General features: G+C 45.1%; 7 protein-coding genes and 2 non-coding genes across 19 annotated transcripts; 2 read left to right on the top strand and 7 right to left on the bottom strand.

Moving 5' to 3' along the window:
* Nucleotides 1–8,076: 8,076 nt before the first annotated feature.
* Nucleotides 8,077–56,365, bottom strand: NSMF (NMDA receptor synaptonuclear signaling and neuronal migration factor). Of its 5 annotated transcripts, XM_049832415.1 has the most exons (16): nucleotides 56,152–56,365; nucleotides 47,175–47,236; nucleotides 35,586–36,065; nucleotides 30,975–31,050; nucleotides 28,764–28,769; nucleotides 28,121–28,189; nucleotides 23,763–23,815; nucleotides 21,627–21,716; nucleotides 19,845–19,966; nucleotides 18,117–18,200; nucleotides 17,006–17,039; nucleotides 16,379–16,449; nucleotides 15,146–15,225; nucleotides 13,394–13,496; nucleotides 12,925–13,000; nucleotides 8,077–11,137 (listed from the first exon to the last, which is right to left on the bottom strand). In XM_049832415.1, exons 1-16 carry the CDS (start codon nucleotides 56,256–56,258, stop codon nucleotides 11,040–11,042), a joined length of 1,611 nt encoding a protein of 536 aa, XP_049688372.1. In that variant the 5' UTR covers nucleotides 56,259–56,365; the 3' UTR covers nucleotides 8,077–11,039. The 5 variants fall into 5 exon arrangements, with proteins under 5 accessions (XP_049688372.1, XP_049688373.1, XP_049688369.1 ...); XM_049832416.1 differs by lacking the exon at nucleotides 21,627–21,716; XM_049832412.1 differs by lacking the exons at nucleotides 28,121–28,189; nucleotides 28,764–28,769.
* A 21,502-nt stretch (nucleotides 56,366–77,867) lies between these two features.
* On the bottom strand, nucleotides 77,868–209,130 carry PNPLA7 (patatin like phospholipase domain containing 7). Of its 3 annotated transcripts, none has more exons than XM_049832154.1 (36): nucleotides 209,061–209,130; nucleotides 208,161–208,195; nucleotides 206,319–206,384; nucleotides 205,807–205,894; nucleotides 205,094–205,176; nucleotides 202,246–202,334; nucleotides 201,725–201,865; nucleotides 200,183–200,342; nucleotides 199,047–199,127; nucleotides 191,672–191,800; nucleotides 190,198–190,278; nucleotides 189,466–189,610; nucleotides 188,815–188,907; nucleotides 184,179–184,279; nucleotides 183,151–183,297; nucleotides 178,810–178,887; nucleotides 177,760–177,965; nucleotides 172,468–172,599; nucleotides 171,105–171,228; nucleotides 155,845–155,958; nucleotides 144,459–144,519; nucleotides 141,369–141,518; nucleotides 132,332–132,395; nucleotides 131,654–131,822; nucleotides 130,316–130,498; nucleotides 129,631–129,749; nucleotides 112,358–112,514; nucleotides 103,721–103,837; nucleotides 99,195–99,264; nucleotides 97,017–97,133; nucleotides 94,996–95,144; nucleotides 93,681–93,833; nucleotides 90,895–91,002; nucleotides 85,273–85,357; nucleotides 80,389–80,492; nucleotides 77,868–78,701 (listed from the first exon to the last, which is right to left on the bottom strand). In XM_049832154.1, the coding sequence occupies exons 2-36, from the start codon at nucleotides 208,191–208,193 to the stop codon at nucleotides 78,621–78,623; spliced, it is 3,978 nt and encodes a 1,325-aa protein (XP_049688111.1). In that variant the 5' UTR covers nucleotides 208,194–208,195; nucleotides 209,061–209,130; the 3' UTR covers nucleotides 77,868–78,620. The 3 variants fall into 3 exon arrangements, with proteins under 3 accessions (XP_049688111.1, XP_049688112.1, XP_049688113.1); XM_049832155.1 differs by having other exon boundaries at nucleotides 209,056–209,086; XM_049832156.1 differs by lacking the exons at nucleotides 205,807–205,894; nucleotides 206,319–206,384; nucleotides 208,161–208,195; nucleotides 209,061–209,130 and adding an exon at nucleotides 203,437–203,643 and having other exon boundaries at nucleotides 205,094–205,195.
* A 156-nt stretch (nucleotides 209,131–209,286) lies between these two features.
* MRPL41 (mitochondrial ribosomal protein L41) lies at nucleotides 209,287–210,733 on the top strand. The gene has a single exon (XM_049833189.1). It carries the CDS (start codon nucleotides 209,291–209,293, stop codon nucleotides 209,801–209,803), a length of 513 nt encoding a protein of 170 aa, XP_049689146.1. The 5' UTR covers nucleotides 209,287–209,290; the 3' UTR covers nucleotides 209,804–210,733.
* A 391-nt stretch (nucleotides 210,734–211,124) lies between these two features.
* Nucleotides 211,125–221,631, bottom strand: DPH7 (diphthamide biosynthesis 7). Its single transcript, XM_049832806.1, has 9 exons — nucleotides 220,823–221,631; nucleotides 220,145–220,281; nucleotides 219,612–219,699; nucleotides 218,763–218,857; nucleotides 216,920–217,086; nucleotides 216,330–216,402; nucleotides 215,404–215,469; nucleotides 215,028–215,200; nucleotides 211,125–213,949 (listed from the first exon to the last, which is right to left on the bottom strand). Exons 1-9 carry the CDS (start codon nucleotides 220,958–220,960, stop codon nucleotides 213,327–213,329), a joined length of 1,560 nt encoding a protein of 519 aa, XP_049688763.1. The 5' UTR covers nucleotides 220,961–221,631; the 3' UTR covers nucleotides 211,125–213,326.
* A 2,768-nt stretch (nucleotides 221,632–224,399) lies between these two features.
* On the bottom strand, nucleotides 224,400–235,870 carry ZMYND19 (zinc finger MYND-type containing 19). The gene is made up of 6 exons (XM_049833059.1): nucleotides 235,702–235,870; nucleotides 235,354–235,413; nucleotides 233,685–233,791; nucleotides 228,422–228,562; nucleotides 227,223–227,403; nucleotides 224,400–226,153 (listed from the first exon to the last, which is right to left on the bottom strand). Exons 1-6 carry the CDS (start codon nucleotides 235,750–235,752, stop codon nucleotides 226,010–226,012), a joined length of 684 nt encoding a protein of 227 aa, XP_049689016.1. The 5' UTR covers nucleotides 235,753–235,870; the 3' UTR covers nucleotides 224,400–226,009.
* A 7,779-nt stretch (nucleotides 235,871–243,649) lies between these two features.
* RPL12 (ribosomal protein L12) lies at nucleotides 243,650–246,429 on the bottom strand. Its single transcript, XM_049833065.1, has 7 exons — nucleotides 246,302–246,429; nucleotides 246,130–246,203; nucleotides 245,745–245,843; nucleotides 244,953–245,034; nucleotides 244,385–244,471; nucleotides 243,832–243,944; nucleotides 243,650–243,742 (listed from the first exon to the last, which is right to left on the bottom strand). Exons 1-7 carry the CDS (start codon nucleotides 246,336–246,338, stop codon nucleotides 243,737–243,739), a joined length of 498 nt encoding a protein of 165 aa, XP_049689022.1. The 5' UTR covers nucleotides 246,339–246,429; the 3' UTR covers nucleotides 243,650–243,736.
* LOC126052532 (small nucleolar RNA SNORA65) lies at nucleotides 244,617–244,745 on the bottom strand. The gene has a single exon (XR_007510069.1). It is a non-coding gene; the product is annotated as a small nucleolar RNA SNORA65 (small nucleolar RNA).
* On the bottom strand, nucleotides 245,181–245,309 carry LOC126052533 (small nucleolar RNA SNORA65). The gene has a single exon (XR_007510070.1). It is a non-coding gene; the product is annotated as a small nucleolar RNA SNORA65 (small nucleolar RNA).
* A 234-nt stretch (nucleotides 246,430–246,663) lies between the features above and the next one.
* LRSAM1 (leucine rich repeat and sterile alpha motif containing 1) lies at nucleotides 246,664–275,354 on the top strand. 5 transcript variants are annotated; one of them, XM_049832078.1, is made up of 26 exons: nucleotides 246,683–246,703; nucleotides 247,065–248,005; nucleotides 251,050–251,240; nucleotides 252,828–252,884; nucleotides 254,535–254,579; nucleotides 255,041–255,118; nucleotides 255,969–256,037; nucleotides 256,786–256,870; nucleotides 258,245–258,366; nucleotides 259,560–259,650; nucleotides 260,615–260,745; nucleotides 261,395–261,424; nucleotides 262,482–262,604; nucleotides 262,694–262,833; nucleotides 263,294–263,338; nucleotides 264,376–264,446; nucleotides 265,226–265,325; nucleotides 266,251–266,338; nucleotides 267,081–267,155; nucleotides 268,665–268,745; nucleotides 271,028–271,123; nucleotides 271,716–271,814; nucleotides 272,578–272,709; nucleotides 273,139–273,220; nucleotides 273,535–273,683; nucleotides 274,219–275,354. In XM_049832078.1, exons 3-26 carry the CDS (start codon nucleotides 251,169–251,171, stop codon nucleotides 274,342–274,344), a joined length of 2,187 nt encoding a protein of 728 aa, XP_049688035.1. In that variant the 5' UTR covers nucleotides 246,683–246,703; nucleotides 247,065–248,005; nucleotides 251,050–251,168; the 3' UTR covers nucleotides 274,345–275,354. The 5 variants fall into 5 exon arrangements, with proteins under 5 accessions (XP_049688038.1, XP_049688034.1, XP_049688035.1 ...); XM_049832077.1 differs by lacking the exon at nucleotides 247,065–248,005 and having other exon boundaries at nucleotides 246,668–246,703; XM_049832079.1 differs by lacking the exons at nucleotides 246,683–246,703; nucleotides 247,065–248,005 and adding an exon at nucleotides 250,713–250,947.
* The last annotated feature ends 2,921 nt before the right edge of the window (nucleotides 275,355–278,275 follow it).

Below are 278,275 nucleotides of genomic sequence, written 5' to 3'. Positions count from 1 at the left end.
GAGGCGGCTGGCGGCAGGCCCTGCGGGGTCTCCAGCCTGCCAGGAGACGCGGTGACCCACCCTACCCAAAAAAACCCTCGTCTGGCTCTTCTCCCCCGTGCTGGACTGGCCCGTGTGGCGCCAGCCGAGGAGGAAGGGAGCGAGGAGCGCCTTTCGGGGTCGCCCAGCGCTAGCTCAGCCGCCGTCTGAGGAAGAGCAGGTGTCTGGGCGTGAGCAGCCGTGGTGGGCAAGGAACAAGCTGCTGGCACCGCAGGAGTATCGCATCGGGCCCGCCGGAGGAGCGTTTTAGGGAGAGCTCTAGAGGAGACAAGCGGGGGTTTCCACAGCACACAGCAGCAGAGCAGGAAAGCATTTTTCCTGCCGGCTTAGCTCTTCAGCAGCGACTGCTTGTTGGGCACAAAATCGCAGGGAAAAGTGCCCGTTATCAGCCACCAGCAGGTTTCTTTCGGAAGTCTGCGCGATCAGGAAACGATCGCATGACAGCTCAGGACTTTCCACACCTCCAATAATACTGTGTGCCAAAATCCTCAGCCCGGGAGGCGAAGGGGACATGGCACGCTGTGACGTAAATAACCTTTGGCCAGAACTTGCCGCAGTCCCAGCCCGGCCAGGAGCTGCGGAGCCGCACCCCGGCCTGCCAAGCTGCTTCAACATGAGCGACTTCACCCCGCTCCAGCTGGGCTGCTGAAAACACAGGTGTGTTTACAGGAAGGAGCACCATATCCTGCTGACAAGGCTCTTACCTTTGTACTGAGCCAGGACAGAGCAATTGCACCTTCTTCAAATGATACCTGGAAGCGCTACTACTGAAAATAGTATTTTGTTGCCAAAGCTGCCCACGTGCTGGGAGCCATGCGATGCCCAGTTGTACTGTGTGCTCTGAGGAGCTGCTCTGCTGCAGGCTGGCAAACCAGAGCTAAATGGAAGGAGGCAGCTCTTTGCGATTCAGCTTAAATAACACAAGGGTGATTTAAGGTTTATACATGACCTGCTGTACATGGCTGAAGCACAGGTCCATGATGTACCGTCCTGATCGTGGCCCTCGCCAGGGCCCACAGTGGGTGCCAGGGTTGAGGGTAAAGACTAGGCAAGCGGGTAGTGACATTTCCCCGCCTCTGGTGACTCATGGCTCAGGCATGTATAGAGCCAACAATGTGCCTTTGTACTCTGAGATCTCAATGGATTTCTCTTTCCTGGTCTTGTCTGGTTGGCTTTTGAGCCCATGTAAAGCCCATAAATCCTCAGATAATGAATCCCACAGTTTATCTGCACCTGGTGCAAAGAAAACGCCTCCATTTGTGGGGATTGAACCTGACATCTGGTAGTTTTGCTGCATGCCCGCCTGCTTTATTACAAAAAAATAAATCCAGCCATTATTCATCTCCTCCCCTGCCAGTCAAGATTTGAGAGCCTTCTATTGCTTCTGTCAACTGTTTCTTTTCTAGGCTGAGTCAGTGAAACAGCGTTAAGGACTGGACACTGAAACTTGGTTGGCAAGCGAGTGCTTTGGAGTTAATCCCCTGCGTCACTATTTACACCCATGGTTAACCCTGGAGGAGTGCCCGAGTGCTGTTACTAAATGGCTCTCGGGAATGCTGCTCAGCACTCATATTTTGGCACAAAAACAAATGCTCAATTACTAAACCCAGGTGTGACAATGGCAGGGGACAGGACCCGGAGGGTGTGATGGCAGAGTGCCACGGTGTAGCAGAGGCAGGAGTTCCTGGTGTCGCAGCAGTGCCAGGGCACAGCTGATGTGGCTGCACAGCTGGCAATGGGATGCGGCATATATGACACGTCAGTACCAGACGTGGCACATACTGCTTTTGAGGGAGGTAGGGCTGGCAACAGTAGGATCTGCTGTGACAAGGAAACAGGGAAAGAACAGGTCCCCGCAGGACCCAGAGCTGCATGATTTGACCTTAAACCCCCACAAGACATCTCAGTTCCTTACCCTTTTACAGGGCAGAGCAAAACTCCACCTGCACAGCTCCCACTCTGGGTTTGTGTCCATCACCACCATGTGTAACAGAGCACAAAGGGAGAGGGAAGAAAAACAATAGGTAAACATAATCTGTTGTAACTGGGCTTCTGCAGCAAGTTTGACTTTGTACCCTACAACACTGATTTAAAAACAGGACAGTGCCAACATGGAAGGGTTCCAGGATAAAGAATGAAGACTGTCTTTCTGGCCATCAATGATGCTGCAAAGGCCTTAAGGAGAACAGTGGCCAGGTCTCTGGCCAGAAGCTTGCTGTGCAGTTGGTGGTAAGGGATTAAAAGTGATTTCTGTCATCTGTCACACTGCTGAGGTGGATACGGCATGTCCCACCCTGCTGTGGTGGTGGCACATGGAGAAGAATGTCTCCAAATGGGGAGGATACACAAACAAAGGCTGAGAGATCCCAGCGCTGAAGAAAAATGCCTTATGTGACAGAGTTGTTCAACCCATTTATCTCTGCCTCTGCTCAGAGGGGCTGCAGTTACCACATTTATGGAAGATGAACACGCAGGTGACTATCAGCACTGGAGATAAAGGGGAAAACTGCAGCTGGGAATTCAAGCCAGACCTGCTCACCTTGGCAATTAAGTCAAACAGACCTGCGACAAAGAAAGTGGTTTATCAGAATTCGATGCCTTCTGCCCTCCTGGGGATGTGCTTTATTTTGGAGCTGGTCTGTTTTCCTCAGAGGGATTATCAGACCTTTAGCCTCCCTTGAATTTCTCCAGGGCTCTGTTTCTCAGTGTCTAGGATGATGCTCAGAGATTGGCCTTCCTCCCAGGAAAAGGCACAATGCTTAATGCTCTGCAAGTTCCTTAGCAATCCAGTCCATGCTCATTAAGCCACAGATACTGCTGGAACTATGAATCACTCTGTACTATCCCCATCACTGGATCTGCACCTCTCGGACAGTACCTTGTTTAAAGCATCAGGAGTTTTTACCTTTCTCGCCTTTTAACTGCATCTGGGCCTCTTGCACCTCTGGAGTTTTTAGCATTTCCTCTGCTGCTGCTGTTCAGGGATGCCCAGTGCCTGTATTTCCCTCACCTGGCAGCATAGCAAAGCACCTGCCAAGTGGCATTTCCTGGGTCTATAAGCTCAGCCAGAGAACAACTGAAAAAAAATCATAATGAGAGAAAACCTGCTTTCCCAGAAACATCTCTTTTTTATTAAATCACGTCTTAAAACCTAGAAACATTAATGTATTTGAAACCTAGTTATACACGAAGCAGCAGATAGTCTCAGAGAAACATGTTAACGGAGGCAGCAGAGATGGCAGATATCTCCTGGGTCATGGACAGGTTTGTCCCGTGCCTGGGCAGCAGGCAGCCAGCCAGAAACCACCTTGAAAACCAGAGAAAGTGCTTTGCAGTAACTTTCTTCTGACTTTTCCAAGGAGCCAACCTGCTGGTCCAGCGCCCACCAAGACCTCAGAACTTACAATCTTTGTTTTCAAAACCCTCCGTTAACTTTAAGACAGGTTTGGCCCCAAACCAGCATGTCTCAGGTTGAGCTCTCTAACCCAGAGGCTCTCTTGGGGCTAAAGTTTCAAGCTCCTTGTGCATCTGTTCTGCCTTCAGCTTCCCACTGAGATGGGATGAGCGGAGGAGGGACACAAGGACACACTGCAGGCTGGTACATGTGGACCCAGCCTCACCTGAGCAGCACAGATGGATGCAGCCATGCTACCCTGCACTTGAGCTTGATTTTGAAAGGAGCAGGATGCTGTCAACTCTGAACTCAGCTGAGAGCAGAGGCAGAATCAGACCACAGAGTGCTGTATCTTCACATGGTTTGTCAAATGGTCGATTACTGTTCACACTTGGGTGGTTTGGTTCTCCCCCCCCCTCGTTATTTTGACAACTATGCTTGTTTCTTCCTTTTTCTCATTTGGATGAAAGTAACTTTCTCAAACATCTCAGAGTTTAGGAGCATTACCAGATATAACGTATTCTTCTCCACATTACCAGATCCATTTTCAAAGCCTGCACCGTTACCTTTTCCACTTGTTAACTCACACGTTTGGTTTTCTTTTCAGAAAACCGATGATGCCCCCCTCACTAGCAGCTCTGCGGGAGCAAAGGGAGGGCTCACAGCTGAGCAAAGGAGCTGGAAATGAAAACTGGTGCCTGAACGCCAAGGGGAAACGGTAAAGATCCCAAAAGCCCATTGACTCCTAGCCCTGCAAGAGCTCAGTTTTTGCTGTTGCTTGGTATCACAACTGAAGTCACCCCAGTTCCAGGAATAGTGTTGTGAAAGAACAACAGGAAACATGCAGCAGAAAAACTACAGCCCCTTCTTGCTCATTAGGGTATGACTCCAGCCTGGTTTCCTGGGATGGGGAACACCAAACTCTGTTTCTTCAGTCATCCTCATCTTAACACCTAACAAAATAGTGTCTCATGTAGCATAGAGGGCATAGCAAGAGCAGGGGAGCAGGATCCATACTCAAAGGGCCTTGCTTCACTGTACTTATTTGCAATGTTTTTAGGGCATTTCAGTTGTAAGAGCAAAGATACCTGTCCTTGAATTCCCAGCTCTGCTCCAGCTCTGAGTTAACATGACGTTGTAGTGGGGACTATATTGCTACAACTGAGTTTTAGCCCTAAAAAAAAAATAATCTAATAACGCCACACTTTCTACTGAAGCTTTTTGAATACCACTGACATGCATCTGCTGGTCCTGAGCCAGAGGCCAGGGTGACCATGGCAGTGACCAGTCCCTGGCCACCTGCCGCAGTCTCCTCAGTACTCCTGCAGTTCAGTCTTCCCAGGTAAGAAATGTTCCCCAAGTACAACTCAACACGTCCGCTACAAAACCATGGGAGGAAAACGCCACTCAAACACACAGAAACCTCACGGACACCAGGGAGCAGGGCAGAGGCTGTGCCTGTAGGTTATTGCTGTACCTGCTTGGTGAATCACAGGAGGGGCCACCCCATGACAGGGGATGAAAGCTTGGCTCCATCGGCTGCTTGAGGGTCTCTGCAAATACATTCCCTTTGCTCAAGGCTTAGCAATGCAGGTGGAGAGGCTCCTCTTGCTAAAGACTTATAAGGCCACTACTGCTGTGATTAATCACCAATTCATTTGGATGCTGAGAAAAGGAAGAAAGATTGGTGTGGCCAATTAACTAAATACAGCCTGGCTCCCCACTATTGTAATGTAAGACAACCCTAGATGGGTCTTATCTGTCCTTACGTAAGTCAATTTTAAGGATACTCTAAAAGCAATACAATAATGTGAAAAATTATTAGGTATTAGCTCTTTAAAATTTACTAAACATTTATGGAAAAAATGCAATTTAGCCTCCCTTCAGATGGATTCTTTACATTTAATGTCCACAACATTTATTCCTTCCAGTCTTTAAGTTTTTCACACTGATTGGCAGTATGTTGGGCTGAATTTATTTCTGAATCAAAGCAGCTACCAGTTCCTATCACTCTTCGACAGCTCGTGCACAACCTTGGCAAGAGATTGTGTGCTGGCATTTTAGGCAGAGACAGCAAACTCTGGTATCTTACTATTAATTCTGCCAATTACACAGCAGGGTTACCTGGGACCAACAATGATCACAATCAGGTTCACAGCCATTAAACCACCCCTTTACTCACTCAAGTATATGATATTATTATAGCAGGCTGACTTGCCATCAGGACAGTCTCCAGTTGATTTGGCTTATGTTTCCACAACTGAGAATTAAAAACCAATCCCATGGAAGATGCAGAAAGCCATGGATACTCTGTGATCAGTAGGACAATATACAGGACCACAAACACCTTTTTACAGATGGTGTGGAAAATGATATTGCTTCTTGATATCCCTTGGGAAGATATCTGCATGGCATCCTTCAAGGAAGGGCTGTCTGTATCATCAGCTCCAGGGATTATCATGGCAAAACCCAGAGTACAGAGTGATTCAGCTTTATGTGTACCTGCAGATCTGTGTCCTGGTACTCACTGTGTGGCCTGATTGCTAGAGGAAGGATGACAACCCAGCACATCCTCTGATGCATGGTTCCGGCAACGCATGCCAGTTGCCAAGGGCCCTGGAAGGATTTTTTTTTAATCATACAGTAACATACCTTATCCTGGACCGATACATTAATAATATGTGTGACTCAAACTGGGTTTTGATGGGTTGAATGTTTACACTTACATCAAGAGAGCAGAGAGAGCCTGTCGTTCCACCTCCTGTCTGGGCTGGGATTAAGGATACACTCCCATTTCCAGATCCCACCAGGCTGGCTATTTAAAATCAGCATTTCCCATTCTTTCAACTAACCCCACTTATGTTGCCTGAAGGTGACGAAACAGTGTTTGCAGTCACTGCCAACAAGAGCCTTGGTAACAGGAACTCCCAGCCACAGGTCACTAACACAGTCATGTCCCAAAACAGCAGCAGCTATTTGTGAAACAGATGTGTGCCAGGAGCCCGAGAGACACTCACACAGCATGGATGACAACAATAACACTGCCTCATGCTTTACTGCACATGGCAAAACAAGCGGGAGCAATCAAGGGGGAGCATCTCCCCCAGACCACAGGAAAGAGCCTGTGTGTGAAGAGACGACATGAACACACGTACATGCATACTCCAGCAGCTCCTGGAGTGGGAAACACGTGCTGAGCTCCAGGCAGCAAGTCCAGGCTGAGAAACGAAGAACAAATTCATTTCCAGAGTCCCCTCCACAGAGGCAGAGCAGAGCCCCCCACGGGCCGTGGTTCCAGAGGCACGCGGAGGCAGAAGCGGGTGGGATCCCACGGGTGTGCACAGCAGAGTCCTCACATGGGGCAGGATGAGTTGGCTGGTTGCCTTTTGCAGTCAGATGTTTTGCTACAGCTAAAAGGATTTTTCTGTTTTGGGTTTGGTTTTTTTTTAATGCAGGAAGGGATTATCTGTTAACTCATCCGTTTCCCACCCCAGGCCTGGAGGTCAGCTGCAAAGGGAAGTTGGTGGCTGCAGCATGAGGAGAGGTGCAAAAAGCTGTATCTTGATTTTCTACCTATTTCTACATCTCTCGGGTAATTTGAATTTTCTTCTTCCCTTTCCTTCTCAGCCAAACAAGAGGAAAAGAGAAAAGCCTCTCTGGAAAACCCCGTATAAGACAAGGGCCACATCCAAGAAGGTAACCCCCTCCAAGCTGCTACAGCTGAGTGAATATTTTCTGCAGGCACCTAACAATATGGTCAGGGGCTGTTTCCAGTGCATGAGCTGTGCTGAGCAGCAGCAGACTGGACAGCTGATGTACTTGCTGCCCACCCTTCTCCTCTCCTGAAGGTGACAATCCCAGCCCAGACCATAACGCAACCAGCAGACTCTCTGCTGATGTTCATCAGGTCAGGCAAGGAGTTGGAGGTCACATCCAGTATTGCTTCATAGCAAGAGCAGCAGGAACTCCCACACGTGGCTGGGGTGAACAACCAGGGTTAGCACCCAATTCAGCTATCCCAGTTTAATCTGCTTCCCTCCAGCGTTAACCAGGTGTCCCTGCTTCTCCTGCCCTTGCTAAAAGCAAATCCAGACCACACAGGAGCTGCAGTAGCAGTTTCCCATGGTGGGGCTGAGTATAACAGTGCAAAGGGCTGCTGATCCTCTAACGGAGCAGGCAGGGACAGGAGCTCAACTGCACCATAAACTGCTCACTCCAATTACCCTTATGAGAGGGGAGTGCCACCAAGCCAATTCAGACAGCAATTACGGACCCTGTGTGAACAAACTGGTTTCAGGGCTTCAGACAGACACACCCCAAGAGCAGGTAGTTGACGGCTGAAGAAGCAGGTAGAAGTGAAATGACAAATTGTCCTGTGCACTGAGCAGCCAACAGCTCCCCCAGGCATAGCACCCTGCAGGCGATCTGTGCCCTGCAGGCACTGCCCAGGCCTGTCCTCAACACGCCCCAGAGAAGATGCTGCAGAGGTGCTTGGGGTGTGAGGAACCTCGCAGAGGGGATGTCCTGGCTGTGAGCATGCTGCGCGCTGGTGGTGAGCGCACCTCCAGAGGTCATCCTTTATAGGCTGATCCAACTGAGGAAGTCACAAGCTCTATTTTTAACTCTAAAGTTTAAATAATTACAATTTTTTTTTTTTTTTTTTTTTTTTTTGCATCTTATCCTCTGCTGATCCCTTCCTCTCCCAGCAGCCACTTTAAAAATTCAACCAGTTAAAAAGGGGAAGAAATTTGTTTTCCTCTTTCAGAAATGGTTAGCTTCAATGACGCTATTCGAACAAAGGACTTTAAACATCAAAACTCTATTGTTTTTCCAGTCACAGCTTTTAGAGTATTTCATCTCTTTAGTCAAATGAACGCTACAAAGGAAATAATATGCTCATGTCATAAACATCACAAACGATGAGGAATATAGATCTTTGGAAAAGAGAGAAATGCATTCATTGTTTGTCATTATACTATACTATAGTCAACTGCACCAGTAAAACAGTCCATAATGTTCATTCCAACATACATCTTCCTATAGAAGTTATGCACCTGTACAATCTACCTTTCTACTTTGCACCCCTAGTTCTACAAGTGGTCAATGAGGATAGATATACAGTAGTTCTACAGAGAAATCACTGAAATGGATACATAAGTGGGCCCTTTCGGAGTTAAGTAAGATTTTCAATAGTTCCACAATGCTACATTCATGCTACCAAGTTCACTGAATTGGGATTTTACTTTAGAAAAGAGAAAGGAAGAACAGTTTGTCTGTCTCCAGTTAAGAGCATAACCACAGGAGGTAAAAGGGTCAGAAAGGGAGAGAGTTTTGTGTCAGCATTTGAATCCTGCCACTACCATTTCCTTCTCCAAATAACACATGACTTCGTGCTTTCATCACACCTACAGCTCCAACCTCTCACAAGCACAGCTGGCAGAAGCTACCATGACAAATAATAGATAATTGGCTTAAGTTTTGTTTTCCTTTTTATATCTGGCATTTTCTTGCAAAAGCTACAGACCGGTGCCTACTATCCCCTTCGCTACAAGCCTGGAAAACATGACCGAGTCAAGAGGATAGGAGTCCAGCCAGAGATGAGACATAGCCACCAAACCTCCCGAGGTCAGGCCAGGTCAGCAGGGCAGCTTCCCAACAGTTCCAAACCAGAGGGGGAGGCAACAGCCCACACCTATTTGGTTCAATATGTTGCTTTCAATGACTTTAAACCATCTCTCTCCACCGATTCCTCTCCTCACTTACTATATGTACATTATTTCTTCAAAAGTTTTGCTATAAAACTGCTACAAATGTACAGGGTTCAGCAGTTCTAGCCAGAGGCCTGCTCCCCAAAATTACAACCACAAATATGTCACGGGGGAAGGCATACTCTACACATCAGAACAACTAGTTCTTTTTGTAAGTATTTAAAAGATTTGTACATATATTTTCCTTCACTTCACAATCAACTAATTTTAGATACCAGGAAATCTGGCAACTAAGGTAATCCTTCCCTGTTACTTCTCCAGTATTTTTTACTTAAAAAAGAAATAACTTGTATCATCTCCCAGAATTGTCAGAGTGACCTAGGCAGACTGTGAGTAGTATTTATTCTCTGAACAGGAAAGTAGAAGATGAAAAAAAAACCTTCCCAAAACAAAACACACCCCCCCCGAACCTAAACAAACAAAAAATATATTCCAAAATATCCTCAAATATCAAGTACAAATCTGGGTTCTTAAACCACAGCTGCTGACAAAGCTCTGGGTTTACTCTGTCCTACACAGGAAGGGATGTGAGCAGCTCAGACAGATAAACAGGTCTTTTTAGCATTGGAAAAGAGGTGGTTTATGCACAAACAACAGGCAATCAAGTGAGCACAGGGAAGATTCAAACTCATGCTACAAACCTGTGCTGTACTCCTCCAGAAGCATTTCTTCCAAATGCCTCAGTGAACAGTCTCCTTAGAGGGTTTCTGATGGTCATGTAACTGCGCTGCCCCACACAGCAGACTAGAAAAAGAACTTGTCTCTCAACACATAGCAAAACACTGGCATGAACAAGTAATTACCATGGCTATTAATTTCTAATTCATTTTTATACCATAGTGAACCTGACAGAGATTTCTCAGCCAGGTACCATATTTCTAACCTAAAGTATTTCAGCAAAACTAAAGTCCCATAGTTTTGCAAGCAGCAAAATAGAAAGTAACAAAGTTGTGTCTAATTGGAGGAGAAATATACATTCGTGAGAGCACATACAATTAGTGCAACACAGCTACTCTGAAAGTAACGAACCAAACCAGATTAATCAATGCAGCAGACATGCAGGGTCTGCTAAGTTATGTTAAAACCTTGTTTGCTGGTGATTAAATATGTCTACAGAAGATATATTACCATTTCGAATATATTTTCAAGCAGACCAAAAATACCTCATCTATTGGTTACTGGTGTGTTATTTTTAACTAATTAAATATTGGGAGGGATTTTACCCCTCTCGCTATAAAAATTGCACTTATTTGCTATTAAACAAAACAAAACAAAAAGTTAGATTTCAATTCTATATTCCAGTATATATTCACATCGAAACTGGATAGTCTGATGTAAGCTTGCAGGAGTAGGTGTAGCAGTCCTTGCTCTCCAAGATCCCAGCACAGAAGGTCCCATCAGTACAAACCCCTCCTTCCTCTGTGCCCTGGTCACTTCTTCATTGTAGTGCATGGGTAATTGATTTTATTTTTTGTTAAGAAAACCTGAGCTTCAAAAGTCTTTAAAAGGACCTGGAATCAAATCTGGCCCATTCTGACCCAAAACAGCTCAGTTCTGCAAGGAACTCCATCCTGTCCTGGTTTCACACAGCTCCTCCTGAGACACCACGGCTCTGACCTGAGGCAAGTGAGGTGTCAAACCCTTTCCCTCCAGTCTCTCTTGACCCAGGAGACTTTCCTCCCGACACTCTTCCGAGGGCTCCTTCTTCCCTCCCTTTAGCACTGCTGCCTCCTATAGGGCTGTGAAGGGCTCCCTGTGCCAATAAAAAAGTCTCTCTGCGGTAAGCATGACTTCTTGGACACTGGTGATCAAATTCCTCTTGCAAAGTCTTCTCCAGCTCATAAAATATCATCATAATCCAATAGTTTAGAGTGCTGGCGGGTCTTCCAGAGGCGGTAAAGGCGGAAGTCAAAGTAAGTCTCAATCATTTGCTTACCTATGAAAAGTGAAATGAAGCACAGGGGTTACGCCCCGCAGCACAAGGGAGAGATGCGAGAGGCCACAGCAGCAAAAAGACCCCAACCCACGTACAGGCAGGGGCACAGGAGAACCTGTCCATATGCCTCATTTGGAAAATACCGACATTCAGCCAGGGCACATGAAGGTGCTCAGGAGAAGCAAATGTCTTTTTAGATATCCTCAAACCATGAAAGGCGCCTTGGAATCCCCTGGCAGGGTTTGTCCATGGGGGCAGGAACTGAGCAAAAAGTCTGTCTCCAGACTTCAACCTCTTTGCACTGACTGCAGAAGGGGGGGCCGGGAGCTGTGATGTATCAGACAACAGCTCCAACAGCCTGCACAAGGCAACCTGGCACGGGGCCTTCAGAAAATTACAAATCAAGAGTAAACTCATTATAAAGATTTGTGGAAAACATTAAAAATAATTAACATTGAAAATTAAATTTTATTTTATTTTTTAAATTAATGTTAACAGGCTGTCTCTGTCCTGCAGAGCTGTCTCTTCTCACAGCAATGAGCTCAACAGGACACACTAATGCAAGTTCTGCACCACTGGCACCTCCGATTGAAGGTTGGGGGATTGTCTCACAAGGTGGTCACAGACTGAAAGCCAGGCATAGGGTTGGCACTGGAAGCAGCTAGTGCATTTGAAAACACAGGGGCAAATAACCCTGGAGTCTGAGCCAGGGCTCAAGGAAGGGATTTTTCACTTTTGAGGCCTGATTAAGATTAGTTTCAGATGACTTTGCAAAGGATTAGAGAGGGTACACTATTAGCACATCCCAGATTGATCAATGGGATAAATTCAGACATATTCTTCAGCCCAGCCTCCTGAAAGATCAACTGCTTAAATGCATGTGCACAGAACCCACTGCCTTGCCTGCCAAGCATATAAACCCAGGAATTTCCCTGCAAGTTGCTTCTTGGCATACACGTAGAGCACATTTCGCTGTGCGATCTGTGGAATGTGCTCAACTCCCGTACATTCCTATGACAGTAAGTGGGAGTTAAGAATAACCCATGAGTGCTGATGCCAGCTGTGAGCAGCAGCAGAAGTATCCACAGTGCTTATAGCCTAATGCTGCATGTTTTCATCTTCCAAGAGAACAAAGTACCAAGAACTACAGCAAAAATAAAATAGCAAGGGCAAATTCAGAATATGTCATTTATGAAACTGCACCCATAACTATTTACATTGACCAAAGAACTGGAAAAATTCTATAGCCCCTTGAATTATCTTGAGCTACAGGAAAAAGAAAAAAAAAAAAAGGCAAAAAAAAAAAAGCAGACTGAGATGTAGAATGGCTCTAAGAGACTATATCCCAGTGACTTGTTGATGACAGAACTCACTGGGTACCAGTGGTTTGAGTCCTGGAGATGAGACCCCTGCACGCTCAGTTACAGAGAAGGTTCTGCTCCTATGTGCATTTCTCCCACAGACTTCACATGCCCTAGTAATATGATGAATCTCCTAAACTCAGCCTGGAAAGCTGCCTACTATTTAGGCTACTTGGCCAGTGCCAGTAGCCTGGGCAAGGGCTCTCTGCAGCTTCAGGGACAGCAAACTGGATAGATGAAATGTGAACATGGAGGAATTGCAAAGGGAAAACCAGGTTCAGCCACTAACTACAAAAGGTGGTTATAAGCAAAATGAAGACACTGACAGGAATTAAGGGAACTCAAAATTGCTTTTTCAGGAAGACGCCCACTGAAGGAGGCAGGCTCAGTTGGAAGGTGTGTGTCTTTGTGCAGAAAATAAATTACCTTGAGCTGATAGTTCAAGTGGAGACTCAAAGGCAACCCTATAAGGATTCATTAAGTTTTTCAGATTCTGAAATAGCTGAAAGGAAAACATATCGAGAGTTAGCAACTGAAAACAAAGATGAACACCAGGGCACCCAGAATTGGCTATCCTTGTTCCCTAACTCTAGAAAACCTTCCACTCGTGTCCTTTAAAACATCTAGCTCATCAGTAAACAAATAAAGCACTTTGAATGACTGTTCTCCTCAAAAGCTTCAATATTTGTCCTGCACGTCACTTATCACTCCTCCCCTGCCCTCCCGGGAAGGCACAATCCATAGGGTTCACCCATTCACAGCCATGTGACAGGATGGCAGCATGTTCCCACACAGCAGAAGAGGAAAGTTTAGACTTCACAGTGTGACTATTGTCTCCCTGGGCTTGGTACTACTCAGAAGACACTCCCAGAGAGGCGACCCAGGAAGCTCTTACCTTCTCCCCATTGGGGTTTCCAAGAACATAGCAGCCCATGATGTGAATGATATTTGGTTCAGGATTGACTTTACTCATTAGCCGGCTTAACCTCTTCCAGAAGCTGGAAGAAACAGGAAAAAACAGAATATGTAATTAAAAAAAATAATAATTCTATCTCCTCATATGCATGAGTAATCATAAAGATGTGTGTGCACACTGCTCAGAAGGGGCCTGAGGCTTGTAGCCTGAGGAGGAAGCTGCTCAGGAAGAGCCACTGGTTCTTAGACAAGGAAGAGCAGGGGCAGAGCAAGGGCCTGAGAAGCAGGTCCAAGTCATGTAGTAGAGAAGCAGGAGCAGCCCATCGAGCCAAGGAAGCTCCAAGATGAAGAGAAGGGAGCAAAGTCCACCAGTAGTGCTTTTAGACTGACAGTTTTTACTAAGCATCTTCTTGTAGCAGTTCCCTCCAATTTCCTCTCTCTCATTTCTATCAACAATTGCATTTTCTAAATGTGTTACTAGTGCACCAGTTCATTTCCAGAGCATGAAATCAGCAGAGAACAGCTGGAGAGGTTGTTCTTCTATGTAGCTAGAGAGATAACACCAAACCGGGCTGGTTTATGTAAGCTAGTGCTTGGTGCTGCTCACCAGTCAGACCTGCTTTACATTTTGTGACTACTAACCAAGCACGCTGTGCCTAAGGGACATGAAATACAACCACCTCGCCTGTGCAGTGGGTTAGAGTAGACTTCTGGTGGGCCCTGAAGCCCAGCAGTTCCTCTGTGGGGTCTGCAATCAGACTGCAGCCTAAGCTTTTCTCAGGACTGCCTCTCAGGAACATATAGGTTGGATGGAGACATTCACTTCCAAGCATCCAAGTTTTCAGCTGTGTGTTCACAGCTTTCTGAAGGTCCCTGAATTACCAGTTCTGGACCAGCTATGCCTGGAATGTGTTCAGAAGCGTGTACGCATACATGTGCTAAAGAATTTTATTGACAGTGTTTGTGCCAGAGCACGAGAGTGCTGAACAGATGTTGATTTTAATACTCAGTTCTCATGCCAACAAAAAGTTGTGTAGGAACAGGTTGGTATACATCCTCTCCCCCACAACGAAGCACTGTTAGCCAAGTAAGTTTAAGCCAGCACAAGCAATCAGGCAGCAAAACAGCCAAACTTAACTCTCTGCAAGGAGAAGCAAAATTGCCTCAGCAACCCCAGCTGACAGGCTGGCATGCTAGTGAAAATCCTCCTCAGTAACGTGCTGGACTTTGAGCAGGCTTTGCAGAGGCAAATTCCATTTCTCCATGCAATCAGGAGGGCAGTTACCGGAGACAGCTGTGGTGGGAACAGTTTGGATTTCTGCCACTAGTCGCCTGCTTCGAAATGCTATCTCAGCCACTTCTGAGCAACAGAGGCACGAGGTGTGTGTTCAGGTTTCTGGTCAGCAAAGCCTTTATTAGGACAGGAAGTATCTTTTTCCCTCTTTTGACAGTCTCTAGTCCAAACAGACACTAACAGCAGATAAAAGCATAAATCTTCTGGTGACCTGTCTCAGAGTTGCACCAGCCCAGGGACAAGCTTGGCTCTTGTCATCTTTGCAACTCTCCCTGAAGGAGCTGTAAGCTGCTATTAGGTCCCCCCCTCAGCCTCCACTTCCCCTGACCAAGCCACGCCAACTCCCTTCACCTCTCCTGCTAGGCCATGTGCTATAAACATTGAGCAAACCAAGCAGAAAAATGTTATGCAAGTCCAGAACATAACGCAGCCACTCACAGGATCATATCTTCCTCCTTCTCCACTTTGGCGAAAGTGGCAACTTTGTTCTTTAACAAGTACAAGTGACCAGGACCTCCCTGCAAGAGAGAGACAGACAGATGCAAACCACTTTGCACAGGCCCTGAAGAAACAAACCCTGGACACGTTTCTTGTCCTGCACAGTGATACCCAGAAGTGCCACAAGGGATCAGAGCAGACACACCAGGCTGGTGTGGCTGCTGCAACCTCCATGGCAGACACAGCAGGCACTTGCTCAGGAGATACTCACATATGGGGAGTGTGTTGGGGGTTGGATTCTCCGGTTTTTACTGTTACGTGCCCACCTCACTCTAGAACAGCACAATAATAGACAAAAATCTTCATTGTGGGTGGCTGGAGAGCAATAGGGAAGACAAGAAAGTCCCTTTCATTTGGGGATACTAGGGGGCTTGCCGTGGTAGACAGACGAGAAGCTGAGCAAAGCAGGGATGAGCAGGCAAGATGTCACCATAGAAGAACTGGACTTTGGCAGTAGCAGGCATAAAAAGATTGAGCACAACATCAGCAAAATTAAGAGTCGCAATCTCCAGGTCAGTGTGCTGCAAACCCTCTTATTTTGCAGCATTAGGCATGTGGGAGGGAGTTCAAGATAGGTTACGTTCCTAACTTCTCATTTCAAGCTTCCTTGCACAGCTGCCGGGGAAGTCCAAAGCTGACTACCCTGAGGAACAAGAGACTCGGGAAAGAAATCCCCGGCAAGCCCCAGATCCAGCAGGGCCTGAATATGTCCCACCCACAGCTCTGCAAGCGTGTACCCTGACCCCTCTGCCGTGTAGGCTGGCCTCCAGCTCCGAGCTGTGCCATCTGCCGGTCTGATCCACAACACACACCACTGACACTGTCATACTGAAGCTGTACAAAACCTGTAAGCATCACATCGCAAATGCTTGTTCCTTTCTCTGGAATCCTCCTTATGAGATCTGTGCTAATGCTGGTTTGCCTGGGTTTCCTTGAAAGCAGCTGAGAAGCAGCCCAGCTCTGGACTTGGCCACAGTAAGTCAGATTTTATTTCCTGCTGTCACAGCAACTTGAGGCTGCTCAGTGTCTGAGGAAATGAGAAGTGAAAGCCGTATACATGCAGTTACTTTAACAGAACTTGACTTTGGAATATTGGTTCCTCTATGTCATTTTCCCTGTAGAAAAAGGCAAATTTGTAACAAACCACCCAAGTGCTTAACAACTTTAATGTACCTGGCAAAATATCAGCATCTTCCAGATTTTGCAGCCTTTCCGATAAATGTTAAGCTTCTTCTCTATTTCTTCTGCAAAGAACATGTTGGAAAAGATGAACCATGGAGGAAGTTAAAAATGAATCTTACTTCTTCTCACTTTAGTCCTGAAGGCAGGAGGCTGAGCTGTGAGAGGTGCTCAGCACCTATGTTCCCACTGATACCAAAGCAAACCTTTTGCTTTCATGCCGTGGAAAGCAGGAAACCCCAGTGTATCACAGGGCAGAGAAGGTACAGTGCAGCACCAGACACTGCTCTATAGTGACCACAGCACCGTACCAGACCCCGCCATCCCAACCCTCTGTTAATGCTCCTACTCACCTACAAGGATACAATCAATAGGTATCTTTGCTGCTCTGCGCCTCAGCTTCCCTTTCATAAACTGGGAGCTTGGCATAGAAAATGGGCCACAGAAGTGAAGTTTTACTACTGCAGCACATCCAACAGCAGCTGACTGTCAGTTGTCACTGGGGTGATAAAAACACCTTTATGAGTGGCAGCTGAGGCACAGGGCAGTGGAATGACTAACATATTGATCAGTTAATTTGCAATGGGCAGGAGTTAAGAAAAGGAAATAACACTCACGTACCTAGGATGTCATCAAAGGTGGCATGTTCATGGTCCTGGAAACCAAAAGAGAAGACATATCAAGGTTCACTGTCACTACACCAGCTCCCATGACATTATTATAGTCTCTAATATTGCACACAATCCCATTTCCAGGGAAATGGATGCTCGAAGAGCACAATTATACCAACTGATGACTTCTAGTCACATCACAGCAATTACCACCCCAAAACACGTCTCAGCAGCAAAGAAGCTGAAGACTGAATGGTCCATGAAGACCAAGTCCATCCAAAGGCTTGAAGATGAATCCTGCAGACAAGTCCAAAGCACATACCATCCATCAGATGTAGTCACATCACCAATGTGTGTTTGGCTCTTGGCCCATGTTTTGTAGTCACTCTCTGGCTTTACATGTGTCCAAGCTGGCTAACAAACAGCCACGTTCCCAACACATCTGCCTCTAGCATAGCAGGGTCATCAGGACAACTGTACAGTTCTCAAAGGAAGAGAGAAGCAGCAAAGCTAAACCCCGCAGCATCGCTGCCTGCTGCACATGGAGACTGAGTTTTCGGGGCTGTCAGTCCCACTCATCCCTTTCAAATTAAGTGAATATAAAGTGATTAGGAAAAACAGACCCATGACTCCTTGCTGGTGTTTCAGGCAGGACTCCACGTGAAAAATCAAGGTTAAATTAATGACTGACAGGGATGTGCCATTGTACATAGGGTGATGGGGTTCACAGTTCACTGCAGAGCTCTGAGGTCCTGTTCATCCTGCCTAAGGATGAGCATAAGGAGGAGCCCTAAGACTGGCAACACACAGCTCTGCTTGTGTGCTCAGGCCTGCCCTGCCTTCCCTTGTTAATCTTCCCATGCTGCGTGGCTAGGTCTGCGTAGTCTGGCAGCCCACATGTGCAATTTTCACTCCATTTTATTCTTCCACGTAGACCCAAGCCCCCACAAAGCTACCCCAGACCCCAACTCTGCATTCAGCACGCTCCCAGCCATTTCCTGGTAGCTTTTCAGAATCATCGTAACAGAAACTAGGGATAGAGACAAAAAAAAAAAAAAAAAAGAATAATTGTATGAAGCCTGCTCCCACACATCCAGACATAGCAGAAGTGATATACTTACATAGAGAATGGGGATGATAGAGGGATCGTCCCTGCGGATAATTGTTGGGATGTACTCTGCTTTGGGCACCTTGGAAGAAATGAGCTGGAAGGGGAAAAAAGAAGTGCAACAGCATGAGGAGAAGCCAGTAGGGTCTGGACAGAAGCACAAAGGCCATGGTAACAGTGGCCTGTTCAGGCGCTCTCAGGTGTTACCCAAACTAGCAGCTAATCCAGGCTATCTGCATCCCTCTGAAGGTCCTCGAAGTTTTTGGTCCACTACAGAGCACCCCCAGGCCTGCCAAGTACCCCCATGTGTCATAGTCTCCTTGACCCACAACAGATGAGCACACAGCTCTGCCTAAAAGGCAGGACTGAGTCTGAGATAACAGTTTGTAAAGGGGAGACCAGTGTGCGCAGAGGATGAAGAAGCTTGTGTGTCACCATAAACGGCTGTATCCCAGTAAAGATCACTTCTGTACAGTCTTCCTCTGTGCAAGGGTCTGTGCTTCTGGCTGTAGAGGATTGTTCAAACTGGCACACGTAGCTGGCTGGTGGTGGGACAGCTGCATGCCCAAACAGGAACCAGCCAAGGGATGAAATGGCATCAGGCAGAGGTAGGCACACAGCTGTAGGATGTCAGGCAGATGCAGGTTGCCTGGCAACTCTGGCTGAAGCTTCAGCTGGCTCCATCAGCATGACAGCCCGAGAGGATAGGCCTGCCACCAGCACAAGCCAAAAGGCTATGGGAACATGGGCAATTTGGCTGTGCTGTGATTTCAGGCACCTCTGTTCATCACTGTGAGAGTGGAGCAGGCAGCAGTGCTGGTGGTCTTGTAAGTGCAGCCTGGGATCCAGCTTGGGCTGGCTTCAAAGCCCTCCCTCCTAGCAGGCAGCACATCACTGCTTTGGCCACAAGAGAGTTAATGTAAAATTTCTGAAGAGGCACAATATACAGAGTCCAGGGATGGACACTCATCACATACACCACCTGAGGAGACACAGTGGAGGTGTCAAGGGCTGAACAAACCCAAGTGTTGGGTTCCTATTGTTTGGGTCTCACCTGGTCACTTTGCCCTGAGGGCTGAGTCTGCACAGACAGCATGGGAACACATACAACACCAGACTGTCTCCATGTCCTTCACTCTTCCCAAGTCATGGCAGGACCCATTCAAACACAGTACTGCTGTGCTGGACTGGCAATGCTGCCCCTAGAACAAGCTGGAAGCTTGAGACCCCATTTTGCCCGAGTACTTGTGCATATGGCCAAAGAAGGGATGTGTCAGAACCTGGTCTTGTCTGCCAAACCCCACAGAGCAGGGGGAAGCCTAGCATCAAGGAATGACAAAAGAGCAGAAAGCATCTCAAAGGATGACATACAGCTCCAAAGCAAATCAGGCAAGTAATAACAGGAGGGAAGGACTGCTGGGACTGGGGACTCAGGTCTCTGTTGTCAGGGTTATCGAGACTCAGGCTAACTCGATTCAGTGTTAGTGACAGTGCTGCTCTGATTTGGGGATGGGCTACAGGTCCTTCCACTTCTAGTTTTCTTTCAACACATTATCCCCACCAGCAACAAATGCTGAATACCATGTCATGTCTTGGCTGATCTCTGAGTGACCCTCATACACACCTGAAGAGGTACCTATACAAAAGACTTGCCTGTTCCCATGAAGATCCTAAACTGAACAGCTCTGAAAGGACAGACAGAGCCTGAGTAGATAGGGGTAGCTGAGTTGGAAACCCTCACCATTATTTTTGGTGGAATAAAGTCTTCTCCGTCACATGCCATGGCTTCAAGTTCCTTTTCTGCTTCCCAGTTCAAGTCAAAGTCACCATCCAAAGTGCCACAGGAATCCTGAAGGTCATGGCCTGCCAGAACACAGTGTGCATTACAAAGGCAGAACAGCTTGCCTTCCCCACTCAATCTTGTCTGGCAGCTACTTCACAAGAGGTACCACAAGCCGTGAGACTTGTGCCCTCCTTTATTCCACAGAGTGACAGACACCACACTTTGGGGCAAGTGTCTCTAAACAGACAAATACTTAATGAATGAAGAGTGCACACACAGAGCCCGATACCACATATCACATCACTTTTCATCACTCTCACAGTCACCAAGTTTAGCTTTCAAATGCTAATTCACCACAGTCACTCTGTCATTTCAGAAATGGAGAAGGAGACAGAACACAGACAGACTCTCTACACTTTAACATTGCCAAGCTGATAAGCAAAAGTCCAAAGACTTCAAAGCTGGTCTCCTTGTAATAATTACTACTCTGACTACATCTTCTGAGTCATTACAAAGAAACTCTGCCTTGCTGGTCAAACTGATCCTGGCAGAGAAGTTGCAGAGCGTGAGGACAGCTGTAGCAAACACAGTAGTATTGCAACAATATACTTGAGTTTGCTCTCCAGATTGACCTTACCTGTTGGCCTTCAATGCCTCCTGGGGAAAAAAAAACATCTGGAAGGAATATAATTGACCATTAAAGGATAAAAATAGAGATGGTTCCCTGAAGCCAGGGACTGAGGAAAGAGAACAGAGATGCCTTTATTTGTGCCTTTTGGGATGTCCGAGTGTCACTGGGCAGTGCCTGGAGCCTGTCTTTTCCATTCGCCTCTGAGTTAGCTGAGGGAGCGGGGAGGAATCAGACTGCAAAGGAACAATCGGGTCATGTTTTGAACCTGGCCTTTCATACATTTCCCCCTACAACCTCGTACGGTGTCTTCTACAGCTAGGAGGGCTGGAACTTGTGCTTACCTGGTAGGTCAGTTCATTTCACTAGTGACATTCATTTACAACACAACCCATTTCAACGTGGGCAAACTCATATCGACCAAGTCTCTTGCCTACAGGATTTCAATCAAATCTGGGTAAAACAGCCGTTCCCTTTATAAAAAGACAGTGGGAAGATGCTGGCATTTCCTCCTGTGAATTAACACAACAGCATCTCAGTGCCTACAAGTAGAATATCGAAGCGTTTCCGGGGACTCCCAGAGGAATTCCTGGCAGCCCAAACGAAGATCAGATTGCCCCAAGCTATCCTCTGTGCAGCCAGGATGGCCAGGAAATCAAAGCTACATCTCTCGGAGCACTGCAGCTGTGCTCTTGAGCTATTCTAGCCTACGAAAGAGCTCAGAAGGGGCTCTTGCATGGGAAGCCAGGCAGGTTAGCCCCCACTCTGGTGAATGTAGCCTCAGACTGGTGTGCTTCCAGGTAGGTTGTTTTGGTCCCAAGCAAATAAGGGATGATGGAAACAGAGGGCTGCAAGAGAGCTGTACCACCAGGTATCCTTTGGCAACTGCACAGTAACATGAGGTTAGATCCGTTGTTCTCTACAAATAAATATAGGTACACACAGATGAACAGGCGCATATACCTGGAGAGTTATTTGCTCAGATCTCACAAAACTAAAAGGATCACAGGTGGGACAAAAGGGCACAGAGAAGTTACTCCAGTGGGACTCCAGTCAGCACCTCAGCTGGAGGATTTGGCCACAGGAGGAAGCTCAAAGGACTCGGAACTCACTTTCTCGAGAGTCATGGAAGGAATCAGCTTTGATGGGAGTCGGGTCACTCCAGGACCTGCTGAAGCTCCTCTCACGCCGTTCGGCAAATGCTAGGATAAAACCAAAGCACGACATTAACAGACTCCAAAGCCACCTCTGTTGCTGCCAGCAAAACAAAACATCCAGTAGATTTCCACCAAAGCCACGCATCATGGACTCCCCTGTGCTTGTTCTTCCACTTGCCAAATGTGAGTCCCTTCCACACAGCAAACAAGAGTCTATCTTCTAGACAGCAGAAGACTAAGCGCCCACTTTCTGAGCAGGAACATCATGGGGTATGTAACACAGAAAAAGGAGGACACTTGATGGTCTCCTTAAACGCACACAGCTCAAACCTCAATTTAATCAAGGCTATTCTAATGTCCCAGCGTAAATGCTCTGACTCAAAGGCCTCACACAAAGATGTACTCAATAGCTAATGACACATACGTGACCAGAAGGCGGCAGTCGTTCTCCAGTGAGTTCTTCCTTCATGTTCTAGTGACATCCCAATCAGTGCTGGACCAAACAGATGGGGGTAGTCTGGAAAGCTCACACTTTCTAAATTTTGTTGCAAGAGGAAATCCTTCAGTTTTTGCTTGCCTGCACTCTTGTGAGTGCTCCCCCCTTAACCTTTTTTGTTGTTGTTGTTTTCCAAGGGGCATGATATTGTTTGTACCGGCATTTCCTAAGTGGAATCCAGGGAGCTTGGCCCAGCTGACTGCACCACAGGCAAATCCCTGGGAACTGTCAACCACAATGTCTGACTTGGCAAGCCCATGTGAGAGCCATTATGCCTAGATTAACAGCCACTTAGAGCCACTAATACCTATTTCTGGTAGCAGACAGAGCAAGTTTGCTGCAGCATTATCTAGTAACAGCATCTCATGTCAGCAGCACAGGAATTCATCTGCAGTACAAGAGCTGAGAAGCAACCTGTCCACTGCTGCAGTGTGTCCAAGTGTGGGTGTCCAGGGAGACAAATCACATAGTAAGTTCTTCAGGTGATCTCCATCCTCAGCTTTCATTTAAAACCAGGCATTTAACTATTGTGCACATGAAGAAAGCTTTGAAAACATGACCCGAGAGTTACCATAGCAGAGAGGCATGCCTGAACTTCCAGACAGCTCTAGGGGAAGGTGAGCCCTGTTCATTTCAGGCAGTGCTAACTCAGATGCCAATAAAGACACTTTAAAGGGCAATGCTCTTGGCTGTTCGCTTCCCACAGCATATGAGAAAGGAGAGGAGAGGAAAGAATGCAAATTCAACTAAGCAACACTTTGCTGTGGGCAGTCTGTACATGATGCCTGGCCAAGGGGTGGGAAGAACAAGCTGTTTCCTCTTCTGGAGCAATCCTCAGCTCTCAGGAGCCAGTTACACCATTCTCAGACCATTTCACAGCGATAAGGACCTGGCCCAACCAAGTTATGGAGGCATGTTGCCTTCCTCAGGGAAAGGGAACTGCCATTTCCCAGGTCTAAGAGGCGATTCCTTCCCCAGTGCGGCATAACACTCCCCCCTTGCTCCAATCTCTTCCCTGTTCCTCTTCTTTCTCCCTTCTGCTGTCCTCTCAGCTCCCACCAGGCAGCTTTCCCCCAGGTCCTGCTGCAGAGATGATGGTGGGACAGGGGAGGAGAAAAGAGAAAGCCACCAGTCCACATGGCACATAAAGCACCGACTGTCCCCAGGGAGCCACAGCTGGTCCACACCTTCAGTAAGAGGCCAGGCAGCACTCACCAGCTCTCCTGAACTCTCAGCTCTGGTTCTCCTCACAAGCGTTTATGCCAGTGATCACCAAAAACCACATGCACATAGGACAAGAACACTGCAGCTCTCCTTCCACTCCTTGCACTGAGGCCACAGAGATCTCCCATGGCCAAAGCAGAGGGTCCTTGGAAATAGCTTACAGGCTGCTTGCAGACATCCGTGTGTCCTGGAGACTTGCAACAACCTGGCCTTCTTTTTTGTAGGGCAAAATGGTACCAGCAGGTCAAATCCTTTCTCTGCCCCAATGCTAGGTCCTTTCTACCCGCATCTGCACACAACATAGGGTTCCCTGTGTCCCACCATAACAAACCCCAATTCCTCATGGCCACATGTTATAGGTGCTCACTTACTTTGTGCTTTAACCCTTCGGCTCCCCACCATGCGGAGGTGCTTCCGAAAATTCCTGAAAGAAAGGCCAAACACAACATCTGAGAAAGGTAATACAAAGCAAAACCTGGCCCCAGCAGGACTGAAAAAAACAGGGAGGAAAAAAAATAAAATTGAGAAGACAGCATATTTCCTTCTGGCCATTCAAAAGCTGGAGACCAGGTTCCCAGTCTGCACCTATTCAGCGCTGGGGACAGTTATGTTTGTCAAGACTGTGGCTGTTTCTTTGAACTCCCTGCACTGGTGGCATGGGACAAGTGAGGTCCTACATGGCAGTCCTCTTCTCATGGCCTGCTTTCACTTTCCTATGACTAAGGCATACCTGTACTGTAACTTTGCTGAAAACACAGCCACTGCCCATGCTGGCAATGCTCCCTCTTTTCCTGGTAAAGAGCAGTAACTGCTCCCCTCTCTCCTTACTTCCACACACACTTCAGCAGTAAAGTGGGGTGCCCAGGCTCTGCCCTGCTAGGCAGCATGCACACACCATGCTCATGGCTGTGCTCGTTCCCAAACACATTCACAGCAGCTGCTAAAATCCCACCCATGCTGTTAGCAACCATGCAGCCCGTACTGCTCTCCAGGGCAAAGAGCTGGGAAAGACTGACACAGCTTCTTCCTTCTCAGACAGCACTGTTCAGCAAGGCTGACTGTCCTCATGGGCCTGCTCTCCGCTAATGCTGCCTGCCTAATCACATGCTTCCCTGCCCAGGACTCACAGGCAGCGTTCGGTGGGGCTGCAGAGTACGCAGCTCCAGGGTAAAGTCCACCAGAGGGTAAGCCTTGGGGAGCAGCTACACCCCATAGTCAGCTCTGTGTAAAACAGACCGTCCTGGCCACTCCTGAGAGACCATGGCAAAGGCACTCCTCATCCAGCCCCTCCAAGGGCCAGGGACCTGTTTCCCTTAGTTTCTCATCACTCGCCTAGACAGGAACCAAACAGGACAGGAACTAAACAGGACACCGAAGAGACACAGGGAAGAAGCAGCACATGACTATCAAGAAAAGTATCACCTCTCCATGAACCCTACTAAGCCAGGGTGACTTCACTCTGCAGTGCAGGCCCCATGGCCCCCAGGGATGTCAGCGAGCCCATGTACCAGCAGCCTGCACAGAGAGGGGGAGCCTTCCTAGATTCACCTCTGCCCCACCAACATACACCGCAGACATCAAGCAAGAGACTACTGCTGGTGAAATGGGTAAAAAGACAAGTCGTCTGGCTCACACACAGGTTAGTGGGATGAGTAAGGACATGATACAACCATGCAGATGCTTTAGCAAACTAATTGGACTAGAAGACACTTCCAGGACCGACATGAAGTTGTTTAGAGAAAGATCCATCTACTCCTATATAGAGAGATCAACACAAACACAGCCCTCATGGGAGAGTACTTAACCCGTGCCACCTTCTGCACTGTCCCCCACTTTGGCTTTGGATCCCATGTTGTCATCAGGATACAAATTCAGCAGCTCAGGAAGGAAAACTAGCAGCTGGGTAGTGAAGCTTGGGAGCAACATTATTCCATGACAAATTTCCATCTGCACTTGAGCTATTAATGTTATTTTACAAAGATTTATTTTAGCTCTACTTGCATGTGTGAAGATTCACTGCTGTGGATCAGACAACTGCCCCCTTTAGACAAGTAACTAAACCAATTCACTTCACTAACACAAGCTGGACTGGCTCTAGGTACAAAGCCTTCTGGGGTGTGTGATGACTGATAACATGGGCTGTCTTATGGTGCGTTAGATTCAAATCCAAATAAATACAATATTTTAAGGGAACCAGGGTCAGTCTTTACACAGAAAGGTCTTAGACATATGTTGTAACTCATCAGAATGAAAATCTTTATGGTGCATTGTGAGACCAAGATCATACCAGACACTGAGCACCAACATTAATTGCCAAGGCCACTGTTAGATCTTTTGGGCTTTTGGCATTTTGGAGTAAAATCCATTTTTCTGTTAAATGCTCAGTTGTCCTCCCCATAGAGGAGCTTTCTCAGACCCTGGGGGGAGAAGGGAGGGGTAAAGCAGTCTTTGCCATAGAAGAGTGCTGCTCCCAGCTGCCTAGACAGCTTGGTATCTCCCATGAGTGTGGCTTGAGGGCAGCTGTCTAGATACCTCTCCTAAATACTGCTAAGAGCAACTCCAGGTGGAATCCAGCTGCTCAAGGTTAACCATTGCACTAAATGCTCGGAGAATGGACAAAGGCCTTTATTTCCTTAACTCATCTCTTCTAGAAAAAAAAACACTTTGGAAAGGAGGTGCAAGCCTGGGACTGCCTCTTAATGTGGGCATCCTGTGGTCATCTAGATCCTTCTGAGGGCTTTTTTACAGCTGTATTGGCCCTCAGGCCCCTGTGCTTGCATGTTAAGCATGAATGGACTGGCACAGCACCCCTGGGGGAGCCACAATCTGCTCTGTGAGCAGTGGGGCTACATAAACCTGCCCAGTCTTCCGGCCTGGCTCCTGCAATTGCACCCAGAAAAGCCAGTGTTATTTGATTACCTGCAAGATCTCTTCACCCATCGAAATTCAACAAGCATCCCTCAAGTTACAGTGATAAAATCTCCCTATTACTCCCTTTGCTGAACAGTCCTCCTCCTGACAGGCTCCAGCTTGCCATGTGGTCTGCATGACCCTATGCCACCTCCACAGTATGTACCCCAGCCAAAAGGTCTCCAAGACAAAGCAGCCCTACTCCACACACTCTGCAACTCTGCCTGCAGTGGTTCATTTGCACTCTGCAGAGAAGCTTTTTCGTTACCCAGAGGTCAGCGACAGAATTACTGACATACATCAATGCCCTGCAAAACTCCTGACAGCACCTCTCACGTTCTCTTCCGCAGCTCCTCCTTGCAGCAATCACAAGTTTCGGCAAACCACTGGGCATCACTCACTCTCGAGGCAACATCCATTGAGTGCCATGCCAACCAAACCAGCCTCCCTGTGCACCAGACACACAGGGCCAAGCACTGAAGGGGCTGTGCAATAACAACTGAACTTCTGAAACACCTGAGGCCATGAAGGGCTGCACAACAAGCATTCAAACTGTGGTTGGGCTGGGGTCCTCCTCAATCCCTGGAGAAGAGAGCTGAATGCTAAATACCAGCAATCCTTAATGCTGGCCAGGGTCTGCTTGCATGACACAGCCAAAAATCCATCATTGCTATCCTATCTCCTTTCTTATGACAAGGTAAATGCAGATGGGTTCCAACTATACAATTCTGCCTAGACCTTCAGTGTACACAGGAGGTGAAGGGACGTGCTGGCCACTCAACACATTGATGACATGACTCCATCCTCTATCCTGACCACACCGAGGTATATGACTCCTACTCCTGTACTAGCAAGCCACACGAACAAGCCATTTTCTAACAAAGACTTGCCTCTGTCTAACAAATTCTGAGAAATCTCTTTCTTTTTAAAGACACACTGTCTATTTATTTATAGTGTCTTAAGTTTTGGTTCTTATTTCTCTTCATTATGGATGAAAAAACCCACCACCCTTAAGTTGCAAAAAAAAAAAAAAATAAAAAAAAATTCTTCCTGGCAATTTCCCAGTTAAGAAAACCTGATGTTTTTCTCCCGCTTTGTTTTGAACAGTGCTGAAGTCATCATGGCAGTTTTTAACAAATGACACAAATGCTGTGTTGTCCTTCTTAGTAGGCTGCCAAAATATGCGAGCCTTGGCACATTTAAAAAACCAGAACAGTTCTGATTACCACAGTGGCTAAGTGATGTGCCCTGTGAAGCCAGCAGAGGGAAACCAGGGCCCTTCTGCAATAGCCAGATGGGTCCCAATAGCCAGATGGGGAATCAGTCCCCGTTGCCTTTTCTTTTCTTTTTAAAAAAAAAGACTTAAAAAATGGACTTCTGGTCACTAGAGATGTTAATTTTGCCTAGGTCTCAGACTTTTGAGGTGCATTTGAAGATGCAGTAACAGCACAGGAAAAGTATTCAGCTAACCTCAAACAAATTCCAAGTATTTGGGAGAGGGCTGGGGAAATTGCATCTTTAATTTTTTTTTTATATATATATTATATATTTTTCTGCCTGAGACACAGATCCTGTATATTATATTTGGAAGCTTAAAAGAAACTTGACAGTGTTCCTTTAAGAAGATGGAGATCAGTGATCTTGAGCACTGCAGCATCATTCACCTCCACATTTCCAACACAGCCACTGCTAGTGTCCCTACGAACACCAACACAGACAGGGACAACCACGTTCAACGTCATCAAGCGTCAATAATGACACCCGAAGGGCCCATGCAACACCAGGCAAGGTTACAGCTATGGGAGAAAACGGGCCCTACCTCTGTATAACAGCTGCAGAATCATTCTCTCGTTTCCGTCTCTTCCTCTCTGCGTAGCCCCTGAATGCCCTGGGAAACCATTTTAAGCCATTAACCAACTACACAGCTTTGAACTGGAGAGGACACGAAACACAGACAGGAAAGCTCTCACCAGACAACAGAGAGAGATTAGGCTGACTGAGGAAGTCAGCCAGCCTTGCAGGACTGCATGTGAGTCAGAGGCCAGGCAAAAGACTCACCAAACCAAAGGTCCTCACTCCCTAGGGTAGGTGGCTGGACAAGCAGTTGTTCCTAAAGCAAACATGAGTGGCCAGAGCACAGCCCAAAGAACGGAGGCGAGCAGCCATCATCCCTGCTACGGAGGAATAGACCTAGGAGACTGCAGACACAAAACCTCTGTACACCAGGATCAAGAGGGACAAAAGCATGCTAGCAACTGTAGTCTCCATTTCAAAGATGAGGATGGTTGCAGTGTGATCCATGTAGGCCTACGAAGTGTAGCCATCTAACCTCTTGCCAGCTAACAAACAACCCTAGCATAGGGAAAGCACAAGTGAATATCATGGACAGGAGAGGAGAGAAGAGGAGAGTTTATCCAGGACACCAACAGACAAGGAAATAAAAAAACAAAGATTATACTTACGAGATGCTAGAGATTCCAGGAGATGCAGGGAAAAAGAAAGAAAAGATGAATTCATTAGTGCTCAACGCTGGCCAGTGTTCTGAGGGAATTCTCACTCCAGAAGGAATATTTCTTTTTAGGTGGAAGGAAATTGCTTTTTAAATTAAACATTTCTTAGTGGTGAGACTCCTATCTGACCAAACTAAATACTCCCTGGGGCAGCACTCATATGTGGCTTGGATGCAAATTAAGCTCCATGTAGACCCAGAGAACATGCAGATGCACAACTGGCAGCTGAACGTGCCCTGTCAGGCTACAATGGGAGCTCAGCATCATGGGCTTCTAGAGCAGGGAGACCTTCTCCCACAGTGACAAGGACTTGTGAAGTCAGCTCATGCTGTCTGGTCTATGAAGGAAGCAAGCACAGTGGGCTGAAAACGCTAGAGCAGAGACCAGGAGGACAGGGGCACATGGGGGAGCCACCCCAGCCAGCTTTAGGGAGGTCCCCTGAACTTTTGGAGATGTTTCTATGCAATTTCTCGAGGCAGCACAGATTCTCCAGAAACATTAACCAAGGAGCTATGTTAACCAGGGGAGCTGTGCTCCTCAAGGGTTTCCTTAGGGCACTGTTCCCCAAACCAACCTCGCTTTGGCCTTCAAGCCCTGTAAGCCCTGCCACAGGCCATCATACTGCAACAAACCTTGTGGTGAGAAAAGATGGCTTCAGATAGCAAAGGATATGCCGAAAGGCAAAGCAAATGTGCTGATTTTGTGCATGGTTTGATGTATCAGGTCAGAACTGTAAAATACCATTCACTGTTACCAGCCAATGTTTTTAAAGAGCAAAGCAAGTATCTGTCAAATTGCCCTTGGGCTGCCCATACACCCTGTCAGCCTGGTGCCCAGGAGCGTTAACCAGCTGGGATGCCACCAGATTTACAATCCTTGAAAAGGAGGCAGGGGGACATAGGGAGTCAAGTAAGAGAAGCGGCACTAGGACAACACAGAGAGAGCAGAAGCCCATGGAGGCTCCTCACTTCCACTGTCAGGGTGGGATTAGCACCCCACCACCATGCATCAGATTCTGCAGACTGGCACCAGGCAAATGCCTCCCCAGTGCTGTTCCCCATGCCAGGAGGGTGGGTCACACCTCCAGCCGAGCTGGAGGGGAAGGGCATGAAGATAAGCATTTTTTTTCTGGGGGATGCAGATCCTTTCCAACATCTCAGCAGCAAACCCTCTCCCCAACAGCGGATCCAGCCCTCCCTGCATCAGTTCCTACAGGTCTGATCCGGTCTGGGTTATGCCAAGATCGACAGTCAGCCTCTTTTCGGGATTTGGGAAGGGAAAGGTACGAGGGAAAGAAGAAACAGCAGAGAAACAGATTACAAAAATGGACACCAGATTAGACAAGGAGAAATAAAGAGAGCAGTAGAGCTGAGGGTGACACAGACATTGGAAGAAGGACACAGGAAAAAGGTGACAAGGCTGGAGAAGGGCCTTAGAAGGCGGAACAGTGTCTCATTTCCCTCATTGCTTGCCTTGGCTTTCCAGACAGGTAGGAAATACTTGATCGGAAATACAGCATTTCCTGACAAGCTGGGTACAATCTGAAAATGACGCTTCCCTTATTCTCTTCAGTCCTTTGAGAACTGCCTCCTCCCAACATACAGCAACCAGAGGCACCAAAACCTGTGTGGAGTGTGGAAGGAAAGACTGTTCCTAACTCAGATCTGTTCACACTTTGCAGAGACTTTACTGACACCTTCTTCAAATGACCAGACCAGCACAGAAGCTGTAGGGCTACATCTCATCCTATAGAGACACACTCCTCTGGAGTGATAGATGCAGGGCAAGCCTAGAATAATAGTCCCTCAGGGCAGTGGCAGCAGAAGCAAGTGGTGGAGGGTCCCAGCTGGTGGTCCCACAGGATCCTCGCTCTGCAGAGGCAGCCAGGGACAGGGCACAGTATCACAGAGAAAATAAGGGAAGCAGAGAAGAGCTGGGTAGCCCAAGGAGTAAAAGAAGGTAAAACCAAACAAGTCAGAGTAGTAGGAAAGAGAACTCATAAGTGCAAAAGAGTTATTAATACGAGACAAGGTTCTCTATCTCTCAGCCCCAGACTGCAGTGCCAAACATACAACTCAATTGCTCCAGGCTCTCAGATATAGCTTTGAGTGGGCCGCAAACTTTAAGATACACAACGAAAGCTACAGCAGTAGTTTCACTTACGCTTGCATAGTTGTAGTAGCAGTTTGAAAACTGAAGAGGTTCTCTTTTGGGAACCAGGTTCGTATGGGGACATCATCTGGAAGAGAGAGAGCAAAACCTGAGAATCCAGTGGGCAGAGACATCGTTCAGCTTTCCAAGCTCTTGCAGTACTTTTCTTCAGCATCCTGCCCTGTACTAAACAGGAGAGTCTCATCCTCCTTATATATATGCACTCTACCACCAAGTGTTTTGTAAATTTATGCTAAGCCTGTCTATCAGGCTGCTAAATGAAGAACGAAAGCCCTATCCTCAGTGTAGAAGATTAGAATAATCCAGGAATTACAGAAGAGACATTCAAACAAGAAAAAAAAATGGGGAAAGAAACATTTTTTATTAAAAGCGTTTTCCAGCCTCTGCCTTTTCCTTAGTACCATTGATTTGAAATGTCCCATTCATCCAGTTCTTTGACACTCCTGTGGAAGACAAAAAGCACTCACCTTCCTCTCTGCAGAACTGTAAGCCTGAGAAATACTCTCTTTTTCCACCATTGAAGTTTCACTAAACCCCTCACACACCTGCTCCTGATGACCTGGCCTTCATCAGTTTTTCTGGTTTTAGAAGTCAAACTGCACATCAGCTATACAATCTGCATATTAAGACTGTGCTTATTTGGTCCCCTACATTTGTAAACTGCCCTGCCTGAACCAACGAGGATTATTTCCTAATGCTGTTGCATTAGGACACCGCATCATCTTCATGTAATGACCACTAAGACAAAAAGCAGGCAGCAAAATAAGTCACTAATTATGTGTGTGGGATGGTGGTGACCAGAAGGGGGAATCTGACCAAGCAGCAGCTCCTACTGAGAACTCTCAGGCTGAATTTGGTCAGGCAGGGAATCAGAAGTGTATTAAAATCCACAGACACAAGATGTGCAAGATCTGAGTGGATTGGATCCCTGTGATTTGGGGCTACCTGATTTTTCACCTTGCTTCACTTCCAGTTTGTGGCTTCCTTGCTTAATGCCTTGCCACATGTTGCTGATCATGTGTCTTGCTTTACTCATTCAAGTTTTAAGATCATTAGCAACTATGGTATCTTAGACATTAATATTCTGGCATTGTCAAGAGTATTTTTTTATTCACTTTCATTGGCCAAAACCCAATCAAACCCTGCATGCATACTGCAGACATAATTACTACAGAGCAGATATCTTACCAAATGTTCTGTACAGATTATTATCTACTACAGACTGATCCTGCTGTTTCCTGAAAGTACATAAAGTGGCTGCAATTACAGATGCAAAAAATGCTAAATACAACTGGGAAAGCTTCCTTTGAAGTGAAGCTTCCAAGAAATCATATAGAAAGCTGTAACAGACACTCCTTCTCAGCTAGCAGTTTAGGTCAAGCCTTCTATAAAGGCACCCTAAGGAAATACATATGTTAAATGGAAACTGCATTCTAGTATGCTAAATACTTATTATGAAGTTCCTATGTCTGCTTTCCTCCAAAAAACAGATAGAGAAGAAATGCAAAACAGCTCAAACTGTAAATGAATTACTTGTTTGAAGTCTCGAACCCACAAATGTGGTAAAGGAGGAGAACTCATACAAATTCCTTTTTAGCCAACAATTCTGTACAGACTTGTCAGGGACTATGCATCTCAAAAGACTGACAATCTCTTAATATATTTTACAGCTTTTAAGCCACTAGCTTTGATTCAAAGCAGAGCTTATGAACAACAGCTAATACCCTTATGAGGTTTTGCCTGGACAATGGCTGGAAGCCTCCCCTCCTTTTCTGATAAACAGGAGTCAACACAGGAAAGATATCACTCCCCTACCCATAGCACTCAATGGAGAATAAAGGATTTGTGACCCTTCAGAGGGGCCTCTTTACCAACCAGAGGTAGAAGAGTAGCAGAGAAGCACACAGCTGGGGACTAGGGAGCACAGCTCAGAACCAGAGCTATCCAGCTAATTAAAATTCAGATTATAAGTATGGATGTTTTGTTTCCAGGAGCAAGTAGCTTGCTCCTTTTTGGCCAGGCAGATCACCTTTCTTGGTACCATCAACTGTGATGAAATAGTCAAGGAACCATGGGCCTGGGTAAGATTGAAGGAACACCACCACATTTTGCATCTCCAGCCTCTTGCCAGGCTGCATGAAAATCTCAGCACCTCTGCCCATGAGTGGATGTGTTTGTATCAGATGCTGGGAGCAGCACAGGAGAAAACAGCTTGTGCTTCTCTGGAATGGTGTTAGGCATCATAAACTCAGCATAAAAATCCATATTAAACTATGCCAATCTGGCCTAACTGCCATGAGTGTTGGTTTGCACCAATAATGTATCATGTAAATCCAGAGAAAGCAGCACTGTAAAGTGAACCTCTGGGGAAATTAGTGCCTCTCTCGTCTCCATTCATCTCTGCTCCATTTTCTCTGCTAGCCATGCATGAAGGACATTCCAAGAAATACCTCTTGCAACCTGTGACAGTTGTGCCATTCAATTCTTGTTTTTTATCTGAGTAACAATGCTTGGATAGAGAGTGCAAACGAGACCAAGTTGAGAAAACTTTCATTCCATGATGCCAGCGCTATGATGGGATTTGGTCTTAGAGGCACAGTGCTGCCTGTGCAGCCACACGTGCAAGCACTCAGAAGCTTGAGGCAAGCACCGAGGGTAGCTGCTGCCTGCTTGTATGAAACATGAAATACTCATGGAGGCATCTGCAGGTTCAGTGCTGTCCGCTTTGTTCCCACTTAAGTAACTATTCCCATATATTTTTAGAAAGGCAAATCTCCATTTCACACTGATAACTGGCCCTAACAGAAACGCTGCCTAGTTGAAAACAGATATTATAAATCCCAAGGCCCAGAAACGGAACATGGCATCCCTCTATAGCATTTGCTAGGACATGTTTTCCAGCAGAGGTGTTTAGCTCCAGCTATGAGGAGTTAAACTCTTCCATTAGTGATCTGGAACTTTCCTTTGGTTCTGTATCAAGTAACCTGCTTCAGTCCCACAGTGCATAGTACAATTTTTATTTGTTCAGGAAAGTTTTCAACATAAATCCATCAGCACTAGAACAGGAAATCTTCACTTTCTTAATTCAGTACGCATCACGAGGCTGCAACCGGATTCAACTCGGCACCCTGATCTCCAGAAGACCAAGCCCCTGGGGTTGTGATCTCCTTTCCTGAAACGGCTTTCTTTTTCTATCCTCACACAAGCTTTCTGGCTGTGCTGTCATACGCACAGCCATCTTTTAACAGCTAAAACACATGTGATCATAAAACCATAAAAGGTTTCCATACAGGAAAACTCTTCTCACTCCTTTTCTTGCACTTAGGCAATAAATATAATAAAGTCTAAACTTGCACATGTAGTGAAGCCCAAAAATCACAGGGAACAAACAGAGGAACAATGCTTAAAAACTACACACAGGAGTTAGTGGGACTGTAGGTGTTCTGCACATTTGATAATCAGTTCTTTTTTTAGTATTATTATTCAGTATTAGGCCATGTATTAATATAGTCACATAATTTCAAGCATCTAAGTATGAAAATATGGTCCAGAACCCAAACTTTCAGTGATTTTACCTGCAGTAAATATCACTATGATATTTACTAGGAAACTATGAACCCATGAAAGATGTACACTTTGATCTCCACAGTCCTTAATCTCTTTCCAAGGAGAAAACCTTGACCTTTCTTGGCTGGACACTCCACTCTAAAAGCCTTGATGTGTGTTTACAAATAAAAAAAAAAAAAAAAAAAAATCAGACAAATTAGGTCAGACTCTTTGCCAGCCATATACAGAGCTGACAGGCAAAGATCGACTGCTTCCTAGCTTATAATTCAAAGCACATAGATTGTGACATATATTTGATTAATGATTAAGTTTTTAAAGACAGTCAGGGATTTTTTTTCATGCAGTTGAATAAATTACAAGCCCTGTTCCCAGAGAACACTGAACAAATGGATAGTGAGTGGGGAAGAAAGTCCAATATTGTATTATTTGCTAGTATTTATTGAAAGCCCATGAGGTGGCACTACTAGAGGGACCCTGCTAAACTGCTTCCAGCCATGCAGATGAGATTTTGGGGACACACCGAAGTACAGAAGACCATACCTGAGCTGAGCTGAGGCTCCTGCTAAGCACCCTGGCACATTCAGCCCCAGAATGAGGCAGAGGAGAGAGGGTCCTCCTCTGAACTGCCTCCTGGACGAGTATAAATGTAGGTGCTTTGACACAATCCCTCCTCTCTTGCTCTTCCTTCAACAGAAAGGGAGCCCACAGAGACCACCCTCACTAAGCCACATGAAGCTGTCACGAAAACCATCCAGGTCATCTGCTGCTTACAAGCTAGAAGCAGACACAATGGAGCTTGGATGAGCTGGCCTCAAACTGAGCTTAGCTTATTTCAAACTCCTCCTTTGACAATTCCTTTCCACGAATGCTGGTGCAAGGTACCAGTAAGGTGCTGCAGGAGAAACACTACAGGGCCCAACTTGAGGCACATGGCAATGAAATCTCCATGCTGGGATGAGACGGGTGTCACCCTTCACCTCTGTCTCCATGAGTCCCTTTGTGTCCTCCCAGCACCCAGCATTCACCCTTACTTACCAGACACTCGATCAACACTATACATCCTCTCCAGCCTTTTTCTGTGCCACCCAGTCTCACTGGATTGCTGCTGCTCCAGGTCAAAGGAATGCTGGGAAGGGGCAGCCAGCCGGGTGCAGTTTGGGCACTCCTTGGAGCCCTGCCGGCTGCCTGGCCAGCCCTTGCAATGCCTGCTAACACCGTGAGAGCTGCCAGCACTGTGCACTTGGTGGACATGGTGGCATTCCTCTTGGGCAGCCCCCTTCATCACCACCAGTTCCATACTTTCATTCTCATGGTCCGACAGCATCGGCCTCTCGCCAGAGATTGTGTAGACTCGTGGCTTCGGTCCCTCGCTTGGCATCTTCTCTGTCTGCTCCTCAGAGAAGCTCCTCTCAAACTTGCCGTCTGAGATGACGGAGAGCCTGCGCTTGTTCTGTGCTGCCTGCTGCATCTCAGGGGAGTCCTCCTGTCCAATGTAGGAGTCTGCTAACAGGTGATCTGAAACAAATGGCACACTTTTCTTAAAACCAAAGCACCCCAAACACTGACAAATTCAGGAGGCTCTTTGTTACTGTTGCAGAAAGGGGAAGGGGGAAAGATATATGGTAGGTTACGCCAGGAATCTTTTCAGATCAGCATGTGCCCATAGCCTTCTAAATCTCCAGAGCTGGTACTGAAATCAGAGACATTTCTCACAAATACACCCAATATTTTAAGCATGCGTGGCCACCAAAAAAGGCTAGAAACAAATGCAGGTCTCATTGCACAGCTTGAAAATGGTTATGTACAAAACAGCCCCTGTTCAGCTGCGCAGCCCTGTCTGCTTCAGCAGGTTTAGCCACACAAGGGCTACCAAGCTGGTGAAAGTTTGCAGAGCAAGGACCAGCACCAACTTCTCTAAGAAGCGACAACCTCTGAGTGTTTTGTGCACCGAGTTATTATTTTTTTAGAACTAAAGGAAAGGGGCAAACCACCAGGGTTTGGTCCGTCGTGTCGTCGTCCCCCCCAATTTTCTGCCAGTTGGTTTGACGTGAAAGAAAGACAAAAAGATTTCAGCCGACAGCTGCAACACAGCGTTCCACTCTCTGCAGCACCCCTGGTTAGCAGGCCTCATCGTGTGTGCAGATGGTGACAGCACAGCCTGCGGAAGCTGTCCTGAAGGAAAATACAGCCGCTGCCTTTGTAGGGAAGGAAGATCGAAAGGAGAGAGGCCCATGAGTGCAACTATCTTTGGAGCCCACACACTGGATGAAGTGCCAGGAAATCTCAGCATTTCCATGGCAATTCCATGCATGAACCCAACAGTAGCTCCCACCCACCTGCTAATCCTTTTTTCAAGTGGCTGTTAATTACCTCTTACACTTCCCTTCAGATGGGAAGCAGCTAGGGGACTGTTAAAAAGGCTCAGCAGGGAATGCATTATTCATGTGACTACTACCCCAGAAAAAATAAAATCATTAGTGTCCAGCACAGACAGCAGCCTTTTAAACAGAGGCAGAAAGCAAACCCAAGCCTTTACTTCATTAGATATTTAACAAACATCTTTCCTTTAGCCACTGAGTCATGAACTGGAAGAACTTGGCAAGAATGTGAGGCTTGGCTACCTTGTAGCTGGCCATGAAGGGATGAAGGAGGAAGAGACCTATCTCAGGACATCTCAACAAGATGTTGTATGTGTGCAACATGGACCTTTTACTGCTGCCACATTCTGCCTCCTATGAAGTGCTCTTGTGCCACTCTGAAAAGAGCCCTCCCAAGCTGAGGACGTACACTTGCACCTTTTGAATCCAAAGCCCACCCTGGACTGTGCTTATGTTGCCCAGGGCCTCTCCCCCTGCTCCAAGACTGAACTGAATTGAGTGGGTACTGATATAGCGTGTCACCCTTAGATCATTTTTCTGCTTGAGATACAGCTTCTTCCAGCACCACTAGGAGATAAATACATCTCTGGCCACTCTGCTCAAGAACTGACTGTCAGGACCATTTAGGGTGACACAAGTCAAGTTCGTTTCGTTTGCCTCCTAGTGAGGCCTCACAATCTCTGGATACTGTAGCTGGCAGCTGTGTGACTCCTTGAGCTGACCAGGAGGAGCTGCCTGTAGGAGTCCTAAAGAAAGAGCTATGCCTCTTGAATCTACAGCTGATGCTGTCTTTCCAGACTTCACATGAAGTCCAAAACACGTGCCTAGGTGTAGTGAGGAGTCATGCACCTCACTGATACTGTCCAGGTAAAATATGAAAGGCAGGCAGTGGTCTAGTTCACCCACAGTCTCCTGCACAGAGACAACGTGGACATGTGCACCTCTTCCAGGAGGAAAGCCTGATGGACAACACCAGCCATCACCAGAACAATTACAAGCAATTCAAGTGGAAGAAGCTGCTCCACCAGCTGTCATTCAGCAGCTTGTCCCCCAAGTCCCACCAGCTGCAGGATACAGTGTCATGGACTACCCAGTGCAAAAACTGTTCACAGGCTCCAAAGTCTCTCCAACCACTTGTCACCCCTCAGGAGGCAGCAGGCCACCACATTTGCTTTCCAGCAACTCAGACTCTCTCCAGTTCCAAGACTAACTGTGCTCTAGAGTAGGCATGTCTTGGGAAAACACCACCAAATGACTCTTCAAGACCTGCCAAGATCTGTGCTGGCTAATAGTGCCAAGCACACCATTTTTTAAAATTAAAAACAAAGGGCAGTTCTAAGCACTTGTCTCAACCTGTCAAACTTACTAAGCTGTGTGGGCACAATGACGCTACATATTTCTTAAGACACCACAAAATAGTGGCTGATGGCTGCCCCTGTTCCTCCTGAAATGAATACTTCTATGGAAGATGTATAGCCTCATTAGAGCAAACGCACAGGATTGTGCGCCTTTACTCACACGCTGACAATGCCACAATTCAAAGATCTGAGAATTTCTGAACTCTTCTATCTGTGGGTAAATGGAAAAATGAAATGCCCAAAGTATAGTATGTCTGAAAATGCTGATAAACACAAGTGCAGAGAGACCAATTCTGGTCTCTGTTTTATAAGCACTGAGGTCTATTCAGCCCCATAAAATTTACAGACATGTAAGTGGGACATCACTGGTTTCAAGTAATAGTCAATTTTTTACTGAAATCATGGCAGGGTTACAATTCTTGCCTGGATATTTTTGACATAAACTACCTGTCTGATATAGCATGCAAAATGCAACCTTTCTTCCTACCTTACTTGTCCCTTACTCAAGGTGTTTTCACTTGTACTTATCTAGGAGTTTTCATGGTCTACACTGCAAAGGTCTGCCACCACACCAATATGCTTTCTCTTTGTCAAACAATTGGATAATTCTTTCTTTTCATTCAATTTATCACTGTCAGTAACTACACAGTCGAGAAGCAACTTCATATGCAAAGGGAATGTGAAGCTTTATTCAAGACTTCTGGTTAATAAAGAATTTAAATACAGAAAAAAAATAGTGTGGAACGAAAAGAGATTCAGACATCCATCATAATGAATTATTGGCTCCAAAAACGATCCTGCACCGTTTCAGGGAACAAGTCTGTGCTAGCATTCACACACATCTGCATTCACATACACCAGCAGCCCTGAGACGTTACCAGTGACCAGTTCCCTTGTCTGTGCTTGCAGTGAACTAGATTCAGGTGCCAAAGCACTGCACCTGCTTCCACTGTGGCATTTTAAGTTAATAGTTTGCCTCTGCTAGGAAAGAAGTCAAGCTGGTCTGGAAATCAATACTGAATTAAGTCTGAGCCACAGGGACATTCAGTGAAGAGAACCGAGAAACAGTAACAGGGGACTTCTGCAATAACTGGAATTGCCTTCTAAGAGTCAGCTGAAGCAGACTGCTGTTAACACCCTCTGCCTGGTTACTGCTGCTCCATTTCTATTCATTTTCACATTGCTCTTGCCATCTCTCCCACAACCAGCTGCTCCATCAAACTGCCATGCCAGACCAGGACAGCACAACTTGGGAAGCCTGGCAGTGTCCTCCTCTCCAGCCACTCCAATGAAGCTGACCTGGTAATAACTCTGCTCTCCCACTTGCTTCCACCAGCAACACCTGTGTCTCACACAGCTACAAAGCCACCTTGGAGCAGACAGATCAGGTTCCTCAAACAGATTTCTTTTCCTCTAGGTTTGTGCTCTACATGGATTTATGGTGCCTGAGATACTTAACAGCAAGATGAAGGGAAGAGGACCAATGTACTTGATCTGTAGATCATGAGTCTATTGGTAACAGAAACATCCAATTTTCATCACTTCCCTGTCTACCTGGGCTAAGTCTAACAACCTGTCCAGAACCTGGGGGCTTGACAGTCTAGTCCCGAGGGCCAATCCACTTCTCACCCCCCTTGTTATTTACTTGAACACGTCTCTTTGGCTTCTCTTGCTCCTCTGATATTTCTTTCTTCACCTTCCATGCAGCACTGCCCAACACAGTCGTTAGGGCATGCATATCACCAAAGACACGACCACCAACAGCAATAGTAATCTGTACTGGTTAATTTGCGGTATCTTGGGAAAGAAAGAATCCACAATCTTGGTACATGTAGTTTCTGATAATCAGGCATTTCTTACTATTAGATACTTACAATACCTCCTTTCTCATAAAGTAACTCTAACTTGAGCACCTCTTTTGACACAGGTAACTAACTGTGAAAGGACTTCCACATTTTCTTTCACTGTCACAAGAGGAGGCAACATGCTGGGATAAGCCTCAGCTGATTGACGCCCATTCACAATAGTGGAGGGACTCATTGAGCCAAACTCGTATCTGATGCAGACTGCCTTGTAACTCCATGGGATGAGAAGTTTATAAATCAAGGCAGAATATAGCCACAAGGCATAGACAGAAGCTTTAAAAAAAAAAGTCCCAAATTTATGACTGTATTTAGCAGCCAAACTGATGATTAAAGCACCTTAGATTTAAAACCTCAGCTCCAGCATCAGAAACAAAGTGGCAAAGGGGAATCCAGATAAACCCTATTAAAAAAAAAATCTGTCATCTCAAAAAAATAAATTTCAGAAAAAGAATTCTCTCTTCCTTGCTCCAGTTCAGCTGGACCTCTCTGGACCTGATGTTTATAGTACCAACTTTAAAAGAAAGAACTGTCTTGGCCACTGAAGATGAACGGGAAGATTTTAGGTTTACAGTATACGGACTTGCAGCATTGTTTGTAGCAGTAGAAATGAAGTTAATGCTTTTTTTGTTTTACATCAGTAGGAGTCCAGGTGATATCCTCAATGAGGGGAGCAGACGGGTGTACTGGCTAGAGCCCAGGGCATTGCAAAAACAGTAACATCTTTTCAAACAGCACAGCTGAGCAGTTTCTCTTGCAATTTCAATTGAGACCTCCTGTATGCCTGCCACTGCCCCTCAGGTGTGCTAAGAGGCTGTCAGGTCCTGTTCTCCTCTGCTCCCTCTCTGAGCATGCGTCAGAGCCACAATGCAAAGCTCCCTACCATGTCAGCTCTGTCCTTCCCAACACTAATGTACCAGCACAGTACCGTGACCCCACCAGCACAGGGCTCCTGCCTTCAGAGACAGGCTGGCAGCTGACCTCGCTGGTCTGCAGGGTTGAAAGATAGTCAAGAAATAGGCATAGTAAAAAACAGGACATTTGTTCAAAATATTGAAGCATGAGGCAGGGATATAGAAACAGGGATACAACAATTAAAAAAAAGGTCACAGTGGCATTTCAGCTGTGCAGTAGCTTCAGAGTCAAGTGAGCGAACGACATGCACAACGTTCGCTATGGGATTACCCGAAGCCTGACCAAGTGAGCCCTGCTGTGACTTTATCAGGCGCCTGACCCTACCACTCCCAAGGATGGAACGTCAGACACTTCTCTGCAAAGCCACAGAGAAAAGACAAGGGCTGCTTCAGTAAGGGACCTGCTCTGAGAAAACAGAAGGTCACTTAACTATGACAAAATGGTTCCAATTAGTCATCTGCGCTGAAATGGGCCTAGGAAACAAACAAACTGAAGATGCTGTTGACATTGTGCCTCATAGATGAGTAACCTTTCAGTCTGGCCTGTAACATTAATGTGAATAGATGAAATTGTTATTGTGAGACAAGACCCAAAGGAGCAAGTGGCAGCTCCACCACCGGCCTTAGCATTTCCATGGTAACACTGTGACCTACGTTTTTATTCACTTTATAAGCAAACATCATATTCCACCGCAAGTTTTATGATACACCCACACCATACCTGTGCTAGCCGAACGTGGAAGCAGCCCGAAACCCTCAGAGATGAGATTTCACATCCCTGCTCTGCCCTGAACTCAAGCTGCCTACAAACCCTTCTGGAGCATGGGTTCTTTCTAGAAAGTCCACCTCCATTGCTCAAGGCCAGCCACACCATGTCAGCACAAGATACACTGAGAGAGCTGGGCCAGTGTGGCAGTACACCCCCTGCTCCCACACCAGATGCGCTGCTGGGGTCCATCCTGGGGACAGAGAAACATCATCTAGAGAAAAAGGCAGACTCAGTGCTTACCCTGAATCAGGGTCCACTGGCAGCTCCACAGTCTGAACACCGGCAAATTGAAGGTCCCTCTTAAAGCACTGTATAGCTGCAGCCTTACTTCATGGCTTCATAAAAAACACAGTTCATGGGTCACTTGCTTGGACTGAAGCACCTGCAAAGTCTCAGGCTGGAGTTTCTCAAGTCAGTTCCTGGCAGTGTCAGGAATCTCCTCTGTTGCACAGCTGCTGCCCTCCACACACACACCCCCTCTTCTGAAGCAGCAGAAGCCCAGGGTGCAAAGACAAGCGGTTGCTTCAGTGCAGTCTCTGCATGTGGCACAGTAGCCTCAGCAAACACGTTTTGCTCCTGCCACCACTACCCATTGCTATTTGGCTTGGGGAAGCTCACAGGTGCCCTCTTGTCCTTATGAACTCAGTGTTTTCACTGACAGCTGAAACATCATGCAAAAACAAAGGAAAGAAGCGAAGACAACATCTTTTGAGCTTAAAAAGAAGCTTCTTCAACTTTCAGGTAACTATCCCCTTTAGTTTGTACTGATGCAAACCAGTCAGAGTACCCATGCTGTTTCTGCAATAACCACAGCGAATTTGGGTCAAGACCAGCCAGGCAGTTCTGGTCCAAGGCCCACCAACTCTGCAGCACCAAGCACACCTTACACTTGCTGGGATCTTTCCCTCTCTCTTGCTCGCAGAGGCTTTCATGTGCAGCTTGCCCAGAGCAGCCAGCCTGCAGCAGGCAGACCGGTGCTGCATCCTACAGGGCTCTAGCGGCAGCAGTAGCTGCCCTCCAAATAACCCAACTGAGCAAAACAGAAACTGCCAGATAAAGAAGTATCAGGAAAAAAACCAGCATAACCCCCTTCCTTTCCTCAGCAAAGGATCCTTGTGTTTGAATCCCATCTCACCAGGGTGTACCACTGCTCCCTGAGAGAAGAGGAAATTTCTCAAATGCTCCATTTGGTGTCATTTTTAATTTCACTGCCCCATGCCCTCGGTATCTTTTTCCTCTCATAGTTCCAGTACATGGAGATAAAGAAATCTAAAGCAGTATCTCAGTGTGGGGCCTCTGACATCTAAGCTGGGAGAAGGGGACTCTGGGAATGTCCAAAACTCTTTATTCCACAAGCACTGGTGGGGCTCTGAGTGATTATTTCTTCTGCATTTTGCTCTCTGTAGCCTTTTTACACTTCCCTTTCACAACATTTCAATCCTTTTCCCTATCTTTCTTCTAGATCTGTCCCAAGTGACACCCACTCCTACAGTAAAAGCATGCCACAGACAAGATAGAAAGTCTTTGGAATGTACCAGAAAGCTATGAGTGTCAGCAAGGACTCTGGCAACAGCCTTGCAGTCAGAATGAATGCTGAACCTGGGAGAGTGCTCTTCTTGGGAACCTTCCCAGACCTTCAGCCTGCATGAATATGCCAGCAATGAACAGAGGCAGGAAGAGAGCAGGAGACATATTACCACCTCAGCACCAGCTCCCTTCACAGATCCACGTCCTACCAGCTGCAGCAGAGTCCAACCCTCCCTTTTTTCTAATTCCTCAGAATATCTTCTAGATCAGGAGAAAAAAAAAAATCTGAGTGATTCCAAGGGGACAATCCCTTCATCTCCTGCCAACAACTTATACCCCGTCACCAGGCAGCTTCCCTGTTCCAACAGGGAAATAAAGAGAACAAAAATCTGTATTGCCATCATCCCTGCTGTAACCTCACAGGACATGGTCAGAGCACTCCAAGACAAGCAATAGAGGAGAGTACCTCCCAAGTCACCTGGAAAAACCTCCTCCAGAATAAGACCTCAAAGAGTTGCATAGGAATAGTCACACAGTATTTCTGAGCCATGAAATTCTCAGGCCTCGCATCAGGAAGAATCAAAGGTGTAACCGGTAATAAATACCCTCCCTCCCTCACCTCACCTTCTTCTCACTATGTATACAGCCTGCAGTACTCTTTACCTCCTGGCAATGTTCAATTCCATACCCGCTGCCCTAGTGAAGGAAGCAGAGCATGGAAAGACTGCAATTTTACTGAAAACAGAAGGTAAACAAAGCCTTGCAAATAACTCGCCCCTCATTAAAATGCTTGGACATGGCAGCTGGCCCATCCTGATGATATACAATCCCTCTGTAGTTCTTCATTACCACTCCCCAATTTCTTAAAGCCATTCTGCCACACACATACACACAAGCTCTCCAGAGGAGCCACCAGAAATAGATTCTGGTGTGTGAAAGTTACCAGCAAAGAATAAGCTCTTTGATCAGTTGTGGAATGTGAAATAAGAGGTGGGATGCAAAAGCCGTCATACCACCTCCTTCCCTTGGAGTCGAGGGACTCTTAAAGATAAAAAAAGTCAAACCAAAATCAGAAGTCAAACAATCCTCAGAGAACAAGTGCAGCAGAAATCGAGTAAGTTGGAGCAGTCTCTGCACACTTGGCAACTCCATCCGGATGGTGGTTCTCCTGTGTCTGCCTGGGGAGTTACAGAGCTCCACCCTTTTGCAGAGGAGTTGAATTAGCAGGTAAAGCAGCAAAAGAACTGGCACCCCAAAGATTCACACCCACCTCATTTTCTGCATGAGGATTGTCCTCTGCAGGGAGACAGGAGGGTTCTAGCTCCTGGATATGCAGAAGAGGAGGATCCTCCCTTTCCCCCCTCCATTTAGGCCTCTGCTGTCCTACTGATGGCTCTGCCACCTTCCTGCTCTTCAAAGACAACTACCCTTTTCCCTCACTGCATTCATTAATGACTTCAAACCTTTCTTAAACCTTTTTTTTCCTGGACTATAAACTACTGAAGTCAAGGCCTGCCTCCTTCCATTCACATTTAGGCTAGAGTCTTAATTCCAGCTGCAGTCTGCTGGCAGTGCAGGGAGCATCCACATATACAGTTAGTGTTATTACAGTGGAAAGCAGGCCTATCCCACCACATAAAGACACTCACTCACGAAAGCCCAGAGTGCTACGAACAGAGACATATATGCACCAAGGACTCAACTCTTCAGTGTGCTGAGCTTTCTGGACCTTGGCCACCAACACATGCAAGTTGGAATTTAACCACAGGATGCTGGTGGGCTTGTACCATAACACTGGCCATAACACTGTCTCTCCCTGCTCTTTTCAGCCAAGCTGATGAGTCGGAGCAGATTCAGGTACTTCTATATATGCTACATCTTCAACTTATGTAGAAGAGGCCCATCCTTTGTTTTGTTGGAGTCACTGCATGAAAGTTAACCATACAGCTTAAGTGCTCTGCTGAGCCAAAGGTGAAGCATTCAGAAACTTGCAAAAGTGATACTGAGATATACAGAATTTCTGCAGGAAGGAAAGACTTGACTTCTCTGTTATTGGACTACTGGGACAAACAAAAGGGAGCCAAATTTTGTACTCTCAACATTTTTGTAGGACAGCAACCTTCCTACCATGGTTATTCATAAAGAAATGTTACATACTGTGTTAAATTATACACTGCAGAATTTCAAAAGATGACTTAAAAAATGATGATTCTTTTTTTTCCTCTTGTATAAACATTTAGAGTAATTTCTAGGGATCTTTCATTATTTCCAAGTCAATACTTAAGAATCCCATAAGGATTGTGCACCTCTCGCTGCTTCTTATCTGTGCCAATGAAATTCACTTGGATTCAAATACAATCTCAAGCCTGATACACCAAGGGGGCAATGGGAATGAGAAGGCTTCCCTGGAGAGCTTACAGATATGTCACAAGCACAGAGAGGGTTTAAGTGCTGGTCTGGGGAGCCCGACAGCAGGGCATTATCCAGGAGTCACATTAGCTCCATTTCCATATTCTCATCTACAGTAGAGAGGAACAAGCAACTAGGAACACCCATAAGGCTGAGTAAAACAACAGCTTTGTAAGTGCGCCTAATAGAGGCTCCTATTCCTTGGCTTTGACCAGGGTTCCCCAGGTCTCAGACACCTGAACAGATCTGCCATTTCCCCTCATTACCATCAGAGATTCTCTATCTGCCCTGAATGGGGCACCACAGGTACTATGAGGGCACTACAAAGTGAGCAGGAGACAAGACTTCTCCCTGTTGGAAACTGGGGTGGGGGACTGGAGAAAAGGACCAGCAAAGACTCCAGCTGACAGAAGCAGCTGCAAAAATAGCCATGATAAAGGAGGCTTTTGCCATTCTAGGAAGTGTCCTCATACCTGCCTGGCCTGTCTCTGCACTGTCTGTCCAACCCTTTCCTTCCTTCTGCCTCACAGATACCTCATCTCAGCTGCATTAAACCCCAGCCTTTTGCTACCCTTTCCTTCCTACCACCAAGTATTGTGTCACTGGAGTTTCTCATGCCTGAAAAAAAAATAAAAATCAAAGAAAACTGCCGTACATTGTTTTAAAGCCCTCCCATTCACAAAGTTAGCACAATTCAGCCAAGGACAACTTGAAGGTCATTAGAACAGATCCAAGAAAAAAAGGCAGGGACTCATTCAGCTGGCTGTCAAAGACTAGTGTAACTGGGCTTGCTCTTTTAGCAAGAGGCATTCCCTGCCTGTAGAGGTTTAAACACACACACTCACAATTTATGTAAAATGATAACATCATTCTATATTATGTTTTACTAGCTAGCACATGCTGGTGTCCTCAACTAGACAAGGCAAATCTCATTTTAACCCCTGTTGAAGCAAATTCTGGGAATAAATCCAGATGTTACCTTTGCCAGCAAAGACAGATTGCTGCACGTAGACTAAGCACGTCAGTTAACACACTATAATTTGCCTTTTTTTATTCCCCAATGAAAGCAAGACCTAGGAGTGACAAACCAGTGCAGAAGCCTTGTGCAGTGCAGTCTTTCACTTCCCAGTTGAAACATCTTCCAGGGACATCAGCTCTAGGAGTGAATTTATGACAGGGCACTTGTCCACTAAACTGAACTTGTTCCCACAGCCCGCCCAACCCTCGAGTCACCAGACTGCCTTTTCTCCTCAAGGGCTTCACAGACCTAGAGGGTGACTCCTCCTGCCTCTCTGCTGCAGAGATCTCACACTAATCCTTTATGATAAATACACTTTCATTTTAAGACCTATTAATAAATAGGTGCATGCACATATGGATATAAACAAGGCATGTCAATTCTCTTACCTGAGCCATTTCTGCCTTCAGGATGGTTTTGTGAAAGATATTCTCCAAAAGCCCTTGCCGCTCTGCATATCCAAGCATCACAGAAGGCAGCAAAGGAGAGAAAGAAAGAGATGGGCAATGGTTAAAGGCCAAGGAAAGAAGTTCAATATCAATATACTGCTGTTTTCCTGCAGCTGCCTTTCCCTCAACTTCAGGTGACACCAATTTAAACATGCTCCAATAGCAGTGGGCTCTTCTTGGTTAACACACCTCAGTTTTCCCCTGGCCAAAGAGGAAAACAGAGTTGGACTACAAGCCCAGGACTGTCTTAATCTTTAGCTTCTCTGTTAAAACGAAAAAAAAAATAAATAAATAAAATATTGAAATGCACCTGCATTAAACTTGGCCTTGTTTCTGTGATGCACACAGGAACTGGACCACTGTCTCTAACCACCCTAAGTTAAACCCCTTCTGGCAGTCCAGGGAAGAAGGTATCTCCAACTCAGTCCCAACCATCACTGCAGCCTTCTACTCTGGTTCTAAATACTCCTATCTGTGAGCAACCACAGCTTAGACGTTAATGCTAATACCCATTTTACCTACCTTAACCCTAAGTTCTCAAGCACCAGCTGTGTCAGTATTTGGATTACTGGACAACCTTATTTGAGGCCCCCATGACACCCCACAAAAGCAGTTTCTGGTTCTCTGATGGATTCAGGTCCCAGGGATGACTGAGATTTTACTGAAGTATATTAAGAATCAACCAGGCAGGGTGAGCTTCACCCTTATCACACATCAAGGCCTACATAAGAGAGCAAACCTATGAATATTCCAACCAGGCAAAAGCTTTCTGCTTGCAACCCACACAGGAAAGGAATCCTTGGTCAAGGCATGCATTCCCTGGTATATAGTAAATACAGTCTCCAGTATCCTATTGCCAGGACATTTGTAACATCCTGCTGCTGTGCTTGTTCTCCTGTACCCAACAGACCTGTGACTCAAGAGAGCTAATACCAGTTTTTCCCCAGCCATCCATTTTCCCCAGGTTTGTAGAACAATCTTTTCCAGGTCTGCAGCATCACAATCAGGCTGATATTTGCCAATGGACAGTCCAGGGCGGAGGCTCGCAAACAGTGAGACAAAACAGCCACCCACCTCCTTGGCAAGCCAAGCCAACAAAACCCAGCACCCAAGCACTCTCAGCCTGCAAGCACACCAGCATGTCTTGGGGGAGGACACAAAGACTTGCTGCAACAGGGAAGACTCTCCATACCAAGGCATCATGTCCGCTGCCCTCCTTCAGAGGTGCTCAACCTCAGAACATCCCTCTCCAGCTCAAGCTGCCACAAAAGGCTACACTCATAACAGCCATTAAAAACCTAAGTGGAAAATGGCTTTGACCTCCAAAACAACCTTCCGCTTTGCTACCCCATGCAGCAGCACATCGCAACTTGTGTAGCCAGGATTTTCCCCCACTGCTTTTACACACCTCCTCCCAAAGGGGAAAAGATTAGCAAAGCTACAATGTACCTCCCAGAGCGACTGGAGCTGGAAGGAGTGAGAAGTCCATTTGTCATCCACAGGCAGCAACAGGGGATCGATATGAATGATGAAGAAAGAGTAATTTAATCTCCCTGGGACTAAATTTCAGCACAGCCAAATGCAAAATGCTTTGGAGCAGCGCAGCTGGAGCTGTGCAAGAACCAAGGTTTAACCTTCTGCATCATTACAGGCTAACACACAGTGCTGAGGTTTTTTCCGTTTCCAGATTCTTGCCTGTCTAGTATCAGACTGTACCTTTAGACACTAGCCTGGGGTGGCAGTTGCCAAAACTGTCTTCCTCAACGCCTAAGCACCCCCAGAGATGGTCAGGTAGAGGCTCTGTCATATGTACAATTAGCATGCAATCCCCACTACAAAGAACAAAGGGATGGGCATCATGGTTCATCCATACAGGAGGGCAAGCGCCTCGTGAATGTTCCTTGCACCCACTACCTTTCTGTCTGAGCAAAAAAGTAGGACTTGGTCCTTTGGCAACACACAAATGTAAAGTTGGGAGCTGGACTGTGACAACTTCAGGGAAGTGGTTGAGTCACCATCCCTGGAGGTATTTAAAAGACATATAAATACAGCACTTAGGGATATGGTTTAGTGGTACACTTGGCAGTATCAGGTTTATAGTTGGACTCAATGACCTTAAGGGTCTCTTCCAACCTGAATGACTCTATGATTCTATCAGGCTATGCAGCCGCAAGAGCACCCCTGAGCTACTCCTGCACTCCATCTTAGAGGTGGTTAAGGCTCAGCCAAAGCTATGGCCAATCTCACGTAGCACTGGCGACAGCCCTGCTTTGAGCAGATGGCTGGGCTTAAGACTTCCAAGATCTCTTCTACCAAGAATTCTGGGACTCCAAGGCTTCCCATGAAAATGCCTGTCCTTGCAAGGCATCATCATCAACACCATTCACAAACAGGGCACTTAGACCTTTGGCAAAGACTCTGAAGCTTCTCTTGTGCATCAGCAGTCATTCCATGTAGAAAAAAATAACAAGCAGCAAGTTCTCAGGTAAATTATCAGTGAGATAACATGGTGATTTACACAAAAAAATGATTAAATATGATGATAAAATTCAGTCTGTAACTAGTTTAAAAGCTTCAAGAGCATGTTAGTGCATCTCATTCTCTCCATGCATATCTCTGCCAATGCCCGAAGCTGATCTGTCTGCCTTAAAATCTGAACCAATCCTTCACCCTCAGCTTGCAAACCACAGGCTCAAAAAATCAGTACCAAGCACTTCCTAAGTCCCACACTGCAAATGGCTAACATGGAGCTAGAGAGAAGCACTGCCACCCTCCATCCCACCTTGTTCCGTGGAGAAAATACTGTCACTCAGAATAAAAGCCTGAGTTTAAAGGTTCTGCAGTATCTCTAGCCTCACTCTCCTGTTTCCCCATGCAAACGAGGTAGGAGGGTAAAATCTCAAGTGCTGGAGGTCCCAAAGAACAGGCGATACCCAGACCTCTCCTTGCAGGTCAGAAGCACAGTCGAGGAGCATAGAGCTACTCAAAAACTTTGCTGCCCAGCCCAGGCTGAACCTGCAGTTCTGTCACTACCATTCCACTTTCACTGCTCTCAGATGCTGCAGGCCAACCTAAGAGCAAATGAATGTGGCTGCTTGATCACAATTATCTAGCGACAGCTAATAAGGCAATGACGCCTGCACAGCACAATGTGCGACGGGGGTTTTCCAGCCAATTACACTGCAAACTTCAGACTAATTTTTTTGCCTATTATCTCAGTGGTTCCCTTCTACATTCCTGCTTCACAAGTGCCATCGGCTTCTCCTTGGCTGTGCCTCAGCTGATCTCCCACAGATGTCTGCATGTGCCCTTTGCCAAGGGGACTCTGCTGGCCATGCTAGTTCCTTATGCCTAGTCTCCCCTTGCCAAGCCTTTTATGTTCCTTCTCTGCCCTCACTGTGCTCACAGTCACCCCAGTTTACCAGCACCTGCCTGTATCATTAACGTGCCATTTACCCCCTCTTCCTGGCTACCTGCTGACTTGATCAAAATAAAGTCAGAGCAAAATTCAAACATGGTAGCTGCTTTATTCATCCCATTCTTTTCTATTTCCTTTTATCAACACACTGTATTAATGCAAGTCACGCAATCGTACTTTTCTCTCAGCTCAGTTTTGCCTCCACTATCACAGCCAATGTAGTTCAAGTCCCATCAAGCTGCCTGATGGCATTGGACAGAAAACCCTTCAACTGGGTTCAGAGCAGAGACACCTCGATAATTTAATAACTAGCAAGAGATAAAAAAGAAAACTTGTTTCACATAAGTGGTACAAGGTGCCTTACAGATACACAGGCCGATGAGCTATAACCCTGAGTGTATGACACCGCAAAAGCTGCGTACAAATGAACAGGTAGTACTGAGAGGTAATCAGCTAATGACATGACAAGTTTAGCCCTGACTCATCTAGAGAGAGGTTTTCATTTTAGTGGCAGATCAGACCTGCAAGTTACACAGTCAGCACAGCTTGATTTAACAAAAGGACATCAACCAGGGACCATAGCCTTGGTACGCTGCACTGCTGAGTCTAACCAGTAAAGACAAGACTGCCATTGCCTCTGAGAAAACATCACCATCTTCTCTGGCAGCTTCTCCATCAGAATGACTTCAAGAGTGCAGAGGGCGAGATGGGGTAGCATAACACAGGCAGCAAAGGCAGCTGCCCTTCTGAGGGCATTTTTCAGTACTCACCATGCATTAGATGTCAAAGCTGGACTCAGGTCTGGAAGAGAAACTGAGATTTTGCAAAGAAGCATAGACGGTCTAGAAGTACATTTGCTACAAGGAAGAAAGTCGCCAAATAACAAAGATCTCAATTACAACGCGATGAGCACGGAATAGCTTTCATGTCTCTGAAATAATCACATCAACAGGATAAAATGGGCCTTGATATACACTAGCAGCTATGAGAAACTGATGCACACAAATTTATGCAATCCACCAAACTGACACTGAATTGGGCAAAGAAATGTGTATTGAAACAGAGATACACAAAAGACCTGAGATAACTCCATTTAAAGCATAGCAACAAGCTAAGCAAAACCTGGACTATTCAGGAGAGTTACATGGAAAAATAAAGAACACCCACCACCTTCTTGTGTTCCTTCAGAAGTACTGCCCAGAGGAGTTGCAGCAGGAATCTGTTGTGACAGCACATGACAGTGCTGCATCTCAGGAAAACAGGAGAAGAGACCTCCTGCATCATCAGGACCTAGGTCCTCCTACAGCAGCAATCCTACTCTTGTCACTAAGCAGAGAGGGGAACACCTCCAGCATATCCATAGTTAACAGCTCAGTCATTAAAGACTGTTGACACCTACATTGTTGAAACCTAATAGTAACAATACCCTGACAAAAATTAGTTTTCTGAAATATCTATATAGGGAGATGGTAGCTGAAAAATTTTAATTTTACATCTTAAAGTTCTAAATTCTCACTTTCAAGAAAGGGAAATCGGATGTCAGCAATGGGTCTTAAAACCAAAGACCCCCCAGTCTTGTAGGAATTTATAATCACAAAACTTGGACAGGAGGAGAGAAGACAGAGGAGAAAGAAGATAAAAGAACAAGGTAATCAAAGCAGGACAGAGTTCATACCACTCACAGGAAAATTCACAAGTAGAAAAAAGGAATCTAGACTGCATGCAGAACCCTAATCTAAGCCAAAAATTGCTCATGCAGTAATAAACCTGGGATAAGGAACATATTCAAGTACCTCAGCATTTTGTCAGTGCAACATTTACCCTTTTGCAGCAATTAATGCTTTGTGGCCTCGTTTAAGCCCACTCTCTAGCCCTCTCTAGTCAGTAGAGAGGGAGCGAGACCAAATTATTCTCTCTCTGTGGGGTATTTTGGACTAGATGCCAAAGTCCTGAAATTGAGTAAGATGAACTACACTCTAGACTCAAATATTTCTTGTGCTAACTATAGTAAGTAGAGATGGTTCTGGAACACCCAACAAAAGTCTCATGTCTGTTTGCTCACACACACACTCCCAAAGAAAAGCTGTATGGCAGAGTAATACAAAGCAGAGCTACAGGAAAAGACTTACTTTATTGCCACATTTGGGGTGCCAGTATTGTTCTGTAGTTATCAAGGCAGCAAGGACAAAGAGAGCCCATTTCTAAAGGCTTTGGTTCATCTATGCCCTTTAAAGTACACTAAGGAAGCCAAGGAGCGTGTGTCAGACACCATACAGGCCAGGACCCTGGAAAGAACCTGCACAAGTCCAAACCGCAGCAGCCTAGGAGCTGTCAGCAGAGGGGCAGCACCAAGGTCATGACTCAAGGACAACTGCGTCATCCCTGCCTTCAGCACTTGTGCCCCAGGAGCTGCAAGGCAAAAAAGTGCACACAGGAAGGAAACACAGTATGACAGCGAGTTCTCACATACAAGCATTTCAGATTTGATCAAAGCAACAGCACTGAGCCACAGTCACTTCCCAGGTGCTGTACACAGAATCAGCGTACAGTTCACTGCAACTCTCTCAGGAAAAGACAAGACTACAGAGACCAAAGTTGGCAGCATCATGGATGCTCTCAACAATGCTAGCACAGACCAACTATGCCATTATTTTGTAAGAAGCTATTTAAAAGACCTAGCACACAACAAACTGCATGGAGCTTAATTAATTCTCCTGGGACAGGAGAATCCCCTGAGTCGCTCTGCAGAGATTTTAATTTAAGAATCTAGGGAGCTTGCACCTTCTGCTTAGATCACATTGCTCACGACAACAAGCAAATGATGCTCCCTGCTCAGTAAGACAGTCAAATGCCCACACACATACTCCAGCCACACATAATAAATATACATCAGTGGCCACTTGGACTTGCAGCGAATTTGAGGAGATAATTTTTCTCTCAAAAAGAAAAGTCAGGAGAAATACGAACAGGGCAGAGCTCAGGAGGATCAGAGAAACAATCCCAGGGCATCTCCTCCTGCCGCACAAGAACAGGATCCCACAGCTGCCTACACAAAACCACAGGGGACCTGATCATTGCAGCAGTGCTACCCACACAGGTGATCCAAGTCCCCACCTGTCTTGGGAAGGTCAAAATAGTCTATCTCTGTAGCCTTATCTACTGTCCTGCAGCATCCTCACTGTAGATAAGGAAGATAAGGACATGTGGGACACATGGAGGATGACCCAGGGCAGAGCAGAGGAGCTGTGTGTGATGTGCTCTGAGGAAACCTTTCAGCAGGTGGGTCATCACCGCTGTAGAAATTCTAAGGGTGGCAGAGACTACACGAGGCAGGGACTGAGATGAGCTTGGATTGGCAGGATGGAGGCTTGTCCCCACCAGCACCTTCTCCATGCAAAGAGGCAATGCAGGGAGTTCCTTAACAAGTTCTCTGTACTCCCCAAAGACTTTTTCAATTAGGCATTTCTAGCACAGGGCATGAACAGCAAGACACATAAGAGCACCTGTCCTGTGCCATGGTCTATGTGACCAGACACTCTTCAAGGACTTTATGTTCCCCAGCCCAAGTCCACTCAGCTAACTTTTCTGGTCAAACCACCACAATTCACACCGCCAAGGGACACCTCAGAGCTCCCACATAACAGTAGCAGCAGCTTGTCAGCAGTTACAGCAGTTATGTAGCAGAAGAGAACCCCAGAAGCACCTCCTAGACTCTACACAGTTGATACTACTTGAGCAGCATCTGCCCATCCTGGTTAGGGCTAACAAGCCATTACGTTCAAAACACATTAGTCGCTCCCAAACACCCACACTACCATTTGAAATCTTACCAACTACTGAATATGTTGTTTGTGTGACTGACTGTCTAATGCTACTCCCAGAACCCCATCACAACAGTTAGGGTGCCTTTTGTGTCATTTCTGTATAACCACCTGACTGACATCTGCCAGAAAAAAATACCAATTCCAGGTCTTTGAACACCATCGAAAGCGCTCATGTTTTCGTTACTGGTTATGAACAGGGAGCATCATAATGCGGGGAAAAGTTCCAGGCTCTGCCCGGACAGCTTTCTCCAGAGGCACTCCAGACTTTGAAGGATGAGTTTCTTTACAACGTAAACAGACAGCAATATATAGACATCTTTGGATCTCTTCACTTCAAACCGTAAGACTACCTTTCCTCCCAGCACAGCAGAGATGCCGTAATGCTGAGTTACGGTCACAGAGAGGTGAGTGAGATCTCTCAGCAGCACGGATCGAGTCCTACACATGACTCCAGGTTATTCTAAAGCAATTTTGTCTAACACAAAGGAAGCATTATATAATGCAGCTGAAAAGTTTATTTCTTCCCATTTTTTTCAGCAGCAAAGAGCTAGCCTAGATGTGGCAGAGACACTGACAGACCTACCCCTTTACACAACCGTGCTGTAAGAGCCCCTAAAAAGCTGCGCCAATGCCCCCAAACAGTCACCGGATGATTGCCGTGACACTCGCACTGCAGCGTGGGAGAAGGGTTGTTCCCATCTCTCTGGGCAAAGGGCACTGTAGCAAAAGCTCATCTGCAATAGCTTTTTAAACCTAAGTACAACCAAGCAGCAAATACATTTTCTAGGATCTCCCATATTTGATACTAATAAGCACTGGGACAAGACAGTAAGTGAAATGCTGCACTGTAGGACAAGCAATATAAAAACATAACAGGCACAATATGGAACCCAAACCTTTTAACTGGTCAAGGTAGCAGCTTGGGACACTGAGAAGGCAGATGCGGTGGGTCCAGGTTTCCACGCTCCATTCAAAGGAGCGACACCCATTAAAGAAAGCTGCTGACTTTGCCCTCAGACACACAGATGGCATTTCAGCTGATAAGAAACCAGCGACCAAACTGCCCGCACTTCCAGTTCTCGAAGATTAGAAAGATCCAGCCCTGACAAATCCACTTCTGACCCGCTCCTCGCCACCCCAGCAAATAAAACCTGCGGATGACATTAGTCGGGCCGGCAGCAAGAAGCGGGGACACCTTTGGAGACAAATCACCTCTCCAAAGGCTGAGGGTCCACTGGGCGGGGAGCACGGTGCCCCTCAGCCACCAGCCGGCTGCAAGCGGGTGGTTGCTTCTGGGGGGCACCGCAGCAGCCAGCCAGGGGGACTCACCGGCGCTGTCCAGGGGGTTCGTGCCAGGGCCCCCTCCAAGCTCTCCTACCCCAGGCTGCCATTCCCGAGCCCCGGGGCGGTAGTGGGGGGGGGGAGGGGGGGGGAAGAGCACCCTGCCCCGACGGCCCTGCACGGCCACCGCTCCGGCCCTGGGTGACAAGCCAGGGGGTCCTGCCCGCAGCCGGCCGCCTTGGCTCGTCCCGAGGGGCTCGGGGCCTTCCCCCCCCGCCCCCAGCTCGGCGCCCCGCGGGCAGAGCCGCCGAGCCGCCCGGGGGCGGGCAGGGTCCCCAGCACCGCGGGGACTCCCTGAGGCGCCGCCGGCGAGGCCCGCTCCCCCGGCACCCACCTCACTTTGGCCGCCACCGACGACATGGCCTCGTTCCTCAGCGTCTTCCTTTTGGACACGGCTGTGCCCATATTCGCGCGGGGGGGAGCCGCCGGGGGAGCGCTCATCGCACGACCCCGCGGCTGCCCATGCCGCGGCGGGGCCGGGTGCCGGGGCGCGCCGCCGCCCCTCGCTGCCGCGGTCCCTCAGCGCCCCGCCATGCCGCCGCCGCCGCCGCCGCGGCGCCCCCCGCCCCGCCCCGCCGCGCTGCCCCCGGCGAGTGCGGCGCTCCGCCGCGGCCGCTGCCTCCTCATTGACTGCGGCAGGAGGGAGGGCCCGGGCGCGGCCCGCCGCCCAGGAAGCGCCGCTATATTTGGCCGGCGGCTCCCTCCTCCGCCCCCGCCTCCTCTCGGCTGACATCATGGCGGGCCGGCCGGGCGGGGGGCGGCCGGCCCCGCCTGAGGGGCCGAGGCGGGCGGGAGGGGGTCGTCTCGGCCCGGCGACCCCGGGGAAGGAAGGGCAGTTGTCCCCCGCCCCTGCGGCGACGTCCCGCGTTCGCCGCCGTCCTGCCCACACCTGAGGCGAATGTACAGCCGCCTGCCGGCGGACACGGCCGGGGGCGAGGGGAGGCCCGGGGAGATGCGCCCTCCGGGCTCCCGTCAGGAAACAGACCTGCAGCCTGCAAAAAAAGCAGTCGTTTTGACATAAAACGATAGCCTGCCTTTGACGGAACCCCTGGAAGGTTTTACACATGGTTTATTTTCCACAGCTGGGGGCTCTCTTGACGGCAGGGCAATGGGTGGGTGCATCGGGGTCCCGCTGCTGGCGGGGTGGACGCGGTCACAAAGGTCAGGCCGTCAGGTTTTGAACGTGATGTCTCTGAAGGATTGATGCAAATGTCCACTCTCTTCCACTGGCTTTGTCCCCTCAGCCCGCCACTGTTCACCACCATCGTCCCAGAGCGGGCCCCAGGGGAGTTACCGGAGGTGACTGGAGGCAGCAGAGCCACGAACGAGGCAGAGCTGGGCGTCCGGACACCTCCTCGTCCCCAGTGTCACCTGCCAGAGAAAACACTGTTCTCGAGGTCATGGAACGCTTGAAAACAAACCCAGCGCGAGAAGCTGATCGACTGCTCGGTCAGCCAAGCCTCAGAGGATTTTCAGTTCATAGAATCACAGAACTGTTTGGGTTGGAAGGGACCTCCAGAGATCACCTAGTTCCAACCCCCCTGCCATGGGGGTTCAACAAGGCCAAGTGCCGGGTCCTGCACTTGGGTCACAACAACCCCATGCAGCGCTACAGGCCTGGGGAAGAGTGGCTGGAAAGCCGCCCGGCAGAGAAAGCCCTGGGGGTGCTGGTTGACATCCAGCTGAATATGAGCCGGCAGTGTGCCCAGGTGGCCAAGAAGGCCAACGGCATCCTGGCCTGCATCAGAAATAGCGTGGCCAGCAGGAGCAGGGAGGAGATTGTTCCCCTGTACTCGGCACTGGTGAGGCCGCACCTCGAGCCCTGTGTTCAGTTTTGGGCCCCTCACTACAGGAAAGACATGGAGGTGCTGGAGCGTGTCCAGAGAAGGGCAACCGAGTTGGTGAGGGGCCTGGAGCACAAGTCTTATGAGGAGCGGCTGAGGGAGCTGGGGCTGTTTAGTCTGGAGAAAAGGAGGCTGAGGGGAGACCTTATCGCTCTCTACAACTACCTGAAGGGGGGTTGTAGTGAGGTGGGTGCTGGTCTCTTCTGTCAGGTGGTTGGAGATAGGACAAGAGGAAATGGCCTCAAGTTGCAGCAGGGGGGGTTCAGATTGGATATTAGGAAAAATTTCTTTACTGAGAGGGTTGTCAGACATTGGAATGAGCTACCCAGGGAAGTGGTTGAGTCACCATCCCTGGAGATATTCAAAAAGCAAGTGGACAGGGTACTTCAGGACATGGTTTAGTGGACATGGTTAATGGTTGGACTCGATGATCTTGAAGGTCTTTTCCAACCTAAATGAGTCCATGATTCTATGTTGCACTAGATCAGGTTGCTCCAAGCACCATCCAACCTGGCCTTGAACACATCCAATGACAGGACATCCACAACTTCTCTAGGAAACCTGTTACAGGGTCTCACCACCCTCATCGTAAAAAATTTCTTCCTTATCTGCAATCTACCCTCTTCCAGTTTAAAACCATTGCCCCTTGTCACTACAGGCCCTGGTAAAAAGTCTTTCTCCATCTTTCTTATAAGCCCCTGTTATGTATTGAAAGGCTGCAAGAAAGTCTCCCTGGAGCCTTCTTTTCTCCACCTGAACCATCCCAACTCCTTCAGCCTTTCTTCACAGCAGAGGTTTTGATCCCTAGGAAAGTCTGGAAAAGTGCTTTTCCTCAAGAAAATATTTTATAAATCTGCTTTCAGGGTACCTGAGTGGGGGCAGCAAGTTTTAAAATATTATTCACTTGCACTTGGGTGATGCCCCTGGCTCTGCAAGCGAGTGCACGAATCCCAGGAATTCAGAGCTAACTCGTTCAACAATATTTGACAGAGGTGTAGAAGTTTTATACATAATTAAACTTCCTACAGGCTTTGAGAAAAGAGGCAGCCAAAGAAGGGAGTGACACACAGACACACCTTGTCTTGTCTTTACCTGGGGAAGGCTGCAGCATAAGTTTCACTGTCCTTCAGAGACCCTGCATGGAAGAGACCGAAAGTTTGGAAAAAGCTTCAGTCCTCGCTTTATAGACTCTGAAGTCAAATCTGCAAGAAAATATAAGAGGATTTGAATAAATTAAGTCTAACTATTTGGACTATTAATCTACAAATTGAAAACTAAAGGAATTCATGCAGAGAGCAGAAAAAAAAAGTGAATAAGGTACCCAACTACCCTAGTGTATGTGGACACAAGGAGCAGGATGTAAATACCTCGTCAGCTGGAATTTTATCATACACTTGGGATTCACTGTGAATAACAAACTTTCAGAAATGTGTCTTTGCTTAGACCCAAGCTGTGAGCAGAAAAAGTGCCATGTGTGCAAAGACGTCACCCTGCTTTTTAGCTTAGACCAGCTGACCAAAGGAGAGGAGCTAAGTGACATCATCTGCTTCATCACTGCCACCGAGTGAGATGACCTCCATGTCCCACTCGCTCTGCAGAACTGCTCTTGCAGATGAGCGTTGCTTCTCTTCCCATGGGGTTTTGTATCTCAGGCAGGATGAACACAGCTCTGCTGTTACACAGCACTGAATTGAGTAGTAAGACTTTAAACATTACGGTCTTCATCCCATGTGCTATTATTGGTGAAAACATTTTAAGGCAGGTACGCCCCAGTCCTTTGTGTTGGAAGCAACTGTGGTAGAGCTGATGCATGCTCATCTAATTCGATGCCTAGCCTTGCTTCATCCCACTAGAAACAGAGACACAGAGATCTGAAGGTGCACACAGTCAAAAGAAGGAAAAAAGAGAAATACATGGGGATACTTTAAAAATAAAGTCAGCCTGAGCCTTTTGACTGTGCCCCCCCCCCCCCTTTTTTTTTTCCTGTAAAATGAAAATGAGAGGGGTAAAATGCTCTTTATTTCTATGTTTAAATATTTTGTCAGTTGTGGCAAATGCTATTCTTTAAAAATACAAACAAAAAAACCCCAAAAACTAACAGACAGGTCTACTCTATCCCTGACATAATCCCCACCAGATCCACCTGGAAATACCCCAAAGTTGCTCACAGCGACATTTTTCAGGTACAAAACAAAACCAGCATCAGTGCATTTAATTTCTTCCCACAGAAGATGACTCCCATTAAACTTCTACTCATGACTATACCCCCACCCCCGCCCCGGTTTTTGTTGCACAGTCATGTCACCAAAGAGTTTCTACAACAGAAAATGAGAGAAAATCCATCTGTTTTTAGGGAGCACCTTAAAAAAACTGTAGAGAACTTGAGCCATGCAAGCAGTTACCATCTCAGTAAAGCAGTGTCTAGTACTGTCAATTCCCAAAATGAAAAAGCAGGGATGCCTCCAACTTCATCCTGTTTTCAGGCCACTCTGCCACATTTGTGCCTCTTGGAGCTCTCTCAAACTCTCCCTTGTCCATTCCCCAGCAAGGTCTTGCTCTTCAAGGCTGGGGACGGTCCAGCCCAGTGCACGGCTCACTTCAAAGGCACACTGGCTGCTCAGGGCTTGACCAGATGGGTTTTGCAGACCTACAAGGATGGAGATGCCATCACCACTCCGGTTCATGTCCCAGGCCTGCACCACTCTCCCAGCGAAAGATTTTTTCTGTATATCTAATGGGAATTTCCCTTGTTGCAGCAGGTGCCCACTGTCTGTTGTTCTGTGTGCCCTTGAGAAACACCCTGTTCCGTCACTCTGTACTGCCCTGTGAGCGCTGGCCCAACTCCCTGCAGTTTCCCCTCCTGCTCTCTGCTCCTTCCCTACCTTCATTTAGGGCTTCCTCCCTGCCTTTGGGTTTCTCCCAGGTATTTGGGGGTCTGGGTTACCCCAGTGTGGCACAAAAGAGGAGGCAGCGGGCCTCCGACTCATTACAGCTGGAGAGATGCCTTTGCTTCGTGCTAGGAAAAAAGTCAGGCGAGCCAAGCAGACTGTTCCCCATTGCTTCTCCATGGCAACAGGCCTTCCAGACATACGCACATAGGCAAACAGGCCGAGGAGGAGGCAGGGAGCACCGCGGTCCCTCCGCCTGAGCCCCAAACCTCCACTCATGGGGCGCTCTCTGCTGAGCTCACATCATCCTAGGGGATCAAACCCCAAAACAGCTTCCAAAATAATCATATCCAGTCAGGGAAATGCTTCCCTCCTTCCAACGGTGAAGGTGCAATATCCTGAAGCCCAAGCTGGGCAAAATTTATCCTGGCCAGTCATGATTTTTGTCCATATAAATGTATCACACTTGAAAAATCTGGCATCTCAGCATCCTGTCAAACCAAAGAGCACATCTTTGTCTAGTGGGAAACCCAGAGCTTCAAATCTGGTTAGGTCTAGGTCTTAGATCAGGCTGAGATTAGATGGCCTGATGATTCTCAGACTTTAAGGATCCAGCCTTTTTATGTTTAGAAAAGCCAACTATGTATCCTGATAATTTAAATGCAAAAAGGAGAAGTAAGGTAAGCCAAAAGAGTCACAGAAACAACCTGCAAAAGGCAAAGGCAAACAATAATAAATACTTCTTCAAGCACAACAAGCACAGGAAGCCCGTTGGAGTGTCAGAAGTTGGCCACAGTGCCAGAGAACCATTCGTAGCAGATAAGGTCAGAACAGAAAAACAATGAATATTTTGCATCTGTAGTCAGTGAGGAAAAGCTCAGAGATGTTCCTGTGCCAAAAGTCATCTTTATATGGACGTGGCATTGGATTTGGCTCATATTCAAGCGTCGGCAGAAGTTGAGGAATAAATAGTCAAATCAAAGAGTGCAAATTCACCAGACTGAGATGGTTCACCTAAGTGCTCAGGAACTCAGCAATGCAACAGTTTAATTACTTAATTGTAGCATGTAATCACTGTGCATAACATAGCCTTGGTGTCTGAGAGCTTCAAGGTGACAAATGGCAAGGATCTGGGTTTATTACAGACCATGAAGTCTGAGGTCCCTCCTGGGCAAACTGATAGAAATTGTAATAAAGAATATTATCAGTGCATAGTTAGATACATCTGAAATACTGGGAAGAAGAAAAAGGTGGTTTTCCTTGAATAAAGGAATGTTTCATAAATCTATTACAGTTCTTTAGAGAAGTCGATAAGCTTGTTGTATAGTCTGCATGGATTCCCTAAAGGTCTGTCACAGGAGTTCCTTACAGAAACGCAGCTATCATGGGATTAACAGAAAAGGCTTAAAATAGGTAAATAACTGGTTAAAGGATTCTCAAAGAGTAGCTATCAATATGTGCTCCTGAATGGAGGGAAGACTTGAATGGAGCCCCCTAAGGACCTGTGTTGGGGTCTGCTCACTTCAGCATATTCAGAAATAATCTTGAAAAGAAATTGAAAAAAGGGGTGACAAAGCTTGCTGATGATGCTACGGTATTCAGGGTCATAAATACATGAGATGCTCTAAAGAATTATACAAGGACCTCATGACTGAATAACTAGGTAATAAAATGGCTTGGGACATCCGGATCAGATAATTACAAAGATAGGCACAGAGGAGAAAAACAACCCCAACTTCAGTGGCTCAGTACTGGGCTCTGCACTAATCCTTATCCTCAGAAATGGCCTCTTTTTTAACTAGGTTCATCTGAATATCATCCCCACCCAAGATGCATTTGTGTCTCACACACTGGTTGCTGGCTTTGGAGGCAGTACAACCCCAGGAGGTAAAGGGAAGGGACTCAGCAGTGTGGTAAGCATAAAAACAGGACAAGGCGGGATGTTTAACAGGCCATGTGAGATGACTGTAGTTTCTTTGGTCCAAATTGAGACCAGGATCATCTGTGGTCCCTGCAGATATCACAGTTAGTTATTTAGTTACTGGGAAGGGCTGAATAACAGGGTTAGCTGTGCCAAGGGAGGTGTGGGACCCCCTCCCCAGGGACATTTTCCCAGGGCCGTACTTTACAGCAGCGTAAGCCGAGGTGCAGGTGTCTCCCAGGCACATGGCGTGCTGAGACTGCAGAAGTGGCGTGGGGAGGACTGGCTTGGGCAGGGATGTTTTTAGCCCCCTGCCCTCTGCTCCCATTGTTCTGCACAAAACAACTGGCCCGAGTGCAGTGGCAGTGGAGGGGCAAAGCACCAGACTGAAAAGAGAAGACAAACTGATGCGTCCACTGTCTGTAAACACAGTGTCCCAATTCAGCTCTTCTGACAAGTCACAACAGCCCTGAGAGACGGTGTAAAACAAAGAAGGTGGGGGAGCCGGAGGAGCTGTTGGGGTTTGTCTCCGTAGCACTGTTTGGAAAGAGTTTAAGAACAACAGTTATGGCCAATGGCACTGGAAAGCTCAAGGTCTCCCAGGTAACAGAAGGTCACTCAAATATCATCAAGCCACCTTCCCGCTTGGCCAGTTTAGTCACTTCAAGATTTTGCTGTTGAATGCATTGATTAGAAACTTTACTCTTGCGAGGCACTGTAAGAAAATAACTTTCCCAACACTGGCATAATTACAATCAGGCAATATATCACAGAAGCAATATCAATAGCTAACAAGTTGGAGTTAGCCAAGAAATATGGTTTTGCTTTGAGCGCATTCATTTGGACAGAACTGTTCTTAAATGGCCAAGTGTTTGACATCAGAAAATAAGAGCTTGTTCAAATGCAGTCCCAAAGATAGGCCTGATCACTGGATGAACGGTTCTTCTGAACCAGCTGGGATATGGACCTCTCAGACCCAGTGTTAGGCCAGTTCATGCCCAGCTATTTATAGTAAAAGACCTAATCAGTAATTATCAGGGCTGGATACAGCTCTCAGCCTTGCTTTCTGTTACATGACATGTCCCAGTCCTGATGTGCTAATGAATGCAGCATTGGCAGGAGAGGAATTCAGTCCCCTTAGACCCTGATCACAGGGTTACCTCTGCTCAAAGATTAAACTCTCTCCTCCATCCTCCTAAGTCACTGCACTTTCCCAAATCTTCTAATATTTCCAGCATTATGAAGAAGCCAAATATTATTTTATATTATCTGTTTGCTTCTGCACAAGGCAGCAAGGTCCCTGAAAGAGCAAGCCAGAAGCAGCCCTGGTGCAAACTGGAGATTCGGAAGTCAGGATCTGTGCTTAGCTGAGGGTGGAGGACATGGAAAAGGAGAGCCTTTCTATCCCGAATTGGGAAAAAACCAACATTGAAAAAGGCTTTGGAGCTTTACTTCCCAGGAATAACCACTGTTTGGGAGGGATTTGAGGGCTCATGCGCTCTCTTGGGATGAGTGCAGAAGCCCATTAACAGCACATACCGCCAACACTCGGGGCAAAGCCCAGCACTTGCACCGGCTGAGCACTGCTCGGAGGGTACAGTGTGCTGTGGCTCCCTGGGCTGGGCTTCTCACATGAGGGGATTTCCTGGGCACAGGTAGCCAGGCTGCATTCCCCTTGAGCCCCAATTGCAGAGCTGCTTCGTCAGCCCCCCACTGACCTTCCAATCTGCATCAGACAATGACTCAGAGCAGGAGCTCTTCCAAGTTGGGTTTACTGGCAGCAGCCTGACTTCCCACTGGGAGACTCCCATAGTAGCACTGAGTTGGCCTGGGTCTGTCCAGCTCTGCAACAGCAACCTGAACAGACTTTGCTGTGGCTGCCGTTTGGAGAGATGGGCAAGTGATGAGGCTGCGGGATTTATTTTGCCACCTTCTTGCTGAGAGCAGTGCAGGAGCCTTAGCAGCTTCCTCTGAGCAGACTTTAGAGATGGGGAGGACAGGCTTCTGCTTCGCACCATCATGCAACAGCCCCTCTGGCTGGGCAATGCCTTTCCCTGCTCGCACTGCACTGCAGCATCTGCACTGGCACGGCCCATCCCTAGTGGGAGGCATCACACTACTTAAAGAAAATTATGTTGCTGGCCTTTTCATTATGTTGCCCAGCAAATGTTCCCATGAAATATAGGCCTAATTATCTACCCACATTCGGATTACTCTAAGATGCAATTTCCTTCTACTCTGTGGAGTTCGCTTTCCTTCTGTGGAACTCATGATTGAAATACACTCAATTAGCTATTACTCTGCTGGCTGAAATCCTGAGCTGCCTTCTTGACAAGGCTGCTCCATCCAGGTCTCGCTGGCATTACAACAGCCAGGTGACAAAAGCTCACATGCAAGATACAAAAATGTCTCACCGCACAGCCATGCCTGTTATTTATTAGATTTTTGTCACAAATGGGAAGCCTAGTCAGGACTGAGGGCTTGAAATGTGAAGTATTGAACAAACCTGCCTTAAAACATGGCCCAAGAAGGCTAAAATCATTTTCTAAATGCAAGTGATGTCTTTCGCCAGGTAGACTGGAGCCAGGCAGACTCAGTCCCGTGCATACCCTTGTTGATGTGCATGCACACCAATTCATAAAGTAATAACAGTAATAATAATAATGATAATAACAATACAGTTCAGACACTTAAGGGAGGACAAGAGCGTATCCAGCCCCACCAACCATGCAGACCCTTCCGTCCTTTCCCAAATCACTCTGTCCTTTCCCAAACTCCATGTTGAATACAGCCAGTGTGTTTCCCATCGCTCCTTCCCACTCCCTGCATTCCCAGCCATGCAGTCCTGCTCTCCATCTTGTGCCAGCAGAAAGCCTTTGCTACTTGCTGCCAAGTCAGTTTTCTGGTCAAGAAAAGGCCAAGAGTTCCTGAGCACCAATATTGGGTAACTGTGCACAAAGTCTGTAAAGTTCAAAACCAATCCAGGCAAGCAGAGCTGCCAAAGAGCCCAAACAAAGCAAACAGCACCAGCGTGGGAGATTGCTGCAGTCTGTGTCCATCCCTTGCGTGGCATCATTTCAAAAGCGTGCTTCTAAATCCTTGTGAGAGAACTCACTCTGCCCAGGAGGGGAAGACTCTGGATGAGACATCATGTTTCTGAGTCAGGAGAGCTGACAGGAGAGTGGGCATTTCTAGAGCAGCACAATAGTATTTTCCTCTTTTCTTAAAATGATACAGCAGGCAGAGAGAAACAAAAAAACCGTGACAGTCAACTGAGCATTGGCTATAGCGGGAGGGAGGATTTGAGCAGGACTGTAACATCATTTCACTCCTGCTGGCTAAATTAGTGGCATCAAATTGACATAAATCAGTGCCTCAGAATAAACTACAATAAATAGAACTAATCAATGTAACAAAGGAAACAACAACATGGATATTTTATACGGGGAAATGATTCCTTAACTTCACCACAGTAATGTGGAAGCACTAGTGCAAAGGCTCTCTGGAGGTCTCCTGTCCTGCTGCCTGCTTGAAGCTGGACTGTCGCCTATACTAGAGCAGCTTTGCTTGGCCAAGTTGTGACACTCTTGCTGGATGGTGATCCCCCTCCCCAGGGTGACGTGTTCCCACGCTGCACCACCTTCCTGATGAAGGGAAATTGATTTTGTACCTACCAGAGACAGATTTTACTCCCACGGTCCCCAGCACCGTTCAGCAGCTGTGGAGGTGCAAGTCTGTGCCCTTACAGTGGAGGTTCCTCAAGGTTGGGATTCCCGAAACAGCTCCAGGAACAGATCTGATGGTAATTGATTGCTCAATGATTCAGTGATTACTCAGTTTTTTCGCCATCCACATCTCAGTATTTCATTGTTTGGCAAAATAACAGTCTGACTTTGTGCTGACATTGGTACCATGCAGCAGAAGAAAAGGTGAAGTTTGAAGTGGCTGTGTTATATTTAAGATGGAAGAAAAAAATGTTGCTACTGAAAGAGAGCTTGTGTGAACGTGTGCCTGTGAACATCTCACTCCTGAAGCTCTGCTCCAACCCCACCCTGCACCATGTCCAACCCTTGCTGTATCTAAAGGTTCTGGGCACAGAAATTAAACCATTTCCAGCTGTCTTGCACATTTACCATTACTGTCGGCAAAAGGGCTCAGGCAGAGCTGGAAATGCAACATCCATACTCCGTGCGGCCCTGGGCACAGCAGGGCCAGCTCTCACCGACATGGTGCTTCTGCCCCTCACGAGGCCGCACAAGGGAGCGACAGTCGTGTGTGTGGGGACTGATCCTGCATAGACTGAGGCCAAGGAGCAAGAAGAGAAGCAGGTAGAAATGTACAGGGAGGATGACTCAGAAAGCTCAGCTGGAGGATGAGGAGGGATGCATTTAGCCTTTCCCTCTTGGTGGGTGGAAGGAAACTATTTGCAATGATTGTGGCAGAAGGAGTGAGAAGCTGAAAGGGAGGTGATGAAAGGAGGAGAGCTGGGCTTTGCTATATTGTGTGCGTTGCAGGCCTTTCCATGACTCCTCTCTCTGGCCTGAAGTACCTACCTGCATCTGCACTAGTAACAAGAAGTGGCTCTGGGCAGTGCAGAGACATTCACGCAGGGCTGTATACACATTCAGGGCTATCAGCAGCTCCTGGCCACAGTAAGGGTGTAGCAAAATAGGTGCCATCTGCTTCAGCTGGGGCATCACACAAATGTGCAGGCAGTAAAGAGCCTCTAGGTTAGACCCTGTTGGCAACGATAAGAAATTCCACAACTGCAAATAAAATAGCCCAGGGCACAGGAAAGGAGTGGCTACAGTGTATGCAGTCGGAGGGGGTTATCTGTTCTGCTGTCTGTACCCATGCCCCATTTCCAAGCTGTCCTGCAGAGAGGAAGAGCAGCCCTCAAAGGTTCATAGTGAAATCACACGCGTGCTGAGTGAGTTTCAGCAGGGAGCTTGGGATGGGCAGCAGCTAAATCCGTCACCATTCTGCAGGACAGGACCTGGATGATGCTGCTGCAAATTTTCAGCTGAACAAGAGCCAAAAGTGTTGTGCTTGTGCAGAATCGGTGAATGTCACAGCATGAGAAATAATACAGAAATGTGTCATTGTGCGCAGGCTGCGCAGGTCTGGTACAACACCAGCCAGAGGACCTGGCCTAGCTCTGGCTGCAGCATTTCAGGTGAGATTTGGGCTGGTTGGAGAGAGCTCAGAGGGAGCACTGGCAGTGCTTAGGTGGTGCAAAAGTGCAGCCTGTGAGCAAAGACTGAAAGTGGGACTGATTCACCCCAGAAAATTAAAGGCTTGGGGGATGCCACAGCAGCATGATCCAGTTGTATACAAGGCTGAAGGCAGGACAGGGTGAGATGCAATGGGGTTAAACCATGGTGGGGAAATTCAGGCTAGACCTAAAGAAAAACTGTTTAAGGATAGTGAAGCAGTACAACAGACTGCCAGGGATAGCAGAGATGCTCCAGTGTGGGAAGAGCAGCTCAGGTGCTGTACTGGATGCGAACAACTGGAGCAGAGCCTCCTTTGGGCACCAGGTCAGATAGGATAATCTCAGCACTGCTGCTCCAGCCTGCTTTGCCAACATGCTACATAGTCACATAACTCTCCCGTGGACTGGTATGGCTTCTTGATCTCTTCATCACTCACGGAACCAGCAGCTTCACAAACTTCATGGAGATGGTGACAATCATAAAGCAAATTGAAGGTGAAACACTCCCTGTAGAGTGGGAAATCAGCAGTTATTTGAGTAGAGCTTGCAACAGGGCAGAAAAGCTAATATTGCAGAATCAGGAAAATATAACTTTGGCTGAAAGCCCATCCTGTAAACAACCTGAAAACAGCAACTGGAAGCAAAATGACAATATATATATCTATATATGAAGAAGAAGAAAGTAATAGATACTAATCAATATGCACCAATCACCTCAAGGAGATACGAAGCAAAGATATAGATAGAGGAGGGAAAACAGACAGAGGAAAAGCCATGCCTGGCAAAGCCACGACCTGTAAGAAGTTGTTCACTAAATACACTAGAAACAAACGAAACATTAATTATGTTGCAGGTTCATTTCATAGACTTAGAGAAGCATAAAGAGATTTTGGTCAGGAGCAGCCTCAGTTGTCTCTAGTCCAACCTCCTGCTCGGAGCAGGACCGATACCAAAGCAACACCATCTCACTTGGGGATTGCCCAGTTGAATTCGGACAATCTCCAAGCACAGAGAAGTCACAGCATTCCTAGATGAGATATATTGCTAGTGACAAGCCCTCAGTGTGTCTCTTTTCTGCATTTAGAAAGGATGGGAATGCAAGACATGAGGATGATGAAATACTCTCTGGTCTACTAACAACTGAGAGCATCTCGGGTGACATCTGTGAGGTTTCTAAATCAGCAGATCCACGTGATCTGCACCTGAGGGCCCTCAAGCAGCTTGCCAAGCTGAGCTGTGTTCACTTGCTGCTGAAAAGCTCAAAGCCTGGGGAGATGCCAAGTTTGGCAGGATGCTAATATGGTGCTCGGCAGGTGAAGTGGGTGCCCTGGTTAAGAGTTGGTCGGTCCAGCATGACATTCAGATTGAAAAATGGAGAGGACACAGGAGATTCAATTAATATAGAAGTCAAGGATTAAAAATACACCCATCAGTGTGGTGTAATGGAAATTGTCTTGTCAAATGAGCCTCATTTCATCCTTTGAGAAAAGTACAAGTTTGTAGATAAAGGTTACCATGTAGCCATTATTTGCTTAGCTTTTGGCAACGTGTTGGACTTAATATTATATGACACCCTAATTACAAATTTAGCGCTATACAATCTCAATAAAGCCCACATTAAATGAATGGAGAGCTGCAAACCCATCTCCAAAACAAGGAGTCATCAGTGAACAGAGATGATTTAGAGGGATTCTGCGGGAGTCGGTCCCAGCCTGACACTAATCAATGTTTTCATCATTGATTGAGAAATGAGCACAAAACACAGCTGATAAATTATACAGCTGCTGGAAGCAGGAGAACTGGCAGTGAATAATTATGACAGAGAAGTTACGCAGAGCAACTGGGATCTTTTCTGTGCACAAACCCATTTTCACTTGGCAGTATTAAAATAGGCCAGCTTTCAAACAGGAACGAAGGAAATGTTTCATCCAGAAAAGATGAGATGCAAAAAATCTAGACGTCATCAGGGGAAGGTAAGTCAGAGGCAGTTGCTTTTGCAGCACTCCAGCAACACAGCGCTGGCCCCACATGCAGAAATTGGAGGCAGAGGATGAGAAAAGCGTAACTGTCCTGGCTGTGCTTGTCTGCAGTGCAACAAGCGGTGGCCAGAGAGGGGACAGCTGAAGTCCCAAAGGAGACAAAGTCCCGAAGAGGAGATAGACAAAGTCCCTGAGCTGCAGGCACCCCACGGGGTGCAAACCATGGAGCTGGGGACAGGCTTCAGCTTGCAACCTACTGCCAGCTCTACCTTACAGCAGCACAGGGACCCGGCCACGCTTGTCCCAGCAGCACACTCCAGGCCACTTGTCCCCATCCTCTTGGCGCCCTCTTGAAAGTCTGACATTAAAATGAAAGCACTCTCTTTCCCAAGAAAAAAAATTGGTTTGCTGATCTCTTGCATCACACTTGGGTTACATTCCTCCCCCCAACATTATTTTCTGCCTCAAATTGTTAACACATTTATAGTAAGGGGAAGCTGAGGTGGTTTTTCTGAGGAGGCAGATAAGGTAGCTGGACATGAGCCATCCAAGGCTTGAAGGAGGGTCTCTGCAAGGAGCAGAGGCCCAGCTGCAAGTTGCCTCGCGATGACTTGTTTATGCCACCAGCAGAGAGGTATTTTCTTGGGCAGATTCTGGACCTGCAGCCCCAGAGGGGCTTTTCCATCACCTGGTCCCAAATCACCCCTGGCTCCAGCAGCCCAAGGGCCCCGGTCACCCTCTTGGATGGGGCCAGGATCAGGACACCTCACAGCCAAAGTACGACCTGGCAAGGCCACAGCCCTTCACAGCTGCTGGGGAAATGCTCAGCTTTGCCAGTATTTTTAGCTCTGTCCGCCACATCGCTCAATTTCACGGTGTGACCTAGTTTGGCAAGGCAAAGCACTCACCCCGCTGGGTCCCTGCTCAGCCATGTGCTGGGGAGGATGCCAGCAGCCCTGGGAACAGCTCCCCCAGGGCACTGCAACCCGGGCACACAGTGCTTTTCCTCCCTGTGGATCATCACAGCTGACCCAGGGGCAGATTTTGGGGAGGAGGAGGAGGGTCCTGTGGAGCCAGGGCTGCCTGCAGCAGTGACATGTGCAGGGCCCATGGGTGGGCACTGCTCTGTGGGCACTAGACAGGCTTTTTTACTGGGGGTCAGTGCTTCCATTTCTTTCTTGTCTCATGCAAAATCAGCAGCTCCCAGACCGGCATGGATGCAGGCTGAATTTGGGTCCCCGTGGGAGTTGCCTTCAACAACTTAGCTTCCCAGCAGGCCAAACCGTATAGCCAGCCTGGCTAGCCCTCTATTGAGCCCCATACAGCCTGACTCCGGTGATGGGGAGTGGTGCTGCTGTGATGCACAGTTCATGCCCAGGCTCTGGTATCCACCCTGCCCACAGCTCTGGCAGGGACCAAGCTCAGTCCCAGCATCGCTCAGCAGCTGATCCATCTGCCTTGACCTTCTGTAGAGCCTCCCCCGGCAGCTGCTGTGCTGAGGGCTCCATGGCAGGTCGGCTCCCCGAGGCCACATAATCCTGGTGCTCAAGGACTGGGGGCTGACAGGGTGCTACCAACCACGCCAGCCAGGTACTATTTTAAATCATCCATCCTCTGCCAGCGCTTGAAATCCCCACTCGCCACCCCAGTTTTACTGCGAGGGACATGAGCAGAAGCACTCTCCTCCCACCACCCATTTCGCATCAAGGAATGACCACAGCGCAGGCACTATCTCCATAAATGTGGCATCTCTTAGGCACTTTGAAAACCTCTTTCCTGACACTTGGAGTGCACTGAAAGGTTCATTGCTTGTGGAAGAGGAGCCCCAGCAAGAGGCACGCTCACCCCAACACCCCCTGCAAGGCTCAGCAATCCCCACTGCTTTTGGGGACCAGAATCTCCTTCACTGCCAAGTAGGTGTCGCAGCAGGAACCTTGAAGGTGCCTGTGCTGGGTCAGGTGGCCCCACGCCGGTGCTCTTCACTGCAGCCAGGGCACTGATCCACAAGACCAGCACGGCCTCCTCCTCACCAACTCTTTCCCACCTCATTACCCCTGAAATCCCAGGGGTGCACCACTTTGCTGGCCCCACACTAAAAGCTTTTCCAGTCTTTGCTTCATTAAAAGCTTTCTATTTCCAGCAAGGCAGAAAGCGGAGAGGAGAAATTTTACAGCCCTCAGGTGACTTAGTGCTGTGGCTGAGCCATGGGGCAGCAGTTTAAGGGATGTCCTGAGCCAGGCTGGCATCCCCCAGCTCTGCATCAGGGCGAGAAGTCACCCACCAGGCACTTCCAGCTAATTCAGTGCCTAATTCAGTGCCTAATTCTGGAGAGGGACAGCAGCAACAGCCTGGTCACATGCTGGAGAAACAGACTCACACCAGTGGGAGAGGGGAAAGCACCAAGATGGGACTGAGAATGAGAATGATGAAGCCAAAGACGACAGAGCTGGCACACACGTCCTTCCTCGCCACTGCCAACCACGCAAGAGCCAATGCACCGCACAGCCTGGGCAAATTCTCGCTCAAAATGCAGCAACAACCCTCCTGGCAACAGCAGCGACTGGCTGAAACCTACCACCGAGTGCCTCTACCTTAAGGCAGCCGTTAGTCACTGCAAGGAAAAAGAGTTTCACAACTCAGCCCGTGAAGAGGGTGCACATGCGCCCGAGGTAGAGTAAAAAAATTATATCAGATGCAAATGCAGCCACAGGCGCAGCCAGTGCCAGAAAGCACCCCGCTGTGCCTCCCTGAGCCCAGTGGGGTGCAGAGCACCCTGGCAGTCAACACCAAGGGCAAACGGAGCATTTGGGGCCACGCGTGACCACCCAAAGTGGCTCATGCAGCAGCAATGCACTCAAGCACAGGCACAGCACAGAGCTCACCCCATCCTGCCAGGGGACACGTGGGCAGGTCAGGGCTGCTCAAGTGAGGCACCAGCCTTATTCAACATATTCCTCTGTGGCTGTGCCTCACATCTAATGTGCCTTCTTCGAGGAAAAAATGTGTAATTTATGGTACATTTAAAATTAATGCACATTTGGTGTTCTTTCTGATCCCAAATTACACACTGCATGCATGCTATAACGTAGAGCTGCGCTCGTTCCTGCGAGGACAGCGTTGCCCACTGGTGCAGCTAAGCCTGTCCTCTCCAACAGATACCACTGCTAAAGACAAGATTTCCAAAAGTAAGTGTTTCCAGCAGCATTGTTAGTGTTTGTACCTCATCAGTACTAACTCCTGCCTGGTGCCAGGGATGTCCTGTGCTATCCAGGGGGGCTTGGAATCAGCTCAGCACAGCACAGTTCTGTGCCAAGGCCATGTTGGACCAAAATGTCACTCCTCACTGATAAACTTGACTGCATTTCCAGAGCTGAAGGCCTGGCTGCTTCGTGACAGAAAGCTCATTCCTGTCCACAGCCCCCCCGACAGAGTGAGGCTTAATTAAGAGTCGTCCCTGCGGGTGCCGGCCGCAGCAGCAAGTGGTGACAGTGGCTCTGTCAACTACCAGTGAAAATGCCATGTTTGCGCTAACACTCAGGCCCCAGGTGCATTCCCAGTGCTCGGAATGCTGTTCAGGGCTGCTCCTGCAGCGTGCAGCATGTCTCCAGGAACAATCCCAACACACAATTATGTAGATTTACGGTATATTCACTTCTAAAACTAGGATGAACATAATATTGCTTTAGTTTTGCTTTCCCTTATTATTATTATTTTTTAAACAACAGGCCAATGCTTTTATTACAATTGCTAGTGCCACATTTTCCCCTAAAAGCCTTGATTTCAGTAAGGGAAGGAAGTTTGGCAGTGCTGACTTGCCCAGCATGGATGTCTTCAGGCTGCAGCAAGCCAGACATGCCGGCATTTCCCAGCTTTCACACCTGGCAGGTGCAGGCAGCTGCGCCCCATCTCTGTTTCCCAAGGCAGCTCCCAGGTGTGGGACATGGGCACAGGCATGGCTGCCCTGCCAGCTCCTGGCACCTTTCAGCACTATTTATACCAAAACCCAAATTAAGGTCGTTGGGAAAAGGAGGGTCAGGCCCTCCATGGCTCAAGGAGGGGATGGGGACAAGGAGCACGGACCCAAACCCCACCAGACCCAATGGGAGAGAAATCAGCTATCAGCCGGGAAGGGACCACTACTGGGAGTCTATGCCCTAGTACCAGCAAAAGCAACACCACAAAATCACATTTATCGAACAAACAATATCTTAACAACCCCAATGCATCCTGCCCCAGCTCCTCTAGGAAGCCACGGTCCTGTGGCATCCCGTGGCCATGTTTCAACAGGGCTCTCGGCACAGTGGGCAGCAGCGGGCGCCGGTCCAGCCTCATGGAGCTCCTGTGGGAGAGGCAAATATTTGCTGTATTTCTTGTTTGCTGATTTTATTACCGGCTCTTACTCACAGCATCAGTAAATTAAACCCAGAGGCACAGTAAAGCCCCCGCATCTTGACAGCTTAAACACAGTCCTCAGGCAGCATGCAAGGAAAATCACATGTCAGAGGAGGTCAGGGGAGCATGAGTAAATAAGATGAGATTAATTTTGGAAGAACACGCAGCGAGAACGACGTCTGCCAGGGAAGGAGCATCGCAGGTTCCCGCCACAGCCCCGGCTGTTCCTGCCAGAGGAGCAAAGCTCAGAGGGGCTGCAGGAACACAACAGGGTGAGAAACCTGTGAAGTGGCAGCAGGAACCATCACAAACAGCCATGCACGAGCCAGAGCCGGACAGCATAAGATCAAAGCTCTCCCCCTGCCCGGGCAAGGCTTCCTGGAGATTTTGGACAGGTGCTTCCAGCTGCCACAGTGTGGGCAACAGTGATTTGTTCTTCCCAAACCCCACTGGAGCTGTCTTTTAAGAGCTGAACCGCTCATGAGACCATGTTAATGAAGCAACTAAATAGGTTTGTTACTTGCACTGAGCCATTTGCAGTAGGTCAGGCCCAAGGTGCTGCCCTGTGGGGACAGGAGTGCCACCACTCACCAGCACAGGAGGTTTGGAGAGCCCGGCTGCAGCATCCCTCACCAGGCATTGATGGCAGCTGCACCGTCAGCGCTTCCCCTGTGGGGACTGGGGCCGGTGCTGGAGTCCTGCATACAAATTTCTCCCAAACACCCTCCTTCCTCGATGGCTTCCCCTCTCCAGTGGGTGCCTGGTTCTCAAATCACTGACTTGGGGCACGTCTGTGCCCTCAGCACAGCCAGCCACGGTCACTGGCAGAGCCCTTGGGCAGCACACGCTGCACTCATGGGCATTTCTCACCCCGCTTCTCCACGTTGGCTGCTTGGAGGAGCTGAGCCCAGGCCACCGAGCAAGACTTGCGCTTGACCTGCTGTGAATCCATCCCTGGAACATGTCTCTGAAAGCTCATCCAAGGCTTTACCCCCAGCAGCTGGCAACCATCAGACGTGTCAAGTCAAAGGCCTTGAGGGGAACCCTTCCCACTGCAGCTACCACTCAGAGCCCTGGTTCCTCAGGACCTTGCTCCAATCCTGCTACTTCATGTTTGGCCTTGGCTGGCATCAGGCTTGCTGTGGGAATAAGCTCCGTGTCCTCTTCACCTGAGATGAAACCTTCAGGTCTCAGCAGCTGTTTTCTTTCCCCCAGTAGGGCCAAATTCATCCAGCTTCTGGTCAGACTTTCACCTTTTAGGGGATGTAACACGCACATGAAGAAATTGCAGGGAGAGCAGGCGGTTTCCAGCCAAAGCCAGCACCCACTGGGCCAGCAAAGACTGGCAGGATGGTGGCCCAGGCCAGGCCAGCTGAAACAGGCAGAGTTGGAGTCTTCCAAATCACCCTTCTCCTGCTGCATTTCTAGCAAAACAGCAATGGGACTATCACTGTAGAGGCTGGGGTATGAAGGCATGATCCAGCACCAACACCTTAGCACAGGGCTGGGTGTCTAAGTCGGCAGGGACTGTTTAAAACCTCCAAATGGGGAATTGCACATGCAAGTGTAGGATCATTAGGATGCACATGAGTGTAAGTGCAGGATGGGGCTGAACCACCAATAGGACCCTGCATTGCCTGACCAGGCAGCTGGGCAGACCACAGCCAGCAGCAAAACAAGCTAGAAAAAATAATTTTGCTTTTAAAGTTGTACCATAATTGTTTTACATTCCTCTGCTCTGAAGAAAAGATTGTTTTAACATCCAGGGCCCAGCTACGGAGAACACAGCTAGGGAGGAAAGTTGTGATCAATTATTTAGAACAGATTTTCAGTCTCACATCAAAGGTTTATCTTCTGTCTTCGTACATCTGAACTAAGTGGAACAGGGCACAAAGCAAATATAGAAGCTCTAATTTGCACACCCAGGAGCCTAGTATTTTTTTGTTTTCTGCAACTCCTTCAACCTATGCAGCCACAAGCCCAGCGACTCATACCCAGGCTACAGGAGTGAGTCTGGCTGCCAGGAAGTTTAGAGTTAAAATACACAAACTCAGAAATTAATTACCTGTTTGAACAGAGGGGAAGAGCTCTCCTGGAACAGCACAGAGCAATACAAGAAGAGCTGGGTTCAGGCTGACAGACCTGTCATCCTCCTGGAGAATAACCTGTGGTGCCCGTCCTGCTCCAGACTGCTCGGCAGCCGGGGCAAAGGGAACAAGCAGAACCGGTTGCTGCTATGGGAAGCACAACGCAGGTCTCTGACAAACCCCATCTGTCCATCACCGGGAGGTTTGGAGGCTCCATGCAAAGATATAACCTCTGCTAAAGGTACTTTTGCTTTTAAGCATATCCTTCAAAGGCTGAAGACCACTGGCCTGGGATGAGCTCAGTAAAGGCAATTAGAAGACCTCAGTCATCTCTAGGATTAGCCCTGTTCCTCATTTCCCAGAGAAAGGTTCCTGTACTGTAACCACCTATAAATACAGATGTTGAAGGGACTCACATCAGGTTTACACCCTCTCATCAGAAAAACACAAAGCTCTAAATTGTGCTGCTGCTGAATGAGACATGCTCCTCTTGTGTTTGCTCAGAGCCGCTCTGCAGAAACAAAGCAGAGAGCTGTAAGGTGGGCACTCACCTGCAACTCACGCCCAGCCTTCCCAGACTTGTCCCCAGCTTACAAGCCCTCCCTGTAACAGGCACCAACACCACCCTGTAACTAATCTCAACAGAAATTAAATCTCTCCGGCCCAACAGGCAGCCTGTGCCTCCATAAAAGCCCCCAGCTGCTGGCTGCTCTACCTCCACTTCAAAAGCCATTTTTAAGTTTTCTTCATAAGAATTCATTCTTCCCAATAGCAGGGAACAACCTCCAGCAACTGCAACATTTTCTGTACAATTGTATTAACCAAAATCTGCATCAAATATCTGGATGATCCTTGCAGGGAAGGTCTCCGATCACTTCCATCACTTCTGGACAGGCCTGGGGCCTGCTGGAGGTGCAGCTGGGCTGGGTGGTCTCACCAAGGGGACGGCTGGAGTCCCTCTGTGAACAAAACACTGACCTGAAGCTCTGGCACTTGAAAATATCATTTCGTATTAGAGGAACGGCCTTCCTGGGTAAAGGCTGCATATTCATGGACACGATGGAGGAAAACACGATGCAGGGCAGGCAGGTAGAGATGGAGAGCCTGTGCCACAAGGGAATATAGATGGAAGAGGAGGCTAAGTGCAGAGAACAGGTCATGCTTCACAGTACTTGCAACTGCCATGGTCCTTGGTGGTGCCACCAAACACATTTCTGGCCTCAACGTTGTGCTGCCCAGCTCTGGTCATGCCTGGAGGCAACACGACTGGCTGCTGATGCACTTCACATCAGAGAGCCAGGAGAGCTCAGCAGAGGAGGCAGCTTTGAGGAGTGTCTTCAGTGCTCTGGTTGGATGACAAATCCCTTCAAGGCAACAGCACCTAGTGCTAGCACTGAGCAGAAGAGTTTACATAAAGCAAGAATTAGCTTGACTATCCAGCCAAGTGGAACCATCGGCAACGACAGATGTGAGACAAGAGCAGCAAGCACCGGGGGACTTCCGAACACGGTCCAACTCACGTCGACTGCTGCAGCCCTCAAGGGGGAAAAGCACTGGAGATTTCTTTCCAATGCTTGACAATACACTGAGTGACTCCTGCTGGGGTTAGGAACTGAAAACCGCATGTGTTTCTTTGCAAGTCTGATATAAGCAGAGGCAAATTGGGCTCTTAGTTGTTGACAACTTTCTCTTTGTGGGACCCAACACGAAGAACCACACAGACATTTCAATCCAGCAGAATAACTTTATTTCACAGGGCAAATACAGCCAAGTAGTGATTCCGGAGTTGCCCGCCACGTGTCAGTTCCATGATCCATCCGTAAATGTTCTCTGATGGCTTGAGGATACAGGCTCTATAGCTAGTGTTCACATTAACTGATTTCTTAGGTTTAGATTTCAAGTGAAATACATTCAGACTTGCTCCTGTCAGAGCACTGCTCACAAGTACGAGGTTGAAAGTCACTGAGGAGTTAATTACACAGTTACCCAATTCATATGAAAAGAAAGCAACGCTGCTGTGAACCACAAAACCCTCCCTCTCTCTAGTGCTGCTGCTCAGACCCTTTTCAGCACACAGCAAGATAATATCCCATCATCCTTTGGGCCTTCGCAGTAAAAACAGCAACTAGAACGTACAGCAGCAAAAATCAAGGCATTTAACTGCAAATTCCCAGCACGTTTCCCCTCTGCCAGTCTCAGAGTGATTAACAACCGGCCGCTCCTACTGGCACCTGTATGAGGGAGTATGGCACACGTCAGCCACCCTTCATGGGAGGTCCAAAGGGATTTGGGCATGATGCAGCTATCTGTGCTTAGCGCTGGCAGCTGAATGCCCCATACCCTGTCTAGAGAAGAATGAAAGCTTACTTAATTTCAACTAGACGTTGTTTTGGTTTTTTTAAATATTTAATAAATATGGCTGCTGTCAGTATGAATGGGATGTAGCTCTCAGCCAGAAAGGTCAGACTCTCTGAGTGCTAGCCTGGCTCTCCTGTGCTGCTTGCCTGGCTGTCCGCACTGGGGAGATTCCTGCGCTTTCTTATCTGCATATCTTCATCCTGAAGGAGAAATAAATAAATAAGCACAAATTCATTCTTCAGCATCCTCTCCAAGCTGCATAAAATCTGTCCTCTTCCCCTCCACCTCTTCTTTGTCCACCAACCATTACCCACCAGAGATGAGCCCAGCAAACAAAATATTTATGCCACCACTCCACCTCCTCACTCAAAGCACCAAAGCCATCTTACATCCTCATGTGGGCTGCTACACAGGCTGGCCACCTTCCCAAACTGCTCACATGCTCCCACTGAGAAACTGTTCATGTCCAGCACAACAGGCAGCTTCACCTTTTAAACTTGCTGGCCACTCTAGCCGGTGTAAGAGTGGCTAGCTTTGCTTCTCAGGCTGTGGGCCACATTGTGTGAAGTCTGGCCTCACTGCAAGTTTTCCTCAGGGTGGACCTGATGTCCCACAGAATCAAACAACTTTGGTTGGAAGGGACCTCTGGAAGGTAAAATACAATTTTCTGCTCTAAGCAGGGCTAACTCTAATGTTAGATCTGGTTCTTCAGGGCATCTATTTGGTTTTCATGTATCTGCAAGGATGGAGTTTCCACCACCTCCCTGCACAGCTTATTGTGGTTCTCAGCCATGCTTACTGGGAAATATTTCACTCTGCACCCAGCGAGGATTTCCTTTAGCACAAGTTGTGCCTGTCACCTCTTATCTTCTTGCTGTGAATCTCTCCTGCTGTCTTCTCCATAACCACCTAGCAGGCAGCTGCAGACAGCAGCTACATCGTCTTTCCGCTTTCTCTCCTCTGAGACAGACGAAGCAGCTCCCTGAGACTCTCCTCATGCTGTACGCTGTCCAGCCCTGTCCCACCTCACGAGCAAACCCATGGAGCTGCGTGGCCAGGTTTTAACCATAGCCAGGTGTCCTGGTTTCAGCTGGGATAGAGTTAACTGTCTTCCTAGTAGCTGGTACAGTGCTATGTTTTGGGTTCAGTATGTGAAGAATCTTGATAACACTGATGTTTGCAGTTGTTGCTCAGTATTGTTTAGACTATAGTCAAGGATTTTTCAGCTTCTCATGCCCAGCCAGGGCACAAGAAGTTGGCATAGGACACAGCCAGGGCACCTGACCCAAACTGGCCAACGGTGTATTCCATACCATGGGACGTCCCATCTAGTATAGGAACTGGGAGGTGGGGGCAGGGAATCGCTGCTGGGGGGCTAGCTGGGTGTCGATCGGTGGGTGGTGAGCAGTTGCCCTGTGCATCATTTGTACATTCCAATCCTTTTATTACTACTGTTGTCATTTTATTAGTGTTATCATTATCGTTATTAGTTTCTTCTTTTCTGTTCTATTAAACTGTTCTTATCTCAACCCACGAGTTTTACTTCTTTTTTCCCCAATTTTCTCCCCCATCCCACTGTATGGGGGGGGTGGGGAGGGAGTGAGCGGCTGCGTGGTGCTTAGTTGCTGGCAGGGGTTAAACCACAACCAGGTTTTCCCACACACAGCACCACTGTAGATGACTGACCTGAACAGGGTGAGCATGCATTGTTTAGTGTCTGTACTACATGAAAAGCAAACTTATTTCTGCACAGTCCTCCTCAGTAAGTCCCCTCCAGGTGCTTCTCTCAGCATCCTTCCTGACAACCCCACCTCACCCCCACTGCACACCATTCACACAGGACTTGGCAACAACACAGGCACTGCCTGTGTCCAGGGCAGTTCGTACCGAGTCAGAGTCTTCTTCAACCTGGTTGCTTATGAAATTGATATAATCATCCTTCTGGTTGTCCAGAATTTCTTCCTCGTATTCAGTCTGGTAGTCTGACTCATCTAAAGAGAGAAGAGAGAAAAAACACTGGTTTTAACTAGCATTCAGAGAGAGAGAGAAAACGGGAAGAGGAATGATAGCTGTCTCCATTGAGCACTGGTGCAGGGCAGAGTGACTGCTGGCCAACTCTCTGCAGCTCAGCGGACTGGGACTACTCAAGCACAGACATCAGCTGTCTAGCCAGATCACAAAATAAACTGTGTCCTGTATGTGAACTGGTGTCCTGGAGCTCTCCAGAATCTAAAGAGTCTGCAGCAAGAGCAGCAAACTGTCCGTGTTATCCTGGTGGGCCCAGGTTGCCCAGCCTGATGGGACACAGACACTGGCAATGGGGAGACGCTCCCTGGTGAATTCTCTTCACAGAATAGCTGCTGTTTCCCACCCATCAGACCAGACAAGACCTGTAGAATACCTTCGGAAGATATGCTTGTGAGCTACCAATCCAAACTCCCCTGGACACAGCGGTCACAGACTCACTGGAAACAGGGACTTCCAGGCATAGACTGAGCTCTTCCTGGTGCAGAGATGATGATTACATGTCTCACAACCTCTGATCCACAGGGGAGGTGACTTATACACTCCCTTCGTCTCCACAGGGGCCCATCACCTGCTGTCTCTGGTAATCCAGCACATAAACATAATTTAGGGAAGCTTAAGAGCTCTGCACACTGAGGCACAGCAGTCAGCAGCAGGACATGTGACCAAGCCCCCAGTCCCCAGCACCGAAGCCTGCTCCCAAGGAACAAGATACATCAGTGCAGGGCCAATGCCTCTTCCAGCACCTGGAGATCACTTCAGGGTCTGTAAAACAGACAGCAGGGGAGTCACCTGCTAACAGGCCTGACTCTCTCCCACATCAGCTCAACACTCGACAAATGTGCCAGGGCAGACGCCTGTCATCGGCCCCAGGACACCACACAACGCACCAGCAGCCACTGCAGAGCCCCATCCCAACCAAGCATGAAACCAAGGCGTGCAGGCAGCAAACCAAAGCAAGTGGCAGATGGCCACCTTCCTTTTGGTGTGGCGTCTGTGGCATGCAGTTTTTCAGAATGCAAGTTAAGATGTTAAAATGGCAGAAAATAATTTTTGTGTGACACTAGTTTTTCTGCCACTTTCACAAATTAACTCACGTGTGCTTTGAGTGGCTGAAGCAATACCTGTTTTTCAGCCCACTGAAGAAAGCGGCTTGTGTTTAAACCGGATTCTTGATTAAGTATTTCTTTTCGGAACAGTCAATAGCATCTGCTCCACACTGAAGACAACAGCACAGTCTGTTCCACAGCATTTACTTCTAACATGATAACTACAACCAACTGCTAGAACATTAAGATTAAAGACATTTGGTCTTTCTTTTTATTTAATATATTTTTTTACTGTGCATCAGAGAATTATTGTTAGTTTATACTAAAAACACTACTGATAATCAATCTTTGATAAAACACACCAGAGAAACTGGAAACCCATCTGAACAGCAACAGACAGCACAAACAATAGTTTGAAGTTTACAGCTCCAATAAACCTGACTACCATCAAAACCAAAATCCTTGATTTTCCAAGCACTATTCAGCATTTAACAGGTCGTTATACAAAAAATAAGAGAGGAGTGCCCCTTCTCACATCCTTCACACAGTAACTCTGGGTGCTGGAGGACAAGAGGGGAAAGGAGAAAAGAAGGTGGCCCTGCTGTCCCTAAACATCAGCTTCCATTGCCTGTTCAACGCTGAGCATCTGGGGCTCAAGGGGCGACCACTGCTTTACACTACAAAAACTCCCAGAAGCATCAAGCAGGACTAAGGCCTCGTTGCCCTGCTCATCACACCAACACCCAAACACTGCAGCTTGAAAATGAGCCAGTGAAGAGGACGTTACACCAGGGAAGGGTACCCAAGCCTACCGTTAGTGGGGGGAATATGTTCACCACCGGAAGAGCACATGACCACTTCTTGTGCCAAAGATCTGCTTTGTGATTCTGTAGCTTTTAGCATTTCTTTTATAGCCTGATTTCTGCAGGCAACACACCACATGTGAAGAAAATCAGCGCTGTGTGGCTAGAGGGTTTCTGTTCCAGTAACACTGACAGGCTTCAATGTAAATCAGGGAATGTGGTAGCTCATCACAACCTAAGGGGCATTAGTGCTTCTTGATAAAAGTACTTTTTAAGCAGCAAAGATGCTGAGGGTGACCTAGTGCCCAATAATTGTGTCCCTTGAGAGGTTTTGGGATGTCTCTGGCTTCAGCTATATTGCAAAACCAGTCATTTGACGCCATGATTGACGTTTCTGTTTCCCAAATCTTTTTATCCAAATGACTGTTGCTACAATTGCTCTGCTACGTGACGATCTCCTTCAGCCATCATGTGCAGCAAGCATGCTACCTCACCTCACACTGTGAGACTTGGCCACGAGGACAGTCAAAAGCATCACTGCTTTGAAAAATGAGACATGAAACCTGCTGTGGGAAATCACCAAAAAGCCTGTGCAACTTTGGTCCTCAGAAATCCCTTACAGGTGGGAGCATGACCAGGGATGCAGCTGTGCTCCCCCGACCATGGCCTTGGCTGCGTAAAACGCAATTACAGCTGAACAAAGACAGAAAATCCCAACTGAGGAAGTGTTTGGATGCAGAACAGAAACATGGCCACAAATACTGCAGTGGCTCAGCTGTGAAAATGAGCTCCTGTTCTTCGCCTGGCTTCCCTCTGCTCCCCCCCCCCCCCCCCCTTTTTTTTTTTTTTTAAATAGTTTCAATCATTGCTCTCAGTTTACTCGAGATTGGAGAAGAAACTACACTGCCCTTTCCCCCAAGAAGATACGACTTCTGACCTGGAGGCTCAACCAGCCTCTGCCCATCAGGGCCTTTCAGCCTTCGTACTGACACTTTCTCCTCCCAGTCAATCAGAACATGATCATTGTCATTTTCTTTCTTTAGAACAAAATTATTGACATAATTTCTCCACCCAGCCTGAGACTTGCAGTGTGCTGTCAGGACAGGCAGAGCCTTTCTAAATCCCTGTGCTCTGAGATCTCACTCAGGAAGGGATTTCCATGGACAAAAAAGGTTTCACGCTCTTTGACAGTACCATTTCACGGCCAGGCTACCAAGAAGCCCCCTGTCTCTTACCTACATGGGACAAAAGCAGTCAGACCATTTTCACCACTGTCACAAGCAGATAAATGCAAAGGCTCACCACCATGCACAAGGAACCATCTGACAGCAGCATGGCCACTGCCAGGGAGGTGTCACCCTCCATCTGAGCTCGCCTCAGCACAGACCGCTTCCCCCGTAGCTCCAGATACCTCTTTAGCAAAAGCAATGCCATCCCGGAGGCACCAAAGTGATGCCATGTTCAGAGGAATGCCTTCACAGCGACTGCCCACTGAAAAATGGGCCAGCTCCCTGCAGGCAGTGCATGGAGTCACCCCCAAGATGAATATAAAGGGTCCTTCAAGACATGGCACTCTCATGCACAAGTCTCTCCTGCCATCCTCCCCCCTCCTCTGGACTCTCTACAACCAACAGATTTCAGCATCCACAAGAAGCACGTGGCACCTGCCCATCCCGTCCCAGGTAGCACAGTCCCCCCTTAGCCCAAAATCTCCCATATCTACTTTCTGAAAGACGTGTCCCTTTGTTACGCTCGTGTTAACAGCCTCACCCAGCAGAAAGCAGATCTTCCTAATGGGGGCAAATAATCAGAAACTATATAAAGGAGGAAGATCTGTCCCAGTACACTGGTTAAATCTTAGCAGGTCTCAATGCCTATGCCTTAAATAACCATGTTACATGAACTTTTCATTCTTATTCACAATGGCTGTTTCAACCACGTTTGATTAATATTTTCTTCATAAGGCATATGATTGCAATTAGCATTTCAAATTACCACAGGGACATCTCTACAAACAGTCACAGATGGGAGGACTGCTAACTTTAGATTTTCCTCTGCAAGAACAAGAATCGGGAAAAAGGGAGAGACTGTTTATAAAGAGCTCTAGCACTGATGAAATGCTCACAGATTTCAGGCCTGCAAAGCTCTGATCCTTTTTAAGTAAGCAAGCTTCGGTTATAGTACGTAGAGGGAACTGCTCCTCAGGGCACGGCTGAGGTACAAGGCATTCAAGTGCGGGAGAGCCATTACCTGTTCCTCCTTAGTTCACTAGTGCTCCCCATAACAGGAGCGTACAGAAAGCAACAGAGCCAGTGAGTCACTCCAGATCCTACTCACGACAGCAGGGAAAAAATCCTTCAGTCAAAGCTTTAAATCAGCCTCCTCCCATCTCAAAAGGACATGGACCAAAGAGCGAAGCCATCACAAGGACACAGACCAGCACAAGAGGGATGAAAGCTCGTCTTTGCAGGAGTTGCCACATTTGTTATTTCACTTAGATGAGACTAACTTGACTAGGAATTGTTCCCACTAGGAAGTCAGGCTAGATCACACTGATAACGGGCTGACAGCAGATGTCTTGCTGTGGCAAAAACATCTGACTCCCAGCCTCTCCCAGAGGAGGCAGCAGGAGGGGGATGCAGAGGGTCTAGCCTGGGGCAAGCTCAGGCACACCTGCAGGCAGAGGCTCTGGGGGAAGTAGGGAGACAGCCCACCACTGCCAGCTTTGTTCAGCTGACACCAGACCTAGCAGCCAGCCCTGAACCGACACAGCTTAGAGCATGGGGTGGTAAAAGAAAGCAGTTAGAAAAGGCACACAGGAGAAGTGAGCAGCCATCCCTGCCTCACTGCCCTTCCCAACACTTCTGCAGTGCCAGCTGGATCACCCCACTCACCATCTGCCACAGGTGCTTTCACGGGCTCGATCCTGGACACGATTTCTGCCAGGTCCGTAAAAGAGGTGGTGGGACAGGTCACATTCTGAAACACAGTGGTAAGTTTTGGGTATGTTAACAAATACACAGAAAAAATTCAAACAAGCCAAGACTGTATAAAAGCGATATTGAACAGACAAAGCTCCAGACACACAAATTCTCCACTAATGCCCCCTCAAAAGCCATTACTCATCAGTGAGAAATTCTCAAAGCAACTCTCCTGATGTAGAGACAGGATTCCCATGTGCAAACAGTGGGACAACGTCTAATGGCTCCTTCTCCATCCATGCAACAAGAAGCCTTATTAAAAATCTAGCAAACTATAGAAAAGACCACAAAGACAAGAACCAGAGGGTCTGGACTCCGTGACAGACAGTGCTCATTTTACTTGTTTGCTCTCCATCACTGTTACTTTATAAAAAAGACTGGCTGCACCAGGTGCAGCCCCCAGGGAGATTTTGCCTTCCCTTGGGAGAAGGAGAAGAGGCCCCAGTGCCCAGGTGGGACAGTGCACATGGTCCAGCCCTGAGCCTGCAGACTGATGCCATGGGAGGCTACACAGACAGATGGGCAGCAGCCCAGGCACTGGGGTGACCAGGAGCCACCCAGAGACCCCAGCAAGCCATGGAGCTGGAGATGCTGCAGCAAGTAAGAGCCTGAGGTATGCAATTCCTCTTTTCAATGAACCCTTTCTATTTTTACTCTGTCTCAACCAAGCAGTGGGTTGAGTGTTCTCTATTGTACAGAGTTGCCTGCTCCAGTTTCTCCTCCAATAAAACCCAACTTTGGCATTTAAGAACCGTTTTGGTCTTTCTTCATGCCGTGCTGTGAGCAGCCCCACCCGCCTCCTCAGGGCCAGGGCACAAGGTCACCACCAACACCCCTCACCTTGTTTTAAAACCAGTAATTTTAGTTAGTGCAATAGCACACACCCCCAGAGGAGAGAGACAGGGAAGAGCTGGCAGGGGGCATGTTATCAGCATTGGGCTGTTGGGAATTGCTGTGACAGTCATCTTTCTAAAGACTCAGACCCATCCACGTGCTTCCAGACAGGGCAGTTGCCTAACACAGGGGTTTTATGAGCAGTTCTTTGCTCTTCTGGCAAGAGCACCGATACTATGAATCATACAGCCCCCATGGGGGTCACAGCAGAAGCCCATTACAGCTGCAGCAGATTGCTCTCAGTTGACCTTTAATCTGTAACTAACTTTTGATGTAATTTGGTACAGCTAAAGTAAGGTGTGGATCCAGGACAAACAGCTGGTGGGGAGCAGTGGACAGAGAAAAGCCCAGAGGGAATTAAAAAATACCTGTATGAAATGAAACAGCAGTAGCTTAGGACACACACTATAAAATATATAGAAGTCAGGAAGCTCAGCGTGACCATTAAGGAACCATCAAGAAAGGTGAGTCAGAACAGTCTCATTTTGAACATTCGACGTGAATGGCCCCAGTGAAGCGTTTGCAGAAGGTTGTTGCCCAAGACAGGGAAAAAAAGCATCTACGTCTTCATTTTGTGCCATATGACTAAGCGAGGGATATGTGCAAACTCTGGCCACCATGCAGACACAGCAACGTTTGAGGCAATCACCTGTACTCTAAAAATATGGACTCTTACCACACGGACAAAGCAGTTGCACAGAGCACTTAGGCAGACATGTGCCAGGCTGTCTGGGGGAGCACAGAGCAGACAGGGACCAGCTTTGGAAGGGATGAAAGTCCAGGGCACTGTATGAACTCCTGAACAAAATCCTGCAGCAACCATCGCCAGAAGGTGCTTCAGGAAAACCACCATCAGCCCATGTGCTCCCGCAGAGAAGTTGTGAGGACAGATGACCATGAAGGCAATTGTTAAGTGCGACCGTACCCACGGGAGCATCTGTTACAGTCACTGACATACAGATGATCCTGCACGTAAGCCTGTTAGGGGATGCTTGGTGAGGCAGCTGCACCCCAAAGTCTTAGCACTAATACTGGAATACCACTTGGAAACCAGGTGTCTTCCCACGCTCGTCTGATGCTTTGCAAACAGGAATTTAATGTTTAAGCACTTCCTCTTACTACTTTTAAGGATGAAACCACACATCCATCAGTTAACACAAGGCAAAGAAGCATCTCACATTAATTTGAAACCTACTCTAAAACCTTTCTGCTGATATTTTTTTTTTTCCAAGGAGGAAAGTATTCTCTTTGGCACAATCTTTATTAAATAAATTAGAGAAAGACAGTTACTATTGTAGTCTGCTAGATTATATTTAGCTTTGACTATGAATAACACTTCAGTAGACAAAACTTCCCCGAGGAGATCCAATTAACAGTATTGCGTTATTCTGTGCTGGCGAAGAGTAAGGGTTGTTCAAGTGAAGTTTATGTAAGGTTCCTGTTGTTTGTATCTTCAGTTATTTGCGTTTTTGAGACAAGATAAACAGTGATTGAACGATGAAAGCAAAGGAAAAGTATCTAAATGATTAAATATCTGGAGTTTTTAAGTAAAAATTCAATGCTTAGGACATGGAAACAAGATAAGAAACCACGCTCAGCTCTCAGATGTTGAAAGCTCCAGAAATAGCTGAAGAACTAAACCATATAGAGCATCAAAGCTTTTACTAATGAAAGGAAAGTTAAAAATATCAGCTGTTATCCTCAGAAGATAGCAGAGCTAAAGGACTTAAGTGACTCTAATGGACTAAGAAAAAAACCAAACCAACACCCCAGTGGGAGCCTGCAATACTTGTTATTTCATAGAAAAAAATCTACTGAAACAAAAGACAGATGAAAAAAATCTTGGGTTTTACTGAATTCCAGGGTTTTCAGAGGAAGAGCAGAAGACCTCCTTGGTCCTCAAGAGTACAGGCTGGAACTGAGCTTTAGCGTAAGTTTGAGGCAAACGCACAAAGCTGATGGTTCCCGCTCCATAACCCAGGCAGTCTGTCAACTCACTCTCCTGAATGCATTACTTCCATAATCTTGGTGTCTCAGCAATCAGCACTTTCTTCCATGTTATCAAGGGCATGCACAGAAATGCAATGACAGGCTATGTCTAAGAGTACGTGACTTGTTTGATCTCCAGGGCAGCTGAAGGGCCATAAAAACCAGGGTAGATTGTGATAAATGTCCAACATGCTGCTTGATGCACAGCTGTAGTATCATGATTTAACTGAAATATTAGCCTGAATATAACACGCAGTTTTAAAAGAAGACTTTTTTAAAAGAATCACTTGTTAAGGCAATGAATATGTTTGAGCTTGTTACCCGTTGGTGATAAAAGTTAAGAGGATGAAATAGGACATATAACCATTTCTGAGACACACACAATTTTTTCTCCCTTAACTTCTTATGACTATTAATATACAAAACCAAACACATACCAGCTTATAACTAGTCTGAACACAAGGTGTCAGAGGCAGAATGGGGACCCGTCATCTGCAGCTTAGACTAATGTATCTCCTACTCCAGGTCATCTTCCCAGTAAGAACAAGCTGATGAGTTTTGGAGCTCCTCAGGCTACTCGTATCATCAGCTACTTTCCCATAAAGCTCTGGCCCTCTGTGGTCCTCCCATGGCCACTCACCCTGCCAGGCAGCTTGGGTGGGATTCGTCTCATGGTCGGAAGTCATCAGTGTTAGTCCCCCTGTCTCCCTTTACATGGCTGGAACTGAGGGTGCCATTCATCTTATTCCAATGGAACTATTTCCATTTTGTCAAGTGACTCATGCTCTAAGGAGGCTCATCTCTCTCCGATGACAAATGGGGGTCTAGGACAATGAGCTCAGATGTGGGAGTCATCCACCCCTTGTTGCTGGGCTAATGTCCATCCCTGCAAGTAGTGCCCTTCCTCTCCCCTTGCTCACACCATCTCCCTCCTACCAGAAGTGTTCCACCACCGATCTCGGGAAGAGCTGCAAATCCTCAGTGTCATTTTTCACCTCTACTGACTTTCTTAGTGAGGCTCACAACAATTTTAATACGTTTTGGCAATCACTTAAAGTATTACTGCTCATTTCCCTATCTCTAAAAGACAATGAAGATGAATTACTGGGTAAAACATGAAGCCTTTTGTAACACTTGGGTTTTAAATCAGAGGAATTGAAAGGAGGATAAGGATAATAAGCCAATATATTATAATATTGTACTCAAGTCCTCAAAAAGGTGGTGTTTCTTAAAAACAACTGAAACTTCCCTGCCAAGAAATTCAGTCAGCCCACCAACTCTAGAAGCTGACCTCAATCCTTAAACTGTAAACCCAAAAGTGTTTTATCCTACTTTTAAGTAGAAATCTTAACAGGCCTGTAACCACACAGCAACACTATGTAGCCTGTAGATTTACCATAATCAGGCATTTATCAAACTGTACATTAACTGCTCAGATGTGCTGAAGTGGGCAGAAAAAGGTATGTGAAACCCAGTACCTCAACAGCAACACATGCTTCTGAGGAGCCTTAATAATGATGGCTCTATGAAATGCCTTTTCTAATACAGGAGTGAGGAAGAAAAGCAAAAAAGGAAGAAATCTATGGCTTTGCAGCGATTTTTAACTCTTGGATAAAAACACATCTCCAGCAAGGGTTTAATTCAGGGTTTCTGGAAGCATCTAAGAGCTATGTGAATCACATCCTGAAAGCCAGCAATGGCAGAGCTCAATGCCAGTGATCCTGATTCATGCCCCGTGTGACTAGCACTGGGCAGCTTGTGGGAGAGCTCCACTGCCCTGGCAGACCAGTTTCTGGTAGGAAGAACAATATCGAGGCACCACCTAAAGTTTGTGGTACAAGAATAAATGAAAAGTAATTCTTAGAAGCTTACTCATTCCTATCCAGCATTACTCAGGGAGAAAGTCCACAGGTGCATACAAGCAATGGGTACAAAAGTGGCCCATCTCCTGAAACCACGGACCATCCTCTCTCACAGGACCTGCTGGGGCACAGTCACACCCTCCACTCCAGTGTTCGGTGCAGAAGGCAGCTCAGCCAGCAGCATTTAGTGCCCTCAAGACTGCTGATGCACACGGTGAAGGAGACAAGAAAGGTGGGCGTGTAAACACGTACACATCGGCTACAGGTCTCAAAATGCTGACTACTGGTGAGCATCCTGCCTTCGAGGACTTTTGTGTTGTGAACAATTCCAGGTTACAAACATGGTATCAAGAATCTGTTAGAATGAAACAGCAACAGGAAAGCTACCCTACAGAGTGCTACAACAGTTCCCGGGGTTTCAGAGACCCCATCGTATTTGCTGAGGATATGGATGGATCTCTGCATGGGCACGCACCAAGTATCAGGGATGGATAGGCAGACATCAGAGCTTAGGCTCCAGCAGAGCACACTTTAGCCACACTTGTGTCTGATGATTCAAATGCAGGACCTCATTCATCCAGGCTATGACTCAAGGAAAGACGTTTCTGAAAAACTGATCATACCTTTTTTTGCCTAAAATACAGTTTTAACTAATACCTGCATGCTCACAATAAGGACTTGAGGCAGTCAATCGTTCTCCTTCATAACCCTGCCCAGTTTCTGAGCAGTACGCAAACTGGCGCGCATCAAGTAGTTCTTGCAGAATAGTGCATTTAAACCAAACACTTACATCAGTTTTGGATTTGCAGGTCTCTTGCCTGTCTCTTAGCATCTTGTCAAGGACCCCACTCCTGCACCAGACATTAAACACTGTTTTCCCGTGCTGATATCCCACTTCCTGGAAAAAAGAGAGTCAGGGGGAAAAAGTAATTAATAGCTAAAAACCCATTATGTCACATCTTTTGCAAATAAGTAGGAAATCCAGAGGTCTACCCCAAAGCCAGGATGTACTTTTGCTACCATCCAGCCTTAGCTTTGTAAGCTGTTCAGCCTAAGAATTAGGGGAACAATTAAGCAAACAAGGTGCTATTTTAAGTCCTAACGGTAACTTGCCTTTGGCCCCACAGTACGCAATGAAAAGTGCCACCTGACACAACTATTTTTATAGCAGTGGCTTCAAGCAGGCTGCTCACAGAATACTGCCATATAAAGAGAAGCTTAGGACGCATATGTATACACCTTTCCAGTACTGGCTCTTTCTTTGGAAGTAAGTATTAATTAATTTGTGTCTTTTCACCCTTTGGCTCAAGTCTAGCAAAGAAAAGTTACCATAGGGCACCCATTTCCAAAATCTCTTGCAATGAGTTAAGCCAAATAGCATTGAACATGCAAGCGTCCATTTGTTGGAGCAGAAATGAGGGTACATGGACAACAACAAACCCACAAACTCCATGTTCCTCTAATTTAAAAGCATGAATTAATTTGTGCTTGGAATAATATCATGGCACTGTGTCCTTTGCATGGAAACAACCGGAAAAAATAAACCAATTGCTCCAAGTCTTACTCTTTTTCTAACAAGACAGTAGAAATGGTGTTGAAAAAACAAATCGAAAGGACAGGGTAACAGGTGTCAGGAGTCCTGGATCCTATTTCCAGCTCTCGCACTGGCAGCACGCACTAAACCTCAGGCTTGTGTGGCAACCCCAGGTGCTGGAAGCAGCCCTGGCTGAGCTGGTATTGTCTCTCTTTGGTTTTTGGACCAGGGTTCAAAGCACAGGGGGCACTCAGGCTGGAATTCACCTCTTGTAATCTATCATAGCTTCTCAGCCCAGGGTGGATGTGATTACTCAGGAGGAAAAGGGACCTGACAGATCTACAACTGGGTCAGATTGATTCAAAGTAGCTGCGAGAACATGAGCTTTGGGAAATGACATGCAGCCAACTTACTGCTCTAAGCCGATACAGAAGAGGGGTTTTGACAAAAAGAGGGGATTTTTAGTCTTTTGAACATGTGGAATGGTTATATGGTGCCCATTTCTGTTTTCTGGAAAATCCAGGTACATAGCTGAAATGAAAACCCCCACTACTTCATAGCCTATAATGATAAAGGAATGCCTAGATTGCCCTTTCCTTTAAGGTCAGCACAGTTTAAAGCTTCCCTGTGGACAGAAGTTATTTAGCTATGCTGCAGAGAATGAAAATCCAGGAGGGTGCTGCCCAATAGCACCTGCAGCGTCTCATGCCAAGAACTTGCTCACAGAAAGTGACATCTTTGAGAAACTGCACTTCTCTCAAGTTTTATTCCACTGAGAAAAATTTGCCTCGTGTCTGTAGATCTCTTTAACGACACCAAATTAGACAGAACAATGATTTGACAGCTTACTATCTGTTACTGTGATGAACTACTCAGACCCGTTCATCAAGGTTCTCAAAATGGCCAGGGCACTCCATCTAGCGAAGAATATTATTTACCAGCAAAGTCTTAGATCCACCATTGGCAGACAGCACTGTTGGCCCAGGAGCTATATCCCTGAGAAAATATTTATAATGGGGAAAACAGCTGGTGGCTTGGAATAGCTGCTGTTTGGTCTTAAGGACTCAGTCAAATGTGAATCTGCAGGGCTTAATTACTGTTTTTGTTTAGTATTTATAAGACAGTACCAGAGAAATCAATCTGCAGCCTAATGAGTGCTGTCGGTTCTCACTACATCTATCAAGGAGATCAACTTAAAGAAAAATTTGGGGGGCTGGGGAGCAGTTTCCAGCCTGAAAGAGCAAAGCTATGCAGAAACACCTGAACATGGAAGATACTTGCATGGCTGAAGTGGGCAAAGAATGGAAAGAGATAGTAAAATAACTTCCTTGACAAGAGACAATGAGCCAGCATTGCTATCATTACCTCAACCAATGCTGAACTATGTCACTGAGACAATATAAGTGCACATCTGGAGTCAGTTCTTCCCATGCTGGTTTCAGATACATAAACAAAACTAAACCCCCAAGATGTGTAACCTGGTACTACCCTTTTTACAACGTCCTTCCACTGACATTGGTGCCATTTTCCTGATATTCTATCAGGTGCAGAGGAATTATGGATGATATGTTTTATTAATAGAAGTGCTGAAATGTTAACTGAGCCAGATATTTTAGCGTGTTGCCCTCCATTTCAGTGATTCATGGCCTCCCCTAAAGACAGCTTCAAATCTTTCATGCAACAACAAGCTACATAATGAAGGAGAGAAATGACACCATTTGACAAACCCCAACTGCCCGAAGCAGCTCAGACACCCAAGAGTTTTTACCAAGCAGCTGAGCAAGAACTGCCATGAAACAGAGCGAGACAACTGATCCGTTCACAGGTCATTATATAATAAAGATTACTAACTCAATTTCTGCTGTTAATCCAATCTCACAGGCATGATATCATTCCACAGCATTATTTAGCGTCAATTATTCACTCTGTGCCAGCTGACTTCTTTTACTCTCCAACATCTTAGACACTAATTAGCACCACAAACCAGCAGATTTCTGTGGAACAGCAATACCGGGGAACTGCTTTCCTCAGGATGCACTTACACAGATTTCATCAAATTTCCCAAAGTCCAGGGTACCGTATCGGTCAATGGGCGGCCGGATATACTCGCAGTAATCACTGTTCTTCACCATCTCCAGCTGCCGCACACAGCACACGTATGCAAGCCGCGTCTGGATCTCTGCCATATTCAGCACCTGCCAAGCAGGCCAGATACACCAATCATGATTAGTTCAGAAATTTAATTTCAGAATATGTTCTGTATTCACAATGGAGAAAAAGCAAGTTATCGATTTTTTTTTTTTTTTTTTTGCCAAGAGCACACAGAAGCCTGCTGAAGCCTTCACACGTCAGCACCTTCATGGACAGCTAGCCAAGGAGTCTCCATAATCAACAGCAGAAAGGGAATTGCCTTCCAACATATTTCTGCAGTTCAACGTTGAACCAAGTCTTTCATTCTGGGATATAGTGGTACCTTAAGAGACAGATCTGTGCTGAGGTGAGAGGGGCAGTGATCCTTCAAGGCAGAAATCAGTGATGTTCATAAGGGTCTTCCATTTTCCCCCACCAAACACTCCCAGTACATGCTGGGAGCAGCATGGTCAACTCTGCCAAGGCACAGCAGGGCACTCCACAGCTGTCCCAACTCCAAAAGGCCACTTCTCAGGGAGACCAGACCTTTTCAGGGAAGGGAGTTATCACAGAGGAAAACTTTAGATTATAGAGCAGTACCCACAGTATTTTTCCCAACTTTGGGAAGCACAAACAAGTTTTTTGCTTCCAATTCCAACACGGGAGTGTGTTAATTGTAGCTGGGAGGGCAGAACAAAAAACAGCATTCACTTGGGGGACAGCTGCAGAGTCAAATAATTTAGGCAATACAGAAGAATAAGTAACAGAGTTGGCCTGACTGCATGCAACAAGAGAAAAAAATAAATTGTGCTCTGGCAGCCCCGTGTTTATCAGTAGTAGTAATGTTAGTTTCTGCCTAGTGCTAAAATCTCCCTAAATCAACAGTTCAGAGACATATAGGATAGAAACACAGAATTGGACAAAGTTACTATTTTATCTGTAAAATTCATAAATTCTGACTTTATCAAAACTTAATACACCTCTAAGAAAACATTTCTTTGCTCTAACAATTCTACCACCCCCTTCCCAGACAGAGGCTCTACCCTCTCCCATGTCACTGCCTTTCCTTTGGTGTCAGGGCACTGCACAGCTGTATTCGTCCATGACTAAGAGCTCAAACCCAGGAAAGATGATGGTCTCTTAACCAGGCTTGCTCCCTGAATGAACAAGGAAGCATCCTGCTCTGTGCATAAAAACAGCTGCCATTTTAATACAAGTCTACAATACCTTGACTTTCTCGGCCAGTGGATTCCACCTCTTCCAGAGCAGCCACCAGCCAGACAAGCAGTCGCCGTAGTTGGTGAGGTCTGTCTCATCCCGGCTCCCCACATCGATTGCAATCACCACCTTTGCACCCATGGACCTCGCAACATCAGCTGGTGGTAAAGAAGGTGGTATCAGTACCAGTGCTGCCAACCCCTAAGCTAAAGCTTACATATGTACTGCTAGGGAGTATATAACCTGACATTACACCTACCATGAGTGTGTCTGAACAGTCTCAGGTGTAAGTACCTGCAGCAACTCTGCTGAGAGACCACTCTCCTCTCAGGGAGGCTCCTACCATATCTGCTCCATTTGAACAGAGAGATCCCAGTGTGCACCGACCGAGCCCCTACGTAACCTCAGGGTGAGTTCCCATTGCTGAACTTCTGGTAAACATCACTTATGGGGTACGTTTTGCCCTGGATCGGTGGGATGACCTGACTCTCTCTGAGGTCACACTGTCACCAGAAGCCATGTGAAGGCAGCAGCAAAACTATATGGCGGGGAGCAGGGGAGAGGAGATGAGAAAAAGAGATCGAGGCCACAGTTACACCATATTAGGTATAATCTGAAAAAGCACATTAAACCCACATCAATTCTACCTCGTGCAGCAGTTCTCATGAGAACAAAAAATCTGGGGGACCTGTAGAGAGATCCTTAAAGAGAAGAGTCAGCAGTGCAGGGGTCAACTCTGCAGATAGAAGGCAATAAAGGAAAGGAGCAGCACAGAAACCAGACTGGGAATATTTCAGTCTAGGAAAAACTTTGGGATCCAAGAAAAAGATTCATATTTGGAAGTGGGAAAGAAAGGAGGCAACATTTCCTACTTCAAGGTCAGTAAAAGGACTAGCTGCAGCCTTTGGATATGGGTGAGGATTTAGGTTAGTGCCAAGGGAGGGAAGAGAAGGACAGGTACCTCACAGAATTCATTTATATTTCTTGCACACCCCCAGAGTCCAAGATAGTTGCGGTTTCCAGAATAGCTATGCGTAGGAAAACCACAGCTCTGAAAAGCCGATTTAGATGCTTAATTTAGACACTTCTGTGCAGGTGGAAAAGGTGCTCTGGTTTGCAATTCATACTTTTGCTTACAGACACAGAGAATGTTAGATGCAGATTTTGGGGGTCTATTTTGTGTTATTTCTATTTCTGGTTTTTAGGCAAATACGGCCCTGATGCAAAAATATAGTCTGGGTCTGTCTGGAACATGTAAATGACTTAGGTTGCTCAGATGTGGAGTCCCTAACTTAGATTCCTTCCTCTTTATTTGTACACAATTATAGTCACAAAATGCAATGACACCACGCATCTCTCTTCTATCTTGGCTGCCCTCCTGAGACACCCACCTTTCAGTGCTTTCTCACTATGATGACAACCCTGACACAAAACACATCCCAAACACACACAAGTGAATTCACATGCCCTGGACCCTTTTGTGTTCAGTCCTCAGAACACCCCAAACTACACATCACTCTTTTGAACACCACATGATTCCACCTCTGCCAGGTGCTAGCAGCTAACCAAGACACCAATGCGTGTCAGCTGAACCCTTTGGGCTCTGGGTAACACCAGTGTGAACAATGAAGAGTTAATGCTGTTGCTTTCTCAGAATTATTTCATATTCAACTGGTACTTTTTGAAAAGAAACTTGAAGATAGTTTAATTTCTGCTCTCTCATTTCAGTAAGCACTAGAATGAATTCAAAATTAGCTTGGAATTATATGTTCAGAATATGTCTATTAGGAAACACTTCCTAACAAAAAGTAGTCTTAATAAAGCTGTGATAAAGCAAACACCTAGGAAACTGAGAACAATGACCCCTGGTAAACATCACAAGATTAAAAGTGTCTGCAGTCTTTCTCCTTGCTTCTTTTTTTGGGAGGGGAAAAAAAAAAAAAAAAAAAAAAAAAAGAGGACCAAGTTTTGCAGACTGTTTGATGGGCTGTGATCTTGGTAACTTCTTCCCAACTGATCTGTGCACCTACCTGGAAGGTTGTTGATATAGCCTCCATCCATCAAGAGATGCCCATCCTTCGGGTCACAGAGAGGAGGCATATACCCAGAGAGAGACATGCTGGCACGGACATATCTCCACAGAGAGCCTGCAGGAGTGAGAGGGAGGGAATGGCAACAGCATTAATTACTGCCACAGAGGTGGGGCAGGCTTTTGCATTCATTAAAATAATCAGGACATAGAGGCTCTCCTGTGAATACTGTTAGAAAGTTATTAAAGCAGTTTATTATTTTCTATACCGTAATCCTGGCTGGGGCGGCGGGGAGGGGGGAAGGCTATTCAGACACACTACCAGGCAAAGGCCTTAGAAACCACAGTTTTAAGCCCATGCCTCAAATTTATTGCCTTCAAGGAAATTTCAGCATATGCCTGACTGCGGGGAATCATCTTCAGTGCTTTGTTGAGCTTACACTGCTAAGGAAAGGAAAAGGCTTCTCCTGGGGACAAAGGCAGAAAGAATAAGCAGATGGAAGTACAGCTAAAGCCATTATGTTCTACAGAGATCCACAAAAAACAGATTTTTAGAAGGAGCTGAACATGAAAAATATATGCTGTAGAAGCCCCAAAATTCTGTTTTCCCTGCTCTGTAATAAACAAACATCTTCACACTTGTAAAACCAGTGCAAGTGCATGGTGGTGATCTTATCTCTTAGGACATTTCTGTTAATAGTGCTGTGAGGAAGAAAGTTATAATCTTTTAAGCTGTTAGAAAGTTTAATCTAGTAGAAATTGATTGGATCTGTTTCCTGTAAAACATTCTGCTTTAAGGCTCTTATTTACTGATTTCTCTCTTAACATTTGCATCAGCTGAATTGGGAAGATACTGCATTTACAAAGAGGCCAAGAGTCTTGTCTGGGAAGCGAATCTTTAAAATATCAAAAATAAGTAAGACTTGCAGTATTAGCTCACTTCTCAATAATTGACTACTTGGTGCTTCAAACAGCAACTCTTCAGCAAACTGAGAATTTTTATTTTCTTTTAAAAATATGTAACAGTTCTGTTCCTAATTACAACCTAAGCACTCCTACTGTTTAGCACAGGTCAGTACTGGCAGATTTGGGTTTTATTATTAATAGTTTTAGTCGAGTTGGAAATTCCACCCAAGAAAAATGCTGACTTCTGTGTTACACCCCACAGATGAAACCAAGATGGGAAACTGCAGCAGCTGGAAACTTCCTTCCTCTCCTTTCAGTGAATTCTGGAGACAACCATAACCATTCTCCAGCTGATTTCTATCCTTACATTAAACTTCCACAGGGACAAGTAGCTGGATGGAGTGAGTTTCCTGACCTCAATTGGCTTAACCTGCTGCAGAACGGGAATAAAAACCCTCTAAGAAAGGTTTTGTATTCTTTTTCTGCTTGTTTTAGCTCCCTTGGTCGTCCTTGATCAACAAAGCCCCAATGTCAGTATAATTTAGTGGTTCTGTAATCCACGCCCTAACAGCAGGAATGGAGAGCCTTACCTGACTGAGCCAGCTCAAAAGAAAAAACATCAGAGACATGGCAGCGAAGGCTTCAGCCACCCAAGGAAATATCTGGGGCACCTGGTAGGCTTGTACCATCTTCACTGAAGCCTGAGTCACTGCACCATTACCCCAAATAGACAAAAGCTAAAGTAAATGTCTCACAGGGCTGCCACCACGTCCTGACAGCAGAGCAGACACCTCAGATCTTTCTCCTCTGTTCAGTCAGTAAAGTACACCACAGTTTTCCATCAGAGAAATAAAGAGGACTGGACACAAGTAAGCACCCAACCCAGCCTCTGCTTCAGGCACAGGAATCTCTTTATTGGGAAAACCGCTTCATTTATGGGGAATTTGTATCTTAAAGTGTTTTGGTTGCATGAAGTCTGATTTATGGCTAAAACACCTGCACTTCATGAGATGTTTTAAGGAAACAGAATGGTGTCAATGGACCCATTTTCTCTCTAAACAGTAAATAGAGCACCTCATTTAATTTCTTCCCAACAGCTCTGTTCCCTGTTATCTGTGTACAACCACAGTTTGGTGCTCAGCAAATAACAAAGAGAGAAACAAAAGGAAAGACAAATTTAAAGGCAAGAAAAATTCCAGGAACAAGGGGTAACAATGAAGTCTCACATCATTATTTAAGACTTGGTGGTGGAGAAGGCCACCTGCACACTCACCATCCGTGTGGACCCTCATTGCAGAGGCAGTGATGTCGGTTGTGATAGTGAAGTAAGGAATCCACAGATCCTGCAACAGAGGAGGTCCCAATTTTACTAACTCTGTAACCTTGCATTTAAACTAAAACCCGTGCCCAACACAAACCAAAGCAACAATCTCTGTATCTTAACAGAGCTGCAGACACAAATGCCTGCATCGATGGAGAAAAACCTGCCAGCCCTGTGTTTAAGTTCATAAATTTGTTTCTTACGCAAACACTTCATTCAGAATCAAGACAGACAAAAATCCTTATTTCCTTTTTTTTTTAACAGCAAGAAATACTTGTTCCAGAAGACTGTCCAGCATACAGAGCAGCACAGAAACCTCATCACTCAAACTAGAGTTCACCTTTCTGATATCTGTTCTTCTTTCAGATCAAGTGTGGCAGTCGATAACTCTCATCTAAAGAGATCCCTAGGTTGTTTATTGCTGGAGGACAATGTGAAGGGAAGGCTCATCTTTTATATATTCAGTTCTTACGTCAGTCACTAGATACCTGCTGCCTCCCCTGGAGACGTGGCACTAAGCTAGAAAGATCTTTGATCTCACCCAGTACAGCCATTCTTGCATTTCAGCCAACTGTTTCTACTCAAGGTGGTGTTCATCCACTGCACAGAGCAAGTCTTCCATAATCATATTCACCATGGATGAGTATGCAACTCCTCAGTTCCCTCTAACCCCAACCTAAGACTAGCAGGCAGCATCTCAGTTCCTGAGACACCACAGCCTAAGACAAATTGGGAAGAACATGAGTCATGACCTCTTGACTACATGACATTCAATTTGTGCCTCATGGTGATGAGGCTATGGGTCATTTCAGCAGGAGATGCAGAACGATGCTGCTGAGACCCAAAGCTGCCTAGAGTCAAAGAGAACACAAAGTTTTGCAGCATTACTGACAGGAGCAAAAGATCCTGCAAGGTAGATCTTCAAGAAGAGCCCAGAAGTTGCTTGAGATATTGCAGTGTAAAATAGCAGTGAGGAGTGTGGTACATAAGAAGGAGGACGATATACAAAAAGAACAGTTGAGCTAAGTAAGTGCTTTACAAGTTTATTCAATGGTGCTAGACCAAACCAACAAGCCTTGCTCCTGGCAGGGGAAGTTCTCATTTTTGTTTCAGCCATGTCTGTACTCACATCGCACTAGCTGGAAAAACTGAAAGGGAAGGTGACCTCCCAACTGCATAGGAGTTTCTTGGAGAGAGGATAGTTTTGGGAGGTCTCCATGGTGTCTAGTGAAAGGGTAGCCTGCAAAGGGGAAGAAGGAGGACTTGTTTGAATAAATTGAACTTATGCCCAGAGAACAACAGCTCTGTCAATCAGCAAAGCTGACTCAAGACTGAAGAGATAAATCTGCTTTCCCATCCAGCCAGCCTCTTTGCTTGTGGGACAAGGTGTCTGGGCCTTCTTTAGCATAGGTTTGATGTCCCTTAAACTCAAGCCAAACAAGGGTTTGGACTCCAGCTATCAAGTATGAGTGAGAAGCACTCCCCCTCTGTTCAGTCTGTACTTCTAGTGTACATTTCTGTGCTGTTCAATATGAAATTCTGAACTGCCAAGGAGGCGGCTTTTTTCTAGTGAGTTTAATCTCTTAAGCAGCTCTGCAAAGATGGTGGAATTGGGAAGGCTAACAGGCGCTGCACAAGTATTGCAACCCATCTGCTATAAATGCCATAGGAAGGCGGATGAATAAAGTGTGACTACAAGAGTAATAGGGGTGCCTTTCCATGCTAAAGATATTCTGATGATTGCAGATCTCAGTGCGTCAACCACATTTTAAGCAAAAATAGGGGAATGGGGAAAGAAGTCTATCTGACACTTCCTTTCATTTTCATGCAAAACACATGCATGAAAGAAACTAAACCAAGATCCATCATGCAATAATAAAGCCTGCATTTCTCAGATATTGTTCCATTTATTTTGCAGACAGAGCATTATTCAAGTCTGAAACAGGACTTGATAACAAGTCTTTTCTGATTCCTCATACCTGAACCTCCAGCTGAGATGACTTGCAAGAGCATTTTGTACTTCTGGCATGGGAGACAAAAATTCTAGAGCCTGGTGCTCTCCCAGAAGGATGGGTAATTTCAGAGGAAAATAAATGTATTTCTTGAGAAATTTCTTTCAAGCACCCTGTCCTGGATTTTTGCATACTTTCCTGGAAGAACTTGCACAGGCTTATCTCTTCTCATGGAGCGCCTTTGGCTGACATCTGTAGCAGCAATCACGGGGGTTGCTGGTAACCAGGGCTACCCCACAAACATCACTGCTGGGAATCAGGAGACACCTACGTTACAAGGGTTGTTAGAGAGCAAGTTTAAGAGAAAATGGAAACCTCCCTTACAATGTCAGAAATAGCAGTTCAACGTAAGTGCTTCTGCTCCCTGGCTCTGATGCAGAAGAGGGATGAGGGCACATGTGATAAGTGCAGGAGTGCCACCCTACAGCCACGGGTAGTAAAAAGGAGGATCTGGCCCAGTGCTTGCTAATTGTAAGCTTTTAGAGAGACACAAGGGCCATTACCCACCCCAGGCCCTCAGGGAGGAAGTTCTCAGCTTCTGCTACAATCACTGTGGAACCTCCCAGGAAGCAGCAGTTGTGGCCAAGCATCCAAACACAACGTATGGTTGTAAGGCTATAATTAACTCTTGCTAATATGTATTTCCAGTTGGAAATCATTGCTACCCAGCGCCCTCCAAAAACACTTCCAACTACTGAGAAAAGATGGATGTTTGCAGTTTGGATGCTTCGAAAAAATGCTTTACGGAAACATTTGTTCAAGGCTTAATGCTTAGTTCAGGTTCTGTTACTTAATAAGCTGCCCTCTACACTTAGGCAGCTTTCAATTTCTGTCTGTCTAGTGGCATGACTGGTTAACCTGCACTGATAACACGAATTGCAATGAAGGAGTAACTGCCTCCTTCCTTGCAGAGCTACACAACATTTCTCTTTATTTATCCGATGGAAGTCTTACAACGTGAGGAAATTTTCAGGCACAGACTGAAAGACACTATGACACTCAGCATGTGCGCACAAAGATGTCGCTGTTGCATGCCTCAGAACTGGATTTCTCTTGGACAAAACCTTCCTGTGAATGCAATGTTAGAACAGATCATACAATTACAGCTGTTAAAAATCATAAGGAAGGAATCTACTACATCTTAAAGGGAAGTACAATAAATTGACTGCTTAAATCAAAAGCAGAGATAGATAGAGCAGGGGATGCTGGGGCCACCTAATCTCAGAGGAAATTTTCTTCCATTTTGTCACTCATTCCTTCTCAAAGCTCTGCTCGGCATTATCCTACAGCCTCACACTGCAAGGTACCATCCACAATTCACACCAAGTTAACTAAGAGAAGACAGTGCTTCGCACCACAGAGAAGGTCTCAGTGCTTTGCATAAGGCAGCTCTTTGGCTATGTCAAAGCAATTAGAGCAGAGCTGGTTTAGTCATTGGACAATCACATGTTTTCCTATCAGGCACTGCTGAAACCAAAGATAGGAGCTGGCATGCTTCAGGAAGGGATACGCATGATTAAAGAAATGGGAGTATGGCTGGTGCTGCCCAAATAATAAAACAAAAATAATTCCCGTCTGAGAAGGGACTTATCACTCTAAAACCTGTTTGTTTCCAGCACCATCCACTCTGCACAGCAAAATGCTATTTTAAGCCATGTGATGATTAATCACTTTTATACTTACATTTAAGTAGGGAATGTTTTAGATTATTTTTAATAAATGTATTTAAAGTATACATAGTGTTCATTTGCTACATAATGTTTTATCACAAGGATTCAAAACACAGGAATAATTTGGTTAAATCTGCAAATGAGGTAAGACTGCAAGACTACCCAAACACTCTCTAAGCATGGCGATCTTGGAAGACAACTATTGGTAATGTGTTTTATAAATTCCTACTGCTGAAGGACAGAGGATAGGTGGGAATCTGAATGTGGCTATCAGCTCAGGTAGACCATGCAACATCTAGCAATTACAAAAAGGTCACCATATGCAGAACAGGAAACAATACACTTTGACGTTATTGCAGTTTTCAATAGGCTGTTCATAAAAACTCCCTCTAGCTTCAAAAATAAAATTTAAAAAAGCCAAACCCATTGCTACCCTCAAGACCTTCTTCTGCTATGCCCTAAGGGTCTCTTAGACCTGATTTGCAGAAAAAAATGATAAAAGTCTCAGCAGTTCTACTTCAGTAATGCAATTTTAACTTCTGCTCTCGGACGAGGGGATCCCTTTGTCAAACAGAATAGAAATAGCTACAAATAATCTACTCCTTGTGTTTTCTAAATCCACCAAAATGAAAGAATAGCTCCTTCCTATATTCATGTGACATTACGTTCACAGTTTTAACATGTTTTCCGTCATCCCACAGCCCCGTATCTCATATTACCATTGAAGAAAGCTATGTCTACTACAACAGAATACAGGGGCATCATTTACCATACATAAAGTGAATAAGCAACCTACCTCTATCTGCTTATCTTTGAAGATGTTGTTGATGCTGTTGTTAAAAGCCGCTCCAGAAAACATAGAGGTTATTGGATATGTCAAGTCTAGAATAGTCTTAAACACCGAGTTCATAACCTACGGGGAGGGGGGGAAAAAGGCATTTCAAAGGTAAATATATGCAAGAAACCATATTAATCCATATTAACGTATGCAATTCAAGAGACGACATATTCCAGATTCTACAGCCAACACGTTGGAAGCATTGCTATTATAAGTACAAAAGTTGTTAAGGGGACAGAAATACAACTACAATCAGTAACTCCTTGTATGGTGCCATAAATGTAAAATAAAAAGCAGTAAACTCTGTAGCCAGTTTGCAATAAGGCTATGGAAAAATGTACATTTGCACCATTTCCCTTCTACCCATAAATCAAAACATCCCTCTAAAGCAGTGTGCACGGGCATATCTATGTCTTCGTACATCTCTTCTCATTTGTGGATCACACCTAATTTTTCTTCCAGTCTTAAATCTTTTATCTGCCTCAGCGTAAGCACTTACAAAACCATGTATGTGATTCTCTGGGACTACAACAAGGTTAAGTCAGTCACATGTTAGAGAGCTTTAAACACACTTTCTATGTATCAGTGTCCATGATTTCTCATTCCCAAAGTGAGTTGTGCTCTTCACCTGCTGCTTGATAGTCAGCATTTAGATACTACTGCGGGCACTCACATAAGCTAGATAAACCAAATCACATTAGGTTTCTCAAAGCGCTATAGATTCCTATTGTATTACATAACAGCAGCAGGCACTGTCAAATGTGTCACGTCTAAACACACATATACTGTAATTAAGCTTCCATGGTTTCTCCCCCCCCGCCGCCCCCATTTCAAGTGCATTACATTTGTGCACTAACCTACAAGATAAAATGATGAAAATACCTAAACTATATGACGTAATGGCCACTGCATTTGTCCCAAACCCACACTATTGGTCTCAAATCCTAATAAATCCTAACAAAATTCAATGCCTAATATATTACATCATATTTGGTTAAAATGCAATAGAAGACCAAAAAGCCCAATTAACTCATTTGCAATTAAATAGGGTTTCACTGGATGAAATATTTCTATTAGATGAAATATCTTCTCTCTCTATGTGTTCTCTATAATTTAACAAACAACTTAACAGACAATAAGGCATTGTACCCAGTCAGAGACGAATAGCACGAAACAGCCTCTAAACCTGCAGTCTATTAAAAGATCTGTGATTGACATCTGGCCTTTGCTTTCCTTTAGCAATTATTTAAAGAAGAGCAGGATTAGCCTACATTGTCATGTCCAGCTGCTTTTAAATATATATTAGGTATCTGCCCAGAGAATGCATGTCCAAGTATTAAAAAAAGAAAAAAGATCCTTAAAAACAAGTATATAAACAGGAAACATGGTAGAATGTAAAAGCTTAGCACAAAACCAATTATGAACCTGTCACCTTCACTCAGGTCTTCATTTTGGATTCTGATGGGGCGACAACAGTGTGCCAACCTAACTATAGACACGCTACCCACAGCTTCAGAGTTAAATGGAATTAGTTTCGTACTTAAAATAGGGATTTGGTCTTTGACGTTACTTAGAATAATTAAATTGGGGAAAGAGGCATTTACAAAAAGTCCTTTATTTAATACTGAAGAAAAATCTCTCCAGTTTAGCACCAAACGTCAGGCTATCCTTGTGGCAAGTGATCTTTAGAACGCTGAGCCTCTACATTTTCCTTGGAATTAATGCTTGCAGTAATCTTGTACATGAACAAAATACTTCTAATTAACAGTTATTTATTAATATTCTAATTTCTCATAACTGGAAGATGTCCTTTTAGCTGACGCTCATGGCCAACAGCCTCCCTCAGCCTTCCAAGAATAGCTGCTACCACCTACTATTCTCAAGATAAATGAAGTTAAAGATCACCCTTTGGAAAGGCAGCCAGAGCCTTCTGACTTCTGTTCTTCTTCATACTTCTCTACTAACCAGCAGCACAAGGGCCAAAACCGGCGCCTCTAAGAATGATGCAGCTTCGGTTCCCTACAGTACAGTGATGGAAGCGCATCCTTAAAGCATCTCTACCAGTTCTCTTCAGAGTGAGCAGGTATTTTGCAATCCTTCATTAACTTCTCATGAACTTTCATTTCTACAGCTCTGCTGCAAGATGAGCTTTCTTTTTAAAAAGACCTTCAATCCTAAAATTATTTTAAAAAGCTACCCTGTGGCATAAGGCAACTTCAACAAGGAAGTGACAAGGTTCTTCTCACAGAGCAGAAGAACAAGAGCAAATGCATATGATGATGGACAAAAAGAAACCTGAATTGTAATCTCTGGCTATTTTGTTCTTTGATGCAGAATGGTGGTAAAATGGTGTCAAAAACCAGGACAATCCCAGGATTTTTCAACGTTCCTGAGTATAAAAATAAGCAAGGGTATGGGAAAACTTATTGCAAGAGCAAAAATTTTAAACAGCAGAACAGATTAAATATTTTTTACACTAATAGAGATAGCATCCAAAATTTCTTTTAGTACCTTTTCAGTGTTTCATAGAAGTTTCAGTAAAACAAGCAAAGGAATTCACAAAAAAAAATGTTAAAGGCGAAATAAAAAATTAACTTAGGCCAACAGTTTCAGATAAAGAGCACTACAGGGATATATTTATCCTGAAGGCAGGAATTACAGATAATGGAAGTTCAGATTTAAAGGTAAACTATTAAGAAATCTAAGAGTTGAAGAAAATTGAAATTAACCTGTATTGGTTTTGTCTGGCAAGGTTTTGGTAGCGGGGGGGGTTACAGGGGTGGCTTCTGTAAGAAACCGCTGGAAGCTTCCCCTGTGTTCGAGAGAGAGCGAGCCCATATTAGCCGGCTCTGAGACGGACCCGCCGCCGGCCAAGGCCGAGCCAATCGGTGATAGTGGTAACACCTCTGTGATAACATTTTTAAGAAGGAAAAAAAAGTTGGGACGGAGAGAAACTGCCGCCGGAGTGAGGAGTGAGAACATGTAAGAGAAACAAGCCTGCGGACACCAAGGTCAGTGAAGAAGGAGGGGGAGGAGATGCTCCAGGCGCCGGAGCGAAGATTCCCCTGCAGCCCGTGGTGAAGACCCTGGTGAGGCAGGCTGTCCCCCTGCAGTCCAGGGAGGTCCACGGTGGAGCAGATCTCCACCTGTAGCCCGTGGAGGACCCCATGCCGGAGCAGGTGGGTTCCCGAAGGAGGCTGTGACCCCGTGGGAACCCCGCGCTGGAGCAGGTTCCTGGCAGGACCTGCGGATCTGTGGAGAGAGGAGCCCATGGAGCAGGTTTTCTGGCAGGACTTGTGACCCCGTGGGGGACCCGCGCTGGAGCAGTGTGCTCCTGAAGGACTGCACACCGTGGAATGGACCCATGCTGGAGCAGTTCGTGAAGAACTGCAGCCCGTGGGAATGGCCCACGTTGGAGGAGTTCGTGGAGGACTGTCTCCCATGGGTGGGACCCCACGCTGGAGCAGGGGAAGAGTGTGATCAGCCCTCGTCCTGAGGAGGTGAAGCGGCAGAAAATAACGTGTGATGACCATAAACCCCATCCCTGTCCCCCTGTGCCGCTGGGGGGGCTTGGTGGTGAAATCCAGGAGGGTAGTTGTGCCCGGGAAGAAGGGAGGGGTGGTGGGAAGGTGTTCTGAGATTTCATTTTACTTCTCATTACCTTGCTCTGGTTGATTTGTAATAAATTGAGTATGTTTTGCAAATTGAGTCTGTTTTGCCCGTGACGGTAATAGTGAATGATCTCTCCTGTCCTTATCTCGACCCGCGAGCCTTTGTTATATTTTCTCTCCCCTATCCAGCTGAGGATGGGGGAGTGATAGAACGGCTTTGGTGGGCAGCTGGTGTTCAGCCAGGGTTAACCCATCACATAACCCATCTAAGAAACTGTAGCCATCTCAGAGTCTGGTAAAGGAGATAAGCAAGGTAAGTAAATGTATGTTTAAAACCAGATTCAGATGTCCTGATCCTGTAACATTAACATGCATTTGCATGATCATTAGTTGACGTGATCACTACAGGGTAGAAATAAGATGGTTTGGTGCCTAACAGGACATTTCAAAGCAACAGGCATGTTTGGGTTTTGCACACAACCTTTTATCTGAATCTCCCAAATTATAATCCTTGATTTAGGGTGATTTCAACACCCCAAATAACACGATTGAAATGGTAAATATGAACCATCAGGCCTTATTGCTACATGAAAATAGATTTTTCCTGTCCCTCTTGATGTTACAAATTTTTAAGATTTAACAAAACCACATCCAGTATTTTTGTCTTCTATTGTTAATAATGTCAAATACTGAATTCCATCTGAAAGGCAACAAGAGGGAACAGTTCAGCTGGCTTACAAGGGAAAAGCAATCTGCCCTGGTTTAATTTTTGCAAGCAGACAAGCCTAGTGAATAAAACCTTCCAAACTGGTTGATAAAGTTTTAAAGATGCAATTAAAAAGCACCAAACCACAGCAGAATATGCCTTGGCAGGCCAATGCTGTCCTCGAGCACCAGCAGGCTGGAGGACACCCAAAGCAGGTTCTCTGCTGCAGCTCATCAACCCAATTTGAGACAATATGTGCACATTCATTAACATGCATCTGTAACGAACCTCTTATTTAGGATTCGCTTTGCACTTTAAAGCTGCTTTAGCTCATATTACCTTTTGCTGTGCTTGAACCAGTGCTAAGTCACAGTAACCAAGACTACCTTCACCTGGGGGACTGGTACCAGTTTATTTTGCTGATCTCCCATGGTCAGGAGGTATCTTTTCCATAATATCCTGCCCACTCTTCATGCCACTCTAGTCTGGCAAGATTGCCCACTCAGCTCAGATTTTGTGTTTGTTTGCAGGGATCTGTCCTTGTAGCTGTTGTTATACAGGAAGATCTGGCATACAAACAAAATAAAATAAAATAGTGTAGGATGCAAAGTGATTTATGAAACACTGCACCTACTTATGATGCTCTCCCTCTGACTTCCACAGCAGAAGGACCATTTGTGGTCCTCATGGCATGGGCATCGCACCCTTCCCCACTAACCCTTCTGCTAAGCCAGGCCAGGGCCGTTGCATGCTGCCACCATGCTCCTCTGCTGTGCTCCCAAGCCATCGTTAAGCTGCACCTGGTTCCACACAGGCTACGGGTGCAGGCATCACCTCATTACGGCAGAGAACAGCTTTCTCTTCCTCAAACCAACAAATGTAATGGATCAAGAAGAGTATCAGGATCCAGTCTGACAGCAGCTTGATCTGACCCAAACTGGGGCTGATGGTTCTGCCTCTCCCCTGCCCTGGGTCAGCACGGCTGCCTTTGCAGCAGGCAGCTCAAGGAGCTGAGCTGGCCAGAAACTAGTGTGACAGCAGGGGGGAAAGATGAATTTTTGGCCAGATCAGCTCATTAAACCACAGTATCTCCCAATGCACAAATACTAGAGCTGCATTCAGGAGAGGCAGAACCTCATGACTGCGACCTCAGAACCTGCCCCCCCCCCATTTATTTTAGCTGTCATATAATCACAAACAATCATGGACAGCAAACGTCTGCAGCATCCTACCCGACAATTTTTAATTCTCATTATGGGAAGCTTTTTAGCTACACATTCCTGTAACTGTATTCCCTTCAACAGCATAACATTCCATTCGTTGTGAAATCTAATACTTTGAAGTATTTATTCTCCAGTTGAAAAACCAAGGAAACCCAACAACCTGCAAACATGAAAGCTTTTGTTTGTTTGTTTTGCTGGTTAAACACAGGTAGAGAAGACACAGAGAGGCAATATATAGTAACTAGCCTGACAGGTGATTTTCATACACCTCTATATTTTGACAAAAGAGTAACTTATTTCTTTGCTGCTTCATTAGGTCCAGAAAACCCACCCCATTAAAAATATCCCTTCTCCTAGCCCCAAGTATACAACTGGAGGTATGCCAATCTCTAAAAATATCAAAAAGAGAAGTAACTGCAGGACAAAACCAGCATATATTTTGATGTATTAAAAAGATAAATAAGTATCAGAGTTATCTAATCCATCACAGTGAAGACATTCCAAAAAAACCCACACGCTAAAAAAGCCAGGCTGCAAGGTTTTGCACGAAGAGCACTTAGCAATAACCTTCACCAGCAAAAGCACACAGGCTTCAGAGGAACAGAATCAGCAGCTTCTGTAGCAGGGAGTGCTGAAGCCTTTTTTGCATGACGTTGGCTTAATGAAGGATGGTCCCCAGAGCATCCCTTGCACAGCAGCTGCCTCCTGCAGTGGTCCTCACCAGCAGTGATGCTGCTCTGCAGGACAGCAGGAACAGTCCTGTAACTTCTGGACACTGGGAATTTGGGGCTTATCTGCTGGGTTTGTCACCTCACTCATATTCGATTCCTTTGGGTGGATCTTCCATGAATCCCCAACAAATCTCCCTGCTGTTACACACAGAGCTAGTGCTCAGTGAAAGGAGCCACTCTCCTTGCTCAGTCTACAGTTGCTCCAACACAATACAGGAGAAAATAACTCAGAATAGCCACTGTTAAAAAGATTTATAATCCCTCAAGCTACTTTGTACACTAGCTGTGATTTGATCCTGGAGAGAGGGTTTTCACGGTTTTCTTCAGTTTACAATGCAACCATTTTGCTGGACTCTGCTGTTAACAGTGAAAAGGGCTTCAAACAGAGCGGTCTTTTCTTTTTTCATTCTCAAACCCTTGAACAATTTCTGGTTTGGATGTGGACGTGGCAAGCTTGTCAGAACACTCATGAAAAACCTCAAGAAAATACATTCTTCATTAACAAGATGAAATGTTTGCTCTAACACAGGTCATTAACCTCTCCTCCAGCTATTTATTTGCAGATTTCAAGGTGATATCTCAAACAGCCTGAGGCTGGGCCAAAACCTGCCTTTTCCTTTGTGAAACATTCTCTGAGCTTTGCAATTTGTGTTCAAAAGTTAATCAATAGATTAAATTTCTTCATTTCATCTTTAACTATTCCTGGTAAAAGCAAGTGTGATTCCAGATTAGGCTGGCAAGCTCAAGAGCTACAGTGCTGGAAATGAGGCTGGCTTCAATGGGAGCACAGCCCTGACAAGCCCCAAAACCACCATTTCCAGCTCTGCATCACCCCCTGCACAGAAGAGATCTGACAAGTTAACAAATAAGAGCAGATAATCCTCTGGTCAAATGCACGGAGGAAAAATTCCATCACTCCAGCCTAACCAAGAGCAAGGGGGAGAGAGCTGTGAGCCACAGATTGCTGGAGACTAGGAAAACATTGCAGGGAGGTATCACCACATGCTCACCCTGCTCAGATGCTGTCCTGTAATCATTTGGTAGTGACCAATGTGGGAAATAAAGAGTGCAAGGTTAAAGGGATGTCTGATACGATTCAGTACAATTGGTTTTATTTCCTTAATCTCAAGTCTCCTCTACCCTTGCGATTCCAGCAAACTGCTCTGTATTATACACAGTTTATGTTTTGGGTGCTTCCCAACCCAGCCAGGCACAGGCAGTTCTTAAACAAAAAGCACAAAATCCACATTCTTCTAGCAAACAGTGGCAGGGAGGTGAAACAGAGCCCCATGGTCCTCTGCCCACCAGGACAGCACAAACACGCTGGGGCCTCAGTATGTATTTTAATGCCTCAGACTATATAGCTTGCCAAGGTACAGTAGATTTCATCTCAAAGCCAAGGCAGATTAGAAGACACATGGGAAAGGTAAGCAGTATACATGTGCCAACTACAGACCCCTATTTCTCCCTAAACCTCAAGATCTAAGCAGACCCAGAGCTTAATCTAATTTAGAAAATTATCCATGTTGCTTCCTTTTCAATAAGAAAACCAACATGAAAATGTGGTTTTCATATGAACAATGCAAGCTGTAACTAGCAAACTTCAGAAATAACACTAATCTTCACCTTTAGTCAATTTGAACCAGTGTAATCTGGTGCTAGTACGATTTTTCCCCAACAACTTATCGATAAATAAATTCACCCACAGAAGTCACTATTTAAAACAATGTTCCCAAACCTCGGTTTAACTATGAAAATATAGTTTTGCTTGTATTAAATATTTAAAGTTAAAAATTTCTCCTGAACCAGAGTACCACACTCTGGAGTTCTCAGGCTACACCGTGAATTACACATTTTGTATTTAGTTTAGAGAAGGATTACCTCTGTCAATCAGTTCCACTGAAAAATGACAGCATGTGAGAACGAAAGAGAGAAAATTATACAAAAGAGAAACACATTTGTTGAGAGTTGGAAAGGAAACAGATTCTAGCACATAAAAAGAGAAGATAAAACAAAGATAAACACAGGCTAACACACTTAAACAACATCACTCTACGTTTATAGCGTGACTAGAATTTGTGCAGAGCAAAGTCAAGCATTTGACTCCTGTCTCCTCAGGTACCCGCACTGCCTGCCAGTGCAACAGCAAGCAGCTTTCCCAATTCACTCCCTCGCTGCTGGGCAGGGGCCCTTTTTGATGTACAGACACCGAAGTGCAGATGGCTGCACTTTCCTTGGGTGGCTGCTTGTGCACTACTGCCTGCTAAGGCTTGCGGTTAAGCTTTTACACTCCACCTGAGAAGTGCAACATTTCCAATGCTTACCATGGCCCACTGCCTAGCTTTAATCCTCATCTGATTGTAGCTGCGCTCTTCGGCATACAAGGCACTCATAAAAGCACCAATAGATGTTCCTCCGATCATATCTACAGGGATGCCAGCTTCAATCAGCGCTCTGATAACTCCCACTTGGGAGCATCCCCTGTGCCAAAGGAAAAAAAAAAAAACAAACAAAAAAACATTATCAGACAAACAGCCATTGAAAGAGCATAAAGACATGAATGCCACCTTCTAAGGGAACTCGAGTGTGTACTAGCTGAATTGTCAATCTCTTGCTAAACAAGGGTTAAAGCCAGAAAAAGATGTCATGAATGCAGAAATCTTCAAATAGACTCCCTGAAGATCTTAGGAAGCACAGACCACTCAGCTGGACTTCTGCACGAAAGACAGCGATACAAAAACAACAGCCAAGAATCAAACCAGTGGATATGGAAGGGAAAAGTCAACATGGCTGTAAGAGAGCAATGCATCAAAAAATTCTACTAGGGTTCTTCCAAAGCAGCCAAGGACAGCTGGACTTCAGAGACCTTTCCCCAAGAGTCTTTTCCAGTGATTCTTCAAAAACTCAGCCAGCCTGGGATCATGGGATGGGTCACCACATGGATTAATAATGACTTTGAATATGGAAAACAAAGAGCAAGATGAGACAAACAGTGGTGAGAGGGTAGGAGTTTCATTCAGCACACAGACTGAGGAGAGGGGCAGACGAGGAGGCAGCATTTGAGGATAATACAAATTCCTTCAGGACAGTGAATCTGCAATCTTCCTTGATTTCAAGAAATGTGGAAGGACCTCAGAGCAATGATGGAGTCAAGTGATAAACAACAGATGAACCTCAGTGCTGATGGGACAAGAGAAAAACAGAAGTAGCAATGCCCCTACAGCAATGAGCTCTTAACTAGCTCTGCTCACGCAGAGACGTTTTTGGAACCACTGTGGATATTCTCTGAAAAATATTAACCTAGTGTTCAGTGCAAATTCAAAAGGCAAATTAAAGAAAGCAGAATAAAGCAGAAAATATAAGAACATACATCCAGGATGGACCAGCATTTTGAAAACTGCAAGCAAACTCAGACTTCTCATGAAAAAAAAAATAGCAGAACTAGAAAGTGACAGAGAGAAGCATAAAAGATGACCAGAATATGGAAGGAACTTCACATGAGAAGAAACTAGACTGAATCTCCGACTGGGGAAGATGATGACTGACAGGAGATATGCAGGGCCAGCCAATGATATCACCATGCAGAAAGTTTAATGTAAAGGAAAGAATTTACACAGACACACTTGTATGTAAAGCACAAATTGCGGAAACTACTGTTACCACATGCTGAAGAGGTCAAATCACAAATGGATTTAAACGTGGACTGGATGAATCAAAGCTACCAGGCTGTCAGTGGCTACTAAATGTGAAAAATCAGAGGTGCAGCCTTGCATTCAGAAAGCTCAGAAGCTGCTAATTGTTGCAAATACTCATTTCTGAAGCAATCACTACTACTTGCTATCCGAAATGAGAAAGCAGAGGTGGAACATTTGATCTGATCTTATAAACAGCTCTTATAAACAGCAATCCCCTAATGGGAGAGAGATTCCTGTCTGTTCTACAGAACCATTACAAAAACAGAGAAATTAGCAGTGGAGTCTGATCGCCTTCTTATTAGTACAAAATTATGGCCTCTGGTTTCAAATGCTTTGTCGAATTAATACCAAGCATGTCAGTTACTTCATTCCACCTAGATGGATGCTTTGCAGTCCAAGCCATACAGCAGTAAAAATCTTCCTTTTCCCATTTTCATCCCATTTTTCTGTTCCCTCACGGTTTGCTCTATTTCCATCCTCCTTCCCCTTGCTGTTTACATCCTATAAATACTTGCTAACAGCTGCCAAGTCCACTGTAGGTGTCATTTGGCCAAGCTATGCTGAATGCATTCTTTCCATCTAAATAAATCCCTTCCAGCTGCTGAAATGCTTTGAGACAGGTTCTCTGTTATACTGGTGTAAATGACTTCAATGACAGATCTGCACTGGTGTAATCCAAGAGCACAAAATGGCTCATTTAGCTTTCCTCTCCAAATTCTCCTTCCCCTGCTTTACTATTCCTTCTTCTCATAAGATACCCTAAGTTAAAAGAACTATATTTTTATCCCTGCCAGAGGAGCCCATTGTTTTTAGGGTTTTACATCACAGCTATTTTTGCAATCTGCTTCTTGTGCCTGGCACTTAGTGCTGCCTTATCCCTGTGCATAAGTCACTAGCTGACACTGACATTTCACTGAGGAACAGACCTTACACTATCCAACCAGCTTTCTGGAGAAAGCCTACATCATGTGGATTTGTTAAGACACGTTAAGTACTGTAAAGCATTTCCTGCTTGGAGGGTAACTCTAAACTGCCCAGGACTAGCTCCAGACTGGATTCTCTCCCTTTAACCTCTTCTGAAACTGGAGCTCCTCACTCATGCATTCATGAGTCCATAAAATACGAGGGATTTCATGTGATCACTCTGGATTTGTATTTACTTTGCTGTATGATGTCCTTGAATGAATAGCAAAAGATTATTATTACTTCTATTGGCAAGCCATCACCTCTGTGTCATGCCTCAGCAGAGTCCCTGCCAATATCCAGCTAAATGTGTAACAGCCATGTATCTCCAACAGATGCATCGTTTTCAAAGCACTGACCTGCAAGATGAGAATGAAAGTACTTTTTTTGCTCAGAAAGGGACCTCCTATAATCTGCCAGACTAAATTATGTTTCATTTATTACACAACTACAAAGCTGATTCTTCCAGTTCCAGCATCCTGAACAGGAGCATTCCTGACTAAAATCCTGAAGAAAGGCAAATGTGGCCAAACCCACCCCATTTCTCCATGTACCACCCAGCCTCCTAAAAGATTTAAATGTTTTTTTTCTCCTCCCTATAGCTTTAGGCCATCATTACCCCAGCAACACTACTACATGAAACTTTTCCACAACTCCTTGCAGTTGGTTCTCTCTTGGCCACTTCTTCACAGCTCACAGCGTATGTAAACACGGGCAGGCTGCCAAGAGAAGCTGTGTGCCAGAGCCGGCTCTTTGCCAGGCAGCACACATCCCGCTCACTGACAACTTGCTGGTGCATCATGGATAGCCGGAGTGGGCAGCTCTCGTGCTACGACAAAAGAGGAAAAGAAATTGAAGCCAGGAGCTAGGTCCCTGTTAACAGACTAGTAGTGCAGGAAAAAAAACAGGAATTGTGCACTTATTGTAATACCAGGCACAATTTCACAGTGGACCTGTCCTGTTTTAGGGCAACATGAAAATACAAGCGTTTGGCAAGAGGAGTACAAAGGAAGATTGCTTGTGCCGACGCTGTACGTACACATCAGTGCCAGAGCACTTGCGTGGAGCAGAGGAATGGATGCGGAAAAACTCCGGTTCCCTGACTGACACAGAGCTGAATGTCACTTACTCCAGAGGAAAGGAGGAACAGGGAAATCCACCTACATACGAGGAAGGAGTGTGTCAGATAGGGGATGCGCAGTATGTTGCTGGAGCTGCACACGCAGCTGTCCTTTGCCTTAAAGCTGCCTGACAGTGCAGCTGGATGGAGCATTTCCCCTGCCAGGATTAACGCCTGTCCCCAGGACAGTGACAAGGACTCCTGCCACCAAGGACAAATGGCCTAGAAGATTGCTTTCAAGCAATTTGCACCGGAACCCAAAGATTCGCCCAAGAAATGCAGTCTATATTTTAACAAAAACTCTTTTCCATTGTATATCACTTCCTAGGACAGGCCTGATTAATTAGTGCCCTTTGCAGAGACAGCAGAAACGGCATCAACCAGTTTGAGGAAGAACTGGAAATAAGAGTCACGCTCTGTTTTTACCCCTGCCACTGCCTCACAACCTGAGCTAAGCAAGGCAAGTCATGGGCTGCTCTGCACATCAGCTGCCGCAAAGCGCTGCTTACTGCACTACTTACCAACCTTGTGCTCAACATGCTTAAAAAGCCTCCAAAAGCTGTGCTGTATTTCTTAAATTTCAAGCACCGTTTCTTCTTTACTACTAATGGCCACAAATAAATGACCACATGGCAGAGAGAGAAGTTATGGGTTTGAAGACATGCTTCCTTGAAATAACAGCACAGCAAGCAGAGAGCACAGCCTTTCTGGCAGAAGGTCTTTCAGGAAAATTCCTGCTACTGAAACAAGTCCTTGCTTTCCCCCCCTGGCGAAATGCCACTGACATGTGACTGTAATGCACGAAGGCCAGAGCACAACTGATAAAAGAAAAATTATTCTGTAAGACATGCATGTGTCAGCTCCACACGTGCCTGCCAAGAGCTCAGATTAGATACGACTCTCAGGAAGAAGCGAGCAAATGCAGCAGGACATTTCAGATTAAAGCGTCAGCAGGAATATAGGCTGTCTTCTGTGCTTAGGTCAGGGGGCTGAAGAAAATACAATTAATACAAAAACAGAGCCTGTGCACTGATATTTTCTCCACAAGCCACATTTAACATATCAATAGGATATTGCCTGTCAGCATTAGAAAGAAAAAAAAACAATACTGTGAGCACACAGAGAGGGGACACTTGTTTTTCAGACCATGACTAATGGAGCAGCAAGGCAAGGCTGCAGCTTGATCACACTGCCCACCTCCAAAGTCCACTTCAGTTTCAGAAAGGAAGAGAAAATACAGCTCAGGCATTCAGCCTCCCCAGCAACCATCTCTTCTCCTGACTCATCAGGATGAAGGAGATCTCTCTGAATGCACTGAAGAGATGCTATTTCCTCTGGTTAAAAACAGGATTAAGGTCATGGCTGCTGCAGAGCTCTACCGTGTCTCTAACCAAAGCCTCCCCAGAGCGGGACACATGCCTTGCTCCACCACCTTCCTGATCAGTTAACTGGGAAAGTAGGTAGAAAAGTAGAGAAATTGCCAAGGGGACTTTACTAAGCTCCACTAGAGTCTAACAAACCTGAATTAAGGCACCCTCATAACCTCAAAACTCCTGAAAAAGCAAAGCTATACAAATAAAAACACCTTTTCCTTCTCGTAACAGCTTCGATTCAAAGCACATTATGAGCAGTCGTTAGATCACCCAGCTTATGGGGTAAGCGCAGATGAGTATGTATTTACTATACCCATTTTAGAGATGTGCAAAAGTGGTGTGTTGAGTAACCATTCTCCCAACGCTGCTTTGAAAGCACTAGAGAGAAAATGAAGATGATTGAGCTTCCAGCCCACAAGAAAGGACAGCATGTCCCAAAACACTGCCAGATAAGGCATGCGGGGTCACCTGCACTTCTCGGACCTGGATCTCGAAAGTGGGGCTGGTTACTGAATTGGCAGGTCTCAGACTAATGGATACTGCTACATCCGCTACAGAACTGTTATCTGAATAACATAATTGGTGGTGGTGGTGTTAGATACTTCTCAGAGTTCTCAGGTGCTCACTGTACTGGGACAGGGGGGAAATTAGATGTTATTTAAATGAAGGGATATATAGATGGTATCTGGAAATGTGAGATAAATAAAGAAGAAACTTCTCTTTAAGCAGCAGCTTTTTTTTGTATGTGTTTTGTTGCTGATCCAGACATTGAGCAGCACAGTCACTGACTTAAAAATCAAGCAAGTCTTCTACAAGTTGCAACTGTATTACCTCTAATTTGGCACCTTCAATCTTTTGCAACAATACATATAAACGTTGCTTTGAAATCTAATCATACTTGTATCTTTCCAATAACATTATTTCCCAGCTTTCCCGACCATAAAACTTCCCAGCATCATAAATTTGCCTGAATAATTACAGTGATCATCTGTCAGCTCATAAAGATAACAGAAAACAGACCACTGCATTTCTGCTCCTGCTGTACTACTTCTGCACTTACAAGGAAGTTTCCAGTCTGGACAACATTAATTAATTAAGCAAGCCCAATTTCTAAGCTAAATAGAGGGAATAACCCTAAATTACTAGGTTCTCATCCTAACATCCAACTACCAACAGGATCTTTCCCAGCAGCTGTCCTGAAGGAAGCTTTCTCCCTTCCACTGCCCATTTTTAAAACTATCGCCAGATACACACATACTGATCCAGAGACCTGAATTCTTCCTGTCTTCCCCTTCATTAGCAACAGCCTCGTTTCATCCTCCCACTTAGCTTTGCCCTCAGATTCCCACTATGTCCTGAAGTTAGAGCTAAGGAGCCATTTTCCCTTTAGACTTGCCATGCTACAGAGATTGCACATTAACCCTGTGTACTCAGTGCTATGTAGGCATGTTTGACAGAAAAAGCAACTCTTATTTATCAGTGAAACTACGTTCCTGCAAGAAAATCCAAATACAATATCCTATTAGCATTGATCTTGTTTCTGCTTTATATACTAACTTTGGAACAAGCTTTAAACAGAGAGATTTGTGCCTGACACAGAAGTCCATGAATGAAAATTGTTCAGCCCTTTCCAGAGGGCTGTCAGGTCTACCCAGTCCTGGGGTGTAAAGGGATATGTGAGTAAGCCATTGGAGGGGATAAAAAAACATAAAATAAAGCCAGAGTAAAAGTAAATCAGAAAATGAACCAGAGTTTTTGTTTTCTGATCCCACCTGCCAGCAGCACACTTTGGTAGGTGCGTGCAGGAGAAGGAAGAAGGGAAGAGAGGCTGAATGGCAAGCTGCACCCCCCCAGTCACTCTCCGCTTGGGGATGCCCAACAAAATCCTGACTCTTGCTCTGAGCCAAAAAACAATTCAGTTATCTGCAAAGAAAGATAATTTCTTTGGAAAACAAATATATCTTCCCTTCCACCACCCCTGAGAGTTATTTGTGAAAAGTCTTAGAACAACCCATTTTGAGCACAACATCTGGAAGCTGCAGAAATGAAACAAAAGCATAGCACTTTAAAGAATTTAACTGTGATTTTACTTACAACTTCTCCAATCTCCTCTTTCTTAACAGGAAAGCTCATTGCCCAGATGAAGTTAGACAGATTCCTAAAAATCACAGCAATGCAAGAGCTTTACCATCTTCCTGAAAGCACGTGGACTTGCCAACAGCATTACGACTGCTACATGGAAAGCGCTCCCTCAAACTTGCAGCTCTGTAACACAGCACGCTTTTCAGCTCATAAAAAGAGGTGCAAAACGAGTAACAAGAATTAAACCACAAACTCCACCATCTCCTTGTTTAATTTCATCTGTATATCAAAGGCACTGCTATGACTAAATGAGTTTGGTGGGTTGAAGACTGGAGATCAGGACAGAACAGTCCAAATAAACCACTTGCAATTAATTTTTTTTTATTTTTTTTTAATTTTTTTTTAAGTCGTAACTTTGAAGTGGATAGCTCCCAAGCTCCCACTGCTTGGAGGGTTTAATAAAAGCCAGTAAAATCTTCAACCTCCATGGCCAATGGGAGCAAATGAGCAATTACATAGGTGCTGCTGATGGGAAAAAGAAAAATCAGATCATTAAGCATTACATGGGTGCCAAGCCATATGAACACGGCTTTTATGTGCATGTGATGACCCAACTATTACACAACTCACCAAGCAATTAGCATGCAGATCTGATAACAGCCACACAGCTCTGTCTGTGTTTAAGACAACTGCACTTTGAGGCAGAATTTTGAACGCATGCATAAACACGATTAATATGGCTGAGCTCTCGGGCAATACACAAGATGGTCTGTCCCTGAAGAAATCAAAACAAAGCCTCTTAGGAGCAATTACGCTGCAGTCTATTACCAATCATTTGCAAACAGAAAGTCTGAAGCCTTCAGTACAAGTTCACAGCCATGTCTCATGAGTTTTTTTTCAACAAAAGCAAATACTCAGAACTCACTATTTTATTTTTAGGACTCAGGTTTTGTTTGTTCAAACATATACTCTAGGGCTGACCTGGATAAGACTCAAATTAAGTATCCAAACATAAGTTATCATCACTATCTCGAAGGAAGAACCCACATTCCTTATCTTTCTCTTTCAGCCTCTACAAAACAGCACCAAAAGTAAAACACCAAGTCAAAGGTGTAATTTTATCTTTAAGGATAAAGAGTCTAAACTCTTCTCTGTTATTTTAGCTCCTGGATATTGCCCTGAAATCAAATCTGCTTTTAGAAATACATAGGGAATCCAGGAGCCTGACTGCATGGCTGACCCTGGAGTTCAGATGTTGGTCTGGTTCAGCCGCATGTTGCAATGGATGCTCTACTCATGACAAGAGGACAAACATGCAGGTCACAGGCCACTTCTCCAAACACCTATATGAATAGTTACAAGCTCTGAAGCCCCCATACTTCAATCTGAGCTTCAAAAAGGGATATAATAAAGAAAAATTACAACTCCGCTGGGCACTGAGATACAGATATCTATCTATACACACAAAAATGTATTACAGGTCATTAAATAGCTTCCCTTCCTCTGAAACGCACCTACCAGAGCAGCAAGCTAATCGTACATGAAGGAGGGTGAAGACTGCAGGCTGACTAATGCAAAGGTCATGAGGATTAACCTCAGGGCTGCCAACTTTCTGCCCTTCCAAATGTCAAAAGACAGATTTGGCCTGGTGTACAAAGGGATTACTTTGAAGAACGGGAACTGGAGGAAGGATATTTCAAGTATTCAGGGTTTTTTTTCATGACACGAAACAGATTCAGCCTCTTTTGTATCATTTTGATACTTCCATACTGCAGAAATCTTGCTCTATCAGCCATTATTGGCCACTGACAGACTGCAGATGCTGGACGGTAAGCTTCATTCTTCCATTTCAAAGAAGGGAAGAAACATTTTTCAAGTTTCTTTCATATTTCAGTTCCCTTTCCTGACACCCTTTACAGCTATATCAGGATGAGGAATGGGATCCTTTTAGTAGTACATATTCTTCAAGACCTGTCTTCCTACAGAAAAGGAAAGCAGAGTCCTTATGTGCCATTTCAATATCTTGAGCAAGCAATTGGAAATGAAACACAAATTTCATGGATGCTGCCTGACTGTGTCGGGGGAAAGAAAAATTAAAAACAGGAACTGCAATAGCTCCTCACTCTTACCTTGTATGAGTAGAAATTAGGAAATGGTGTGAACTGAGTGTAGAAGGACCCAGTCTGTGACAGACTGGCTCTGTACAGGACTGCCAGACACCAAGATTAAGACAGGGATCTTGGCCAAACCCAAGCAGAGCTCAGCACCACTGACTGCCGCTCTCCACACCACCAAGGCTGCTTACCTGCCTGAGGACAGTGCTGGACCCACATTAGCTCTGCAAGATCACGCATCACCACATCCAGCCATTAAACTTTCCACGATACCAGGAAAGCAAACGCCCCCCCCCACCAGCTGATTAGAACCTGGCACATCCTACAGACTCAGCTTCAGAGGCAGGTACTCAGGAACCTGTTGGCTTCCATCAGAGCCCTTCTCCTACAGCATCTCTGCACTGTGGGAGAAGATAGCAAAGCTGGTGCTGCCCAGAATTGGCTACGAGCTACAGGGTTTGCTTGTGTGGGCTCTTTGCTGCCCAGAACAGGCAAGGATACTCTCAAATCTCAGCAGCCCCTGGAACAATGTTGACCATGTCCTGGCACTGTACCCAGACAACACAGGGTTACAAGCAGCCTGGTTATTCCTCAGCCGCTGCACAGTGAAATAGAGTTAACTCTATCGTAATAATTTGGCTGGATGTCAGGTTTCAAGCAAATTCCCCAGACACATCCAACCCATGAGATGAGAGCATAAATCCATATACATTTAGAGATAACAATACCCTCCTAAACCCCCAAACAATTCCTAGTGGCAATGGTTAATACTTCTCTTCCATGCAAGCGCTTCAGAGCAATTTATAAAGGGCGACCTGCACAGATGCCAAAGCTGACATGGCAAACACCTCATTTTACAAAAGGAGAACACAAGTTATAAGCATTTAAGCCATTTCCTCAAGCCCATGCGACGTCAGGAGCTGAACACCAGCGAAGTGAAATCCTGACTTCCCATTCCTTGCTTCAGTGATTTAACCCTCAATAGCTGCAGTAACTCATGATACCACGAGAACCTCAGAGAGGCTGTTGTGGCTCTTTCAGAACTATCCTAACCAAGGTCAGAATGAAGAGCTATGGTTTTAGCAAGAATTTTGTTTCATAATTTACTTCAGAACGAGTGCTTTATCAGACTATGCTTTTTGAATACTTCAAAGAATCAATCTAATTTTTACACATTTTTCAAGCTGTCAGCCCTCTGTTTACTGTGAATTTTAAGCACTGTGAGATAGAGGTAACAAATGAAGGGGATACCTGTACCCCCTTATAAACCACTGAGAGCAACCCTAAACATTGCTGTCAATAGTCCACTTGCAAAGTGCAGCACGGTCCTGAAGCTCACTGCGTGATCTGAGAATTATTTCAAAGCCAAGTACATTTCTGTTAAGGTGACAAATAAGGACACCCCCCAGTATGGTAGAGGCAGCTGGCAAACGACATTTTTTGCAATAGGTCCTTTGAGAGAGGACTTGAAAGCGAAGACTGAGAAAGGAACTAAAGGGCAGATATAAAGATGACAAGCAGGAATGACAGTGGAATGAAAAGGGTGCGAAGAAACTGGGTAATCTTAGGGCTTGGATGTGTCAGAAAGGGAAAACAGAGACTTGCATACTAACAGAGACATGGCCAGGTGGACAAAGAAAAAGGTTAAATAGATTATATATGAACTAGATAGCAATGGAAGCATGGAGAAGACATTATTAAGCAAGTTCTCAAGATGAGCATTACTTTTATTTTCCAGCACAAGGAACTGGTAATACCAGCATATTTGGGCTCCATAGATCCCTATCCCTCATACCTTGGGGAGCCCCTCATTAGACTCAGTCTATGTAAAGTTTTGAACTCAGCAAAGAAGCTGAAAAACAGTTGTTGTGTTCCAACTCCTGTGAGGAACATCAAGAGTCTAGGAAATTCCCATGGGATTTTCTTTCATCCCTTCTGTAATCTCTATATTGAATACGTTTAGGATCCCATAGGGGAAAAACACTGCTCTGTGTTCTTTATGACAGTATTTTCAGTGCATGCCTCTGGAGGCAGCTTCTGAATTCAGGCAGCAAATTCCTTCCCCCTCCCCCCAACATGCTTGCAACAGCACATTGTCTGGGTGCTTGTGGTCAAGTTTAATAGTTTTAAAAAGCAACTCCCCTCATGCTTCCAGTTACTACCCTGTATTTGAGGTAGAGTAATTGATCTTACAAATACAGCATCTCCATTTCAAGTACTGCAGCTCTGTAGTGGTAGTTTTAAGACAACATCCACATGTTCTCCCACTGATAGGAGTAAAAAGCCCAATACCATTAGTTATGTGTCTTAGTCGAGGGATGAGAATTAATCTTCCTTAACTGCTGGAACTGAATCCAAAGCACCTGCACCATAAAACTTCATGCAGTCTCCCCAGGAGATTCTGTTATTGCCAAAGGTTGAACATCAGGGTTTTATAACCACGATGCTACTATCACCTGCACCACAGGAAAAGAAGCTAGAGCACGGAAAACATGTTGTCTGCATCATGTGAGCAAACTGTCCATCCCAAGGACAGCACTTGGTCATTAGAACATCGTTTCCACCTCAAATTTCAGCTTTTTATTCCTCAGATGTTTCATCACATGCTGAAAGCTGGGGTATGAGTTGTCAGCTCCACCACTGCACTACCAGCCAGTCTGCTCTACCCCATGGTGTCCAAACCTCAGTCCTGACCTAGGAGACTTCACTTTTATTATGCTCTAGAAGACTCACTAAGCTTAGATATTTTCTATGCAGTCTTCCCTATTTTCAGGGAACAAGACACACTTCTCTCTGCTTTTGTGGACCATGGAGCAAAAGATGACAAACAGAAGGGATCTCAGTCGCTAGGTAACCTGCACAGCTATAGCTCTCTGTGCTCTTCTGCACGGCAGCAGTGCGGGAAGCCGGACCTTCCTGCATTGCCATTTGACCTTGGTCTTTGGTAGAGCTAACAACAGCCCCCCAAAAGAAGAGGTTTTACTTCTAACATCCCTTCCTTGCAGCACATTGCCCCAATAAGTCCAACTGTTGCGTTACCATGTTATGCTGCTGAGTATTTGCATGTTCATTAATTTTGGCAGCTCGTCAACTTTTCCTTAATCAAGTCAAGCAAGGGAAAAAAACCAGTGACTTCATAGCTTCTCTCAGAAAAAAGCTGATGAGAATTTCACAGGAGGTAAAAGCAGAATTTCTGTTGCCTGAAGTGTATCCTCTTCCCAAACACTGAAGATCTACATTATACAATGAAGCAGCGAAAGTTTCTCACAGTTCAGATGGCAAAATCCAATGAAGTAGGAAGCATCAAGCAACTAAATAACAGGGTAGCCACAAAACACCTCCTGTCCTCAATTATCATGGGGAAAAAGACAGAATTAAGAATCATTCTTAATCCTGGGATGAGAACACAAGATTTCTGTACATTTTAAGGCTCTTCTCCAAATTAGAATAACAAACAAGATAGAAAAACAAAAACCCCCAAAGATACTAGTATCTTTAACAATTCTGACTCCTCACATAAGCATACTGCAAATTCAGCCTCTGCACTTACGTCAACTCTGATACCACGTAATTGTTGAGACTGTAATTAAAATATTGCATTACAGGCTGTGGAATAACACATCCTTTCATCTGCTAAAGGTAGTCGAGAGCTCCCTAGAAGGCTCTCTGCCCCAGAGGCAGAGACAAAAAAAATGTGCAAAGACACTATAGTAGGAATATAGTACCTTACAGCACAGCATTCACTTGCTTTCAGGTGTTTTACATGGATAGGCCAGGTCATCAATATCCAAAATCAATTTATTTTTAAACAAGACGGAGCAGGGGAAGCACTACAGGGTTTGTTCATATGCAAGAGCTCTTCACCTCCTAGCCAAACTTGCATGCTAAAAGCATGCATCAACATTCAGAAAAGGAATATGATTTTCTAAAGTTCTTGGAATGACTGTTTCAATTTTTTCCTTAAGTTATGTTGGAAGCTTTTCATCAACTCTTTTCTACCATGATTGCTCAGAAACACAAGGGGGCACAGTGACAGCTGGGAAACCTCTCAACATGCTGCCACATTGGGCCCAGCCTTCAAATAAAAGTTCCTTGTACCTGCCCTGGGAGATACACATGTGCATCCACCACATCCCAAGGTGGGTGTTGGCATACACTACCTTCTCCTTGCTTGACCCATGTATATAGGACAATCTAACCTGTCCATTCCTTGGTTCCTTCCAACCGCAGAATGCAGTTTTGCCCAGCCTCACTATGCTAGGGATTACTTGTAAGCTGCAAGTCTTTGTGCAGCACAAACAAATTCTGTCTTTGTGCCTTCTAGATGAACAGCAGTGCTAAGGGACTGGTGTCTGGTGGCAGAGAAGGTAAGCAAGACTGGTAAGCAGGTTTTTACTCAAACTTGCCTGAACGAACTGGAGTTGCAGCCAAACATAATAGATGCAGTGATAGTAAAACCTCCTTGTTTTATTCTTCACGCAGTCGGGTCTTGGAGTCACACACTGAGAGTGTGGAAGACAAATCTGATCTCCTGAGAGCAGAATAATTATGAGATCTGCCTCTCGGAGACTCTTCATCATTGGGTAAAGGCATTGAATCAGAAGATAAAGCCAGGCTTTAAGGAGCACAGAGACCCAAGCTGGGCTCAATGCAGCAGCCAATAAGTGACCAGGTGGTACATGGACCTGCACGTTTGGCCTTCTCTGAAAGCATGGAGCGTGACCACACTGCATGTGGCACAGGCTTCAGGAGCACAGACACACAAGGCAACAAGTGGGTTCATCAGACACAAATATCTTCATAACAAGAAAGGAATAACTTGCTTTTCCTAAGCTGCTGCTTTTATCCTCCCTTTTCAGAGGGCCAGAGCCGAAAATAAAGAAGAAAAGGCAGAAAGAACGAGTTGACGAAACGGGCCAACTACCCAAAATGAAAAGGTGTGAGTCTGAGTCAAATCCCTAGAGTCAGCAAGAAAGCTCTGTGGAAAAAAACTGCTTGACATATCAAGAGCTGAGGTGAAATAATAAGTTGGAGAAGAAAACTAAATGGAAAAAGGAGAAATGAAAAGACGCCCTGATGAAATATCTACAAATATCCCTCAGCAGCAGCTCCTCAGGGAAGGCTTAAATGCTCTGCCTGAAGGAAAGGGCAGTGGATAGAAGGGAAAGGCATGGCGTGCTGCAGAGCCCCGTCCACCTATGCATCATATGGCACAGACAGGGCAGGATATGCAGACTCCACAAGTACCGTCTGGTAAAGGTCTCTGGCACCACGTGCATTCATTCCCAGCATGAATGTGCAGCTGATTATTATGCTTTACTGTAGATAGTACATCCGAAAAAGGCAAGTAACTTCTTTTAACAAAAGCTCTTTCCTTCTCAATAAGCATACCTTAGGCACATCATGTATTTATATCATGTGTGTTACTGCAAATATAGCCTCTTATCAAAATAGCCAAACTGGAACAGATCTAATGCTTTGTATTTTCCCATTATGCCTATGTGGAATAGGCACGTTGGACCAAATTCACTCCTAGAATTATGACGTTATAATCAACAACAAAGCTTGTCATCACAGTTTTGCTTAAGTCAGTCTTCTGAAACAGCACAACCCATTTTTTTTTCCAAAGCCCTAGGGATTCCCAGATACTTCTGTATTATTTACTCCCCATAAATTTCAGTTTTCAAACAGCTTTGCTAAGACAACTATAGAAAACCAAAGAAAGGGTGGGCTGTAAGTGCGATGGCTGAAGGTCATGCAAATGATTTATGGGAGCGTTTATGCCTTTGTTGCAGGGTTTGATGTGTCATTATTCTTGCAACTATGTAGCTCAAAGGTATTATTTTTCTAAACATAAATCCCCTTTCCTTCCCTCTAGCTCCACAATGTTTCTAACTGAAATTAACTTAGCATTTAGTAAAAGCAAAAAGCTATAATTTTAGAACTGTATCACTTCGATTTGTTTTGTTTTTATACTCACAAGTGAGAGAAAACCTTTAGATCCTATGAGCCTTTTGTCATGACAAGCCACAAAGATAATTACTAGGAAGCTGCTCTGGTAAAACCTCCCAAACCAACTGTCACTAGGAAGCCAAACAAACATTCCCAAAGTAACAACTAAATAATTGATATTACTGGAGTCACAGAACACAATACCTTTAACAGAAATAACCACCAGCCAGCACCCTGTAAGTGTTGGTTCTCTCTGGGCTTTGTGACCAGTATGATTCATGCTTCTAGAACAAGGTAGGAGGTTACTCCATGTAGAGTATTATCCAAAGGCTACACTAACTATCAAGAGTCTGTGCAGCAACCCATCAAGATGTTTTTAGCTGGAACGGGCTTTAGTCACAGGATGATTTTAAGTACCTAGTGCACAATCTCTTGAAGTTCCCTTGTTCATAGAGATGGGGACCTAAGAACTTATTCTGACCTTCCAAAAGCAGATTTTTACAGAGTTCAGAGTAACTCTGTCCCTTCCCCAGAGTCTTAATTATATTCTCACTTCAGAATCAAACTTTTAAGAGATCCGACTCTTTCATCTAACCACAATTTAGATGACAATTCAACTACAGAAACAGCATTCTATACCTTTCCATTGAAAACACAATACTCACACCATCCATGTGCCAGCCTGAGCCTCCAGAAAAAGCATTTTAGTCCATGACAAATACAGTTTCAGAGAAAGAAGAAATTATCGGATTTATCCATTTATCCATTTAATCCTCAAAGTCCTCCATATTGTATGGATGCAGAAATGAGCAAATTAACGGATAATGGCACATGGTCACATTGCTGAATGGGTGGTGTGCATCCAGAAATCCTAAAGCCAACACAGTAGCAGTGCAGCGGTTCAGATTTGTGGAGAAGGACAACACAGGACCAACACACAGCTCAGTAATCCTGCTCTTTCTTACCTCTGCTCTTGAAAACCAGCAGGTGGTAGCTTGCAAATTAAGTAGTAGAACAAAAAATAGTTTGGCAAAAATTACAGCAGTGTTTACAGAAGGAAGAAAGGAAGGGAACGAGCAAAATGTGCTGCCAGAAATATAGAAGTGCACATATTTTAGCATGACACAGGCTTCAGCAGAGACAGAGATATCAGATACCTCGTACCAAAAAAACCCATGAGTGCTTTGCATCAGTTGATTAGAAGCCTCCTGAGATACCCAGATTATTTAGCTCTCCTCCCCGGCTTTACTTTGTGTCTCCACAGAACAGTGCTTATCTCAGAAATGAAATACCAAAATCATCTTAGGTGAGGAAACTGTGAAAGCAAGCAGGATAAAGGCATCTTTGCAGACACTCAAAGAAACAGCCACAGCGCTGGTTGTCTCAGCATCAAGTGACTAATCAGAACAAGCTGTCACAAAGGAGCTCTAACCTTTACTGTAACGAATACTGCCCCCAAAGCATGCACTGGCCCAAAGACAAAAATGTGATACTTCTGTAGACTTAAATAGAGAGACTATGTACAAATTGTATTTTTTATTTTTGAGAGCAGTATTTCAAAGCACTGTTTTAAAGAAAGGCTTCAAGAAGACAATGATGAAGACAACAAAGACAGCGCTCTCTTGAGACAAAGGACTACTAAATTTTGTCTCAACATAAAACTCTCAAAGCAAAAAAGGGATTCCAAAGAAAAACGTCAGTAATAATTTATTTCCAAAGCTCACCAGGAATTCAGATGGAATTCTAATAGAGTGTTCAGCCCTCATCTTGCCCTCGTATCTGCAAAAATACAATCTTTCTGTAAAGTAAGGCTGTCAGAAGTGTATAGGTACCTGGGGTTTTGGGCAATTATAAAGAAGAGAACATTCTCCCATTAGAGGACATAACTCCTCTTGCTGCTCAAACCCTGAAGAGCTTTGGGGGCCTTTGAAATATTGTGAGCTATTTTCTAATACAAGAATCCATAGGAGAAAAAAATCCATAGTGTAGGCCAATAAAAGAAAGAAGCATCATGTTTAGTGCCCTGGTCATCTCCTGGTATTATACCCAATTTATGAGAGGTCTCAAGAGTTCACAAACACTCACGTTCCTTCTGCAGAAATCCAGGCACAACTCCACAGAGCCGGTTAAGTTTGTGTAACAAAAGCAATTCCTCAGTGTCTCCCCCAAATGCTGCTTACAGAACAGTGCTGATTTTACAGAATGTCTGTTATTCTGAAGAATCTGTCACAGCCCAGTGACAGCGGTGCTCTGGGATCTGGTAGCAATGCACCAGCGTGTCCAGGATAAGCTGCCTACCTTGCTCCTCCGCCCCCAAGCACCAGTGCAATGGCATTTCCAGTCAGAACACGAGCCAGGCGAGAAAAGTCAGAGTGACGGTCTGGTGGTTTCTGGAATACGCGTTCATACATCTCTATCTGCAGAAGAGAGACAGAAGATGGTAATTCAAAAGGCAGGGTAGAGTCTACACTACCAGCCTACAACACACTGTTAAAAAGTGAATAGCTGTTCTTCAAAGAGGGCTAATGAAGTATCCAAACTCTTCTAGTGACCATATTCATCTCTCATGCTTTTATAGTAGTTGGGAGGATTTCACTGTAGTACAGTATTTTCTTTGGAGTTATTACTTTCTTGACAAGGATTTGAAGTTACTGGGAAGCATCCCAAGTCTGCCTGTGCTTTACCTTTAGCATGGTTTTTGCAAGCATGGGGATCCTCCCAATGAAGAGGACTCTACCGTGTGTACACACCTATCAATAAGACCTTGAGATAGTATTTACCATAAAGAAGATGCAAGCCCCTTATCCCTATGTTTCCTACAGTAAATCGAGGCCAAACAGATTTAAAGAGAAAACTATCTGTGTAACAGCCAGTTGCACATCAGAATATCATGTAGTATCATTATCTCAGATTACCTTTGATACACGGATACAAGTAAAGTACTACAGCTAAGGGACCAGCCACCGAAGCAGGAATCTCTTACCAGCTTGGGCAGGCTTCTTTTGGAAAAGACTCTGCGTGGACAGTGGAGATGAAGATGAGCAGAACACCAGCTCCGCATGTTGAGCCATTCCACAGTTCGGGAAGGGAGAGGCCCATCTTCCTTATGGAGTAGGACAAGTTGCTTCTGAGCTCGGACCGCAGTGTTCTCCAGCATCCTCTCCAGCTACAGCACATCATAGAGACCAAAGGAATAGGGGCATCAGGTATTTACTGCTCTAGTATCAGTTTAACAGAATACTGTATTGTGAATTTTATATATATGTATATAGAGAGATACACACGTATATATGCGCACACACACACACATATGTCTGACCCCTATTCCTATCTGAATGTGCAGACAACTATGCACACTAAGAACCCTCAAACAAGATTGATTTAAACAACTACATTGCTAGCTGTGGGCTTACATGGCACATAGAACTCTCAAATCACACAAGGACTCAAACCTGAATGCTTAAAAATGAATGCTTTTTACCTAAACCACAGACCATTAAATGCACAGCACAGACACACAGTGTTCGTACAAAATGAGATTGCTTCCCAAGTCATACTTAAGCCTACAAACATTCAGCATGTTTTGTTCTTGCCCTTCCAATCAGACCACTTCTTCCTCCTTGCATTCCTTATTTTTATTTTTTGTTGTTTTAGGCAACTGGTGGCAACTTGCTTTTACTGTGCTTCCTGCCTCCCACATACAGTCATGAAGAACAAAGTGACACACAAGAATGCTGCAGGTGATACCAGTCCCAGGCTCTTTGGAGGTCAGACTTAGCACTTCACAATCCTAAAAAAACCCACTTGTGACTTCATTTTTAAATTTCGTACAGAATTCTACATGCCTAGTCAAACAACTTTGGTAATAAAATACCAAAAATAAAAATAGTAAGGGGAAAAAAAAGTACAGCTTACAATCTGTAATAAAATATATTAAATTAGTCATACAATACAATTTATATCTACTTTTTCCTTAGCACACACCATGAATTCCATCCAGGCATAAAATAATTTCTCTCTCTGGAGATCCTGCAAAGAAATTCTGGCAGAAATGCAAAGCTTCAAAGCAATCTGACTTTTGATTTACCATTGGCCAAAATGACTCTTTAAAGAACTTAGCTGGAAATACTTCTACATAAAACTTGCCATTTCAGAGGATCCTCATTCAATTAATTTTCTATTTATAATACATATTTCCCAGGAATATGGCATTATTTATGCTTCGCTGGGTATTAAACCCAGGAAAATTCATAAGTATGAAACAACCTTCTTTGATCTGGACTGTTAACACTGCAAACATGGGAAGGAACTATTTCCACACCTCTCCAACAGTAGGCTCCTGGTCTCCCAGTCCAACGATTAAGATGCAGTCAGCCTGCCGGATGCAGCGTTGAGTCCAGGGTGTAAGGGTGCTGTCTGCCTGGTAGAGCACAATACGGTGAATATCCTCCTGCTGTCCCAGCCAGCTAGTTAGTCGGTATTCATGGATACTGGGGACAGAAAAGAAAAAATCCAAAATTCAAACAGTTTTATGTCACACCTCCCAACAAAGTAGAGAGAAATCTTACATGTCAAGCACAAAATCTGAAGGGCATCAGAGACCTGCATCTCTTGCTTGTCCAGCCTAAGAACCTTATCTGCTTACATTTCCAAGATCATGCTTTCTTTATCTCTCCATTATTTATACCATTAGATATATACACAGAGGAAAGAGGATGCAGTGATGCCTAACTTCAGTAAGACTTCCATGGAATCCCTAAGAATGAGTACACAATACCCACTTGGAGCAATTCAGCTTTTCCAATTCCACAAGCGAGAAAGTAACTATGGAAGAAACCCACCCACATTTGTACCAAATATTCTTGAAACATTGTTGTGTCAAACAACTTGATGAGAAAGCATAATATATGTTAGAACACAGGATTTTATTCCCAAACACTGTATAAGACCAGCGTAGTATCTTTCTGCATTTTTCCTAAGTAATAATGAGGGCAGGTACCTATCCAGTGCAGCAGAACCAAGTCGCTGTTTGATGTTATCACTGGTGAGCAGCAATGCAGGACCTGGAAAAACAAGAAGTTTCATATATGAACACCCGCCATTCAGCTCCTGACAAACTGTATTGAGAAAACATAGCTGTAACAAATGCAGTTCTGTGAACTTGCTTTGAAGATCATGATGGATCAGGATCAGACTTGTTGTAGAAGGAAGAGCTGACAAAGTCTTCACACTTATCTACAATAACATCTTCCCATTCTCCATGTTCCTAGAGCTCTCTTACTGCATTAGTTGCAACCTACAAGCTCTCTTTTATCGCATTCCTCAGTGTCACGTAGGATGACAGTTTCTACTGCAGCAGCATTTTCACAAACACAACATTCAGAATATCACATACCTTTTGCAACCATAGAAAGGCCAGGAGTCTGGTTTCAAAGCAAAAAGCTATTATTACACTGACCAATTGAAATATGTTATTTGTTCAGCCTGCACTGAACCAACTCCCCAGATGAATCCTACAGCTCTCTATAGTAGTGCTACTTCTTATTCAACATGCCAACAGGAATCTATACCACTACCAACCCTAAGGAGAAAGAGTGTCCCAAATCTATAGGACACAGTCCGATTCACACTACTTCCACTATAGAGATAGGCATATGCACATATGTGGCATATATCCAAGGTGAATTTTGGTGCACATAAACCAAAGTGCCTGCAAGAAACTTTATTTTTCTTATTAGCAATTCTGTTTCATCAGCAGCAATACATGCCATGTGTGGTGGAGGTTGCAGAATAACTGCAACTAAATACAAAAAAAAAAGCAAAGAAAAAAGTTAAGGGAATAACCTCATACCTAAAGAAAATATTATCTGTCTCATATTGAGAAATTCAGCTTTACAAACATGAAAGAGCAATCGCTCTGTATTAATGTTTTCATTATGTAATCCTTCATTTTTTTCATTAACAAAAGAACTGAAATTTATGTACGAAATAACAAAACACTTAATTATGTGAGGTCTCTCAAGGCACTAATAAAGCAGCATGGCTTAATGTGTTTAGTAAAAATCAAGGAACAATGAACGCACAACATGGTAAGAGATCGCAATTTCACACTTACATGCTCAAAAAGCAAAAACCCACAAGTACAGCACCTGTAGCTGGCCATCCTGACCTTCAGGGCCAACTCATTTCCCCCACAATACTTGATTCTTCCTGCAAAGGCTTCACTCTCTTTTAACATACTTTAGTGTTAGACTTGAAAAAAACTCATAAATATGATTTTTCATCTTGTATTTTCAAACATCCAAATTGTGTTTGCTCTTTGTTACACTGATGATGAAGGAAGAGCAAACAAAATGGACAAAAATATCCTGTAACCAGAGACCAAAAAGTAAAAGCTGGTAAGAAAGGACAGAAAGAAGGATGACTTGAGAGTAAAATTTAATCTCATCATCCAATAAAGTTTATGGTGGTTGGTTCCTATGAAAGCAACAAGTCCCAAGTAGACGGAATTAGTTCATAAGCATTTCAAGAGCAGAGCTGGTTTAATCTGCCCTTCACTCCTGCATCTGTGCTGCTCCTCCATTAGCGCTCCTTGAACCGTCTGTCTGCTGGGAACCCCAATGCTTGTGGGTTTTTTTTTTTTTACCACCTTATTTTTAACACTGGTAGATTCCTTGATCTGATTCACCATTCAGCCTCAAAGAGTTGGTCTAGCACAACTTTGGATGGCGTAATGGGATTAAGAGAGGTCTCCCAGAAGAAATACTAATGACATTGCATGCAATGAAGACAGCAAGGGAGAGAGAGCAGGTCAATTTTGAAAAAGCATTCAACAGCAGAGTTATCATCTGTGTTCATTAATGTGTCAAAGTTCTCGGCAAAATAGAAATGATATGTAGACCAAATATTCTTCCAGGATATGCGACTTACAAAGCTTTATGACAGCAGTGGAAGTTTAGTAGGCAAAGATGAACAGCCAGGAATGCAAAATGAGCTGAGGAATACAATAAAAATGTCAAGTAAGAAAGATTAATGCTGAGGAGGAAAAGCATGCTCCACCTCTGCGTTTGGCTGCTACCTCCCTGCACCTGGTCACTGAGATCCAAGAACATAAGCAATGGAGCTTGGAGTACAGCATATCGATCTGATGCACTGGGGCCCATGCCCTAAGGGGAAACCATTAAACCCAGCAACCCTGCCAGCCAGAACACCTTTTAATACAAGGCGAGAGGCAGACTTTGTAGAGCAGGGGTGCATCTTTATGTTAGTTAAGGTGATGGCTACTTCACCCACAGATATCTTGAATTTGGACAACACATCCCATCAAGCATCAAAAAAGAGCCTTGGAGAGGTATATTACTTCAGAAATCATGTCCACTCGCCTCACTTTTGTATTTGGAAAAGAAGCAGTTCACAGTATATGAGACAAACAAGTGTGCACAGGCAGACACACAGCTATGCTGGCTCGGGAGGAGTCTGCCCAGCATCCCCTCTGCACACCGGCAGCACAGGACAAAGACACCCAGACCCTTATTCATCCCCAGCACAGAACATGGTGATGCTTCCAACTGAACCAACTCTGTTTTGTTTCAGAAATAACAACCATCTGCTCTACACTTCCAATTTCTAGCAAGCTCCCAATTAATAAACCATTAAATAACACTCCATTAATATGATCAAGAACACCAACATATGTGTTCTCATAAAACAGAATGACCAGAAGTGTTATTTAAACTAAACTGCTGAGAGCAATGAAGTAATTAAAAAAAAAACCAACCAACAACAAAAAAAACCAAACCAACCCCCAAAATCATTCTCAAGTACATACCCCTCGAACAGCCACACCAGCAGGCAGGAGTGTCCAAGGTGATGTGCTAGTGCATCCTCAATGCGCATTATTATAGTTACACACCATCATCTAGTGATGCTCTCTCCACACCTGACATCAGTCTCACAGGTAATTTACAGCTGCAGCTGGCATCATGAAAACATCCCTCCATCAGCCACCTGCACCCTTGAGGCACTGTTCTCTTTCAGTAGGATTAGACACGGGGTGAATAGCTCAAAGTTAAGAACATAGGAGAGGTGATATGAGGTAACATTAAATATTTATCTAAGCCCAAAAACATATCTCTGACGATGACCAGCAGCAGATTGCTGGGGAAGAGTATTAGAGCAAGGAAAACTTAATGACATTCTCCAAGCCTCCAGCAATTTGTAGATCACGAATTTCTCAAGCCAGAGGTGGTGACTTTTAATAGTCCCTGGGAGATTTTTCTTTCACCAAACTTGCTGGGATTCTGAATCCCAGCTTTTATGCGCTTCAGGTGAGAATACTGCATGGCCACAGCCTTACCTGCAGGCACAGAAGGTCATGATTCACGGGGAATCCTCATGGAGCATCTAAATTGGTACTCCAGAGTCACCTGTTTTTCAGTACAGAACTACAATTCCATGAAAGAGAGGTGAGGAGGAAAAAAAATGCTGGCAAATATCAGAGGTCTAGTTCATTTTACCTTTTAAGAATAAAAGGCACTCAAAAAAAATGTTGAGACAGCCCTTCAGCAAGGCTTCCAAGCTCAAATCCTGCCCCAGTAAGGAGACATAAACATCACACATGAGAGACAAAACTCTTCCTTTCTTTCCAAAGATGAGCATGGTACTCACTTTGGTAATTTTTTTTCCACATAACATCAATTTTGTAAGATATGCAGGAGTGGGAATACAGATATCCTAGTTCCAAGTCTAATAAAACAAGATCAAAAAGTTGCCTAGAGAAATCAGAGGCCCAGAGGTCAAGGAGTGATTTTTGATGCTTAGAAACGGTTGCAAATCCACCTCACCTGGAAAAACTACTCACACAAAAAGATACGTCCAGTACAAAATGCACTGTGGAAAAATTTTAGCACAAGAAACCTTCTTGCCTGAACTTCATCAAAAGAGAATTTATATTTGGCCTAATAAAAGTCTACAAAATTATGTGTCAAAGAGACAGAACTGATAAACGAGTTTCCTATCTCAGTGTCAGAAGATCTCACCCAGCAAAAAATAACAAGTTTTGCCAGGGTCCAGGCACCACATTAAACACTTAACATTTAAATCTAATCTGTGCATAAAGAAATTCAGGCAGAACTACAATTAGAAACTCCAATAAATTATTAGTAAAGATAATCCAGTAAGCTTCCCAATACTTCATACATTTTTAGAAATGAAAATAAAGCTTATATTTAAAGGGCAGAAAGGAAGGAGAGAGACACATATGTTGAATTGGAATCCTTCTCTATTTCAGTTTGAAATTATATACGATCAAAGGGCTGCCACATATAATCAGACGTCGCACAGCCATGTGGTATCATTTAGCTGGTCTTGGTAAAAGAACAAAAAAGTAGTTAGGCAAATACTTTTTCAAAATCTGGATACTGTAGAAGAGTTTTTTGATAAGAGATGCTCTCAGCTCTACCAGGGTTAAGGGGAAAAAATATTAGTAATAAATACAGACATGATGAACATTGACCAGAATTCATCGGCATGGTTATCCTAACCTGAAACTTTGCACAGCTGTAAAACTTGCCCACCTTCGTCTCACTCCAGTTCAGAGTGGAAAATTCTGTTCCTGCTTTTTGGAAGATTTATATTCTACATCCTCTTTCTTTGGAGGCCCAAAGACCGAGATTCAAAGAAAGGACTTTCACACTGAAGCGTACAAGCAAATGGAGTGAGGAAGCAGTGATGCAGCCTCTGGTTCACCATGCTCTGTGGGACTTCCCTGCTCTCTCCTCAATGCTCAGATCATATTTTACATTTATACCTGTCTCAAGATGAAGGCAGATTCATGTGGGGTTATTGCCACCAGGTACCAAGTAACTGCTTCACCGTCTAGCTTTTAACAGAACACACACCATGGGAACATGAACATCCCTTAGTATTTAATTGGGACACAATCACACTGTCCAGAAACAGTATCTGAATTATCATAAACCACAGAAACACCAAATCTCAAAGAAACTAGCACGAATCACTTGGTTAAAGCTGCGGGTGGTACCACACATTGATGCTCCCTGTGTGCAGAATGCAAGCAGGACCTGGCCAGCCAGGTCAGTGTGCTCCGGGGCCCACAAAACCCAGTACAGAGGGCAGCCTGATCACGAGGTATTCTCATTAAAAATTTGAAAAAAATTATTAAACCCACACAACAGAATCAAGCAACCATATCAGTAAGTTCTGCCTCATTATAGGCAAAAGCGTTGGTTTTGGGTTTTGTTTGGTTGTTTTTGGTTGTTGTTTTTTTTTTTTTTTTTTTGGGGGGGGGGGGGGGGGGAGGGGGGAGCGATTCTGAATACTTAATTCTTCTGGACAGTATATATTAATTCATGGTGTTATGAGGCTTCCACTATCAGACTAAGGTATTCTATTTTTCATTATTTTTATACTCCTTTAATAAGATAGAAGCAGTTAAAAATTACCAAAAGAAAAAATCCTGTTAAATAGATTAACCTGCAACCAGCTCCAACTCATAGCACTGCCAATAGCCTTCTTAATGCTGGTTGCAGGAAAGAGAACCCATCCTCTCATCTAATTTTGCAGGTTGTGTTACAACCCAGCCTGCATCCCAACCACTCTCACCAGGATGAGGGTCAGCCTGCAGCAAGGGCAGGTGCCTCCCAAGAACTGCAGTAGCTGATACCTCATGATGGATCCTTGCAGTGATCTCAGTATTACTGCCTGCATCCTCCTAATTCCTTCTATACTCTTGTCTCCAACCTGCAGCAAGGGGATTTGAGGCATCACTGCATTATTCATTTAAGTTGATATTAACAAGAAAAGTAAAGAATTTTCTAAAATAATATAATAAGTTGCAAAAAAAAAAAAAAGCTAAAAACAACTGCTTTCGCCCCACATACCAAGGCTACCCTCCACTGCTCTGGAACATATTTCAAGCCCAGAGCAATGAAACAATATGGATCAAATGTTAAGTGTTAAATGGCAACATCTGATTACAATTTACAATTTTAAAAAGTTGGTTCAAGAAAATACAAAAGACTAAACAACAAAAATATGCTAGTAACAGCAAATCTACACAGCAAACCCCCTATTTTTAAAAATTAGGAACATACACACTGAAAGAGACTTCCTTAAGAGAAAGACTTTCAATTAAGCCTTCTCAAGCATATTAAATAACACCTCTTATTTCCATAAATATGTTTAAGGTCTAACTGCAATTCACACCCAAACCCCAAGTGCTAATTAGCCAATTTGAAAGTCAGAAGCAGGTAAGCACTCGGGTGGCAGAAGCACGAAGCTCCAATACACCAGCTGCTTACAAAAGCCATAATGAAAATCTTTTCATATAACATTTCAATTTCCCCACATGTAAAATGGACACAGTTCTAATAGCCAGGTAAATACCAAGACAATCTAAAAATAAACTGAAATTTTGCTTCACAACACAGACTTTACTACTCATTTCATTTTTTGATGCAAGAAGTCAGAAGAAAAATCATTCCAAAAACCAGCGCCTTTCATTATAGCCAAGCACCATCTGGCACATTGCTCACAGCACTTTGTCACACACCAATAAGGAATACCCAAACAATTTATAGTTATAGTATAAAGGAGAAAATACAAAAGGAGAAAAAGCAAAAGCTACAAAAAAAAAAAAAGAGAGAGAGAGAAAGAAAGAGAATGCTGCTTCTGCTAAATAAAAAAAATAAATAAAAAAACAACCCACCACACAGCCTGCGTTGAAAAAAACCTCAACTCTGCACAGTATGTAAACACGCACAGTAAAGCCTTGGCAGAAGGTTAACCACTGTCTCAGAGCATTGTTGGACTGGATAAGCAATAAGCTGACCTGACGAACAGAGGCTATCAAGGCCAGAGAGCTTGGTCTACCAGCTGTGTTTTGAACCATATGGCTAGCTGTGTTTTCACACAACACTTTCCTCTTCCCACTGCAGCCGTCTGCTCCATTTTGGCAAGAACTTCAGATGCCAAGGTTGTATAGTGCCATCTATAGCTGCCAAGCACTACACAGATGTCAGTTAAGGAACGGGGAAAGGAGAACGGGGAAAGGAGAACGGGGAAAGGAGAACGGGGAAAGGAGAACGGGGAAAGGCCAAGCGATCGTAACAAAACCCCTTGTTTGTCACATTCTAGTTGCTTTCAACTAGAATGGTTATTTTTATAGTGAATAGTCCATCCACTTATACTTAAGTTTCTGTTTGTTTTATTTACAGGCTCCTAGTGCTGTCAACATATCAAAACAAGCTGGCAACAATCCATAAGAAGTACCCATTAGCAATATAGCTACGACTGAGATCTGTGCTCCGTTATAGATGTAAAATTTTTCTGCCATCTCAAAATAAGAGGAATCTTCAAACGCCCACAAATTACTTCCCACTGTAACACATCTCCACCATAAGCTGCACACAAATTCATATTTCAAAAGGTTGAAGAGTTCAAACATTGTTGTGGTTTAACCCCAGTCAGCAACTAGCACCACGCAGCCGCTTGCTCACTCCTCCCCCTGTCCCACCCCCGATGTAAGTAAGTAAAACTTGTGGGTTGAGATAAGAACAGTTTAATAATTGAAATAAAAAAAAAAAAATAATCATCACCATAGTAATGAGAAAAGGAAGATAAAACAAAAAGGGCGAAATATAACTCAAGAAAGTGATGCACAATGCAATTACTCACCGACCAATGGCCCAGTTAGTTCCTGAGCAGCAATTGCCCCCCCCACACCAACTCCCTCCAGTTTATATACTGGGCATGACATCACATGGTATGGAATACCCCTTTGGCCAGTTTGGGTCAGCTGTCCTGGATGTGTCCCCTCCCAACTTCTTGTGCCCCTCCAGCCTTCTTGCTGGCTGGGCATGAAAAGCTGAGAAATCCTTGACTTGGTATAAACACTACTACACTACTTAGCAACAACTGAAAACATCAGTGTTACCAACATTCTTCTCATACTAAATCCAAAACATAACACTATACCAGCTACTAGGAAGAAAATTAACTCTACCCCAGCTGAAACCAGGACAAGAGTCAACAGCTTTTTCCTGTGCCTGCTCGCCTAGAAGATTTTTTAAGTAGAATAAAACTGCCAGCTCCAGATACCCTTAAGGTCAAAAAGGAAATAACTAGTAAATGTAAGTGGTTATACCTCAAGCATCATGTAACCTGTACTTTTCAAAATAATAAGCCATGAGATAGCAGACTAGCAATTCATCAAAGGACTACAGGAGATTTACTCAAGAGATCTGATAGTGTATGAGGATGAGAAGAGGATGCTAAGGAAATGTCAAACTGTAGTACCAAGCGTGAACTGAATTGTGAATTAAATACGTGGTTTTGTGAGCAACTGGAACTTGCACACACAACTTCACCCGTGGATAAAGCAATTAATGACTCAACTGTGAACTGAATACATGGGTTTGTGAGCACAAGACAGACAAGCTAGCAACAAACAGGACAATGATTTAAGACTTAAGTTTGGACTTCCAGTGCCAACCTGGATCTGCTCCACAAGCCTCTTCCATCAAGTCTTGTGCTTAGCACTCACTGCACTACCTCAACAAAAGAAAACTGCATAATAAATTCTTTGCTGGATGAAGCTGTACAACTGAGGAAGCCTGAAAGACTCTCACACAAAAAACACACAGATTCTCAGACAGGCACTGTGGGAACAGTGCACTGGTGGTGGGGTTTGTCCACTGGTGGTGAGGTTTGTCCACTCGCGTGCCTGCAGCCTGAGGAGCACTGATGGCAGCCAAGGCGAGAGGCCAGACAGATTGGCTAATATTTCTGAGTCACTAAGGACACAGAGTTTTCCACTAAAATTAAATGCACACTAGGGATGAGGACAGAGAAGCAAGAGGTCATAAAAAAGGCTGATCCTGAGCACTGCTGTCCCGCTACCCCCCCAACAGAGCACGAATCCACCTTTGACTAATGCCAGGTACCTGGCCATACCTCTCTAAATAGATAAGAAGCATTTATTTCCTGTAACGCAGTAACACGTAAACACTTCTTACCCACAGCACTGAGAGCATGCTTGAGCTCCAGTGTAAAAGCCGTAAGTGGCACCTCTTCAGACACTGGCATAATTGCTACTGTGGAGAGATTGCTGGCAGGATTTCCGGCATCCCACTTGCTACTCGAGCTGTGTAATCCAAGAGGATGACCTGTTTGAAAAGAGAAAACTTGCCATCAGCCAACCCAGAAAGCTAGGTGTCATTTTATTGTTTTCAACTGTCAGGCAGCAAGGGAAGTGTCACTGAATTGCTTAACCTAAGATAAATGTAACATCCTCTGTATCACATAAAAGGAAAGAGTTCCCCACATATTTCATTCGTAAGAGGATGAAGATCAATGGGTGGGTCACAAGAGACCCATGCAACGCCACAGGCTTGGGGAAGAGTGGCTGCAAAGCTGCTCGGCAGGAAGGACCTGGGGTGTTGGTCAACAGCCAGCTGAAGATGAGCCAGCAGTGTGCCCAGGTGGCCAAGAAGGACAATAGCATCCTGGCTTATATCAGAAATAGTTTGGCCAGCAGGACTAGGGCAGTGATCATCCCCCTGTACTCAGCACTGGCGAGGCTGCACCTCAAATACTGGAAGACTACAACGAAGGCATTGAGGTGCTGGAGCATGTCCAAAGAAGGGCAATGAAGCTGATGAAGGGTCTAGAGAACAAGTCTTATGAGGAGCGGCTGAGGGAACTGGAGTTGTTTAGTCTAGAGAAAAGGAGGCTGAGGGGAGACGTAATTGCTCTCTGCAACTGCCTGAAAGGAGATTGTAGCAAGGTGGGGGTCAGTCTCTTCTCCCAAGTAACAAGCGATAGGACAAGAGGAAATGGCCTCAAGTTGCGCCAGGGGAGGTTTAGATTGGATATGAGGAAAAATTCCTTCACTGAAAGGGCTGCCAAGCATTGGAACAGGCTGCCCAGGGAAGTGGTTGAGTCACCATCCCTGGAGGTGTTTAAAAAACGTGTAGATGTGGTGCTTCGGGCCATGGTTTAGTGGTGGACTTGGCAGTGCTGGGTTAACAGTTGGACTTGATGATCTTAAAGGTCTCTTCCAACCTAAACGATTCTATGATTCTGTGATTCAATTTCCACCATCTTTGGCTGCTGACACAGCACGCGTGGGTAAAAGTCAGGCAATGTTAAAAATATCTGGATGCCAGAAACAAGTTAAATACAATGTGCATTTACCTAACCTGTTAAGAGAAAGAAAAAAGGCATTTTGAATCACTTGGAACAGCCACAACTTTGGAACAGGCATTGATTTAGCCTACAAGAGGAATGAGCTTAAGTAACAAAACCCCAAAACCTGTTGTCAGTATCAAAATATTCCAAAAATTAACATTCACTTTTTATGGTATTCCCGATCATGGAAATAGATACCTGTTTTCAACAAAAAAAAGTTCCCTCCACCTATTTTCACTTCTCTGAAAGATGGGAAAATGTGGAGCTTTACAGATATGTGCTTAGGAGTATTAATATAAAATATGGAACCTCTATAGTAGCCACAAAGTAACTGTGGAAGTATCTCCAATATAACATGGTAAGCTGAGTAAGAACAAAGTACGGGCAGAGGAAAGCATTTTTTGACAGAAGTACCTGATGCATGTGAGACAAAGATTAAGATCCTCCTAGATAGCTTAGAACAGGAAAAGATCAACGATAAGGGTGTTCTCCAAACTGTTCTTTTTATTTTGATACTAATTCTTTTCTCTTTAACTAAGCCTTCTCAGACAACCTTACTTTGCTGCTAATGCCTGTCAACTCAGCTCTAAGTACATGATAAACTTACTGTCATCTAAGTTAGGATTTAACATCCTGCTTATCTCATTTCTCTCAGCAAAGGCCTAAGATGCACCATTAAGATGAGTTCTTGAGATGGACATATGGAAGTACTTGATATACCATATGAAAACTCATTCAAAGTCTATATGCAAGGTCAACAGTACACTGCAGGACACAAAGAAATACCAGATAAACTCTTTTCAAATATATTCAGCACCTGAGTTATTCATTTCAAGTCTTCTAAAACAGCTCTGCACAGAACATTAAACAGATTTTCCACTCTTTTTGGCAATCTTCAAGTAGCTATTTGTAGGTTCAAACAAGTTACACGTCACCGCTCAACTCCTTCATCTCCACCAGTCCTTCCCTCCTCAGAACTTCAATAGCAATACTCTGATTGAACTCCTATCACTGTCACTAATTTTCCTCCCCTTTGATCCAGATAGCATATTGCCCTATTTCCCAAGCAGTGTGGACTCTGCTGTAGGCCACAAAGGCATTTCAGCATACACAAAAGTTTAAGTACAATTATCACGAGGGATTTGTATGCAACTGATTGTGTGCAGAAAGCTGAGCATGTAAAGAAAGAGTGGACTTTGAGATTCAGTCCCCAGGACTGCTCCAAAACATGAGAGTTGGCTACCTCATTCTCAGTCTCCTTGGAATGTTGCAAAAACAGCAATAAAGGTAATTAAAAAACCCCAACCAAACAAAGCCCAAACCACCCACAACAGCAAAGAATCCCACAACACCCTCAGTAGTTAATGTCCATCTGCTTTCTTTTAAAAGCTGCTCAAGAAAATTTGGAAAATTTCCTCACTTCAGTCAGTAAATATGCTTTCTTTTGCCTGTGCCACATCCACAAAGCTTAAGAACCAATCCATAGCTGACCATTTGCTCTCAGACAATTCATTAAGATAACGCAAATACAGACATATTAAATCAGTCTACATGCAGATGCCAGTCAGCATGACTATCCGATTCAAGTCTATTACAGCTGCTATTTCCAATGCTCCCTTTGAGCTCTTCTCTTCCAAGAAATTTCAAGGAAATTTCACTGCAAATATGCAGCAGTAATTTTCTATCATATCAATTGCAAATCATGCCATTCTCACACTTAATTAACCATGCTCTGCCAAAAAAAATTTGTATACATATATATAATTAAAATCACCATTCACTTGTGACAACAGCTAAAATACTTAGCAACAAATTCTCTCTTCAAGTATGTGCTTTCTGTTTCCAGATTTAACGATGTAAATCTAGCTCCAAGGAAGCACCAGCATCAATGGGAGTAGTCCAGGAATGAGTCTTACCTCCCTGCTGAAGACTGCCAAGAATCTTCTCACCCAGCAAGTGAATAAGTCTAGTCACAACCTAGCAATGGGAGAGAAAGAAAAAGAAAAGAAACAAACATTCAGGCAGAACGTTCTAGAAATAGTGACTCTAAATGGATACTTGCAAACTTTTGTAAGATGTTATCTCAGGCTGAACCATACAAAGACAAGGTTTTATAACCATAGCTTCTTTCCTGGCTGTAACATATGGTGACCAATCATTTGTCTTGATTTCTTTCACTTTATTTTACTCTAATCTGGAAAAACAAGAAAACAAAACAAAACCAAAAAAGGCAATATTTAATTTGCTTTGGGAACAAAAGAACAAACCCAGTTATTTTGGGAAACACGTCAAATCGCATTTTCAGTTCTCCTAATTTCTCTCTGCAGTGCGCTTGCACCTCTAAGTCACTCTAACTATTCAGTGGCTGTTGCACATCTCCACCTTCTATAGGTACTAAAGGCTCAAAAAGGTTCAAGTACTCAAACAGATCCCACACACAATCTTGCTTCCATCTGACCCCCTGTGAATTAGTTTACAGTAACCAATTTAAGACATCTTGAATAAAAGGGATAAATGCACACTTTAAACACCTGCAGAATCAGAACAAACCAAGAAATTGCTTTCCCCCTCAAATCATGTTTGTGTGGTACCTTTGAAGGGACAGATTTTTTTTCCAAGCTTTTTTTCCCAACAGGACTTACATCAATAAAAAACAATATTCAAATAGCCAAGCATATCTGAAAACTGACAAGCTTATCTCCAACATTAACAATCAATAATTCCCAACAAGTGGTGTAGCAGAAGACTAATAATTGCAATACCAAGGAGTGACAGACTTGGAAAATGCATCATTTATTCTGCAAAAGCTATGTACAAATGTTTTACCAAATAAGGAAAAGAGATATTTAAATGCATTAAGAGCAATCATTAGATACTCTCTCCCAGACAAATAATTCAAGGTCAAAATAACTCTAATCTTCAGGAGGACATAAAGTCAAAACCCACCACAACAAAAGTACTCCAAACTCTTAACAAGCTGAACAAGCAGCAGCAAATGGCTACCTTGGATTTTGCACAAACACAGACACACTGTTCCAATAAGAATAGGCACTTCAGGATGCATTTTTCAAATAAAAGACCATGTAAGCATCAAGACAGGTCAGCATGCCCATCAGAATCACTCGTATATCCTGCTTTAAAAACAAACAACAAAAACCCAATAAATTGCCCTAGACTATGAAACTCCATAGCTTTAATAAGCACCAATATTTTTTAAGCATCTGTAGGAGGAAGGGAGAAGAGCAAACAGGTAGCTTCCAACACAGTGTGACTTACAGTAGAGCAAGGAGTAAGACCTAAACAAAGTTATTTCAGTAATTTCTGTCCCATAGCCATAACTGCAAGTTCCTTAAAATGCCACATCAACATCTCCTCAGTGATCCAAGATCAACTTCTTTGAAGTTTCTCGTATTTGCACCAAGAGCAGACACACATTGTCCATATCCATTTCGCTGTGAGCACCGATGCAGCATGACCCTACCACTAATGAGCGATGATGGAGTAACGGCACCTCCCAACAGCAGGTAAGCTCTCAGCCTCCTTCCTTATCCTGGAAGCTCAGACAGGATCTAAATGCTTCCATTTGTCCAAAATATAACAAAAGCTGACAATCACCCAGCCACCCAGCAAACTCGTTACCACTTTACCACCACCAAGATCTGCGGTTCTGGGATTCAATAAATGGCGCTGGGTGTAGCTACAGAAATCTGCCCCAACTATGGGGAGCAGGGAGAGAAAGAATAAATTCTTAATAAAAATTATGAGACTGATTGCCCTTTCTAAGGGAAATAACCTGCCTCTCGAGAGCGTTTGCTATACCCAGCTCACATGCATTCACCTAACCACCTGTATCTGCACACTAGGACTTCCCTTAAGCAGTTTTAGAAGGTGTTATGAACATTTTACACTTCTGAACCACTTCAAACGTCAGAATTTTAATTACTTACTAAAACCATCTCCTGTATTTATAACTTCTTCTGCTTTATAGACAGCTAAGGAGAGCTCCAGCTAAGGTAAAGAAAATGTCCAAGGTTAATGACAGAACTAAGAACAGAACCTATTGGTCTCATTTTCCAGTTGGCTGCTCCTATTACCAGGAAATATTATTTGCCTTGTTTGCTAGAGCAAACCTTACAGCCTTGGTATGTATAGATATGGAAAAATTATTTCCTCAGTGACTTTGTAAGACAAGCAAATTGCTAACCATAACGGGATGAGTCACTCTGTCGCAGTCATGGCAACATCAAAGGAACATCAATTTGTGATCGGAGCTAAGAACTGGCCTGAAACGTCCTTGGAGTTTTATATTACATACACTAAATTTTCTTTGACAAAAAGGCAATGTTTTTCTTTAAAAGAGACTTGTCCATCTGTCTGAGGGGGAAGTCAATATAAATGACATCTCTCCATTGACAACAGACCCAACCTTCAATTATCGACCTACACCCATTACTGTGCAGGGCAGCCAGAGCAGCTCTCACCAAATTCAGTACAACTAGGGAGAATTCAAAACCAACAGATGAAAAAAAATATCATCCTTCAGGTTTCCAAGCACCTTTATTCTAGCCCCTCCAGTAAAAGGGCACAAGAAGGAGCAGCACAGCTCAATGCAGCCCAAGAGACTATAACAAGGAAGCCAGGGGACCTGGGAGAGGACCTGGGGTGTCACGGAAGAGGCTGGTTTAGCTTGGGGAGGGGAGGAGGAATCAAGCAGGAATTAGCCCTTGAGCTAGGAGGTCTTGGACAGGGATTGAAGGAAAACAGTTATTCCAAGCGTGCCTGGAGGAGATGGAGGCAGGAGAAATACAGGTAACAGGGCACTGGCAGGCAAGTACCTTGGCGCAGACATCTGGGCAGTGATTCAGCAGTCACTTAGTCCCACCCTATCTATTAAGCTATGTTTTGTAGGAAAAGCTCTGGGAATTGGCAGTGAGGGTTTGGGTAGAGGGGGAAGGCAGGAACTCTGGCAGCACTGCTGGGAAACCTGGACTGACCTGGAAGAAACACTGAGTTTTCAATACTCCAGAGGTGTGGTGTGCCATACAGCCTCCAGCACTGCCCCCAGCACTGCTGAGCCAGTGACAGACTGTGTACTGTTTTCCCAAAAGTAGGCAAGACTTCTACCCGCTCTCCCATGTGAACACCAATCTTTCCCAAGCATGGTGCCAGAAGAGCGCAGAGCACTTCCCAAACATCTGTACATGCAAAATTGTCTCATTTCCACGGTGTCACCATCACCCAGGGCTAGACAGCCTTCACAGCACAGTCAGAAGTTTCTGGTGTGCTCATCCCTACGGCACATTCTGGATTTTACAGTCTCTTCTAGCACCCATCCACCCAGCCCTACAAACACATACCCCACTCTACAAAGACAACGAGTCGCAGCCCGATCTGCTGGCACAGAATCAGGCAGTTCAGATTTAAGGTTTGAAGAAAAATCTGCACTGCCAAAAGGCAGCGAGTTGGAGTCCAGACTTATCTGAGAACTCCAGGAGGTTTCTAAATTAGGCAAGAATCGTTAATTGCCTGCAAAGTAAATGCAACTTTTTGATCCCTTGTACTAGTGATAGAGCCAAACTTGTTTTAGTTTGTGAGGAAATTGAATTTATCATTCCTCCTGATTAGAAACTGTGCTAGTAGTGAGCAGATCCTGCTCAGTTAATCACAGTTAAACACTTCAACCAATAATGAGAAGCAGAGACATCGATTAGGCACTTCTGTTGTAAGGCCAGCCATGAACAGAGCTACACTGTTAAAATTGCCACACTGCAGGTTAAACTCATCCTTGGGACAAGGAGCACACTTTCCTACCTGCTGCTACCGTCTCAAGCTGTGAAATGATGCAGAAAGGTCACAAGGCTTTGCCAGCAACCTAAATATACATCTATAGGGTCTCACAGCACAAGTCTGGACTCTAGAGCCATGGAGCCTGCTTGGGTCATAAAGATGACTGAGTCAACTTTCAAAAAAATCCCCAAAGCAAACAAAAATCCACTCTCCTGAGCTTATGCAAAAAACTTTTCAGGCCAGAAGGAAGAAAACTGACCTTACAAGTCTAAAAAACTGAATATATCTCCATCTCAGAAGCTACTCAAGATTCCAGGTACATCAGTACCATTCTCCAAAAGCCCCAAAACCTTTCCTGATCTTGCAGACACTATTGCAAGTGTAAATTCATAAGAACTGCCCCAGAGCAGGACATTCAGTTGACACACACATTTTGTAAGGGAAATAAAATGTTGTTCCTCCTGCCACCTACTCGCCTTTTCAGATTAACTCACCAGAACACTTTTGTGCAGTGCAGAAATACTCTTTATCCTGTTTTTTTCTCAAATGGTGCTAGAGAGCACTTTCCTCAGCACAGTTCCACCTCTCTGACCCTGCTTAACCACTTACCACTTCATCTATCTAGAAACATGTTGTCTTCCTGGCTGTTTCTAAATCAACTCCATCCCCAGTAAGATCCACTTGAGCTCTCTTAGCAGCCTCCAATCCCCCCAGCACCCTCATATTGAACATGAAAGTCTGTTTCTGCATCTGCTACAGAGAAGGCTCTGAAAAACCGTTAATCTTCCCTCTGCATAACGAATGTTAAATTGCTCAACAGACCTGCAGCCTGCGCATTGCAGGTCAAGGACTAAACACATTCCCAAGGGGACTGTATTTGCCTACTTTAGGATGACTAATTCCAGTTTCAAAACAAGTGTCCTTCAGCTATGAGGCCAGGCGGTATTACAACTCTATCACCTGCTAGTGATGGTGCAAACACAGAGCTGACTACTCCATCCATCTTGCATCTTAGGTGTTATCCTTGAGCACCACTTGCTTCTGTAATTCTCACTCCAAGTAGTTATGGTCACTCTGCAGCGTTGTATTCTTATAATCCTTTTAAATATTTCAACCTATTACCCACAGCTAGCCAATCTTCCAAGGCTGGGTTCTAGTTAAAGCTTTTGTTCCTGTTCAACTGTGAAACTTAAGAGTTGCTTTACAATAAGCCCTTTTGAAAGTGATTTTCATGAGAATTCAGCTGTAAAATACTTTCTTACAGATATTTATTTCATTCTGTGAATCATATGGATTGCCTGGCAAATTGACATTCTGCTAATAGATAACGATGGTACCAAACAAAGCTTCCTCCCATCTTAGCTAACTTTCAACAAAACTGATTTAGAGAAATCATGGGAAAACTTCACAAAATCTACACCAATATCCAAATTCACAGTAAGAACTAATTGATGTAAAAGGTACTATGTAGTACAAATCCTTTTTTTTTTTTTTTTACAACAGGAGAAACACATCTAAGAACAAAACATATATAACAACAAAACCAAAAACTAAAAGATACATTCATCAACTCTGTTCCACGCTGCACTAGGGTTTGGGTTTAATTGTATGCTATTTTAAATCTAAGCAACAAAGCTCCTATGCAAGAAAGCAAAGGGCCAATCCCTAGGAAGGACAGTACCATCTCCTGTCAGTGTTGTCTTCTTGCAGGTTCCTGTTTTAGAAAACCAGCATTGGCTAAAGTAAGCAAGGAACAAGTCTGGCATGCCAGTTTTGATCCTGTACAACCAACAGATATATAGCCCTACAAATATGAATGTGGTTTTATTTCCAAGTCTGTTCTGATCCTCTCTAGAGGATCCTCTACCATCACCCAGATCCAAAAAAAACCAGTATTCTTGCAGTGAACTAGATGGCTTGCAGGTGAGCCAAGGACTTTCTCTGGTGACTCTGAAGTTTAAAAATAAGACACTTAGTAGTTAAACCTTTAAAACTTCAAATCAGTCATCCTGTAGGCCACCTTTAAATTAAATATGTTAAATAACAATTTATAGGTGCCTTCATAGCAGGGTGTTATAGACCTTCACATATAGATGTGATTTAGTTAAAGGACACATAAAAGGACTTTCTACCACACTGAGACCCAACGTGAATAAGCTAGCGTGGAAAACAGGGCTGCCAAAGGTTTTCTATTCTACATTGAGGTAAAATAGTAATAACGGCCATTTTAGTGATGCAAATTCACATAATAGCAGGTTCATTTCTGTGAAGCTCTTACCAGGAGCAGAGATTTTTCCTCTACCAGCTTTCTTAAGGCTTTTTTTGAGGGACAAGGGAGGAGGAAAGGTAAATTAGATCCTCAACTTGAATAAAAACATGGTGTTATTGAAGCTTTACATGGCCCCAGATCAGATAGAACACTGCTTGTCACAGAATCAGGGAGCTCAGCAAGCGGTCTCTGATTAAAACTTCCAATGGTTTGAGAACCACCGTGACAAAGCAAATCTTAAATGCTCACTCACAACAGTTTCTGGCACCTTTACAAATGCCACTAAAGCCTACAGAAGAACTGAAGCTTTATCCTGGGGCTGTTTGAGCTTCTAACACTTGTGATCAATTGTGTCTTGAAGAAAAATGTCATTGTCACATCACTGCTATGACTAAGCGCTCACTCCTGCCTGCCTCATGTCAGGCAGCTACAGTCAGTGACCATGCTTCCCCTGAATATTTTTCTTCTCTCCTTTTCTCATCCACTTCTCCTACAGTCAAGGAAAACTTATTTTAATGGGCCATGAGAACAAATACAGAAAAATCTAGAAGCATGGCCTCTCCTGACCTATTCCACAGTGCCACATCAAGCTTAAATAATATGATGCACAATATATACAATGACTGAGGGAAGCGTTTGGAAAAGAGGGCACATTACTGAACTGACTTTGTAAGGCAGATAACCCTAGGGAAGGCTCCATCCAGTGCAGGTTCTGGTTAAAATACGCATACAAAGATAGCAGGACTCACTGTTCAAGATGGATGATGGGTTCTGAATATACTTAAACCCCAAGGGCAGACTTAGAGAATTAAAAGAAAGATGGAGAAAAACCTCTGTATTTTCTAGCATGCAAAAGGTTGTCTTACAGTCACTCCCCCAGCTCCTAAGCAATTTCCATCAGCTACAGCAGGTCTAAATTTCAAGTTAGAATTATAAAAATCTCAGCTCAGTAGAGGCAAAGATAATCTATGAACCGTGATCCAAGTTATACACTGATGTTGGAACATCTCTAATCTGTTCACAGATTCTGCACTCTCGCTACTGCTTCGAAACTGCTTTGTGGTGCCAAAAATCGTGAGCCGATTCTCTGTCCTACTTTTCAGAACTGAAGGCAGTGATGAAAATAGAAAGAATCAATTCCCTTTCACTCCTGCAACACCGAAAAGCTTCAAGCAGCACCAGAAGCAAGCACCAAGGTTGTCAGAGGAGCAAATGCTCTCACTGGCTGAGTGCCCTAATGGCTATCCTGGCAAGCTGTAGCTCTCAGACATGAGTCCCGAGAAAACAAAGAAGTTTTGCACAGTGGACAACTTTCAAATGGGAATGTCTAGGATGCCATATCCAGAGTGACTCAAGGTTGGGATGCTTTCCTGAGAAGCTAGATGATGTAGATTTGACTTCTGCACACTAAGCAGGATCTAGAAGTCAACATCTGTCATTTCTGGGCACGTACTCCGAAATTTTGGCTGTTACTTATAACTGAGATTAGATTCCCCATGCTCACCATCTGTTTCATCCTTCGGAATAACAGGAGCTATAGTGGGTCACACCAAAGACCCCAGCAGACCAGTATCCTGTCCCTGATGGAACCAAAGCAGATGCCCCGAGCAGAAGACAAAACAGAGACCAAGCATACAGTGCTTCCCCAAGGATCAAGTGTGCAATTTTTCCAGGTTGTACATCACAGCTCAAGGAACTTGAATTACTGTATGGACTAATAGAGCATGATTTCCCTCATTTCACATTGTTCTCATTGGCAAGCACCACCCACGTTTACAATTTTCTTACCCATCAGGTAATACTTCCTTACCAGTGCATTGCAGAGTTGGAACCCTTTCAGGATCATCTACAAACACATCACGACTGGTGAAAAGTAGGTAGATGAAGTCCCTCCACTAAATCCTAGAATTAAAGGGTTCTTCACCCTTGACAGGAAATAGTAAAACTCTGTATTGGCTTTGTGTGGCAAGGTTTTGGTAGCGGGGGGTTACAGGGGTGGCTTCTGTGAGAAGCTGCTGGAAGCTTCCCCTATGTCCAACAGAGCCAATGCCAGCCAGCTCTAAGACGGACCCACCACTGGCCAAGGCCCAGCCAATCAGCAACAGTGGTAGTGCCTCTGTGATAACATATTTAAGAAGAAAAAAATGTTGCAGGGCACACAGAAACGGCAGCCGGAGAGAGGTATGAGAACATGTAAGAGAAACAACCCTGCAGACACCAAGGTCAGTGAAGAAGGAGGGGGAGGAGATGCTCCAGGCGCCAGAGCAGAGATTCCCCTGCAGCCCATGGAAAAGACCATGGTGAGGCAGGTTGTCCCCCTACTGCCCACGGAGGTCCACGGTGGAGCAGATCTCCACCTGCAGCAAATGGAGGACCCCACGCTGGAGCAGGTGGGATCCCGAAGGAGGCTGTGACCCCATGGGAAGCCCATGCTGGAGCAGGTTCCTGGCAGGACCTGCAGATCTGTGGAGAGAGGAGCCCATGGAGCAGGTTTTCTGGCAGGACTTGTGGCCGCATGGGGGACCCACGCTGGAGCAGTGTGCTCCTGAAGGACTGCATACCGTGGAAGGGACCCATGCTGGAGCAGTTCGTGAAGAACTGCAGCCCGTGGGAAGGACCGCATGCTGGAGCGGGGGAAGAGCGTGATGAGTCCTGCTCCTGAGGAGGATGAAGGGACAGAAATAACGTGTGATGAACTGACCGTAAACCCCAATCCCTGTCCCCCTGTGCTGCTGGAGGGGTAGGTAGAGAATCCGGGAGTGAAGTTGTGCCCAGGAAGAAGGGAGGGGTGGAGGGAAGGTGTTTTGAGATTTGGTTTTATTTCTCATTACCCTACTCTGGTTGATTGGTAATAAATTGAGTTAATTTTCCCCAAGTTGAGTCTGTTTTGCCCGAGATGGTAATTGGTGAGCGATCTCTCCTGTCCTTATCTCAACCCACAAGCCCTTTGTTATATTTTCTCTCCCCTGTCCAGCTGAGGAGGGGGGAATGATAAAATGGCTTTGGTGGGCACCTGGCATTCAGCCAGGGTCAACCCACCACAAACTCAAGGGTAACTTAATTGAGTTTCCAGCTCAAAAACTTCCCTCCAGTATACTCCTTTAACTTTAAAGTTGACTTTTTATTTTCTACTTGACTTCAAACTTTCTATGCTATTGTTTTCCTCCATCACTTCAATTCCCTCTCCCTTCTGTCCTTCCTCTCTTATCTGATGGACCTAACAGACAAAAAGACAAGACACAAGATTATATATATAAAAAAAAAATTATCTTAGCTTCTTAAGACAGTCTGAAGGCATTAACCACATAAATCACCTACTTAAAGTCTATCCTACACTCCTCTTTCTATTTTGAATGCTTGTTCTAAACTAATCCAATATTAAAAATGTAAGCTCTCACATTTTTGATACCAGTTTCACATCTATTTAGAATTTGGAGATCTCAAACAGCAGCAAGAATGTGTTTTTCTAAGAACCTTTTTTGCAACACATTTCCTGAAAAGATCTGTTTTAGCATTTTGTTTCATTGCAACTAGTTAGCCAAACTACATGCAAGTCTAGAGAAAACTAATTCCATATTCAGAAAGGTCACGAATTTGAGGCTGATAGGCTGCACTCTGTAGACATGGGAAGACATTTGAATTCTATTACAAATAAGTGTTTTGAATTGTACTATAAATCTAACACTCAAGCTCAACTTTAACTGCAATGCAAAAAGATGGACACCTCCACAGAGAGCACTCTTCAGGGGAAAACAACTCTGCCAACTGATAGAATAGGAAAAGAGAAGAGAGAAAGAGACACTGAAATAAATTCTTGCCCCAGACAAAACGGCAGAATTGGAACACAGCCTTTGCACAGATCAGCATTCAAGGCATTACTAAGTGCGAAATGTTTAGTGCTTACTGGTAATTTACAGTTTAAATGTCTACTAGTAACATTTAAAATCATCCCTATGTAAGGAGAAAGGTGGTTTTAAATTCCACCTGGCTCATTTACTAACTTCTGATCAGTCACAAGGAGAGTGATATTTAAACGAGCAACTCAAGACAGGATGCTGTGCTGTTGGTACCCAGTTTGTGGCTAGTTATGAATAGAAGTTGCACACTGCTACCAGTTCATAAATCTGGGCAGGAAATCTGTTACATTAAACAGAGAAGAACAGACTCGGAGAACTATTCAAGAGAAATCTAGAGAACAGGAGTGCCTTAACAACCCACAGTAGGAGTTCAGAAACTCTTAAAGCAAAAATAATGCCTACAGGGAAACCAGGAAGACTATTTTTCATTGACATAACTTCTGAACACTTACTGCAATGATGTAATTATCCTCGCAATAATACAGACAAACCCCCACAGTTTTTGAAACATGAGAATGCATGAATACAGGCTTCATATTCTACAGTTTTAAAAAAAATAATTAAAAAAGTTATTATGGGCCCTAGGAAAGCAAAAGAATACAAGTATTTTAATTCGGTTCATTACTTCTGCAGGGTTTGTTTTTTTTACAAAATCTGGTAAAAAAGTATATGTCTTAAAGGCAGCAAAAAGAAGAATCAGAAATAATTTGAAGTAACAGGATTAAACAATTTCCTTCAAGGCTTGTGCTTAGTATAATGTCCCTCATGCACTTAGGGACAAAAGAATTAAATTTCAAGTCCGTCAGTCTCCAGATTTGCAGGAGAGAGGTATAATGTCAAGTGAATTAAAGATGATGGATGATTTGATGGATTCAAAGGGAGCAATCAGAATCTTCAGGACACAGACAGATCTGGCAGTTGCAGAATGAGGATTAGCAGCCTAAAGCAAGGAAGAGGAAAACCAACCCCCAAATACCAATGCTCTGGAAATAAAGGCACATATAACCAAGTGCTGACTTTGGGTCCCAGTGAGCAAGACAAATGAATAACAACATCTTAAAATTATTTTAGAAGTCAAACTTTCATTTACTATCAATAGCACTAAGTGATTTCCACTTTGCTAAATATGCATGTCCTGCATTTAGCATGGACTTCTTCCAGATACACAGAACAGCCCTGCAATAAAACATGCTAAAATTGATTAGAAGATAAAGGAAGAGAAGGTGGTCAAAGTCTGGTATAGATCAGATCAGGCAGACAAAGAGACCAAAATATATTCTCAGTATGAATCAATCATACAAAAAACCCCAGAGGACTTGGTGCTAATGGAGAGGTTTAGCTCCTCAGACATCTTTTGAGATACACAGAAAATACTTTTAATTTTCTTACCTGGGGGAATTTGCGTTTGATAGATGTCAGTGCTCCTTCTGGGAGTTTGGCAAGTTCTGAATCTCTGACTGCATGTACTGTTGTGGCTCTAGGTTGACGGGTTAATGCCTCTACCTGAAAGAGGATATAGCGAAAACATTAAAGATAATTCACAACATGTTGCAAAAATCAAATGTCAGGATGAAGAAAATGAACAATTCCCAAGAACCGGACTGTCATACTTGTTGCTTACACACATTCAAAACAGAATGCTGTTTCTCCCCCCCCCCCCCCCCCCCCCCCCAAGAGTGCTTAACAGAGGGAGTTTGCTGAAGGCACATCTATCTGCAAGAAGTATCAGCATCTATTTAATCCAAATATCTCAGGCACACACTCTGCTATCAGACAGTTGCAGGTTTTCATAGAACTAGAACCCATAGACAGTATCACAAGAGAAAGTTTTGTCTGAGCTTCTGCAAACTCTCACACACAGTGCATCTCCAGAGTGAGGGTAAGAACTGCTTTTAACACTTGCCAGAACAACAACAAGAGGCATACAATGAACTCGTCATCACGACAACAATTACACCTTTTAATCCATCATTTTTAATTGTGATAAACCATCTAAGAGACAGGAAAACCCCACTTCTCTACTACTCTTTCTTCTTTCCTCAATGCTACCCTGAAATTACTTTCATTTTACTTTCAGAAGCTGAATACTGACAACCTTGAAATAATCAAGACTTCCTAAAAATTAAAGAAAGGGACAAGGAGCAAATTGGCACGTTTTGGCCAGAAGTGAGCTTTGCTTTTCCTGTTGTTGTGTTGGTTTGGGGTTGTTTTTTTTTTACATATGCATGTGTATCTGTGGTACGTAAACAGGAAAACGTGACAGTACACACCTACCTGAACAGTGCCCCATTATTTCACCTAGAAACATTTATTTTATTGAGAGTACAAGTTTAAAGAAGAAAATGATCATGCGATAAAAATTAATACAGAGATACTCTCCTTTACAGGGAGAAGCTGATACAATATAAACAAAACCAGGTTCTAAAAGCCTACTCTGCAAAATGCAGCTGTTCCCCGAATCCCCAACTGCACCATCTGCAGAGCGTGGACCCACTACCAGCTCTTATTTTGTTCTGAAATGCAGAAATCAAATTCCCTAGTGAAATATCTTCACATGCTTAATGAGATAGCCTGCCAGGCGAGATAGCATCATTCAGAGCTCAGGCGTGAGCTACAACATTTAATTGCTTAGAAACAGCCTGGTGTTCAGTTTTGCAATTTTAGCAACAGGCAATGTTTACTGGGTTTAAAATCCATAGATCAGTTGTTTCGAAAAAAATGGTTGTCACTGTAGTAGCTGTAATTACTAAGGTTAAAACACAAACAAAAAATTTCCTCACTAATTGCAATTCACAGACAGAATAAAAGTGAACATGACTTTTCATTTTAAGTTTTCCAGTAGAAAAAGAAACAAATAATCTATCAGCTTATAATTGTTTGGTTTGGGTTGGGGGGCTTGATGGCTTTTTCTGTTTGTTTGATTTTGGTTTTTGGGGGGTTTTTTTTGAGAATTTGTTCCAAAGCCTGTGTTTACAGCAAATTCCAACACAAGCAATGCTTTCATTACAGAACTAGGGGATCAGACACACAAAAAGTTAATGCAATGTGTATAATGCCCTGTACAACGGCTAAGCTCTGCAAGGCATGTACTTCTGCCCACAGCAGTAGAAAATTAATTTAAAACACGCAAGTCCATGACCCCACTTCAACATGAGTGCATTCCTGGAAGACAACATGTGCACAAAATGGACAATTCAGACAGCCAGAACATCTAGATCTCAAAAACTTGCAGTTAGTCCAGAAAGCTGAGATCAGCCTGCTAATATTAACTCTAGCTAGTGCAGAAGAGTTTAATCAACACCAACTGCTATGCATGAAAAACTGCACAAGTAAATTTAAAGTCACTATGTTTTGCAAGCCCTACCCTTTTTGTTTTTTATTCAGATGCCAGGGATGTTTTGTTATGTAATCACATTTTAAACTAATCATATAGAAGGGGAAATAAAGGTCATGCCATCTTTGTACACACATTTATGGTGAAACAAGTCCCCTTGAGGTTCCCTAAATGGTCCTATAACATCTTCTGTTTATCTCTCTCCCCTATTACCAGCTTTTTATCACAGTTTTTGGCTCTGTAATTTAGCTTCCTTATCCTGAAAGCAGGTTAAGAGTTTCAATTGTTAAAATAAAACCTTTCCTTTCAGCCAGTCATCACCCAATTGAGTTTAATTTCTATAAAGAAGAAAAACCCTCAAAGTGTCTAACATCTTTTTCTACTCTTTTTGTGATATATGAGTGCATAAAATTAACTGTGCTCCAAACGGCTCACAAGTCTTTCAGAAAAGATGGGATTTGTAAAAAAGGGAATTCAATTTTAACTTTAAAACAAAGCCTCACGGATTTTTTTTTTTTCTCCCCCAACTGTGACTTTGTCTTTTCTAATTGTTCCCCAGGGAGATCAGAGAGGAGATGAAGACCTTTTTCAAACCTCCTTCACAAGGAGCCATTCAAATCTCTGGAGCAAGTGGCATTTGCAACACCACCAGTGTTACAGACCCTTGCAATTGCAGGGAATTTGTTGAATGTAATTCCCAACAGATTACAGAAATTGGATCTTGTACTACTCTTACATGCAGGTACTATGTAAATCTTGCTATTAGCTTCAATATTTTCATGCAAATACACCCTGGTATTCTAGCATGGAAAATATCTGGATCCCAGCCACTGTATACCAAGAAACTGAAATCTTGCTTTCCACTTGGATATTATCATCTCAGTTCCCAATCTCCATATTTATTAGTTATTCCAAACTGTTAATAAAATACTTCCTCTTCACCGGAAGTGAGAGGGCTCTTATTCAACATTTGGACCATCTGCAGAATTATTCTCAACCTTCACTACATTCTCACCTCTCCTCTCTTTACACCTTGTGCTTATAAAGCCTTCTTTGCACCAGTTTTAGATTTTCTGCACATGGGAATCCGCCAAATCAAACAGGTATTTGGCTGTTCTCACCTTTTTTTGGACATCAAACACATAGTCTAACATTGAGTTGTAGTTCTCCCCTGTAAATTATACTTTTCTTCTTTGTATTTATTCTTAATAAACCATTTGAGATATCATCTACTCAGACTTTTTTCTTCTTGCTTAGAAAAAAAGAAGTTTCATGCAACATGAGTACTTAAAATCATTTCAGTCTTAAGCCACCTTCAAATCCTTGGGCTCTTCTGGCCAGTGAACCTTTTGAACAAGTTTTCTTATTTTTCCAGGTTTGTAAATACTAAAAGACTTAGAGATCTAGCTTGAACTTTAATATGAGTAAGACCCACCTGCGATCAGAAGATCAACCCCATAAGATTATTTCCTTGGTCATAAAAAAGACATTTAACATTTTGATCACCCAGCACGGCTGCAGCAAACACCACAAAGACACCTCCATAATAGCATTAATAAAGAAACATTTCAAGAAATAGTAGTAATATTATTTTCCAAACCTTATTCAACCTGACTGGGAGGCAGCATATATTTGTATATATAATCATCCAAGGCTCTCTTCTGAGCTCCTTCCCAGACTACCATTATCATCATTTACCCAGCATGAACACAGCTACAACTTTTGCTCCAGTGCAAGAAAGAATCGGTGGACTCTTTCCCACTTCTTTTCAAATTCAAGTCAATACAATATATTCTGCTTGAGGCAATAGTACACCTCTGGTTCTTCTCCCATAACATCCATTCCTTCTCCTTAGTAACAAACCTCTAAACAAGTTCTGCCTCACTGCCCATTTCTGGTCTTTTTCCATTTTTAATTCACCCATATGCCATCCTTTGTCTTCCTCTCTCTCTCAAGCCACCCTCCAGTTTTGCTAAAGTTCACCAAATGCTTGAGCCCATCACGTCTCCTGCTCTATCTGGACTGGCTATTCTTCTCTTTGCCATCTTGTTATGTAGTGTTGTTCACTTTTCCTTCATGTTGTAAGCTCAGCAAATGTACATTATAGTGCTACTTCTACTTTGAAATCCATTGCTCTTTGAAATCCAACTGCTATGCCTTATTTTAGCAGCCATGCAAAAATGCTAAATGTTCCATTCATTCCTCACCTGTCTCCAAGGTCTACCCTTTGGCTCCTCGTTTACAGCAAGCATCAACATCTCCCTACCTCCATCCATCACACCCTCAAGAATCTGTCCATCCATTATTGCCTTTACTTCCATTTCCTCTAAGAGCTGCATGAAGCAATGCCTCAAATGCTGTAAGAATTTGCATCAAGGAGCACATATCAATTTAGAGTGTTATATACTCTGTGGTTCTTGTAATTGATCATGAATATTACCATAGATGATGATCCCTCCTGCACTGTTGCAGTTCTATTGTTCCTAACACTAACAAAAAGAACAAACAAACAAACAAACAACGAACCCCTAAACCCAACTATAAATAGTACTTTGCTCTTTTTACTGTTTCGGTTAATTCTGACAGCTAGGTTTCTGGTATCTTCTCTTAGTTCAGTATTAAATAGTGACAAAAACATGTATGATGCATCCACCACGTACAATGCACATGATTCACAACCCTGGCTTCCAAATTCTTTACAAAGAAAAAGTGCTACTGTAAATCTTTTAAAAAGGAGGGGGAAAAGCAATTTATATTCTCATGACCTCTTTTGACTTCATTTTCAGCAGTCATCCCTGACAGTTCTTCTTACAGCTTTCCAAATTATACAGTTGGAAACCAAAAACTAGCAAGTGTTGTGTTCTGCAAGTTGGTCTAATTACTCCAAATTCCTTTTTGAGCTACATCCAACAAAGCACTTTGAATATTTGCTTAATTTTAAGTGTGTGCATAGCCCCAGTGCAATAAGCACAGCTATTTTCATGCTTAGAGCATCTCTGAGACTTCATGGAGGACTTGACCAGAACTGGGGCTGTTTTATGTTAGTCTATCTGCTGGCAATAAAATGTTGCTGCTCCGTACAAATTCAGCCTCACTTTGACAAATTACTGGGTGACTTTTCTAATAGTCAGCAAATAGTAAAATGCAAATAATTTGAAAATAGTTTCTTGTGTAGATTATTTCTTTTCAAGTGAGTTTTCAAGTATGTCTAATGCAAGAGTAGACAGGTCCAGTCCAAATGAGCAATGGAAGTCAACAGGACCATGTTTATAGTCACAGGTCCATTCTCGCTGACCTTCAACCAGTAGCACATTTATACACTCCTGTGGCTCTTCCTGTGCATTCCCTTCCCATCCATTTTGTAATATACTGCTTTCAGTTTCTCTTCATTATGGCTCGTACTCCCCCCGAGAATCTTTTATTCTCTCATACATCATATTTCCTTTTCTCATATCAATCTTTTCCTTGCTACCAGGTCACAAAAAGCAGTAATCTTTCCACATGAAGGGTACCCTGCATTTCAGCCCTTGCACTGCCACCCCCTGGACATGATGCGGCAAGAGGCAACAACAGCCACAAAAACAAAAGCATCACTTACAACAAGACCCTGGGAAGCAGGTTAGGACCCCAAGGATTATTAAATTATGTAACTTAAACTCTTCATCTTTCAAATCTTCATTTGTGAAGCCCCAATCACCACCTGTCAATTAGCCTCATATTTGTAGGCTTCAGGTTTTCATGCTGACACAAGACACTTTGGCAAGACCCAGCAGCCCACAAACATGCACCCTCTTAACAAAAGAGCGTGCCAGGGAGATCAGTCAGGACACATCCAGTCGTGCTTCAATGAAAGTAGCATCACGCCTAACAAAACAAAGTGAGAACTCTAAAACAAAAATAGTAAAGAGGCATTTTCTTCTCTCCAACACAAGCGTAGCTTCTACCAGCATCATCAAGGGAGGGGGACATTGACTATCCTGTGCGGGGTGCAGCATTTCAGACAGAAGCTTCCCAGCACAACTGTGGTGCTGCTGCCAGTGCACAGACCCTGTACAGACACCCCAGCTCCCCACTGAAAAGACAAATGTCTCAGAGGTCCATCTGCCAAAACTGCCTCCTCGCTCTCTCCTTACACATCCATCCCGAACCACACCAAGTGCTACACAAAACCAACTGCTCACCCAAAGGCACTGGGCAAGGACCACCACAAGACAGTGGGAAACACAAGGGACAGGGATGAAATACACTATGCAAGGAAGCGTAGAGGCACCCGTGGAGGCATAAGAAGAAGAAATATCAACACTGACATCTGCTGATAGTTTAGGAGGCTCAAGAAAAGGGATAGGCAACAAGTCAGATGCACAAGTACCAGGTGGCACACCCATATCTCAATGGTCAACACAAGCACTAGAACAGCACAGGCACCAGACAGACACACACATGTGGATTTTCACAGCAGTGTTTTTGCCAGACAAGGACAGGATATGATGATGCTGCAACTGAAGGCAGCGATGTAACATAATGTTACATGAAGGGCTTCCAAACACTACACGGAACAATTTTTTTTCCTTGTTTAAACAAGCTGCCCTCAGACCCTTCTTCAGCTCATTTGCACCTGAAGCAGCAAAGGATACTAATTCTCAAAGGTGTTTCCTCCAGCCATCAGTTTGGAAGTATCTGAAACATTAACTTGTTTGTATCAGAAAAGGACAAAGGAGAAGACACTGCTGGAAGCAGTGAATGAGTGGGAAGAGCAACCAGACAAGCTGCAAATCGATGCTATTTGTGGGAGCAGTGCCAGCGGATGAATGCAGTACATCATGTACTCTTGAAAGTTGTTCTAACAACCACCTTCTGCAATCTTCCATGTGCCAAGTTAACCCCGTGACTGAGGACATGCAGCACTTCAGCTGTGCAGAAAGAATCCAAACCTCCCTCTCTTTTTTTTTTTTTAAATGTATATGCATATATATACATATATAAAAACATAAAAGACTTACACACACTCATACATGCAAGTCTTTCTTTGTATATCTCTATTTGTGTATGTGTAAGTATAGGTATAAAATATACGTAAAAACTAAACAAGACTGAGTTTGCTACCTTTTGTAATTAAGGCAGCGGCAGTCGTGCTACAGGTTCTCCCAAAAGGACTGAACCTGCGTTTTGTAGCAGTGCAGTGACAGTCCTGTTGCAGCAGTGATCATCATTAAGGGACAGAAAAGGGAAAGATTATAGCTGGGGAAGGGAACTGGTAGCAGTCCTACCTAGTGTATTTAAGTTTCACTCCTTATATACATGTGGCTATAAAAAAGATGAGAAGTTGCATGCACGCTTTGCTCCCCTAATCCAACATTACAGTCAAAACACCACCAAAAACCACACCAAAAAGCTATCTGAACACCACATACACAAACCACAACAAATCCACCAAATTTATCCAGGTTGTCTGAAGAGTATCTGCAAGTGCAATGCCACTTACAGGCATGCAGCATGCTCCTCTTACGTGAATTTCAACAATGGAAGAAGAGATAACAGAGCACAGAATCATAGAATCATTTAGGTTGGAAAAGACCTTCAAGATCGTCAAGTCCAACCATTATCCATGCCCAGTAAACCATGTTCTGGAGTACCCTGTCTACGTGCTTTTGGAATACCTCCAGGGATGGTGACCCAACCACTTCCCTGGGCAGCCTATTCCAATGTCTGACAACCCTTTCAGTAAAAAAATTTTTCCTAATATCTAACCTAAATCTCCCTTGCAGCAACTTGATGCCATTTCCTCTCGTCCTATCTCCAACCACCTGATAGAAGAGACCAGCACCCACCTCACTACAACCCCCCTTCAGGTAGTTGTAGAGAGCGATAAGGTCTCCCCTCAGCCTCCTCTTCTCCAGACTAAACAGCCCCAGCTCCCTCAGCCGCTCCTCATAAGACTTGTGCTCCAGGCCCCTCACCAACTCGGTTGCCCTTCTCTGGACACGCTCCAGCACCTCCATGTCTTTCCTGTAGTGAGGGGCCCAAAACTGAACACAGGGCTCAAGGTGCGGCCTCACCAGTGCCGAGTGCAGGGGAACAATCGCCTCCCTGCTCCTGCTGGCCACGCTATTTCTGATACAGGCCAGGATATGATTGGCCTTCTTGGCCACCTGGGCACACTGCCGGCTCATATTCAGCTGGATGTCAACCAGCACCCCCAGGGCTTTCTCTGCCGGGCGGCTTTCCAGCCACTCTTCCCCAGGCCTGTAGCGCTGCATGGGGTTGTTGTGACCCAAGTGCAGGACCCGGCACTTGGCCTTGTTGAACTTCACACAGTTGGCCTCGGCCCATCGATCCAGCCTGTCCAGATCCCTCTGTAGAGCCTTCCTACCCTCGAGCAGATCAACCCTCTCTCCCAACTTGGTGTCATCTGCAAACTTGCTGAGGGTGCACTTGATCCTCTCATCCAGATCATTGATAAAGATATTAAACAGAACAGGACCCAACACCGAGCCCTGGGGAACACCACTTGTGACCCACCACCACCTGGATTTCACCCCATTCACCACAACCCTCTGGGCTCATCCAGCCAGCCAGTTTTTCACCCAGCGAAGAGTACACTTGTCCAAGCCATGAGAGGCCAGCTTCTCAAGGAGTATGCCGTGAGAGACGGTGTCGAAGGCCTTGCTGAATTCAAGGTAGACAACATCCCCAGCCTTTCCCTCATCCACTAGGCAGGTCACCTGGTCATAGAAGGAGATCAGGTTGGTCAAGCAGGACCTGCCTTTCATAAACCCATGCTGACTGGGCCTGATCCCCTGGTTGTCCTGCACGTGCCATGTGAGCGCTCTCAAGACAAACTGTTCCATGATCTTCCCCGATACCGAAGTCAAGTTGACAGGCCTATAATTCCCCAGATCCTCCCTCCAACCCGTCTTGTAAACGGGCATCACATTGTCATGCCTCCAGTCATCTGGGACCTTCCCCATTGACCAGGATTGCTGATAGATGATGGAGAGTGGCTTGGCAAGCAACTCCACCAGTTCCCTCAGTACTCTTGGATGGATTGCATCTGGTCCCATAGATTTGTGAGTGTCCAATTGGCGATGACCTGCTCAAACACTTTCCAAAAAAGGAGAGATCTGATTGCCTTTGACTTAGCTTCACACAACAAGAATACCAAACCTGGCTGGAACTTTAGCAATATTCTTTCCCCATCCTTTACTGCTGACTCTTCCCACATAAATACTTTGTCACCTCTGCTAGACTCTGCTTCCCAGTACTTGCTGCCCTCCAAGTGTTTTCATGAAGACAATCACGCCTCTCTCTCTTATTCAATGATGCTTGCCAAAAAGAAAAGTTCTAATAAAAAAAAAGTCTTTTGCTAACAACTTATTTGTGCACTTTGCAAAGGTTAAAGGGGATGCAGTATTAAGTCTTGCCATTCACAAACCAGCCTAGTTTGATGCAGCATTTCTCAAAATGGAAGGGAGAAAGGAACAGAAGGCAAGGGAAGTGCAAGACTGTCCTGAAGCTGGATCAGAAGTTACATCAAGAGTTAGCTGATAGGTGGACACTAACAAAGTTATCATCATGAGGGAGTTCAGCTGGAAGCAGGAGGGAGACACAAAATAGCTTAAGGAATGACAGTTTGATGTATTAAATCACCTATCTGAAAAACAGCAGGTCACAACTTTTATCACAATCTGTCATCAAAGATTCTAACAGTCTAAAAAGAATTTGGCTAAGAAGATAAAGCTTTCTGCAGTTTTATCTGTGGCAGCTACAAAGCCAAATGATTTACCCACATAACATTAATGCCAGATAATTTAACACCAGATCCTGTCAAAAATGTGCCTGTGGTTTTCCCAGCCAGTGATGATACCACTAAACTGTACCACAACAATTTTCGGTTATGAATGGTCTCTTACCTTCATCAGCTGTTAGAACTTGAGGGAAATAAAGATAAAAAATGAATTTTGTTGTGGATAAAAGAATGAATTCTTGTAGAGAAGAGTCAGAAAAATAGACAGTACTCAGCAGCACACACTAAGTGAAGATGCTCATAGAAACTGAAGTTCAGATGGCTCAGATCAGTGACTTGAATTCAGCCAAAACCACCCTCAAGATGTGTTTGGAATTCAGGACATCAAGCTTCTAATTTCAGTCTGACACTAATTCAGCTGTGCAAATGTGAACTCATTTCTCAGAGCTTCCTCTGTCTCACTTCACTGCTGGTAAATACTGGGAGGCTTGCTGTTGTGTGGTTTGCATTTTGGTTTGGGTTTTGTTTGTTCATTTGGAGGGAGGAAGGAGGTGTCGGTTGGTTTTAGGTTTTTGTTTTGGGGCTTTTTAAATACAATTTCACACCTAAGATGCTTCTAGGCAAATAATAATTTTTAGCAATGTATTACCAAGACAGACGGTGGAAGAGTTGGAAAGAGAACACCTCCCTTTCAGAACCACGTCTTCCAGCTCAGTTCTTGGACCTCATCCGCCTCCAGTTTCCCCAGATATGGGCTGTGCACAGAGAGTGCCTGAGGCACCACTAACCTGAATTAACCCGAAATCTGGGTTTTTTAGTGACTTAAAGCTTTAGAAACAGAAGAATTCACAGTCTGAAAAAATTACATGCAACTAATCAGCAAAAAACATCCACACACTTAAAAATGACAAAGTAAACCAGCCTTAATAGAGTAGAACTTGCCCAGTTTTAGCACGGTTGTCAAGGGTACAATGCTATCCAGCTGGCTGTAGTAGTGTCAAAAGATGGTGGTGTATAATAATATTAATACTGATAAAAAACAAAAGCCTGACAATTGTAATCCTGATACTGGTGTGTTTCCTTTGAGGATTGCTCAGCGATTAAAGATTTCTAACAGTGTTACATTTCAAAAGGACAATGCTCCAAATCCCTCAGCAAATTATAAGCCATTTACAGATTTTTCTTGGGTTTCAACTTTATAGACAGAAAAAAAGCCATGCACATTTAACTGTATTAATGAGATGAACAGCTTAACATCTAAAAACACTGAAGAGAACCATTATTTCTAGAATGTAAAGCGTGATTTCTTCCACAGCAGAACTGGTATGCCGCAGCACTGGCAGATGAGGATTCTTTTTCTGCAATTTATCACTCGTGCTGGCCTGCATTAAAAGAAAGCATTAGTGCACAAATGCCTTTCTGCACTTGTTTTGCTATTTTGCTACCCCAAAACAACTGGGTATAATCCTACTAATAAGAAGGGGCATTCCGGTTAAAAAGAAGCAGAAAGGATCTTGAATTAACCAAAACATTACTGCAACTTTCCTGCTCAGTAGGACATTTTTGAAAGCTGACTGGTTTGCTGGTAAGACGCTGCAGACAACAGTTTTATGAGGCAGGTGGCTACCAATAAGTCTAGCTATAAACTACATAAGAGCCCAGCTTTTAAAAATATCCTAAGTTCAACAGCTGTCACTGAGGCCCCTAAGAACTACCTGGCAATTAGTCATCTTACCAACACTGCAGCCATTCCTCAGGAAGCCAGTTAAGACAGTGTTGACTTGCATAAAAAGGTAATTGCATAGAAGGTTCTATCACATCCATATATTTGAAGAGAGCAGGCAGTATACAAATAACTTATATTCAGCAGGAGATTATTCTGCAAGATAATTCTGTTGGGTTTTTTCCCTTCTCCTCACCCACTGGTATCTTTTCAACAATGCAAAAAGCAAAGAACACCCATCTCAACAGACACTTGGAATTGTGATGCTGTAACCCATCTGGGACTGCCTATTTTGCAGGTTGTAAAGAAATACTGAATAACTGCCCCAGTCTCATCAGCAGTGCTAGAGACAGCACTAAATGTCAAAGCCTGGGCCAGTTTACCTGATATCAGTCATAAGCAAATGAAAAGGAATCCTCTCAGACAACAATTTGTTAATGAGAGCAAGATAAGAAGAGTAAAAACAATTTGCAGCAGCAACATCAAGAAAAAAAATGAGAGACTAATATAAACATTTTTAACAAATAGCTTAGTGAAGAGAAGCCCCTTTCAGTCTATCAACACACAGTGGGCTTCTCTGATTTCCTCTGGGGTCACCTGGTCATGGTAGAAATGACGATAGAAGAGTTACCATTTATCTCACTTAACAGGTTAATAAAATTAACATTTCAACATTTTTCCACAACTACATCTGTAGCAATGGCACCAACAAACTGTAAGATTCCCCTCAAAATGGGTCAAATCATAGTCTCTAGACAACAGGACTTCTGTCAACTGTCTTTCAAGTAGTCAACTGTATTTCAGATCCAAGGGAATTATCTCCCAGATTCATGACTGTCTTTTAAGAACTACCTGGAAGGTCTTCAATCAAGTTTTGTCTTGATTTGACCAGATACAGCAACTGGAATTGTCCATTGATAGGGTCAGCAGCAGCAAGCAGCTAGCAGCATCTCTCCAAAAAGGCTCCCAGGGAGTAGGTATCATTTTCCCCTGACATAACTATCCTCCTTAGCTCCTCAAGTAACTACACAGGGAGACTTTGGTTTCTAATCTGTTCTTCTCCCCCTGAATTGACAGACCTCAGAAACAGATGCCATTGAGTCAGTATAAGGAACAAAACAGTTTGAGCCACAAGTTTAGCCTTGAGAGTGCACGCACATGCTTGAAAATTAACATCTTTCTGAAATCCTTCATTTTTCAGTGCTTTTCTTTTGAAAGCAGAAGCGGCAGATACTCATCTCTTATGCATATGACACACAGCACTTCTAAAATTCTGAAATAAAGGCAATAAACAAAAATAAGTCAACTACAAGAGTCTTGTATTTTGTTAGTGCCCACAGTTCCGAATGACATGGGGGGGGTCTTGGAGGGGTTTCAGGGAGGAACATGCCACCTGTTGACCAAAATACCAATTACCAATATTAACTGCTAATTTCATTCCCTGCAAGCACCTAGAACCCTCCAATTACTTTACTTCCAGGGAAAAAAACCAATGCTACAGCAGGCTTTTAAAGGTTTATAACAGATCCTGCAGAAGGGGATAAACAAATCTTTTTAAAAGGAAAAACGTCATTTTACTAATGCCCTCTGCAAAGAACGGCTACATTAATCTTGGCAATCTTTACAAATCCTCCCCCATGTTTTCAAAAGACAGCCAGAGCATCGAGATTCGTTCAACAAATGGCAGCATGAGTCAGTGGGCCTGAAAGCTGTGGGTAGGAAGGAGTAGATGACATCCATGGAGTCACAAAGGTCTTCAGAATGATTCATGTCATAACATGGATCCAGAAAAGTGACTTATGGTTTAAACATACACTATATGGGTGTTTCTGTATCCAGGCCTAGGGACTCACCAGCCAGCATGGCACTGTTACAGCAAACATGTCCCAGTCCATTCACCAAATCAACCTCCCTCTCTCCTCACCAGAAAAACAGATGAGCCAGCACGAAATGTCATGCCAAAGTCGGCACTAGTGCTCATACAGGGAGGTAGAGTTTAGACCGTATGCTCTGCTGTCACTCAAAACTGCTTTCAAAAAGTAGAACAGCAGCTCTGTTGTTTTAACCTGGGAGCTCTGTAAAACTCCAGAATCTTCACAGTGGAGCTTCAGATTACCCCCGGTGAAAGAAAGCAGGGAAACGAGCTGGAAAATGTTTGTATGAGTCAAAACTGAAAAACCCTTATTCACACACTAAAAGGCCTAGTACCAGCATGATTAGTCACAAAGATCTCAGCTTTCATTCCTGTCAAACCATGTCATTTTACATTTAATGAGGTATCCCAAAGAGGTAGCCCAAAAAAGACAAAAAACAAAGAAATAAAATTTTTGAGTATGCCTGGCACACTCAAGAATAGACCAGCTTCTCCAAATACAGTCCCAAGCCAACAAAACTCCTCAGCCAGAAGTAGCACTGATCTTGGGAAGATATCGTTAAATACTGTCCACATATAACGCAAAGAATACAATGAAGTCACCAGTCCAGACAACCTTTGTCTTCTGCTGGGATTGCCTCTTGCATGCTATTGCACTCGCTTCCGAATGATATACAATTTATTTCAAAGTTACTAGGCAAGTGAAAATGAGTTGTGAACACACACTGAAAATGTCCACAGAATTCACACTCCTTACAAGAAAACCTTTTACCCCTCTCAAGAAAAAAACCTCAGTTGTTAGGTCAGTTCCCAGTCTCTCAGTGCACACAAGACCTCTGCCACGAACACTTTACAATACAGATAGCGGTCTGTGATCCACTTGCCATCAGAGACAACCAGGTCTCACATGCTGATATTGTATTCCTGCCCTAGCTACAGAGACAGAGTCTCATTGTAGACTATATGAAGACATAGCCAGTGATCAAGGGAAAGAGGCAAGGTAGCAAAGGACAACCTCTTACACCAGTGGGTAACGCTCAAATGCTGGATCATGCCACTTTCAAAAACATCACCTTCTGCAATCTGTACAATCTTCAATCAGCTCTCTAGAGGGAAACAACCTTGTACTCCTCATTCCTCTTCCTCTTGATCTCTATAAACAAGAATTTCTTCCCATAGTACTAATACTAACTCTCATGTTTTCTTTATTCAGAACTACGCTAATTCTGGCTACAAACAGGTACACGTTAAATGTTTAGTTTTCAGCTCAGAGAGCAGAAGAGGGCCTGAATAACAATCTCAGAACTTTGAAAACCTTCTAATTTTAAATTAAAAAAAAAAAAATAATCAAACAAACCATGCATATTTATGACGTAGGACTCCTATTTCAGTTGTTAACTAGGTCTGAGGAACAAAAAATGAACATAGCAGAGAAATTAAACATGTATAAATACTACAATTTTGAAATCAAAAGTTGCTTTAGTAACTTTTAATAACTGCACATTCCCTGAACAACCTGATGCAGCTTTAAAGTTAGCTCTGCTCACTTAGAGGAGGCTGGACTACACACTTCCACAGCAGGCCCCAGCCAAACTGAATCTTTCTATGATGCTAGATTTATTCAAATCACCATTTAGTGCACATTCCTGAAATTCTTCCTGAGCTATTCTACTAACAGGCTGAACTCCTCTTAATGTGAAAGCAAGTAATCCGTATCACAAAAGAGCATTGTGCAGGGCTTTTTGGTTTGGTTTTGTCTTTTTTTGGTTTACCTTTCTTTTCAAACCAAATCTAATAATCCCATTCATGTATTATTATATAAAGTTTCCAAGGTAGAAGGGATTTTCCATCTTTTCAACTTGTGAAAGGCCTTAACTAAGATTAACAACCAATCAGAACAAGATCTTGGTTTTTTTAGTGTGGAGTCAATACCAGTTTCTCAGCCAAACAATTCACTTTTGAAACTTGCTCTTACCACTCCGATTAAGTCTCCTCGGCCATATTCACCAGTCAGGTGCTTTTTTCCATCATCCATCCGTATAACTGAGCGAAGTCGACCATTCAACACAATGTATGTGCAGTCAGACTTGTTACCCTGCCTGCAGAAAGAATAATCAATAATAAGGATTAGTGAAGCATCTTTGCTCAGCAAATGCATCTAGAGTCTTTTAATAAGTTGATCATCTTTAACTGGCTTAGAGGACATTGGAAAATGTTTAACTAACAGTTAAACAGAACAAGCAAACAAGAAACTAAACAGGCATCTGTTAAAAGGTGACTTGGAAATATGTTTAATGTTTAAATGTACATGCTTTGCACAACTGGTTAATGTTAGGTGTGGAAGCAGATGACCAGGATACAAGTGGTCTCTAGGTGAGACAAGAGGTTCATTACTGGTTACAGCAGGAGCTTGCTGTCATTGCAAGGTCAATATGGATACATAGAGAAATTCTGCACATCAAGGAGAAAAAAACCCACATGGCTCAGTATTTGGATTCCTTTTGGTGCACCCATCTTAGTCTATCAGGAAGTTCTTCCTATATCCCCTTTGCATGATTGAGAGTGCTGTGCAGATTTCCAGCATAACCTAGCACATGGATGAAATGCCATACTTCTGGTAGTGGAGTTAAAACTAATGCAAGGAATTTCAAAAGATTTTAATAAGACATTGACAGCTATGACTGCTTTGATGCACAAAGTAATCCACAACTTCCATTAGCATTGGTGCTGCAGGTATAGTTATAAAAATTAAAATTACAATTATACAGAACACGTACTAATTAGACCTTTATTCTCCCACCACTGCAGCAACCATAGAATGGTTCAAATGCATCCTAGTACAAAAATCCATAAAACTAAGTTTTCCCAAGAATAACTTTTGCCCCTTAAACATACAGTGCAGTGCCAATTTTCAATTTACTCTTGAATAAGCCTAACTGAATTACATTTGAGTTTTGTTGTTTATTTTAGAAAGGCTGAAATATTCTGACCAATAGACATTCGTGCCCTTAACAATGCAGAAACTACCACGGGAACATACAACTGTCTAGGTCTTAATCGATTATGTCAGTTTAAAAGCTTGCTGAGACAACACAAAGGATGAGGGATAGTATGCAAAAATTGTAGTAACACCTGGAGACAAGAGACTGAAGCAATGTTGAAGGGTACTACAGAAAGAAAATAATCTCAGAATAGGCAAACAGATAAACCTGATGGAATGGTTGATAAATTTAGTCCAATGACTTTCTTATTCTATATATCACCAAGGGAGCACAGCTCCTTAACTATGAAAACTTTAAATATTCAACAGAAAACATACAATTTTGTCCACATCTCACCTGTAAACAGCTCGTCCAGCCTCAACCTCCATCCAATCCAGGGCAAAGTCAATTTGCCTAACAAACGGGGACATTCTCTTCACAACAGTGTGGGCCACACCAAGAACTACGCTTGGCTGCTCCCGCATTATCCTATTAAAAAAAAAAGTGTTATTGAAGTACTTCCCCAAAATAGGAATGGGTATGCACAGGTGCAACATCCCAATGCAACTGGGCAGACATTAATTCAGCAGTTAGTGATACACACACTCCACTATTGCCACAACCACACTACATCAGTGATAATTTGACCAAGCATTGGGCTGGCCAACCTTCCAACCTAGCCCAAATTAAATGTCACTCAAAGTCAGCACTGTCCTAGTAGCAGCAGGACTATGCTAGTAGAACACTAGCTAGTCCTGCTGTCTGGCCCAGTTCTCTTCTTTAAGTGAGCAGCAGGATCGATGGGACCCATGCTAGCTCTTGTTTATGATCCACCCTCCCAACCTCCCCTTCACCCAGGTTTCTTATGACTGAGGGAAATGTTCACACTGTCCAGAAGATTATCCCTTCCTGCCGTTCCACACCTCTCAGTCTCTCACACGTGCACATGCTCACAGTTTCCCCTAGGTTTTATATCAGGTGAGAACCACATTATATGTAAAGTCTGATGCTCTTAAAAATAAGAGACCTGCTCTGTATTTCAAATATTCCGTTTTCCCTGTTGCAAAGGCCACAAAGAAGTGAAACATCTTCTAATAAAGCTGATCTTCACACTGAATCTTTTGAGTGGTGCTTAAAAGTCTCTAGTAATAAAGATACCATGTAATTCAATACTTTTCTCAAACTGAAAAGCTTTGAGGATGTTCTAGCCAGGGATAACTGCAAACTCGACACTGACTGTGAGGCCTGAGTGAAATCGCTCTCACACACCTGATAACTGCTCATGAATGTCTTATTTTTCATTATTTTTAGATTAAAATTCACTGTATCCTGTCACTTACTGAGTAAGCACTCAAATTCTTACTGAAGCCCTACTCCACAGGAGTGAACTGATCATGCACATCTCTAGATGGTGTACCTGTTAGGACATCTTATCTCTTCTGTTCCTGTGCAGCATCAAGAGCAATTGATGGCAGACTACTAAAAAATAGTTATTTCACAAGAGACAGCACAATTCATAAAGAAGTATTTAAGTGCATGCAGACCTAGTATGTGAAGTGCACACAGATAGAGATGAGGGAGCTACATTAAAGCCACACGTGGATAGAAACAAAGAAGAAAGTGATAAATACTTGGTATGTTTTCTGCATCAATGTTCCCTTTACAATGAAGATACCAGGCTGCCATAAGAAAATCTACTTAGAAGACCCTGCATATGTGGGAACTCTCACTAAGCACAGATCATGTGAACTTTGTATCTAACCTCGCACCCTAAAAAACAGAGAGGAGGAGAGAAAGGCATGGAAGGAGCGTTGTCAGTCTTTGTTCCCTAACTGAAGTACAGTTCCTCATGGACCACTGTAGCCTGGCAGAAATCAGAGAAAGCCCCAGTAAAAATCCATAATCCTGGAATGTGATGGCAAAAGCAGACTCACCAGCGGCTCTTTACTGCCTGGATGTAAGTACAGAAACTGCCCTAAAGTTTCTAAAACATCAGATGTCTCATTCATTAGCCCTATAGCTGCAGCAAGAGACCCAGAGCTGACAGTGACTACAGGTCACATGCAGCACACAGGGCACTGCAGGGAGCTTGCATGTTTATCTACTCTCCTTACCCAATGCCTCCAATTACTACTTTTTACAATAACGAAGCTTGTAATTTCTTCAGCCGAAATCCCTGAAATTGAAATGGAAGGGATTTGTAGACGTATATTCCTATTCCATATTGAACCCATCACACTTGTATCCCTGCACTCATATGTGCTACTAGGCAAATTAAACCGAACACCAACTCTTACATTTAGCATGGTTTAAAATCCAGCCATCAAAACAGGATTATGAAAAAACAGGACAGCTTTCCCCTCCTGCCCCTCTTCTCTTGCCCTGAGATTTCTGTGCCCCCCACCATCTCCTACCCAAGATACCTATAGACTGCCTTGGTTTTGATAAGCTATTATTGCACATGAAAACATGTTATCTTACGGAAACTCTACCACACTAATGTAACTTGGAGCAAAGGACAAAGAGCTGGAAGAGGCACCCCAGGATAAGCACTAATAAACAGACAACGCTAATCCCTCAACACATGCAAAACACCCAGCCCTATCCCCCTTCTCAGCTGATCTAGAAGTTAAATAAACCCCCTGAAAACTCCTGAATGGTTTAGCTAATTGTTTTTACTCTACTTGCTTATTGAGCCCTCAGATTCTCCTCCCACACAGGAGGTCTGCTGTCATCAATAAAAGCCATTTATTCCTCTTCCTCCCTCAAGATATGTATCTTAATGCTTAATGCATTCAAAACATAAACTACTAACAGGCTGCTTTTATTTTTATATGGAGCTCTGTTATTTCACCAAGTGCTATACAGCTTCTACAAGAGTATTAGCATGGAAGATAAAAGCCCACCCTTATGCACAAGAAAAGGAAAGCGTATTTCCCCTTCCCTCCTCCATTATCAACTAGTTTCCTTCCTCTCACTTGGGCATCTTCATCTTTGCTCTTCTGCTTGGCACATGCCTGGCACTGGAAAAAAATTAAAAACCAAACCTCTGTACTAAAGAAACCTGTTTCTAAAGGTCTCCTGAGGATTCTTTATTAGAAAGCTCACCAAATATAGTGATGATAGGGCTAAACTAGTGTCTGTGAAAACTTGGAACTTAGGCAGATATTCTTGTGGATGTGGATGCAATTTGATATTCAGCTTGGCTGGCAATACCAAATAAAAATCAAAGCATTCCTGCTTCTCTGGCAGGCACCCATGATTAAGACTCCAAACTGTGAAATTTACTGAAGGAGAAAATGTGAGAGTCCCTAGTACTGAAGAACCTGAACATATTCCCTCAAGAGAGTCTGGTGACAACTTGATTACACTGTTCGTCAGGAGACACCAACAGTTGCAGCGTAGGCACTGCACACTTAGTACATCAGTTCAGCAAAATAGCAAAGCATTTAAGGTATATACTATATAATTAGCCTGTGTCACCCCTATACTTGAAACTCTACATTTACAGATAGTTATTTAGTCATGTTAGTACCACATAAAAGGCTCCTGCCCCAAAGTTTCAGTGAAAAGTATTTAAACTGTTGTCCAACATCCACCAGGCAATTCTAAACCCTGGGCTACTTCCATTACTGTGCTCTTTGCCTAATGGCAACTATTGACCATGTTTTTTCTGCTTCGCCCTCTCATTAATTATTGAAAAAAAACCCCACATACAATGTCCCAGGGCAGCTCAAAGAAAAAGAATAATATATTTGACAAGAAAAGAAGAAAGGAATTTTGGAGAATAATGAAGGTTCTTGTCAAATTTCTTCTGGTCAGTAATTAAGATTTAAAAAAAAAAAAAACAAAACAAAACAAAAACCAGAAAAGTCATTTCTGTGAGATTCTGAGCAAAGGAGAAAACCTAACATTGTAGGACTATGAGCACTGAATTTGGCACAAAAATGGAAAATAAAACTTAGTTCTAATTTTATCAACAAGTTTTTCTTTCTCAGAGTTCAAAGCAAAAATGAACAAACTTGAAGAAACCTCATGCTTTTCAAAGACTTTTTACAATGACACTTTTAAATATGGGAGCAGGAGTTAGAATTGATATACAGCTTGCGTTTCAGGAGAAATTGTGAAGATGGAATGCTGGAAGATCACAGAGCTCATAAAATGCAGAGAAACGGCAATAGACCTTTTAAAGGAGAAAACAGAAAGATTTGGAAAGGTCCCAAAAATGATATAGAGCTAATACACTGATGGATTTGAGATCACTGACTGGTAAGGGGTTAATGGAAGCAAAAAGGTAAGTTGGAATAAATAAGAGACAACTCGATTCTTGAGAGAAAACTCAGGAAAACGAGCTCAAGCAAATGAGAGAGTTAATCCAGGACTGTGTATCAAAACGAGAAAAAAAAAAAGAGGAGAAAAAGGTGGAATCTGCCTGGTTGGCTGAGATGACGTAATGAAATTTAAAGTCAGAAACAAGTAGGAAAACAACAGTAGAAGAAGAAAGAAGGAAAAAGCAGGAGCTTAGAAGAAATAGATCTGATACCGCATGGAATGGCACGTGGGGAGCATCTATCAGAAACTAGGTCAAAGAGTTGACATCCACCGCACAGACTTGGAAAAACACAGCTAATCAACCAAGTACACTGCTGAGAACAGTGTGTTCAGTTTTATAGCATACAGCCTTTTGCCTGAGGTAAAAAAACAAAAATCACAGAATAAGATTCTGTGGTAGAGTTCATTAGGAATACAAACAATTCAAATTACTTAGAAAGTAAGGAGTAGGCAGAAATATAAAACATAATAGTGGCCTAGAAAACACAACATCAAAGAGTCCTACACATAACACAGGACTGATGGCACACGCACGCAGAAGTTGAAAAAGGAGTTTAGAAAAGGAAATAGAGGTATTTGGCACAAATTATGTGTGAACTAATGGTAAGTCTTAACAATAGGATCATGGAATAAATCAAGGGCATTAATCATTAACACTGGACAATGAAACTGACCACAGTCATCATATTGGTCTTTTAATTAAGAAATACCTATATCTCCCTTTAAGCTTTAAAGTCATAAGTCATGTACTACTTCCAATGTCCAGGAAGGAACCTGTCTTGCACAGGGACATTATTGTTTGACCTGTTCTATTAGTGAGCATTGAAAACCTACAGTTACACCAAGACCAATCATTGATAACACACCCAACAGCCTGGACTGTATTTGGAAACAGAACTGGGGTGGTTCTCCAGCAAAAAGAAATAATGAATCTAAGAGAAAGGGCCTGGCAAAGAAACACTTAACTCAGCAAAGCACAGGCTCCGGCCAGACTTTTTTATTTGGATTATGAAGTATGAGTCTTGGGTCATAAATCACACCCCACTGGGTTAAGTGCTCTGTAAACCTGGAACAAAGGAGTTTAATATTACCATATCCCCTGCATTACCTCTTGCTGGAGATAAAGCCATCTGCTAGATGGGTCAGAGCTCATCTGGGTGCTCAAAACCCTCACATAAGCTATATGGTTTGCTGTGGGATGTATTGTAGCAGTACTACGCCACACATACATCCACCACTCACATTTGTTCAAAAGGGCCATAAAAAAATTAAAAATAATTAAAAAAAATCAATATATATTTTCATGGTAGAACTCACTCATAGAAATGAGACTTGGAAATAGACAGGAAGCTGCAGTCTCGATTGGCCTTGATGGTGAAAATCAGTGGTTCCCCAGTCAGGACAGCAAGCTGACCTACGAGTTCTCCTGGATGGGTAATGAACAGACAAGTGTCCTCCTCTGAGTCTATCTTCCGTTGGTACACGTGAAGCATCCCCGAGACCACAAAGCAAATATTAACATCCTGGAAATAATGGAGAAAGAGCTCGATAAAATCCCCAAAGATTTTAAAAGCAATTATCATAGTGACAGTACTACCATGACCAATCCATCTTCCAGAAACCTCCTTATAGTTTTTGAACAATTAGGTGATAAAATAAGACACAATAGTGAATTATTAAAAGCAGGCTATAAATATTTAAAACTAAGCAGCCACAATATTGAAAAATGTGTTTCTCTTTGTATGGTTATGAAAAATAAAGGCTGCATCTATAAGATCTCAAGAAATAAAAACAGAATTGCAAATGGCGATAATGGGGTAATCACAGCACCGTGATGAGGGACATCGCAGTTCAGCAGAGCAGAATGCAGCAGCACTGTTATTGGAGCTGCCCCTCATCTGCTTTGCATAAGCTTGTCTATTTACACAGTATTATTATAAATGAATCTCATTATATCCTAAATATACTTTGCTATAAACAAGTAACACTGGATTTCTATTCTATGGGCAGAAAAAAATATTTCACTGCAACTGAGTGACATCACTGAAAGCCTGCAGCGCAGAGCATGAAAAAAGGCTACCCCATCTCCGTGCCTCCTCAGGAAGAATGAAGGTATGATACTCCGTACCTTCTCATGAAGGTACATGAGAGCTGAAAACAGACAGGTACCAGATTTCCACTCTGGCTACATTGCTACTCCATGGGTGTAGAAAGGCTCAGAGCTGGGATTATTTCACCTTGAGAAGACTTGGGAGGGGTCAGGTGGGGATTTTTTATTTATCATCAATGCGTATAAATACCTTATGGTGGAGTGCAAAGACTGAGCCAGACTCATGTTCTCTCTACTCTCAGATGATGCCCACTCACCTGATCTCCTTGCCTTGACAGCACAGTCCCAGCAGTAACCTGATGCAGTGTCACTTTGCCATTCAACAACGAAGGATCCTGGAGACAAAAGGGGCGGGGGGTACAATTTACTTGTCTGTGCACATGTAAAGATCCAGGAATGTAAGGAAGCATCCAAATAAAAATAATAATTACTAAAGATGATGTTATAAGTACTTGAATCTCTTAAAAATATAGTGCATGATTTTTATATTTCTGTACCCAACAGAGATTTCTTTCAGAAGAAAAAAAAGGTTTAATTAATCTTAATTAATCAGATTTAGATTCTTAAGGATTTTATACTTGTCAATTTTGCCCCCAGACTCTTTTAAGGGTCTATAATGAAAAGAGACCTATATCAGCTAGCATGAAAATCATGAAATTATTTTCAAAGGAAGGTGAAACTAGAGGAGACTGTCTACATCATGGAGGAACTGGAGAAGATGATCTAACACTTGCTTTATTACAGCACTTCCCTGGTCACATAGCTCAGCTGTGCTGTGCATGCCTAGCAGATTTTCATACACACTGTAGACCAAAAGCTTCCCCAAAGCAATGAAATCTTGCGTGCATGCACATGTGGGTTGCACAGGAGAGGGGGAATGTCTCTCCTGACTGATGAGCACATGGGAGGGAGGGTCTTTCCAAAAGCCTGCCCTCAGTTTGGACTCAACCCCAAACCCTTGCAATGGCAAGGAGCTGATCTGGTTAAGTGCATCAGCTGATCAAAAGATTCCTTTCCAGCTCCAAAGCTGGTCACCACCATAATCCTGAGTACATAGCACAGACAACCAAAAGGCATGGAGAGAATTTTCTTTCCAAGAACTGCACATATAGTTGGATGTCCCACATGCAGTCAGCATCAAACCCTAATGCTTCAGGACACCTTTGCTTTGGCAAAACTTTTACGCAAACCAGCAAATCTTCAGAAGCTCAACATTTTATTATCATGATCCAAAAAGGTAGAGGCAAAAACCCAGGCTCAATTACATGATTCTTGCATTATGTTAAAGAATGACAGTGAGTCCTGGTGTCTTGCAGCTTAACCCTCGCAAGGCAAAGCCAGACACTACTGTGTCCATGTCCTGGTTTTGGCTGAGATAAGAGTTAATTTTCTTTCTAGTAGCTGGTATAGTGTTGTTTTGGATTCAGTACTAGAAGAATGTTGATAACACACTGATGTTTTCAGTTGTTGCTAAGTCACATTTATACCAAGTAAGGATTTTTCAGCTTCTCATGCCCAGCCAGCAAGAAGGCTAGAGGGGCACAAGAAGCTGGGAGGGGACACATCCAGGACAGATGACCCAAACTGGCCAAAGGGATATTCCATACCATGTGACATCATGCCCAGTATATAAACTGCGTGGACTTGACCTGGGGCACGGATCGCTGCTTGGGAACTAACTGGGCATCAGTCAGTGACTGGTGAGCAATTGCATTGTGCATCACTTGTTTTGTCTATTCCAATCCTTTTATTATTATTGTCATTTTATTGTTGTTATTATCATTATTCTTTTCTTCCTTTCTGTTCTATTAAACAAGCTGTTCTTATCTCAACCCACGAGTTTTACTTTTTCTCCCCAATTCTCTCCCCCATCCCACTGGGTGGGGGGGAAGCAAGTGAGCTGCTGCCTCGTGCTTAGCTGCTGGCTGGGGTTAAACCACAACAGTCCAGTACTTTGCCACGGAGGTAGAACCACTAAAAGCAAGAGAGCTGCATGCACAGTAAAAGACAATTCAGTGCAAGCAGCATAGCAGAATCTGCCCACAGTCATTAACCTTATTGCAGCAGGAAAACAATATAGCAGAGATGTAAACATTTTACCATTGTAATTCTTATGCCAAGTTTTTCTCTTTTCATTTTTGGTTGAAAAAATAGAGCAAGTGAAACAATCAGAATTATTCTTTACACCTACAGCTGATAAAAAGAACAGATTTTCATCAAAAATTAGTTTTATTGAAACCAGTCTGTTTCATGGGAACATATCCAACCCAAAGAACCTGACAAGCACCTGTCAAAATATTTCAGTTCAACAATATCAACTCAACTAATTTCTATGATGTTTTTTCTATATTTGTACATTTATGATTGTATTACCTATTCTTAAAGACGAAGTTCTAACTATGAAAGTATCTCGTAGTAAGGGGATACAAGTTTCCTAATGAGCTCTACTTATCAACAGCTTTTTCTGGCTGCATTAGCTCTAATAAAAATGGCTGCAAAGATTTTCTTCATGTCTAAGGCTACTTAAGTATTGGCATAGATTGCACACAAAGCTGTGAAGTCCTCATCATTGGAGATCTTTAAGAACAGCTTAGTCAAAAACCTGCCAGAAATGACATAGCAATATTTGATTCTGCCTTGGCCATGAAAAGAGACTGAATGACCTCCAAGCAGTCCTTGAAATCCTACTTTTCTGTGCTATTACTACTCTGATTAAGCAATAAAGGAGTTAACAAACAAGATCACAGACAAGATCTATCCTGTCTAGTACCTTCTCTCTTGAATGGGCAAGACCAGCAAACCCAAATTCAGCATTGCATAGTTACAGGATTTGAGCTAAATAACTTCGCACTGATCCCCTCCAGCCTCCTCCAGCCACTAGGATTTTAGAAAAAGTTACTAACACAACAATATCCATTTCACAGCAAGTTTCCTTTTTTGTGTTACTATAATAGATAATAAATTAGCAGCGGTTTATGATGCAGTAGTGAAAGCACAAACCACTTATAAACAATAAAAGAAAGTAGTAATTAACTGGGACTAATAATTTTTTTGTCAAAGGCAATTCCCTTATAACTCATGCAGAAGATATGCCTTGCAACATTAACTCTCATATCATAACTTCAGATAAAGCTGAAAACATGTAAAAGTTGTATGAGATTGAAAACCTTTCCTGACAGAGATCCAAGGAATTCAAGTTATTTAAAACAAAACAAAATCTTAATTCTGAAGTCAGATACCTAAAGGTCATTTGAAATAATACTGCCTTTCTCCTATAGTAAATTATCCCCTCCTCTCTCTCTCTTACAGCCTTATGAAAAACAACAACCACCAAACATCCAAAAAAACCCCTTACCACCATCATCAAAATATCTTGATTTCACTCACACTGATTGGCTGTTCTGAAAAATGACAACTTAAGATGCCTCAAGTCAGCTAAAAAATAAAAGATCTGAGGTAGTTTTTTTAAGAGAAGAGCTCACAGAATTCATTTTCTTCCCTTATGTAAGTAGCATTGAACACAAATATTTTAAACACAGTAAGATTTTTCTTCCATTGCCTGTAGAACAATCAACTTCTGGTATCCTGCATGGAAAAAAATTAACATTGACCTTTAAATGAGATTTCTAGCATTTGGCTACATTCCATCAGATTCTTATTTGCTTGTGAAAAACTGAGCTGCTATAATATCAAAGTTTGAAAAGCCTACATTATTTCATTATATTTAGATCTTCATGTTAAAAACACTGCTTATTAGATGCTGCATTTTAAGGATACTGTTCTAATTAGAGTTAAGGCTAATCTGTTTACTTGTTAATTACTGAGAAATTTATTCTAGATTTAAAAAAAAAAAAGCAAAGGCAGAAGCGGCAGCAGCTGCACCCAGGTCTCTGGCAGCATCAGCAGACTTGAGTTATTGAAATATATGCTGTAATAAAACTTGGCTATCTGTGACTGATTTAGACAATTTAGTACAGTTTTCCCAAATTGTCTGATTAGCTGCATGAACAGCTACACCTCTGTAATGAAATGTAGCTGGAATCATAAGAATGATGAAAACAAACATTTTCATTCCTTTTTACAACATGAAGGTGATAAGCAGGAGCTGACCTCAATAATGACGACTGTGAGGTTACCAAGCGTTTAACTTGGAATGGACACGGAACAGCCACTCAGCTGTGAGATGTACTCATAGCCATTGGCCAAATACAGAGATTCAGCTCCAAAAACCAAACAAGGCACTCGGATGCTATGCCAACAGGATTAATAGATTCAGCAATCACCTGAACGCCTTTACATAACTTCTTCACACAGTATGTGAGAGCGTGAAATTACAAGGCAGCAGAAATTACACGTTTACTTCTCACATGGATAAATCTATACACTATGAGAAAAGATTCACACAGTGTATTTCAGTATGGTCTTTTCATATGGCAGAATAATTCAGATTTATATCAGTCCTGCTACTAACTTCAACAGACTAGAGAATAACATATTCAGCTAGTCTACAGTATACTAGGGAGACAATTTACTTTTTAGTGCCTGGCAGAATGACATAAAAAGCAAAAACAAAGCCATTTCTTCCTGCAATAACTTACATCAAGTTTCATCAAGGTTGAAAGGTCTTTCTTTGCTGCTTCGACAATGGCATCAATATGTTTGCTATTACAGGAATCTTGAACAGCACTATAATGGAAAACTGCTGAAGGAGTTTCTGTCACTGTCACAGTCTTCTTCAATATCGACTGCAAAGAACAGATACACAACAAGTATTGGTTTAAATGTTATAATTGGCACCTACCCAGCAAAAACTTGCCATATCATCTGTGTTCTTTATCTACCACAACTGGTGGCCTGCGAAAAAAAAGCTGTTTCCAAAAAAGCAACAGCTTGCTAACTTCATTATCCTTGTATTTTTCTGCGAAGCTTGACACTCAAGTCAAACAATGTTACTCATCACAGCTTGCAAAAGGGAAGAACAAGAGACTTTTCAGAAACTGGGCAGCTGCCAGCTTGATAGAAGCAAAACTTGATCAACACTATATATGAAGATGGAAGAAAAAAATAAAATGTCTGTCACACTGAGCCAGTTTCTCTTCAGATTTTGGTTTGCAGTTTTACAATTCAAGAGCATTTTTGTGCTCTTAAATTGCAGGTCAGTATTCGTAAAAAGCAGGCCACAAAAAGATAAAGATTTATAAATCATGACTGAAAACGTACAGGAAGTTCACGTGCTGATACAAGTTTTTAATTCCTTGCTGCAAAGTAATTCTCACAAATAAAGGACGGTCTGACAAATTCACCTTTCCACATAATCCTTTTCATGAGTCAGAGGAAGGCAATACCTAAAATCAAAAAGTTGCAGCAGTGCTTTCCCATTACTTGCCAAGGGAATTTCCACCAAGTTTCAAGATCTGCACCAAAAAGCCTAAACAGTCACCAAAATCTACTGAAACAACTGTATGTTAAAACACACCAATACAAGATGACCAAATACTACAACTTGTAGAGTTGCAAGGGTAGCATTTCAAAGTAAGGGAGAAAACATTTAAATCACTCAAAGAATAATGATGTAAGAAAGTACAATGCAAGAAACATGCTAGAATCTCCAAAGGAGGAGACCTACCTTGCCCACAACAGGACTGCTGGCAGTGTCCTCCGAGCCAAAGTGCACTCTGGCTCTTTCATACGCCATGTCCATGTCTGACTTTCCACTGCTGGAATTATCTACAAGCAATATAAAAATCTTTTTTTAAGCAACTCGTTTATTACAGTTTCTCAGAAATAGCAGATAGTACACGAAGTCAGGCAACTTTTTATTTGTTTGGTTTTTTGGTTTTTTGGTTTCTGAAGCTGAGGATAAAATAGCAAGTGGCATCCTCGTATTCTTCTTTATTTCCTAGTTCCTTTTGACCTGGAAGATCTGATGGGAACTTTAAATCTTCTCAGTTGAGCTCCTGTATGCAGTATGTCCCAAAATTCCCACATCCGCTCTAGTACAGAGTACAATAATTATTTTAGGGTAAACAAAGAAGAGTCATTTGGATCTGAAGATTATCAGGAAGAGGCAAATCCACCAAACAGATTTTCCTCATTGTTTTCAGGAAATTATTCCTATTAAACTTTTCTCCACCAAACAAAAGAACTTTTTTTGTACCCAATATATTGCAAGAGCTTTCATAGGGAGAATATTATGATCAGCAACTTCTTAAAAGTTTCTCTATAGAAAGCGTTTTCCCCCCAATGCCTAAAATAATTTCAGAACTTCTCTACAATTTGTCCATATTTACAAAGCACATCATGTGCTGAGAGATACATAAGGAATTCCCTTACAGGTTTCACTTATTTAATGCACGAATTTGAAGTCACTGACAACTTCTATTCTTTACTTCCCAATTTTAATACATCTTAATTATATTACCTCCTTGGCTGTCCCATCCACCTTCCAGGAACTTATCTGAGATAATAAATAACACAAAACATAACTGGGAAATGCTTCCTATTTAATTACCTTGAATAGGACACCCACATATCAGCCTGATGATTTATAGATGACTTTAAGAATCATGCAGAGATTGCAATTTCCTTTAACAAATAAACCTATAATCACTTCTATCATATTTCTATGCCTAATAGATCTCAAAAATATACTGTATTCAGAAAAGTTTACATTTTCTCCCTTATGCCTTTCTCCTTCTGTTACTACATTGTTCTTAAAGTTTTGGGTTTTTAAATACAAATTGCTGCTCAAAAATATGATGGGCCCTTAGGAAAAGCAATTATCTTTCTTGACTGTTGAATTTTGTTACCTCATGAACTCAGAAAGGGCTCAAATTTTTAATTCTGAATTCCTCCCCCATCTCCCTCCACCTCTATACACATACACACTTGAGTTTGCCCAGGATTGCCCTGATCTTTGGAAAGTTGGCTTTTGGAAACATGGAGCTGCCCTATATTTACACCCTTGTGACATATGATCATGTGAAAATACTACCATTCCATGAAGGGCTATCTATAAATTTAATTTTAAAAATACAATTATTTTACTTCTGAAGGAGCTTGACTCCTATGTCCACCCCAGCTAGTACAAGGAGAGAATCTTACTGTCCCAAAGATTCAGATCTGCCTCAGAGTACTCTCTTCCACCTTATCTACAAATACAAACAAATCTTTGTATGTAGTAAATCCACATCTGCCACTGAGGTCATAACATCATTTAGTGATCAGCCTCCAAACAAGAAACCCAACAAGTTGACCCAAGGATTGTCATCAGCAAAATTTACAAACCATAAGACAAAAAAAAAAAGCGCTGTTGATGCTACTAACTGAATTTCATACACACTGCAACATTAAAGACCCTAAATTAGTTATAAACAAAAAAAAGCTGGGCTAATAGAAATAGCAGCATGGAAATCCATATGGGCTGATTTGACTACCTGTCAATTATACTGCCCCGCAAATCACAGTGTCAGCATAATTAGTAAACCCCAGTACAGCAAGTGCGTTTTAAATCTAAACACACACTTCTCAGGTTAAACCTAAATAATCTGATAATGGGTATGTAGGCAAGAAAAGCATCCTCTACATAGCTCTGCATATTAAAAAAAAAATCAGAGAGAGAAAAAAGAGGCAGCATTCTAAGCGTGAAAGCTTATGTCTACTAGACTTCTATTCAAAGTAGAAGTCTTCATCTCAGTCATAGATATAAGCTTCCCACACAGTGATTAATTAAACTGTCTTGTTGCTCAAATGGGAGTTAGAAAGGATACAGCAGAACAAGCTTTAACTAGAACCATTGAGTCAAAAGAACAGAAGGCAGTGGGAAACTCAAGAGTGGAATGCAATCCTGTTTGATGAACACATGCTCGCTGGTATCCCACACACTGCTGATATGGAAGTCACTGCAAAAACAATGGCAACTGACATAGCCCCTCACAGTATTTCAGCCGCCTCTTTCCTTCCAAGTACTCGCTTACTGAGCTGCCTGCTTTTCCTAATGCAGGTGGTCCTGTGCTACTGCATGTATGCTGTAGGGTCATGGCTCCAGTTTTGAAGAAGGAAAAGCAGCTTCTCTTTACTCTTGATAAAAAAAAACAACAAACAAACCAATAAAAGATAACTCTAAGTTGGGAACACTCACTTCTAGGAACAATAAAACTGAAGTTATCGCAAACAAAAGATCCTGTTTTATTTCGTTCTTCTAATTCTTCTATCCACCAGCCCAGATACTCCACATGACTTAATTACATCTTTCTCTACAAAAAGGGTTAGTATACTTTAAAAGTAGACTAGCCTAAGTTGGCAGGGTTGTATTTTCTCATCTCCACAACTGCTACATTTCAAGTTAGATAGCTATACAAAAAAATAGAAGAACAAATTACACCCCAACCCCAGGAGCAAGTGAGGAAAAAATGTTTACCCCAAAGTAATTTTTTGCAGTTTTTGTTAATTCTAATGAGCCAAGGAAATCAAAGAGGTGCTGATATAATAGCACCTGTGTGACTAATAACAGACAGTTCTCTTTTCTCTGAATCAATAATAAACATAATCAATATCCCCATGGAGTCTGAACACACAGAAAGGTAGTGGAATAGAATCTGAAGCAAGATCTTGATCATTACAAACATCAAGATATTTTCCATGTAAGCTAAACAGTGACTGTAACCTCAGTGCAGTGAACAGAAATCAGCTTTGTTAACTGAGGCAAATCATAATTACCCAATTAGATATGCTTCTTCTGTCAGTAAAAGTTAATTATCTCTCTCTGCTAAGCTCTGTGTACCCTGACATAACTCTCAGGACACATAAAAGGAGTGAGGAAGGACAAATGGACATATTCACTCTTAGGTATGCAGGGATCCTTCCACATAAAAGCTTCTAAGAACATGCACGGACTCTACCTTAAGAGGTGTTACAAGGCTGCATAGGCAGACCTCCCTGAACTGTTTTATCAACCTGGGGGAAAAATGGCTATGTTCAGAGTAAACATTACTTAATTCACCACTGAATTAAGTCTGCTAGTACATTTTATAATGCATAGTGCAGAACAACCTAACGCATACAAAAATAAAGCCAAGTCTTACATGGGTCAGTTCAGTATTTTCCCTTAATTTGTTTCCCTGGTTCAGAAAGATGATCTACTTATCACTAGCCAAAATCCTACTTCTCTGTCACATCCATCCCTCTGGACAGTAACATGGAAACTATGAAAAAAATTAACTGGGACATTGTACATTTGCACAGCAGAAATTGAAGAGGGAAGTGAATCAGCTCTTGTTAAAAATGAAGTAACTACCCATTCTTCTCTTCTTTACTTACCACCAACTTAACTTGATATCAACAAGTGTTAGAAACCTTATCTTGGGGAAAGCCCTCAATGCTGAGGGCTCCCTCAGCCTGTCTCCCTCCTTTCTCCTTGTCTCCATACTCTCTAACCCCCCATAGTATGTTCTTATCTCCTAAGCCATTTAATAGTCAACATAAGCAATACATGTATCTTCTAATGTATCCAGGATACCTTTATTGCACCAATTAAACTTTATATGACTTCTCTATTAACAATATCTTTATAACGACTACAGTATCTAAGCATGACCTTACAACTACCTCAAGATAGTTAGTTTGGTACTCGGCTAAGGGAAGACAGATGCTTTCCTTCTGTGATTCACCCAAGAAGTTCCAGTGTTTCTACCTCGAACATAAAGCTAACCTTAACAACTGGCTCAGAGGAAGATGTCTACAGTGGAGATGACTGAAGTTCACCGAAACAAATAGTGTAGCATCAAAACAGCTCAGCCCCATAAATGTCTCATCAGCGCATTCAATGATAAATCACTTTTATTACCCACTCAAAAAACATTCCTCTAAAAGCAACAAAGCCATGTAACGTGCTCTTCGGGACAATCAGCCAAGCAAGAATCATGTGTCATCTTTCACATGAAAGATGACAGCATATCATCATAAGTCACTTTGTTTCAGTTATATCAATTAATAAAACTCTTCATTTGCAGGTCTCTCAGTAGCCAAAGTACTGTATGTTCCCCATTGCTAATAAAGACAGCAAGGGAATGCTCTCTTAGGTAACAGTCCATTTGTTACTTCAGAAAGTAAATTTTTGACAAATGAGTTAGGAAGCAATACTACTGCAAGATGATTATCTAACAAACAGGAAGCTCATCTAAACCAATGCTGCAAAGAGTACGTGTCTTCCCCCATGACAGGTACATTACATATTTCCCACAATTTTGCCAAGCACTACTTACTAGAAGTCTCTGCAGACCCTGCGTAGGGAGGTGAAGAAAGGCTTCTCCTGAAAACATGCTCAGAGTTTTCTGTACCAGAAAGCTTCAACGTATCTGAAATACAGAAACAAAAAGTTTTACAAATATACACAAGGTACTCCCTAATAAAATAAATTTCATTGACAGCAAGAACCTCTCACTATACACTGCTAAAACTTATTAAAGGCTGTGTTAAAGGTTTTGAAACACCAACATTAAACATTGTTTAAACCTGCTTCCTGCTTTTGATTTAATTAAAAAGAATCTTTCAGGTTCAGAGGCAAAATTAAACTCATTTTCTGAGATTTAGCTTCCGTTCTGACACTTCAACCTGAAAGCCTACATATATCCAGCAATTCTTCTGCTAGTATCTAGAGTGCAGAATTTTCACATCTCCTCCTATGAAGGCAACATGAGGAGCCACTTTTTTCCCCCCTTCCCCCTCCCCCACTGATATCATTAACAACACAGTAATAATTTCCTGTTAAAGCTAAGGACTATCCAAAGACTTCAAACCTGAAACTGATTTAAGACAATCCCTAACTACTCTAATCAAATAAAAATCCTCTGATCGATAGCACAGTTATAAGAACATCACAAAGGATAGTTACTACACATTTCCAGAAACATTACCTATTTCCAGTGCTTCCGCAGCTTTTTCGAACTTTTCTCCACGATCTTCCTCTGACACATTAGACACTTGTCTTTTTACTGCTTTGCTTGAACTTCCTCCAGATGTTACACTTGTCACAGAGATGAGTGGGATGGCTTGGCTCTGCTGCAAGGAGCAAGGTGAAAAGGCAAATGTAAACCACACACTCATGCATGCTAAACAGGACTGGACCTTTTATTGACCCCTGGGGTGCTTCTCTCAGTTGCGGTGATCAATCAAAGATTATCAAAGGTGGCCTTACAATGATATCTGCCACCCCCCTCAGCATTCCTAGGTGCATCCCATCATGGCCCATGGACTCATGTATGTCCAGTTTGCTTAAGTATTCCCTGACCTGATCCTCCTCCACCAAGGGTACATCCTTTGGAGTATTATAGGTAGAAGTGACTCAGTATCATTAACAAATGTCAGGACTGCTAAAACATACTGATGTATGTGCACATACACCAGTTTGAAGTGATGTACTTCTTCAAATTTTTGAAATTTAAGCTTCCTCCCACAATTCCCCAGGCATCAGCATAGGCTGGATTTTATGGGCTGGTTATAACAAGCACCTTACTTCTCAAGTACTGTCATTATTAAATTAATATGTAACACTTGCTTTACAATCTCCTGGAAGAAGGAAAAACTCTCTGTGCCAAGTCACAGCCAGGGTGTATAGGAAGAGCAGATAAAATGTACCCCAAACTTACACAATTGAAGAGCTCAGTAGTCAGACCAAGGTAGTTGTGCAAAGCGAGGAATGTTACTCTCTGCAGCCTTACCATGATGATCTAGAAACAGGAAATCAACAAGCAATAGGAATGGATTTAGCATTCTCCCACACTTGTTCTTGCATTTAGATACAGTTATGTTCCAGACTACCTGAAGGCAGTTTATAAAATACAGACTGTACCCTAAGCTGAAATTCCTTTTTAGCACTTGATAAATTGAGGCAAAGATAAATTCAAGTGATTTACCAAAGACTTCACAATCATTTGATGGCATAAGAATCCAAAGTCTTACTCCCAAACACCAAAGAGTGCTTTTTGTTTTCTGTAAACATTAATAATAAACGTGCCTTGAAATAAAAGCATTTGCTTCCATTTTTCCCCCCCTCATAAAAAAAATTTATTCTAGCTTTCCCCATACAGAGCCTGTGCTACTGCTCTGCAAGCACTCTAAACTTACATAAGACATCACTGCTACTTGACCTTCCTCTGCCCTGGCAGCTTATTCCCACTGTTAAGCCATCCTCTCTTTTTTTTATCAGCTCTCACGAAGCACATTAAATTGGTATAATGAGCTGTTCTCCTCAACCATCAGTATTAGGAGGTTCATGTGTCACTCATAAATCATCCAGATACCAGAACAGTTTGCAAGGAGAAAAAGATTTAGAAGGGATGGTAAAACAAAAGGACAGACCAGAATGACTCATCAGGTCACGTGCACCCATTTGACTATTACACCTGTGGGACAGTGCACCACTTGGCAAACTCTCCAAACTGAAATCATTAATATACTAGTCCCTGCATTAACATCCACTTGCAGGATGTACAAGACATATTTGCAGTGCTCACTTGAAAACTGTCTAAGCTCCTGCAAAGCAAGGGAAGGTGAACTTAAAACTAATACAAAGCACAGCTCTTTCCTCAGATGCTGACAATTGCTTCTGAAGTGGAAATTCACGTCAGACTGAATTTTTTTAATTTTATAAAGCATCACCCCTCAACAAACAGCTTCTGATGGTACATCTGCCCTTTTTCAGAATATGTGACAGTCTTTTCCATACTCTAAGCCATTTTGAAGCCTTCTTGGTGCATAACCATGATGCGGAGCCCATGCCAGCATATTCTACTCCACCAGGACCAACAAGCTTACAGTGCAGATCAGGCTGATTCAAGAGGCTATCACATGCAGAAACTGATTCAATGTGCGTGCGTGTGTGTATATATATATGAATTATTTCTTCCTGTACATGATTAATGCTGAGATGATTAAGTCTAAGGCTCTAACAGCAAGAGTAATAGCAGAACTAGTCCAAGTCTTGAAAAGAAGCTATACTCAACAGTTTCATATCTGCAAAAGGATGATGAGCTTGCCAAACTTCAAAATGTCTTCCTTGTAACTTTGAAATTAGAGTGATTTCTCCCCCACCTCCCAATTATGCTTAACAACAAAGCTTACCTGTACCACTCTAACAAGAGTTTCAGGATATTTCTGGAAGACATCTTGAAAGGCACTTGCTGGAAGTCGCAATATAGTGGATGGAATGGCTGCTCGGGCTGAAACTGTTTTATATGGAGCAGGGTGACCCTAAACAGAAAGTTTCAGAGACACAAGTTTAATCCGCCAATTATCTGACCTAATTCTTCCCAATCCCTTCCCAGATTTCTACTTTGATATTGTATATGCTTGACAGACATCATCCAACCACAAAAAAGCCTTGAACTTATACTCTATGACCTAGAGGTGATGTAATGAGGGCAGCATGGCCAGGTGAATTCACACCAGCAATTTCACTAGCATTATACAGAGACAGAGGTAGAGAAACAAGAGCTATAAGAAGCTGTATCAGGTTAAGGGGAACTGGCTAGTCTGTCAAATCTGCTGCAGTTTTATTACAGACAAAGCCAGGCTTCAGAAGTATTTCAACTTCCCACTATTCAAAACTGCAAAGAAACGAGGTTTTGTTGATTTTATTATCTGTACTGATGACCAAGCTATTTGCTGCAATAGCAACCATAGATTCACATATTCAGCAAAAAAATACAAACAAAACTGTATAGTAATTACAAACATAATGAAATAAGACAAAACCCAGGCAGACTTCTTGTGTTTCAAGATATATATACGTATCTTCATGTATACTCATATATATATGAAATATTCCAAATGACAAAGCCAAACAGCTTCTTTTTACTTGAGATAAACTGGGCCTCGACCGTCCTGAGTTGCTCGAAGAACAGATGAAAAATTAACAAACCAATGAAAAATAAAACTGTAAGTGGATAGAATACAGAGATTTTTTTACACTGGACGGCATGCCTTTGGTTTAGGCTTTTCCCCCTTGAATTAGAATAGATTTAAACAAAAATCTACTGCCAAACACTTGGATAAAAGACTCCAAGCAACACCCCTGTACCCCATTAATAACTACCGAAAAGAATACCTGTAAGTCATGATTTCATTTACTAATACATGAAATATTGATTTATCCAATATTTCTAAGATAAAAGGAGGCCTTTCATGGTATGGAGCAGGAGCTAAGGAAGAAATGGAGTTTCTACTTTAAGTCACCTTACAGCTTCTGAAGCTTTCATTCCTCCTGAGCAGTAGAAGGCAAATTTTACCAAACACTAAACACACAGATGCTAAATGCTGATTACAAACAAAAAAACTTGCAAGTCTTCCAGAGCATCAGACAACTACACACAATCACTGCAGAAGAATTTCTGCCTAAACGACACAGCAAAACCAAACAAGATACATTCTGCATAACTATAACCACTCTGGAAAATGAAGCTACAGCTCTGTCTGCCTTGCTGATCTGGAAGTCACGATGAAGCAGATTCTAAAATTAAATTAAATTAATTGGAACCAATTTCCTAATTACACCAACTTCAGCTGACCTTTTTATAAAATCTGGTGATGATATTAATAGCTTTGATTTTCAAGTTCCTGAGGGATTTGAAATTTTAAACATCTCTTTGACCTACAATGCAAAGCTACCAGTTGTCTTCAGTTTTCCAGAGTTTCTTTTAATTAAGTAAAGAAATTTAAAAATGACACTTCTGTGCTTTTGCTGTACCCAAAAATAAATGCAACATTCCTCTTTTACAGGCCAGTTTAAAGCCTGGCTTTAGACAAAGAAGTCATTTGGAATTCATAGAATCATAGAATGGTTTGTGTTGGAGAGGACCTTAAAAGATCATGTAGTTCCAACCCCCCTGCCATGGGCAGGGACACCTTCCACTAGACCAGGTTGCTCAAAGCCCGATCCAACCTGGCCCTGAACACTCTCAGGGCTGTAGCACCCACAAATTCTCTGGGCAACCTGTTCCAGTGCCTCACCACCCTCACAGTGAAGAACTTCTTCCTTACATCTAATCTAAATCCTCCCTCTTTCAGTTTAAAGCCATTACCCCTTGTCCTATCACTGCATGCCCTTGTAAAAAGTCCCTCTCTGGCTTTCCTGTAGGCCCCCTTTAGGTACTGGAAGGCTCCTGTAAGGTCTCCCCAGAGCCTTCTTCTACAGGCTGAACAACCCCAACTCTCTCAGCCTGTCTTCATAGAAGAGATGCTCCAGCCCTCGATCGTCTTCATGGCCTTCCTCTGGACCCACTTGAGCAGATCCACGTCCTTCTTATGTTGGGGGCCCCAGAGCTGAACACTGTACTCCAGGTAGGGTCTCACAAGAGGGGAGTAGAAGGGGAGAATCACCTCCCTCAACCTGCTGGTCACGCTTTTGATGCAGCCCAGGATACGGTTGGCTTTCTGGGCTGCAAACGCACATTGCCGGCTCACGTCCAGTTTTTCATCCACCAGTAACCCCAATTCCCTCTCCGCAGGGCTGCTCTCAATCTATTCTCCACCCAGCCTGTATTTGTGCTTAGGATTGCCCTGACCCATGGGCAGAACCTTGCACTTGGCCTTGTTGAACTTCATGAGGTTCGCACGGGCCCACCTCTCAAGCCTGTCAAGGTCCCTCTGGATGGCATGCCTTCCCTCCAGTGTGTCAACCACACCGCACAGCTTGGCATTGTTGGCAAACTTGCCGAGGGTGCACTGACTCATTCCCACTGTCCATGTCGCCAACAAAGATGTTAAACAGCACCAGTCCCAATACCGACCCCTGAGGAACGCCACTCGTCACTGCTCTCCACTTGACATCGAGCCATTGACCACAACTCTTTGAGTGTGACCATCCAGCCAATTCCTTATCCACCAAGCAGTCCATCCATCAAATCCATGTCTCTGTCCTGGTTTCAGCTGGGATAGAGTTAACTGTCTTCCTAGTAGCTGGTACAGTGCTGTGTTTTGAATTCAGTATGCGAAGAATGTTGATAACACTGAGGTTTTCAGTTGTTGCTCAGTAGTGTTTAGACTATAGTCAAGGATTTTTCAGCTTCTCATGCCCAGCCAGGACACAACCAGTGCACCTGACCCAAACTGGCCAACGGTGTATTCCATACCATGGGACGTCCCATCTAGTATAGGAACTGGGAAGTGGGGGGGCAGGGAATCGCCGCTCGGGGACTGGCTGGGTGTCGGTCGGCGGGTGGTGAGCAATTGCCCTGTGCATCATTTGTACATTCCAATCCTTTTATTACTACTGTTGTCATTTTATTAGTGTTATCATTATTAGTTTCTTCTTCTTCTCTGTTCTATTAAACCGTTCTTATCTCAACCCAGGAGTTTTACTTCTTTTGTCCTGATTTTCTCCCCCATCCAGTGGGATGGGGGAGAGCGAGTGAGCGGCTGTGTGGTGCTTAGTTGCTGGCTGGGGTTAAACCATGACACTCTCCAATTTAGAGACAAGGATGTCATGTAGGCCAGTGTCAAATGCTTTGCACAAGGCCAGGTAGATGACATGAGTTGCTCTTCCCTTATCCATCAACACTGTAACCCAGTCATAGAAGGCCACCAAATCTGTCAGGCACTATTTGCCCCTAGTGAAGCCATGTTGGCTGTCACCAATCACCTCATTTCCCATGTGCCTTAGCATAGTTTCCAGAAGAATCTGCTCCATGATCTTGCGAGGAACAGAGGTGAGACTGACTGGCGTGTAGTTCCCCAGGTCTTTTTTTCCCTTTTTAAAAATGGGGGTTATGTTTCCCCTTTTCCAGTCAGTTCAGTAGGAACTTCACTGGACTGCCACAACTTCTCAAATAGGAGGGATAGTGTCTCAGATACTTCATATCTCAGTTCCCTCAGGACCTGTGGATGCTTCTCATCAGGTTTCATGTATATAGTCTGCTTTTATGTATGTACATCGCTATACTTGCCATCAACTGTATTTCATACCAATCTCTACTCCAAATACATAGTGAAAAACTAAGGAAATTATTAAATCTTTAGTCACTGGACAAAGGATAAGCATTAAGTTTAATAGTGTTCCGTAACAGTTATGCAAAAGAGCAAAATAAGCACCGTGTACCACGTTTCTATGGTCTACATCCTACCCAGTAAAGTGTGATAATTATTTTTTTTCTGAACAATGCTTGTTTGAGGATAGACCAATGCTGACAGTTTCTCAGAAAAGCAGTTTTCGGATAATAATGCAGCAGCCTTTTTCTCCAAAGAACAGCCCACCCCTCCAGTTTTTCAGCATATAATTTTTTCTTTTCAAAATCTCTGCATGAGAGCAGCCTGCTTTTGAAAGGGCCAACCACCACATCTAACTGGTTTGGAACATGCTAAAAGCTGTCAGAGGAACATGAAGAGGAAATGCTTCTGTAATTGTCAGCTCTCTCAAATATAATGTAATCAGCAGCACACGGAGAATACCATGTTTAAATTATACTATTTTACAATCACACACTGAGGTCACAAGGAACAGTTAAGTTATAATCAGTAGTGAAACAGGGCTTTTTCAACAGAGAACTTTTTGTTCTCAACATGGATAACTATTTACTTCTGTCTTGTTTTAAGAGCTGTGGAGTAATAAAATATTGTAGGTGACAAATGTCACAGCTAAAGCCATAGTTGGATCCAGATAACAGGTAATGGCCAGATCCAAATGAATTTGGTTAAGAAATCTGATACAAGAGACAGGTGCCTTATACTCTCCTACCAGTAGTGGTAACTTCTTTTTGTACCCCAAAATCTGGCATATTCTCCCTATTCCCATTGCTTGGATTTTGTCTTCCTCCACTCCTACCTGCCATCCTCCACACTACAGCAACACTGCTGCAACCCAAAGTTCTTGCAGCCATCAATTGCTTCTTTATAAACTCATCTATTTTGTCCACTGCCATTTAAACAGACTTGAGCCCTGCAGGCTCACCTTTATCCAAGTGTTTTTTTAGCTTCTTTTAATCCCCAGACTTTCATTTTTCTCCCCTCGGTCACTGGCAATTGATTAATATTCCTCCCAGTCTCTTCTTTTTCATTCCAACTATGCCACCTGCTCGCAGTTTTCTAAATACCATCTCCACATGGAGGACAAAGGAAGAGTAAAACCCAAAGCTCTAGCAATCAGCACCAAATGTCATCTCTATTTGTCCCATTTAACTCTGAATGAAAATTCACTGGGCAGGAAAAAGATCTGACTGCACATATGGGTTGAGTAAGCACTCAGCAACAGCTTCTGAAAACACTCGCATGGACATCAACAATGTTCAGTTCAGACACTTTAACATTTGAGGCAGTATCAATTCAGAGTCAGTTTAACTACAACATAGAATTGTTCCAAAATGCCAGGAAAGGGCTAGCATCTACTCAGATTCAAAAGCTTCCAGTTTCTCCTTGAAGTTTTGAGAAAGCAGCATTTAGCTGTTCTCAGAATAAGTGAAATGCAGAACAAGTCTTTTATGTCACAGCTGGTATCTTTGTATTTAGTAGATCTAAGAGGACTTTTCAATTTTAAAAATTAGAAAGTTACATTAGAAAGTACCTCTTGTGTGACCTTTCTTTTAGATCCAACAAGACATCACCAATTCTTGCAGCAACCTCCATTTTCTTGCACATCTCTCAACCTAGTGGGGGGCTGGCTGACGTCATGTGTTACAAAATCAGTCAAGGGAATCACAAATGCAGCTCAGACAACTCAAATCCTCTCTAAATACATTCTTTCTTCATGTCAGATCCATGTGTTTGATGGTACAGTGAAACTTAATTAAGGTTATGGAATCTGCAGGGAGTTCTAAGACTCATTCACTAATTTGGAATGCCACTGAGAAGTCTCCTCTATTTTGGTCAATGCTACTTTCTCTCTCCTTGCCCATTGTCATGCTACTGCTATACCTAAAGCCAGCAAAGAGCATAAGGAAGAGGAACACCAGAAATAAAACCACCAGTTCACAAAGCTGGGAAACAAGGGAGAAAAGATATAGTTACAAAAATAAATGAGAACAAGTTACTTAAGCAAAAAAAAAAAAAAAATTGCAAACTTTTTTGTTATATACTCTTCTGCATGCCGATAACTCTTTTCAACACACTTTCAATAGCTTTTATTTCCTGATTTACCAGTGGTATAACTAATGAGAAAAAAAAAAAAAAGAATGAGAATTAAAAAAACCCAACCCTCCCCCCCCAAAACAACCAAAAAACCCACCACAACAAAAAACCCCTGCCACAAAACGAATGGCAACCACCCTTTAAAAAAACCAACAAAACACAAAAAACAACAAAAAACCCAAACCACCACAAACCACTGTCATACCAGAAGGATTTCTTCTTGTTTATTCAAAAACAATATAGGAAAAGAACATGACTAGTATTCTTGTTCCTATATGATGGTCCTGTTCTTTAGAATATTACCATTAAGGAAATTTATTAGTGGAAATAACAAGAGCAAAGATACCTCTAAATCTGCTATTAATATGGATTTGACAGAACGAACTAGACTTGTACAGGCCAAATTATTCACATGCCATTACTTTCTACATAAGAAAACGTGACCAAGCTTAAAAATTATCACTTTCAATAGGTTTTATGGAAATTATATATACAGATATATAGATATATGCTTGCATCTAAAAGTGGCAAAGAACACTTAACAGAATCATTAAAACTACTTACACATAGAATAACAGTACTTTTTAATGAAAGGAGACAGCCAAGCACAAGAGAAACACGATACAAGGTCAAATATGCACAACATTGATTAGATTATCTGCATCCTCTCAACTATCAAAAATCCTTCAAGTAAGTGCTTCCGTATTATCAAAAACAATGAATTCTCCACCTTCAATTTAGGTATTCCTAAACCGATGCACTGTGACAATTTCAGCAAAACCATCACTGTAATTCCAATTGAAACAAAATCCACACCACTAATTTGTGCAATAAATACAACCACCTAGCATTTAGCTCATCTTGTTGCCTGCCAAAGAGCACAACCTTCCAATGGTTACCAGCAACATTAACATATTAGGAAAAAATTAAATCCATCAACTGGTTTCACAGTATAATTACAGTAATAACAACTGCCAGATTTATTTTCATTAGGCTAAATAAAAATAAATTCGGCAAGTAACAAATCAAGCCGTGCAAAAGCCTAGACTTTTGGGCCCTAACCTGATCCTCCTCCCGACTGCTTTATAACCTTGAGCAAATCAAACCGTGCCTCAGTTTTCCAGCCATAAAAGAATAATTCAAATCCTACTGCTTAACAGAAATAGCTAGTGTTACGCTGTCAAGCATACATGTTTCACAACCAACTTACATACCAGAGCACTAAGTTTACAGCTGTGAAGGCCTGGAAGGAGGAAAAGAATTGGTCAAAGAAACATTTTCCATACTGATTCTTTCCTAGCAATATTCAAAGTCTACTTCCGCCAACAAGCTCTGTGACATAAAGCAGCACTGCAGAAAACCTGCACGTTCAAGAACTTACCGTGATAACATCAAGAATGCTGAGAAGGCTGTGGACGCTGTCTCCTGCCAGCACCTCCTTAACAACCACTTCTGTTCCATCCTGCAAGTGTAGAATAGATTACTGCAGGCTCATAGTTGCATATTTGGCATATATGGAGCATTCAGAAAGCTTAACTCGCTCTTATTCGCCCAGATACTCTGAGCAGCCCTAAAAGAAATGGTCCCCCATTATAACTTGGATGCTTGTTTTCTCTCTGCTCTGATGGAAATGTGCTAATTCAAACCACCAAAGTTTCAAACCACCAAAAAAAGTGATAAATTAAAAGAAACTAAAAGCCAGTTTTGTCTAGGAGGAGATGTGAACTGCTTGTCTTTGCTATGTAACAACCAATAAAATAAAAAAAAAGCTTCCTTCACTCCGAGACAGAATTAGCTCCCTTTATCAAGGGATTACATGTCAAGAGAGACTACAAAACAAAGAACAGCAAACTACAAACCTATACAGAAATCAGCAAATTTAAGATAATTTACAAACATTAACATTTTCAGCCATCACAAAACTGTTCACATGTTAAAGCTAAACTCAAAGTTCAGTCAGGAAGAAGGAAGAAAAAAAAAATCTGAATTGGCAGAAGGGATCACAAGGGATAGCACTCCACATTTTAAGACTCACCCATAAAACAAGCCTTCATTTCTTTCCCCTGTCTACCCAAAAATGAATCTGAATCTTCGACCTCCCAGGCAAACCTGCTAAGTACCACGTTAGAATATTGTGGAGTGAAATGTACTTGGTCTCTCCTGCTCTGTATACTTAACTATTTTATATAACTACTATCCAAAAGGAGAATGTTTCCAGTGCTATGCAAAGCCCGTCTTGCACCCTGTCCTCCCTCAATAACTATGCAACCAGAGTACGTGAGGACATTTCAGAGTGCCTTATCACCATTGCGTTTCACTCTCTCATCCAAGACATGGGGGATCACAGATAAAAACCTTGATCTTTATAAATATCATGGTCCTGAAAGGTTGGAAGTAATCCTTTCTAAATCACTATGATTCAAATGTCTAAGTTTAATCAATGTATAATGATTCATGCCAACCTATATGCTGTGCCAACAGATTTATCTCAAGAACCACAGATCAGTTTATTCTTACACTTTCTTGAATGCAAACTTCCAGCTTGCCATCCTGCACAATGTAGATGCTGTTATCCAGCTGCCCAGGACGAAAGATGTATTCGCCTTCATGCAACTGCACAAAAACCATGTGCTTGCACAGTTCCAGGAAAAGAGGTTTCTCAAAGTGGCCAAGGACCCTGCAGGAAAGAAAATGTAAAGGTAAATCTAAAATCAGCACTGCCCCTGGAAAGTCCTTCCTAAATTAGCAAAGTCCCCAGGCACGAATAGCAGAGGAACCCGAGTCAGTTGTTGCATGGCAGTCCAACAGCATGGCAGAAAGAGCAGAACACGCCACGACAGAAGTGCCAAAGTACTATGAAATGCTGAAAACTGTAAATACTGTAGTTCCCCTTTGAGCAGCACTCTGAGCAATGCCAGCAGGCTCGGAAGGAATTAAATCCAGTCTTCCTCAAACACACACCACCATGGCTTTTGAAGGGGAAGGTATATAAAAACCTGCAAGATTCACACATTACATGCGAAAAGTTACTCTATGGAAATTTCCCTTTTAGTATAGCTACCCCGACCACCTAACAGGAACACATGAGAAATACTGAAAACAAAGGGAAAAATTCCTGTCATCTGCATGTACCTGTAAGTTTGGAATATTCCATCCTCTTGAGATAATGCACAACTGGACTCCTTCGATACTGAAACTAGTCAGTCACTACCAGGCAGACAGAAATGCATGGCTTAAACCTGAGCCTTCTGTGCACAGCACAAAAAGGGCCCTCCACATAGCTCCATTAGATCGCATTTAATAGGATCAATCAATCAAATTCTACTGCAACATCAATTAGTCACAGGAGATCGTAATTCCACAGCAGAAAGTTTAGATGACTTAAATAGCAAGTTTATTAGAGTATATGACCTTCATGACTACATTATATCATAACTGGGAGAAAAATGAACATACACAAAACCAAAATTACGGACTGGAAGATCTCATCCTCTTTGCTGTGTCAGCAAATTTAATCCTTGCTGAACAGGCATAAAGACCATCCCTTCTTCTTAACCTGCCAAAGAGCTGTGGGGATTAAGTTAACTTTGATTCCATTTGCAACATTTTATCCAGAGAATTAAAAGATTCTGCAGTTCAGAGAGTTATCAATATGGTATTCAATTAACATCTACCAATTATGATGCTTTTCTGTACCAAAAAATTGTCTGATATAGTCTAAAGGGAATTTTTAAAACACACTAACAGAAATCTGTTCATGTTAGAAGAGCTTTATTATGACTATCCCTGAATTTAGGCCACTAATCTACATCTCCCCCCACCACCATTTTTTTTTTCTCCTAAAAACACACTCAACTATTTTCTTAACGTTTCTAGAAAGTTAGAAGTCATTTATTCTTTCCTCGTAGTCAGGTGAATTTTCAGTCAAATGCTTAAAGACTCAAAGACTCTGACCATGCAGTGATAAAATTTAAGACTTGACACAAACTGCCAAATATTTAGATCACTTGAACATCTGACAAAACCAAAATCCAAACTTATCTTTCTGTTTAACATTACCTAACATTTTTAAGCATGTATAGGACTTCCGATGGCAAATGGGAATTCTTTACATCAAATTCAGTTAGATCTGCCTCTAGCAAAGAGGGAGGTGGCTCTTTTGGCTGCAGAGTTGGACATTCCTTCTTAATACGCAGAATCCTACAAAGAAAAACACAAGTCAGAAAGTTCAGGAAGTCTCCTCATTTGTCTTAAGTATGGGCTATATACTGACACCATAGGTTGACTGCAATACTAAATGCACACCATGTCAAGTTACACATTATCAATTAGATAAAACAGTAGCATTCCACCCTCCTGGCCTTTCCTCAGCAAAACTACACACAGTGCTATGTACATAAACCATTCCATTTCAGCAAACTTCCCAGCAAAATGCTAGACTGATGCCTAGCTGACAGGACTGTAAAAAAACAGCAGCTATGGAAAAGTGCTAGGCTAGAGACAGATTCCATACCACAAACAAAAAACCACAAAACCAGCCTCCATGACATGAATTTTCCCCTTCTCAAAAGCCCAAGTACCTTTTAGCCAAAGATAAAACTTTTGCCCGCTTCCGCATCCTTTGGCGAGGCACAGTGTTCCCAACCAGAGAGTTTGGAAGAGTTGTAACCTAGGAGGAAATAATGAAAACAAAAACATTTACTAAAAACCAAAACAAACCTGAAAATCAACAACTAGTTCCAACCCTGCAAGGCCTCCAACTCATTTACCAAGTCATTAGAACATGAGCAGAGTGAAGCACTCATGTAAGACCTTGGAAGATTGGAACAACATCTACTCCAGGATCACTTTCTTCTTAGAAAGCAAGCTGAATATACTTTGATTTTAATAAGCAACTACTACAGTGGTAATGGATGGTAGAGGGAAAAAAAAACTTAGCCACACAGTTGTCACTCAGCAACACTCAACATCAGGCAGACAAGTAAGATTTAAAACTCCAGTACTCCTATGGCAGCCTGCGATGCTGACAAACTAGGGCCTCGTTCATTTTTGAGTTGGTGACAAACAGCACCACAGACATGCAGCAAGGCTTGCACTTGGTTTTAGTAGTTACTAAGTGCCACCTTCTGGAGAAATGCAACAACTGCAAGACCAAGAAAACACTACTTTCAAAATATTACTAGTTCTCCATTTGTTTCTTAAAGAGTCAAATCCCAGGAAAAAGTTTCCCTCACAAAAGAAATCTTTAATTAGTTTGGAGGGTCCTTTTTTTCTTTTTTTTAAAGTAGAATCTTGGTATTTTATCAAAAATACATGAAGTACAACCAACAGCAGTTAGTTTGTAATATTCTATGTCTTACTCGGGAATAAAAGCAAAAAACAAGGTCTAAAACCCCAAACCAAAAACTATCTGAAATGATTTTACCATGTGGAATTCTAAGCATTCTTTACTTATGTGTGTTACATATAAACATCTACATTAAAGAATATTAAAATCATGAAGTTGCTGGCCACACACACAATTTCCTTTCACTGAGGGCTTTTTTGGCCAAGTTCTACGTAAAGGCTGATCTGCAATGCAAAAGCAAGGTTCAGGGAGTAATCTCCCTACACAGTGAAACAGAGTTCTAAACCAGCACAGTGTCTGATTAAGACCAAGTATTTGAATTCACCTAAACAAAGTTTAGCAGTGTGTGAGGCAGAAGGCCGTAGCAGTTCACAAAAGAAAGTATTCCTCAACAAGCAGTCACTAACAAAGCAAGGTTACTTACCTGTACCTTGTTTTTCTACAGATGTTGGTTTTCAGTGCCCTGGCGATACGAGTGCACACCTGGACTCGAGCAGGTTACCCCACAGGGCACAGCGAGGACCGTCCTCAGCCACGCTCTGCCTTTGGTCCCAAAAGGGGTCAGTACCATTTCTGCCTCACAGCTCCCCTGGGTCGGTGAGCCCACCAGACCCACACCCTGGTTCTGACTCTACAGGACAGAGGACAGGGAGCACTTACCACAGTCAGAATTAAATAGCCTTTTTCCTTCACTAGCCATTTGTATTTATCATCGTTCATTCCGCAGATGACTACAAGCAAGCAATAAACATTTGTTACTCTGAAAAAGGGTCAGAGTCCCCATCTGAGTAAGAGGCAGCTTTCCAAAGTCAGGCTTTATCAATAGCATCGTATATACTAAAACTGCACATGGAGGGCCAAGAAGCTGCTACATAAATTTTGGCATGGGAAGTGCTGAGTAAGGAAGTCACCTCAACCTCCAGGACCTATTGCACAAGCTTGTAACAAAACCAAATGCAAAATCTCTGTGCTGACATAGCCGCTCATGACACCTCTGAAAAGATGAGTTCTTTTGACCACAGTGGCACTGTTAGTCAGAAAAAAAATGAATCTCACATTCTGCATACACTAAGTAGCTTCAAGGGATGCATGTATTTTGAGGAGAAAGACAGGAAGATTAATCTTTTCAGTTAAATGAAATCCCGACAACCAGTGCTGAACACCTAGCCTATCTGCTAAAATTAACCTAATCCATTAAAAGAAATGTCTGTCTCCAGATTTCCTCAAGTCTTCTTGTGCAATTTCCCAAGAAAAGCCACTTGCAAAGGTAAAAGTAAAAACGAAACAAACAAAAAAAAGGAAGAAAATATCAAACAGGCCTTGAAGGATTTAACCAACTGATGCAGAAACAGATTCCTGACTGATGGAAAATTATTGGGGAGACCTTTCAGAATAATAGGACAGGAACAAGGAACAACATTAGGACAGAAACCTGAGGGCACAGGTGGTATTCCTTGCGACAATCCAAGGCAAAGAGGTCAATCTTGGGATAAACCCCTCTTGAACAGTCTCTAACGAGAGAGTTTGTCAAGTCTTATTTGCAACTGAGTACAAGAAAACAAAGGCTCATATGCTGAAATGCTTAGTGCACTTCACAGGTAGTCTGCAGAAAGGCAAACTCTAGTATCTGCTCTGCAGATAGAGTCACATGGGAAAGAAGGTGTCAGCTCTGAATGTAATGGCAGTACGGGAAGTCATTATCTGACAAGGACAATCCTGAATATAGACACTGAATATCTTGAATATAATCCTAATTCCTGAGAAAGACAGATTACTGTAGATATTTAAACAACCATCAACTCCAGAGAGGAATTAGATATTCATTGAATTATTACTAGACTCATTGTCTGCAAATATTCTTGAAAGAGGTAAGGTTTGTCCAGAAAGAGAAGCCATTGCTGTTCTATCAGCATCAATTCAGGCAGAATTCCAGGAGTTCTGAAACATCCTCAAAATTCCAGTGAAATTTGATAGGTTGAAGGCCTGGAGCCAGGCTAAGCAAGTAAAGTATTGTAGTTTACAACACCTCCTGAACTGGATTTTAATCTTTACTTCCCTCCCACCATGCCAGATGCACTCACCTTTCTCATGATCTTCCGCCCATAGAACATCACTTTGTCTCTCTTGCGAAACCTGTACTGAGGCACATGTGGCTGAAGTTGTTCTGAAACAGAGGCATCACATCAGAATCCATCTGCAGCTCTGAGCTAAGGGAAAGAAAACTGAGCACAGGTGGTCAATTTTGCTACCTCTGTAACAGCTGTGCCTCCTGTCTACTAAGCAGCAAGCTCTTGTGGCCAGCATTTGGAATTTAAACCAGCACAAGATACCTCATTATCCAACTCCAGTTAGCCAAGCCAGACTAGGGAAGAGCTGGCTTGAGGCTCTACCTAATCACCGGAGGAGATGAAAAGGCTCTCTAAACAGATATAAAGATCAGGTAGTTTTAATCTCACAAAGGAAACCTCTAATTCATCCATTTCTCATTACTGTAACAGCAAAATCGCAGCAGGGTTGAAATTATTTGCATGCCAACTGATACTAAGGCTACCATACACTAGAGAAATAAAAACCTCCAGCATCCTGCACATGACAGTTCTGAATTCTATGTTCAGACCTGGGTAAGTGAATCAACACAAGCTCTTCATCCTTTTAAAGCTGTTTTCCTGCAAGAACCACTGTCTTCACAGCAAGCAGTTATTACGAATCAGTATAGAATCTACCACATATTATTACAAAAATACTGAAAACAGCTGAGAAAATTGTTTTTAAAACATAGTCATTGAGTACTTACTAGATTGTTTCACTCTTCTGTAAACAACAAACACAACAATTGCTATAAGTAGTAATGCAACTGCAGCTCCAATTGCAATTCCAGTCAGCTGTGAGAGGAATTCAGAGGGGAAAAGAAGTTAGTCACTTCTAAAGTTGAAAATTATTAAGTACTTTTTGGAGGGCTGAAGAACACTTAGCTCAGTAAGATGTCTAAAAGTCAAGCACGTTCATAAATACTTAATTTTTTAGTTTAAACTTCTTGCATCTGTGATGTTTTAACTACATCAGTATCCCACTCATAAGCTCACATGCAAAATATTCAGCATTTTCCCCCCCAATGATCTGTGAGCTAATCAACTCAATGTACATGGGATGAAATAACAGTAATTAATTCCTGCTTCATGCACAGCAACAGCAAAGAAACACTCAGACTTTGACTGTGACTTAGTAGAATTCTTAGAACTTACAAGAAGCTACACGCTATTTATGTACAGACAGTCTTTCATCCAGCTGATTAAAGCTATACATTACCATAGTAGTCTGTATTCTGTCTTCTACAAACTGAAGAATTCGTGTTCCACCTGCTGGTAGCACAGCCTAGCACCAAAATGAAGGTGAAATTAATTTCCCACAACTGGCAAAAAGCCTCCATAAGAACATCTCAATGCCTGGTCTGGCACGTACAATGCAACTTGATTGTATTTTCCAACATCTATCTTTCAACTATAGCCCACTTTGCAAACACAAGACATTCAGTGTAGAAGGGTCATTAGTGGAGTTTTGCACTGATGTCAGTTCAATGCATTCCTAAATAGTCATAAAACAGGGTCAAACAGTGAGGTGATAACTTTTTTTGATGATTTTATGTTGTTCAGAGCAACAAGGATGAGAACTGAACGTAAAGGACTTTATGAGACTGAGAAAAGTCATAAAACAGCAGATTAAATTCATCATAAAAAGAAAATTATGCACATTGGGAGAAGCTCTAACCTCAGGTATACTGTCCTGGGACCTGTGCCAAGTATTGTTATTCAGGTAAAAAATCCAGCAGTTAAAGCAGTCTCACAAATGCCACGTCAAAACTTACCAGAACAGGGGAAACCCACCAAATCAAATATTAGGAAAAAGGAGGAAACAAACCAAGTAAAAGGACAGATGTGTCCCCCTGTAAATCTTGAATGTTCAAGTACTTGTAAGGTTAAGTACTGCATGCAGTTTTGGTCCCAGTTTTTGCCCTCGATTCCAGATCTGGATGACCTCTTAATTTAGCTTTGCCGCCAAGAGAAAAATGAGGTGCATGCCAAGAGTCGCCAAACTAGTCTCTCTCATGAAATTCGTTCCAGTTCTACAGCACAAATAAAACTCCTGCCCGACCAGTCAATGCAGACAAATCGCTGTCTTCAGTTTGTCTCCTTAGGTTGCTTTAGCACAGCATATCAACAATTTATCTTCCCAACATGAGTCAAACTAACTCAATCACTACTATTATCAGACTACTATTACTAGGATTGTAGTGGAAAGTCAAAAGAATTAAAAAAAACGTTGAAAATTTGTTAGAAACAAATACAACACATGCTGGTAAAACACAGTTAATTCTTGGTCTAAGTCTATTGTGGTCACTTAATTTACTTCCCCTTCACAGTGACAGGGACACGCATAGTTCTGCTACTGTCCAGGCCTGTATGATCTCAAATAACATCAAAAATAGTAGTTGCCAACTGACAGTCACATTGCTGCTACACAAGGAGAAGAAACAAATTCATGACCAACACACACACATGCACAGACTGAGCCCGCGTGCCTCAATACAGAAAAACAATGAGGGAAAGAAGGAATTCAGGCCTCGAAGAAAAAAAGGTTATATGTACTTTTTTAGTTCTGAGAAGAACTATTTCCTGTCATGGGCTTTGCCTTTCATGACTATGAAAAGCACCATGCACCTTGTTGGACTAGGACTTTCGTATTTACGATTAAGAACAAATGCAAGAAGAGCTAGCTGCCAGCAAATTCTGCAATTCTTCCATCTTTAGGTTAAAAACGTACTGTTGGAGCAAAAGGTACTTAAAATCATCATTCTGCTAACAGCTTAGAATATGAAGGAGAGTGTGAATGGCTAGCAGTAAAAAAAAAAAAATTGTAAAAAAATCATAAAAACATACACACATAAAAAAATGGGACCAATCTTGAAGTTTTTGGAAGGATAAAACTCTTATCGGGAAGGGTTCTTCCAAAGTAAAAGCACTGCATCTAAAGACATTACCCAAATGTTATCAAATCAGGTATGGCACCTTTCAGCTTCTGGAAGTACTAATAGGGAAATAAGTATGTCCAAAACTACTATTTTTTGTATCGTACTGTATTGCAATATTGTACCTCAAGGCTGGTGGTGTTGCCTTCTTCATCCATATCTGGAGGTACAGCAGGAGCAAAAAAAAAAAAAAAAAAAAAAAAAGAGAAGACTGGGTTAAGAGATGACTGCACTCTCTAATCCAAAGTCTTTTTAACTCCACAACGCGCAGCGTACCAGAACTGCTCTTCCAGTTTGGCTGAACAAGACAACTCAAAGGGAACAACGCTTTGTTGTTGTTTGATTTTTTTTTTAACTTCATTGTCCCTTTTTCTCTTTGTTGAGCAACAAAAAAACATCCAGTCTTCAAGGAAAACCAGGGCTACCAGTAACGACAGCTACCTAACTCCTCCGGGAATGCAACAGGACTTTGCTCAAACGTCTCTGCTCTCCCTTGAGGAAAGCCCCCACGCAGACAGGAAGGTTTAACGCTGAGAACACCCACGGGAGGGAGAGACACACACACCCCCCCCCCGCATGCCCACACCCCAGTGGTACAAAGAACCCTCTCCGGGTTACGTCTTCTCTAAGGAACAGGGAAACGCCGGGCGGGCACTGACCCGGGGACACTCACCGGCGCCTCTTTTCGGGGGGAAAAGCCGTACAGAAACAAGGGGCGGCCGCAGACCTGTCAGCGGGTCAGGACAGACCCCGGGCCAGCCCCGGGTCACCCCTCCTTTGCCGCCACCCCAGCAGGCCGAGCCCTCGGCCCCTGCCGGGCTCCGCTTCCCTCCTCTCGGTAGAGCAGATCACGGAACGCGGACGCTAAAAAAAACAACCTGCCGCGCGGCACCGGCACTACGCGAGCCTGCGAGGCCCGGCCCCCCGCCAACCGCCGCCGCCGCTCCCCACCGAGCCCCAGGCATCCCGCGGCGGGACCGGCCGGGCCGGGCCTGGTCCGGTCCCGTCCCGTCCCCTCACCTCACCTGCTGCCGCCGCGCTCGGAGCCGCCCAGGCCGGGGTCAAAGGTCAACCCCGCAGGGCGGGGACGAAGGTCACGAAGGGAAGACGACGACGCCCGCCGAGAGACGAACGGCAGACTCCGCCCACTCGTCGGGCTCCTCGCTGCTGATTGGCGGGCAACTCCCCACCCCCGCGCCGAATGGCCCGCGTCCTTCACAGGTTACGATAGGGATTGGCCGGTGCCTTTCGGCCAATGGGAGCGAGCGGTGTTGGCGTGTACGGAGGCGGGCGCGCGGCGAAGCGGTCGCCGGCGCCGTCCCGGCTTCGCCGAGCCTTCAGGAGGCCGCGGGTTCCCGGCATGGGGCTGCTGACCGAGCTGGTCCGCGGGCTGGTGCGGGGCGCCGACCGCATGTCCCCGTTCACCAGCAAGCGCGGCCCCCGGAGCTACAACAAGGGCCGAGGGGCCAAGAAGCTGGGCGTGCTCACCTCCAGCAAGAAGTTCATCCTCATCAAGGAGATGGTGCCCGAGTTCGTCGTCCCCGACCTGGAGGGCTTCAAGCTCAAGCCCTATGTCTCGTACCGTGCCCCTGAGGGCTCTGAGCCCCCTATGACGGCCAAGCAGCTCTTCACCGAGGTGGTGGCTCCCCGCATCGAGAAGGACGTGAAGGAGGGCACTTTTGACCCCAACAACTTGGAGAAGTACGGCTTCGAGCCGACGCAGGAGGGCAAGCTCTTCCAGCTCTTCCCCAAGAACTACGTGCGGTAGGGAGCAAACAGCAGGGCTCCTGGGGCCACGCATCGCCACTGTGTCAGATGCGGCCTGCGCCAGCAAACGCGGGACAGTTTCTGTCGCTGGCAATGAAAAGCAAATCCTTCCACTTACGTCTTTCTGCAATGTTTGATTTAAATTGCCGTAGGGAAATTGGCGGTTAATTGCCCACTCGTGACTAAGGAAAGCGTTACTTGTGTCTTGCACCATGCGTGCAGCCGTGTGGTGTAAGCCTGCGGGCGCCCTGCTCTTGAGAAGAACTGATTGACCTGGCGCTGCTAATTATCAGGAGGCAGTTTCTCTCCGGGTTGCTAAAACATCATTCCTTCCTTCTGGGAAGGAATTCGTGTCATCTGGGAACAAAGGAGGGCATGTCTTACCTCCTTGGGAGACTCTGGAGTCTCCCAGCTGCGGAGAGCAGGCCACTGCAAGCCGAACAGCGTCTCCTCATCAGAGCACTGCTGCCACATGCGCGGACCTGCAGCTGCAGTCAAAGAGGGAACATGCCGACAGATTTACCCCCAACCCCAGTGAAGTGTTCTGCTAAACCGGGAGTGAGACCCCCAACGGGCAAAACCAAGTCCATACCCTGAACTCTCCGAGGACTGTAGCTTATGTTGAATGCCACAATTTCTCCAGACTTCCTCAAGCCTTAAAGCTACTTTCTTTCAGAGTAAGTCAAGATACAGTTAATCAGTACATTTAACATCTGTTCCTTAGTGCAGCTGCTTGAAGTGACAAGGTAACTGTTTAAATTGGATTGGTATTTTTGGACACATATTCCTAGAAGAGCAGTGTCTTGCTGTTCATCAAATTAAATGGATACAAGTGACACTTCCATAGATGGTCCCATGCAACTGTTCAAAGTAGAAACTGCTAAATTCCAAATGTTGTAAGTCGTTGGAAATAAAATGTTTTCTCTGACACGTAAGTGCCATGGTTTTTGAGAAAATAATTCTTCTGCGTGACAGTCGTGTCTGCAGAGCGTAGCCCTCCCAAGAGGCACTCCGGGGAAGGGGGGGGGGGAGGCGGTCTGTGAGGTTTTCTAAATACAAAGAACTGCGAAGCTTAAGAATTGGAGAATTGCAACAAAAGTGTTCACTTTTGGAGAAAGGAAGCATGTTTACTGTGTTTTCTTTGAGCATCCAGTCTGTAATGAAGACTGACAGATAAATCCTTAAAGTGTTGTTAAAAAAGACGTATTTTCAGGGCTGGGTAGGGCTGTGATGGCAGGGAGGGGATGCTGCACTGGTCTCCCCTCCTTACTGTTGCAGCCTCATGTAACCACAAATGGAGGAGGAGCTGTTAGCACACTGGCATCGAGGGTGTGAGTCACATCTGTAGTGCAGGTGAGGGAAGGTGCAGTTTTTCCAATTAATTAAGCCTGACCAGCATTCTTCACTTATTTTTCAGCTCATCAGAATAATGGTTATACGCAAGCAGTTGTTTTCTGCCTTCAGCTCTGGACACTGTTGCTGTCAGGGCAGAGGTGGTGCTTCACCCCTTCCTTTCAGAGGTGTCATGTTCTTAGGCTCCATCTCATGCTTTCCAGAAAGGACAACTTGCAGTCAGTTGGAGGGGGGTGGAGGACAGGTGAATGCAAGGCTGGAGAGCAGGAGATCCTGTACCCTTTGATGCCAATACCAGCTTGGTCTTGAACAAGTCACCTGCCTTACCTTCCTTACGTGAAGGCAGATTATAGTAAGAGACTCCTCATTTCTCAGGGCAAAGCAAGGACTAGCATAATGCATAAATCGAGTGCCCCAATCTGGTCATGTTCTGTGACACCACTCCAGCTTCACTAACCTCAGGCTGTTTCCTCTTAATCTCACACAGAAATAAAAAAAAAGCATTACAGCCTTTTAAGACAGAGTCACAGTCAAAAGCCACGTTGCTACAGGGATACACCCTTGGCATTCTTACCGAGGCGTGAGGGAACTGGATTGTCTACTCTGACTCCCAAAGAACATTCAACACCACCACCAAACACCCTCAAAGAGATGGAGCCATCACAGGATGGGGCAGACGGTCCTCACAAGGACTAACTGGGAAAGACTTTTTAAAATCAAAATTACTAAGAAAGATAAATCACTTATATTGATTTTATTTTAGAAACATCCAAAAATAGGGTGGTTTGGTTTTTTAACAAAAGCTCTGGTTCACAATACTAATCTTCATGTAACAGTGCTCAAGAAAGTTTTCTAAAATACACATTCACCCTTGAAAAAGGAGTTTCAAAGCAATAAAATTCTTACCTGCTGTACCTCGTTTTAGATGCAGCACTGTTACAGATAGATAGATAGCTGTTGCTGGTGTTTCTTTCCCTCCAGACAACTAATTCTTTAGGACCCTCAAAGAGAAACCATGCAAGCTAGAAGTTTAAGCTGGTTTTTTGTTTCTAGGAAGATAATAGAGAAAGTGTTCCAGAAACGGTCTTTTGCTGATATTTCACAGTGAAAAAAGAAAGCTAATGGAGCAACCATGAGAAATTCTGCAGCCATTCCTGGAGGTAGTTAGGGCAATGTTAAGATTTTGGTTTCTGTACTTACTTATTTTGAACCTAAAAGATGTCAGGAAACACTGCTTATGCTTTTTGGATGTTTTGATCTTAAAGCTGTTCACCTTTACAAATCTGAAAGATCTTGACTTTGGACCTAAACGTACGTCTCGCTATGGAGAGCAGAAAACGAGTCCGATACCAAGAGGCTATGGGAGGTGGTTAAGTGTGGCACTAAAACAGAACGGGGCTTGCTACACAATTTATGCTAAACCAGGTTGTGCTTAGCTTGGAGAGTGATAAAGGGAGATTGCAACCAGGTGATGAGTCTGATGTAAAACTAGGCTGTGCAGGTACACAATAATCCTTCCAAGAAAGGCCCTGCTCAGAACAAAGCTTCCTGTTGCTGAACTGCTGTCTGTCATACCAGCCAGTCTGGATTTCCTTCTAATAAAGAATTTCTCCCTACTAAAGACAACTATAAGCACATTGCACTGTCAGTATCTGCACTGTCTTTGAGCATCTTCTCAAGGTACTTACTAGTTTACAGCTCACACAGCAAGCTACGCACACACAGCTAAGCCCCTGCTCATGGGCTTTTCTGAGACATTCAGGGAAACCTCTGACCACACGCTGTGTTTGTCTACATGTAGCAGCGCAGACAATTTTGGTTTGTGATGGAAGGAGAACGGGCTTAACAGACAAATTGTACAAATGCAAACCAGCCTTGAAGGGATTCAAATATAAGGTACAAACAAGCAGCCTTTGAGAGGAAGGCTGTCCTACTTTGAACGAGTACATTAAGGGAAAACTAAATAAATGTGTCTGTGCTTGACCACACGCCTCAAAGCAAAGGCTTTCCTCAGCGCTGAAAATAAAATACCAGTAATCCCATCAGTATTGGCCTTAAAAGATTCAGAAGCTCAACAATAAAACTGGAAAAGCAACAGAAATTAGACAGGGCATAAGCTCAGATGTCGCTCTCAGTCCAGGAGTTTTCCTACCCCTCTCCCTTGGGACTGGTCAATGCAAACTTTCAACTGTTCTTTCAGATGGAGATCTAGTACTTGGCATCTCCGAAGGGTTCACCAGGCTCATCTCCCACTTCCAGACATGGAGAATATTGTCATAGAAAGAACAAGTTGCTACAATACTTATTTCTTTCGGACTGTCTAGAGACCTGGTTGAATCACCACTTCTGTCCAGGCCCATTCCGCTGGGTCTCTTAGCTCCTGAGTCAGAACCCCTGTTTGACTCAGGATCTCCCCCTTGGTCAGGACCCTCAGCCAAATCTAAACTCCCCTTTAAATCAGGGCCCCTAACCAGGTCAGGATCCCCCGACAGCTTAGGACCCCCCTCTGCTTTGAGCGGCAAGGCAGGGCCTTCAATCTCCTCATCGAGTATGACATCAAAAGTAGCTGTAGGAGACTCATAAATTATCTTCAGGTTTTGGACCTGCAAATTCAGTTTCTCGTCACCTTCCTCTGACCTTCCCACAAGCTCCTCCAAAGACAGGCACGCAGCAGCAGAGTCCTGTGTTGCAGTCAAGGAATCCCTCGGACAAAGCCTTGACCAGTCAGCCCCGTAGGCCAAGGAATTGTGCAAGACATAGGATGACAGGATGATACATTCCTCCGTGTTCTCCGCTTTAAAAAAAAAAAAAAAAAAAAAAAGAGCAGAAATCAAGTTGTGAAATGGTTTGTTGCAGACTGATCAGAAGCCATTCTGGCATTGGCTATGTCCGACAGTAAGAGTTCCCTGGTTATTGCCACCTTCACAACATGATTAAGCATTCTAGGAGAAATGAGGTACTGCCTCTCCTGGCAATTTTTCAGCCACCTCTCATTACCTTTGATTTTCCACGGTTCGGTAAGCAGACAGGAGAATAGGGTTTAATGGGCATGAGGTATAAGAGCCTCGTTATTCAAAATACCTAAAAAGGCTCAAGAAAGACAAGACAGATCACAGCAATCCCCACTGAGCCATAAATACAGCTGGTGAGATTGCCAGACCAGGTTCTGGTTATAAATAAATTAGAGATGTGTTCTTCCCATGAGCTTTCAGAGTCAAATGCTTACTCTGATATTAAATGGACATCAAGTTCCTCCCTTCCCTACACAGGAGAAATGTTATCCTCATTTCACAAGCTGTGAGTCTGCCCAAGGCCTGGAAAAACCCAGGAAGGCAACCATTTTATGCAAGATTGTATTTGTAATGTAAATGCAAACAGCTTTTAATCATGTAAATACCTTCTGATTCACATGGGGAGCTTGTTCATGTTACTCTAGATTAACCAGACTGCACAGCACTTCCTTTCTGAGGCAATAACCAATTCATCACAGGTCAGTAACTTCTGCTGACAGTAAAGCACCACCTGACACTCAGAAGAACCTCTTTGAACCATCCAGATGAATACAAACCAGAATGGTTATGTCAACAGGTAAAGCCTTCACACCAAAACAGGCTTTCTTCCCATGAAGAGAAGTTACGAGAGATTTACACATACATAATGACAGTGCCTTTGCACAACCTATCAGGCCAAGAGTGAGGATAGGCCTGGGAAAGCTGGCAGAGTTACCTCAAGTTGGAATAAAAGTCTATGGCTATTAACAACATCTAGATCTTTCTAGCTAGCTCAGAGCTGGAGTTCCCCCATTAACCTGGAGGTAGGAAAGGAGAGCAGCAGAGGAACACAAGAACATCTCTGTTCCTCTGAACACTCACCCATGCTTCCGCGGCAGTCAAGAATTTTGAATCCACTCTGCATGCAGGCTGCTAACAGCACAAAATCACAGGTTGGGTGCCACTTCAACCTCCAAACTCCACCTTCAACATGGGTGTCTGCCAGCGGCTGCTTTATGTTCCTGGTGTCCCACAACAGCACATGCTCGTCATAGCTGGAGACATATTACAAATAAATATGCAGACAAGCAGCAAAGCTGATTCAGTGCAACAAGTGCAGAAGAAAATTTGGAAAGATCACATGCTCTTCACCACACTGAATGTCTGAAGAGACTGCACCTTGAGCAGCAGTAGCAGCACACTCAAAATAACAGAGGAGGATGGTCACACTAGTGAAGAGCAGCTAGAAGGGATTTACCTGCCAGTAGCCAGAAGATTCTCGCGGTGGGGACTGCACTGAATGCTGCACACTCCCATCGAGTGTCTGCAAAAGAGGAACATACAGCAGAGGGAAGAGACAGCAATGTATGATTTGAGAAGGGATTCTTCCTTGAATTTCAAGGATTTAGAGTCCACATTACTGCATCAAGGTCTCTCAGGAAAGGAGAGTATGGTAAACTCAAATTTTAGTCCAGTGAAACACACAAGCAGAGTTCCATCTACACAGTCCAACAGGGCAAAACTTCTTTTTTCTTCCTCCCTTTCCAGGGCAAAACTTCTACTCACACAGTCTCTTAGCACAAATACTTTCTAGTAATATTTGCACCATAAACTGCTGTTCAGAGCCTGTACGAATTTCAGCAAAACAACTCCATTCCCAGGAGACTTATTCCCAACATTAATATTTCCAAAGCAACAATCCCCAGTGTATTTTAAGGTTACATATAAAATTTCACTGGAGAGCTGTGTATATTGTTTTCATCATATTCTAAAAGATAGGTTATGCCATCAGAAAAAAGAGATTACTTCAAATGAGCGAACAGTGGAGAACAAAGTATTTCCTAAAAAACATTCCATAATAAGATATCCAAATTTAATATACACAAAAATTCCCATAATAGAAGTGTAAATCAGGATCCTTCTTTTAGAAAGAAGCTACCACCATCTTCATGGTAGAAGTGAGCAGCTGGTTTATTATGTTGAAGGACATGAAGAAGAAAGTTTCAACCTGAGGTTGTTCTGATGAAAAAAACTAGCAGATGTCTCCATTTCCCAAGGGAGGCAGAAACAGGACTCCACTGTCACTGCACATCTCTGAATTCCATGGCTTGGGAAGGGACACTGTAGCACCGTATGTTCATACACAATAGCTGTAGGGTCCAGCTGCAGACACGGCTTGCTTACCTCCTGCTGGTGAAGACAGGAGTCTCTGGACTACACCTGGTGTCCCAGCCCTTCAGCAGGCTGTCGTCTCCTCCTGCACAAAGACAAAACATTGTTACCCTAAGCACCATCCAAATGACCACTGCAGGGCACTGAGGCAACACAGTTAACACCAGGCTGATGCTTTTCAGCCCTAGGATCTCACAGCATTTAATGGACATGCCAAACATTTGAGGCTCACAGTACTCATCACCACAGAAGAGACATATGTTAACAATACCCTCAATTTGCCAAGCAAAAAAAAATTAGAAGATAAAAAGACTGGACTCTAGAAGCTCTCTGGCTCTCTTCTGCACACTGCAAGAGATTATCATCTTTTTTAGCAATAGCCAGCTGAACTACAGTTTAAAAGGCACAGCTTCTCCTAATTAACTCCAACCACTTCCCACAATCAAGAAGCCTTTTACCCCTAGCAGAGGCCCCAACTCTTTCAAGAGGTGTGATGCAAGCAGCATACCCAACCCTGGAAAGTAAAATCCCAAGGAACACATATCCCTAACAAGGTGCCCCCTCCCCAACACCCCCAGATGAGATTTCCAGGCCTTACAGACCTGAATAAACAATATCAGTATCCCAGTAATTAAAAGCAGCAATCCAGGCCTCAAATTTGTGAGCTTCCCACTGGTTCAGGACATGCACAGAAGGAGCAGATTCATCTATGGAGAAAAGATTCAGCTTCCCCTCTGAATCGCTGCTGATTACTCTCAGAGGACATCCACTATGGTGGAATACAGAGAAAACATTAGAAATTACTGAAACTTATGTCCTAAGAAGTTGTTACAGTAAAAAATGGCAGCCAAAGCATAGACAGATAACGTAACATAATACTATATATGTTTGATTCAACTAAACATTAATAGAAACTGGTAGTACAGAGGAAGGAATGCACATTTATACAGTTCTTTTCAGCTTCAGCCCATCCCATCTTAAAATCATCTACATCAATGATCCCCATTCCCTGATCTCACAGGGGGAGCAAACCACTCACACTCACGTGAAAGAAAACCAGCCTTGGGTCTTTCTTTCTCCTACATGCAGAACGTGACTTCTCACATGCTTGATTTTACATCAATAAACAAATTCCACATGAAGACAGATTTTTGTCTACTTCAAGTCAGACTGACAAGGACCTCTTAGTGTTTCTTCGCCCTTCCAGAGTATGAAGAAATGTTTCATTTCCCTGCTATCACAGACATCTGAAGTGCTGGCTGATCCTGACCTTTCCTGCTCTCTTCCTGTGGCACAGTACAGTTGCAGTTTCTGGACACAATGTACTTGGAGCACTAGCAAAAGTTCTACAGCTCACAGTGCACAGATTTTCTGACATTCCCTGACATGAACTAGGTACTTTCTGTTTGGTTATCTGCAATTGTAGGTACTGATTTGGTGGCTCAGGGCTTCTTTCCATTTCTACACTGTATGCTAGTTACTTAACCATAATGAATCTCCCAAATTTCCACAGAAGAGATATGGGGTCACCCCCTTCCTACAGAGATGTGAAGGCTGCACATTCAGCTTCTACATGGCATTATTTATCTCTCAAGTGACAACAGTGACAGGCTTTAAAGGGACTTTACATCATGGCAATGATCATTTATCTTGAAAGGCAGAGGCAAGGGGAAGAAGGAATGTAAGGAAGAAGAAAGTAGAACAAGGAATTCTACTTATTCATTAAACAGCATGCACAGAAACAGCTTTAATTAGTAAAAGCTACTGAATATTTGCCCTACAGCATTAAGCATACGACTGGCTGATCCCCTCAGTTTCCACTCTCACACCAAAGGCACCACTTTCTGTTTTGTACTTAACTTACAGAAAATATATAACCTACCTCTTTCAAGGTACAGGTAATTCATGTTATTTCATGCAGTAATGCCATTTATGAAATCAAATGTATGAGCATTTGAGAGAGGAAGGAGCCACTTCCAAACCAGTTCTCTCCTGTTTCTCACTAACCCACATTTAAACTTCCTACATGTGCTATTATTAGCAGTTCTTAAGCAGAAATTCACACTAAAATTTTAGCCATTCTAAAAGCAGAGTTGGAACCAGTGGATCCATCTGCATCCCATTCTGATCTTTCCTTTCAGCAAGGGGAACAGAAGACATGTCCCTGGCTCACCTGCCGCCATTCACCATAGCACAACCTCACATTTGTTGTTGGTTTAGTCTCTGTTACAGTGGCCACAGTATGTCTTCTTGTTCCTCTGTCACCCTTGCTCTGGGAATAGTAACTTCTAGAGAAGGTGCAGGGAGACAGCTGGGACCAAGAAAGTCTTAAGCTACTTCACAAAAAGTCACCAAAGGTTCATTCATCAAAGTCCTCGGCTTATGCCTGGAAGCTGTCACACGCACAACGACCTCCAGTACCAGCCTTTATGTCTCCATCCTCACCATTGCTCTCGTCCTGTGGACCAGTCTAAAGACAAGGCCAGACGCTGTGCACCAAGATCAACCCGGAAGCATGGCTCCAACATGCAGCTGTTCTTCTACTAGAAAGAAAAGGAGTGGGTTAAGACTGGGGAGAGAGCAGGTATACAACACTTTTACCACTTACTCCTATGGCAGGTGTTTCCCAGAGACTGATGAGCGTATTAGGGTCCCACACTACAGAAGAGATGGAACATCCCACAGCAACATACAATTGCTTAGTACTAGCTGAAGGACAAACGTATGCATACACAAGATCGTCACGCTTCTGCCACCCACCTCCCGCTAAATCCACCTTAAACTTCACTTCCTCTCACCAGGTGATGAAATGCAGAAAAAGTGATGACCTAATTTTTTAATTCCCTTACAGACTGGCTTCTGCTTTCTTTGCTCTGTGGGAATGGTTCTACTGAATACACCCTTCTCTCACCAAAGGAAAGAAACCCCTCTCCAGAGTCTTCCCTGTTTTTAACAACTTTGCATCTTCTGCTGTCTTTACCAGTTAGTCCCTATTTATTCTCAAGTGACAGTTTCCAGGGTTTGCTTCTGGTCCCCTCATGCCTCTCATCTCCCACACTCTGCAGGTGGGTAAAGCCCAGCCAGTCTCTCTGGTGCCATGAACAAATTTGTGGGATTTATGAGAAACATTATCAGAGGACAAAAGAAAAAGTGTTTAAAAAGCCAGGCATACTGAGAAAGACATGAAAACCATACAGCTTTCCTACATGTCTCTGAACACTGCTAATAATCCACAGATGTATTAAACCTGGGTTAAACACAGCTTCAACAGCAGCAGGTGTTACAGCCACCTACCTCGCTGCCAGTCAGGTGGCAAAACTCCACAGCGCCTGTCGAGTTTGCAATGCCAACCATGGGATGTTCTGCAACGGGAATGTGGCACCTAAAAGATCAAGTTAAACAAGTCTTGAATGCCCATCTTTCTTGTATTTAAGGAGGAGAGCAAAGTCATAACTTTTATTCCAGGACGCACAAGGAGAAGGTACTCGAACAAAAAAAAAAATCTTATGAAGAAAATCTAAGGCTCCTCAAGTTCCCAAAAACCTGCCTGGAGAGGATTGTGTATAGGGGAAATCTACTATATATTATTAAATAAACAAAAGATGTCCACAGTCACTGACAAATATTCATAAATAACCAGAAAAGCATAACAGAAATGAGCACAGCCTTTGCTCACTGGAACAAACCGGAGGATACTTCCCTCCAAGAAGCATGGGGCAGTTTAGTTAGTAAATATTACTGCTGCTGCCATACCAACAGCTAAAACAGGATCCCAGAGGGGTAGACCACGCTATTGTGAGCTCCAAGCCTCGACGGGCCAGCATTACCATTTGATGTCCAGGATGGCAGCAGTGTCAATCCTCTGGATTTCCGTCAGCGGGATGTAAGGTTGCTCCTCGTTGTAGTGATACAGGTAGAGGCGCCCAGTCCGGTCACAAGCCCCATTGCTTCCTCGGGAGTCAGTCTACACCAAAAATTGGAAAGAAAAGAGTAAGCTTAGCAGCGATGCTACCTCCCCCAGACCTGTCCCCACCCGAGATCTTGCCAGGAGCGGCTGGCAGCAGCAGGGCAGACGGCTCCCGCTTCGAGAGGCCCTCCCTTGAGGGATTCAAGCTGCCACAGCTCCCTCAGAGGCAGCCACGCTCACCGGCAGGGCCCACGCAGCCCCACACGGTGCTGCAGCCACCTCAAGCCAACCCAGCTGCGACGAGGCACGGCCCCACAGCGTGGGGACTGACAGGACCGGGCCCGGGCCCGGGCGCAGGGCTGAGGCGGCCGCGGGGACACCCGAGGCGGCGCTGAGGCGACCGGTGGCAGCTGAACTGGCCCGCGAAGGGCAGGAAACCACACCCGGGCCCGACTGAGGCGGCCGAGGAGACCACCGGGCCCGGGAGAGGTGGCCCGCGAAGAGCGGGAAAGACCCGCCGGGCCCGGCCGCGGTGGCTGAGGCGGCGGGGGGCGGTGTGGAAGCGAGCCCCGCTGCGGCGCCGGGCGGTCGGGCTCACCGCGGCGGGCGGGCGGAGGTGGTAGGTGCCGCAGGCCAGGATGCTGTGCCAGCCCTCCACCGGGCACCACTCCACCGCGTCCGCGCTGAACTCCGTGTCCACCACCTGCAGCGTCCGCGTCCGGCACGGCGCCGCCATCTCAGGGCGGGCTCATCCTGCGCGGGGCGGCGGGACGGCTCCGGGGACGCCGCGCCGCCGCGCAGCGGAACCGCCGCCCGTCTGCTTCCCGGTCAGGGGCGGGGCGGGCCGGGCCGGGCCGGGCCGGGCCCGGCTCGTCGGGGGCTCCGCCGGCGGTGCTGCCCCCGCCCGGCCCCGCCGAGCCCGGCCGCTCCCCGGGCTGCGCCACTGCCCAGCCTGGAAGAGGAGCCCGGCGGCCCAAGGCGGGCTTGCTGGCACAGGCAGCTCGAGAAGGTGCCGAGCTTCGTCCTTAACCGCCGTCGGATGAGGGTTTTTCCTTTAACTCGTCCAAGCTCCTTCCAGGCGGTCTTCTAGCACCCACCGCGTCCCGAGGAAAGGGCTCTGCAGCTCAAACGCGTGTCAGGTGAAGGACTGCTGCTCAGTTTTAACCAGCAGCTTCTCATTAGAGAGAAAATCGGCATCAGTATTCCCTTGGCATCCTCCCTCTGCCACTCTGAAAGACCTTCCTCAGATCCCTGTCGCTCAACCCTCTTCCAGAGCAGACGTGGGTGATGTAGCTGTGCCTTCGCAGAAGCTGTTCTGCATCAGGGAGGGATCCCGTTCCCTGCCCTGAGCAGTCCCCTTTCCTCCTAGTCCTTTCCAAGACGGGAGGGTGAGAACTGCGCACTCGGGACGGAGCACACAGCCCATTTATGCCGCGGTGCTGGTCTCTGCTCTCCTCTCCTTTCCTTGAGCCTGGTTTGCTGCTGTTCCCCAAGCAGAAATTTCTGCAGGATTGTTTCACAACCGAAATGTCTCATTGCTGAGTGAAACTAGTCAGCTAAGGGCTCATCTTCTGATGATGTTTTCCCATAAGCAAGACTATGTTTATTGACACCAAATCCCATCTACCAGTCTGTCTCATAAGATCCTCCTGCAATTCTTCACTCAGCCTTATATTATTATTACACTGAATGAATAACCTCACCAGTGGATGTTATCACATTCCCGATTCATTACTTCTTCCCAATTATTTCACATATTGGCTAGCCAACTGTTGACTTCCCTCCACCCCCAAAAAAACTCCCTCTAACTCTTCCATTTTTTGTCTTTTAAACTGTTGTTTGTCCATGTGTTGACATCCCCCCTTTGCCCATAGCAGCTTTTCTTTCTTAAGCACCTTGAGCAGTCATGATCAAGTGCATTTTGGAACTTCAAGCAGCCTACCAACAAAATCCCCTTTATCCCCTGCTTGTTGATGCCATTAGAACAATTCCAGTAGTTTTGAAGCATGACATCCCTGTACGAAAACTGTATTGACTCTTCCCCGATATTTACCCATTGATGCTGCATCATAGCATCTATGAATTTGCTAAGTGCAAGTGCTGCGTTCACCTGGCTGTAGTTTGTCACATTTGCCATGGGTACTGAGGGAGGGGTTACTATCCCAGCTCATAGCTAGGTTTATTCATCCTTGAGCTCCCTTAGAGGCCATAGGTGGCACCGTCCTGGCAACTTGTTACTGCTTGTTTCATCTGAACTTTAATCTCTCCTAAAAGCACTTCAGTTCTACACAGATTCTCTGTGGAGCTCTCCATGTGGAAGTATTCCTGTATGAACCCCCCCAGCTCTTTCACAGCAAACAATTTTTTTTTTTTTTTTTCCTTCCCCCTGCTGGGATTTTATCCTCAGGTCAGACCTTCCTTTTACTGTGCATCACATCTACTGACTCTGGCAGTCTCCCTGCTCCTGATTTTTTCAAATTTGTGCCAGTTTTACGAGTTGAATGTTCTTAATATTCCATTTTCCTTTGCATAATTTTGGGGTTTGTTTTTTTCCGTTTGCTTTTTTTCACATTTCACTTGCCAAATCTTATTCTTTCATCTTTTACATTTGGACACAAGTTCAATTTATAAAGGATTTTTTCTTACTCTACAAGCAGTGTAGAGTAAGTGCTGTTTAATCACACCAACCTCTTTTCATCCTCTCAAACCTGATATGATGGGTGGTAAATACTTGCTCCTGTCCCAGATGTGGTGTCTTACACTGTCTCCATGCCGCCTGCAAGCATTTAAGTCTCCTAGCTGTCCCTTTTACCTTCACCAGTTTCATTTAAAATTAAATCACCACCACAGAGGAAAACTTGGAAGTATAATCTTGTGGGTGCATTAAAGGCTCAAATATCATTAAGCCTCATTTTGGTCCACAGGTGAATCAGGGGTGTGTACAGAGTACTCCATGCTTCAGAGAACCAAGGAATAAAAGATACAGATGCAGTTCTCTTTACCTGGAGGAAGCATCTTAGCTGAAGATTATCTCCATCAGGGTAAGCCCGTGAAACGTCAGCTCATTTACCAGTACTGCACAGGCCTGTTTCCAAGGTAAGTGACCATGTACTCTAACCCTGTGCTTTTTAAATACTTGCCCATATGAGGATATCCATGTCGGCCTGGTTTCTTGAAGAGGGGAAAGAAGGTCCTTTATGAGCTTCATCCTCTGAAAAACCATATTGGCTATATGAAGCAGAGCTGCCATGTTCAAGTGTAACTGGTTCCTTTGTGACATACCTTACAAAAAGGGAAGATCTCTGTAAATTACAAAGATCTTCTGCCAGAATTGTTGATCACACAACTTCCCACACCAATCAGGAAAAACTGTTCTGCAGACAGTGACATGGTTACTGCAGTCCCCAGGACCTTTTTAAGAGTCAAAATCCCTGTAGCCACTTCCCTTCTCTGGCACAAGGTTACACACTGAAATCAGAACCTGTGTTATTTCACCAAGCCCTTTTGGGATGTCCAGGCAACTTGCTACTTTTCATTCAATTGATGGTCTAACAGACCTCTGACACAGTGGGCACCTTCCCTCCCTGCCTGCTTCACCCCATCCTCCCATCCCCTTCCCTTCCACATTCACTGGGATCAGGATTGCCCTAAGCACCCACCACCCTAGTTTTGCAGACTCTTTAGCTTGAGTCTTACCCTTCCTTCATTCCCTTTATCTGCTGCTCAAGAGGAATCTACCTGTTGCCCCATCAGGACTTCATCTGCAGTCTATCTTTGTCCTCGTTTCTTATTGCAGCAACATTACAAACATTAGGACTAACCATTTTCCCTGCTCAGTGCTGCAGAAGTGTTTAAACGCTTTAAGACTGCACTTCAGTTTGCTACACATGGTTACTGATAACACAATGGAAAACTGGCATGACAAATAGCAGCCTTTTAAAAAGGCAAGAAAAAAAAGTCAGTACTTCTGCCCTTCTCAATCAACTACCTCAAAGACAAAAAATACTCCTTATGTCCCATTTTACATTAATCAAAAACTGTGCTGTTCATTTAAAGCAAATAATTGAATGTTTCCTTAAAAAAAAAATAAAAATCACCCATTACAGTAAAATTTGATTAGGTCCTGCTTGACTTCTTCATACTTAAGGGCATTTTAGGCTGCCTAAACAGAAAGTTACAGTATATCCATGAATTAAGAGTTGCAACTTGACAATGTGCCTACCAAGTAAACTTCCAGCAGGAAGCTTCCGAAGTTCTTTGTTATTTCTAAGATGCTTCAAGCTAAAGTATGAAAACCCACCCAAATACTAATAATTAAGAACTTCCTGTGCAGATATTTGAAATGTAATATAATATTGGAAGTCCACAGCAGTTCAATTTTTCTGACAAGACTGAATACAAGCAAGACCAACATTGCAACATGAAGTGGCAAAGTGAATCCTGATTGAAAAAATTAAAATTCTTCACAGCTTTTACAAAAAAAAAATTAAATACCTATTTCACTAAGCACTCTGAGAAAGGCTCTGCATTAAGCATTCAGCAGCTCACATTCTTCTACTGTGAAGCAAGGCTAACACCTGGCACTAAATTATCCATTTAGTTCTTCAGGAAACTCAGTTGATATTCCTTGTATTTCTAAGGCAAAAATGAAAAAGATAAAACTTTCAGATTATGTATGACAAAATGTCTGAAAAGAAAAACAGGCGTGTACTCTGCAAGTCAAATCCTCCTCCCATATTATTTTTACTCATTACTACATAAAAAAAATCAAAAAGTGATTCTTGGATTGATGGCATCTCTTAAAAAAAAGAATAAATAACTCAAATTACCAAATATTAGATCATTTAAACATATCTGCACATCGCTATAGTATTTGCTATGCTTACAGGGGAAGCCACGAGGGCAACCACATCCACACACAGCTGACTACCTGAGCTTCCCTACAACTACTTTATATACAAAGGTTTCATAACAAGAAGGCTAATCCAGCCTTCTAAAAATACTGGTTGCTTAAAGCACGATCTCCAGCAGCCCTTCTCTGAAGGCAGTGACATGCTATAGCTTGCCTGTATGCACAGATCCCAGATGGTCCCCTACACCCCGCTCCAGTTTCTGGTGCATTGGTTCCTACTGAGTAGGTATTTCCAACATCCAAGTGTGACTGTGCTCTGAAAGCAGCTGGAAGGGAACAGGAGAAAGCTAGAGTAGTAGACAATGACTCATTCCAACCTTTACTTTGTTTGCACACACACCCCCCTTTTTTTTTTTTCTTTTTTTTTAAATACGGCCTCCATGCAGAGTTCTCCAGAGTACCTGCTGATGTTGGAGCCTGCCTTCCGGCCTTGGCACTGCCAAAGATACTTCTAGCCACATGGGAGGAAAAGCTTTTGCTACATGACTTTTTTTTTTTTTTTTTTAAACTTTTAGGCCAACAACGTGTTCTCATCTGAACATTACAGTTAATGAGTCCTATCAAGAATTTCTAACAAAAACTGTACATGAGTTTACAAACGTATTAACATATAAATAACGAGAAGCTTCCTGCCTGGAGCCTCCACAGTAGTCTTTTTGCTTGAGAATATAATACTGGAAGGGTAGACCCAATCCCTTTCCACAGCACCAGTCAGAGCTGGCTTAGCTCAGTCAGCCGTTCTGCTCAAGCATCACAGGGTTTTTCTTCTTCAGTGCCTCTGGCTTCAATAAGCAGTCTGTCATTACTGTGCAAAAGCAAGAGTCCAATGCCTTTGAGAAGGAATCCTGCTGCTAAGAGGCCTGTGCCACCCAGTCATCGTTCTGGTCCGAGCTCTTGCTGGAAGGTCCGTTTCTTCTCCCGACAGTGTTTCTTGTGAGCAGGCCAGTCTTTTTGCTGGCATTGTGACCCACAGTACCTTGCTACCTGGCATCGGCCACAAATATTGAATTCACGTAACTAGGAAGAACACAAGACAGCGTTAGTGAGCCTGTTCAGTACTAAGGAGCACCCCTACATCATTTCCCAAGTAGGTTTATGAGCAGGTCTTTTGCATCCATCGCAAACATGACCATCCCACCATGACTGTCAGAGGGGCAAAAGACTTTCGAAGTGATTGCATTTGTTTGATTTCACAGCTGGTCTTGCACAATGGGTTTAAGAGACAAAATATTTGAGTGCTTCACATTTGTTCTCACAGTGCCACTTTTTTGTCCACTTAAGTTCTGTTTTCAACTACAAACATCTTAAATTCAGAAATGATTAGGAGGGCTGCACAAGCTCAGCCATTGCCAAACCTACAGTTACCCAGGAAGCTTTCGTATGCAGACCCAAATAAAAGGCAAAGCTCACCCTTTTTCAAATAGCGAGTATTTAAGACCATTTTTGCAAACGTTCCCTTTTGCAAAGAAAAAAGTGAAACACAAAGATTTTAGCCTACTCGCCATTTGTTATCACAAGAAAAGCCCTTCTTATTCATAGATAAGGACATCTGCCTGACAAAGAGGCACAGCACTTGGACATCTAATTCTCTGCCATTCTCTCACTATATATATTGCTTCGTTTCATCTACCTACAGCGAAGGACTAGAACTAGCTTTCCTCCCAGCTCTCCCCTGAATAAAGGCCACTCACATTCACCCTCTTCTCATGAAAGGTTAAGCATGTTATTTTTTGATTTCACTACTGCCCAAACCCTCTTACAGTCTTTCTCTTTTCTTATACAGCTGCTTGCTCATTCCAGCTCTGGGTCCCAAGAGGAATGTGTCCACCTGTCTTTTCGTACACTGCAGAAATCACACTCCTCCCAGTAAACCGCTAGGTCATTTACTGTTCCAATCCAAAATTACATTCTCTCAAACAGAAAATTATCATAGTGATTCATGCCAAAGAAAACCCGAGTTAAAAAGAATTATTGCTTTTAGCAACTGAATGGCACACGTAAAACTTTACATTTTAAGAAACAAATCCCTGGACACACACGGTAGCCTGAGTCATTACATGCTTACTTTCAACTCTTTTGCACACACCTGTTTTTCAATCATTGTGCACGGGGGGTAGTGACATTCATAATATGTGCATGAGTTCTCTTCCTCCTCCACAACATCCCCGTTAGCGTTGTAATATCGTGTTACATTCAGTACAGGAAACTGCTCTTCTATAGGATCTGTAGGAAGCTGTTGGATTGCCAGCCAATACAGACTTTGTTCCCTGTAAAAAACAGGTACAAGTTTTGTCCATAAATTCATAATAAGCATACAGGGAAACTGATTCCAAATTAATTAATAAAGTAAGTAGCGTTAACATTGTATTTAGCCTGTTAAGCCTCAGACTACACATACTTATCTATTGGATATTTTTAGCATTATTTTAGCCTAAATGAAAAAAACATAAGAAAGAATCTATCAAGAAACACTTATATCAAGCAAAATTATTTCTGTGTAAATGGCTTGAAGTTTGTTTCTTGTTCTTGGAAGTCCCAGAATCGTTGGAAGCATCACTGTAGCATCATTGCCACTCACTACATCTTCTCAAAATCAGTTTAATAAGCTCTGAACATCCCTATCTTACGGGTGCTTCAAGTGTTTCAAGAGAAGCGTACAGTGTGATGTTAAGTCTACAGGTCTCCCACCAAAAATGAACGTGCCTTCGTTACATCATAGATTAACCAAATCCATCCTGGCATTAAGAGTTTGATGTGCTTTGAGTAGCATCAGTGCAACATGGCATGTAGGAAGTTCCTACAACCTACTAGTGAAAAGGCAATGGAAGCTGATCCCAGGAACTCATTTGGTTTCAACCCAAATACACGATTACAAGTGTAAGCATTTTGCAGCTGCTGACTTCTACAGATTGTGTTAAAATTTTGGTGCCTGAGGACGATAGCCACAAGCCAGTAAAATCTGCAGACTTAATTCAGCATGCCCAGATGCCATCACTCAAGTGGAAGGGAATGCAGGCTTCCCGTTTCACTGCGGTGACAACATCTGGCACAGCAGGACGCTACATTAGAATACCATGGGGCTAGATGGCCCCTTCACAGCTACCATGCGCAGTGAGCATTAACTCTGTTCCCCAGGTGAGGAAGCTAAGACTCATAGTGATGTGTCAGTAGCCCAAGGTCAAATAAAAAAAGGCTCTGCCAAGAAGAAAATCACTAAAGGAAGGAGATAATTTACGATATTCTCAATTTTTTTTTATGGCAACCCCCTGCCAAATATCCACGTACCTTTGTTTACTAGAGATTTCTTCAGCTTTGGGTTTCCACCCCCAAGGAACTAGGCGCAGATTGTCTAGACGGTTGTCCACTGTCACTGAATTCAGATGTACCACCTGAAATCCAGGAGCAATCCCTCCCCGGTGTCTCTCCCTGGAGGAGACAAAAACAGCTTGTAGGTCAGTGGTGAACAAGACTCCATAGCTAAAAAGCAAAGAATCACACTAATTCCAGAAGAAACACTGCATTCTAGCCTGCTGTCTGGTGTCACTGGAACAGTTGCAGTAAAACTTGGGTTGCCAACAGACTACAGTGGCTACTGCAGATATATCAACTCCGAGAAGGAAGAGACTTGTTCTAGGATGTTATTTTCATTATAAAAGAGTTGAATCAAAAGACAACCATAGTATATTATAATTGTAAGCATATTGCGAAGAAAGTTCCAGAGACTACTAGTGCAGTTACTGCAAGAGCATCTATGTAATTATTGTGTTCCACAGAGCAGACTTGAAAGGTGCCAATACTGCTTTATTTTTTTAATGGGAAATTCTATCCAGCACATTTATGCAAGTTTGGCGCAGGTGTGAAGTCACAGAGTTTGTTAGGTATGAAGAAATGTCTCTTAACAAGCAACAGGACAGAGGTTTCACCAAGTATGCAAATGCTTTTTAGACTCTAATTGTGTGTAACACAAAGTCTGCAATGACTCCACAATTGACCAAGAGACATCTAAGAGTTGCTCAAAACCAAAGGAGGACTATTAGCAAGGATAGCTACACATTAAGTCCTGTTTCGATTCTTCCCTGTTGCCTTCTAACAGTTTTAATTTCCCATTCCACCTTCTTTTTATCTCGCCTTTCTCCGTTTCAAGAAGTATCAAGTTCGCTGTCAAGCACCCTTATGCCTGGACAAGTTTCCGTACCACTTCTTGCAGGAATCCCTTTCTCACCTGAAAAGTAAGGCTTGGACAGAAATTGTGTCTTGGTACATTCACTACACCGTGATTAATTTCACAGCATGGAGAGAACATACTGGCAGCAACAAAGGACAATGTAAAACTGACAGCGCTATCTGAGGGTTACCCACCATATCCTTCTAGGAGACTGTTCCAACAGCTACTTACAACTTTACCCAAGTCTAGTTTGCATGCTGCTTCCTGCTCAGCGTTTACTGAATATTTCAGTTTAAATGGCTCATCCAATTTTGAAGAGATACTATTTGCCCAAATTAAAAAATTCCCAATTCCCCCCCCTTTAAAAAGCTCTACCATTTTCCAGCAAAACAGGGAAATTTATTTAGATGTGACTGACAATGAAAAATGTCGTCTTTTGTCAAAATCCATCCAGATACAGTTATATTATATACCTTGGGGGAAAGGAAAACACTTGCAATCCACATATGCCCCAAAACTTCCTAGAATTTAATGAGTAAAATTCCCTTGGAGACACTACACGCAGCACTCACAGCCCATGCTCTAGTTCGTAGGCAAAGCAATTCTTCCTGTACTGACAGCCCTGCACGAGAACAGAGCTAGGGAGTCTTTTGGGCCTCCACAGAACAGGGAGAAGTTCTCCCCTTTGAAAGTAAAAAGAATAAAATCCTTCTTTGGGGGAAGGAAGGAAAAAAAACAAACAAAAACAAAACAACAAAAAAACCAACAAACCACACACAAAAGCAAACAAGCTATGGAAAGGAGTCTGCTGAAAGGGGCCCTAAAGGAGGAAAAGCTACTGTTGAAGGCTACCAGAGGGTCTGGCAAAGGAAATCAGGAACCGTGAGGGCTACAAGTGGGAACCCAGGAGGAATATGGACACAAAAGGATGAAGGTGAACATCACAGACAGACACAGAGACAGGGCAGGAGTTAAGGTTCTTAGACTGAGACTAGGACAAAGCGCCAAGAGAGATGGGATAGATATGAACGAGGAACCTGGTAGGAGGAGACAGAAGTTCAGAGCAAGAGCAAACTGTGCAGGAGGGGAAACAGAGAAGGGGAGTCTTAGACCAAGTTAATAAATATTTTTTAAATGGATTAGATAATGAGAGTTTAAGAAAGGTTGGAGTTGGGGAAAAGAAAGAATTACAAGAGATTGCTCATGACACCAGGAAGTCACAGCAGAGTAGCACGTGCCTACCCCTGCTCCTACAAAGTCTAGCTCTGTACCCACAACCCCCATAAGCAAATACTGGTAAAATTTACTAGCACAGTGAACCCGTCTTCCTCACTTTGTAAAAAACCCACATTTGTCTATATATTTGCTGTCAGTTTTTCTATTACCTCAAGTGACAAAGATCTTAAAGTAAGCATGGAAATTGGGGCTGGCTAATGACCAGTGAAAGCGTTAATAGTACCACTCGACTGAGATGCCAGAATTAGTATTGGCAAATTCAGGATGGTCCCTTTTCTCCATACACAATCAAGCAACCTTTGAATGCCCAAGCATGCACTACTCCTCTCCCTAGACCTACGCTTCAAAAGTGCGCAGCATGGACCATCTCCAGAAGCGAATCAAAAATGTGCAGTGAAGGACAGGTTTCATGGAAGAAACAGCCTTGCTAATGCAGCCAACTCTCCTGCAGAGCTGTAGCTTCTACCCCTACCACCACACCTGAGCTCATGCAAGATGCCAGGCAAAACACTGAAACCAAAGCTTTTCAGAGAATTAACTGGATACTGTTCTTTTTATATTTCAGCAGCTAACTTGAGAAGTAAGGCCCATGATAAGAAGTACCAAGCACAGACCACAGCAATTCAAGTCAACAGGAGCCATAACTGAGTAGATTATAGGCAGTATGATAAGTGCTCTAAAAAAAAAAAAAAAAAAAAAAAAAAAAAAAAAAAAAGGAAATTGGGTCTTAGATGTCTTTTTGAACACGCAGTTAGTGACTTATGACTAATCTCCTGATGCTGCTATTCCCCAGGGAACATCACTACACCCAGCCAAAATACATCAAGCTGGGATTTCTATACAGGGAACAGGGCAAGAAGACAACAGACTTATTCTGCAGGTCCCTAGCCAGAGACATTCAAATCCTGCTTTGGAGGAGCTAAGAGTCCATCCTGAAAACAGAGCAAGCACAGGAGAGTCTGCATGAAGTTCTTCCAGAAAGAATATTTGTAGCAGATGTGGGTATTTTTCAGATCTTGGTTCCCATTTAGTACTGCAGTTCACTATCTGCAGAGGTCAGAAAGAGGGCTTTGGGGGAAGAGCAGGAGAAGGTCCCTGTCATTGCCGCAGCTTTGGTAGCTACCAGCTGCCTATTTGGAGGGCCATACTACGTGAACAATGATACCTGCTTAACAAAATTTTAAAAAAAACAAAAATTTTAAAAAATTTAAAATCTGCTTTACTGGAAACAGTATCCAACACATGCCTACTCACTTCATCTTAAACCAGAAGCACACAGTCAGGTTAGTTTTTTCGGAGTGCGCTGATTTTTTGGAGTATGTTTGAGGGAGAACAGTTAAGTTACACTCCTGCACCTGCAGTAATTCAAGTTCTTTGCTTTTAATTCACCCAAGAAGTAAGGCTGGCACTGGAAAGAGTAATGACTGCTACTGCCCATCTCCTATCTTTCAAGGGCTCCAAAACCTTCAGGACCTGCCACTAAAATACATTTCCATTTTGTTTTCAAAGCAGTCCCCAGTGCAGGTAAGTAAAACTGAACAATGTTCCTATTCTGTTTAGGAGGAGCAGTAACTACATAGCACCTGTAGCCAAGAGACTTTCTAAAGATATTAGGAAACTCAGTCACAAAGGTATACTAACCTGCATTGTGTTAGCTTGTAATTAAAGATCACAGCAAAATTTACACCCTCAAAGGGATCAAACTGAATTTACAGAAACAGCTTAAATTTTCTAGTCGAAGAATTTGACTTTGCAAGTTCAGAACTGCAGCTCTGCTTGCCTGACAGTTTACGCCCTGCCTTTGTGACTTTCAAAAATCCCTATTACACACACAATCTCAGAATTTTTAACACCAGTGCATGCTAGAGTGACACAATTTGAATTACGTAACTGAATACATTAGAATTATTTCCTAATTTAAGTAAAATGAACCAGAAGAGGCAAGGACTGGGCTGTGTAATAAGCAAACAGCTGGACTGTCATCATCTACACAGCCTTGAACAGTCAGCTGGAATAATTTTAAGGTGCTGTTTAGTGCTACTTACAGGTGACAATTATTACTGTATGAGGTTCACAGTTAGTAGCTCACAGTGATTTACCCCACATACTGTAGCCAACTTTGTAATAATTTTCAAAGTTATATGTGCAACAAGATTAAACATTAACAGATGCAGGTTAAAATCCATATTTAATGAGCAGATTGTAAATAATAATAATAGTCTCCGATATTCTTCCCATCTCCCTCCTCTTGTACAGGGACTAAGTTTGGGGAATAAGAAGTAACCTGGAACAATAACGAAAACAGAGCTATGTCTTGGGCACTACGACTTCTAAGTATAGTTTATGGAACTGAACAGAAAACATGCTTAATTTCTCAAAAAAGGCTTTTAAAAGAAATAACAATTCTCTTCAGCATACCCCGTCTTTTCTACAAACCCATGAACATATCTAGAGAGAGCAATGTATTAGTTCACCAGATGAACTAATTTCTCACAAGCAAGCAAGCTGCCCTCTGAATCTAAACTGGCAGCTACAAAGGATATCAAGCAATGATTCTTAGAATATGGAAAATAAGATGTAGCAGCTGATGAAGCATCATCAGCATCACTTCAGGCAGCTTTCCAGAAGGTCAAACAAAAAAACCCCAAAGTTTTAAGTTATGAGAGGTTCTATCTCTCTCCAGTGCTCTGCCAGTTCTCACTGGTGCCAATAAGACGTACCTGATTATCACAGGACAAAAAAAAAAAAAAAAAAAAAACAAAACCAAACCCAAAAAACCTAAAAGGTTAGTCTTCACCTATTAAATGGAGCTAGTTCCCGGTTCCCCCACCCCTGAACTGAATGAAGTTTTAGTAGCATTTCTCAGATTTAAACAGTCTCTACTAGAATACTCCTCACCTATCACTGTTTTCCCTGGGAATAACTTTTTTACAGGGACTCGGCTGTTTGAAGGCTCAGTGCAAAACCAAACCGTAGTAAGATCTATGGGCACCCCCTGTGCTGGGTTTCCAACCCAGTGTAGCTGCAAGCTGCCTGAGAAGACTTAAAATACTACAAGCAGAGCAATCAAACAACACACAAGTTGCTGGCAGCAAATTCCACCTTTAAGTGAACCCTTAAAGTTTTAGCTCTCCTTACGATACCTACCAAAGCAGCTCATGCAGCAGACGGCCAGATCCCCTTCCACGATTTTTGTCAAAAGCGTAAGCAAATATTTTAGCACCATTTCCATCAGCATCTACCTCCATCCGAGCCTAGAGAAAAAGGGAAAGGCTGTGAGAACATCCAACACCGAGTAGCAGAGCACATGTTCCATTGGGATACAGGAAGGGCCCAACACTTAACACTTGTCTCCTAGAGGTCACTTGACCTTAATGGAATTTGAGTTGTTTCAAGCCTCCAAGGGGAGCCAACCAGCTCTGCTATCGTCATTTACGAAGATGGAAAAGGGAAGAAAGGAGGCTGTGCACAGCAGGAGTCCCGCTTGGACAAAGAACAGCAACAATCCAGTTGTGAGCCTGTAGGGCCAGGATGCATTCTCCACTCTGGCGCAGATTTTCTGTACAGCCATCAGCAAGCCACCAAGGCTTTGTTCTCAATGTTGCTCTCTACCAATCTAATTAGGGGTTGCTAGTGAAAGGAGTGGTCCTGCCCTCTTTCCTCCACTCCGTAACTTTGTGCAGGCGCTAATGCTCACAAACTGTACTAAGGAGGAGACAAATTTAGGATACTCACAGTGTACTACCATGCTTGGTGACAGCACACACTTACATTGAGCTACCACAGAGGAGGAATGGGCAAACACAGTGTTTTCTGGTAGCAGCATTGCCACCGCACTTAAAACTCCTAAGAGCAGCTCTGAAGTACCCGCTGCGCTACAAGCACCAAGCAAAAGACGGTCCCTCCTCCAAAAACCCCTTAGTTTTAGATTTTGTAATCAAGAACTCTCTCCCTTGCAAAGCTGTGGTAGTAATACCCTCTTTCAGTGGATGTTAAGAGAAAACATTTTTCCTGGTCCCATAATAAGTTACAGTAAAAAAAGTTTTTCTCATCTAAGACAGAGTGCAGAGTGAAAGTTTTTAAAGTTTCCCAAACCAAATAAGGGAAGACAAATTGTTGGTTCTCAAAAGGTATACAAATAGAAAGCTGAAAACAAAAAACTGTATAGTGAATTAGTTTGTTTTAAAGTACCACTCATCTAAAACAAAAAAGCAGAACCTTTCCTGCTGGAAAGCATTCACACTGGCATTTCGATAATTTCAAGCTCCCCCCCTCCACCAAAGCAGGAAAGTCAGGGGGCAAAGTGCTTCCATAAGCGGTTCTATTTAAGCGTGTTGCACAGAAACAAACAACAAAAAAAAGAAAAACAAAAAACCAAACAAATAAACAAAAAAAAACCAAAAAAACCACCCAACCAAAACCCCTTTCAGCAACAGATCGCCAGTACCTGCCCCCCCCCCCCCCCCCCCCGGGGAACCCTGCAAACCGGCCCCCGGCGAAGCCCCCGCGGGATCCGCTGGTCCCGGAGGCGACGAAAGGGGCCCCGGCGCCCGCGGACGGCGGCGGCGGGGGGGGGGTGGGGGGTGGGGAGACGGGGGGCGACGGTCGGTTCCTGGGGTACAGCGAAGGGGAGTGGGTATCGCCGGTGAAGAAACGTGCAAAACACGCGCGGAGCAGCGGCAGAGGGCGGGCAGCACAGGCGGGCCGGGGGGCAGCGAGAGGCGGCACCGGGGGGACGGGGGGAAGCGGGCCGGGAGGGGTGGGGGGGTGGAGGGGTGCGGCGGGGGAGAAGGGGGCAGGGGGCGCGGCCCCTCACCTCGAAGGAGTAGCTCTCCACCAGCGGGATGTCCTGCTCGTCGATCAGCGTGTACTTGGTCTGAAACGCACCGCCGCCGGACCCCGTCAGCGCGGCCGGCCGCCCGCCCCGGCCCGCCCCGCCCCGGCCCTCCCCTGCCGGCGGCACCGGCCGGACTACCCGCGCCTCCCGCCCCCCCCGCCTCCCGCGCCGGCCACGGCGGCAGCGCGGCCCGTCGGCACCGCTCCCGGCCGGGCCCCGAACCCCGCCGCCGCCCCCCCCGCCCCAGCTCCGCCCGGCGCGGCCGAGCCCGGCCCGCAGCGCCCGGCCGCGCCCCCCCCGGCGCCCTCAGGCCGCGGCCGCGCTCACCTTGCCGGCCACCCGGCCGAGCCGCACGATCCCCAGCTTGAAGTCGGTCATGGCGGGGCCGGCCCGGGCCGGGGTCGGGGTCGGGGTCGCCGCCGCCCGCGCTCGCCCCTCGCAGCCCGCCAGCGGGAGTCGCCGCCGCTGCCACGCGCCGCCGCCTCGCGCACACCCGGGGCGGGAGGGGGGGGGGGGGGTGAGGGGCGGGGGAAGGGGGGGGGCGGGGCGCCGCACCACCTCCCACCCGTCGCCGCCCGGCCAATAGCGCCCCGCGCCGCCGGCGCGTCGCAACTACTACGCCGCCGGGTCGTCCAATCGGCGGCGCGGCGCGGCGCGGGGTCACGTGGGGAAGGGGTGGCGGGGAGGGGGGGAGGCGGGGAGGGCGGCCGCGCGCGGGCGCGGGCTCGGGAGCGGGCTCCGGGCGGGAGAGGGAGGCGCGGGCGGTGACGTCACGTTCGCGGGAAGCTTTGTGCCGCCAACACTGGAGAGCGCGAGCGGTGGGGGCAGGGCTTAAAGGCGCCGCTCGTGCCCGCCGCCCGCCTCCCTCCCGGCCTCGGAGGGGCCGCCCCGGGCCGGGGCCGAGCCCCAGCCCCAGCCCCAGCCCGCCGCGTTCCCCCTCAGCGGCCGGCCCCCGGGGGCGGCTCGGGCCCCTCCGCAGCCCCCGGCCTTCCTCCTCCTCCTCCTCCTCCGCCGCCGGCAGGCAGGCGCTGCTCGGTGCCCGGCGGCACGTGGCGGCCCGCAGCCGCTCGGGCTGTGGGATGTTGGGGCATGAGAGCGCGAAAACGGCCGGGAGGGGAAACGCCGACTCCGGGGCAAAAACGTGCGCACGTGGGTGTCCCGCGGGGACACGACGCGAAGCATCGCTCGTCCGGGAAGAAGGAACGTGGCGCTTGTCCGTTCTTGCCAAGCACGATAAGCGCCGCTGACGCCTCCCCGGGCACCCCGGCCGCGGCCGCGGCTGGGACGGGCGCCCCTGCCAAAACCCACGCAGGGCGCGGGGGAGGAAGGGGCCTGGAGCAAGAGCCGGGCTCGACCCGTCATTGCAGCGAGGGGGCTCCGGGGACATTTTGTCCTGGGGGAGTTTGGTTTGCCCACGGTCCTCACGTGAGCAGGATGAGCGTGCTGTTACCTATTTCCACGATCTAGTTGCGACCCACATCTAAAGGACAATAAAAATCTCCAGCACCAAAAAGTTAATCCTTACTTAACAAAAGTCAGGGAAAGGGATTTGCAGAGCTTTCCCTCCCAGAGACTCTGTGGCCAGAGCTGAGCACGTCAAGGCAGATGTGTCAAGAACGGCTGTGTTTTCTTGATGGACGTCGGCTTCTGCAGAGCAACAACGCTTGAAAGATGTAACAGAGGGAATTCAAAGTGCAAATACATGGATAAAGCAGGCAAGGAGGGCTGATAAAGAAGCATTCTCTATATGAAGTCACAAACCTCTGGGGCAGGATACGAAAACTCTGGCTTGAAGAACATGAACACCAAGGAAGGTGGGCTTAAACCAGTGGTAGGAGCATCTAAACGAGACAAACGTTAAATCTAAAGATGAATCTTGGAAAACTTTTCTGAATCTTTCAGCCCTGCGATGGAGCAGTCCCACAGAAGAGAGGTACGCCTTAAGGCTATAATGGTGGACCAGGGAAATTAAACACACAAAGCTATTTGGAGCAGCCCGGTCATTAGCAGGTCTGCAAGCGCTGCTCCCCACAGTTTTGGCGCCAACCTGACCTCTTCTGTGACAACGGCCAACCAGACAAGTGAACCTTTGCAACAGGATAGGCAAAAATCATTGTGTTTAAAGAAAAAGCCAATCAAGTCATTGAATTTGAAACAAAAAAATACCTACATGGTAAAAAGAATGATTTGCTTTTTAAAGAATTTGTAAGGGAAAAAATATATAAATTCTCTAATAAAGTAAATTGTTAAGTGGAAAGGAACATGCAGTGAATTAGTGGATGTGCACATTGGTTTATCAGGGGGATCACTTCATTTCTGATGGTTGTGGGGTTTGATGATTGCGGCCATACATCTGAAAGAGAAAAAAACAGCAAGAGCCCATGGTACCGCTGTTGTCAACAGTTGGGTGTTTGGTGTTCAGCACACAGGGCCTTCACTCGGGCTGGAAAGAGCTCTGGTTCCCCACGGCACTGCTTTTTCATGTGGGTTGGAGGCGCACTGAGCAGAAATCGGGGGTTTCTTATTCTGTGGATGGGGACAAGAGATTGTCTGGGCCAGGGAAAAAATTCAGAGTGGTGCTGCTGATGCTGACATGCTTTGAGGTTTGCCTGGGGGTGGTTATTGGGACCCCAGGCATGGGTCATGGTGCCCAAACTTGCCGTGCCCTGACTGGTGAAGGCAACGAGCCCTAGCTGCGGTGGGAGACCTGGAGGAACACAGCCCTCACAAAATGCTGCTGTGAGGTCACCCCGCGGTGAAGGGCTCCCCATGGTAGCAGTTTTCTGTCAGCCCTTCCAGCACTGGGGGTTATTTCAGGCTGTGCATGGGCATGTGAGGGCATTGCAGCAATTTGGGTTCATGATTTCAGCCCGGGGGATTCTCTGCATCTTCCTTCCCCCCCAAAACCCCACAAGGTTTGTGGGATTACCTTCATTTTGGAAGTATGCTGTCGGTACTGCTTGCATTTAGCCCCTGCGGGGACACCAGCATGCCCGACTCCTAGGAAAAGCGATGAAGCACTGAGTGCTGCTCTGCTCGGATGCCCACAGTGGTGAGCCATGGGCATGTGCCGCCCAAGCCCGATTTCCAGCCAGGGCTTCTGCCTGCAGCTCCTCCAGAAAGCAGGCTCCTCCCTGCCTTTACGCCAGAAAAAGCTTCCTTTCCTATTTGGGCCTTTTTTTCCCCTCTTTTGACACAAAGGTACTTCTCATGTCACCCACTCACTGTGGTTCCCTGCCCTTGCAGATGCTGCAGAAGGGTACGGTGTTCCCAAGGCCACCGTTTGTGGCAGGAGGCAATGGATGGAGACCACCGCCCCTCCCTTTGCAAAGAGCAGGGTATCTCCCCAGCACTGTGGTCTTCTGCTAGAGAGTGGCCACGGAGTCAAATTCCTGCTCGTGGGGACAGATGTGCTCAGTAGCCGGCCAAGCACCATGGCATCAGGCTGGGCGGTAGCAAGAGCCGGGGTACAGCCCCGACGGCACAGCCACACTCCACCTGCCTCCCGCCACACCGGGCAATCCAGCGGGGTTCAGACACAGCAGAAGAGCTCCATTAGTGAGCAGTTCACACCCCACTGTGCTGCTCATGAGCTCAGATGGGACCCGCACCCCCATGAGCACCCACCAATGGCTCCCATCTGCTGGGTGGTGCTGGATTCAGCTCTCCCTTTCCCACTGTGCCCACAGTAAATAGCGCTTGACTTTACTGGATCCACCATTATGGCATGTCGGGGAAGCTGGCCCTGTGGGCCTTCAGTACCCTACACCAAACCATAACAAAATTTGACACAAATTTGACAAAAATTTGACATTTGGATATTCTATCCTAATGTTTGGTAACACAGGAAGACATGAATCCCAAAGATTTGGCTTTTTGAGGCCTGTTTTGTCTCAGGGAAATGAGAAAGTTCATTCTCCTTAGAGTGCACAAAGCCCTTATGCCACCAGAGCAAAGGTCTCCCAGGAAGGGCTCAGTGCTTCTCAATGCCCCTTTCCCTCCTTTCTCCCAAAGGTGCAGGTCACCAGAGCGGGAAGAAATCAGAGTGAGCTTTGGAGCACAAACCCAGTTAGGAAGAAGATGGATTTTAAATGTGAACTTAATGTAGGTTGTTACTATCTTTACCAAGCCTTTTGCCTCCTAAGAAGCCTGGTTTGGAAAAAATGAATTATTAGCAGGGTAGTACCCTTCTTCCAAGTGCTTCCAACCAAAGCACATACCCTAAGGTAGCATGGGAAAGGTTATGTATCCTACCCCAAGAGAATTTCCCTTAAGCAAAAGAAATCCTTTTTCCAATTATTTCCAGCACTGCCAAGTGGGGGGAAACCCACAGAGAGAGAGAGAGTGCGTCCGTGCGTGCATACGTACGTACGTTGGTGGTACACAGGACAGCCCCGGGCACCCACAAGGCTGACAGCTCCCGAGACTCTCAGGGTTCACACCAAAGCGGGGGTTCTTCTAACACCAGGGTCAACAAACACTTTAAACAAGTTTAACTAAAATTGCTGCTGAAAGGGGCGCTGCAGTCCTCTGCCAGGCTGTCCTACCTCAGGCAGCGTAAGCATTTGTACAGCTTTGTCATGGAATCGCTGCATAACTTCAGCTGGAAGGGACCCAACCATCTGCCCAACATGCAGCCAGCATCACAGCCAGGCCAGCTTGCCCAGGTCGGCATCAGGCTGAGCTTTCTGCATCTCTGAGGATGGAGGTCTCACCACCCCACTGCATCCCCATTGCAGCCTGTGACCACTCATCACAGAAGATTTTCCCCCCATACCTTATCAGAATTTGGTGCAACCAGTGTCCTTTGAGAGGTGGGGAAGGTGGCAGGTTACAAAGCACGAGGAACCACACCTGACCCTGGTTCAGAAAGCATCCAAGCAGCATTCCTGGCTTGAAACACTGTCAACTCCAAGCCAAGGAAGTAAAGATGGCAAGTGTCTGGGATTTCAGCCATGTTTGGTTTTTTTTTATTCCCTGGTTGCCTCAGAAAATGGCCCTTTGAACAGCAGGAGAAAAAGCAAATGAAAGAGTAAAGCCACAAACTCTCCTGCTTTCTGCTTGTATCGGCTGAAGAGGCTGCACAAAATCCTGCACTGCCTGTGTGCAGAGCTCGGGGCTGGTGGGGAGCTGAGACAGGCCAGCAAGGGCCCCAACCACTGGCAGAGCTGCCCAAGATACAGCCCATGCTATAAGGGAACAGACAGACCCATAACAGTCTGGGGGCAAAACCTTGCAGGTTCTGCAGGGAACTGCAATTTCTGGGGACACCTGGGTCAGGCTTTGGTCACTTTTGCTTTAGGAATGAGGAGGGTCCAGCTCTTCCCTCCACACAGAGTCCACACATGTTGGGACATACTGTAAAACTGGTGTCTGTGTTTGATTTGAGAAAAACTACCTTATTTTTTTTGTCATGCCTTTCCCTATTTCATTACAGCCAGTCTTCAATCTCTGTGGCCCTCAAGTCACCGGGGCAATGTACCCACATTTCATCAGGGAACAAAGGACAAAAGTGGATCTTCTCAGAAATCGTAAATGCACTGGTCAGCCCAAACTCCCCCACCCACACATCCCCCCTCCAGCAGTCACTCACCCTCTGCTAAACTGCCAGCCCAGCCATTCTCCAAAGATCCTGGCAACTCCCTTCTGCCCATGAGCTCAATGCAAAATTACAGAGTTGTTGCTTCATTAAACGTTTCAGGCAGCAGGACCATGGTGGAAAACAGATGTGATTTGCAGTTTCTTTTGGCTGGCCTTGATGCTGACCTGGCTTTTTGGATCTTGCAAGAACAGGCTAGGAGACTTCTCCTTTCCCAGGGTCCACCTTCATAAAATTTTACCTGCTTCACTAGTAGGGACTTTAACAGAAGCAGACCAGATAGGAAGTTGAAGTCTTGTCAAGCAGCAGTTTGTTGCTAAACCATGTGCACATACAGGTGATTTCTGAAGCTCCCACTGCAGACACAAGATACATTTTATGCTTCACAAGCAGTACGAGATACATTCCTAGGGCATGACTCTGCTGCGTGCTGAGAGGCAGCACTGAAGACTTGGCCCAAGCCACGCTCCTGGCTTAAGCTAGAGCAAACACAAAGGTTTAGTTTTACCAAACCAGCTCACAATTGCTCTGCACCTAAGCAGTCTTCAAGTGCAGCTGCTTAAGAACTGCAGTGCCTTGTATAGTGGAAAACAACACATTACTTGCATATACTTTAGAAATAAACATTACTACAGGTGCACACCTCCTCCCATTCAGTTTGGGGTGGAATTTATTTGGAGACTCGAGTTTTCCGTTTTACAGAGGCTCCAGCTCAGTCAGCACCTCGGATGTGCAACACAGCAGCAGACAATTTCCCACTGCAGCCAACCCTCCTGCTGCACTGGTTCCTTCCTACAAACGACTCGGGCAGATCCTGGTAAATAATCCAGGCCCCATTCAACAAATTTTAGCAGCCCAGCTAGTGCATATACCACACTCTCTCCTGAACACCCTTAGAAGTAGTAGCAGAACTATTTTTTTCTGCAATGCACACCACTTTAGCATCCTGCTCACTATAGCAGAGCTCCAGCCAGGAAGTTTTCCTCCAGGGCTGAAAGTACGCTGTAAAGAGTAACTTTTGAGAGTTATTTGCAAAACTGAAGAGACACTGACAAAAAAATAGTTAATGCAGTACTGTCACCACTTTGCAGAGGAGGAAAATGTATCTTGCATAACATTTTTTTGAGACCAAGGCTCATACAGCTCAGCATCTTGGGAAGAATTTGATCCCCCTTCCCTTTGGAAAAATGGACCTAATTAACATTCATGACTTTTTTTTTTCCCAGTTTGCTCTGTTAGGGCTGAAGTAAACTGCAATCATAACGCTGCTGTTAACAGGGCTTTTAATAATACCTCAGAGTCAGCTAAAGCATTCTTATTGCCAGGGTAATTTCACTTCTAATACAGCTTTCTGCAGCCTGAAAGACTAGACATCAACCCTTGCACTGTGCTACCCCAAGGGAAAATCCAGCCTTTGCTGGAAACAGAACCGTTTCCCCAGGATCCTTGGAGATCTTTGTTTCTATCCACACTCCCCAGCTATACCACCATGGTACAAACTCCTTTTGTTGAAGGGCAGCAGTTCTTCATCAGCAGGTTAAGTTGGCACTCCTGCAGGGTGCAGTTACTAGCAGAAACAGCCATAATATTCACTGCTAAACTCAAGTTTTGCAGCTCAGCTAGATTTTAGGATCTGTTCCTTAACAAGCAGTAGCACTGGATTTACAGAATGCCCATGCACAGGGAAATACCAACATTTAAACTGCTTCTGTTTCTTTCAGAGAATACACCAGGACCTGGAACATACAACATAGAGAGGAGGTATAGGGCTTGCTTACCCAGCTCCCTCAGTACCACCATTCAAGGAATCAGGAGACCCAAGAAACATGAGACTGGGCCCTTTACAACTCTGAAGCAGAGAGGACCACAGGATTTCACTCACAATCAACAGACTTGCTCCTCTTCAGTGATGAAATAAAGCACAAAAGAAATTCAGCTCAAGAACTAGAATGCGTGTGCTCGTCCTGGCCACCAGAAGAAAATCCACAATGTCATCTGCTTCAAGGCAAGAGAAAAAACTGAGCAGCAAAGAATCTGATTTGTTCTACAGCAGAAAACCCACAATGCCACCTAGGCCAAAGGTTCCTTCTGGCAATAATGGGCTAGAGGCAAGGCCAAGCTACATACTGCCAGGCATACAAAGCTATTTTTGCATGGCTTCTATGGTCCCTGGGAATGCTGACTGAACAGCCACACCTTGGATTTCATTTCAAACAGGGACTAGTCAGAGCTCTTCCATCCCACAACCACATGCAGCTACTCTAGCACAGGGTTAAGAGCCAGGCAGCCTCCAAAATTATGTTCAAGCCTCAGTATGTGTTTGTGTCCTGGCTGTAGTGGTTCAGAGGAAGCCAGACCTGTTACTCCAGCACTTGCCCTAATGAAGGGCAACAGCTGCAGCTCTGAGCTGCACAGGTGGCACTGGCAAGAAGAGACACCACAAGTTAGCAATATTTGCTTTTTACTGGAGTGCTGGCTTGAGGCAGCTCCACTTCTCTGAACTCAGTGTTGCTGCAAGCAAACGATTTCAGGGCAGCAAATGGGAAACAAGCATCTTCTGACTTCGAAGTTTGTGTAAGAACCATCACTTTGGTTGACACAGAGGGCAGGGGGTCCCCAGCCAGAACCCACTATTCATGCAGCATGGGACAAGGACAAATCAAGCCAGCAACACTGTTTGCAGACAACTGGGTCTTTATTAAGTATTTAAGGTGCTACAAAAAACTTAAGGAGCCTTCACACGGCAACTTCTTTTCTGCAGTCTTAGCTCTGTTGAAAGAAGTAAATACAGCTCATCAGTGGAAAGTCTTTTAGTAAATAGTCTAATACAGCAAGTTCAGTCAGAGATGGATACTTACAGCTGGGCACTCAATCGCACCATTATTAATGTCATCAATGATATCATGTGGGTGTCTGCCATCAATGCTGCAGCCCACAGACTGGGCAGTCCCAAGGATCTCCTTGATTGTCCCTGCAGTGGGAAGATAAAGCTTGTCAGTGCTTTACCACAGGAAAACTTTGAAGAACGTATAGAGAACTCACCTCTCCACACCCCCCAGCTGTCCATCCCTCCCTCCCTCTGGGGTTTGCAGGCTGTAGCCACAGGGTTCACCAGGGGACAGCAAGCCACTTAAGCCAGGTCTAGCATACTGGTTTCCAGGCAACACACCAGAAAGCACCACACATACCTTTCACCATCCTGTACTACCTTTACCAGAACATGTGAGGCTGGCTGCTCACAGCCAGCACAAGGTTGTTCCTGTGGTGCTCACTGCCTGAGCAACCAAGCCACATGAGGAACTCCACCACACCACAGCTACGAGGCCCTCCCAGGAATCAGAGCAGAGCCTGGCTCAGGCACTCAGCACAAGCAGAGGGAGGACTCTGTGCAACCCCAACACGGGTACTTACCCGAGAGCTCTCGAGCCAGGGATCTGTGCCGCATCTGCCGTGCAATGTTCACTATCTCATCAAAGCTGACGCTGCCACTGTGCTTAACTGTGAAGGAAAGCAACAGCACCACTAAGTTAATGAAAACACAGGCAGTCCCAGTTCCCCATGCTTCATTAGAGAAGTACCATTCCCAGCACTCAGACCACATGGAAACCAGAGTTCACAACTACAGTGAGGCTGCCATCAGCACGCCTGTCCGCAGACTTTGGCACAAAGTTACCCACAAGAAGAATAACCCTGTTTCCTAAGTTGGCATTTTCTGTCAGCTCACCTCTGGACTGTCCTAGTCACTGAATTACAAGGCAGGTACAGTGGCAGGTGGCTGTTCTACACCATCCTCCAAGAAGCTGAACTCTGCTGGTGTACGAACTGTTGTCTGTACTCTGACACTTAAGGAATGCCAGCTGCCCAAGATACAGACCCATGACACTCATTTGCCAATTTATGCTGAATAATCCAAGAGGCAGGTACCTATTCCCCCCTTAACCCCAAAACACATTCAGAACTGAAGTCAGATGAAACTTACTGTTTTTCTGCTTCTTCCTGTCACGAGGAGGCTCCTTCAGAGCTTTGATAATCAGAGCAGAGGCAGAAGGAACAACCTCTATCTAAATGAAAAGAGATTAATTTTCCTCCCCCTCTAAGCAGAATTAGGCAGCTAATGAAGATACTCAATGGGGCAGTCAGTGCCTGAAAAGCTAATTACTAGAGCACTGTTTTCAATTAGTTCACAAGGCTTTTTTGTGATGCAGAAACTTGTTCCCAGCCTTTCGGCACAGGCCTCCCCACAACCAGAAGAGGACTGCTTCCTGGACTGGGGCTTCCTCTCAGCTCACCACTGGAATATACCAGCCACGGAATTCAGGACAGGTATAGTGGCAGGTGGCTACAGGATTAGTTGAAGAGGTTTTTTTGTAATTTCTCTATTGCTTGTAATAGTTTGCTCCTGGTCAGATGTTCTGTAAAAGGAACAATTTATCTGCAACAGGATAAAAAAAAAATCAACTTCTGCACACAAGCATATCCCTTCCTATCACTCACAGGCTGGGAACCTTTAGCCTGGAAAGCCCCAGGCTTTGTACACAGACACAATGACTGCCAGATGCGAGCCAGAGGCACTCAGAAGGCTCATGCAGGTGCTTTAAGGTCTTTCTCAAAAGACCCCCACACATTTGCTGTGTGGAACTCATTTTATCCACCTCGGAAGGATGAAGGGCTGAGTCGACCCTGCCGGGATATAAGCTTGTGGTTCGAGCAAGCAGAGCTCATTCGTGCTTGAGGCTTGCACCACAAAGCCATCCCATCTGGCATTTAATACCTGAGCTTGCCTGTTCTGGATGGTGAGCTTCACTGTGATCCTCAGCCCCTTCCAGTCACCCGTGGCCTTGGCGATGTCATCACCAACCTTCTTGGGGGACTAAGATAAAATGACACATTCTTGTCACAAAAAATGTCACTTAGATGAAAGCAGCGCCTCCCCGTACCCCCCGCGAGGCATGGTTTCGTGTGCTGCGTTGTAACGTCGCTAAAAAACTTCTTTTTCTCCCCGGACGAACGGCGGGGCAGGGACACACCGGGATACTCTTCCCCCCGCGACGCCGCCCCCATCTCCCTGCTCCCTCCCTCCGCCTCAGCCCCGGGCCGCCTCCCGCCGCCCCAGGGGCCGCCCACGGTGCCCCCCCGCCCGGTGCCGCGGTACGTACCAGACCGAGGGGACCGATCTTGGGGGCCAGAGCGGATGTGGCGCCGACCTCCCCGCCGGTGCAGCGCAGGTACACTGCGGGCACAGCAACGCGCGTCAGACCCGCTCCGCCGGACCCGGCCCGCCCGCCCTCACGGCCCGGGCCCGGTCCCCCCTCCCGCCCCGGCACGTACCGACTTTGATCTCGTTGGGGTCGAACTTGGGCGGCATGGCGGCGGTGCCGGGGGCGGATGGCGGCGGATGGAGCGCGCTGCGGCCTGGCGGCGGGAAGGCGGGCGGGCAGGCGGAAAGAGGGCGGGCGCTGCGCGGGCACCGGATATAGCGGCCGAGATCTCGCGAGAGGGCGGAGCCGCGCGCGCCCCGCCTCCGCCGCCGCGTGTCGCCGGTGTGGGCAGTGGGCGGGGCGGGCAGCCTTCCCCCCTGGGGGCGCACGAGGGCTGCAGGACGCTGCGCAGAACTCTATGGTCGGAGCGAGGCGCTCTGGCTCCTTTTCTCGATGGTCCCCGTGGCCGGGAGATCACGTGACCCTTGGAGGGGGCGGGAGGGGAGGTGTCGCATCATGGCGGCGGGGAGCGGTGAGCCAGGCTCGGCCGGGCCGGAGGCGGGGGGCGGGCGGGGGATCGGCCCGCGGGGCCTCAGTAGCGTGTGCGGGGCTCTTCTCCCCTCAGCGCGGAGACGTGGGGCCTGGCGGGGCCGGGTTTCGCGGCGGATCGGCGGCGACCTCTGCCCCTCCCGAGGGTCCGAGGCTCCGTGTGGGTGTGAGATCCCTCAGGCTGCGCCGGGGCTCCTCAGAGGGGCGAGGGCGAGGAAAGGCGCAGGGCACCGTGCAGGCGCTTCTGCTGCCTCCGCAGAAGGGGGCAGGTGGTGCCCGAAGCTGCGGGTGTGTTGGTTGCGGGAGGAGACGCTGCCCTCGCTCATTGTTGCTGCTTTCCTCAGGTGTCGGGGCCGGTGCTGGCAGCGCTCAGGCCTTCAGGCACAGAACGGCTCCATTCTGGCTGATAAAAGAGTAAAGAAGAGGAGAACCGAGAAAGATAGCCTTTGGAAGCTGTGTGAAACCTGGGAGGGGGACACTGCAGGGAATCCCTAAAGAGAAGAAGAAGAGGAGAATAGTGACAATAAGGGAGAGAGAGGACTGAGAGGCAGAGCTGGAGCTGGTGAAGAAGAGAGATTTGTTTTAGGCATTGCCAGGGGAGGTCCTTGACAGGATCAAGCAGACCCTTGTTATTACAGGGGGTGGTACAACTGTCATGACAGCTCTCCAGCACAGAGAGCAAACGTGCCATGAGAGAGCAAGCTACAAAGCTGCAGTTCGCCTTCCATGTCCTTCCTGAATCTTGTTCCAGTGCGTGTTGGGCTGCAGTGCTTGCTGCTACCGCTGCTAGTTGCCTGATAACCTTCTTCTCAGTGAGCAAGACCTGCTGCCTGAGAGATGTTTGGTGACAGCTCTGTCCTTCATGACTTGGTGGCATCTCTGCAGGAGCCCCGCTCAGATCCAGATGCTGGCTCACTGCTGCATTGCTGTGCTCCTGAGCATGTTTTCCCAGAGAAAATAAAATCTCTTTTCTTTCCATACCCCCATCTTGTCTGCTACAGTGCCATGCCTTATTTATGATGTCCAGAATGCTTTAAAAATTGGGCTTTGGGTCTTTTTATATAGCCATGTTGCTGTTTCACTTTGATTACGTTTGTTTTATTTTACTCTCAGCATCCAAACAGCTGCAGGCTGTAAAACACACAGTGGATGTTCCCTTGCCCTTTCTCACCTTGTGTGTACATTGCTGCTCCTTAGGCAGGCAGAGCGGGTTCCTGCAAAGATGAACCACTGGCATCTGTGGGGACATGGGAATTGCAATTCATCGATGCTCACTTAGTGCAGGGTGGGTACTGTCCCAGGCACTCACAGATAGTTCTTTCAATAACTTAATAAATAAAAATTACGTCATATAAAATACGGTCGCATGCCAAAGGCCCTTCTTGTTATTGACTGCTGTGAGCTAGTCTCACTTAAAATTGATGGCAGTCAGCAGAGCACACAAAGGCAATGTCACAGAGAGAGGCACAGCTTTGCTCTTTGCAGGTTTGACATGTCTTCTCACTAAGGCAAGTTTTGACAGTTAAAAGGCTGTTCAATCCATTTAACAAGTCTCTGATCCTACATCTTTTGACCCTTGATACAACTCTTTTCCTGTTCAGCTGTCTGTCCTTCAGCCTTCATGTCTATGTGTTTTCTTGGGTGAAAATTAAATGATGTTTTTCCACTATCCACATGACTAATAATATCTAGCTGTAATAGAGGAAGGTGAGACAGGACAAGGGGATGCATAAGTCCTTAGCAAAGAGTTCAACATGTTCAGCAAAGTTACGGATATCTTCCTGCAGGCACTCTTGTCCTTCTGGTTTCTCATCTTTAAATTTCTTTCTTTTGTTTCTCTCTGTGATGTCTGACCCTTGCTTATGGCTCTTGATTGCTTTCCTGCATTTCCAAACTGTAGCTCCTGACAATGAACCTCCCTTCTTGCTTAATCTCCCAAATTTTTGCTCTTGCTTCCCCTCCTGGGGGTGGGTAAGTCTGAGGGGCATTTCAGTAGTCTGAAATTGTTAAAAAGAGAGCAAAGTGAGATGGCAGGGAAAGAGCCATGGAACTGTTAAGAGTTTGCTTCTAATGCACAGAATGAGTTTATTTGTAGTCACAAAGTTTGTAGCCTTCTTCAAAATTTGTAGCCTTCTGCTGTGTCTCATAGCTTGTTCTAGTAGAGTGGTATGACAGCAGTACAGTAAAACTGGGCATCCTTGCCTCCTTGTTTCTGGAGTGAAATGAAGGGTAGTTGCTTGGATGCATTTAGACTGAAGTTATATTTTGGTTTCACGCTAGGGATTTATCTATATAAAGCTCTGTTTAGTTTTTGGCAGAGATCTCCATGTGCAAGGAACATCTCTGGTTGTATCCTGTGAGTACCTGCTTTTCAGTATAGTTTAAGACCAATGTGTAGACACAGGTGGCAGAGAACCATCTTTTTTATGTACAACACATGAGCTTCACTGAGCACTAAATTAACTGCATTGTATAGCTGTGCATTTACTGGTGAACTGGTGAAGTATTGACTCTTCTGTATTTTTTTTTAAATTGCCTATTAAAACAATGTTTAAAAAAGTCATTGCAAAGTGAAACTTCCAGTGCAAGCTTCATAGTGTGTATCTCGATTTGCACTTTTGGCAGCTGTAGCCCCTGCTGGGCGCACCTTCTTTGCTGTGCAGTGCTGATCATGGTTCCTTAGGTTCCTCATGTACTCCAAGGCTTCTTGGCCAGCCAGCTCAAGCCTACCCTTTTTGGGGTCTCTGTTGCTCTTCTGCTCTTCTCTCATCTTATCCCGGTCTTACCACCAAGCCAAATTCAGTCCCACTTGCATCAGCAACCTTTGTGAGCCCTTGTTCACCAGCAGCCCTAACTTGGACTCTTTCTGCATTGCCCCCTGCTCTCATGCAGCCTCAGATGAACCCCTTTTTCTCCTTGATTGTATTGCTTAGCTGGTCCCTGTCCCTCTTTTCCCAGCATCCTAACTGGTACCCGTCTAATTACCAGCCGGTCTCCTCATTTCTTGTCCAGCCTTAGGTTTCTGCCCTTCCCACAAAATCTGCCAACACACTCCCTTTTTCTCCCCTGCTGGTTCAGTCCTCTTCCAGAACTGACTCTGGTTTCTGTTACCCCTTCACTCACCTCCAGTTCTGATTTCATGAGGCATCTTACTGTGATCTACTCTTTCCTCTCTCTGGTTCAGCTTCTCTTCCCTTTACACTTGAATCAGCTGGTGTCTTTGCGTCCAGTCCAGTTGAATTAACAGAAAAACATTCTCCAGCTCTTGGTCCCGTAGTGACCTGGAACAACCATTTTGGTGAAGATCTGGCTGCCCTTTAAGCCCAGGATGGAGTATGGCAATCTGACCTGGAGACACACAGCCTGGGAGAAGCTCCTAAGTGCCAGGGGGGTTGCCGCAGATAGCTCACTCTGGCACATGGCTGGGGCAGCAGCGATGGGCTCTGGTTTGTAGTCAGAGTTTTTCTGAAGTTAGGGTCTTTTGGCTTTGTAGGCAGTTATTAGACTATTGTAAATTGTTTTGGTTTTATAAGCCTATTAAAAATCTGACTTTAAGCTATTAGGTGTTTAAGAAGAATCTTTTCATCAGATTGTGTGACAAAAATGGGGACAATATTCCTGTGTGACTCTGCTTCTGCCTAGAAAGTAAATGAATCAAGTGTTTCGTTGAGACAACCCTTAAAGCTGAGAAGCAAAGTTTAGCTTGGGCATCCTGATTCTGGTGTCTGTCTGGGGTCCCCATGGCATCCTGGGAAGCAGCTGGGACAGGCTGTGTGACATGCCAGAGGAGGCTCTGCTGTACTCAGTAGTCAACAAGCCCCTTGCAAACAGTTGTCTGTATTTTGAACTGCATTGGGGTCTTGTTTATTCTCACCTGCCCTGGAAGGGGAAGGTAGCTGTGTTGCTCTCAAGATTAGGAGTTTTTTCACATTTCTAACCTAGCTTTATTCTAGAACATTTTACAGTTGCTTGTTACTGTGCCAGAATTGACTCTGAGTTTAAATAGTTTGGGTTTTGCCCCCAGTGCTTGATCTCTTGATACGGTTACAGCTTTTTTAGTTTCTCTTGTAGGGTGGACCCTGTGTTTTCGTGATCACTGAATAGCCTTCCTCTATAGATGTTCCAGCTTGGCTTAATTTATCTTGCACAGGGATGACCAAAACAATCAACTCGTCTCAGAGACACAGCAGTGCTTTTGCAGCTCGTGTTAACACTTCTACTGTGGAGGTGTGCTGGAATCTGCCTGTTTGATGAAGCCAGAGAAGGGCTTAAACAAAGGCAATTGCTGAGACAGTGAGTTTTTTTCTTTTTTTTTTCCCCACTTATTAGAGCACAGTTCTGTAGTCCAGGCTCCCCAGCAAACGCATACTCCAGAAGCCCTCTGCCTTTATTTACGCTGATCATTTGTGCCACTGAGACAGAGCTTTGACCATAAGTCATAACTAAAGATGCCACTCTTCTTCCGTAAGAAGAAACCCAGCGATGATGCTCGGAAGCGCCTTGAATACCAAATGTGCCTGGTAAGCAATGCTGAGGTCTTTTCTGTTCTCTGTGTCCAGTCCTGGATGCCAGGTGAATTGGTACGTCCCCTGCATTACCAGTAATCATGTTGCTGATCTCACCAAGACAGCAGGTCATCTTCCTGATGTACATCAGAGAATTCCTGCTTTCCCTGTCTGCCTTTGCCCTCCCATCCACAGGTCCCGTTCATGCCACTTCTATCCCTCTCTGCCGCTGTGTTTCCACGTAACATCCTCCACCCCACGCCACCTGCCAGCCTGCATGTGGGACCCCATCCTGCCTTTCTCCTCCGTGCCCCTTCACTCTTACAGATCTCCCAGTTCGCTTTTCCTGCCAAAGAACCTGTGACATCCCCTTTCCCATCATAACTGGCTTTCCTTGTGCCCCTCTTTTGCTTCTCATTGTTATTTTGTTTCTTCCTATCAGTCAGAGGATTAACTTGTTAGATGCTGCTGTTTGTTTTCCTGGACTAGGATTTGGCCAGGATCTTCTGGTGTAGATCCTCAGCAGGTTGCTGTCATGCCAGCAAGGTCGGCAGAACTACCTGCCTTACAGCAGCCACAGATTTAAAGTTGGCTTTCTGAAAGCAATCTTCTTTTGAATTATTTCACCTATTCTGCTGTAGGAGCTGTGGACCAATTCTGGCATAGGCGAACTGCTGTACTCTACCCCACAGGCACCTGCATTTTAAAAGTGACAAAATTATGCCTGTTGGATGTCTGTAAGGTATTTTGGAAAGCAGGGCTTTGTTATGTACCAATAATTAATTTATTCAGTTGGAGGATTTCTGTTCTGCACCCGAGGGGCTGGGGAGGATAGCTTAATCTGTCCATTCTAGGATTAGTTCTGTATTGCATGTGCTTAGTTTGGGGTTAGATATCCAGTTCTGAAGACTTAACAGAGGCACTAACACAAGCGGGTTTTATTGCCTCATGCAGTACCTTTTATTTAAGAAAATAATTCCAGAGATGCAATGCTGCTTACAGTGAGGTTTGTCCAGTGTCATTGCTGTTAGCAATGGCATTGGATGTAGTTGATTTGAATATGGAAAACCACTTTTGTACAGAAGCAGTTAGTACTTGCTCCATCTTACACAGCAGAGCTGGCTCTGCAGGTCCCAGGGGAGCAAAAAGGCAATAGTAGGTTATTTTGGTTTCTGCATACAGTTCAGAAGAAGGTTGGTCTGCTGGGTGAAACATGCCAATGGCATAGCAGGCTCTTTACAGGCTAGGATGGCACTGCTGCTGTTCCTAGGAAGCACCTCTTGTGAGAACCCATCATTTTCTTTCCATATCCTCTCAGTTAAAATTGCAGAATTAGGATGTGCTTTGGCTCTTCGTGCAGAAATTAAGTTATTGCACCAAAAGGGTTTTTCTGCAGTTTGGTTTCCCAGTTGCTTTTGCTTGCTGCAGTTGTAGCAGCACACTCTTTGCTTCTAGCATCGTCATTGAATTACATAGCTGCGGCAGAGAACCATAATTGCATTTTCTAGGGAAGAGCCACTTGAGTAGTTTAGTCAATATGCAGCAAAGGGCCATGTATTTCTGCATGGTCTAATTCTCTGGGTGTGTATCTTCTCTCTCCAGGCAAAAGAAGCTGGTGCTGATGACATTCTTGACATATCCAAATGTGAACTCTCAGAGGTATGTTCTCTACAACTTCCAGTATTAGCTCACAGATCTGAGTCCTCTATCTGCTTCTTGTTACCAACTGTCAGATTTAGTATCACGTCTCTGAGCCTTGAAACAGAAATGGCCTTGTCACTGGTCTGCTTCTTCCTATGTCTGCTGAGCTCTGGCTTTCAGGTACGGGCTGCTTCTGCTTTTTTTTTGTGGGAGATTGCCTGTCCTACCTGATGCTTCCACAACATTTCTGTCCTGGGAGTCCTTTTTTCATTTGACAAGATGGGAAGGGCAGAGTGGTTTCATACCCTCCACCAGTACCTTGGTAGGACCCTAGTTTGGGACCTCATGGTCTAATTTAGGAAGTCATAAGGGAATTTGGTTGCCAAAAGCTGACTGTTTCTAATGTTAAGAGCTACAAAGTCTGCCACCTGTGCTTATTTTTCTGTATAAGTGAAAATCCGTGGTGTCAGGCTGTTGGTTAAGGATGGAACTCTCGCTTCCAGCTTGGCTTCTTTTATGGCAGCCAACTAAATTAGAAACAAGCTGTCTGTTGGAGTGTGCATGGTTAGTGACAGATTGCCAGGCTTTCAGACGAGACACAGCTTTTCATTCTGGCAGCCAGGCAATCCTGTTAAGCAGAAGCCCGTTTTTATTTCACTTTCAGTTTTTATTCATTGTCCTGTGTTTCTAAAACATGGTGGTACCTGTGTAACCTTTTGTCGCAGGATGCCTTTGCCAAACAAGCTAATAGATACTGCAGTGCTCTTTGGGGAGAGATTTTGGACCATCCTGGAGAGGATAGCTGTCTGCTGTGCAGTATGAAATGGCTTTGCTGAGACTTTGGGATGTTTTGTTCCAAGATCAGAAGCCAACAGCATCTTGTGTGTGGGTTTGTAAGCTGTGTGGGACGGTCTGCGAGCCAGTCTGGATAAAAGGGTGGCAGACAGAAGATGCACACTGAGCCAGCTCCATTCATGGCTGCAGCTGGTCTTGGATCCCCAGTGGCTCCTTTTGGATTGGTACCATAAAACTCTGTCTTGCTTGTCTTCTGTTTAGCCTTTGTAGTTTCAATAAATAAAGCGAGCCATCAGTTTGGTGTTAAAATTAACTCTGGATAACACTTTGGCCAATGCCAGTTCCATGCTGCAGAGCAGGTCATGGTGCTTAGAGCCTTGGCTGGCATCAGCTGAATTTGCTGCAATATCCCTTTTCTGACTGCCTCTCTCCTGCAGAGCCTAGCACATATGGAGACACTCAGTCCTGCCTGTTGCTCACCTTTCTCGCTTAGCCCACTGCAGCATGTTTGCTGAGGTTGCAAAACCATGGAATATATTTCTGTGATGACTAACTGAAAATATGCCTGAACTCTTGAGTCTTCTGCGTATTGAATATTAAATCACTCAAGACTTGGACTTCTGCCTAAACCTCAGTCTGTTCTGTGCTGTGCACAACACTGTTGTATTGTGGAGAGCCATTGCAAGCTGTTCAAATGGAAGCTAACTGGAAAGTACTGGCATCCTCGGCCAGAACTAGGGGCCAGTAACTTTAAGTATCATTTGTGTTTTCATTAAAGTTAATTATTCACACTTTACAAGTGGATACTGTAGAAGTGCTTACAAAGGTAGTATCTTCAGAAGTCTGACCCAATTATTTTTTAATTGTTTTTAGGTTCCTTATGGGGCCTTCGCAACTTGTAAAGTCTTGCAAAAAAAGGTAATGTTGCAATCAGAAATTATTAGATAATTCTATTATTGTGCTTGAGCATTATTGTTGTGTTTGAAATGACTGTATGTGGTTGTTTATATGTTGCTTCAGAAGAAGTTTCCTTGTAATGAATTTGGCTGCTTGTATGATACTACGTAGAGAGCAATTTGGGTAGGACTAATGCTGTCTGTGTGCTTTGGAGCTAATTTCTGTCATGAAAGATGATGTGGTTGTTTCTATCTTAGCCTATCTAATGATATTTCTCTTGTAAGAAACTAGGCTCTTGTTTAGATCTCGTGTTACATGTTTGACCTTCTGTGAAAATGCATTTATTATTTTAATATTTTATATGATACTGAATAAGATACTAAGCTTTAACACAGCCTCCACAATTAAATCTCAACAAATGTGCTTGTTCCAGACAGCAGCATCTCTTGTGTTCATTTTTCAATAGGATTTTTCCTCCTCAGGTGCTGATTATTCATACGAATAATCTGACATCTTTAGTTCCAAAGTCCTGCAGCCTCCTGAGTCTTATAACCGTGAAGGTAATTGTGATTCTTAACAGTTAATCTGCAGCCTGTTTTCCTTGCATTCTAGCTGCATTAAAACACACTAGCCCAAATAAATCCCATCTGTCTGTGCCAAGAATCAGTAACAAGGTGTGAAACCTGCCTTTCCTAGGTTTACCTCCCTGGTAGATGGATTGCAGTCACTGAGCGGTTTGTATAAAATCATAATCAGTCCCAGGACTTGTTTATCCTCTTCATAATCTCACACTTCCCCCCCTCAACAGCCTCTCACAGTGGGGGTCAGTCAGGGCTGAGTGTGTTATGGGGTAGATCCGTCTCTCCTCTGCACTGGTGGGTCATGTGAAGGTGAACGGAACTGGTGATGGGTGACCATGGGTGGTGGGGCTGTATTGCTGTACCTGTCATACAAATGCTGAGGGCTTTCAGCTCCACCACCCTTGTGCTGTGGTTCCGCAAGAGGCAGAGTCACTCCAGCAGCTCACCTGTCCCCGTGGAGGAGGCTCTCCAGGTGTAGTCCTGTCCTCTCCCTGTGCCAACACTGGTGTTGGAGCAGTTCAGCTCACTGATCCTGCAGAAAATGTCTTTTCCTGCCAGGCTGGCTCCATGGAGGTGATTTATCCAGTTGGCTCATCCAGTTTTGTGGAACAGCTCCCTTGGTGTCGCTGCTCTCCCTAGTCTTTGTTTATCGACGTATAGAGGCTTGAGTTTTCAAAAGACCTACAGGAATTAAGTACCTATGTCTCTTTGAAAACTTAAGCTGCTTTTCAAAGCCCCATTGGAAGGAAAGTAATTTTCATTGCTAGATAATTCCTGCACCATGACTTCTTTTCCCAACCGTGTTTGGTGAAATCATCTACTCTTCCAGGTTCTAGACCTGCATGACAACCAGCTGGCATCGCTTCCTGCTGATATTGGTCAGCTGACATCTCTTCAGGTAAAAGATTTGCAGCTGCATCCCAAGTGTCTGTAAAGGGCATGTTACAGGACAGCAAGAATATAGGGTTACTGCTATTTGTTTTATAATTAATTACAACTTAAATGATGGTGCTGATATTGTCAGATCTATCCTATTGACTTGACTGTCACTGTTGAACTGGCTTGTTGGAGAGGGAGAGGAGAAGAGCGGGAGAAGAGCAGGCATGCTGAGTTACATCGTCCCTGCTTAGCGCAAGGGCTGTCAGTCCAAATGGCTCCCGCTGCCAAGCAGGTGCTATGAGCACGCAGAGCTGGAGCTTCCAGCCCTGCTGATTGCCCTACATATTCAGGTTTTACCACTCTCCCTTGTGTGATTATGTTGAGAACTCAGTGCAGCGTGTTGTAGTGGACACCGAGGGTCCCCTCTGCTCGGGGTGCAGCTGCAGGTTCAGTTGCTGCTCCCCTGTGGGAGCCGGGGTGGGGGAATGCTGCCATGGAGGGAAAGACACTGCTTCCCTGTCCCTGCATCTGGGTGCAGCACCTGCTGCTGCTGCTGTTGGCTGTGAACAGGGTTTCTCACTGCATGTGGTAGCTAGATGTACCCTGTATCTAGGGCTTTTTTATTTTTTTTAACCTAGAAAGTATTGTCTAAAAGCAATTTCAAGTTGTCCTTCTGGGCCTGAAAGTAGTCCCAACAGCATGGATGTGTAGAAGATCTGAGACTTAAATAAAGAATATCTTGAATATTTTTTCTGTTAATACCTTAGGTCCTAAACCTTGAAAGGAATCTTTTAAAATGTCTTCCACAATCTATAGGAGACCTTGCCCAGCTCCAGATGCTCAATGTGAAAGGTATGGCACACGTTTCTTGTTGGTGCTCTGGGCAAAGCACCATTTATTATCTGGGTCGTGTTGAGCTGCATTAGTAATTATTCCTTTCAACCAAAGCAAGCACCAAATGGTTTACACTATGAACGCTAAGGAAGAACACAAAAAGGATTTGAATTCAAATAGTTGGCAAGGCAGGAGAAATCATCTAAGCTGAAAATGTTTCCTAAAAATTCCCTGAGTTATTTGAAGTAACTAGGGTTGTTTGGCTGCTTCTTAGCAAATGCACACACTGTCTGCCTTGGTTCCCTGGCATGTGGTTCAACTCATGGCTCTTGGGTTAAACTTGCTCCGTATGATGTTTTCATTCAGCTCATTGCCTTTTCTCAAAGGAGAGGTTGTTGGGCCATCGTGCCCCATCTCAACAGCTGAAAGCTTACTTGTGTGCCTGCACATGGACAGCGTTTCAGAGCCCCGGCTGCCTCATGCCTGCAGCAAGGCGAGCCGAGGGGGCTGGAGGCACACGTCTTCCTCCGGGCGCATGAGACCCCCCTCAGGCTGGGAGCGCTGTGTGTGCCCTGCAAGAGGAGTCCCAGGCCAGGGTTTGCCCCGCTCTGGGTAATGATTTAGACCAACCCAAGAAATCTGCCTGTGCAGATTCAAATGTAAGAAAAATAGCAGGTCTTTGGCAGAAGCAGTTCAGTAAAGTAAGCAGAGCAGTCAGCCTGGATAAACTGAATTACAATTAAGTCCACCGACACCCGGAGCTCAGTGATGTGAGCCTGTGTAGCCTCGCCAGGTTTGCACAGCCCTAACACAAAGGTCACAACCATACCTCTTTTCAAGACTCCTGGGCATTTTTGAGATATGCAGTGCCATAAATTCAGGAGAAAAAGGAGACTTTGTTACAGGGAGCTGTTGCTGAAGCAGGGAAGGAAATGGAGGGCAAGGAACTTGGAAGTGCAGCTCAGTTCATTGCTGTATCTGTCTGCAGCACCTGGCCTCTGACCCCTAGATGTGCAGTCCCACACTCAGTCCCCTTTCTCCCATCTCTGGTACTTGCACCAAAGGGAAGAAGACTCCACGTTACGAATATTCTCCTGATGAAGAGCACAGATCCAGCCTGCAGCAGTAACCTCAGCTGAGAAGTTCGTTTCGGCGTGAGGAACCACTGCTGGACCTGTGCGGTGGGGCTGTGTGCAAGTAGATATTGATGCCCATTTGGCTTGGTGGGCAATGGCAGCTTCTGGAGTTCTCGTGTGACCCACAACAGCCCCGTCCTGGTAGTAGAGTGTAGAAAATGAGTCATACATATGATTATGGTTTCGTGTTCCAGCAGATGAACTTGCTGGGTCCTGCTTTGGAAAAGTTATGTGGTACTAAATGACTTTTCTCTAGGTAACAAGCTGAAGGAGCTGCCTGCTACCATGAGTGGCTTGCGGAGTTTGCGCACTCTGGATATCAGTGAGAACATGCTGCAAGAGCTGCCACGGGTGCTGGCTCACATCCGCACGCTGGAGGTATGCAGCCAGCCAGCTGTGTCTGTCTCTCCCCTTTGCAGGCTGTTTGTTCTGCTGCAGGCTGCTTCCCTTCCTACTTGCTCAATACGGTAATAAATTTAGCGTAGAAAGTGAATTTTTAGGGCTTGGGCAGGACCCACTGTGGGGGATTGTAACAAGCCTATATGTGGTTCTTGGTGTCCAAAATAGCTTTTGCGTACTGTTCCTGCTTTGATCTTTTCTGATCACTTTTTGCCGTGGCTTAATCACGACAAAAGTAATCTACAGGGAGTGAACCCCCAGGTATTTTTCTGCCAGGGCTGTCTCTCAGAGCATGAACTGTGCCTGTGGGCTCAGGTTGACTCAGCTGCTTTCCACCAAGGCCGATTCTAAATGAGCAGATGGGATATTTCCAAGGAGGTTTTTGCCTCCATTGCCGTGAGAGATCTCTGACTCATCGTCAGCCTCTGTAGGTTTCTGGCTCCCTGGAGTGCACATTCAAAATGGAACAAGCATCAAGATTTTTATGGATGTGTTACCTTCTGGCTGCCAAACTTGTCAGTACTGAACTGTGCAAATGTCAGGCAATGGGGGCTGACTCAGACACCAGCATGGAGGATGCGAATAAGTGCTCTCACAGCATTAGGCTTCACTTCTCTTCTGGGCGGTTTCTGAGATGAGGGATCTGTGCAGCTTGCTCCCCTGTGCTTGCTCCCTGTGCTCCCCAGGCCTTCCTGCTACGCCCTTCTCTACAGGAGGCAACGTTAGGTCCTTTTGGTGGCCACAGTAGGACAAACCAGGAAGTGGTCCTTCCACTTGTTCTTATTGGTACCCCTCTTCTCTGTGTTCTTTGTATCACCATCCCTTCCCTGGATCATGCTTAAGGGCTTCAGCACACAGAAATTAGTAGAAAATTTCTGTAATCAAGAAGTGCTGTGCCCTCTTGTACTTAAACACAAAGTAGACATGTCTGCATGAGGGAGATGTCCCACTGAAGCCCAGAAGCTCCCAAGTAAGAGACAGTGGAGTCACCTCTGAAAGGTGTCGAAACACCCAGTGGAAATTCAATACAAACTCCTATTTGTGTCAGAATTTAGGCTAACATGAAATTATCACTCCATAAATGAAATTTGGGGAAGCTGCAAGGATAACTGCAGTGGGACTCTGGCTGGGCCACTAGAATAACCTGCAGCTCTGTGTGTTCTCTTTTGGAGACGCTGACCTTGGATGCTTCTTCCATGACCTACCCATCACCTGATATTTGCAGTGCAGGTACAGAGTCCATTCAGCAGTTCCTCTGCAAAGGTAAGCCAGAAGAGTCTGTGGATGGTAGTGAGAACTTGGGGGACTGTGCTGTGCTCTCATTAGGTGCTGTGGCATGTTCAAAGATTGTATTAATGAAGGATGAACATAGGGTTGGCTCTGCTTGGGGTGGTTTCTGATGCTCTGCACACATGGCAGGCTGGTCAGTGAGTTATGTGTCTTTACTGGTAGACAGCAAAACAGGAGTCCTTCCTTGAGACTTGCTTCTTGCTGTCAAACTCAAATTTATAATGGTTTTATAAAAACACCAGAATATCTGAGTCAGAGATTGTCTGAGTGACTGTAAGAAGCCATTGCATCTCCCTGTGATTTCGTTTTCTCATTTGTATTTTCTCAAGTGGGAGGATTAGGCATTGTCCAGGTATAGCTGCCTTGGGACAAGAAGATAGACTCAGTAGTCACTCAAGGTCCCTTATACCCTTATTTTCTATGAGAAAGGACTTGGGGGCTGCAGACTGATGGTTTGTTAAGAGAAAGATGAAACCAGATGGAAAACTCAGAGGACAAAGGTAATGTGCTGTGAGTTTGTAAACACTGAGTTTAATACAGATAGGAAGGTTTGGAAGAGGTTTTATGCAGGGGAAGTGCCTTGCCAGACATTGTGCGAATCCCTGAAATAAAAGGGCAGTCAGAACTTACTTTAATATGGGCAGTAACATTTCCAGCCCTGCAGAAGTCAACATGCCTGTACCCATGTGAAGGAAGCATTTCTCTCTGAGCAGGTTAGCTTTGATCATCTTCCTGGTGGAAATGGGGTGGCACTATCTCCTCTCAGAGCTTCTTGTTAAGCCTGCCTGAGCTGAAGGAGCTCTTTTGGGTGCTCGTCTGTGTGTGGGGAGAGGAAGCACAGCTGGAACCACTGTCACACACCAGCCAACCCTTGGCCATGCTGCCAAAGAGGTCTTTAAGCACTAAATGTTCCCGTTTTGTGTCTGATACCTTCCAGAATGTGGAATTGCATACTACCCTCCCTCGCAGTATCTACTCCCCACGCTGGAGAGTGATGGAGGAGGAACATCAGTGGATGGGCGGGACAGGGCAGTGCATAAGTACTTGGAGGAGGAGAGCGAGTGGCAGGTGAGGCTCCACTTTGTGTCAAGTTGTGCAAGAGGGTTTTGGATTTGTCTCTCTGCTCCATCAGTGGATCTCACAGCACTTAGCACATCATCCCTCATCACCTTCCCTGCCACGAGATGTGTCTTTTAGGGTCAAGAGAGCATCAGCGCCCAGAAGCAGGCATAGCATTGTGGGCCTGGGTGGCTCATCTCCTCCCTGACAGCTGGGGATGGTGTTACCACTGCTGACTCCTGGAACACACATCGTAAAGAACTATCTTCGTCCTTGAAAGCAATGATGCAGTCAAGGGACAGGGGTGACAGTGTGAGACGGTGTGTGCAGCATGGTAATCCATGCATTTTTGGGGGAGGACAGCAAACTGCAGAAAAACCTTGTGATTCCCAGCCAAGTGCTAAGGCACGTCCAGCCCTACCTGTGAAATGTGAAGCTAGGCATGTAATTATGATAAGCTGTGCTAATTCCTGTGCTGTTTAGCAAATACGAAGTAAATTTGTTTGACCCTGGAGAAATGACTGGACTTTGTGGCTATGTTAACCTTCTTGTGTCTCTGGTTGGTGTCTTTGTTAGGGGAAGATAGAATGTGGGCTAAAAATATATATAAAATATTGTTCCTGGGAGTAAATGTCTGCTGATATTGCTTATTTTTCAGAACAAATTCTTGGATTATGAGAAGAGGAAGGTAAGGACAAACCCCTGAAAATGTTTTGTCTGCAGAATAGCTCCACTTTTTTTTATTGTTTTACCTCCCTTTAGCCGGTTTCTCAGCCAAAACTGAATGTTATGAGAACTGAGTTCTTGCAGACCCCCCACCCCGAGCTGCTCACTCCTCACTGCAGAAGGCAAGTGGGAGTGTGGGCGAGTCTGTGGCTGACTTGTCTGACACACACAGGCGATGAGCTGCAGTCTCTCTCGTGAGCGAGCAGTTCCAGTTTACATCAGTCTGTGTTTGCAGAGTTGGATCTGGGGGCTTTCACACCAGGTGGCAGTTTTCTTGACTCTCTGTGCGGAAAGCTTAATTTGTTTTTCATGTGAGGTGGGCAGACGTGTGTTAGCAGTCCATGCACAGACTGCTCAGTATGTCCGTGCCCTGAACTCCAGCCCCTCAGTGGCTCCTGCCTTGCCCCTTTGGCTCATAGTGCCACCATTCCTATTCTCTCCTAGCGTTCCTTGTTTCTGTCCTCCGTTCCCATCACCTTGCTTCATTTTTAGTTTGCTCTTCTTTTTATTTCACTGGTCTTTGTCTCTTCCCCTGTGCAAGGCTCACTTTGAAATAATCAGAAGCTCCTGTCATGCAGTTCACCTCTCCCCTTGGCTAGAGCTGCTCGTAGCTGGCTGCTCCCTTAACTCTGTTGTCCTCAGACAAGGGAGTCCCCTTGCCATCTGGAATTGAACACGACCTTAATTTTGTCTTCCCTCTGGGGGTTTGTATCAGCTGTTTCAGTTGTATGGGTTGATGCCCAGGGACTTTGACTTCGTGACTTTGAAATGAGTTGTGGGGAGTTTGGAGACTGTCATAAAGAGAGAAGCAGCTTCTGCTTCACAGTTTTTGGGTTTGCAATTTTTGGGTTCCATCCCCTAGTCAAGCATCCAGTTTGCCATTAGGCTTGCTTTCTTGTAGTCGAGGGGATTACTGTGCCTCATTTTATGTTTTTTCCAGAATTTGTTCTTGCTTGGGAAGGAGCAGAGCCAGTACTCTACTGATTTCTGGCATTCATCTTTCTTCTTGTTCCTTTCAGGAAAAAAAAATGCAAGAGAAGCTGGAATTTGAACGGCGCCTGAACATGGGGCAAAGAGAACATGCTCTGCTTGTTCAGCAGATCAGCAGTCAGAAGGATGAGATACTGCAGACAGTGAGAGAAGTAGGTCTTCTCTGGGCAGGCCCTGTACAAGACACTGCCTTTCTTAAACTGACCACTTTCTCCTTTGGTTCTCTCTTGCTTTGGCCTAGGACCAGATGAAGCTGGAGGAGGGTTTGACAAAGCACCAGCGCTATTTGGAGCAGGAACGCCTGAAGCTGCTGCAGCAGTTGAAACAAGCGGAGCAAGGCATTGCCAGCCGTATCCAGAAGCTGCTAGAGGACAACAAGAGGTAGGGTCCCGGGGTGTCTTGCAGCGATCTCTCTCTCTTGGGGGCTTGTGTTATTTTGTCCCATTCTGAGTGGTTCATTTTGCCCTTTCTGAGTGTTACGGAACTCGTCAGGATTGATGTCTGTAGCTGGTGCCTTTGCTGTTGAACTGCCAAAGTCCCATTTAAAGGAAGTGAAATTTGACACCTTAAAAAATTGTGTTTCACACATATGTGTGCTGTTGGAGTTTTGCAGTGCCGTGGAAAAAATTTGAATTCCTCATGGAAGGTGCAAATTTGAAGTATTTGAAGGTACCACTGCCTAGATCTGCTGGATCTCCTGCTGGGCTGGTGCTGATGCAAGGTTACCAGCCTGCTTAAAGCTGGTCTTCCGTGCATGAGAAGCAAAGTAATTTTCTGCCCTCTGGGGGAGTAGGATGTCCTGCTCAGCTTGATGAAAACCTCTTGTTTTATCCTTTTTTAGGCAAAAACAAAGTTCAGACATTCTGAAATCCTTGGAGAATGAGAGGTGAGTCTCCTTGAAATAAGCTCTTCTAGAAAAGGGGCAAGAAGCTGGGAGGAGGGCTGGGACCTTCCTTTCCGAGCCACCAGTCTGAATCCACCTTAAGTCAGGGGAGGTTCATCTCATACCTGCAGCTGGTTCTGGTCACTGTTGGAGGCAAAACACTGGACTAGATGTGCCTGGTCTTACCCAGTCTGGCAAATGCTGTGGGATGGTGATTTTACCTCTCTTTCATCTCTGAATGGTCCTAGCTATGGAGTTGGGGAACAAAACCCTGTATTCCGCTATCAAGGACTAATAGAAATCCTACATTTGTTGTTAAGCAAGGCATTTATGAGGATGGTCCAGTAATGTGGACAGGCTGGGAGGAATACATTGAAAGCAATGCTGCTATTCAGCGAACAGTCTGAGCTAGCTTTGCCACCAAAAGTGGTTGTCCCCAACTCTCCCCTGCCTATATGCTGCTCCTTCCCTTCAGCCAACTGTTTGTGCTGTGGCACAGTAAGCTGGATGGGGACACTGACCTGGCTGAAGATAATCCCTTTGTATGTCAGATGGTTTTCCAGCCACACCAGTTCTTGATCTGTTAAGTGGTGGTGTGTGTGTTTGTCCTGGGACAAGGACAGGTGAGGTGGGAATGGAGGCCAGGCTGCTGCTTTCAGTGGCACTGCTAACTTAGGTCAGCTTTAAAGTCCTTGTCAAGCCTCAAGAGAAAGGAAAGCAAAAAAAGGGACTGGCACCATGTTTGGTGAGAGTGTATGCACGTTGCATAGATGTTCTGTTTCTCAGAAAGATCAGCTTTCCAGTCTAAGAAGCAATTGTCCTCATGGTTTCATGTGAAATTTATGTTGTCTCCCACAGTCTTGGAGGTTCCTTACCAAGAAATCACCGAGACTTTTGTGTCTCTGATGAGCACATGGCTTTCCTGAGCAGGTGGCAGGATGAATCTGCCCAGCTTTTAGGCTCTGAGCTGAGTGGGTGGAGGAGAAGGGAAGGAGGGCTTGTTTGAAGGAGTGGCTGAATTGTTCTTGTTTATTTGACAGAATAAGGATGGAACAGCTGATGGCAATAACACAGGAGGAGACGGAGCATCTACGCAGAAAGGAAGTGGCCTGTAAGTCCAGACAACTTCTTGGGGTGGTAAGGTCCAAGAAAGACCTGGTTCCTGTGGAGATGTATGGAATAAGTGGCAACCACGTGGGAGATGCTCTGTCACGCACACATTCTTGCTGTGTTGCTTGGTGCAGTGGGGCAGAGCTGCAGGGGTTAGCATTGCACACGTACCATAGCTGATCCACTCCTTCCACCTTCAGCTCACTGCCGGTTCCCCTTGAGGTGCAAGCTATGGTCCCTGTGTAGCTACAGCATGTCACACAGGGAGTTTGTGAGACTGGATATAAACACGCAAAGTGCTTCATATTTCAGAGGTACCAAACAGATGTTAACTGATCAGTTTAATGAAGCAGGAGGTGTATAGTAAAAAAGAATGGTGCAAGGGAGCCTTTTCTGCTCATGATGACCAGGAACAGATCTGCAGGGGTTTCAAGGGAAATGGGGTGTGTGTTGTCGCCCCAAGGATGGGTTACTCGCAGTGGGACAGGCAGAGCTGCAGCCCACCTGAGGGTCAGTAGGCAGTGACAGGGCTCCTCTGAGTGCTGAAGAGATGTGAGCACAGGCAGAGTGGAGTTTGCTCAGCTAATTTCCCAATTATTAGCTATGATTCTTGCAGCTGAATGAGTCTGCTCTGAATGGATGAAATGGAAAAAGCAAGGACTGGTTGAAAATGAGAGAGAAGGCACTGTTACTTGCAAGTGATTGTAGCAGCAGTGGTAGATAAGCGCCTGTTCTAGACACCCGCTCCTGATGCAGACTGACAGCACTTCTGTCTCCTAGCTGCCATGCAACAAATGCTGGCTGAGAGCTACAAGAACAAGCTCATCCAAATGACCTACGAGTCTCGTCGGCAAGACCTTGTCAACCAGGCCTGCTCCAGGTACAGTGGGAGATGTCTGGGGCTGGTGGTAATGTTGTAAAGTCCCTTTCTTTCCAGCAGTCTCCAGTGTAATTCCCATATATACACCCAGGAACTCCTGCAGCCACTGGAATGCAGCAGGACAGCTGTGTAAGAGCAGGTGACAATGCAGTTGAAAGAAACTGTCAAACTTGATTAAATGAACCACCTTCTAACCACAAGAACATGCATATTAATCATACTTTGGATGAACTATCACTTTTTTACATTTATACATTCTGCTAAATATGGAGGATGAAATTAGACTGGTCTTCTTCCTGTTTTGTTAGCCAGTTCAGTGTCAAACTGTAGCACAGAACTCCTTTCCTCTCCTCCCAGGGCTGTCTCAAGGATGCTGTTTATGTGTATGTAGGACTTGTCGCATTGCTATAGGTACAGAGGGCATTCTGGCTCGCTCTATTTACAAGAAGGTGAGAAATTTTAATCTGGCGGTGTCTGGCACTGAACAGAAACAACCTTGTGTGCCTGTGACCTGCCCAACAGAGGGCAGTGGACAGACATGGACCTAACTGCAAGTGCAGGCAATATATGGCCACATTGTCTGGGTCTCCATCAGCACACCCTTTCCAGTGCAGAGTACCAACGTGCAAATTCATCACCTGAGCAGCTTGCTGGGGCAGCAGCAGCCCCTGTTTGGACTTCAAGCTGTGCACATGCAGGCAGCAGTGCTTCTGCTCTGGCTTGGTCTGTGGTGCAGGTTTGGTTTGATTATAGGGAAGGAGGTTTTAAACCTATTAGCTTTCAGCTGTGCAGTGCCATGGCTCTTCACCCTTGTTCAGTAACAAATTCCACCTTTCCTGGATTCCCTGTTGTCTGCTTTTCCTCTTGTTTGCATCAAGAGTCTCAGACCCAGCAGTAACTCCATGGCAAATCCATCTTCTTGCAGCCTAGCTGAGATGGACCAGAAGTTCCAGCAAATCCTGGCTTGGCAACAGCTGGATCAGAACAAAGCCGTTAGTCAGATCTTGCAGCAGGTAGGCAAGGGAGCAAACTGCTTGGGGGGGGGATCATGGGAAAGCAACTGCATGCAAAAGCAGGATCGAGAGTGGATTACAGGAGCACAGGAGCAGCAGTGGTTGGGCTGCGTGCAAAAGTTATTTTATTTAATACTACGTGATAAACTTTAAGAATCTCTGGTATTCTAACAAACTGACTTGGGTGGTTGCAAGAAAAATGTATTTATTTTTTACCTAGACAGCAAATTTTCAGAAGACACAGTAGCACAGACCATGGGAAGCAAAACTAGTCTGGTGATTAATAGAGAGGATTTTGAGACAGAAGTCCTGTCTTTTTGGGAGGTTGCCTGGGTGACTTGGGACAGGCTGCCTACAGGAAGCATTTTCAAAGCCTCTGCTCCTTTTGAATACCTCATTTTGAACCTGAGACCTCTGCAGCTTGTTTTTCAGAAGTGCTGGGCATCCATGCCCTGTTGCACAGCCTGGGTGCTCAGCACTGCTGGAAATGAGAGGTAGGGTTCATGCAGTGTGTTCAAAATGTGTGTTTGAAGAACGTGAATAAACTTCTGTGTCTGTCTGTAAAGTGGGTTTTACCTTTTGGGACTGTGGGATCTAAGTCATGGTGTAATCAGGACACTGCTGCCCAGAGGAAGCAGTGTTTAGGTGCTTGTACGTGAGTCACTGCAAGGTAACAGGGTTTCTTAGTCCATTTGCAGCTGCATCAACAACCTCACTAAGCAGGATTTTGCCTGTCCCTTAGATTGAGATGCAGAAAGCTGCCTTTGAAGCTCTCCAGGTGAAGAAGGATCTTATGCACAGGCAGATCAGGAACCAGGTGAGTCAGCAACGGAGGAAAGAGCCGCCAGGAACTCAGCTCATACCGCCATTCGATGAGACACTTCTGAGGAAGATCAAAGTGCTGGGACCATAGAGCAGGGTCTGGAGGAAATTAAGAGCTCTTTTATTGCTAAGAGCTCTGTAACAAAGCATTGGGCAGTATTGGTTAAACTACAGTCTCCCAGCTCCATAGGAGGGAGTGTCAGTGCAGGTTTTAGATTTGTGGAAGTAGTGGAATTGCTTCAGTCATCTCAGCACTAATGTGGATGAAGTGCTGGAGAGTGGTTGTTAGAGACAGACCTGCATTGGCTCTGTGGGGGTGATCTGCAATTGCAGCTAAGATTTCCTTCAGGTTGTGTACTTAGTAGGGCGGCTGTTTCCACATGAGTCCACTGCATCTCCATCCAGCACATCGGAACTGCACTTTGTGCCATAAGTTCACCTTTTCTTTCCCATTCTTGGCCTGCCTTTCTGAGCTCCATTCTGCAGAAGGTGCAATGCGATAGTCGGGGGGAAGAGCAAGAGCTGGTGGAGAAAGTAGTGGTGGTTGATGCACAAAGATGGGTGGCTGGTTTCTGACACGGTGCTCCAGAATCTTCCCTCTCATGATCTGACACTAGCAGAAAAGTCTTGGGTCAGCAGTTGGTGGATAAGCTTAAGAGCTTGAATACATTGAGTCACTCAGTGACCAGTCTCTGCTAGAAACCTTTGGATTGTGCGTGCACAATCCAGGAGATGAATCTAACAACTCTCCATTGCTTGAGTTCATCAATAAGAGCCCTGCAGTTTGCTTGCACTTGCTCTGTGAACAAAGGGAGTTTGTTCCTTGATACCATGGCTGGACCTTTTACTGTTAAAATCCATCCCACCTCACCAGCATCCTGCATAGGCAGTGAATGAGCAGGAGTCCTGGATACTGCCTGCTGCAGAGCCCCGGTGTCAGCAGGGATTTTGTGGTCAGTGGCACACATTAAGCAGCGTGGCCTGGGGATGGTAGATGGCCTGGCAGATAGGTGAGCTGGGCTTCCATCTTGGCTTTGCTGTGGGATCTTGGGCAACTCACTTCACCTCTCTGTGTCTCAGTTGCCCCACCTGAAAAAGCACGTATCATTATGGGATCTGCTGGACCATCTAGAAACCAGGACCCTGCCCCAGTTGATCTGCAGTTTGAGCCCTGGTGTTAGGAGGACTTTGACAATCAGTTGCTGCCTTCCAGAGTGGCTGCAAAAGGTTTGGCTGAACAAACTGATTGCAATGTGCTTCTAGACTTGAACAGAAGGTGTTTAGAGTAGAGAGACAACTAGAGAGTGGGGAACACAGCTCCTCAGGCAAAAGACAAAGAGTGACCCTAAAAGCATGCATCACAGAAGGGCATTAGCAGGCTCCCAAACTTCTGGGCGGCTCTGCAGTGCCATCCCTCCCAGGGCAGCAGTTAGACCTCATTTTAAAAGAGCATAAAATAAAGTCATTTCAAATGTCAGTAAAAAATGTTTCATCTTCTGTTTAGATTAAATTAATAGAAACAGAGTTATTGCAGTTGACACAGCTGGAGTTAAAGAGGCAAGAACTGGACACAGAGACGCTGCAGGTATGTAGGGCTCTGGGGCTGCCCCACCACCCTCTCTCTGCTCTGGGATCGCAAAAGCTCCACTTGCTTCTTTTGCTCCTTGCAGTTTCCAGATGGTTTTGCGCTTAGTCAGAAGGGTACTTACTCACAGGACACCACAAAACCCTCTTTGTCATGGTAACATGGGAACATTGCTGCTGCTCTTAAACAACTCGATGCATTTTCAGGGGAGAGACAAACAAGCTGGCCCTGATAGCAATGGGCAGTTCCAGGTTTGCTGGGTGGGGAAGGATTTTGCGATCCTTTTGGCTGTTCCAGAAACACCTGCCTGCCGTGCATCGCATGTCTTCTTACATTTTTGTGTTGTGTTTTGTTTTTAAATACAGCTGTCAGCTCTCCCCCTTCATTTCTAAGCCTTGTCTCCCAGGCTGCTCTGCCCCACCATCCCACCATTCAATGGGCTGACTTCATCAGCAGTCACATGTTGAGGAATATCAAGTTTGGCTTAAGCAGCTTGGCTTTAAGTTTTGTTATTACACCTTTGCATCAGTTGTTTTCTTGCTGTTTGCCAGATAAGGTCACCTGTTTAGTGAGCCCAAAATCAGTAGCAAACACCATATGCTTTTCAAGGGTAGTGCACCCAGCAGGCTGGTAAGCACTGACTTAAGACAGGATTGGCTCTGAGTCCTGTGCTGGACACCCAGAAGTATAAGATTTGCGTTATGCTACCTTAATTCATGCAGCTCCTCCATATAACGCTGCAGTGTTGGAGGCCTGATGGTGAAGTACCGCCCGAAGTTCATGCAGGGAAGACCAAGGAGCCCCAGGCAGATGTAGTTCAAATGACACTGGACTTGGGTGATTCCTGTTAGGTGACCACAGGAGTTCCAGGCGAGTGCAGAAAACAGAGCTCTGCCCTTGTACCTGTCTGCAGCCCAGCTGGCAGCATGGTGTGTTTGCAACTTCAGCACCTGATGCTAAGAAACAAGGCAAAACCAGCTTTATCTCTATGGATGCCCCCCTGCCATTTGGTGGTCTACAGCCCAAAGGTTCCCTTCTGTGACTGAGCATCCCCCCCGCTGCCAGTGCACAGACAGTGCCCACAAAGTGCTTCGGCAGAAGTTTTTCTGCAGTCATGCTGGGTACCTCCCGTACAGCAGACAGTTGCTTCCTCCCCCAATACACAGATGCTTTAGTAAAGAACTTGATACATCATTGGAAAGCAGGAAGCATTGAAAAACACCCTGAGAAAGGGAGGCGTTTGCACTGGTCTCTTGCGAGGTCATTCTGGGAGAGTGATCCCAGTGGGGTGTTCACAGTGCAGGTGGGCAGGAGAGCTCATCTCAAGGTTAGCTGAAGCTGCCTGGGTTTCTCGCCTGGAGCAGCTCCCATGTGTCGTTAGTTGTCCTTCTGACCTCTGCGGAGGTCCTGACGCAGCAGAGCTTTCCTGCCTCCGTCAGGGCACGGCATCAGCTAACGGTGGGGTTTGCCTGTGAGAGGCAGGCGTTCCTGTCTCCTGCTTAAACAGAGGACCCTGTCCCTGTGTAGGGTCCAGATGCAAATCAGTGAAGGTTTCCCCACAGTTGTTCTTTAGGAGGTCAGCCCCTTCACAACATCTTGTCCCTTTGTCCGTGGACGTCTGAAGGCCTTGTGGCCGATAACTACTGGCTTCTGCTCAGTTAACAACCCTCCCAGCAGATATGAGCTAGCTGGGACTGAGGCATGCAGAGATGCCACATGGTCTAACGTTCCAGAGACAATTAACCGCTCCTCACATCCCAGCGGTGTGGCTGCAGCAATCACTTACCTTGCCCTGGTACCTGGCAGTGCTTGCTGCGAGGCCCCAATGAAAGCAAGCTTTCCAAAGGCACGGCGAGGTTGGTTGTTACCTTACCTGTCCTGCATACCTGCAGGCTTCTAGACCTAGTTTCAGGTGGTCTTTCTCAGTTAAGGAGGGGGACCATGAACACTTGTAATGCCATTGAACTTCTGATGGAGTGATAAAGAGCTGCTGCAGGCCAGTGCAGTCTGGGGCTGCCGGGGGTGTGCTGGGGGTTGGCACCACCAGGTAATGGTCAGTGCAGGACCAAAAGAAATGGGTGCAGCTGGGGTCTGCCATGCCAGCTGCTAGGAGAGGGTTCAGGCTGTCTGCTCAGCTGGTCTGAGGGCTTGTGGAGCACAGGGCTTCCACAGCTGCTGTGACTGTTTTGGATATGGTAAGTGCTTTGCTGGAAATCGGGGCAGGGTGATTTCTTGAAGCTATATGGTATGGAGATGTGGATGCCAGAGTCCTTCTGTTGCAGGGGACGATCACAGAGCAACGCCAAGCACTCGGCTACCTGCTGCAGCAGCTGCTCAAAGAAAAGAAGCAACGGGAAGAAGAACTGCGACAAATACTGGTAACGAAGGCCCCTAATGAGGTGCTCTAGATGAGGAGGCACATGGGCTGGCTGCAGGGAGAGAGTCTATGGGTCAGCACGGGGATAAAGGGCAGCAGAGGAGGGCTCTGAGGGGTTGTGTCCAGATCCAGAGACTAATTTAACTTCAGAAAGTGCTAATGTAAGCTCTTGGGGGCACAGTTAGCATCACTCCCTGGTGCAGCATGAGGCACCATCATCATCATCAATCTTCCCCATCAGGAAAGGGAGTCATAGGGAGGGATGATCACAATCCCACAAGGTCCTTGTGTGTGGCCTTGTAATCCTGGAGACCTGCAGACTCTCCTGAGCTTCAGGAGACCACGTCCAGTGTGTGGGGCAAAGTGACCAGAGGGATGCACAACCCTAGACTGAGTGTGGGGATCAAAGTGGGATCAGCCTGCAGAAAGCCAGAAAAGTCCATCCTACCATAGCTGTACCCATCGCAGTGCTCTGAACTGGCCCTGCGCAGCCCAGGCTGTTGGTTTCCCCTCCTACACATCCAACTCGAGCTACCCTAAATACTGCTTGCAACGTTATCTCGGACTGTTGAATGAATGAGTTTGTTTTTCAGCTGGAAATGGAGGCAAAGAGCGAAACAAAACAGGAGAACTACTGGCTGATCCAGTACCAGCGCCTGCTGAACCAGAAGCCCCTCTCCCTCAAACTCCAGGTCGTTGCTGCAGTTAATGCTTTCACTGTAGCCGTGCTTTGCTCTGCAGAGCGTGGGGGGGAGTGAAGGCAGCCTTGCCTGGACCCACAGGTTCAGCTAAGGGAGGGAGCAGGGCACAGACCCCTTGCACAGGCTGACGAGCCAAAGAAGACCCCGAGCTGCCCATCGTGCTCTGAGCGGGGCTGCCCAGCAGCCTTCTCTTACTTCTGTACGTTGGAGGTTATGGGGCAGCCCAGGTCTCTAAGGAGCCAACACCTCAGCTGTCTGGCACCAGGAGCTGCCATCCCACTGTCAAACTGCTTGCCAGGAGCAGAGGAGACACTCTGAGCCCCTTCCAGGCAGGGCTTTTTGTTCCGGCTAAGCACCCAAACAGCTCTGCTTGGGTCCCCAAATTCCCCTGTAAATCTGTCTGAATGCAGCAACTCCTGTCCTTTCCTGCCCTAATGTATTAAGCCAGGACTGAGCTCTTCCTGTGCTGCATATCAGCTTGAGTTTGCAAAGCAGGTGCTGTTGCAGACGTTAGCTTCGAAAACGGTTATGTTTTATTCTTCCCAAAACACAGTGTTTTGAATTGTGCTCGTAAAACACCTAGGGCCAGAGCTCCTCGGCTGTTGGGCTTTTGAGCTTTAGTGTCTTCAGGGATGCAGAATGCTTTGAGCAGGGCAGAGGGCAGGAGTGAGCACACTGCTGCCTGCCTTGCTTCTGCCTGTCCCCGTGTTTGTTCTCGAGAGCGAAGTCTGGGAGCTCACCTTGTGTTTTGCAGGAAGAGGGCTTGGAGCAGCAGCTGGTGAACCTTTTAATTGAGCTGTCTGCTGAACAGTACGTGCCAGTCTTTGCACACCACCGAATATCCTTGCAAGCACTCAGCACCATGACTGCCAGTGACCTGGAAAAGGTACAAGACAGCAGATACACAATGCAGAACACCACCAACTGAACCTGCCCTTTCCCTGAGCCCAGCCGTGCTTGTGGCTATGCCCATGGCAGGTCTGGCAGGAGGGAGTGTTGGTGCTCCTTTGTGTCACCTCCCAGCAAGGAGAGGTGCCAGTGCTGCCCTGTGCCCTGTCCCAGTGAGCGAGAGCTCTCCCAGAGCACTTGCAGGGTGAGCTGTAGCTTGGCTCTGTCTTTCAACATGCCTCAGATGCTCTTTGTAATAGAAATGGCGCTGGTGGAATTCCCTTATCTGGCTTTGACACCTAATTGGAGGTGCTTCCCTTGGCATGGCCAGGTCTTGCCAGCAAGGCCCAAGGGTTCACAGTGTCCCCTTTGGGACATAAGTCTCCTTTCGCCTCCGAGAGCTAACAGCCCTCCTCTTGCACCGCAGATCGGCGTGACGGAGACTGGCCTGCAGCATGCCATCCTCAAGCGAGCTCAGGATATCCTGGCTGTGGCCAAGATGATCCCAGGTACCACCAGTTCTTTTCTGCCTGGTCTTTGACACATACGCTCGCAAGCAGGTACCTGAGCCTTGAACAGAGAGAACTGCAGGGCCAGATGCCTCCCTTTGGGGAGTGGAGCCATGCAGGGCTGGTCTGTGAGGAGAAGAGGCAGGGCGGGGAGTGCTGGCAGAGCTCCGGGTGCACTGTCAAGCTGGTCCCATTGACTTTCCCATTCACTGGAGTCCTGAGCGCCCATCTGCCTGCAGCCATCCCCATGCATGCCAGGTGGGTAGGAGATGGGCAGCTCTCCTAGTGCCCAGAATTCCTGCTTGTGGTTGCAGAGCTGCTGAGGACGGTGGATGCTGAGGTCCTTGCAGCTCCAGAACCCAGCACTCCCTTTGAGGAGCCTCCAAGCCCTATGGTCCTGATGGCTCCCCCGCTGCAGTGGGAGGAGAAGAAGTCGGAGTGCGTTGTCTGCATGGAGCAGGAGGTGAGACCCTGGCACACATGTAGCGCTGGAGCAGGGGGTGGAGTGAGGGCAGCATCCAGCACATCCCCCCAATATCTGTGTCCCTAGCCTGGCCCTGAGCAATGCCTGGATGCTCATCCCTCCAGCTCCGGAGCACAGCCTGGCTTAGGCATTGCAGGAGAGAGGAAGGCATGGCAGGGCAGGGCTCCTTACAGGCTTGGGAAGGAGCTTGCCGAGCTCCTGTGCCAGTCTGTCCACAGAGCAGCCGTGGGAAGCATTTGAGGGGCTGCTTGGTCCAGCCCTGACCTGTGTTCTTCCCTCAGGCCCATTTCACTAGTGCTTTTGGCACAGCCCAGACCCTCATGCACACACAGCAGTGGGCTGTGCCCAGGGATGGGGCTTGGGCTTCAGGGCTCTGCCTCCCATGCTGTGACACCCCGGGTGATCCCCATCTTCTCCAGCCCCATTTCCTCCTGTACTGGAGTATGGTGGTGCTGGCATGAGTGTTACGGGACAGCAGCACTCTCCATGGCCTCACCTCTGTCTCTTCCCCCAGACCCAGATGATTTTCCTGCCCTGTGGCCATGTCTGCTGCTGCCAGACCTGCTGTGAGCAGCTGCACACTTGCCCGCTGTGCCGCAAGGACATCACACAGCGCATCCGCATCTTCCACAGCGGCTAGACAGGGTGGAGGATGGTGAGGCTGCCCGGCACTGCCTCTGTCACCCCTTCCTGGGGTGATGCCCCTCTCCTACTCTGTGTCAGTATTAAACAGACATTTGCACAGCATGACCAGCACTGCTCTCCCTGCGCACGGCCCTGGGCTGGCTGCCAGCTGCCCCCAGGAGTCTCAACATCCACCATGTTCTCCGATGGCTTCTAAGCCTCTGCCTTGGGTTCCCTCTTCATCTGCATCCCCTCCTCCTGCCCACCCAGCATCCTCTTGCCTGGGAGCACTGGATGATGGAACTGGGTGCACCTGTGGCCCCTCCTTTCTGGCTAATGTATTTGCCTTCAGAGATGCCCCTCACTCAGCAGGGACACAGTTAACGCCATCTCTGAAGCCACCGTGACCTTGCAGCTCCCCTGCTGTGGCTGGGGCATTGCCATGCTCCTGCATCGAGACCTGTTGCCCACAGGTGGGTGAATCTCCTGTGGGAGGACTCAGCCAGGGGCTTGCGATGCTCTGGGGTGCTGACAGTGCCTTGCACCTATGTCATGACAAAGGTCTGGGGCTTCTGTTGTGGAGATCCACAGGAGTGTGTTTGGGGCTGCAGCCATGGGCAGCAGGTGCCAGAGCAGAGCGAGGAGCTCCCCGACCGCAAATTTGTGCTGGTGTTGTAGGGGAGAGTCTGCAACGGCCCCAGCTCCGGGACTCGAGGGACTCGCTCAGGCCAGAGGAGCCCAGTGGGATCCCTCATCCAAAAAACACACGCTGGGAGCAGAAAGTGTTGCTGCCACCTGACAGCCAGCGCAAGTCCAGCAGTGAGCAGGTGGGCTGGGGCTGTGCCTGGCACAGCTCTGCATTGCCTCTGTGCATTGGCATGTGGGTAGTTCTCCATCGACATTAATAAGTAACAATCCCAGTGGTCTTTTGTCTCTTGACCTTGAAGTATAAAATGCAGAGATAAGCCTGGTCCCACCACAGCCCTCCCCCCAGGAAAAGCTAATAAAAAGCAGCTGGTTTCTGCTGGTGGTTGTTTGCTGCCTTTTTCCTTCTGGAGGGGGAGGACACTTGAAAGCTAGAGGCTGCGGAGCGGTGGCAGAGGTGCCACGTGCCCGGCTGTCCCGGCATCACCTCCTCCTCTCCCACGTCACACTGGGGACAATTTGAGGATCTTGGACTTCTCCGAGGGAGTCGCTCACTGTAGAGCAGCGCTGGGGATTTCCAGGCAGCGGGAGAGCTTGAACCCTCCACTGGGGTCACCTCGTGTGCTGTGCTCGTGCAGAGCGTCCCTGCGGGTCACGTGCATGGCCTGGTGGTGGTGGCCGGTGCGCAGCGTGGTGTGCCACCCGCAATCCTGGGGGACGTGCCGCAGCGGCAGAGCGGGGCCAGGTCGGCGTGGCCCTGGGTGAGCCCTTTGGCACAGTCCGGGGGACATTTCCCTGCTGCAGCCTCTGCATTTGTGTTGAGCTGCTGCTGCTGCACGTAGGAGCCAGCGGGTCCCATCCAGGGACTTGCTGGCTGCTTTGGTGGGGACCCGGCAAGGGGGACACACGTGGGAGCAGCTGGTAATTGGAGTGCAGTAAGGGGGGGCCCTGGCAAGGATGCCCTAATGAAGGCAGGAAGGCTCTTGGAGGGGCTCACCCACCTGCACCCTCCCTGCTCCCCCTTGCGCAGCTGGGGTGCAGGCAGCAGAGCTGCTTGGCATTCCCCAGGATCGGGGAGGAGGAAGGAATCAGATGCCGACCTGGCAGCGGACGAAGCACAGTGAGGCAACAGCAGTGGCATGTCCCAGCCATCCTCTGCAGAGCTGCAGCCTTGCAGAGTCCCCCACCCCGCACCCAGCTCCCCCAGGGCAGCCAGGGACCACGCTGGGAGCCCCACGTCTGCGGCTGGAGAGGGAGAGGAGGACCCCAGTTCTGCTGGCTGCCCCGTGATCTACTCAGCAGCAGCACTGCTGCAAACTGCCCCCTCTCCCATCCCCTCAGTGATTGCCGATTGCCTTTGTGCCCCCAGGCTGTGCTGGGGGGGTGGTAATGAGTGACAGGAGCTCAGGGCAAGGTCCGCTGCCTACCCGTAAATAAGTGCTAGTCTTTCCCGGAGCATCGGCAGTGCTGAGCTGCCCTTCGTCCCCAGGGCCACTGCAGCCCCAAGTAGCTCCAGGGCCAACCCCCCTCAGCCATGTATGGAGACACCACAACCCCTGGAGCATCACCTGGGAGCCTGGGGACTGCCAGCTTGTCCCCACAAAGTCATGTCCTGTGTCACCCCAGGCTGTGCTCAGGCATTTTCAGAGATGGGGCGGGGGGGGAGAAAAAAAAATAAATCTTTGTCCTTCACCCACATCCAAGCTCTAGCAGGGCAGGCGCTGTAGTTGTTTGCAGCCGCCCTTTACTCGGCAAACGTCTCATGCTGTCGGCATGTCCCTGCCTGCCAGGCTGACCTGAACCCTGAGTCGGTTGTGCCGGTTACTGGCCAGGGCCATCTGCTGTGCCAGGTGACACATACGCCCCAGGTCTGACATGAAATGGATGCGTGTGGGGGGCTCTTGTCTCTCACTGCTTAGCTCATCCCAAAATAAAATACCAGTAATAACCCCCCCACACACATATTCTGCTTGGGAAATATTAAGGAGATAATGGATTTGGAAAGGGGAAGGGGAAGAAAAGCAGGTTTTTTTGGGGGCAGCCCCTTACCGAGGGCGGTGGAGGAGGAGCGTGTCGGTCCAGTGCCCACTGGGCACCCTGGGGCCAGACTGAAGTTCAGCAGGGGGGGTGGCCACCCTTGCCCAGCCCCCCAACACCTCCCCGGCCATGGCCATCACCCACCTCCCGCCTTCAAAAGCAGCGGCGGCCAGGCTGTGCTCGCCCTAAGCGCCATGGCGGCAGGGCCGGAGGCCAGCGGGGAGTGCGGGATCTGCTACGAGGCATACTGGGGTGCCGGGGGGGGCCGAGCCCCCCAGCAGCTGCCCTGCCGCCATTCCCTCTGCCTGAACTGCCTGCGCAAGCTGGTGTGCCATGCCGCCACCGTCGCCTTCGTCAGCTGCCCCTTCTGCAGGATGGTGACCCTGGTGCCCGAGCTGGCTCTGGGTGGTCCTGGGGCGATGCCAGCCTCAGGGACCCCACATGGGGAGGAGGAGGAGGAGGAGGAAGGCAGCATCACCCCTCCAGACACCCGCCAAGCGTCGGCAAGCTCTGTGGCTGTGGAGGTGGCATGCACGGCTCATGCCCCCGTCTTCGCAGTGAGCGGCATGGTGTCCCCCTGCGGCCTCCGCCGTGGCTCTGAGGCACCCGGCACCTTCGTGCTGGGGCTGCTGGGGCGGGGGCTGCTGCTGGACACACAGCCCCCCCTCGCCTCCATGGAGAACCTGCGCCTCGGCTTCGCCGCTGGTATCCTTGTCCTCATCGTCTCCACCTTCTTCCTGCTCGTCTTCCTCAAGTAGGTCCGGATGGGGCAGAGGGGCTCCCGTTCCACTCTGCAGCAGCCCCTGCTGCTGCCCCTGGCGCAGCCAGGATGGACCCACCGGTGGGTGAGGGACTTCTCAGGCCACAGACAGCTCGGCCCCAGCCAGGCGGGCAGGGAGAGGGCTAAGGCCAGGGCTCAGCACCTCCCAGGATCCAGCCCAGGCACACGGGGGCCGCAGGACACTCGGCTGCCCCACGCATGAGCCCCAGGGCATCAGACTCTCTAAAAATTAACTTATTGGAGTGCTTTCCTTCACCCCCTGGGGTGTGGCTGTGCTCGCGTTGTGTTCATAATGTTCCTGGCATCTCCGGACCCTGCGGCGGCAGCTCAGCGGGAGTCGCGGCATGGGGCCACACACGCCTGCCGATGTCACGGTCCCAGAGGCTGGAAAATTCCCCCGATTGTGCTTCAGTCTATCTCATCAGGCAGCGAGGATGGGGTAAAAAGGGATGGGAAGGGTCCCATAGTGCTTTTCTGTGGGTGA

The sequence above is a fragment of the Accipiter gentilis genome, chromosome 29, assembly GCF_929443795.1.
Source record: "Accipiter gentilis chromosome 29, bAccGen1.1, whole genome shotgun sequence".
Classification (NCBI taxonomy): Eukaryota; Metazoa; Chordata; class Aves; order Accipitriformes; family Accipitridae; genus Astur; species Astur gentilis.
This window is presented reverse-complemented; position numbering and strand designations above follow the sequence as displayed.

Coding starts and splice junctions, on each gene's coding strand:
- NSMF (XM_049832415.1), bottom strand. CDS start 56,258: ATGAGCGCTCCCCCGGCGGCTCCCCCCCGCGCGAATATGGGCACAGCC. Junction 31,051..35,585: donor TAGTGTTGATCGAGTGTCTG/GTAAGTAAGGGT, acceptor TCTCTCTTCCAG/ATGATGTCCCCATACGAACC. Junction 19,967..21,626: donor CTTCCATGACTCTCGAGAAA/GTGAGTTCCGAG, acceptor GTGTTCTGGCAG/GCCATGACCTTCAGGATTCC.
- PNPLA7 (XM_049832154.1), bottom strand. CDS start 208,193: ATGGATGAAGAAGGCAACACCACCAGCCTTGAG. Junction 103,838..112,357: donor AAGCTAGGCAGTGGGCCATG/GTAAGCATTGGA, acceptor CCCTCCCCGTAG/GTTATGAACTCGGTGTTTAA. Junction 99,265..103,720: donor TCAAAGATAAGCAGATAGAG/GTAGGTTGCTTA, acceptor CCTCTGTTGCAG/GATCTGTGGATTCCTTACTT.
- MRPL41 (XM_049833189.1), top strand. CDS start 209,291: ATGGGAGCGAGCGGTGTTGGCGTGTACGGAGGCGGGCGCGCGGCGAAG.
- DPH7 (XM_049832806.1), bottom strand. CDS start 220,960: ATGGCGGCGCCGTGCCGGACGCGGACGCTGCAGGTGGTGGACACGGAG. Junction 216,403..216,919: donor TACTGATATTGTTTATTCAG/GTCTGTAAGGCC, acceptor GTCTTTGTGCAG/GAGGAGACGACAGCCTGCTG. Junction 215,201..215,403: donor AATCTTCTGGCTACTGGCAG/GTAAATCCCTTC, acceptor ATATGTCTCCAG/CTATGACGAGCATGTGCTGT.
- ZMYND19 (XM_049833059.1), bottom strand. CDS start 235,752: ATGACCGACTTCAAGCTGGGGATCGTGCGGCTCGGCCGGGTGGCCGGC. Junction 233,792..235,353: donor TGGAGAGCTACTCCTTCGAG/GTGAGGGGCCGC, acceptor CTTTTTCTCTAG/GCTCGGATGGAGGTAGATGC. Junction 228,563..233,684: donor CTGCTGCATGAGCTGCTTTG/GTAGGTATCGTA, acceptor TGTCTCCTCCAG/GGAGAGACACCGGGGAGGGA.
- RPL12 (XM_049833065.1), bottom strand. CDS start 246,338: ATGCCGCCCAAGTTCGACCCCAACGAGATCAAAGTCG. Junction 245,035..245,744: donor TCCAGAACAGGCAAGCTCAG/GTATTAAATGCC, acceptor CTTTTCATTTAG/ATAGAGGTTGTTCCTTCTGC. Junction 243,945..244,384: donor CCTGGCTCGAGAGCTCTCGG/GTAAGTACCCGT, acceptor TTCCCACTGCAG/GGACAATCAAGGAGATCCTT.
- LRSAM1 (XM_049832077.1), top strand. CDS start 251,169: ATGCCACTCTTCTTCCGTAAGAAGAAACCCAGCGATGATGCTCGGAAG. Junction 254,580..255,040: donor GTAAAGTCTTGCAAAAAAAG/GTAATGTTGCAA, acceptor TTTCCTCCTCAG/GTGCTGATTATTCATACGAA. Junction 261,425..262,481: donor TGGATTATGAGAAGAGGAAG/GTAAGGACAAAC, acceptor TGTTCCTTTCAG/GAAAAAAAAATGCAAGAGAA.